The sequence below is a fragment of the Corythoichthys intestinalis genome, chromosome 21, assembly GCF_030265065.1.
Source record: "Corythoichthys intestinalis isolate RoL2023-P3 chromosome 21, ASM3026506v1, whole genome shotgun sequence".
Classification (NCBI taxonomy): domain Eukaryota; kingdom Metazoa; phylum Chordata; class Actinopteri; order Syngnathiformes; family Syngnathidae; genus Corythoichthys; species Corythoichthys intestinalis.
In genome coordinates this window covers 3504737-3738744 of record NC_080415.1, presented here as the reverse complement: position 1 = coordinate 3738744, position 234008 = coordinate 3504737, and the positions used below count along the sequence as shown (strand labels likewise).

At 40.7% G+C, this 234008-nt stretch overlaps 2 protein-coding genes across 8 annotated transcripts; both read right to left on the bottom strand.

Annotated features, from left to right (window-relative positions):
- Nucleotides 1-51715: 51715 nt before the first annotated feature.
- LOC130909582 (uncharacterized) lies at nt 51716-200052 on the bottom strand. Of its 7 annotated transcripts, none has more exons than XM_057826247.1 (8): nt 199743-200052; nt 191444-191744; nt 169920-170173; nt 158693-158899; nt 144291-144419; nt 143644-143785; nt 143365-143574; nt 51716-52191 (listed from the first exon to the last, which is right to left on the bottom strand). In XM_057826247.1, the coding sequence occupies exons 2-8, from the start codon at nt 191653-191655 to the stop codon at nt 52149-52151; spliced, it is 1197 nt and encodes a 398-aa protein (XP_057682230.1). In that variant the 5' UTR covers nt 191656-191744; nt 199743-200052; the 3' UTR covers nt 51716-52148. The 7 variants fall into 7 exon arrangements, with proteins under 7 accessions (XP_057682230.1, XP_057682228.1, XP_057682231.1 ...); XM_057826245.1 differs by lacking the exon at nt 51716-52191 and adding an exon at nt 134400-134588; XM_057826246.1 differs by lacking the exon at nt 51716-52191 and adding an exon at nt 134598-142263.
- Nucleotides 193660-198240, bottom strand: LOC130909583 (zinc finger BED domain-containing protein 4-like). Its single transcript, XM_057826252.1, has 2 exons — nt 196989-198240; nt 193660-196872 (listed from the first exon to the last, which is right to left on the bottom strand). Exons 1-2 carry the CDS (start codon nt 197075-197077, stop codon nt 196050-196052), a joined length of 912 nt encoding a protein of 303 aa, XP_057682235.1. The 5' UTR covers nt 197078-198240; the 3' UTR covers nt 193660-196049.
- Nucleotides 200053-234008: the final 33956 nt, after the last annotated feature.

Here is a 234008-nt window from a genome sequence, read left to right as displayed (position 1 = left end):
GACAGACAGAAGGGAACTGCTGCAATAATGGGAGCAATTTTAACAACTTTAACGGTTGATTCACAACATTTAAATGACTTCCACACATAGCAAAGGTTACTGTCTACTTATTGCAATATCTGCAATACTCCTGTCAGTTAAGTTTAGGGTAAAGAATTTGGCTAGGGCCAATTGTCCCAAAAAACTCTATAAACTTCACATTGTGTGACCTGTTTTTTTTTTTTTTTTTTTTTTTTTTTTTTGAGAAAAAAAAAACACATGAAAATTATCACCAGTTACTTTGCTAAGTAACTAATTACTCTTACATTCAGGTAACTGAGTTACTAACGCAATTACTTTTTGGGAGAAGTAATTTGTAACTGTAATTAATTACTTTTTAAAGTAAGATTAACAACACTGCTCGCCATACGCCTTAAATCGAAACCAGCTGCAGACAATAAGTTAAGGATGTGCTACAAACCTAAAGATATAACTGCAAAATTGTATGCCTATTCTTATCACTTCGTTGAGCATTCGTGGACAAAATTATACAGTGGTATGAAAAAGTATCTGAACCTTTTGGAATTTCTCACATTTCTGCATAAAATTGCCATCAAATGTGATCTGATCTTTGTCAAAATCAGACAGATGAAAATACAGTGTCTGCTTTACCTAGAACCACCCAAACATTTATAGGTTTTCTTATTTTAATGGGGATAGTATGCAAACAATGACAGAAGGGGGAAAAATAAGTAAGTGAACCATCACATTTAATATTTTGTGGCCCCCTGTGGCAGCAATAACTTCAACCAGACGCTTCCTGTAGCTGCACATCGTTCTGGACTAATCTTGGCCCATTCTTCCCTACAAAACTACCGTAGTTACGTCAGATTCCTGGGATGTCTGGCATTAATCGGTGTCTTTAGGTCATGGCACAGCATTTCAATGGGCTTCAAGTCTGGACTTTGACTTGGCCACTCCAAAACAGGTATTTTTTTCTTCTGAAATGATTCTGAAGTTAATTTACTGTACTTCTGCGTTTTGTATCATTGTCTTGTTGCAGCAGCCATCCTCTTTGTAGCTTTAACTGTCTGACAGACGGCCTCAGGTTTTCCTGCAAAACATAAACGTTTGAATTCATTCTTCCATTAATGATTGCAAGTTGTCCAGGCCCTGATGAAGCAAAACAGCCCCAAATCATGATGCTCCCTCCACCATGCTTCATGGTGGGGGTTAGGTGTTGATGTTGATGAGCTGTTCCAATTTTCCTCCACACATGATGTTGTCTGTCACTCCCAAACAATTCAACTTTGGTTTCATCAGTCCACACTTGCCAACACTTCTGTAGAGTGTCCAAGTTTTTTTGTGTTTTTTTTTAAGTGCACTTATTGATCGCAATAAAACTTTTGGACAGCGGGATTCCGTTTCTTGTTTTATTTAAAACGATTGGTGCATGTGCAAAACAGGTTAATCACAATTTATAAAATTATTAGAAAAATATTAACGAAGATGGAGCATATCAGAATGTGATATCAGACAGCAGAGCTCCGGAGCAGCTTATTGGCATGAAAATGGTTTTTATTTCATTTGAAAAATATATTTTTTAAACAGCAAAACCCAACTGGATGTGAGAGCACGCAAGAGCAGAATTAAAGACGCCATGATTTTAACGAGATATTATCGTGTCCTTACCTTGTTCCGATCCAAAAACTCCATATAATGTGAATGGCCACAGCTGGATTTTTTCGTGATTTTATGGGTGAAACATGGTAATATAACAAGGGTTGCGATGCAGAAAATCGCAGACGTCAAGGAGTGATCAAGATTTTCATTTTCATTTAGTTACGCTTCTAATGTTTTTTTTTCCAATTTTTCTTTGGTTGGATCGATTACTTATCATCTAAAATATTGGAGAAAATGCGACAGTAATGAAAAAAATACAATCAAGGTATAGTTATGAGGTAGGTATCTGTTTTTACAGACGCCAATTTTTTCATTATGATGTAATTTGTTTAAAACTTTAAAAGATGCAAGTAAATAATTTTTTAAAGTCTTTTTTTAAACGAAATATTAGACAGCAATTAATGATTCTATGCTAAAAATGACAGACATTTTGAATAATATAATTGCTTACCTTCTTTTTATGGCTGGGTTGAAAGAAAAGCGGTTGCGTGATATCTGCAAACGGAGGTTTTCAGGGTAAAACGGACAAATTAAAAATAGTTCGGGGACTTAATGCGCCGTGAATCTGTTATGGCAGCATATAGACATATTTTTCTATCAGACACAACAGTTCTTTTGGTGCTTAAAATACAGCAGTTTATTTTATAGAGGGGTGCGAGAGCAGAAACTGCTTTTTCTGCCTTGTCTGTGTTTTCCGCCATATATATATATATATATATATATATATATGTATATATATATATATATATATATATATATACATATATATATATATATATATATATATATATATATATATATATATATATATATATATATATATATATATATATATACATATATATATATATATATATAAATATACATATATATATACATATATTATAATTTTATTAAAGCAACTTTTAGGGGGGTTGAATGATTTAGACACAAATGTCCTACCTGTAATATGGCCCAAACACAAAAAGCATTGCTTCAATCAAAGAAAACATTTTCAATGAAAAATTAAGTGTTCAACTGCAAATTTATGAGTCTCAAATATTTTTTCGCATTCAAAATGTATTTTCCTATGATTGAAATTTTTCTTGTTTTGTTTGAAGTGATTTTTCTTTTGAAAATATTTTTTTTGTTTGACGCAACTTATTATTGTTTTATTTTCCAAACATAAATCAATATTACTTCAATCAAAAAGTTGTTTCAATTAAAAATCTTGACTTCAATAAAAAAGAAAAAAATTAAAAAATCAAAGAAAACAAATGCATTTTTTTTTTAGTTTGAAGTGTGTTTTTGCATTCAAACACATTTTTTTAAATTGAAAATATATATTTTGATTAAAAGTGGTTTATGTTGCCTATGTGGGTTACTTAACTTACCTCTCTCATTCCTCTGTACTGATTTATCCTTGCTGAGAGCAAATAACTTTCTAATATCTATTTGCAAGAGTTAGACTGTATCAGTCAAACAGAAATAAAAATCAGGCATCTTGTTAAAGACTACAGGGACTGCAATAACAAACAGAATACATGTAAAAATATGTGGACTCTGCACCGGTCTGTAGTGGTGAAGAAGGAGCTGAGCCGAAAGGTGAAGCTCTCGATTGACCAGTCGATCTACGTTCCTACCCTAACCTATGGTCACGAGCTGTGGGTCGTGACCGAAATAGGCCAAATAGCCACTCAACTTGTGATGTATCTTTGGAGTATCAAAATATGCTGTGTCTCCTTTTGGTGCTTTGCATAAGTATCAACTCATATGCCTATCGCAGCCAAAGTTACGTGCATTAATTACCATATTAATGGGCCATGTGCAAATGTGTATATGGAGTGAATAGAGTAATATGATCATCTTAAACAGGCGCATTCTGTAGAACATGCTATGTAGACTTAAAATGCCAAAGTATTTATTTATTATTATTTTATAAGTGAAATTTATAATGGGGACTGGAGCTCAATACTGGGGCACATGTCCCAGTTAAATATGTCTGGTGACGCCCATGGTAGCACGTTAAAATTCTTCCTCTTTTGATTAATGGCAGATTGCCAGCAACTTTCAGGCGCATAAAGTAAAGCCTTCAGAGACCATTAGCGCCTAAAAAAAAATAAAGAAAAATATATTTTTTCATCGTTTAATCTATCATGTACATATCTATATCTGCACTAACCGCTCAAGAGGAAGTGACGTCTTAGAAATCTGTCGCGATCCGGTAGCCCGTCACGATCGAGTAGTTACAGTGGACAGTGGTATGACAAGTGGATACCACCCACAACAGGCAGGGAAGGCCATGACAACATCTTTTTTTTTCAATATAGGTCAATATCGGCCGATATACAGTATAGCTGATATAATAGGATAACAGTTGTGTTCACTGTTTGGGTGATGATCTTTGTTACTTGTAATTTTGCACCACTTATCGGTCAAAAGTACGTCGTTGTAGAAGCAAAAGGTTTGGAAAAGGATGAGTTTCCTACCAACAAGTTTGCTGTAGTCTGTAAGTAAGCTCTTAATTAACATTACGTGAATAAAGGCGTAATATTATGAGAAAAAGGTTGGCGTTTTTTGTCACGGTGAGAGGCGCCGAGCAGGTGTGGGCATACTTATTGCCCACCGGCTTGGTGCCTGTACGCTGGTCAGTAGACGAGAGAGGGTAGCCTCTCTCCGCCTTCGGGTGGGCGGACGGGTCCTGACTGTTGTTTGTGATTATGCACCAAACAGCAGTTCAGAGTACCCACCCTTTTTGGAGTCCTTGGAGGGTGTGCTGGAGAGCCCCCCCTCGTTCGGCTGGGGGAGTTCAACACTCATGTGGGTAATGACAGTGAGACCTGGAGGGGCGTGACTGGGAGGAACGGCCACCCCAATCAGAACCTGAGCGGTGTTCTGTTATTGGACTTCTGCGCTCGTCACGGATTGTCCATAACGAACGAGGGTGTCCATATGTGCAATTGGCACCAGGACACCCTAGGCCGCAGTTCGATGATCTCCTTTGTAATCGTGTCATCGGACTTGCGGCCGCATGTTTGGGACACTTGGGTGAAGAGAGGGGCGGAGCTGTCAACTGATCACCACCTGGTGGTGTGTTGGCTCCAATGGTGGGGGAAGATGCTGGCCAGACCTGGCAGGCCCAAACGTATTGTGAGGGTCTGCTGGGAACGTCTGGCAGAATCCCCTGTCAGAAAGAGCTTCAGCACCCACCTCCGGCAGAACTTCTCAGATGTTTCGGGGGAGGTGGGGGACATTGAGTCCGAGTGAACCATGTTCTGCACCTCCATTGTTGAGGCGGCCGATCGGAGCTGTGGCCGTAAGGTGGTCGTTGCCTATCGTGGCGGCAATCCCCGAACCCGCTGGTGGACACCAGCGGTAAGGGATTCCGTCAAGCTGAAGAAGGAGGCCTGACAGGTACCGGCTGGCCAAGCGGACTGCAGCTACGGCGGTCGCCGAGGCAAAAACTCGGACATGGGAGGAGTTTGGCGAGGCTATGGAAAACGACTTCCGGACGGCTTAGAGGAAATTCTGGTCCACCATCCGGCGTCTGCGGAGAGGAAAGCAGTGCACCATTAACACTGTATATAGTGAAGATGGGGTACTGCTGACCTCGACTCCGGACGTCGTGAGTCGGTGGGGAGAATACTTCCAAGATCTCCTCAATTCCACCGACACACCTTCCTTTGAGGAAGCAGGGTCTGGGGACTCCGAGGTGGGCTCTCCGATCTCTGGGTTTGAAGTCACTGGGGTTGAAGTCACTGAGGTGGTTGGAAAGCTCCTCGGTGGCAAGGCCAAGGGGGGTCGATGAGATCCGCGCGGAGTTCCTGAAGGCTCTGGATGTTGTGGGGCTGTCGTGCCTGACACGCCTCTACAACATTGCGTGGACATCGGGGACAGTGCCTCTGGATTGGCAGACCGAGGTGGTGGTCCACCTTTTTAAGAAGGGGGACCGGAGGGTGTGTTCCACTTATAGAGGAATCACACTCCTCAGCCTCCCCGGTAAAGTCTATTCAGGGGTGCTGGAGAGGAGGGTCCTTCAGGAAGTCGAATCTCGGATTCAGGAGGAGCAGTGTGGTTTTCGTCCCGGCCATGGAACAGTGGACCAGCTCTACACCCTCGGCAGCATCCTTGAGGGGGCATGGGAGTTCGCTCAACCAGTCTACATTGTTTTGTGGCTTTGGAGAAGGCATTCGACCGTGTGCCTAGGGGAGTCCTGTGGAGGGTGCTCCGGGAGTACGGGGTACCGAGCCCCTTCGCAAGGGCTGTTCGGTCCCTGTATGACCGATGTCAGAGTCTGTTCTGCATTGCCGGCAGTAAGTCGAATTTATTCCCGGTGAGGATTGGACTCTGCCCTTTGTCAACGATTCTGTTCATAATTTTTATGGACAGAATTTCTAGGCGCAGCCGAAGCATTGAGGGTGTCCGGTTTGGTGGCCTCAGCATTGTATCTCTGCTTTTTGCAGATGATGTGCTGTTGGCTTCATCAAGCCGTGACCTCCAACTCTCACTGGGGCGGTTCGCAGCCGAGTGTGAAGTGGTTGGGATGAAGATCAGCACCTCCAAATCCGAGACCATGGTCCTCAGCCGGAAAAGGGTGGCATGCCCTCTTCGGGTCGGGAATGAACTCCTGCCCTAAGTGGAGGAGTTCAAGTATCTTGGGGTCTTGTTCACGAGTGAGGGTAGTAGGGAGCGGGAGATTGACAGGCGGATCGGTGCAGCGTCTGCAGTGATGCGGACTCTGCACCGGTCCGTTGTGGTGAAGAAGGAGCTAAGCCAAAAGGCGAAGGTCTCGATTTACCAGTTGATCTACATTCCTACCCTCACCTATGGTCACGAGCTGTGGGTCATGACTGAAAGAACAAGATCCCGGATACAAGTGGCCGAAATAAGTTTCTTCTGCAGGGTGTCCGGGCTCTCCCTTAGAGATAGGGTGAGAAGCCTGGTCATCCACGGAGGGGCTTGGTGTCGATCCGCTACTCCTCCGTGTTGAGAGGAGCCAGTTGAGGTGGCCTGGGCATCTGTTTCGTATGCCTCCTGGAGAAGTGTTCCGGGCATGTCCCACCGGCGGGAGGCCCCGGGAACGACCCAGGACACGCTGGAGAGACTATGTCGCTCCGCTGGCCTGGGAACGCCTTGGAATCCTGCCGGAGGAGCTGGCTGAAGTAGCTGGGGAGAGGGAAGTCTGGGCTTCCCTGCTAAGCGGAAGATAACGGATGGATGGTTACAGATTACATTTATTGATAGATGCAGTAGGGCTAACGTCCCTAAAGTAGTTCATGTAGCTTAGAAGTGCCGCCTTTAAAAGGAAGGGGGCTAAGACCGAGAGTTGGTATAAATAGATGATTATCGTTTGACGTCATGTGCCAAAAGATTTCACTTTTAAAATGCCAGATGCTCTGAATATTGTTGATTTTAGTTAAAACTGCATATATATATAATACTGTATGTCATGTAAAATCGTGACTGATGTCAAAAATCAAGCTTTTTTTCTCACAATATACAACTTTAATCTCATAAAGATTTTCTTTATTTTACTAATGGTACGACTTTAAAGTGCTTATGACAGCAAAAAGCATGTTTATTTCATATTTTCCGTGGTATTTTATGCTCCTGAATGAAATGGACCGCTTGGATGTGTGTGGAAGCGATCGATATATTTATTTAGTTTTTTTAATTCCGCACCATGAAAATGAGTGACTTCCTGTTTTGAAGAGGAATGCTAATGTGACATCAGAGGGATAGTCAACTTCAGTATACAGCCAATACTACAGTATGCTGAACGACTGCGGATTCAGCTGGTTTTGCGGATTAATTTGTTTATTTTATACATCACGCCAGCCATACAGCTGCAGAAAAATGTTCCTGCTCCAGGGAGAGGCATGTGAGCCTTTTTGGGGTTTCAAAAGGTTCCCATTCACTGGTGGATATTGGCCAAAACAAGCCCTACTACTGTGGGACCATTGGACTTACAAGGAAGTGAGTAAACATTGTGTTTTGTATTATGTCAAATACTGGGATCATTTTAATACTTGCATTTTGTGGCTGACATGCTCCTTGTCCACTCGGCCGACGACCGGCGGCTTGTCGCACATCCCCCGCCGGGAGAGCACTATAGTCAGTTTATTGCCCTCTTCATGTGCCCGGTGTTCTGTCAAATTTTCCACCCGATCAGAAATTGCAACTTTGTGTTAAAAATGGCAGCCAATACAGCGATTAAAAAGTAAACTCTCCAAACTTTGTTCACATAAAGGACTATTTACTAATGTATCATCATGGATGGGCATGTAGAAAAGCTAACTGCGAGACACATTCTATCATGTTAGCTGCACAACAGCAGCAGCCGCTCTCCTAAGACTCTCTCGCTGTTTACGTCTTCGCCGTGTAGTAAAGCATTATTTTGCCATATCCGTGTTGACCATTTGGCAGCTACGCGCTCCTCAGACGTCGGCCAGTTTGACCGGTGGTCATTGTCCAGCTGCTTCCCCGCAAACGAGCCCTCTGCCCTCAGCAGGGGAACGACAAGCTCTAACTTGCTCGCCGCCGGGCAGATTGCCAATCGGCGAAGACAATCGACAATCACGGCGCCGTGTGAAATGATCTGGGTTGGTCATGTGTGATTTTCCACTTCAAAGACTTTGAAACATCACTCGGTTCGGGTTAGCATGTCGGCTAGCTGTCACGCTTGTTGGTTTGTCAACATTCTCCGAAGCCGACAAGGAAATGACAAACGCCTGGCTAATTACGGTGGCATAAAATATCGTTCGGGAGGTGCGAGAGTAAAGGTGAAGTCGACAGTTTTGACCATTATAGAGTCATTTTGCCATGTCGTACTGAATAAATGCATTATTATTATTTCATATTCTATTTAGCACAAGACTGTTTTCTGTCATGACCATACCATTTATTTAGCTGTTGGGGAAAAATGCTTGGATTAAAAGAATATCCTGTAAAAATATTGGAGTAGAGCGACTGAAACAATGACATTTTGTGGCTCTCTTCATCGCATTTTCCTCGTTCTTAATAATTCCCCCTCAATGGGCTGAATAGTAAAATAGATGAAACCATTCTCCTGCCGACGTCATCCACCTATTGGGGACACTAGAGCCCTAAAATGATAGGCGTGGCTAATCGGCAGATTTAAAGACTAATTTCTCGTCATCTGCGCTTTGCCAAATTCTTGTATATCGTTGAATCGTCTCAAAATATGATTCTAATTCACATATTTGCCATTTAAGACTTTTTTTTTTCTCCTGTCGCACGCACTTTAATCTTGTAGTATTGTGACGGTTTTTCTTGTAAATCACAATTCTAATCTCGTAATATTACCATTTTAATATAATGATATTACAATTTTTTTGTCGTAATATTAGGACTTTAAACTCATAACATTTTGCCTTCAAAGTGATCCTCGAACTTACAGACAAGAAGACAAGTAATTCTTAACAGATCAATGTTAATATGAGTTATAATTTGATATTAAAACCCCTCTTAATGTTTTTGTTTTAATAAAGTTTGTAAAATTATTTTAAGTGATGGGTCGCCATTCTTGTTACGTCGCAGTGCGTGATGTCACCAGGCCCGTTGCCGAAATTCCAGCGTGTCACTCGTTAGCTTTCCCAACATGTCGTCGGGTCTGCCCTTCCTGTTTGAACCAGATCTGAAAAGTGAAGAGCAGGACAACACTGTCAGTCGTTCACAAGACGAGCAGCAGGGCAAAATGCGGTGCAGCAAATACCTCATAAGACAAAAGCACTCGCGGCAAATGCCTCTCAATGACAACAGAGCGAGAGAGTGTATGCTGTTGGGAACTCCGGTTTTTAGTTGGCAGATTTTCAAGGTAAGCATTTTCAAACTTATCCCAATATAATTATGTAGATTGTCAGCATCCAGAGTTGCCGTGTGCTTTACATACAGTACAGGCCAAAGAGCACACCTTGTCATTCCTGCATTTTTATTTTCATGACTATTGACATTATAAACTCTCACTGAAGGTAATAAAACCATGAATGCACACGTGTGATAGTCAGGATCGGAGTCGTGTCGTGGCTGACTGTCCTCATTAAATTCGTCATCTGACGGGAACAAATCCTGGAATCGAGTGTAATCCATGTCTTGTACATTATAACGCATGGTAGGTAGGATACGTGTATAAAAGTACCAAAAAGGGGAGAAGCTTCCACTTATGCACATTTATTCACAAAACATATTTCCACTTTGACCACTCGTCACCTGGGTGCTCAGCAGTACGCAAACACGCGTTCCCAGACAAACTCCAACATTGTTGTAAGGTCCATGTCAGAGTCACTGTCGTCACTGTAGCGTGCCATAGTGCTTTATTTTTTGGTATGATTTGGGGAAAACTCCCACGAAGAAGAGTCAACAAAAAAGATAGCAATAGTAATCCAAATCTGCGTTTTTTCACTCACTCGGATATCCAGGAACTAGACCGATCCCATGGCAATTTTATAGCCGCGACCAGGCAGTCGAATCCACAAAATAGACTGATCCGAAAAGCTGCTGTGGGACCGACGAATCCAGAAAATAGACAGATCCGAAACCAATATTGCAGCCGCGGTGGTACCTTAGGATCCAGAATATAGACGGATCCCTTACTTGACTGAGGATCCAGGAAAAATGTTCGGGCGCCAGCTGTAACGCGTGGTGGGTAGGATATGTGAAAACAGGGACCAAAAAGGGGGAGAAGCTTCCACTTATGCACATTTATTCACTAAAAATAATAATTCCACCTTGACCACTCACGTCACTCCCCTTGTTTTCCATTTGACTGGAAATTGCATCCAAAAGCAGCACATCGTGACGTTTTACTTCACGAGTTTAGGCAGCGAAGTAAAGCCTACATGTATTTAAGGTAGAGGATCCCTTTAAACTCAATACTACATAAATAATGTAACATTATGACGTGCAATATTAGGACTTGTTCAGATTTTTTTACTTTTCTCAGAATACTACGATTACAATTTGGTACTCTGGGCAAGAGGCGTCGCGTCCCATTAGGCAAACCAGGCAATTGCCTAGGCCGCCCAGCCAGCAGGCGCTCCCAGAGGGCCAACAGATTTAGCACACGCAGCTTTACTGCACTGTCGCAGCGACAAGTGCGACAGATATTTGACAGTTTAATTGCAAATCAGTATTAAGATGATCGTATTGAATTTTAGCACTGGTATTAACAAAATAACCTGGTCAGCTCCCCTGTCGTCCTCTCATCTCAGATCTCCAAATGCTGACGAGAAATAATTGTTTGCTCTGTACGATGTCGCCTTTCTACTCTCATTAGTCTGTTAAGAAAAATGTAGGCATATTGCGACATCTCCCGTGTCCGCGTGCGTTGTTTTTGGGCGCATGAGTAGCACATGATGGACATAATTTGTCAAACCAACCAACACCCGCCACGCTCTGACACGAAAAAAAAAAAAAAAACACTTGGAAAAAAATGACATGTATATACAGTTTCATTGCAAATCAGTATTATGGTGGTCATACTAAATATTCTTCTTTTTCTGTGCACATATGAGGTAAATATCGCTGCCATGAAGCTTCCATATAGTGACAGTTTTCTTCCCCCATCACTGCCGTCACGCGACCGCAGCTCAGCTTTTGCTTGCCTCGTAGCTATCCGTGTTTTAAACTACTGTAAACTTGATAGCGTGTCGTCATAGGTAGTCCTGAGTCTAATGAGAAAAGTAGTACACGAAACCATGCTCGCTAGGTTTGTGTGGTGTTTTTGTCTGTTTGAGCAGCATATGATAGGCTCCACATTAACAAATATGTGACAAAGTCATTTCTTTTCATTTTTTGACTCGTTCGCCGCATTACTGGAAAGTCAAGTTAGCAGCAAGCTAGGTCAGGAACCGGAGGACCGAGTCACTGAACGGGAAGTGACATAACTCAGTCTTGCCCCCCTGCCTGCACGCTGGCTGCTTATTGGCCACACGTGGAAGTGAGTGACAGACGCCCTGATTCTGTTTCCGCTCTCTCCCCTGCACGCGATGAGGCTGGCGTCTGATTGGTTGTGTGCGATGTCAGAAGACGCGACCGCTTGCTCAACGCCCTCCCATGCAGCTAAACAAGCCCCAGCTTCATAGAACGAATCAGTGCAGATGGTGATTAGTTCGGTCTCGTTCACCCAAACAATTCGTTCAAAAAGAACGAATCGTTCGCGACCGATACAGCACTCGTCTCAGGGTGCAGTCAAACAATAAACACATGTTATAATGGATCAGGCACACACATTACAGCATCTGACTCCAATATATACCTCACATTTTACAATCTAGTAGGCATTTACTTTACTCATTCAAACCAGTGATCAACAAGGAACAGTTCTGGGGGATGTCTTGTGACTTCCCCTGATTAGATGAACAAAGACTTGAGTAGACTGAGGGGGGTTCATGTTACACCTTTATGGTCTTCAAAGGACTAAGATAGCTGAGCTTAGATTTATGACACCAAATGGTATATGTTAAAAATAACCAGAATGTGAATGCGTGATTGCTTAGACTAAGAATAAAAGGTTGCATAATGCATACAGGTAAACATATACACATATACATACATATAACATAATATAAGTACATAACAGCAACCAATCCGTTTTCCCAAGAAGCAAGCGGTGCTGTCCAGGTCTGACTGGCGCATCCCATCCTTTACATCCTTATCCTGAGTCCTCACAAATAAAACATAACATTTCGGGGGTTTGGGGGTTCGGGCTTGAGCCTACAAAAAAAATAAAAATAAATAAAATTTCCCTGCATGTGTGTGTTAAAAGGTCTGTAGTGATACATTTGGTGATGAGTCCCTAGCCATGGATTAATCATCTATAGCCATGTTATATCGCTGACTGTTTACTCTAAGTCCCACCCGTGTTTATATGGGCAATTGCCCGTGCTGTGCAGAGTATATCCTAAACATTTGTAAATTGTTGTCATAACATTTATACCATGGATAGTATCTGAAATTGTGGCTTGTAAGTCCCACAGCACGGCAAGTGGGCAAGTGTTGTTTCAGCACAATTTTCTGTGTATATTCCGGGACTTGTACTCGTCTCGTCATCTCTGCGCTGTCATGTGTACTTTGCGTTCCGGCACCATATGATTCATAAATTAAGCACTGCGTGCACTTCTTTCTCCACTGGCAGTTTGTGTGTGGGAAGGCACTGGACTTGGTGGGCTTGGACTTAGTGCTGATGTGGATAAGTTGGCTGTGAAAGACGGTCTAGGATGTACAGAATTGAAAGGAAATATTTCAGAGGAGCATCTACAAAGAGAAGAAAGTGGAATGTTACATTATATTAGTCAAATAGCTGTTGATTGTGAAACCAGCATGACATAACCATAATAGCGCCTAAATTCTTGCAGTCTACTGTACCTGCCCACTGGATCCGGCCACTATCTTTGATGGGTCTGAAAATAAATTTTTGAAGCACTGCAACTGCACAGGGCTATCCAATAAAAATGAATAAAATAATATATGATAGCCAAAAAAATAAAATATTGAATATTTTTTTGCATGAATGTGACCACCATTTTAATGAATTAATGACACATTTAATAACAGATGTTTGCATTTATATCCATGGCACTTTAAGTCCCCCATACAACTCTGAAACTATTACTATTAACTCTGAAATTATTAATTTAATATTTAATGGTGTATTTATTTCATTAACCTTGGCACTTTAAGCCAAGGAAAATTCATTTGAAAAGCACAATTCAACACAAGGTAAAAAAGGTTCACATCACATGAAAATAAGCAAGACAATTTTAGTCCCCCATACACTTTGTCCAACTTTCTCCAAAATGGGAGGGGGAGTAAATTTAACTGAAACTAATCCACAGCTGCCTGAATACTGAAAATATTTATAAAACAACAGCCTGGCTAATGATACAGTATCGTTTAGCTTTAGCAATATGTCATGTAAACTCTTATGTAAATAACCGCTAGCTTGCAATTGCACTAAGTATACGTGCTTATGGTGTTGAAAAGTTTTTTTCATCACAACAAACCTGTGTCTTTCGTCACGTTTATGCTCCTCTTCTTTGTTTTTCTTCTCTCTACAATGCGTCCCGGAGTGCTTTTGTCTTTTCATGACATTGACTCGTCACCGTAACGTCGCTCAATTGCGGAAGCTAAAAATAGCACCTTCAGGTGGCTAGCTGGTCTACTGGGTGGTAAGTGAGACTAGAGTCTGTGCTGAAATTACCGCATCACAGGAAACATTGAAACGGACAGAAGGCACACTGGAAAAATGATTTCATTATCATTTATAAACTTCTTATGAAATGTTTTGTTGTTCTTTTGTTTTATTATTTTGTATAATTTTTTTGAATACTGCTATCATCAAATATCATTTGAACATTTTTTTTTACGCCCTTTTGGACGCTGGGACACCCCTAGGCATTTGCCTATCTCGCCATATGGACGGCACGGGGCTGATATAGGGGCATTTCAGGATCACTTCCTTGTTGGTATTGAGGCATTTAGTTGTCACTTCCTGCCTGCTGATTTGGGGGAATTTCAGAGTCACTTACTGTTGAAATTTAGAAGTCACTTACCATTGATTTTTAGGCATTTAGGGGGGTCACTTACTATTGATATCAAGTCACTTTTTGTTGATTTGGTGGCACTGCCGACCACTTAGTCGAAAGTCGTACACAGCATGGGCAGGTTATTTCTTAGCCCTGCCATAAAATCAGCAATGTGTGACTGAAAACCAACAGGAGGTGACCTGGGAAAGCTCCAAAAATCAACAGGAAGGGATTCCAAATGATCAGCAAGAACCCAACATGAAGAGGAAATGACCTGAAATGCCCTCAAATCGGGGACTGAAAATCAACAGGATGTGATTTGTGGATGCCCCATAATCAATAGTAAGGGATTAAAAGTTAAAAGGATGCCCCATAATGAAGAGGAGGTGACCCAGAACAAACAGAAGGTGACCATTAAATTCCCTAAAATCGGCAGGAATTGACGGAAAATCAACAGGAAGGGAAATGGGAAAAGTTACAAAAATGTTACAAAAATCAACATGAAAAAGGCACTCCTTTTTTTCAACAGCTGAATGCATAGCTGGCGGCCATCTTGGGCAGGTTGACCGGCGCGGTTGACAATTAGATGTCGAAAAGTACATATTGCAGGGCATCGTTACTCGTCATCGTTTTAGCCCCCTATTGTTATTTTGGCACTACTTTTGAATATTTATCTCGCGAGTCCTGACGAGAAAGTGTACGTTTTTAATATCCGTTTCTTTTTTTTTGTGTGTGTGTGGAAAAGACCACAAAACCCGAGCAGACTATTGGAACGACGATAAAAGAGATGGAAAATAAGGCCGAGCTTAAGACATCAGTGGGGCCGATAGGGTGAAAAAAAGAAAGGAAGGCTCCCGCGGATTCGGCCTTTATCTGTCTAATACGTGGTCTCGCTCACAAAAAGCCAGGGAAGATCCGGATGGGAGCGGATTAGGACCGAGTGAGCCGTCTCCCGGCGGCCACGCGTGAGCGGCCGACGGCGGGAAAAGCCAAAGGCTCTTCCTGAGCTCTCTGATCATCTGGAAATAAACAGCAGAGCGGAGGCTGAAGTTGTCTGGGAATGGGAAAACTTCATTGTCTGCCATTTACGGAGCCACACGTCTAATCTGTTTGAACAGGTAGGGCTAGCGATGAATCAGCACCCTCCCGCTTGAAATAGATTGGACGTCCACCAGTGATAAATTCCTTTCAATAGACAGCAGAAGCATGAAAAGACCTTCCGTCCCCACCAACCAACGTGGCCTCAAGACAGCAATGTTGGTCGGAGCGAGATTCCCCTCAAAGCCAGACTTATTCATGTTCATTCTCCTCTCCCAGTCAAAATGGATTTGAATTATATGGCAGCTAATAAGTTAACATGGATGTGACCCAGGGGTCGCGTTAACCGGAAATTTTCCGTCGTTGACCGGTTTTTTTAAAACGGTGACGGAAAAAACGGAAGTCCGTCAGTCATTTTGACAGGTTGCAATTCACACCCCAGACCACAGGGTGGCACATTAATTAGCTATTGTCTCTCTTAATGCATGACGTCGTTGGCTATTCTGTCAGAATATTGTAGTGTAACCGGGGTCTGGCGGCGGCACCGTGATTGACACATCAACGCGAGGTTCTTATTGGTGCACCCGGTGTGCCAGCGCGTCATCCAATTGGTGGACTAGATTGCCGCCTGTGTATAGACAAGTTTTCGAGGTACCGGTTTACTTCCTTATGTCTTCCTTCCCCTTCCGTTTCCGCCTGTTACCATTGAAGTCAATGGCGGTGGAATAGAAGTTGGAAGGTCTTTATACAAGATCCCGGGAATGTTATTTTGATGTAGGCGGGTGGAGAACCAAGCCAAGGCCTCCATGCTTCGTACCATGTCGATTTCCAAACCATGGGTGCTCGTACTCGTCATAAGGAGATGGACAAAACTGACAGCTCCTGCAGTCATGCCCCCGCTGGTATGGAAGGTAATGTGCTCTAAAAATACGAAACCTAAAATCTGGCGCATGAAACGACTTGTTGCCTTTGCTATTGATATTACGATGATGATTGTAATTACGAAGTTTAATCATTTTTACAACAACTAGCTTCTGCTACTGCTGCTAGCCGCCTGTTGCTAATCGTGTTTGAATGCACCGCATATATCCAAGTGTTACAAGTTTTTATTCGTTTGTTTACAGCTGGGAAATGCTGTTATAAAAGAGAAGACAACTTGACTTGTACGTTGATGGACATATATCGAACATATATAGTTTGCGTTCCACAATGATGATGACAGCTCGACTCCCGGGAGAGGCCGAGAGAGGGAAGAATTGTGACAGACGGTGGTTCGCCGAGATCGCCGTGATCCAACTACGAACTTGTGAACGGTAGCATTTTTAAATATATGCTATTGGAGCTGGAATTACCGAAGAGGAGAGCGAGATGGACTGCTGTAATTCGACAAGAAATCGGGGCACCAAACGATCACCACAGACTATGTAGTAGTCATTTTATATCTGGTAAGATGCATTTAATATATATTTAGAAGATTTTGGGCTGACAACCACAATTAAGATCATTGTGTGACGTTGGTGATTGGGGTCTATATGGTTGCCTCTTTTTCTTTGGGAGTGGAGTTGTTTTGTTGGTGTTGTTGGCGGTAAGCAGAGTAAAAAGAGGGAGAAAAATACAACGTCAGTGTCTAATTTTTCGCCGCCAAGCAAGCGTTACAAAATTAAAAATGAATGAAAACTAAATACTATTGAATATGTCATCATTATCATTTTAAAAATTTCAGTGACTGGTAAAAATAGATTATGACCGGATTTTTATGACCCTGTCAGTCAAAATGACAGACAACGAAAATGTCTAGCGCAACCTCTGATGTGACCTAAAAATGCCCCAAAATGAAGAGCAAGTGACCAAAAGTCGATAGGAAGTGATGATGTAAGTACCTAAAAAATTAACAGAAGTTAACCAATGAACAGGAAGTGAACCAGAAACGCTCCAAAATATTGGATGTGATCCAAAATGTACAGGAAGGGACCTAAAATTCACAGAAGGTGACTCAATCGACAGGTGGCGACCTGGAAATGTCTCAAGACAAACAGTAAGTGACCAATAAACAGGATGTGACCCCGCCAATACCTCAAAATCAAGTGACCCAATTGAAAGTGATGGCAGAATGCCGCAATATACTGTATACAGGAATGACCCAAAATCAATAGGACGTGACCATGAAATGCCCAAAATATACAGGAATAACCCAAAATCAATAGGACGTGAACATGAAATACCCCAAAATCAACAGGAAGTGACCAATAGCTAGGAAGTGACTCAGCAAATTCCCCGAAATCAGCAGGAAAGGATCCAAAAACATCCAGAGACCCAGGAATACTCCAAAAACAACAGGAAATGGCCCAAAATGAATAGGATGTGACTCCACGATGCTCAAAAATCAACAGGATGTGACCCAGAATCGATAGGAACCATGACCATGAAATGCCCTAAAAGGAAGTGACCAATACACAAGTGGTGACCCCGCCAATGCCTCAAAATCAAGTGACCCAGTACATATAAGAAATCACCCGGGAATGGCTCAAAATAATCAGAAAGTCACCCCAAATAAACCAACTGAAAGCCCTAAACGAATAAAAATGATCCAAAATGTACACAAAGTGACTCCAGAACATCCCAAAATCCCAAAAAGTGAATCAAAATCAACCAAAGGAGACTTTCGAAGCAAAACCGGGCCTGAAAAGACACTGAGTTGTTGAACTTTTGCCATCATCTTCTCAGTCTTCTGTTGTCTTCAACATGAATTCCCCTCCCCGCTCCCGACATTAACGAAGCATACGCGTCAGCCGATCTGAAAGCGGAATGATAAAAGAGACAAAGGCGGACGACGGGACGCCGAATGCAGATGATTCCGTTACGAGGGATTAAGTGCCGGATTAGTGGTCTTTACCAAGACGTTTGCCATCCTCATTAAGGAGCCCGTCTTCTATCGGGCTATCGATTTCCCCCCAGTGTGCGAGTCCTCTGGAGGAGGAAAGATAGAGGAGGAGAGAAAATAATACCGTCCTCTGAGACTTGGTGGGAAGTAGAACGCGCCGCTCGCGTAGCGCAGATTAAGATTTTTTTTTGCTACATTCGCATCCTTTGGAAAAACGGTCAGTGACCTTGGACAGTACAACAAGCATTTTGTCTGCCGTTGACGGCACTAGACATACGATCCATTTGGATTGAGTCTAAAGTGCTACTTTTATTACTTCTTTGTGTTTGACTTTGATTACTTTGATTTGTGGGATTGCCTGTGAAGACAGCAATGAGAGAGGATGTATCTGCATGTCAGTGGAAATTAAACACGCCAAGTTTTGGCTTAAAGACAACTTATTCTCCGTCAATTCTTCCTACGAATGCAACGTTGCGCTGCAACCACCTTAACAACAATTATTAGCACCCCAGGCATTAATACTTTGTACAACCCCCTTTTGCCAACAAAACAGCACCTAATCTTCTATAATGTTTCACAAGATGGGAAAAGACAGAAAGAGGGATCTTCAGCCATTCCTCTTTCAGAATCTCTCTAAATCATTCAGAGACCTGGGTCCTCTCCTCTGTACTCTCCTCTTCACCTCACCCAGCAACAGATTTTGACTTAAAATGTCCTGGTATTTCAAAGCATTCATGATGTCATGCACCCTAACAAGGTTCCCAGGGCCTTTGGAAGTAAAACAGCTCCACAGCATCACTGACCCACCCCCATACTTCACAGTGGGTATGAGGTGCTTTTCAGCATGCACATCTTTCGTGGCACGCCAGACACACTTAGAGTGTTTGTTGCCAAAAAGCTCAATCTTGGTCTTCCAGGCTCTCCCAGGCTTAAACTGGGAGCGTGTGCTTTGGTCAGATGAGACCAAGATTGAGCTTTTTGGCAACAAACACTCTATGTGGGTCTGGCGTGCCGTGAAAGATGCACATGCTGAAAAGCACCTCATACCCACTGTGAAGTATGGGGGTGGGTCAGTGATGCTGTGGGGCTGTTTCGCTTCCAAAGGCTCTAGGAACCTTGTTAGGGTGCATGACATCATGAATGCTTTGAAATACCAGGACATTTTAAATCAAAATCTGTTGCTGGGTGAGCTGAAGAGGAGAGTACAGAGGAGAGGACCCAGGTCTCTGGATGATTTAGAGAGATTCTGCAAAGAGGAATGGCTGAAGATCCCTCTTTCTGTCTTTTCCCATCTTGTGAAACATTATAGAAGATTAGGTGCTGTTTTGTTGGCAAAAGGGGGTTGTACAAAGTATTAACACCAGGGGTGCTAATAATTGTGACACACATTATTTGATGTCAAATAATTATTTCTTAATGTGGGATTTTTTCCCCACTGAATAAATGGACTTGTATTGAAGGTTGGAGTTTTCTCTTTTTTTCCATTGAGGTCGCATATTATTTGAATTTAAAAAAAATATATATATATTAGAAGCTAAAAAACACATCTTAACCAGGGGTGCCAATAATTATGGAGGGCACTGTATTTGAAGTAATGGTATTTTTTTTTTTTTTGCAGATTAAAGATTTAAAAAAATGATGGTGTCTTCAACCCTTTAACATTGAACATGTCGGCGATGACACGTTTAACCATATCATCTTTGAAGCCAAATTGAGGAGGTAAAAACGAGACCATGCTCGGAGGAAGCCTGGGGCCCACTTCTGGAGGCAGGCCTGGATGGAGGGCCCGTCAGCGAGCGCCCGGTGGCCAGATCTGCCAGGGGCCCGGCCGGGCTCAGCCTGAATAAGCAACGTGGCTTTTCCCCACCCCTGTGGGCCCACCACTCGCAGGGCAGAACGATGGGGTCGGGTGCCCTGCCAATTGGGTGGCAGCGAAGGCATGGGGTCTAGACGGACCAGACCTAGGCGGCAGAAGCTGGCTTTGGGGACGTGGAGTCATGACCAAAAGGACAAGATCACGGGTACAAATGGCCGAAATGGACTTTCTCAGACGGATAGCTGGTGCCTTATATACAGACAGGGTGAGAAACGCTGCTGTCGCGAGAGGCTCAACGGGGGGGCCGATGCTCCTTCACGTAGGAAGGAGTCAGTTGAGGTGGTTCGGGCATCTGGTGCGGCTGCCACCAGGGCACTTCCCTCGGCAGTTGTTCCTGACACATCCAGCTGGGAAGAGACCTCGGAGCAGACCCAGAACCAGGTCGAGGGATTGTATCTTGACACTGGCTCGGGAGTGCCTCGGCATCCCCCAGTCACAGCGAGTTGATGTGGCCAGGGATAGGGAAGTTTGGGGATCCCTGCTGGCCCCGCCACCCGATTCCGGAAAAGCGATTGAAGATGGATGGATCTTTGAAGCCTCATCATGCTGTAATTGCATCACCCACGTGTCATTGGTTGGTCTCATTTGAAAGTGCGGAAGTTGAGGTCCACGTCCATTTTTACTTGAAGTCAATCGACCGAGTAAAACGAGAGATAATGTCGTTTGAGTATTATAATTTTATTGCCCTCATTAATAAACATTAAAACGCTTCATGGACCATGTGTGTATGTCAATCTTTCATCATTTTTATTGTTCTTTTTCAAAACCGAAAGCACTACAAGAAACTACATATCCCAGGAGCCATTGTGAAGTCAAGAAGGACGGACGTAATGTGAACATTTTTAATAAATTGAGGCACCACCTAACGAGAGGGAGGCGAGGTAATGAGCGACGGCCGGTTGGATTGAGCGAGCGACTTTGAAACGTACAGAAACAATTGAAAACTAAATTTAGCTCAAGCGAATGCATTTATTCATCAACTGGAGGAAGAGGTTGGGCTAGATTTGTCTTTGTTTTTTTCGGATGAGTTGGTGAGTGAGAGGTGACAGCAGTGCGCAAACGGCGGAAGAGCCAGCTGTGTGACATAATGTGTGAAGTAGCCTTGTGTCCTGCTCAAGGGGAAACTGAGTGGCATGCCTGAAAAAAATTAACTGAACTACTTTATGTTAATATTTTTTTAAATATTTTTTTTCAGTGTTAGACAGTAGTGTTGTATCGGTCGCGAACGATTCGTTCTTTTTGAACGAATTGTTTGGGTGAACGAGACCGAACTAATCACCATCTGCACTGATTCGTTCTATGAAGTTGGTGCTTGTTCACTGCGTGGGAGGGCGTTGAGCAAGCGGCAGCGTCTTCTGACATCGCACACGACCAATCAGACGCCAGCCTCATCGCGGGCAGGGGAGGGACCGGAAACAGAATCAGGGCGTATGTCACTCACTTCCACGTGTGGCCAATGAGCAGCCAGCGTGCAGGCAGGGGGGCAAGACTGAGTTTTGTCACTTCCCGTTCAGTGACTCGGTCCTCCGTTTCCTGACCTAGCTTGCTGCTAACTTGACTTTCCAGTAATGAATATGCGGTGAACGAATCAAAAAATGAAAGGAAAGGACTTTGTCACATATTTGTTAACGTGGAGCCTATCAAATGCAGCTCAAAAAGACAAAAACACCACACAAATCTAGCGAGCATGGTTTAGTGTACTACTTTTCTCAACAGACTCGCGACTACCTATTACCACATACTATCAAATTTACAGTAATTTAAAACACGGGTAGCTACGAGGCAAGCAAAAGCTGAGCTGCGGTCGCGTGACGGCAATGAAGGGGGCAAAGAACTGTCACTATAAGGAGGCTTCATGGCAGCGATATTTACCTCATATGTGCACAGAAAAAAATATTTAGTATGATCACCATAATACTGATTTGCAATGAAACGGTATATACATGTCCATTTTTTCCAAGTGTTTTTTTTTTTTTCGTGTCAGGTGTTGGTTGGTTTGACAAATTATGTCAATCCGTCCATCATGTGCTACTCAAGCGCCCCAAAACAACGCACATGGACACGGGAGATGTCGCAATATGTCTACATTTTTCTTAACAGACTAATGAGAGTAGAAAGGCGATATCGTAAAGAGCAAACAATTATTTCTTATCAGCATTTGACGATCTGAGATGCGGGGACGACAGGGGAGCTGACCGGATTATTTTATTTATTAATACCAGTGCAAAAATTAAATACGATCACCATAATACTGATTTGCAATGAAACTGTATATACATGTCAATTTTTTCCGAGTGTTTTTTTTTTTTTTTTTTTTCGTGTCAGAGCGTGTCGGTTGGTTTGACAAATTATTTCAATCCGTCCATCATGCGCTACTCAAGCGCCCCAAAACAACGCACGCAGACACGGGAGATGTCGCAATATGTCTACATTTTTCTTAACAGACTAATGAGGGTAGAAAGGCGACATCGTAAAGAACAAGCAATCATTTCTCGTCAGCATTTGACGATCTGAGATGCGGGGACGGCCGGGGGAGTTGACCGGATTATTTTATTTATTAATACCAGTGCAAAAATTCAATACGATCATCTTAATACTGATTTGCAATTAAACTGTCAAATATCAAAATGTAGTATTGTCTTTATTTCAGAGCAGCACATTCGACAACTAGCTATTTACACTTATAGTTTTAACAATAGTAACTAAAAATAATAGTGATGAGCATAAAAACAAAAATACAACAGAGCGAGAGGTAAATATCATGTGTTGGTCGTTCCATATTTTGAAATTAAACTTTCGATTTATTTTTATTTTCGTGACAGCAAGCATTGTAAATGTGATCAAGAACATGCTAAAGAAAGTCCGTGCGCCCCCGACCCCAACCCCCCGCTCCCCCCACAAAAGGAAAATGTTTAACCGTGTCCTCAATCGAAATGCAAGCACGAGCCATGACTTTGAGCCCATAGAACTAGGACAGACGACGCGGAAGTTCTCCCTCGCTTTTGCAGCAGCGGGAGGGAGACGAGGCTGTCTGTGAAAGCAGAATGCTATTGCCTGTCACTCATTACTGAAACTACGACGAGCGGTCAATGAGGAGCCTGTGTGCAAGAGAGAGGGAGGGACCAAGAATGTCACTTCCCGTTCAGTTATACTGCGAAGCGGTCTTTGGTGATTCGTTCGGCAACGTCACTTCCCGTTGACTAACCGAACGATTCATTTGGGCGGGGAGGGAGATGAGGGGGGGCGAACGATTCGTTGAACGATTCGTTTGAACGAATCTTTTTACTGAACGATCCGGAATGGATTCGTTTACTCAAGTGAACGACAGATCCCGTCACTATTAGACAGTGGGGCAAGTAAGTATTTACTCAACCACCAATTGTGCAAGTTCTCCTACTTGAAAAGATTAGAGAGGCCTGTAATTATCAAGATGGGTAAACCTCAACCATGAGAGACCGAATGAGGAAAAAGTAAACAGAAAGTAACATAGTTAGATTTTTAAATCATTTATCTGCAAATCATGGTGGAAAATAAGTATTTGGTCAATACCAAAAGTTCATCTCAATACTTTGTTTTGTACCCTTTGTTGGCAATAACGAAGGCCAAATGTTTTCTGTAACTCTTCACTCTTCGCTTGGTGTAAAGAAATCAACTGTGGGAGCAATTATTAGAAAATGGAAGACCAATCAATGGAGACCATTGATAATCTCCTTCGATCTGGGGCTCCATGCAAGATCTCACCCCGTGGCGTCAAAATGATAACAAGAATGATGAGCAAAAATCCCAGAATCACAAGGGCTGGGACCACAGTAACAAAGGCTATTATCAGTAACACAATGCGCCGCCAGGGAGTCAAATCCTGCACGGCCAGACATGTCCTACTGCTAAAGCCAGTACACGTCCAGGCCCGTCTGCGGTTCGCAAGAGAGCATTTGGATGATCCAGAAGAAGACTGGGAGAATGTGTTATGGTCAGATGAAACCAAAATAGAACTTTTCGGTAGAAACACAGGTTCTCGTATTTGGAGGAGAAAAAATACTCAATTGCACCATAACCACTGTGAAGCATGGGGGTGGAAACATCATGCTTTGGGGCTGTTTTCCTGCAAAGGGACCAGGACGACTGATCTGTGTAAAGGAAAGAATGAATGGGGCCATGTATCGAGAGATTTTGAGTGAAAATCTCCTTCCATCAGAAAGGGCATTGAAGATGGGACGGGGCTGGGTCTTTCAGCATGAGATTGATCCCAAGCACACAACCAGGGCAACAAAGGAGTGGCTTCGTAAGAAGCATTTCAAGGTCCTGGAGTGGCCGAGCCAGTCTTCAGATCTCAACCCCATAGAAAATCTGTGGAGGGAGTTGAAAGTCCGTTTTGCCCAATTACAGCCCCAAAACATCACTGCTTTAGAGGAGATCTGCATGGAGGAATGGGCCAAAATACCAGCATATGTGTGTGAAAAGCTTGTGAAGAGTTACAGAAAACATTTGGCCTCCGTTATTTCCAACAAAGGGTACATAACAAAGTATTGAGATGAACGTTTGGTATTGACTTATTTTCCACCATGATTTGCAAATAAATTCTTTAAAAATCAAACAATGTGATTTTGTTTTTTTTCCACATTCTGTCTCACATGGTTGAGGTTTACCCATGTTGACAACTACAGGCCTCTCTAGTATTTTCAAGTGGGAGAACTTGCACAATTAGTGGTTCACTAAATACTTATTTGCCCCACTGTATTTGATTTTTTCACTATCAATCTTTTCAATTTCTATATAGATGTGTGTGTTCAAGAAGCTTGATTTTATGTTTGTATTTGGGGGAAAACACTCAGGTGACTTGAAGTTCTGCTCTGAGACCCCCAATTTGGCCAAATATAAAAATTGTGTGATACATCATTGGAAAGCTTAAACACTCAAATTTTTACTTGATGTATTCAGCCAGCTATAACAGCAGACAAAGAGGACTATCAATATTAATAAATAAAAGAATCTCATACACATTAAATAGTGCAATTGCAGACCCGGAAGGTAGATTCATAATAGTACAAGCTACCATAAGTAATAAACTGTTCACATTAGTGAACATATATGCCCCAAACAACGAGGATACACAGTTCTTCCACAATATCTTTGGTAAACTGAGTGACATGTCAGTGAACTCCACAATTATTATAGGAGGGGACTTTAACACTACACTTGATCCAAGTATAGATAGCTCCAATTTTAAACTCACTAAACAGTCACAAACTGCAAGAACCATTAGGAAATATATGGACGATTTCGGCTTAAGTGACGTCTGGAGAGCAAAACATTTAACAAAAAGGGAATATACCTTTCAATCCCTAGCCCATGGTTCGTGTTCAAGAATCGATTTTTTTCTAGCGAATAATTCCGCTATTAATAATATTTCGCCAAGAATACATCCAATAATCATCAGTGATCATGCACCAATTTCTTTAGCTCTTAAAATTGACTCCCGCACGATACCCCACGCAACCTGGCGCTGTAATGATTCCTTATCAGATGACCCAGCATTTGATACATTCGTTAAGAAAGAATGGAAAGACTTATGGAACTTAACGATTCCCCAAACATCTCACCATCATTGCTTTGGGAAACAGGAAAATGCGTAATTCGAGGCAAGATTATCTCATATTCATCATATAAAAAAAAAAAAACAAGAACAGAAGTTGGAAAACGAATTAGAAATAAAAATCAAACAACTGACGGAGGAATTCGCCAATAATCCCACAGACAATACCACAAAAGAACTTTTCAGCGCCAAAGAACGGCTCAATAGTATTCTGTCTAAAAAATTACAACAACTACGATATACCAACTTTGAGCATAATAACAAATCCGGGAAATATTTAGCAAACCAACTCGAACGTAACAAACAAAAAACATTAATTACAACAATACAAGATTCAGCCGGCATAATAACACAATCACCAGAAAAAATTAACGAAACTTTCTACAGCTACTACAAAAACTTATACTCGGTGACAAACGATCATAATGAAGACATTGACCTATTCGTTAATAATCTTGACATCCCCCGAATAACTTTAGAAAGCCAACAATTGCTGGATACCCCACTTACCCTCGCTGAATTATGGAATGCCGTAAAGGAGATGCCAACAGGTCGCGCACCGGGGCCCGACGGGTTCTCGACATCATATTTTAAACACTTTTGGAATATGCTGGCACCACTTTTCTATAGAATGGTTCAAGAAATCAGTGCCAAGGGTCAAATTAGAGACAATATGAACACTGCAGTAATCAAACTACTGCCAAAAGAAGGGAAAGACCTAACCCAACCAGCAAACTATAGACCAATATCCTTAATGAATACAGATATTAAAATTATTGCAAAGGCTTTAGCTACTAGATTAGAACAAACTCTTCCCACTATAATTCATAAAGACCAGACCGGCTTTATTAAAGGACGTAACTCTACAAACAATATAAGACGCTTGTTAAATCTTATCAATATTGCACAGAATTATAAACAGAAAGCAATTATCCTCTCTTTGGACGCAGAAAAAGCATTTGACAAAGTCAACTGGATTTTTCTCTTCAAAGTTTTGGAAAAATTTGGCTTCGGTGAGCCATTTATCCGCTGGATAAAAATATTCTACAAAGCCCCAAAAGCCACTGTAAACACAAACGGGGTCATTTCACAAAGTTTCTGTCTTCAAAGGGGAACTCGACAAGGCTGTCCACTCTCACCCCTATTATTCGCTCTATTTATTGAACCATTAGCAATTGCAATAAGACAAAACGCTAATATCAAATGGATCTGCTCGCACACATCGGAACACAAAATTAACTTATACGCAGACGATATACTATTATATCTAGAAAAACCAGAATCCTCCCTACATAAGACTTTTGAACTATTAAAGACATTTTGACAAATATCAGATTATGCTATAAATTGGTCAAAATCAATTATAATGCCCTTATCAACAAACTTGTGGAATCCTGCAAATCAAAATCACAATATTCCAATAGGGAATATAAAGTATCTTGGAATCAACATTTCACCAAAACTTACAGAATTAACTAAACTAAACCATACACCCCTCTAAGCAAAAATATGTGAAGATTTGACACACTGGAATAATCTACCCATCTCACTTTTGGGCCGGATAGCAACAGTCAAAATGAAAGTATTACCACAAATAAACTATTTGTTCTCAATGATCCCCTTTAAACCCACTCAAAAATGGTTTCAAGACCTAGACTCAGCCGTCACAAAATTCTACTTCAAAAACAAGAAAAACAGAATTAGCCTTGCCAAATTGCAAAGAAATAAACCAGAGGGGGGTCTAGAGGCCCCTAATTTCCAACACTATTATATAGCAAATCAAATACAATATCTTATTAGGTGGTTATATCTTAACACTGAACAACAGTCATGGCTAGAATTAGAGCAAACAGACTGCAACCAAATACAACTGGCAAACCTCCCCTTTATTAGTTCTAGTATTAAGCACCATAGCTGCTTCAAAAACCCAATGATAGCATGTACCTTGAAAGCCTGGTGGAGAGGTATGGAAATTACGCAATCACAACAAGCCCCGTGTAAATTCTCACCAATCTGGCACAACCCAGACTTTGGAGTTAATAAAATTCCTATTTATTTCGGCATATGGGATGATACGGGAATAAACCAGTTACAGCATTTGTTTAAAGATAATACATTCATGTTATATGAAAAAATATTACAAGATTTCCAGATCAAAGGGGTCAATTTCCTTCAATACAATAAAATCAGGGCAGCCATCAGAAGCAAATTTCCATCACTAACGGGTACGTTAGACCCACCACCTTTCGTAAACAAAATAATAAATATACATCTTCAACAAAAAAAAAACTTTCAAAAGTATATAAAGCCCTCTCATGTAACAACTCTACTTGCCTACCAATCGAAAAATGGAATAACGAACTTTCGGTAACATTAGACAATAACTATTGGTCCAACATCTGTAAAAATACATTTATAATGACAAAGAATAAGAACCTTCAGCTTATACAGTTCAAAATACTGCACAGATGGCATATTACTCAATCTAAAATGCACAAAATGGGGTTCTCCCAATCCGATAAATGTACAAGCTGCAACGAAGATACTTCAGATACATACAGTGCCTTGCAAAAGTATTCGGCCCCCTTGAATCTTGCAACCTTTCGCCACATTTCAGGCTTCAAACATAAAGATATGAAATTTAATTTTTTTGTCAAGAATCAACAACAAGTGGGACACAATCGTGAAGTGGAACAACATTTATTGGATAATTTAAACTTTTTTAACGAATAAAAAACTGAAAAGTGGGGCGTGCAATATTATTCGGCCCCTTTACTTTCAGTGCAGCAAACTCACTCCAGAAGTTCAGTGAGGATCTCTGAATGATCCAATGTTGTCCTAAATGACCGATGATGATAAATAGAATCCACCTGTGTGTAATCAAGTCTCCGTATCAATGCACCTGCTCTGTGATAGTCTCAGGGTTCTGTTTAAAGTGCAGAGAGCATTATGAAAACCAAGGAACACACCAGGCAGGTACGAGATACTGTTGTGGAGAGTTTTAAAGCCGGATTTGGATACAAAAAGATATCCCAAGCTTTAAACATCTCAAGGAGCACTGTGCAAGCCATCATATTGAAATGGAAGGAGCATCAGACCACTGCAAATCTACCAAGACCCGGCCGTCCTTCCAAACTTTTTTGTCAAACAAGGAGAAAACTGATCAGAGATGCAGCCAAGAGGCCCATGATCACTCTGGATGAACTGCAGAGATCTACAGCTGATGTGGGAGAGTCTGTCCATAGGACAACAATCAGTCGTACACTGCACAAATCTGGCCTTTATGGAAGAGTGGCAAGAAGAAAGCCATTTCTCAAAGATATCCATAAAAAGTCTCGTTTAAAGTTTGCCACAAGCCACCTGGGAGACACACCAAACATGTGGAAGAAGGTGCTCTGGTCAGATGAAACCAAAATTGAACTTTTTGGCCACAATGCAAAACGATATGTTTGGCGTAAAAGCAGCACAGCTCATCACCCTGAACACACCATCCCCACTGTCAAACATGGTGGTGGCAGCATCATGGTTTGGGCCTGCTTTTCTTCAGCAGGGACAGGGAAGATGGTTAAAATTGACAGGAAGATGGATGCAGCCAAATACAGGAACATTCTGGAAGACAACCTGTTGGTATCTGCACAAGACCTGAGACTGGGACGGAGATTTATCTTCCAACAGGACAATGATCCAAAACATAAAGCCAAATCTACAATGGAATGGTTCAAAAATAAACGTATCCAGGTGTTAGAATGGCCAAGTCAAAGCCCAGACCTAAATCCAATCGAGAAACTGTGGAAAGAGCTGAAGACTGCTGTTCACAAACACTCTCCATCCAACCTCACTGAGCTCGAGCTGTTTTGCAAGGAAGAATGGGCAAGAATGTCAGTCTCTCGACGTGCAAAACTGATAGAAACATACCACAAGCGACTTGCAGCTGTAATTGGAGCAAAAGGTGGCGCTACAAAGTATTAACGCAAGGGGGCCGAATAATATTGCACGGCCCACTTTTCAGTTTTTTATTTGTTAAAAAAGTTTAAATTATCCAATAAATTTTGTTCCACTTCACGATTGTGTCCCACTTGTTGTTGATTCTTGACAAAAAATTAAAAATGTTTATCTTTATGTTTGAAGCCTGAAATGTGGCAAAAGGTTGCAAGGTTCACGGGGGCCGAATACTTTTTCAAGGCACTGTACTTTCATGCTCTTTGGCAATGTAAACCAATACAAGATTTCTGGGCACAGGTAACGAAGAAACTCTCTTTCCTATTGAACTGCAGGATTCCATTGTCTCCAACTCTTTGTCTGCTTGGCGATCTGAATACAGTGAATATCTCTATCCATCAAACCCGTTCACTACTAGCAAGTCTAACGATAGCCAAAAAAACAATATTGTTGAATTGGAAAAACAAACAAAATATTAGCATTAACCAATGGCTAAATCTAATCATTGAATATATAACATTAGAGAAAATATCTGCCAAACAGACAAATAAAATGGACAAATACGAACAACAGTGGGAAACGGTCACAAGAATGATGAACATAGAATAAGGATTCTCTCTCACCTGCGAAGGAATGCCACAAAAATAATAAAAATGTATACATAAATTGATGTATACGGGGTGTCCAGGGAAGTTGTATGCATCCTTCTGCAGCTGGAAACTGGACATGTTTAAATCCGAACTGTTTTATACACTCCCAACAGCATGTAATAAAAAAATTTTCTTCCTCCACAGTTTAGTCGGTCAATGGGCTTATTTTACAAGGATACTCACAGACAATTTGGTTTCCAGCTACTGGGGAACACATGCAACTTTTTTTGGAACACCCTATATATTACTTAACAGACTTGGAACAATTAAGGAACTATGCGTAAATAATACACTTCACCGGTCCTTGGCATACATTTAATGGTGTTTGATAAACCTCTTCTTCTGTCAGCTTTACAGATAGAGTTTGTTGGCGTCCTCCCCTGGCCCGTCCCGCCGCCGGTCTTGGCCCCCGGGATTTTCGGCCGGGGCTTGTCTGGTTGCGTCTGGCTGTGCGGGGGTCCCGTCGGGCGCGCGCTGGTGTCGTGGGCGGGTGGGGGGGCCGCGCGGGTGCCGGTCCGGGGCCGCGGCCCTTCCCCGGCCGGCCGGGGTGGGGTGGAGTTGGGGTAGGGGCCGGGGGGTGAATGCGGCAGCCATGGTTCCCTCCCAGATCCGCCCGGCCGGAGCCGCGTCTCCCTGTACCGGGTGCCGGGGAGGTGCCCTCTGGTGTCATACCGCGCGCCCCTCCTGGGGTGGGTTGTGGGGGGTGCGCTTCCCTCCCCTTGGTCTGTTACCGGCCCTGTCCGCCTCCCTGGGCCGCGGCGGCCGCCGCTGCCTCCCGGCCAGCGGAGTCATTGACGGGGCCTCTTGGGGCCCGCGGGGCCTAGGGTGAGGCTTGCTGTCCCTTGCCGGTGGAGTGGACGTCCCCTGGTCGCCGGCGCTTGGTGTGGCGCCTGCTCGGAGTGCGGGGTGGGTGCTCGGTGGGTGGGAGGGGGGTGGGCGGTCGCGGAGGCGCCGTGGGTGGTCTGAGGCGGGGATTGATCGGGGCCCTGACGCTTCTTCCGCCCTGCGGCCGGTGGTTCTGGTGGACGGGGCCACACTCGCGGGAGCCTGCCTCTTAACTCGCGCACTTCTCACTTCGGCACTGTAAATATTTTTCACCCTGGCACTTACATGCTCATACATTTCTCCGGGGAGAGTTGGGACGGGGCTCTACAGTCCCAGCCCGACTCCCCCCTGTTTTTAATGCACCACACACCAAGGTTGTGGGATGGTTGGGACCTGTTGGGGGGGGGGGGGGGGGGGGTACCTCACGGCTGCCTCCTCAACACAGGCCCCGCCATCCCTGCACCTTTTTTAAATGCACCACACACATCATACTCCACAGGAGAGCTCCGGCAAAGGGCGGTGGGACGGGCGGCTGGGCAGAAACTCCATGCTGCGGTCCCACTGCCCCAAGCCAAGCTCTCCTATTTTAATGCATACATTGCACTACCCTCCCCTCACACCCCCATCACGGTGCTGGGTGATGGCTGCCAGTCGGGACAGTAATAGGGTGGTAGGTGGGTCCCACACTTTTTCTATATGGCGTGGCTCCTGGGGTGTGGCCTCCCCTCTGCCTTGGCTCCCGGCCGCGGGAGTGGGTTGGGGGGTCGGGTCTCCGATCTTGCATCGCCCCGTGGCAGTTCCTGGGCGTTCTCCTGCCTCTGCCTTCCCCTCTCTTCTCTGGCTGGGCATCCGCCCTGCGCTCCGTGGCGGGTCGCTGGCTGGGCGCCGGTGTATCAGCGGGGTGTCGCCTGCACCGGCGGGGGACCCTGTCTTGCCTGGGGCTTGGTGGACCGCTGGGGGTCCCGTGGCGTACCGTGCCGGTTGGGGGGCTGTGACTCGTGGCCCGGGTGGGTGGGCGGGGGTGGGTGTAGGCGTGGGGTTGGTGATGCGTCCCCTCCTGCCATCCCTGAAGGCCGGTTGATGGGTGCGCGGGTGGCCCGGGGGACCGCCCTGGGTCCCGGGGGGGGGGGGGGGGACGATGGCTCCTTTGTTGGGCTGGCTGGGTGGGAGCCGTGGCCCTGGGTTGGCGCCCGCGCGGTTTCTCCGCCCGTCTGCGTGGCTGTCGCGCGCCCGGTGGGGCTTGCGCACTGCTGGATGTGGTAGGGCATGCTCAGGTTGGGGGTCCCGGTGCCGGGATTGGCGATGCGGCGGCATAGGGTTGGTCGCCAACGGGCTTACACTCATAAGAAATTCACACGATTACTGGGTTCTAGATCACCGAACTGATTTGTGTACACTCTACCCCTTTCAATCACTTAGCTTATAGTCTTATAGACACCCCCACCCCCATTCTCCTCTTTCACTGGCCAATAGGCCCCCGCATGGTGTAAACCGGAAATACATCTCGCTGACGATAGCACCAGCATATTAGTAACTAGTTTAGATGTTCAATGTATTTCTTGTTGTTGTTTGTGTATGTGTTTCTTTTCTTTCTTCTCTTGTATTTCTTTTCTTCTGTCCACCCATAATCCCTTCCTGTTCGCTGCTTTGTCATAATAAATAGGTATTTTGAATGATCACAATGGGAGTATGTCAGACTCTCAATGTGAAACATTAAAACTGTTCAGAATCCGGGCACTTAGACTTCCATTCTCTGTGTCAAACAGCTGAACAGGACAGGTTTAAAAAAAAAAACAAAAAAAAAAAATCATTGGAAAGCTTAAAATCTCTATTTTCTGGGGGAAGAAACATTTTGAACAGGAGGGCATTTATAAAAAAAATAAATTTAAACAACGAAACCCTATCTGGAGGTGAGAGCATGCGAGAGTAGAATTAAAGACTTTAACGAGATATTATCGCGTACTTACCTTGTTTCGATCCAAAAACTCCATGTAGCATCACCAAGTGTCAAGACACAGCTGTGAATGGCCCCAGCTGGATTTTGGGGGGGATTTTATGGGTAAAACATGGTAATATAACAAGGCAAGGCAAGGCAAATTTATTTATATAGCACAATTCAACACAAGGCAATTCAAAGTGCTTTACATCATATGAAGACCATAAAAATCACATTTAAATCAACACAACGTAAAAACCAAGACAAATGATCGCATTTAATCACAGAATAAAAATAAATAAATAAAAATAAAACAAAAATAAAAATAAAGCAAAAACTACTACTACTAATAATCATTGAAATCAGCAATGGAGATAAGCACAAGAGGAATAGAAGGCAGGTAGGTTGAAATATATAGACAGTTATGGATATGCAGTGCCAAACAAAAGCGTTTTTAGCCCTGATTTAAAGGAGCTAACAGTTTGAGCATACTTCAGACGTTCGGGTAACTTGTTCCAGAGGTGAGGAGCATAATAACTAAATGCTGCCTCACCCTGCTTGGTTCTTGTTCTTGGAACATGCAGAAGACCCGTTCCAGACGACCTTAGGGGTCTAGATGTCTCATAGGAATCTAACAAGTCAAGCATGTATTTTGGTCCAAGGCCATTAAGTGTTTTGTAGATGAGCAGTAGTATTTTATAGTCTATCCTTTGACTCACTGGAAGCCAGTGTAGCGATTTCAAAACCGGTGTAATGTGGTCCAGCTTCCTTGTATTTGTGAGGACTCTGGCTGCAGCATTCTGTACTAGCTGCAGCTTCCTGACTGATTTTTTATCAAGACCTGTAAATATACCGTTGCAGTAGTCCAATCTGCTGAAAATGAATGCATGCATAAGTTTTTCCATGTCTTGTTGAGTCAGAAGCCCCTTAATTCTGGTTATATTTTTTAGGTGGTAATAAGCGGATTTAGTGACGGACTTTAGATGGCTATCAAATTTTAGGTCTGAGTCAATAATTACGCCAAGGTTTCTGTTTTGATTTGTAGCTGTAAGTGACATTGTGCTAAGTTGGCTGCTTATCTTTGACCTTTCCTTTTTTGGCCCAAAAATGATCACCTCTATCTTCTCCACATTTAACTGGAGAAAATTCTGGCACATCCATTCATTGATTTGACGAATGCATTTACTCAGGGAGACTAAGGGACTATAATCATGTGGGGACACAGAAATGTACAGTTGTGTGTCATCTGCAGAGGCGTGATAGGAGATGTCATACTGTTCCATTATCTGAGCTAACGGAAGCATATAGATGTTAAATAAGAGTGGTCCAAGAATTGACCCTTGAGGGACTCCACACGTGAATTTGGTTCGTTCTGACTGATAGTTTCCAATTGACACAAAGAAATCTCTATCATGTAAATAGGATGTGAACCACTGAAGAATAGTGTCAGTAAGCCCTACCCACTGTTCCAATCTGCTGAGTAGTATGTTGTGATCAACCGTGTCAAATGCGGCGCTGAGATCCAATAGTAGCAGAACAGATGATTTGCCTGCATCGGTATTCCGACGAATATCATTTAGGACTTTGATAAGCACGGTCTCGGTGCTGTGTTGTGGCCGAAATCCAGACTGAAATGAGTTAAAAAAGATTGTTTTGCATCATAAAAGTCTGGATCTGTTCAAACACAACCCTTTCGATAATTTTCCCCAGGAATGTCAGATTTGATATTGGCCTGTAATTACTAATGGTTGAGGCATCCAGATTAGGTTTTTTTAGGAGAGGTTTTATCACTGCAGTTTTTAAAGTCTGAGGAAACTCTCCTGTTTGGAGGGAAGTATTTATAATCTGAAGTATGTCTGGGGCTATGCAATGAAAAACAGTTTTGAAAAAGTTTGAAGGAAGGATGTCAAGGCAGCATGTTGTGGGCTTTAATTTCGACACAATTTCTGTTAAAGTGGCATAGTCCAGGAGGCTAAACTGTCTAAGATTGACGTGGGGGACATTTTGGGAGGCGTTTAGTGTAACATTTATTAATCCGGAGTTGCACACAGTCTGTCTAATCTTTAGTACTTTGTGTGTAAAGAATGCTGCGAAATTATTACAGGACACCTCAGATGCCAATTCCTGAGGTATTGATGCTTGTGGGTTTGTCAGTTTGTCAACAACAGAAAATAGTGTGCGAGTATTGTTGGTGTTTCTACTAATGATCGCTGAAAAATATGATTGTCTAGCATTTTTCAGTTCCTGGTTGTATTTGCGAAGACTCTCTTTGTAGATATCATAAAAAACTAGGAGTTTGTTTTTTCGCCATCTGCGTTCTGCTCGTCTACAAACTTGCTTTTGTTTTATAGCTAGTATGGCATTTCTCCAGGGTGACCTCTTCTTTCTTGACAAAGTTTTTGTTCTTAATCGGGGCAATAGTGTCCATTACAGTCATCACACTGGAACTGAAACTATTTACAAGTTCTTCCACTGGAGCTATTGTAGGGGTTAATGATGAGGCATAGGCCTGTGTGAATAACGCACATGTGTTATCACTTATGTAACGCTTCCTAATCACCTCTGTTTCCCTTTTCAGAGGATGGACAGGGGTGGTCATTTTAAACATAATGCAGTAGTGATCAGACAGAGCAACATCATTCACTGTGACCTCAGAGATGTTAAGACCTTTGGATATTATTAAGTCCAGTATGTGCCCTCTGTTATGTGTTGGAACTGTGACATGCTGAGATAAACCAAATGTATCCAAAATATTTAAAAGCTCTCTTGCACATCCTTCTTCAGGATTATCAACATGAATGTTAAAGTCACCCACTAAAACAACACAATCAAAGTCCATGCAGACGGAAGACAGTATTTTGGTAAGCTCATCAAAAAACATTGTGTTATACTTCGGTGGTCTGTAAATTGTTACCAAGGCAGCTCTGCAAGGGCTTTTTAGCTGAATGACAATATATTCAAAGGAATCAAACTGACCACATGTAATATTCGTGCATTGAAAACTGTCCCTGATCAGACTGGCAACCCCACCTCCTTTCTTATGGGTTTTTGGCGCACTAAAGAAATTGAAGTTTGTGGGGGTTGCCTCAATCAGAAGTGTCGAACTCTTATCTTGATCTAACCAAGTTTCTGTTAGGAACAACATGTCAAGGTTATGTTTGCTGATAAAATCATTAATTAAGAAAGATTTGCCAGCCAAAGATCTAATATTTAGCAGAGCCAATTGGAGATGCCAGACTCGATTCACTGGTGAGTTTTGGGAATGACATACTATGCTTAACAGGTTGGCAGAGTTGATTGAACGTTTTTTATTTCTCACCAGCCTAGCCCTTTTTTTGTTGTTTATCACCACTGGGATTGTTGAGCATACATACTGTACTCCATAAGGCCCCGGCTTTTGCTGGGACAGAACAGTCTTTGTAATGTTGTCACAGCCTGGACCCGGTGCACATCATATTGGTGTCGCAAACATGGCTTCCTCCATAGAAGGATAATACCGTGTAGTTCCAGAGTTGTAGTGCTTTGGCTTTGCCCCGAGAGAATTCCAGGGGAGGCTGGTTGGTTTGTTGCCATCTTCCCCTGGCACCTGTCGGGTGTGACAGGTACAGGGTGGAAGCGAAGACATGAACTTGAGGAGACCAAGAGACTGGTTAACCTTGCTATCTAGATCCATGGAGTCCCAATCAGGTTGACTCATTATTCCATCCAAACTAAGTCGTCGGCGGGGTGGCTTCCGGGACTGTGGGGATTTAGGCCTTGATGAGGCCTTAGCCTGACTGAGTCGGCGGAGTGGTGGCGTCTTGGAGTGTGAGGATTTGGTGCTGGATGGGGCCTTATCCTGGAGTCGGCGGCGTGGTGGCGTCTTGGAGTGTGAGGATTTGGGGCTGGATGGGGCCTTATCCTGGAGTTGGCGGCGTGGTGGCGTCTTGGAGTGCGAGGATTTGGGGTTGGATGGGGCCTCGACAGCAGAGGATTGCACGGTCGGGTCGTTCTCCTCCTGTTGAGCTGATGGAGCCACTTCTTGAGTCTCGTCTGAAGGGGGTCGATCACCTGCTACCAGGGTCTCCTCCCGTTGAGGCAGTGGAGCCTCAGCAGAGGAGGGTTGGTCACAGCCTGGCAGGGCTGGCTTAGTCACTTCCCCTTCAGCGACTATCGGCTCCATTTTTGGAGGAGACATTGATCCTGCATGCACACTGTCTGATTCAGCACTCATCCCAGCCAACATGTTTATCCGATGTTTGGGGAAAGCTTGCCTCCTTTCCTCGAGATAAGCAGACTGTCTGTACCTCAAGAGATAAAACATGCTGCTGCTTAGTAACCGCACTCCTGACTTATTTAGGTGAAGGCCATCGTTCTTAAAGAGATGCCTGCGCCCTGAAAATATGTTGAAATTGTCAATGAAGTACATTGATTGTCCAGCGCATGTTGCTTTGAGCCATTTGTTAAGCATCATCACTCTGCTGAAACTTTCATCCCCCAGCCTGGGCACGGGTATGGGTCCACTAAAAAACACCTCAGTATTTAAAGTTCCGACTTTGTTTATCAGTTCAGTGAAGTCTTGCTTTAAAAGCTCTGATTTTTGCTTCGCAATATCGAGGGCTCCTGTGTGTATTATCAGAGTAGTGGCTGTTGGATGCTGAGCAGCAATGCTCAGGATATTTTCAGAGATAACAGACACCGTAGCTTTGTTAAAACAACATACTCTGGTATTGTTGCTACAAAAGTGTTTCATCCCATTCACAGCAAAGTCGCCCACTATCAGAGTGCGGGGCCCATTGGGTCGCTTTCTCTGTAGCCTGCTAGCACATGCATTAGCATCGTACCTCTCTTTCGAGCTGGGTGTTCCAACTTTCTCTGGGTCAGGAGTCTCGGAGAGTGGCGTAAATCTATTTTCCAGTAGAATTCCAGCAGCTTGAGGCACTTTGCTTTGAGCCTTTGTTGTTGCCTTGATCTGTGATAATTTTCTTTCTGGTGCCGGAGTAGATGACGCTGTCTTCTGCAGAGGTGGCCATTCCTTTTCATCGTAAATCTGCCAGTGCTGGGTTCTGCCAGGGTCCCGTTGAGTCTCGATGGTGTTTGTTTGCATTCTGTGGGTCCGCTCCCACTCGCTGTTTTGGGAGATCGGCAGAGTGGTTTCATTCCCAAGCTGTCCATTTACCTCCATATTCACTTCAAGCCGGTAGATTTTTGTTTCCAGTACTGCTATCTTCTGGAGCAGTTTGTGGTAATCATCCATTGACAGGGGAGGCATGTTGCTGCTACTTAGCTTTCGTTAGCCGAATTCCTCAGCTCCGATAAGGCAGACTTGTGTTCCAGTAACGACAAAAAAGCACTTTAAAAGGCTCAAAAATGCTCAAAAAGCCTTTGTTTGAATATAAACAAGATTAAAAGAAAATTCAAAGACTTACTGAGTAATTTAGAGGTGATTAAAAATGATTAAAAAGATGATTGAAGCTTGAGAAGCAGGAGCAAAGCAGAGAGACGTCTGCACAGTAGCGAAGCAGCAGAATGACTGCAGAATGAACAAGGGTCGCGATGCAGAAATCGCAGACATTAAGGAGTGTTTGAGATTTTCTTTTTCATATATTTATCCTTTTAAACATTTTTTTTTCAAATTTTTCTTTGTTTGGATCAATTATTTATCATCTAAATATCAGAGAAATTGCGACAGTAAAAAAAAAAAAACAGGTGATAGTTATGAGGTAGATATCTGACTTTTTTACAGACGCCAACTTTTTCATTGTGACGTAATTTGTTTAAAAGTTTAAAATATGCGAGTGAATAATTTTTTATAGTCTTTTTTTTTTTTTTTTTATAACTAAATATTAGACATCATTTAATGATTCCAAGCTAAAAAAAGACAGACATTTCAAATAATAAATACTAGGGTTGTTCCGATCATGTTTTTTTGCTCCCAATCCGATCCCGATCGTTTTAGTTTGAGTATCTGCCGATCCCGATATTTCCCGATATGATTGCTTTTTTTTGCTCCCAATTCAGTTCCAATCATTCCCGATAATTTTTCCCGATCATATACATTTTGGCAATGCATTAAGAAAAAAATGATTAAAACTCGGATGAATATATACATTCAACATACAGTACATAAGTACTGTATTTGTTTATTATGACAATAAATCCTCAAGATGGCATTTACATTATCAACATTCTTTCTGTGGGAGGGATCCACGGATAGGAAGACTTGTGACTTTGTATATTTTGACTAAATATTGCCATCTAGTGTATTTGTTGAGCTTTCAGTAAATGATACTGTGGCCATCCCAAATGCATGATGGGAAGTGCACCCATGACTGCGTCGTGCTACCAATTGATATATCTTCTCTGCGTTGGGAAATAACTTCAGGTGTTAAGACAAAGATCAATTGCCATCTTGCTTCCCCACATTGCTTCCCATGATATTTCTAATCATAGGGAGAGGGATTGCAAGGCTTTAGCCAATTAAAATATGGCTCCAAAGGCTGCCAAATTTCACTCTACTCATTTTGCGCTGCCTTTTATATCTCTGTATAGGTAAAACGGCATCATTACAGATTGAGCGCAACAATGAGTGAGAGGGTCGTCCAGCGCATACATTAATTGCGTTAAATATTTTAACGTGACACATTTTTTAATAAATTAATTGCCGCCATTATCGGGATACATTTGATAACCCTACCTTAAAGTGCATGTGACACGAAAAACCATGTTTATTTCATAATACATGCGGTATTTTATGCTCCTGAATGATATGGACCGCTTGGATGTGTGTGTAAGCGATCGCTATATTTATTTAGTTTTTTTAATCCCGCGCCATGAAAATGAGTGACTTCCGGCTTCGGTCTTGCATTGAGGAGGACAGCGCTGTGACGTGTACGGTAGAAGGCGTCCTCTTCACTATACAGCGTACTGTTGTGTATGAGGACGAAGGATTTAGCTGATTTTGCGGATTAATACGTTTATTTTTTGCATCACGCCAGCCAAACGGCTGCAGAAAAATCATTTTGTATGAGGGAGAGGTGTATGTGCCTTTTTGGAGTTTCAAAAGGTTCCCATTCACCGTGGATATTGGCCAAAACAAGCCCGACGACTACAGTGGGACCATTGGACTTATGAGGAAGTGAGTAAACATCTTGTTTAGTATTATGTCAAATATTAATACAGCTATTACAAAGTAAACACAACAAACTTTATTTAAATAAAGGACTACTTACGTTTGATCATTGATAGGCATGTAAAAAGCTCTCCTCATGCACATTAATTCACATAATAATGCCATTTAAGACTTTTTTTCTCATGTCGTATGCTCTTTAAGCCTAAACTAAAGACTCTGGATACTCTGGACTCTGGAACATATTATGTCTGCAACGTTAAATACAATTAGAAAATGATTTAATTAAAAAAAAAAAAAATATATATATATATATATATATATATATATATATATATATATATATATATATATATATATATATATATATTTTAAAAAAAAGGCATTGCCGATATTTTTTTGCCAATTCCGATACTTTGAAAATGACGTGATTGGACCCGATCCCGATCGATCGGGAAATAAATACGTATACCTACCTTCTTTTTACGGCTGGGTTAAAAAAAAAAAAGCGGTTGCGCGACGTCTGTAAACGTGGGTTTCCAGGGTAAAACGGAAAAATTAAAAATAGTTTGGGGGGCCTAATGCGCGATGAAACTGCTATGACAGCATATGTTGTTCTATCAAACACAACAGCTCTTTTGGTTTAGCGATGAAACTGCTATGACAGCATATGTTGTTCTATCAAACACAACAGTTCTTTTGGTTTAAAATACAGCAGTTTATTTTAAAGATGGGTGCAAGAGCAGAAACTGCTTTTTCAGCCTTGTCTGTGTTTTCCACCACATACTTTTAATAAGGTGATGGGTGCAACACCTAACCTCACAAAGAGATATCCTCCTTTTTTGTGTTAGATGATATACATATGTTACACTGTTGGTCTATTGGATATAACCTGTTTTGACAATCGTATGTAGAGACAACAAAAACACCGATGACCACCATACCTGCTGCTTCTGTTGAACTTTATAAAACTATTCAGTCTCATTTTTTCTGTTGAATGTTTATCCTAACAAGTTGAATAAATTCAGTGAGGAGCAGAAGTATTTGCACCTGTTATAGTTTGCAATTTCAGCCAATTAGAAAATTCGTACCGGTCTGAAATTTCAGTAATAGATGTATCACACAGAAATCACATTGTATGATTTTTTTGAATAATTTATTCGTAATTTACTGGGGTTCATACAGAGGATGAATGGTGAAATGTATCGTCAGATTTTCAGCCGCAACCTGCCTGGGTATCCTCCTCTCTGTGCTCCAGCGCGGATCGCTGGCTGGCTGCCAGTGGATTGGCTGGGTATTGCCTGCTCTGGGTGGGGATCCTGCCATGCCCTGGTGGGCTGATTGGGGGCTACAGCTATGGCTCGTGGGTGCATGGGGGGGGACACGTCCCCTTATCCCATTCCTGAAGGCCGGTTGATGGGGGCGCGGATGGCCCGGGGGACCACCCTGGATCCCGGGGTGATGACGGTGGCCCCTTTGCTAGGCTATGAGTCACTCAAGTAGAAAAACTCAGGATTAGCGATCAGACGGCATAGAATAGGATGCCAACATACATTCACAAGGGATTCACATAAAAACTGGGTTTTATGCCACATGACGGATTTGTGTACACACCACCCCTCCCAATCAATTATCTGTCCGACCCCCCCCCCCACCCCCCTTGGTCATCAGGCCCCCCACATGTTCTCAACTGGAAATACAACTAACTAATATTCATAGTTTAGGTGTTCAATGTATTTCTTGTTGTTTGTGCTTCTTCTGTCTCTCTCCTTCTTTTCTTCTGTCCCCCCATAACCCCTTCCTGTTTGCCGCTTTGTCTTTCTAAAAGAGGCCTGTGGAATGATCACAATGGAAGTATGTCATACTCCCATTTGATACATTAAAACTGTTCAGACTAATCGGACGCTCAGATGTCCATTCTCCGTGTCAAGCAGCTCAATGGGAAAATTAAAAAAAAAAAAAAAATCATAAAAATTTAAAAAAGGGATTTTAAGCCACAACCTCCTTCCCTCAGTCTGAGACTTGAAGATGAGTCGTGGTTGGATCTTCCAACATGACAATGACCCGAAGTGTTATGTACTTCCTTGATCTAAGTCAGGGGTCGCGTTAACCGAATATTTTCCGTCGTTGACCATTTTTTTACAACGCTGACAGAAAAAACTGAAGTCCATCTGTCATTTTGACAGGTTGCAATTCACACCCCAGACCACAGGGTGGCGAGTGAGCATATTAATTAGCTATTGTCTCTCTTGATGCATGACGTCGTTGGCCTTACTCGGAAAAATGTCAAGGCAACTGAGTGTCCGAAGTTTCTTCAAAAAGCCCCAAAACGACGATGGTGTTGATAAAAGAGGTGAAAAAAGAGGGACTGATGCAGTGAAGGATGACAACGAATCAAGTGAATCGCCGGTTCACTCCTCACTGCGGCGAGCAGTTGAAAACGCCGCCAATTACCAAGAAGGGCAGAATTGGTAACACGGTGAAAGCGGCATAAAGCCAAAAAACCGGACCAGACTAGCCAGAGCCTAAAATTATTTCAAGGAAAATATGGAGGGTGCCACCACTGTGTGTACTCTTTTTGCTAAGCTGAGCTCGCATACCACGGTAGCACGTCGGCTATAAACGAACACTTGAGGCGCCGTCACCCAGGTGTATTTCGGAAGACAACAGGAAACAACAAGCTAGCGGGTTGTAAGTCCATACAACTTTCTAACAATTTTTTAAAAAATTGGAAGTTGCCTTTATGTGCGTTGTATCAACGTGCCTTTTTATTTACTAATAATAATAAATAAAAAAAAAAAATAAAAAAAAAAAAAATATATATATATATATATATATATATATAATGAAATTATATAATATTTTATTATTATTAAATGTATTAGGATCATGGAAGGTCCCAGTTGGGGGGGAAAAATATATATATATCCTGTATATACATTACAATAAAAATATATATGGAAACACAGTACTGGCCTGCTTACTGTAATCCATGACTGCACTAATTTTAGTTACTTTATACAGGGGGGGGAGAACAAGTATTTGATACACTGCCAATGGGAAAACCCATTGGCAGTGTATCAAATACTTGTTCTCCCCACTGTATTATAAAGTATTATTGTATTATTGTGTATATACATATAGTGACTGCATCAAGATATAGTCATTTTAAAAATTTAAGTGACGGGTAAAAATAGATTATGACCGGATTTTTATGACCCTGTCAGACAAAATGACAGACAACGAAAAAGTCTAGCGCAACCTCTGATCTAAGTACATGCAAGGCCGAGACTTCAAGGGAACAACACTTCTTTATTCAGTGTGCTTCTCAGTATATGTGTCACCGCCACATCACAGGGATTCCTTTTATACTGTAATACCACATCCACAGGAAGTGCACACTATGGCAACAGCAGTGTGACATAAATATGTCACATCTCCTCTCCCCTTACATAACATGTCCCAGAAATAAACACAAAAATACCTCCTGTTTTTCCCATCTTACTTATAATTCATAAATCCAATCTAGCAAACGGTCGCCTGTCGTGTGCAGGATAACGACGTTCAACAGTCACTTCAGATTTTTCACTTGTGGAAACAGGTCCCGATACCGTTTCAGGTTCCGTTTGTGCATTGGTTGAATTAGACACAATTACAGCAGGATTGTTTGGGTTTGACACATCCGGTAAGCTAGAAATTTCTGGTATTTTTGGCACATCCAGTAAGCTAGACATTTCTGGTATAATTACACTGCTAGCATCATCACAATCAATAGACAGTTCTGGAGTAGTGTCTGGTGTTCACAACAATTGATCCACATGGCGACGCCAAACACTATCAGCTGTCTGAACTGTGTAGGTAACAGGCCCAGTTTGAGCAATGATGGTGGCAGGGACCCACTTTTCCTTACTTTGATAACCTCGGGCCATAATAGAGTCACCAGGTGCAAAAACTTGGTTCTTGGAATGCAGGTCTCTGTACTTGACTTGTTTCCGTTGATCCATTTGAACAATCTCGCTCAGGGTTGGTGGTTTCAGCAGGTCCATGCCAGCGATACCTTGGTAGTCGCATGCACAGATGTTATAGAAAACATTAGGCTCGCCGGCGATACCTTGGTAGTTGCATGCACAGATGTTCGGTATTTGAGGAGAAATTCGTATAGTCTCTGATGGAGTGTACTTTGCCCTTGTGATGCTTTGAGAGCATGTTTGAGGGTCTGCACAAACCTCACTGCCAAGCCGTTGGTTACCGGGTGATAGGGAGCCGACTTGATGTGTTGAACCCCATTGGCTTGCAGGAATTCAGCCATTTCTTTTGACACAAATTGGGGCCTGTTTTCTGACACGAGTTGTGCAGGGGCTCTGAGACAACTTAACATGTCTCCTAACTTCTCAATTGTCTTTTCCGATGTGGTTGATTTCATCATAGTTACCTCTGGCCGCTTACTATGGGCATCGATAGCAACCAGAAACATTCCATTTTCGAAAGGCCCGCAAAGTCAATATGAATGCGGTGCCAGGGATCCTGAGGAAAATCCCAAGGATGAAGTGGGGCTGCAGGTGGATTGTTGCGAATCTTCTGGCAAGATGAACAATTTTTTACTTTTTAAAATTTTTGTCTCTTCGATCTGTTTATCTAATCCTGGCTACCAAAAATAACTTCTCGCCATTTCTTTCATTTTAACAATACCACTGTGACCTGCATGCAGTTGCGCAAGCATTTTAGCCCGCAGTGACTGTGGCACAATCACTCTCCTCCCCCACAGCAAACCATCCGATTGAACAGAAAGTTCCCCCCTCCTATCCAAAAAAGGTTTGAGAGTGGTGTTCTCACACTTGGTTTGTCCTATATTTACCATGTCCATGATGACTGACAGTTCGGGGTCATTCCGAGTTGCACGTTTCACTTGCGAAGCTGAAATCCGTGCATGTTCAACATTTCGGAAATAGAATATGTCCACTGAGGTAGGTTCATGTTTTGTGACAGGAAGCGGCAACCTCGAAAGCCCATTAGCATTGCAATACAAATCAGATTTACGATACTTGATGTCGTATGAGTGAGCTGATAACAACAAAGCGCACTTCTGAAGGCGTTCAGCAGCCAGCGAAGGGATTCCTGCATGAGGTCCCAAAATCGTTGTCAGTGGTCTGTGGTCCATTAACAGAGTAAACTTCCTTCCATACAAATATTGGTGGAACTTCCTCACACCAAAAATAATCCTCAATACTTCTCGTTCCAATTGAGCATAGTTTGACTCTGCTTTGTTAAGTGTTCTCGATGCGAAAGCAATTGGTCTTTCATCTATGTTCGGGAACACATGGGAGATGACAGCACCCACATCATAAAGTGAAGCATCGCATGCCAGCTGTATTGGATATGAAGGGTTGAAATGAGTGAGAACCTCTGATGTAATCAGGGCGTTTTCGTATTTCGAAAAGCTTTGTTACACTCATTCGTCCATTTCCATTTTACATCTTTGCACAACAGCTCATGCAATGGTTTAAGAAGCGATGCCAAATTGGGAATAAACCGTCCATAATAGTTCAGTAGACCTAAAAAGATCTAAGCTGACTCACATTTTCTTGGGCGGGTGCATCCACAAATGCCTTGGTCTTTGATGGAGCCTTGTGTAGTCCTTCGTGGTCTATCACATGCCCGAGATACTCCACCGATGGTCTCAAAATTTCACATTTTTCCTTGCGCACTCGAAGACCATACTGCCTTAGCCTTTCTAATACAGCATCCAGGTTGAGAAGATGCTCCTCGTCGTTGGCACCGGTGCAGAGAATGTCATCCAAGTAACATTGTATTCCTGGCAATCCACTCAAAATTTTATCCATAGCCTGTTGAAACAGAGCAGGAGCAGATGTGATGCCAAAAGGTAATCTGCAATATCTGAAAAGTCCCTTGTGCGTGTTAGTTGTCAGCCACTCCCATGATTCTTTGTCCACATGCATCTGCAGGTAAGCTTGTTTGAGGTCAATTTTACTGAATTTTTGAGCCCCGCTCAGACCTGCAAATAAATTATCAATCAATGGAAGTGGGTACTGTTCCACACAAAGCACCGGATTCAAAGTCACTTTAAAGTTGCCACATGTGCAAATTCCGCCATTCTATTTCAGAACCGGCACAATCGGTGTCGCCCATTCGCTGGTGGTGACTGGTTCCAAAACACCACTTTTGACCAACGCATCCAGGTCAGCCTCGACTTTGTCACGAATTGCATACGGCACTGTCCTAGCCTTCATAAACACAGGTTTGCTTCGTGGTTTAATGTGCAATTTCATAGTAATGTCTGCCCAATTCCTCGCGAAAAACCTCTTCATTCTTTTCCAGGATGACTTGTAGTTGTGAAGAATAGTCTGATAGCCGCTGAACTTCTTGCCAATTTACATGCAGTGTATTAATCCATGGTCGTCCCATGATGGAAGCAAAATTCCCTTTTGGGACATACACTGGAGGTTTTGCAGTTTGATCATTGCATTACACAGTAATGTCAGTCATTCCTTTCATGTGCACTTTGTGTCCAGTGTACACTTTGAACACAGTGTCTGACGGTCTTAATGGAAGGTGTCTCAAACACTGTTTATAGACTTGGTATGACACAAGCGATGCCTGTGATCCAGTGTCTATTTGCATTTTGACTGGGTGACCCTCCAACATTGGTGTGACCCAGTAACACCCAGAGTTCCCGTCCACACTCATTACATGCACGGTGTGCACGTCAGTGTCACCTTCGGAAGTAGAGGCACTCTCTACTGCTTTGACATATTTCTTTGTTTTCTTCTTGTCATTCATTTCCTTATCTTTGTCTGTGCTGTTTTTTTCCGACAGGTACGCTCAACATGACCCTTCTTCCCACAATTACGACAGTTCATTTCTTTGCACTAACAGGAGGAGGAAAGGTGCCCTGTTTTACCGCACCTAAAACAGGGACCAGCAACATCGCTTTGGGTACTAGCCACTTGGTGTATTCTGCTCGTCATGTTCAGTTGTTGATCCTCCTTTGAAGCCATTTCCATAGCCACACTTACATTAAAGGCTTTCCTTAATGTCAGTCCACTTTCTGAGAGTAACTTCTTTTGTGTTGCTTCATTTCTCAGTCCACATACCAATCTGTCTCTTAATGTGTCTTCTAAAACATCACCAAACTCACAATGTTCAGCCAGCTTCCACAGCGCCGCTATGAACATAGTGACAGATTCCCCCTCTTCCTGATTTCTCCTGTAGAATCAGAATCTCTCTGCAATCACAAGTGGCTTGGGTGAAAAATGTCCATTAAGAGTTTCCATGATTTCCCTGTACGTTTTACTGCCAGGTTTATCGGGTTGAAACAGGTTTCTCAGTAAATTGAAAGTCTTTGGTCTTTGGCCGCTCAAAAACGTAGGCCCTACTTTCTATTCCGCTATTTCGTTAGCTTCCACGAAACAGCCAAACCGCTCCGTGTACGAGCTCCACTGTTCCACAAGGTTCCACAAGCTCATCAAAAGGACCAACAGAGCCGATAACTCCCGCCATAGCGCCTGGTTATACAGCACCTTCACGGTCTATTTGAAATCTCCGCTCGTCCTCCTCCCCATGAAGTCACGATGTGGAAGCTGAGGTCTGCGCCGTCTGTCCCCTGGCGCACCGCGACCCGCAGCAAACTCCAAAAACAGCACGTCCGAGCTGACGCAGGTCCAGACGTCCTCGTCGCCACTTTTGTTATGTACTTCCTAGATCTAAATACATGTAAGGCCGAGACTTGAAGGGAGCAACACTTCTTTATTCAGTGTGCTTCTCAGCATATGTGTCACCGACACATCACAGAGATTCCTTTTATACTGTAATACCACACCCACAGGAAGTGCACACTATGGCAGCAGCAGTGTATGTCACACGACGAACACAGTCAAGCTGACCAAGGAGTGGCTGCGTAAAAGCATATCAAGGTTCTGGAGTGCTTTGCCAGTCCCCAGACTTCAATCCAATAGAAAATCTTTGGATGTAGCTGAAAGTTGGTGTTTCTCAACAACAGTCCTGAAACCTGACAGATCAAAAAAAGGTTTGTGTGGAAGAATGTGCAAAAATCCCCGTTTCCATATGTGACAGCCTGGTGAAGCACTAAATTTTAGCACCGATTTCCTCAGGGGTAAAAATACTTATGAACCCCAGTAATTACATATAAATTATTGAAAAATTTGAGTTCTGGCTTTTAAGATGATGTCTCTATAAGTGAAAATCTATGTTTGAAATCCCAGACCTCTACCTATTTCCTAAGTGAGTGAACTTGCAAAATCACAAGGGGTGCAAATGCTCCTGCTCCTCACTGTATTGTCAAGTTATAAAATGGTTCGTTGAGCATTTTTGTTTGTCAATGGGACATCAGTATTACAAATTTTGGCCCCAAAAATTGGTCCGTGAAGAAACCAAGTTTGGACATGAAGATAATGGTGTCCTAAAAAAAAAGGGACCCAACCAGGCCATTACAAACATTAAAAAAATAAATAAATAAAGGCAGCATCAAAGGCATGCAAATTCGGACAGAATAGGCCCTGATGTTAAAGGGTTAAAAGGATCATACCTCCAGTTTTCTGTGGTCCATCACTGCCAAATACAGTAAAAACTGGAAGCGGGATTAAAATCTGCGCTTTTGAGTCATGTTGAGGGCAGCGCTCTAAGTCAAATACTTCATATTTTACTGTACTTTAAAGGCGTCGTGTGATCATAGAACGGCAAGCTTGAGTCTGATTGGTATAATGGAGTCATATGATTATTGTTGCCACATCTCATTGGTAAACTAGTAAACTATTGCTGGCGTCGCTGGCAAAAAAAAAAGTAAAATCTAATATGTAAAATAAAAAGGAAAAATGTAACAAATGGTGTAGCCCAAAGTAGCGGAGTAAGAGTAGCGTTTCTGGCTTAGTAAAACTACTCTTATATCCCTTTCCCACTGGCCAAAAAACCCGTGTCAACCCGCTAACAATCGGCTTTTGGTGGCAGTGGGAAAGGTGCAGCGACCCGCTTTGACCAGTGTCAATCGACCCGCCAAGCGACCCGCGTTAAAATCGCCTCGGCTCTGATTGCCATGCAGTGTGAAAGCAAAACAGTCAACACGCTAATTTACGTGGTGACGTAGGCTCTTACGTGATGCGTCATAACAACGCGCCAGTCGCCTCCCCATTTAACACGGCCCACAACCGTAGTTACGTCAATGCTATTCAAAGGAGCAAGTCACGCACCACATTACAACATGTCCCAGCATTGGAAACATGATGAGACCTGCCAGCTCCTTTCCATCCGTGGAGAAGAGGAGATTCAGCGACAGATGTCTGGGACCGTGCGAGACACAGCAATTTATAAAAATATTGGTGATAAATTAAAAGCTCGAGGCTACGACCGGACTCCAAGGCAGATAATCAACAAACTGAATGCATTGAAAAAAACTAGGGCTGTCAAACGATTAAAATTTTTAATCGAGTTAATGACAGCTTAAAAATTAATTAATCGTAATTAATCGCAATTAATCGCAATTCAAACCATCTATAAAATATGCCATATTTTTCTGTAAATTATTGTTGGAATGGAAAGATAAGACAAGATGGATATATACATTCAACATACGGTACATACGGACTGTATTTGTTTATTATAACAATAAATCAACAAGATGGCATTAACATTATTAACATTCTGTTAAAGTGATCCATGGATAGAAAGACTTGTAGTTCTTAAAAGATGAATATTAGTACAAGTTATAGAAATGTTATATTAAAACACCTCTTAATGTTTTCGTTTTAATAAAATTTGTAAAATTTTCAATCAAAAAATAAACTAGTAGTCCTATTCTGTCCTCAATGTGTGTGAGTACACAAATTGACAGATAGCGAACATAAGTTCCAAAAAGAAATCAGACGGTGTGGCAAAGTTGCATGGGCTTTACTGAAGTCACCTCTTTTTGACAGGAGCACGTTTCTTGTATTTTTGTAAAACTGAAAATAACAAAGCAATGTGTCAATAACTTGCATAAATCACAAAATAACATAAAATGTACACACACGTGTCCATTTGAGCAGTAGCACTAGCCAATTAGCTCACAAGCATCTAACAATGTAACTGCATTTCACCATATATGTGAACAAATTCAAATACACATCATCAATAACTATCTAATGCTCATGAATATAAACAAAGGAGGAATATAACTCACAAGCGATGCATGTATTAGACACAAACAGTGTGATGGGGCTATGAGAACTGCCACTGAATACTGGATGCGCACGTTAGCTGGTCTGAATAGCACTGTCTATTAGTGTGAGTTCGCGTCGACATATAATCACGTCAGAAAAGCGCGCCGAAACCCAAATAATCAGCTGCACTGAATCGCCAGCAGAGGGCGACATTACGCCAGATAACATATGCAAGTCACACCCAAGCGCCAGCAGAGGGCGGAAAAACTCCATAACACACAATTAACAAGTTGGCCTTTCACTGTACTGACATTTAAATCTGTCTGAGCGGGCCTAGTGCGTTAATTGCGTCAAATATTTTAACGTGATTAATTTAAAAAATTAATTAACGCCCGTTAACGCGATAATTTTGACAGCCCTAAAAAAAACATATCTCTCCTTAAAAGACAACAATAACCGCAGTGGAATGGGTCATCGTGAATGGCAATTTTACGAGCTGTGCAACAGCATTTACGGCACCTCTGCTTTGGCTAACCCCGTGAGGCTATCTGGCTCCATGGCCGCGTCCGCTGCATCATCCCCGTACTTATCCAGCTCGTCCACCGCTTCGTCAAGCACTGTAGAAGACGAGGACCACGACGTGGCGAGGGAAAACGGAGAGGACAGAGATGGCACCAAAAGCCAAGCTGAAGCTAGGACCGAGGAAGAGGAAGAAATATCCGAGGACTCCAGCCAGCCCGAAAGAGGTGAGTGGTGAATTTTTGTTTCTCGATATGGATTTATTTCTGCATTAGATAACTGTTCCACCGATCATCAGTTGTTGTTTTTTTTTGCGTGTCTGTGCGTGTTTGTCCCTGTGTGGGCCGCTACTTCATGTTGTAATTCCCCGAAATTTTGTTCCCAGGCACCAACCGTCCTCCGAGAAAGAAAAGGACAAGACTTGACCAGACATCCACCATCTTAGCTGCTACCCTGAAGGAACTCAGAGAATGGACAAAGAAGCAGATGTACGGGAGGATGCTCGGTTTCAATTATTTTTGGAGCAGGACAGAAAGTTATTAGAGAGCCTGGAAAGACAACACAAGGACACGAGGGTAGATCAGAGGATGCTGTTTGAAATGCTGCTTTCCAGGACTGCACCAGCACTACAGATTCAACCACAGCAGCCAATGTACGAAACACATGGCAGTTATGAATCATTCTACCAGGCTGGGCCTTCTTACGCGAGTACCCCAGCAAAGCTAGGTCCGACCTACAGAGACCTTTGAGCCTATATGGTACTTGTATTGTGTGTGTTTAAAACATTTTTTATACTGTGTGTCACATTTAAACAATCTGTATATAAATATTTAAGCTTTGTGTGCACAAAAAGCTGTTTGTCTCTCTCTGTATATCAACCAACAGAACACAACATAACCAAAATTTGGTGGTTCTTTGTATTATTTTGCTTATCTGCTAATAATTTAGCACCACAGCTGCAGCATGAAAATGGCATTTATTTCTTAAACCCATCAAGACAGTTTTCTCACAACATGATCATGACCACACAACACTAATTTTCCAACAGAGCACACATATTTGCGACAACCGCACTGCGAATGAGCAGGGCAGTGTTCTCTCTTTCCCTTTGTGGCATTGCAATGTGTGGTTGGAGGACATTCTCCTCTGGTGCCGGGTTCCACTCTGGTAAAAAGTTGTCTTTCTGTATTTCACATACATTATGCAGAATACAACAAGCAGCTACAACATTGGACATTTCAGCAAGGTTAATGTCATTTCTCTTCATAAGACATCTCCAGCGCCCTTTCAACCGACCGAAGGCATTTTCAACAACCATCCATGCAGAGCTCAGGGTGTAGGTGTACTGCGCTTCTTCTCTTGAGAGTTGACGATGTTGTGTAAATCCTTTCATCAACCATTTTTTAAGTGGGTAGGCATTATCACCAATTAGATGCAGAGGAATCTCCACCCCGTCCAGGACCTTGGATTTCTGTAAAGACAAAACAGTGTTGAAATGGTCTGCTTCAATGTGATTAATTCAATCATTTTCCATTACTTCATGTTGCATTTCTAAAACCAAATACAGTGGTACCTCTACATAGGATCGCTTCGACACACGAACTTTTCGACATCCGACGTAAAATTTGACTCGCCATTTGTTTCTACATCCGACGACATGCTCGAAATACGACGACAATGGCAGCACCGCAAACGAATGCACGGCGGATTTTCTTGTGTGACAAATCAACACGTTTCAGAAAAGGTTGGTACAGGTGGTGAAACAAGGAAAAAGTTGAAGCTTACCTTCTAAATGAAGATGCAAATGACAGAAAAATATGAGCGTAGGGTGGGCATCCGTGAAATGGCTCAACAATACATCTCCACTTTCCTCCTCCGACCATCGTTCGCCAGTCTTTATAAGTTAAGCTGACAATTCTTATTGTGGTAACATCTCCAGAGAAATCGCCAGCTTCGCCACGTTTTCATCATTTCTTTCACAACTTATTCAACACAAAACGCCTGCTGTCTGCCGCAATTGACGATGTTCTCAAGAAAGCATTGAAAGCGAAAGTAAACTTTCACCCGCTCCCCTCCCTCTTTGTCACGTCAGCGCCGCGGTGCCTTCAGGTACAGAAAAAAACGTCCGCCTTATTAGAACCCGTTTCGTTACACTATTACAGGAATTATTATTATTATTATTAGGGCCCGAGCACTAGGCGTGCGAAGGCCCTATTGTAATGCAAAGGATTATTATTATTATTATTATTAGGGCCCGAGCACTAGGCGTGCGAAGGCCCTATTGTAATGCAAAGGATTATTAGGGCCCGAGCACTAGGCGTGCGAAGGCCCTATTGTAATGCAAAGGATTATTAGGGCCCGAGCACTAGACGTGCGAAGGCCCTATTGTTTTGCAAAGGATTATTATTATTATTATTATTAGGGCCCGAGCACTAGACGTGCGAAGGCCCTATTGTAATGCAAAGGATTATTATTATTATTATTATTATTATTAGGGCCCGAGCACTCTCAGCGTGCGAGGCCCTATTGTTCTTCGAAGGATTATTATTATTATTTTTTCATGGCAAATGAAAATGGCCAATTTGAAGGCCTGAACATGCTCAAAAACTCACCAAAATTTGCACATACATCCGGCTTCGCGAAAATTTCGAAAATTTGGCAACGTTTACAAAAAAAATAAAAAAATGGCTCAGTGGCGCCCCCTTGCAATTTTCAAAATGCCCTTTGCTTTGATGTATTTCAACGTAGGGCGATGAAATTTGGGGAGTGGATACGTTGTCCAGAACCGCTTCAAAAAGTCTAAAGCACCCATATTCCAAACCCAACAGGAAATGGGATATTCTGGATTGAATGTTGAAAAACATAGCATTTTGGGCGAAAACCAGCATGCACGTTTCAGACCGTTGCGCCGAGCCAGTACGTTGGATCTTCCTCAAAATTGGTGTAAGTGTTCATGAGACATATGAGATACTAAGTTGTGAAAATGGTGAGTTTTCGTCCACGGGCCTGACCTGGGCGGGGTACCAAAGTCGGGTGTTTTTTTGGCAACGCGCCAATTTCAGTAAATGATTAATAACTTCCTGATACAAGGTCCAATCTTTTTCATATTTGGCATGCATGTAAGGTGTCTTAACCTGAACACGACTGCATTGAAATATTTTCCATTAGGCCTGGCGCCCCCTTGTGGGAAGAGGAAACACCCTTTTTTACTAAAAAGGCTCCTCCTCCTGGTGAAAAATATCAATTGATCTCAAACCTGCATCAGGGGAGCCTTAAGACATGTCTTTAGGTATCTGATGAAAAATATTGAGTTTTCGTTGATGTTGCAGTATCCAAACAGGAAAGTGAAAAGACCCTCGGCATTTTCTCTCAAAATGGCAAATTTCAAGGTCTGAACATGCTCGAAAACTCACCAAAATGTGCACATACATGTGGCTTCATGTAGATTTCATGAATTTAGCAACATTGCCAAAAGATGTAATAAAATGGCTCAGTGGCGCCCCCTTCAATTTTTAAAAAAGGCCTGTCCTATTAGCTTTTTTCGACGTAGAGTGATGAAATTTGGGGAGTGGATACGTTGTGCAAAACTGCTCCAAAAAGTCTCTTGCACCCATATTCCAAACCCAACAGGAAATCGGGTATTATGGATTGAATCTTGCATTTTTGTCAAAAACCTACATGCACGTTTGAGACCATTACGCCGAAGCAGTAAGTTGAATGCTTCTCAAAATTGGTCAGACATCCCAAAAACATGCATGGTAGGCTGATTGAGCACTCTAAATTGTCCGTAGGTATGAGTGTGCGCGTGAATGGTTGTATGTCTCCTTGTGCCCTGCAATTGGCTGGCAACCAGTTCAGGGTGTCCCCTGCCTACTGCCCTGAGTTAGCTGGGATAGGCTCCAGCACCTCCGCGACCCTCGTGAGGAAAAGCGGCATGGAAAATGAATGAATGAATGAATGTTCATGACACATATGAGATGTTAGGTTATCAAAATGGTGACATTTCATTCACGGCCCTTTCCTGGGCAGGGGAGCAAATGTGTCTTATTTTTGACAATACAATTCAGTAAAAGACTACTGTATTTTTCCGACTATAAGTCGTGTTTTTTTTTCTTCATATTTTGGTTTGGGGTGCGACTTATACTCAGCAGTGACTTATGTGTGAAATTATTAACACATTATGATAACATTTCCCATGTTATTTAGGTGTTTTGGACTAATGGTTTTGTAAACTTGTTAGCATGCTATAGTTATCTGAATAACTCTTAATAGCTATGGCCATTTTCATTTGCCATGAAAAAATAATAATAACGAGTGCGCTCCCAGTTGGGCGTGAAAGCGCCACAAACTAAATGCATCCATTTCAATATAAAAAAGTCAATTATACAATTGAACATACATTGCCAAAGGCAGAACGCGAACGTGGCCATAGCTATTAACAGTTATTCAGATTACTATAGCATGCTAACAGGTTTACAAAACCATTAGGCCTGGTGCCCCCTGGTGAGTGAAATTATTAACACATTATGATATAATTTCCCGTGTTATTTTGGTGTTTTGGACTGATGGTTTTGTAAACTTGTTAGCATGCTATAGTTATCTGAATAACTGTTAATAGCTATGGCCACGTTCGCGTTCTGCCTTTGGCAATGTATGTTCAATTGTATAATTGGCTTTTTTATATTGAAATGGATGCATTTAGTTTGTGGCGCTTTCACGCCCACCTGGGAGCGCACTCGCACTTGTTTACGTGAATAAGCGCTCGCACACCAGAAGAAGACAGACAGCCACGTAGCTCTGAGTGAGTGAGTGAGTGAGTGAGTGAGTGAGTGAGTGAGTGAGTGAGTGAGTGAGTGAGTGAGTGAGTGAGTGAGTGAGTGAGTGAGTGAGTGAGTGAGTGAGTGAGTGAGTGAGTGGACTAGTTAGCGAGAGAGAAAGACGGCTGCGAACCTACGTTCATTGTTTATGCCTTTAAAATATCTCTACAGAGGCAACGCCTGCGTGTATCATCTTTTCTGTTGTTGTGTGTTTTCCACCCGCGAGCGGACACTTACAGCCAGTTGTGTGGTTGTTTGAATGGTGTGCTAATGCTAGCGAACGCATGCTAATCTGTTACATTATTGCTGTAATAGTACGTAATTATCATTTTTTTACGGTGATGTGAACCTGTTTGCTATCGAGGACCAAATTGATTCAACAAATTATGCGGACATCCAGAATTGTCTTTTTGGAGTTCGCTGTCTATAGCCAGGACCGAGCGGTAGCGTCCTGGTGAGGACAGTATATTCGCATTTCGTTGTTTATGCACTGTACACTGTACATTTATTCAGCATGTTGTTCTCTATTGTATTTTTATATTAAATTGCCTTTCAAGATGACATATCTGTTCTATGTGTTGGATTTTATCAAGTAAATTTCACCCACAAATGCGACTTACTGGACTGTCTCAGAAAATTAGAATACACAATATTCTAATTTTCTGAGACAGTCCTGTATATTGTTCTATGTAAAGGACGTCAGCCAAGGTCGGCCCCCCACATTTTTACCACGCCAAATCTGGTCCCCTTTGCAAAAAGTTTGGACACCCCTGCTTTAAATGGTGGATTAATGTACAGGACTGTCTCATAAAATTAGAATATTGTGTATTCTAATTTTCTGAGACAGTCCAGTATACTCCGGTAAGACTTTTGTTTCCTTAAAGCAGAGGGGTCCAATAGGAAAGTCATAATGACCGTGTTCAGGTGCCTAATAAACACTTTTGTTTTGTTAAAGCAGAGGGGTCCGATAAGAAAGTCATCATGACCGTCGCCATTTTCTCTCCCCACTAATTCTGAACATTCAGACATGCAATATATCTGCCTGGATATCTGTCTGTTGTCGACTGCCACCGCCCCGACCTGCCTGCCCTCCGACTTTGTTTGACGTCCGAGTTGCGCCATACGCGAGGGCCCGTCAGTCCTGCTTGCAGGGCTAGTTATTATTATTATTCTTTTTTCAGGGCAAATGAAAATGGCCAATTTGGAGGCCTGAACATGCACGAAAAGTCACCAAAATTTGCACGTACGTGCAGATTCGCGTAAATTTCGATAATCTTGCGTCGTTTTGAAAAAATGTCAAAAAATGGCTCAGTGGCGCCCCCTTGACCCTTAAAATTTTCAAAAAGGCCTCTCCTCTCAGGTTTTCAACGTAGAGCAATGAAATTTGGGGAGTTGATACCTTATGCCTAACTGTTCAAAAAAGCCTCTTGCACCCATATTCCAAATCCAACAGGAAATCGGGTATTTTGGATCGAATGTGAAATTTTTTCGGTTCACAGTTGGAGTTTACGTTTGGAGGCTTGAACATGCATGAAAACTCACCAAAATTTGCACATACATTCAACTTTGCGTAAATTTTGATAATCTATAAAAAAAATTAACAAAATGGCTCAGTGGCGCCCCCTTGAAATTTTCAAAAAGGCCTCTCCTATTAGGTTTTTTCAACGTAGAACAATGAAATTTAGTGAGTCGATACATTGTACAAAACTGCTCCAAAAAGTCTCTTGCACCCATATTCCAAACCCAACAGGAAGCCGGAAATTTTGGGTCAAATGCGAAATTTTATCGATTTACATTTGAGACCTTGTCGCTGAAGGATAAAGTTGGATCGTCTTCAAAATTGGTCAGACTATTCAGGAGACCTATGAGATCTTAAGTTTTCAAAATGGTGTGTTTTCATTCAAGGGTCTGGCCTGGGCGTGGTCCCAAAGTCGGCCATTTTTGGGCAAAATACCAAATTCAGAAAATGATTAAAAACTCCGTGATACAACGTTCAATCTTTTTCATTTCTAGCATGTATATGAGATATCCCAGCCTGAACACGACTGCATTGAAATATTACCCATTAGTCCTGGCGCCCCCTAGTGGGAACAGGAAATGGCCTTCTTTACGAGACAGGCTCCTCCTCCAAGGGAAAAAAATCTATTGACCTCAAACCTGTTTCAGGGGAGCCTCAAGACATGTGTTCAGGTCCCTGATGAAAAATATTGAGGTTTCGTTGAAGCGGAGAGGTCCAAACTGGAAGTGAAAATGACCGTCAACAATTTGTCTCGCCAAAAACTTTGAACAGTCATAACTCGGCAGATATGCAACATATCTGCGCCAAACTTTCCGTGTTTGTTGAGAGTCATACCCTGAAGGTTCTTGTAGGGGTCATTTGCATCAACTCTACAGTGCCAACTAGTGGCGACAGAAAGAAGTTTTAAAAAAGGCCTTTCCTATTGGGTTTTTTCAACATAGAGCAAGGAAATTTGGGGAGTAGATACCTTATGCAAAACTGCTCCAAAAAGTCTCTTGCACCCATATTCCAAATCCAACAGGAAATCGGGTATTTTGGATCGAATGTGAAATTTTCATGGGTTCACAGTAAGAGTTTACATTTGGAGGCTTGAATATGCATAAAAACTCACCAAAATTTGCACATACATGCGGCTTTGGATAACGTTCGATAATCTTGCAACGTTACGAAACAATTTAACAAAATGGCTCAGTGGCGCCCCCTTGAAATTTTCAAAAAGGCCTCTCCATTTAGGTTTTTCTAACATAGAGTGATGAAATTTGGAGAGTCAAAACTTTGTGCAAAACTGCTCCAAAAAGTCTCTTGCACACACATTCCAAATCCTACAGGAAATCGGGTAATTTGGATTGAATGTGAAATTTTTATCGATTTACAGTGTGCACATTTTACACCTTGGCACCTAGGGAATTAGTTTGATCATTCTCAAAATTGGTGAGACTGTTCATGAGGCATATGAAATCTTAAGTTATAAAAATGGTGTGTTTTCATTCACGGGCCTGACCTGGGCGGGGCGCCAAATTCTTCCATTTTTTCGCCAAAACACCGAATTCGGAAAATGACTGATAACTCCCTCATACAACGTTCAATCTATTTTAAATCTGGCATGTGTGTGAGGTATACCAGCCTGAGCAGGACTGAATTGAAAATTTACCATTTGTGCCTGGCGCCTCCTAGTGGGAACAGGAAATGCCCTTTTTTACGGGACACACTCCTCCTCTAAAGGGAAAAAATCAATCTACCTCAAACCTGCATAAGGGAAACCTTAAGACCTGTCTTCAGGTGCCTGATGAAAAATATTGAAGTTTCGTTGAAGCGGAGGGGTCCAAACAGGAAAGTGAAAATGACTGTCAACAATTTTTCTCTCCAAAAACTTTGAACAGTCATAACTCGGCAGATATACAAGATATCTGCGCCAAACTTCCCGTGCTTGTTGAGAGTCATACCCTGAAGGGCCTTGTAGGGGTCATTTGCATCAACCCTACAGCGCCAACTAGTGGCGATAGAAAGTCACTCGTTTTTCCAAAACATGTCCAGTTCTTTTCATGTTGGTCATTGTAGTTTCAAGACCTATTAAAATACTTTTTTACGGCCCATGTCCACGTGTCTCTGTCTGTTGCCGTGACGACCCTTTGTTCGCCATTTAAAGGAAATATTTTTTTTCAGAGACTCAGGGAGCTTATAGAGCCACAATAGTTGGCACACTTGGTCGAATTGGCCCAGTTAGAAGATTAATTTTGGTTTTGAATAAGGGCTTGGCTGCACAGCTCAGTAGTGGCTCCTTTTTTGTAGTACTCTCTCCAATAGGGGTTTTTATCTCTTGGGTGTGGGAATGTAAATAGGCGACTTTCGAGCATGTTAGGTTCTAATGAGATGATTAGAGAGGAGGATCTGCCACCACCCTGACCTGCACACAGTCCGAGTTGCGTGACGTCCGAGTTGCGCTAGTTATTATTATTCTTTCTTCATGGCAAATGAAAATGGCCAATTTGGAGGCCTGAACATGCACGAAAAGTCACCAAAATTTGCACATACGTGCAGATTCGCGTAAATTTCGATAATCTTGCATCGTTTTGAAAAAATGTCAAAAAATGGCTCAGTGGCGCCCCCTTGACCCTTAAAATTTTCAAAAAGGCCTCTCCTCTCAGGTTTTCAACGTAGAGCAATGAAATTTGGGGAGTAGATACCTTATGCCTAACTGTTCAAAAAAGCCTCTTGCACCCATATTCCAAATCCAACAGGAAATCGGGTATTTTGGATCGAATGTGAAATTTTTTCGGTTCACAGTTGGAGTTTACGTTTGGAGGCTTGAACATGCACGAAAACTCACCAAAATTTGCACATACATTCAACTTTGCGTAAATTTTGATAATCTACAAAAAAATTTAACAAAATGGCTCAGTGGCGCCCCCTTGAAATTTTCAAAAAGGCCTCTCCTATTAGGTTTTTTCAACGTAGAACAATGAAATTTAGTGAGTCGATACATTGTACAAAACTGCTCCAAAAAGTCTCTTGCACCCATATTCCAAACCCAACAGGAAGCTGGAAATTTTGGGTCAAATGCGAAATTTTATCGATTTACATTTGAGACCTTGTCGCTGAAGGATAAAGTTGGATCGTCTTCAAAATTGGTCAGACTATTCAGGAGACATATGAGATCTTAAGTTTTCAAAATGGTGTGTTTTCATTCAAGGGTCTGGCCTGGGCGTGGTCCCAAAGTCGGCCATTTTTAGGCAAAATACCAAATTCAGAAAATGATTAAAAACTCCGTGATCCAACGTTCAATCTTTTTCATTTTTAGCATGTTTATGAGATATCCCAGCCTGAACACGACTGCATTGAAATATTACCCATTAGGCCTGGCGCCCCTAGTGGAAACAGGAAATGGCCTTCTTTACGAGACAGGCTCCTCCTCCAAGGGAAAAAAATCTATTGACCTCAAACCTGTTTCAGGGGAGCCTCAAGACATGTGTTCAGGTGCCTAATGAAAAATATTGAGGTTTCGTTGAAGCGGAGAGGTCCAAACTGGAAGTGAAAATGACCGTCAACAATTTGTCTCGCCAAAAACTTTGAACAGTCATAACTCGGCAGATATGCAACATATCTGCGCCAAACTTTCCGTGTTTGTTGAGAGTCATACCCTGAAGGTTCTTGTAGGGGTCATTTGCATCAACTCTACAGTGCCAACTAGTGGCGACAGAAAGAAGTTTTAAAAAAGGCCTTTCCTGTTGGGTTTTTTCAACGTAGAGCAATGAAATTTGGGGAGTAGATACCTTATGCCTAACTGCTCAAAAAAGCCTCTTGCACCCATATTCCAAATCCAACAGAAAATCGGGTATTTTGGATCAAATGTGAAATTTCTGTCCATTTCTAGTACAGTTTACATTTGGAGGCCTGGACATGCACGAAAACTCACCAAATTTTGCACATACATGCGGCTTTGTGTGGATTTCGATAATCTTGCAACGTTACAAAAAAATGTAACAAAATGGCTCAGTGGCGCCCCCTTGAATTTTTCAAAAAGGCGTTTCCTATTAGGTTTTTTTAACGTAGAGCAATGAAATTTGGGGAGTCGATACCTTGTGCAAAACTGCTCCAAAAAGTCTCTTGCACCCATATTCCAAACCCAACAGGAAATCGGGTATTTTGGATCGAATGTGAAATTTTTATCAATTAACAGGGTGCACATTTGAGACCTTGTCACAGAGGGAATCAATTGGATCATCTTCAAAATTGGTTAGACAATTCAGGAGACCTATGAAATCTAAACTTTTCAAAATGGTGTGTTTTCATTCATGGGTCTGACCTGGGCGTGGTGCCAAAGTCGGCCATTTTTTCGGCAAAATGACAAATTCAGTAAAGGACTAATAGCTCCTTGAAACAACGTTCAATCTTTTTCATATCTGGCATGTATGTGCGGGATCCCACCCTGAACACGAGTGCATTGAAATATTACTCATTAGGCCTAGCGCCCCCTAGTGGGAACAGGAAATGCCTTTTTTACGAAACAGGCTCCTCCTCCAAGGAAAAAAAAATCTATTCACCTCAAACCTGCATCAGGGGAGCCTGAAGACATGTGTTCAGGTGCCTGATGAAAAATACTGAGGTTTGGTTGAAGCAGAAGGGTCCAACAGGAGAAGTAAAAATGACTGAAGCCATTTCGTCTCACCACAAGTTTTGAACAGTCATAACTTCTACAACATATCTGCGCCAAACATATCGTGCTTGTTGAGTCATAGTCTGAAGGGTCCTGTAGGGGTCATTTGCATCAACCCTACAGCGCCAACTAGTGGCAATAGAAAGTCACTCATTTTTTAAAATATATGTCCAGTTCTTTTCAGGTTGGTCATTGTAGTTTCAAGACCTTTTAAAATACTTATTTTACGGCCCATGTCCACATGTCTCTGTCTGTTGCTGTAATGACCCTTTATTCGCTCCTTTTTTGTAGTCCTCTGTCCAATAGGGGTTTTTATCTCTTAGGTGTGTGAATGTAAAGAGGCAACTTTCGCGCATGTTAGGTTCTAATGAGATGATTAGAGAGGACGATCTGCCACCACCCTGACCTGCACACTGTCCGAGTTGCATGACGTCCGAGTTGCGCTAGATTGCGAGGGCCCGTTCAGTCCTGCTTGCAGGCCTAGTTATTAGGGCCCGAGCACTCTCAGCGTGCGAGGCCCTATTGTTCTTCGAAGGATTATTATTATTATTTTTTCATGGCAAATGAAAATGGCCAATTTGAAGGCCTGAACATGCTCAAAAACTCACCAAAATTTGCACATACATCCGGCTTCGCGAAAATTTCGACAATTTGGCAACGTTTACAAAAAAAATTAAAAAATGGCTCAGTGGCGCCCCCTTGCAATTTTCGAAATGCCCTTTGCTTTGATGTATTTCAACGTAGGGCGATGAAATTTGGGGAGTGCATACGTTGTCCAGAACCGCTTCAAAAAGTCTAAAGCACCCATATTCCAAACCCAACAGGAAATGGGATATTCTGGATTGAATGTTGAAAAACATAGCATTTTGGGCGAAAACCAGCATGCACGTTTCAGACCGTTGCGCCGAGCCAGTACGTTGGATCTTCCTCAAAATTGGTGTAAGTGTTCATGAGACATATGAGATACTAAGTTGTGAAAATGGTGAGTTTTCGTCCACGGGCCTGACCTGGGCGGGGTACCAAAGTCGGGTGTTTTTTTGGCAACGCGCCAATTTCAGTAAATGATTAATAACTTCCTGATACAAGGTCCAATCTTTTTCATATTTGGCATGCATGTAAGGTGTCTTAACCTGAACACGACTGCATTGAAATATTTTCCATTAGGCCTGGCGCCCCCTTGTGGGAAGAGGAAACACACTTTTTTACGAAAAAGGCTCCTCCTCCTGGTGAAAAACATCAATTGATCTCAAACCTGCATCAGGGGAGCCTTAAGACATGTCTTTAGGTATCTGATGAAAAATATTGAGTTTTCGTTGATGTTGCAGTATCCAAACAGGAAAGTGAAAAGACCCTCGGCATTTTCTCTCAAAATGGCAAATTTCAAGGTCTGAACATGCTCGAAAACTCACCAAAATGTGCACATACATGTGGCTTCATGTAGATTTCATGAATTTAGCAACATTGCCAAAAGATGTAATAAAATGGCTCAGTGGCGCCCCCTTCAATTTTTAAAAAAGGCCTGTCCTATTAGTTTTTTTCGACGTAGAGTGATGAAATTTGGGGAGTGGATACGTTGTGCAAAACTGCTCCAAAAAGTCTCTTGCACCCATATTCCAAACCCAACAGGAAATCGGGTATTATGGATTGAATCTTGCATTTTTGTCAAATACCTGCATGCACGTTTGAGACCATTACGCCGAAGCAGTAAGTTGAATGCTTCTCAAAATTGGTCAGACATCCCAAAAACATGCATGGTAGGCTGATTGAGCACTCTAAATTGTCCGTAGGTATGAGTGTGCGCGTGAATGGTTGTATGTCTCCTTGTGCCCTGCAATTGGCTGGCAACCAGTTCAGGGTGTCCCCTGCCTACTGCCCCGAGTTAGCTGGGATAGGCTTCAGCACCTCCGCGACCCTCGTGAGGAAAAGCGGCATGGAAAATGAACGAATGAATGAATGTTCATGACACATATGAGATGTTAGGTTATCAAAATGGTGACATTTCATTCACGGCCCTTTCCTGGGCAGGGCAGCAAATGTGTCTTATTTTTGACAATACAATTCAGTAAAAGACTACTGTATTTTTCCGACTATAAGTCGTGTTTTTTTTTCTTCATATTTTGGTTTGGGGTGCGACTTATACTCAGCAGTGACTTATGTGTGAAATTATTAACACATTATGATAACATTTCCCATGTTATTTAGGTGTTTTGGACTAATGGTTTTGTAAACTTGTTAGCATGCTATAGTTATCTGAATAACTCTTAATAGCTATGGCCATTTTCATTTGCCATGAAAAAATAATAATAACGAGTGCGCTCCCAGTTGGGCGTGAAAGCGCCACAAACTAAATGCATGCATTTCAATATAAAAAAGTCAATTATACAATTGAACATACATTGCCAAAGGCAGAACGCGAACGTGACCATAGCTATTAACAGTTATTCAGATTACTATAGCATGCTAACAGGTTTACAAAACCATTAGGCCTGGTGCCCCCTGGTGAGTGAAATTATTAACACATTATGATATAATTTCCCGTGTTATTATGGTGTTTTGGACTGATGGTTTTGTAAACTTGTTAGCATGCTATAGTTATCTGAATAACTGTTAATAGCTATGGCCACGTTCGCGTTCTGCCTTTGGCAATGTATGTTAAATTGTATAATTGACTTTTTTATATTGAAATGGATGCATTTAGTTTGTGGCGCTTTCACGCCCACCTGGGAGCGCACTCGCACTTGTTTACGTGAATAAGCGCTCGCACACCAGAAGAAGACAGACAGCTACGTAGCTCTGAGTGAGTGAGTGAGTGAGTGAGTGAGTGAGTGAGTGAGTGAGTGAGTGAGTGAGTGAGTGAGTGAGTGAGTGAGTGAGTGAGTGAGTGAGTGAGTGAGTGAGTGGACTAGTTAGCGAGAGAGAAAGACGGCTGCGAACCTACGTTCATTGTTTATGCCTTTAAAATATCTCTACAGAGGCAACGCCTGCGTGTATCATCTTTTCTGTTGTTGTGTGTTTTCCACCCGCGAGCGGACACTTACAGCCAGTTGTGTGGTTGTTTGAATGGTGTGCTAATGCTAGCGAACGCATGCTAATCTGTTACATTATTGCTGTAATAGTACGTAATTATCATTTATTTACGGTGATGTGAACCTGTTTGCTATCGAGGACCAAATTGATTCAACAAATTATGCGGACATCCAGAATTGTCTTTTTGGAGTTCGCTGTCTATAGCCAGGACCGAGCGGTAGCGTCCTGGTGAGGACAGTATATTCGCATTTCGTTGTTTATGCACTGTACACTGTACATTTATTCAGCATGTTGTTCTCTATTGTATCTTTATATTAAATTGCCTTTCAAGATGACATATCTGTTCTATGTGTTGGATTTTATCAAGTAAATTTCACCCACAAATGCGACTTATACTCGGGTAAGACTTTTGTTTCCTTAAAGCAGAGGGGTCCAATAGGAAAGTCATAATGACCGTGTTCAGGTGCCTAATAAACACTTTTGTTTTGTTAAAGCAGAGGGGTCCGATAAGAAAGTCATCATGACCGTCGCCATTTTCTCTCCCCACTAATTCTGAACATTCAGACATGCAATATATCTTTATTATTTTTTTTTCATGGCAAATGAAAATGGCCAATTTGAAGGCCTGAACATGCTCAAAAACTCACCAAAATTTGCACATACATCCGGCTTCGCGAAAATTTCGAAAATTTGGCAACGTTTACAAAAAAAATAAAAAAATGGCTCAGTGGCGCCCCCTTGCAATTTTCAAAATGCCCTTTGCTTTGATGTATTTCAACGTAGGGCGATGAAATTTGGGGAGTGGATACGTTGTCCAGAACCGCTTCAAAAAGTCTAAAGCACCCATATTCCAAACCCAACAGGAAATGGGATATTCTGGATTGAATGTTGAAAAACATAGCATTTTGGGCGAAAACCAGCATGCACGTTTCAGACCGTTGCGCCGAGCCAGTACGTTGGATCTTCCTCAAAATTGGTGTAAGTGTTCATGAGACATATGAGATACTAAGTTGTGAAAATGGTGAGTTTTCGTCCACGGGCCTGACCTGGGCGGGGTACCAAAGTCGGGTGTTTTTTTGGCAACGCGCCAATTTCAGTAAATGATTAATAACTTCCTGATACAAGGTCCAATCTTTTTCATATTTGGCATGCATGTAAGGTGTCTTAACCTGAACACGACTGCATTGAAATATTTTCCATTAGGCCTGGCGCCCCCTTGTGGGAAGAGGAAACACCCTTTTTTACGAAAAAGGCTCCTCCTCCTGGTGAAAAACATCAATTGATCTCAAACCTGCATCAGGGGAGCCTTAAGACATGTCTTTAGGTATCTGATGAAAAATATTGAGTTTTCGTTGATGTTGCAGTATCCAAACAGGAAAGTGAAAAGACCCTCGGCATTTTCTCTCAAAATGGCAAATTTCAAGGTCTGAACATGCTCGAAAACTCACCAAAATGTGCACATACATGTGGCTTCATGTAGATTTCATGAATTTAGCAACATTGCCAAAAGATGTAATAAAATGGCTCAGTGGCGCCCCCTTCAATTTTTAAAAAAGGCCTGTCCTATTATTTTTTTTCGACGTAGAGTGATGAAATTTGGGGAGTGGATACGTTGTGCAAAACTGCTCCAAAAAGTCTCTTGCACCCATATTCCAAACCCAACAGGAAATCGGGTATTATGGATTGAATCTTGCATTTTTGTCAAAAACCTGCATGCACGTTTGAGACCATTACGCCGAAGCAGTAAGTTGAATGCTTCTCAAAATTGGTCAGACATCCCAAAAACATGCATGGTAGGCTGATTGAGCACTCTAAATTGTCCGTAGCTATGAGTGTGCGCGTGAATGGTTGTATGTCTCCTTGTGCCCTGCAATTGGCTGGCAACCAGTTCAGGGTGTCCCCTGCCTACTGCCCCGAGTTAGCTGGGATAGGCTCCAGCACCTCCGCGACCCTCGTGAGGAAAAGCGGCATGGAAAATGAATGAATGAATGAATGTTCATGACACATATGAGATGTTAGGTTATCAAAATGGTGACATTTCATTCACGGCCCTTTCCTGGGCAGGGGAGCAAATGTGTCTTATTTTTGACAATACAATTCAGTAAAAGACTACTGTATTTTTCCGACTATAAGTCGTGTTTTTTTTTCTTCATATTTTGGTTTGGGGTGCGACTTATACTCAGCAGTGACTTATGTGTGAAATTATTAACACATTATGATAACATTTCCCATGTTATTTAGGTGTTTTGGACTAATGGTTTTGTAAACTTGTTAGCATGCTATAGTTATCTGAATAACTCTTAATAGCTATGGCCATTTTCATTTGCCATGAAAAAATAATAATAACGAGTGCGCTCCCAGTTGGGCGTGAAAGCGCCACAAACTAAATGCATCCATTTCAATATAAAAAAGTCAATTATACAATTGAACATACATTGCCAAAGGCAGAACGCGAACGTGGCCATAGCTATTAACAGTTATTCAGATTACTATAGCATGCTAACAGGTTTACAAAACCATTAGGCCTGGTGCCCCCTGGTGAGTGAAATTATTAACACATTATGATATAATTTCCCGTGTTATTTTGGTGTTTTGGACTGATGGTTTTGTAAACTTGTTAGCATGCTATAGTTATCTGAATAACTGTTAATAGCTATGGCCACGTTCGCGTTCTGCCTTTGGCAATGTATGTTCAATTGTATAATTGACTTTTTTATATTGAAATGGATGCATTTAGTTTGTGGCGCTTTCACGCCCACCTGGGAGCGCACTCGCACTTGTTTACGTGAATAAGCGCTTGCACACCAGAAGAAGACAGACAGCCACGTAGCTCTGAGTGAGTGAGTGAGTGAGTGAGTGAGTGAGTGAGTGAGTGAGTGAGTGAGTGAGTGAGTGAGTGAGTGAGTGAGTGAGTGAGTGAGTGAGTGAGTGAGTGAGTGAGTGAGTGAGTGGACTAGTTAGCGAGAGAGAAAGACGGCTGCGAACCTACGTTCATTGTTTATGCCTTTAAAATATCTCTACAGAGGCAACGCCTGCGTGTATCATCTTTTCTGTTGTTGTGTGTTTTCCACCCGCGAGCGGACACTTACAGCCAGTTGTGTGGTTGTTTGAATGGTGTGCTAATGCTAGCGAACGCATGCTAATCTGTTACATTATTGCTGTAATAGTACGTAATTATCATTTATTTACGGTGATGTGAACCTGTTTGCTATCGAGGACCAAATTGATTCAACAAATTATGCGGACATCCAGCATTGTCTTTTTGGAGTTCGCTGTATATAGCCAGGACCGAGCGGTAGCGTCCTGGTGAGGACAGTATATTCGCATTTCGTTGTTTATGCACTGTACACTGTAGATTTATTCAGCATGTTGTTCTCTATTGTATTTTTATATTAAACTGCCTTTCAAGATGACATATCTGTTCTATGTGTTGGATTTTATCAAGTAAATTTCCCCCAAAATTGCGACTTATACTCCGGTAAGACTTATATATGTTTTTTTTCTCTTTGTTGGGCATTTTCTGGCTTGTGCGACTTATACTCAGGTGCGACTTGTAGTCCGAAAAATACGGTAATAACTTCCTGATTGAAGGTGCAATCTTTTTCATATTTGGCATGAATGTGAAGTATTTCAGCCTGCACATGACTTTATTGAAATATTACTCATTACGCCTGGCGCCCCTTAGTGGGAACAGGAAACACACTTTTAATTAAATAGAAAGGCTCCTGCTTCTCAGGGTCAAAAATCAATTGACCTCAAACCTGAATCAGCGGAGCCTTAAGACATGTGTTCAGGTGCCTGATCAACAATTTTGTTTCGTTAATTATTATTCTTCTTTCTTCATGGCAAATGAAAATGGCCAATTTGGAGGCCTGAACATGCACGAAAAGTCACCAAAATTTGCACATACGTGCAGATTCGCGTAAAATTTGATAATCTTGCGTCGTTTTGAAAAAATTTCAAAAAATGGCTCAGTGGCGCCCCCTTGACCCTTAAAATTTTCAAAAAGGCCTCTCCTCTCAGGTTTTCAACGTAGAGCGATGAAATTTGGGGAGTAGATACCTTATGCCTAACTGTTCAAAAAAGCCTCTTGCACCCATATTCCAAATCCGACAGGAAATCGGATATTTTGGATCAAATGTGAAATTTTTTCAGTTCACAGTTGGAGTTTACGTTTGGAGGCCTGAACATGCACGAAAACTCACCAAAATTTGCACATACATGCAACTTTGCGTAAATTTTGATAATCTACAAAAAAATTTAACAAAATCGCTCAGTGGCGCCCCCTTGAAATTTTCAAAAAGGCCTTTCCTATTAGGTTTTTTCAACGTAGAATGATGAAATTTGGTGAGTCGATACATTGCGTAAAACTGCTCCAAAAAGTCTCTTGCACCTATATTCCAAATCCAACAGGAAGTCGGAAATTTTGGATCAAATGCGAAATTTTATCGATTTACATTTGAGACCTTGTCGCTGAAGAAAATAGTTGGATCGTCTTCAAAATTGGTCAGACTATACAGGAGACATATGAGATCTTAAGTTTTCAAAATGGTGAGTTTTCATCCAAGGGTCTGGCCTGGGCGTAGTCCCAAAGTTGGCCATTTTTGGGCAAAACACCAAATTCAGAAAATGATTAAAAACTCCGTGATACAACGTTCAATCTTTTTCATTTCTAGCAAGTATATGAGATATCCCAGCCTGAACACGACTGCATTTAAATTTTACCCATTAGGCTTGGCGCCCCCTAGTGGGAACAGGAAATGGCCTTCTTTACGAGACAGGCTCCTCCTCCAAGGGAAAAAAATCTATTGACCTCAAACCTGTTTCAGGGGAGCCTCAAGACATGTGTTCAGGTGCCTAATGAAAAATATTGAGGTTTTGTAGAAGCGGAGAGGTACAAACTGGAAGTGAAAATAACCGTCAACAATTTGTCTCGCCAAAAACTTTGAACAGTCATAACTCGGCAGATATACAACATATCTGCGCCAAACTTCCCGTGTTTGTTGAGAGTCATACCCTGAAGGTTCGTGTAGGGGTCATTTGCATCAACTCTACAGTGCCAACTAGTGGCGACAGAAAGAAGTTTTAAAAAAGGCCTTTCCTATTGGGTTTTTCCAACATAGAGTGAGGACATTTGGGGAGTTGATACCTTGTGCAAAACTGCTCCAAAAAGTCTCTTGCACCCATTTTCCAAATCCAACAGGAAATCGGGTATTTTGGATCAAATGTGAAATTTTTATCGGTTAACAGTAGGAGTTTACATTTGGAGGCTTGAACATGCACGAAAACTCACAAAAATTTCGACATACATGCGGCTTTGCATAACGTTCAATAATCTTGCAACGTTACGAAAAAATGTAACAAAATGGCTCAGTGGCGCCCCCTTGAAATTTTCAAAAAGGCCTCTCCATTTAGGTTTTTTCAACGTAGATGGATGAAATTCGGAGAGTCAATACCTTGTACAAAACTGCTCCAAAAAGTCTCTTGCATGCGTATTCCAAACCCAACAGGAAATCGGGTATTTTGGATTGAATGTGAATTTTTTATCGATTTACAGTGTGCACATTTTACACCTTGGCACCTAGGGAATTAGTTTGATCATTCTCAAAATTGGCGAGACTGTTCATGAGGCATATGAAATCTTAAGTTATCAAAATGGTGTGTTTTCATTCACGGGCCTGACCTGGGCGGGGTGCCAAAGTCGGCCATTTTTTCGCCAAAACACCGAATTCGGAAAATGACTGATAACTCCCTCATACAACGTTCAATCTATTTTAAATCTGCCATGTGTGTGAGGTATACCAGCCTGAGCACGACTGGATTGAAAATTTACCATTTGTGCCTGGCGCCTCCTAGTGGGAACAGGAAATGCCCTTTTTTACGGTGACACACTCCTCCTCCAAGGGAAAAAATTAATCGACCTCAAACCTGCATAAGGGAAGGCTTAAGACCTGTCTTCAGGTGCCTGATGAAAAATATTGAAGTTTCGTTGAAGCGGAGGGGTCCAAACAGGAAAGTGAAAATGACTGTCAACAATTTTTCTCTGCAAAAACTTTGAACAGTCATAACTCGGCAGATATACAACATATCTGCGCCAAACTTCCCGTGCTTGTTGAGAGTCATACCCTGAAGGGCCTTGTAGAGATCATTTGCATCAACCCTACAGCGCCAACTAGTGGCAATAGAAAGTCACTCGTTTTTCCAATACATGTCCAGTTCTTTTCAGGTTGGTCATTGTAATTTGAAGACCTATTGTAATACTTATTTACAGCCCATGTCCACGTGTCTCTGTCTGTTGCCGTGACGACCCTTTATTCGCCATTTAAAGGAAATATTTTTTTTCAAAGACGCAGGCAGCTTATATAGCCACAATATTTGGCACACTTCGTCGAATTGGCCCAGTTAGAAGATTAATTTTGGTTTTGAATAAGGGCTTGGCTGCACAGCTCAGTAGTGGCTCCTTTTTTGTAGTACTCTCTCCAATAGGGGTTTTTATCTCTTGGGTGTGGGAATGTAAATAGGCGACTTTCGAGCATGTTATGTTCTAATGAGATGATTAGAGAGGAGCATCTGCCAACACCCTGACCTGCACACAGTCCGAGTTGCGTGACGTCCGAGTTGCGCTAGATTGCGAGGGCCCGTTCAGTCCTGCTTGCAGGCCTAGTTATTATTATTATTCTTTTTTCAGGGCAAATGAAAATGGCCAATTTGGAGGCCTGAACATGCACGAAAAGTCACCAAAATTTGCACATACGTGCGGCTTTGCGTAAATTTCGATAATCTTGTGTCGTTTTGAAAAAATGTCAAAAAATGGCTCAGTGGCGCCCCCTTGACCCTTAAAATTTTCAAAAAGGCCTCTCCTCTCAGGTTTTCAACGTAGAGCAATGAAATTTGGGGAGTAGATACCTTATGCCTAACTGTTCAAAAAAGCCTCTTGCACCCATATTCCAAATCCAACAGGAAATCGGATATTTTGGATCAAATGTGAAATTTTTATCGGTTCACAGTTGGAGTTTACATTTGGAGGCCTGAACATGCACGAAAACTCACCAAAATTTGCACATACATGCAACTTTGCGTAAATTTTGATAATCTACAAAAAAATTTAACAAAATGGCTCAGTGGCGCCCCCTTGAAATTTTCAAAAAGGCCTTTCCTATTTGGTTTTTTCAACGTAGAACGATGAAATTTGGCGAGTCGATACATTGTGCAAAACTGCTCCAAAAAGTCTCTTGCACCCATATTCCAAACCCAACAGGAAGCCGGAAATTTTGGATCAAATGTGAAATTTTATCGATTTACATTTGAGACCTTGTCGCTGAAGAAAATAGTTGGATCGTCTTCAAAATTGGTCAGACTATTCAGGAGACATATGAGATCTTAAGTTTTCAAAATGGTGAGTTTTCACTCAAGGGTCTGACCTGGGCGTGGTCCCAAAGTCGGCCATTTTTGGGCAAAATACCAAATTCAGAAAGTGATTAAAAACTCCGTGATACAACGTTCAATCTTTTTCATTTCTAGCATGTATATGAGATATCCCAGCCTGAACACGACTGCATTGAAATATTACCCATTAGGCCTGGCGCCCCCTAGTGGGAACAGGAAATGGCCTTCTTTACGAGACAGGCTGCTCCTCCAAGGGAAAAAAAATCTATTGACCTCAAACCTGTTTCAGGGGAGCCTCAAGACATGTGTTCAGGTCCCTGATGAAAAATATTGAGGTTTCGTTGAAGCGGAGAGGTCCAAACTGGAAGTGAAAATGACCGTCAACAATTTGTCTCGCCAAAAATTTTGAACAGTCATAACTCGGCAGATATGCAACATATCTGCGCCAAACTTTCCGTGTTTGTTGAGAGTCATACCCTGAAGGTTCTTGTAGGGGTCATTTGCATCAACTCTACAGTGCCAACTAGTGAAGACAGAAAGAAGTTTTAAAAAAGGCCTTTCCTATTGGGTTTTTTCAACATAGAGCAAGGAAATTTGGGGAGTAGATACCTTATGCAAAACTGCTCCAAAAAGTCTCTTGCACCCATATTCCAAATCCAACAGGAAATCGGGTATTTTGGATCGAATGTGAAATTTTCATGGGTTCACAGTAAGAGTTTACATTTGGAGGCTTGAATATGCATAAAAACTCACCAAAATTTGCACATACATGCGGCTTTGGATAACGTTCGATAATCTTGCAACGTTACGAAACAATTTAACAAAATGGCTCAGTGGCGCCCCCTTGAAATTTTCAAAAAGGCCTCTCCATTTAGGTTTTTCTAACATAGAGTGATGAAATTTGGAGAGTCAAAACTTTGTGCAAAACTGCTCCAAAAAGTCTCTTGCACACACATTCCAAATCCTACAGGAAATCGGGTATTTTGGATTGAATGTGAACTTTTTATCGATTTACAGTGTGCACATTTTACACCTTGGCACCTAGGGAATTAGTTTGATCATTCTCAAAATTGGTGAGACTGTTCATGAGGCATATGAAATCTTAAGTTATAAAAATGGTGTGTTTTCATTCACGGGCCTGACCTGGGCGGGGCGCCAAATTCTTCCATTTTTTCGCCAAAACACCGAATTCCGAAAATGACTGATAACTCCCTCATACAATGTTCAATCTATTTTAAATCTGCCATGTGTGTGAGGTATACCAGCCTGAGCAGGACTGGATAGAAAATTTACCATTTGTGCCTGGCGCCTCCTAGTGGGAACAGGAAATGCCCTTTTTTACGGGACACACTCCTCCTCTAAAGGGAAAAAATCAATCTACCTCAAACCTGCATAAGGGAAACCTTAAGACCTGTCTTCAGGTGCCTGATGACAAAAATTGAAGTTTTGTTGAAGCGGAGGGGTCCAAACAGTAAAGTGAAAATGACTGTCAACAATTTTTCTCTCCAAAAACTTTGAACAGTCATAACTCGGCAGATATACAAGATATCTGCGCCAAACTTCCCGTGCTTGTTGAGAGTCATACCCTGAAGGGCCTTGTAGGGGTCATTTGCATCAACCCTACAGCGCCAACTAGTGGCGATAGAAAGTCACTCGTTTTTCCAAAACATGTCCAGTTCTTTTCATGTTGGTCATTGTAGTTTCAAGACCTATTAAAATACTTTTTTACGGCCCATGTCCACGTGTCTCTGTCTGTTGCCGTGACGACCCTTTGTTCGCCATTTAAAGGAAATATTTTTTTTCAGAGACTCAGGGAGCTTATAGAGCCACAATAGTTGGCACACTTGGTCGAATTGGCCCAGTTAGAAGATTAATTTTGGTTTTGAATAAGGGCTTGGCTGCACAGCTCAGTAGTGGCTCCTTTTTTGTAGTACTCTCTCCAATAGGGGTTTTTATCTCTTGGGTGTGGGAATGTAAATAGGCGACTTTCGAGCATGTTAGGTTCTAATGAGATGATTAGAGAGGAGGATCTCCCACCACCCTGACCTGCACACAGTCCGAGTTGCGTGACGTCCGAGTTGCGCTAGATTGCGAGGGCCCGTTCAGTCCTGCTTGCAGGCCTAGTTATTATTAGGGCCCGAGCACTCTCAGCGTGCGAGGCCCTATTGTTCTTCGAAGGATTATTATTATTATTATTTTTTTTTCATGGCAAATGAAAATGGCCAATTTGAAGGCCTGAACATGCTCAAAAACTCACCAAAATTTGCACATACATCCGGCTTCGCGAAAATTTCGAAAATTTGGCAACGTTTACAAAAAAAATAAAAAAATTGCTCAGTGGCGCCCCCTTGCAATTTTCAAAATGCCCTTTGCTTTGATGTATTTCAACGTAGGGCGATGAAATTTGGGGAGTGGATACGTTGTCCAGAACCGCTTCAAAAAGTCTAAAGCACCCATATTCCAAACCCAACAGGAAATGGGATATTCTGGATTGAATGTTGAAAAACATAGCATTTTGGGCGAAAACCAGCATGCACGTTTCAGACCGTTGCGCCGAGCCAGTACGTTGGATCTTCCTCAAAATTGGTGTAAGTGTTCATGAGACATATGAGATACTAAGTTGTGAAAATGGTGAGTTTTCGTCCACGGGCCTGACCTGGGCGGGGTACCAAAGTCGGGTGTTTTTTTGGCAACGCGCCAATTTCAGTAAATGATTAATAACTTCCTGATACAAGGTCCAATCTTTTTCATATTTGGCATGCATGTAAGGTGTCTTAACCTGAACACGACTGCATTGAAATATTTTCCATTAGGCCTGGCGCCCCCTTGTGGGAAGAGGAAACACCCTTTTTTACTAAAAAGGCTCCTCCTCCTGGTGAAAAATATCAATTGATCTCAAACCTACATCAGGGGAGCCTTAAGACATGTCTTTAGGTATCTGATGAAAAATATTGAGTTTTCGTTGATGTTGCAGTATCCAAACAGGAAAGTGAAAAGACCCTCGGCATTTTCTCTCAAAATGGCAAATTTCAAGGTCTGAACATGCTCGAAAACTCACCAAAATGTGCACATACATGTGGCTTCATGTAGATTTCATGAATTTAGCAACATTGCCAAAAGATGTAATAAAATGGCTCAGTGGCGCCCCCTTCAATTTTTAAAAAAGGCCTGTCCTATTAGCTTTTTTCGACGTAGAGTGATGAAATTTGGGGAGTGGATACGTTGTGCAAAACTGCTCCAAAAAGTCTCTTGCACCCATATTCCAAACCCAACAGGAAATCGGGTATTATGGATTGAATCTTGCATTTTTGTCAAAAACCTACATGCACGTTTGAGACCATTACGCCGAAGCAGTAAGTTGAATGCTTCTCAAAATTTGTCAGACATCCCAAAAACATGCATGGTAGGCTGATTGAGCACTCTAAATTGTCCGTAGGTATGAGTGTGCGCGTGAATGGTTGTATGTCTCCTTGTGCCCTGCAATTGGCTGGCAACCAGTTCAGGGTGTCCCCTGCCTACTGCCCTGAGTTAGCTGGGATAGGCTCCAGCACCTCCGCGACCCTCGTGAGGAAAAGCGGCATGGAAAATGAATGAATGAATGAATGTTCATGACACATATGAGATGTTAGGTTATCAAAATGGTGACATTTCATTCACGGCCCTTTCCTGGGCAGGGGAGCAAATGTGTCTTATTTTTGACAATACAATTCAGTAAAAGACTACTGTATTTTTCCGACTATAAGTCGTGTTTTTTTTTCTTCATATTTTGGTTTGGGGTGCGACTTATACTCAGCAGTGACTTATGTGTGAAATTATTAACACATTATGATAACATTTCCCATGTTATTTAGGTGTTTTGGACTAATGGTTTTGTAAACTTGTTAGCATGCTATAGTTATCTGAATAACTCTTAATAGCTATGGCCATTTTCATTTGCCATGAAAAAATAATAATAACGAGTGCGCTCCCAGTTGGGCGTGAAAGCGCCACAAACTAAATGCATCCATTTCAATATAAAAAAGTCAATTATACAATTGAACATACATTGCCAAAGGCAGAACGCGAACGTGGCCATAGCTATTAACAGTTATTCAGATTACTATAGCATGCTAACAGGTTTACAAAACCATTAGGCCTGGTGCCCCCTGGTGAGTGAAATTATTAACACATTATGATATAATTTCCCGTGTTATTTTGGTGTTTTGGACTGATGGTTTTGTAAACTTGTTAGCATGCTATAGTTATCTGAATAACTGTTAATAGCTATGGCCACGTTCGCGTTCTGCCTTTGGCAATGTATGTTCAATTGTATAATTGACTTTTTTATATTGAAATGGATGCATTTAGTTTGTGGCGCTTTCACGCCCACCTGGGAGCGCACTCGCACTTGTTTACGTGAATAAGCGCTCGCACACCAGAAGAAGACAGACAGCCACGTAGCTCTGAGTGAGTGAGTGAGTGAGTGAGTGAGTGAGTGAGTGAGTGAGTGAGTGAGTGAGTGAGTGAGTGAGTGAGTGAGTGAGTGAGTGAGTGAGTGAGTGAGTGGACTAGTTAGCGAGAGAGAAAGACGGCTGCGAACCTACGTTCATTGTTTATGCCTTTAAAATATCTCTACAGAGGCAACGCCTGCGTGTATCATCTTTTCTGTTGTTGTGTGTTTTCCACCCGCGAGCGGACACTTACAGCCAGTTGTGTGGTTGTTTGAATGGTGTGCTAATGCTAGCGAACGCATGCTAATCTGTTACATTATTGCTGTAATAGTACGTAATTATCATTTATTTACGGTGATGTGAACCTGTTTGCTATCGAGGACCAAATTGATTCAACAAATTATGCGGACATCCAGAATTGTCTTTTTGGAGTTCGCTGTCTATAGCCAGGACCGAGCGGTAGCGTCCTGGTGAGGACAGTATATTCGCATTTCGTTGTTTATGCACTGTACACTGTACATTTATTCAGCATGTTGTTCTCTATTGTATCTTTATATTAAATTGCCTTTCAAGATGACATATCTGTTCTATGTGTTGGATTTTATCAAGTAAATTTCACCCACAAATGCGACTTATACTCGGGTAAGACTTTTGTTTCCTTAAAGCAGAGGGGTCCAATAGGAAAGTCATAATGACCGTGTTCAGGTGCCTAATAAACACTTTTGTTTTGTTAAAGCAGAGGGGTCCGATAAGAAAGTCATCATGACCGTCGCCATTTTCTCTCCCCACTAATTCTGAACATTCAGACATGCAATATATCTGCCTGGATATCTGTCTGTTGTCGACTGCCACCGCCCCGACCTGCCTGCCCTCCGACTTTGTTTGACGTCCGAGTTGCGCCATACGCGAGGGCCCGTCAGTCCTGCTTGCAGGGCTAGTTATTATTAGGGCCCGAGCACTCTCAGCGTGCGAGGCCCTATTGTTCTTCGAAGGATTATTATTATTATTATTATTATTATTATTAGGGCCCGAGCACTCTCAGCGTGCGAGGCCCTATTGTTCTTCGAAGGATTATTATTATTATTATTTTTTTTTCATGGCAAATGAAAATGGCCAATTTGAAGGCCTGAACATGCTCAAAAACTCACCAAAATTTGCACATACATCCGGCTTCGCGAAAATTTCGACAATTTGGCAACGTTTACAAAAAAAATAAAAAAATGGCTCAGTGGCGCCCCCTTGCAATTTTCAAAATGCCCTTTGCTTTGATGTATTTCAACGTAGGGCGATGAAATTTGGGGAGTGGATACGTTGTCCAGAACCGCTTCAAAAAGTCTAAAGCACCCATATTCCAAACCCAACAGGAAATGGGATATTCTGGATTGAATGTTGAAAAACATAGCATTTTGGGCGAAAACCAGCATGCACGTTTCAGACCGTTGCGCCGAGCCAGTACGTTGGATCTTCCTCAAAATTGGTGTAAGTGTTCATGAGACATATGAGATACTAAGTTGTGAAAATGGTGAGTTTTCGTCCACGGGCCTGACCTGGGCGGGGTACCAAAGTCGGGTGTTTTTTTGGCAACGCGCCAATTTCAGTAAATGATTAATAACTTCCTGATACAAGGTCCAATCTTTTTCATATTTGGCATGCATGTAAGGTGTCTTAACCTGAACACGACTGCATTGAAATATTTTCCATTAGGCCTGGCGCCCCCTTGTGGGAAGAGGAAACACCCTTTTTTACGAAAAAGGCTCCTCCTCCTGGTGAAAAACATCAATTGATCTCAAACCTGCATCAGGGGAGCCTTAAGACATGTCTTTAGGTATCTGATGAAAAATATTGAGTTTTCGTTGATGTTGCAGTATCCAAACAGGAAAGTGAAAAGACCCTCGGCATTTTCTCTCAAAATGGCAAATTTCAAGGTCTGAACATGCTCGAAAACTCACCAAAATGTGCACATACATGTGGCTTCATGTAGATTTCATGAATTTAGCAACATTGCCAAAAGATGTAATAAAATGGCTCAGTGGCGCCCCCTTCAATTTTTAAAAAAGGCCTGTCCTATTAGTTTTTTTCGACGTAGAGTGATGAAATTTGGGGAGTGGATACGTTGTGCAAAACTGCTCCAAAAAGTCTCTTGCACCCATATTCCAAACCCAACAGGAAATCGGGTATTATGGATTGAATCTTGCATTTTTGTCAAAAACCTGCATGCACGTTTGAGACCATTACGCCGAAGCAGTAAGTTGAATGCTTCTCAAAATTGGTCAGACATCCCAAAAACATGCATGGTAGGCTGATTGAGCACTCTAAATTGTCCGTAGCTATGAGTGTGCGCGTGAATGGTTGTATGTCTCCTTGTGCCCTGCAATTGGCTGGCAACCAGTTCAGGGTGTCCCCTGCCTACTGCCCCGAGTTAGCTGGGATAGGCTCCAGCACCTCCGCGACCCTCGTGAGGAAAAGCGGCATGGAAAATGAATGAATGAATGAATGTTCATGACACATATGAGATGTTAGGTTATCAAAATGGTGACATTTCATTCACGGCCCTTTCCTGGGCAGGGGAGCAAATGTGTCTTATTTTTGACAATACAATTCAGTAAAAGACTACTGTATTTTTCCGACTATAAGTCGTGTTTTTTTTTCTTCATATTTTGGTTTGGGGTGCGACTTATACTCAGCAGTGACTTATGTGTGAAATTATTAACACATTATGATAACATTTCCCATGTTATTTAGGTGTTTTGGACTAATGGTTTTGTAAACTTGTTAACGGGTATTATGGATTGAATCTTGCATTTTTGTCAAAAACCTGCATGCACGTTTGAGACCATTACGCCGAAGCAGTAAGTTGAATGCTTCTCAAAATTGGTCAGACATCCCAAAAACATGCATGGTAGGCTGATTGAGCACTCTAAATTGTCCGTAGGTATGAGTGTGCGCGTGAATGGTTGTATGTCTCCTTGTGCCCTGCAATTGGCTGGCAACCAGTTCAGGGTGTCCCCTGCCTACTGCCCCGAGTTAGCTGGGATAGGCTCCAGCACCTCCGCGACCCTCGTGAGGAAAAGCGGCATGGAAAATGAATGAATGAATGAATGTTCATGACACATATGAGATGTTAGGTTATCAAAATGGTGACATTTCATTCACGGCCCTTTCCTGGGCAGGGGAGCAAATGTGTCTTATTTTTGACAATACAATTCAGTAAAAGACTACTGTATTTTTCCGACTATAAGTCGTGTTTTTTTTTCTTCATATTTTGGTTTGGGGTGCGACTTATACTCAGCCGTGACTTATGTGTGAAATTATTAACACATTATGATAACATTTCCCATGTTATTTAGGTGTTTTGGACTAATGGTTTTGTAAACTTGTTAGCATGCTATAGTTATCTGAATAACTCTTAATAGCTATGGCCATTTTCATTTGCCATGAAAAAATAATAATAACGAGTGCGCTCCCAGTTGGGCGTGAAAGCGCCACAAACTAAATGCATCCATTTCAATATAAAAAAGTCAATTATACAATTGAACATACATTGCCAAAGGCAGAACGCGAACGTGGCCATAGCTATTAACAGTTATTCAGATTACTATAGCATGCTAACAGGTTTACAAAACCATTAGGCCTGGTGCCCCCTGGTGAGTGAAATTATGAACACATTATGATATAATTTCCCGTGTTATTTTGGTGTTTTGGACTGATGGTTTTGTAAACTTGTTAGCATGCTATAGTTATCTGAATAACTGTTAATAGCTATGGCCACGTTCGCGTTCTGCCTTTGGCAATGTATGTTCAATTGTATAATTGACTTTTTTATATTGAAATGGATGCATTTAGTTTGTGGCGCTTTCACGCCCACCTGGGAGCGCACTCGCACTTGTTTACGTGAATAAGCGCTCGCACACCAGAAGAAGACAGACAGCCACATAGCTCTGAGTGAGTGAGTGAGTGAGTGAGTGAGTGAGTGAGTGAGTGAGTGAGTGAGTGAGTGAGTGAGTGAGTGAGTGAGTGGGCGAGTTAGCAAGAGAGAAAGACGGCTGCGAACCTACGTTCATTGTTTATGCCTTTAAAATATCTCTACAGAGGCAACGCCTGCGTGTATCATTTTTTCTGTTGTTGTGTGTTTTCCACCCGCGAGCGGACACTTACAGCCAGTTGTGTGGTTGTTTGAATGGTGTGCTAATGCTAGCGAACGCATGCTAATCTGTTACATTATTGCTGTAATAGTACGTAATTATCATTTATTTACGGTGATGTGAACCTGTTTGCTATCGAGGACCAAATTGATTCAACAAATTATGCGGACATCCAGAATTGTCTTTTTGGAGTTCGCTGTCTATAGCCAGGACCGAGCGGTAGCGTCCTGGTGAGGACAGTATATTCGCATTTCGTTGTTTATGCACTGTACACTGTACATTTATTCAGCATGTTGTTCTCTATTGTATCTTTATATTAAATTGCCTTTCAAGATGACATATCTGTTCTATGTGTTGGATTTTATCAAGTAAATTTCACCCACAAATGCGACTTATACTCCGGTAAGACTTTTGTTTCCTTAAAGCAGAGGGGTCCAATAGGAAAGTCATAATGACCGTGTTCAGGTGCCTAATAAACACTTTTGTTTTGTTAAAGCAGAGTGGTCCGATAAGAAAGTCATCATGACCGTCGCCATTTTCTCTCCCCACTAATTCTGAACATTCAGACATGCAATATATCTGCCTGGATATCTGTCTGTTGTCGACTGCCACCGCCCCGACCTGCCTGCCCTCCGACTTTGTTTGACGTCCGAGTTGCGCCATACGCGAGGGCCCGTCAGTCCTGCTTGCAGGGCTAGTTAGGGCCCGAGCACTCTCAGCGTGCGAGGCCCTATTGTTCTTCGAAGGATTATTATTATTATTATTTTTTTTTCATGGCAAATGAAAATGGCCAATTTGAAGGCCTGAACATGCTCAAAAACTCACCAAAATTTGCACATACATCCGGCTTCGCGAAAATTTCGACAATTTGGCAACGTTTACAAAAAAAATTAAAAAATGGCTCAGTGGCGCCCCCTTGCAATTTTCAAAATGCCCTTTGCTTTGATGTATTTCAACGTAGGGCGATGAAATTTGGGGAGTGGATATGTTGTCCAGAACCGCTTCAAAAAGTCTAAAGCACCCATATTCCAAACCCAACAGGAAATGGGATATTCTGGATTGAATGTTGAAAAATATAGCATTTTGGGCGAAAACCAGCATGCACGTTTCAGACCGTTGCGCCGAGCCAGTACGTTGGATCTTCCTCAAAATTGGTGTAAGTGTTCATGAGACATATGAGATACTAAGTTGTGAAAATGGTGAGTTTTCGTCCATGGGCCTGACCTGGGCGGGGTACCAAAGTCGGGTGTTTTTTTGGCAACGCGCCAATTTCAGTAAATGATTAATAACTTCCTGATACAAGGTCCAATCTTTTTCATATTTGGCATGCATGTAAGTTGTCTTAACCTGAACACGACTGCATTGAAATATTTTCCATTAGGCCTGGCGCCCCCTTGTGGGAAGAGGAAACACCCTTTTTTACGAAAAAGGCTCCTCCTCCTGGTGAAAAACATCAATTGATCTCAAACCTGCATCAGGGGAGCCTTAAGACATGTCTTTAGGTATCTGATGAAAAATATTGAGTTTTCGTTGATGTTGCAGTATCCAAACAGGAAAGTGAAAAGACCCTCGGCATTTTCTCTCAAAATGGCAAATTTCAAGGTCTGAACATGCTCGAAAACTCACCAAAATGTGCACATACATGTGGCTTCATGTAGATTTCATGAATTTAGCAACATTGCCAAAAGATGTAATAAAATGGCTCAGTGGCGCCCCCTTCAATTTTTAAAAAAGGCCTGTCCTATTAGTTTTTTTCGACGTAGAGTGATGAAATTTGGGGAGTGGATACGTTGTGCAAAACTGCTCCAAAAAGTCTCTTGCACCCTTATTCCAAACCCAACAGGAAATCGGGTATTATGGATTGAATCTTGCATTTTTGTCAAAAACCTGCATGCACGTTTGAGACCATTACGCCGAAGCAGTAAGTTGAATGCTTCTCAAAATTGGTCAGACATCCCAAAAACATGCATGGTAGGCTGATTGAGCACTCTAAATTGTCCGTAGGTATGAGTGTGCGCGTGAATGGTTGTATGTCTCCTTGTGCCCTGCAATTGGCTGGCAACCAGTTCAGGGTGTCCCCTGCCTACTGCCCCGAGTTAGCTGGGATAGGCTTCAGCACCTCCGCGACCCTCGTGAGGAAAAGCGGCATGGAAAATGAACGAATGAATGAATGTTCATGACACATATGAGATGTTAGGTTATCAAAATGGTGACATTTCATTCACGGCCCTTTCCTGGGCAGGGCAGCAAATGTGTCTTATTTTTGACAATACAATTCAGTAAAAGACTACTGTATTTTTCCGACTATAAGTCGTGTTTTTTTTTCTTCATATTTTGGTTTGGGGTGCGACTTATACTCAGCAGTGACTTATGTGTGAAATTATTAACACATTATGATAACATTTCCCATGTTATTTAGGTGTTTTGGACTAATGGTTTTGTAAACTTGTTAGCATGCTATAGTTATCTGAATAACTCTTAATAGCTATGGCCATTTTCATTTGCCATGAAAAAATAATAATAACGAGTGCGCTCCCAGTTGGGCGTGAAAGCGCCACAAACTAAATGCATGCATTTCAATATAAAAAAGTCCATTATACAATTGAACATACATTGCCAAAGGCAGAACGCGAACGTGACCATAGCTATTAACAGTTATTCAGATTACTATAGCATGCTAACAGGTTTACAAAACCATTAGGCCTGGTGCCCCCTGGTGAGTGAAATTATTAACACATTATGATATAATTTCCCGTGTTATTATGGTGTTTTGGACTGATGGTTTTGTAAACTTGTTAGCATGCTATAGTTATCTGAATAACTGTTAATAGCTATGGCCACGTTCGCGTTCTGCCTTTGGCAATGTATGTTCAATTGTATAATTGACTTTTTTATATTGAAATGGATGCATTTAGTTTGTGGCGCTTTCACGCCCACCTGGGAGCGCACTCGCACTTGTTTACGTGAATAAGCGCTCGCACACCAGAAGAAGACAGACAGCTACGTAGCTCTGAGTGAGTGAGTGAGTGAGTGAGTGAGTGAGTGAGTGAGTGAGTGAGTGAGTGAGTGAGTGAGTGAGTGAGTGAGTGAGTGAGTGAGTGAGTGAGTGAGTGAGTGAGTGAGTGAGTGGACTAGTTAGCGAGAGAGAAAGACGGCTGCGAACCTACGTTCATTGTTTATGCCTTTAAAATATCTCTACAGAGGCAACGCCTGCGTGTATCATCTTTTCTGTTGTTGTGTGTTTTCCACCCGCGAGCGGACACTTACAGCCAGTTGTGTGGTTGTTTGAATGGTGTGCTAATGCTAGCGAACGCATGCTAATCTGTTACATTATTGCTGTAATAGTACGTAATTATCATTTATTTACGGTGATGTGAACCTGTTTGCTATCGAGGACCAAATTGATTCAACAAATTATGCGGACATCCAGAATTGTCTTTTTGGAGTTCGCTGTCTATAGCCAGGACCAAGCGGTAGCGTCCTGGTGAGGACAGTATATTCGCATTTCGTTGTTTATGCACTGTACACTGTACATTTATTCAGCATGTTGTTCTCTATTGTATTTTTATATTAAATTGCCTTTCAAGATGACATATCTGTTCTATGTGTTGGATTTTATCAAGCAAATTTCACCCACAAATGCGACTTATACTCCGGTAAGACTTTTGTTTCCTTAAAGCAGAGGGGTCCAATAGGAAAGTCATAATGACCGTGTTCAGGTGCCTAATAAACACTTTTGTTTTGTTAAAGCAGAGGGGTCCGATAAGAAAGTCATAATGACCGTCGCCATTTTCTCTCCCCACTAATTCTGAACATTCAGACATGCAATATATCTGCCTGGATATCTGTCTGTTGTCGACTGCCACCGCCCCGACCTGCCTGCCCTCCGACTTTGTTTGACGTCTGAGTTGCGCCATACGCGAGGGCCCGTCAGTCCTGCTTGCAGGGCTAGTTATTATTATTTTTTTTTCATGGCAAATGAAAATGGCCAATTTGAAGGCCTGAACATGCTCAAAAACTCACCAAAATTTGCACATACATCCGGCTTCGCGAAAATTTCGACAATTTGGCAACGTTTACAAAAAAAATAAAAAAATGGCTCAGTGGCGCCCCCTTGCAATTTTCAAAATGCCCTTTGCTTTGATGTATTTCAACGTAGGGCGATGAAATTTGGGGAGTGGATACGTTGTCCAGAACCGCTTCAAAAAGTCTAAAGCACCCATATTCCAAACCCAACAGGAAATGGGATATTCTGGATTGAATGTTGAAAAACATAGCATTTTGGGCGAAAACCAGCATGCACGTTTCAGACCGTTGCGCCGAGCCAGTACGTTGGATCTTCCTCAAAATTGGTGTAAGTGTTCATGAGACATATGAGATACTAAGTTGTGAAAATGGTGAGTTTTCGTCCACGGGCCTGACCTGGGCGGGGTACCAAAGTCGGGTGTTTTTTTGGCAACGCGCCAATTTCAGTAAATGATTAATAACTTCCTGATACAAGGTCCAATCTTTTTCATATTTGGCATGCATGTAAGGTGTCTTAACCTGAACAGGACTGCATTGAAATATTTTCCATTAGGCCTGGCGCCCCCTTGTGGGAAGAGGAAACACCCTTTTTTACGAAAAAGGCTCCTCCTCCTGGTGAAAAACATCAATTGATCTCAAACCTGCATCAGGGGAGCCTTAAGACATGTCTTTAGGTATCTGATGAAAAATATTGAGTTTTCGTTGATGTTGCAGTATCCAAACAGGAAAGTGAAAAGACCCTCGGCATTTTCTCTCAAAATGGCAAATTTCAAGGTCTGAACATGCTCGAAAACTCACCAAAATGTGCACATACATGTGGCTTCATGTAGATTTCATGAATTTAGCAACATTGCCAAAAGATGTAATAAAATGGCTCAGTGGCGCCCCCTTCAATTTTTAAAAAAGGCCTGTCCTATTAGTTTTTTTCGACGTAGAGTGATGAAATTTGGGGAGTGGATACGTTGTGCAAAACTGCTCCAAAAAGTCTCTTGCACCCATATTCCAAACCCAACAGGAAATCGGGTATTATGGATTGAATCTTGCATTTTTGTCAAAAACCTGCATGCACGTTTGAGACCATTACGCCGAAGCAGTAAGTTGAATGCTTCTCAAAATTGGTCAGACATCCCAAAAACATGCATGGTAGGCTGATTGAGCACTCTAAATTGTCCGTAGGTATGAGTGTGCGCGTGAATGGTTGTATGTCTCCTTGTGCCCTGCAATTGGCTGGCAACCAGTTCAGGGTGTCCCCTGCCTACTGCCCCGAGTTAGCTGGGATAGGCTCCAGCACCTCCGCGACCCTCGTGAGGAAAAGCGGCATGGAAAATGAATGAATGAATGAATGTTCATGACACATATGAGATGTTAGGTTATCAAAATGGTGACATTTCATTCACGGCCCTTTCCTGGGCAGGGGAGCAAATGTGTCTTATTTTTGACAATACAATTCAGTAAAAGACTACTGTATTTTTCCGACTATAAGTCGTGTTTTTTTTTCTTCATATTTTGGTTTGGGGTGCGACTTATACTCAGCAGTGACTTATGTGTAATAATTTCACTCACCAGGGGGCACCAGGCCTAATGGTTTTGTAAACTTGTTAGCATGCTATAGTTATCTGAATAACTGTTAATAGCTATGGCCACGTTCGCGTTCTGCCTTTGGCAATGTATGTTCAATTGTATAATTGACTTTTTTATATTGAAATGGATGCATTTAGTTTGTGGCGCTTTCACGCCCACCTGGGAGCGCACTCGCACTTGTTTACGTGAATAAGCGCTCGCACACCAGAAGAAGACAGACAGCCACGTAGCTCTGAGTGAGTGAGTGAGTGAGTGAGTGAGTGAGTGAGTGAGTGAGTGAGTGAGTGAGTGAGTGAGTGAGTGAGTGAGTGAGTGAGTGAGTGAGTGAGTGAGTGAGTGAGTGGACTAGTTAGCGAGAGAGAAAGACGGCTGCGAACCTACGTTCATTGTTTATGCCTTTAAAATATCTCTACAGAGGCAACGCCTGCGTGTATCATCTTTTCTGTTGTTGTGTGTTTTCCACCCGCGAGCGGACACTTACAGCCAGTTGTGTGGTTGTTTGAATGGTGTGCTAATGCTAGCGAACGCATGCTAATCTGTTACATTATTGCTGTAATAGTACGTAATTATCATTTATTTACGGTGATGTGAACCTGTTTGCTATCGAGGACCAAATTGATTCAACAAATTATGCGGACATCCAGAATTGTCTTTTTGGAGTTCGCTGTCTATAGCCAGGACCGAGCGGTAGCGTTCTGGTGAGGACAGTATATTCGCATTTCGTTGTTTATGCACTGTACACTGTACATTTATTCAGCATGTTGTTCTCTATTGTATCTTTATATTCAATTGCCTTTCAAGATGACATATCTGTTCTACGTGTTGGATTTTATCAAGTAAATTTCACCCACAAATGCGACTTATACTCCGGTAAGACTTTTGTTTCCTTAAAGCAGAGGGGTCCAATAGGAAAGTCATAATGACCGTGTTCAGGTGCTTAATAAACACTTTTGTTTTGTTAAAGCAGAGGGCTCCGATAAGAAAGTCATCATGACCGTCGCCATTTTCTCTCCCCACTAATTCTGAACATTCAGACATGCAATATATCTGCCTGGATATCTGTCTGTTGTCGACTGCCACCGCCCCGACCTGCCTGCCCTCCGACTTTGTTTGACGTCCGAGTTGCGCCATACGCGAGGGCCCGTCAGTCCTGCTTGCAGGGCTAGTTAGGGCCCGAGCACTCTCAGCGTGCGAGGCCCTATTGTTCTTCGAAGGATTATTATTATTATTATTATTATTATTATTATTTTTTCATGGCAAATGAAAATGGCCAATTTGAAGGCCTGAACATGCTCAAAAACTCACCAAAATTTGCACATACATCCGGCTTCGCGAAAATTTCGAAAATTTAGCAACGTTTTTAAAAAAAATCAAAAAATGGCTCAGTGGCGCCCCCTTGAAATTTTAAAAATGCCCTTTGCTTTGATGTTTTTCAACGTAGAGCTATGAAATTTGGGGAGTGGATACGTTGTCCAGAGACGCTTCAAAAAGTCTGCAGCACCCATATTCCAAACCCAACAGGAAATCGGATATTTTGGATTGAATGTTGAAAAACATAGCATTTTGGGCGAAAACCAGCATGCACGTTTCAGACCATTGCGCCGAGCCAGTACGTTGGATCTTCCTCAAAATTGGTGTACGTCTTCATGAGACATATGAGATATTAAGTTGTGAAAATGGTGAGTTTTCGTCCACGGGCCTAACCTGGGCGGGGTACCAAAGTCGGGTGTTTTTTTGGCAACGCGCCAATTTCAGTAAATGATTAATAACTTCCTGATACAAGGTCCAATCTTTTTCATATTTGGCATGCGTGTAAGGTGTCTTAACCTGTACACGACTGCATTGAAATATTTTCCATTAGGCCTGGCGCCCCCTTGTGGGAAGAGGAAACACCCTTTTTTACGAGAAAGGCTCCTCCTCCTGGTGAAAAACATCAATTGACCTCAAACCTGCATCAGGGGAGCCTTAAGACATGTCTTTAGGTATCTGATGAAAAATATTGAGTTTTCGTTGATGTAGCAGTACCCAAACAGGAAAGTGAAAAGACCCTCGGCATTTTGTCACAAAATGGCCAATTTCGAGGTCTGAACATGCTCGAAAACTCACCTAAATTTGCACATACATGCGGCTTCATGTAAATTTCATGAATTTAGCAACATTGCCAAAAGATGTAATAAAATGGCTCAGTGGCGCCCCCTTCAATTTTTAAAAAAGGCCTGTCCTATTAGTTTTTTTCGACGTAGAGTGATGAAATTTGGGGAGTGGATACGTTGTGCAAAACTGCTCCAAAAAGTCTCTTGCACCCATATTCCAAACCCAACAGGAAATCGGGTATTAGGGATTGAATCTTGCACAACATGGCATTTTTGTCTAAAACCAGCATGCACGTTTGACACCATTACGCCGAGGCAGTAAGTTGAATGCTCCTCAAAATTGGTCAGACGATTCATGACACATATGAGATGTTAGGTTATCAAAATGGTGACATTTCATTCACGGCCCTTTCCTGGCCAGGGGAGCAAATGTGTCTTATTTTTGACAATACAATTCAGTAAATGACTATAAGTCGCGGTTTTTTTCATATTTTGCTTTGGGGTGCGACTTATACTCAGCAGCGACTTATGTGTGAAATTATTAACACATTATGATAAAATTTCCCATGTTATTTTGGTGTTTTGGACTAATGGTTTTGTAAACTTGTTAGCATGCTATAGTTATCTGAATAACTCTTAATAGCTATGGCCACGTTCGCATTCTGCCTTTGGCAATGTATGTTCAATTGTATAATTGACTTTTTTATATTGAAATGGATGCATTTAGTTTGTGGCGCTTTCATGCCCACCTGGGAGCGCACTCGCACACCAGAAGAAGACAGACAGCTACGTAGCTCTGAGTGAGTGAGTGAGTGAGTGAGTGAGTGAGTGAGTGAGTGAGTGAGTGAGTGAGTGAGTGAGTGAGTGAGTGAGTGAGTGAGTGAGTGAGTGAGTGAGTGAGTTAGCGAGAGGGAAAGACGAATGCGAACCTACGTTCATTGTTTATGCTTTTAAAATATCTCTACAGAGGCAACGCCTGCGTGTATCATCTTTTCTGTTGTTGTTGTGTGTTTTCCACCCGCGAGCGGACATTTACAGCCAGTTGTGTGGTTGTTTGAATGGTGTGCTAATGCTAGCGAACGCATGCTAATCTGTTACTTTATTGCTGCAAAAGTACCTAATTATCATTTATTTACGTTGATGTGAACCTGTTTGCTATCGAGGACCAAATCGATTCAACAAATTATGCGGACGTCCAGCATTGTCTTTTTGGAGTTCGCTGTATATAGCCAGGACCGAGCGGTAGCGTCCTGGTGAGGACAGTATATTCGCATTTCGTTGTTTATGCACTGTACACTGTACATTTATTCAGCAACTGCCTTTCAAGATGACATATCTGTTCTATGTGTTGGATTTTATCAAGTAAATTTCCCCCAAAATTGTGACTTATACTCCGGTAAGACTTATATATGTTTTTATTCTCTTTGTTGGTCATTTTCTGGCTTGTGCGACTTATACTCAGGTGCGACTTGTTGTCTGAAAAATACGGTAATAACTTCCTGATTGAAGGTGCAATCTTTTTCATATTTGGCATGAATGTGAAGTATTTCAGCCTGCACATGACTTTATTGAAATATTACTCATTACGCCTGGCGCCCCCTAGTGGGAACAGTAAACACACTTTTAGTTAAACAGAAAGGCTCCTGCTTCTCAGGGACAAAAATCAATTGACCTCAAACCTGAATCAGGGGAGCCTTAAGACATGTGTTCAGGTGCCTGATCAACAATTTTGTTTCGTTAAAGCAGAGGGGTCCAAAAGGAAAGTCATAATGACCGTGTTCAGGTGCCTAATAAACAATTTTGTTTTGTTAAAGCAGAGGGGTCCCATAGGAAAGTCATAATGACCGTCGCCATTTTCTCTCCCCACTAATTCTGAACATTCAGACATGCAATATATCTGCCTGAATATCTGTCTGTTGTTGACTGCCACTGCCCGGATATCTGTCTGTTGTCGACTGCCACTGCCCCGACCTGCCTGCCCTTCGACTTTGTTTGACGTCCGAGTTGCGCCATACGCGAGGGCCCGTTCAGTCCTGCTTGCAGGGCTAGTTATTATTATTCTTTTTTCATGGCAAATGAAAATGGCCAATTTGGAGGCCTGAACATGCACGAAAAGTCACCAAAATTTGCACATACGTGCAGATTCGCGTAAAATTTGATAATCTTGCGTCGTTTTGAAAAAATTTCAAAAAATGGCTCAGTGGCGCCCCCTTGACCCTTAAAATTTTCAAAAAGGCCTCTCCTCTCAGGTTTTCAACGTAGAGCGATGAAATTTGGGGAGTAGATACCTTATGCCTAACTGTTCAAAAAAGCCTCTTGCACCCATATTCCAAATCCGACAGGAAATCGGATATTTTGGATCAAATGTGAAATTTTTTCGGTTCACAGTTGGAGTTTACGTTTGGAGGCCTGACCATGCACGAAAACTCACCAAAATTTGCACATACATGCAACTTTGCGTAAATTTTGATAATCTACAAAAAAATTTAACAAAATCGCTCAGTGGCGCCCCCTTGAAATTTTCAAAAAGGCCTCTCCTATTAGGTTTTTTCAACGTAGAACGAAGAAATTTGGTGAGTCGATACATTGCGTAAAACTGCTCCAAAAAGTCTCTTGCACCTATATTCCAAATCCAACAGGAAGTCGGAAATTTTGGATCAAATGTGAAATTTTATCGATTTACATTTGAGACCTTGTCGCTGAAGAAAATAGTTGGATCGTCTTCAAAATTGGTCAGACTATACAGGAGACATATGAGATCTTAAGTTTTCAAAATGGTGAGTTTTCATCCAAGGGTCTGGCCTGGGCGTAGTCCCAAAGTTGGCCATTTTTGGGCAAAACACCAAATTCAGAAAATGATTAAAAACTCTGTGATACAACGTTCAATCTTTTTCATTTCTAGCAAGTATATGAGATATCCCAGCCTGAACACGACTGCATTGAAATATTACCCATTAGGCTTGGCGCCCCCTAGTGGGAACAGGAAATGGCCTTCTTTACGAGACAGGCTCCTCCTCCAAGGGAAAAAAATCTATTGACCTCAAACCTGTTTCAGGGGAGCCTCAAGACATGTGTTCAGGTGCCTAATGAAAAATATTGAGGTTTTGTAGAAGCGGAAAGGTCCAAACTGGAAGTGAAAATGACCGTCAACAATTTGTCTCGCAAAAAATTTTGAACAGTCATAACTCGGCAGATATACAACATATATGCGCCAAACTTCCCGTGTTTGTTGAGAGTCATACCCTGAAGGTTCGTGTAGGGGTCATTTGCATCAACTCTACAGTGCCAACTAGTGGCGACAGAAAGAAGTTTTAAAAAAGGCCTTTCCTATTGGGTTTTTCCAACATAGAGTGAGGACATTTGGGGAGTTGATACCTTATGCAAAACTGCTCCAAAAAGTCTCTTGCACCCATATTCCAAATCCAACAGGAAATCGGGTATTTTGGATCAAATGTGAAATTTTTATCGGTTCACAGTAGGAGTTTACATTTGGAGGCTTGAACATGCACGAAAACTCACAAAAATTTCGACATACATGCGGCTTTGCATAACGTTCAATAATCTTGCAACGTTACGAAAACATGTAACAAAATGGCTCAATGGCGCCCCCTTGAAATTTTCAAAAAGGCCTCTCCATTTAGGTTTTTTCAACGTAGATGGATGAAATTCGGAGAGTCAATACCTTGTACAAAACTGCTCCAAAAAGTCTCTTGCATGCGTATTCCAAACACAACAGGAAATCAGGTATTTTGGATTGAATGTGAAATTTTTATCGATTTACAGTGTGCACATTTTACACGTTGCCACCTAGGGAATTAGTTTGATCATTCTCAAAATTGGCGAGATTGTTCATGAGGCATATGAAATCTTAAGTTATCAAAATGGTGTGTTTTCATTCACGGGCCTGACCTGGGCGGGGTGCCAAAGTCGGCCATTTTTTCGGCAAAACACCGAATTCGGAAAATTACTGATAACTCCCTCATACAACGTTCAATCTATTTTAAATCTGGCATGTGTGTGAGGTATGCCAGCCTGAGAAGGACTGGATTGAAAATTTACCATTTGTGCCTGGCGCCTCCTAGTGGGAACAGGAAATGCCATTTTTTACGGGACACAATCCTCCTCTAAAGGGAAAAAATCAATCTACCTCAAACCTGCATAAGGGAAGCCTTAAGACCTGTCTTCAGGTGCCTGATGAAAAATATTGAAGTTTCGTTGAAGCGGAGGGGTCCAAACAGGAAAGTGAAAATGACTGTCAACAATTTTTCTCTCCAAAAACTTTGAACAGTCATAACTCGGCAGATATACAACATATCTGCGCCAAACTTCCCGTGCTTGTTGAGAGTCATACCCTGAAGGGCCTTGTAGGGGTCATTTGCATCAACCCTACAGCGCCAACTAGTGGCAATATAAAGTCACTCGTTTTTCCAATACATGTCCAGTTCTTTTCAGGTTGGTCATTGTAGTTTCAAGACCTATTAAAATACTTATTTACGGCCCATGTCCACGTGTCTCTGTCTGTTGCCGTGACGACCCTTTGTTCGCCATTTAAAGGAAATATTTTTTTTCAGAGACTCAGGCAGCTTATAGAACCACAATATTTGGCACACTTGGTCGAATTGGCCCAGTTAGAAGATCAATTTTAGTTTTGAATAAGGGCTTGGCTGCACAGCTCAGTAATGGCTCCTTTTTTGTAGTACTCTCTCCAATAGGGGTTTTTATCTCTTGGGTGTGGGAATGTAAATAGGCGACTTTCGAGCATGGTAGGTTCTAATGAGATGATTAGAGAGGAGGATCTGCCACCACCCTGACCTGCACCCAGTCCGAGTTGCGTGACGTCCGAGTTGCGCTAGATTGCGAGGGCCCGTTCAGTCCTGCTTGCAGGCCTAGTTAGGGCCCGAGCACTCTCAGCGTGCGAGGCCCTATTGTTCTTCGAAGGATTATTATTATTAGGGCCCGAGCACTCTCAGCGTGCGAGGCCCTATTGTTCTTCGAAGGATTATTATTATTATTTTTTTTTTTTCATGGCAAATGAAAATGGCCAATTTGAAGGCCTGAACATGCTCAAAAACTCACCAAAATTTGCACATACATCCGGCTTCGCGAAAATTTCGACAATTTGGCAACGTTTACAAAAAAAATAAAAAAATGGCTCAGTGGCGCCCCCTTGCAATTTTCAAAATGCCCTTTGCTTTGATGTATTTCAACGTAGGGCGATGAAATTTGGGGAGTGGATACGTTGTCCAGAACCGCTTCAAAAAGTCTAAAGCACCCATATTCCAAACCCAACAGGAAATGGGATATTCTGGATTGAATGTTGAAAAACATAGCATTTTGGGCGAAAACCAGCATGCACGTTTCAGACCGTTGCACCGAGCCAGTACGTTGGATCTTCCTCAAAATTGGTGTAAGTGTTCATGAGACATATGAGATACTAAGTTGTGAAAATGGTGAGTTTTCGTCCACGGGCCTGACCTGGGCGGGGTACCAAAGTCGGGTGTTTTTTTGGCAACGCGCCAATTTCAGTAAATGATTAATAACTTCCTGATACAAGGTCCAATCTTTTTCAAATTTGGCATGCATGTAAGGTGTCTTAACCTGAACACGACTGCATTGAAATATTTTCCATTAGGCCTGGCGCCCCCTTGTGGGAAGAGGAAACACCCTTTTTTACGAAAAAGGCTCCTCCTCCTGGTGAAAAACATCAATTGATCTCAAACCTGCATCAGGGGAGCCTTAAGACATGTCTTTAGGTATCTGATGAAAAATATTGAGTTTTCGTTGATGTTGCAGTATCCAAACAGGAAAGTGAAAAGACCCTCGGCATTTTCTCTCAAAATGGCAAATTTCAAGGTCTGAACATGCTCGAAAACTCACCAAAATGTGCACATACATGTGGCTTCATGTAGATTTCATGAATTTAGCAACATTGCCAAAAGATGTAATAAAATGGCTCAGTGGCGCCCCCTTCAATTTTTAAAAAAGGCCTGTCCTATTAGTTTTTTTCGACGTAGAGTGATGAAATTTGGGGAGTGGATACGTTGTGCAAAACTGCTCCAAAAAGTCTCTTGCACCCATATTCCAAACCCAACAGGAAATCGGGTATTATGGATTGAATCTTGCATTTTTGTCAAAAACCTGCATGCACGTTTGAGACCATTACGCCGAAGCAGTAAGTTGAATGCTTCTCAAAATTGGTCAGACATCCCAAAAACATGCATGGTAGGCTGATTGAGCACTCTAAATTGTCCGTAGGTACGAGTGTGCGCGTGAATGGTTGTATGTCTCCTTGTGCCCTGCAATATGCTGGCAACCAGTTCAGGGTGTCCCCTGCCTACTGCCCCGAGTTAGCTGGGATAGGCTCCAGCACCTCCGCGACCCTCGTGAGGAAAAGCGGCATGGAAAATGAATGAATGAATGAATGTTCATGACACATATGAGATGTTAGGTTATCAAAATGGTGACATTTCATTCACGGCCCTTTCCTGGGCAGGGGAGCAAATGTGTCTTATTTTTGACAATACAATTCAGTAAAAGACTACTGTATTTTTCCGACTATAAGTCGTGTTTTTTTTTCTTCATATTTTGGTTTGGGGTTCGACTTATACTCAGCAGTGACTTATGTGTGAAATTATTAACACATTATGATAACATTTCCCATGTTATTTAGGTGTTTTGGACTAATGGTTTTGTAAACTTGTTAGCATGCTATAGTTATCTGACTAACTCTTAATAGCTATGGCCATTTTCATTTGCCATGAAAAAATCATAATAACGAGTGCGCTCCCAGTTGGGCGTGAAAGCGCCACAAACTAAATGCATCCATTTCAATATAAAAAAGTCAATTATACAATTGAACATACATTGCCAAAGGCAGAACGCGAACGTGGCCATAGCTATTAACTGTTATTCAGATTACTATAGCATGCTAACAGGTTTACAAAACCATTAGGCCTGGTGCCCCCTGGTGAGTGAAATTATTAACACATTATGATATAATTTCCCGTGTTATTTTGGTGTTTTGGACTGATGGTTTTGTAAACTTGTTAGCATGCTATAGTTATCTGAATAACTGTTAATAGCTATGGCCACGTTCGCGTTCTGCCTTTGGCAATGTATGTTCAATTGTATAATTGACTTTTTTATATTGAAATGGATGCATTTAGTTTGTGGCGCTTTCACGCCCACCTGGGAGCGCACTCGCACTTGTTTATGTGAATAAGCGCTCGCACACCAGAAGAAGACAGACAGCCACGTAGCTCTGAGTGAGTGAGTGAGTGAGTGAGTGAGTGAGTGAGTGAGTGAGTGAGTGAGTGAGTGAGTGAGTGAGTGAGTGAGTGAGTGGACTAGTTAGCGAGAGAGAAAGACGGCTGCGAACCTACGTTCATTGTTTATGCCTTTAAAATATCTCTACAGAGGCAACGCCTGCGTGTATCATCTTTTCTGTTGTTGTGTGTTTTCCACCCGCGAGCGGACACTTACAGCCAGTTGTGTGGTTGTTTGAATGCTGTGCTAATGCTAGCGAACGCATGCTAATCTGTTACATTATTGCTGTAATAGTACGTAATTATCATTTATTTACGGTGATGTGAACCTGTTTGCTATCGAGGACCAAATTGATTCAACAAATTATGCGGACATCCAGAATTGTCTTTTTGGAGTTCGCTGTCTATAGCCAGGACCGAGCGGTAGCGTCCTGGTGAGGACAGTATATTCGCATTTCGTTGTTTATGCACTGTACACTGTACATTTATTCAGCATGTTGTTCTCTATTGTATCTTTATATTAAATTGCCTTTCAAGATGACATATCTGTTCTACGTGTTGGATTTTATCAAGTAAATTTCACCCACAAATGCGACTTATACTCCGGTAAGACTTTTGTTTCCTTAAAGCAGAGGGGTCCAATAGGAAAGTCATAATGACCGTGTTCAGGTGCCTAATAAACACTTTTGTTTTGTTAAAGCAGAGGGGTCCGATAAGAAAGTCATCATGACCGTCGCCATTTTCTCTCCCCACTAATTCTGAACATTCAGACATGCAATATATCTGCCTGGATATCTGTCTGTTGTCGACTGCCACCGCCCCGACCTGCCTGCCCTCCGACTTTGTTTGACGTCCGAGTTGCGCCATACGCGAGGGCCCGTCAGTCCTGCTTGCAGGGCTAGTTAGGGCCCGAGCACTCTCAGCGTGCGAGGCCCTATTGTTCTTCGAAGGATTATTAGGGCCCGAGCACTCTCAGCGTGCGAGGCCCTATTGTTCTTCGAAGGATTATTATTATTATTATTATTATTATTATTATTATTATTTTTTCATGGCAAATGAAAATGGCCAATTTGAAGGCCTGAACATGCTCAAAAACTCACCAAATTTTGCATATACATCCGGCTTCGCGAAAATTTCGAAAATTTAGCAACGTTTTTTAAAAAAATCAAAAAATGGCTCAGTGGCGCCCCCTTGAAATTTTAAAAATGCCCTTTGCTTTGATGTTTTTCAACGTAGAGCGATGAAATTTGGGGAGTGGATACGTTGTCCAGAGACGCTTCAAAAAGTCTGCAGCACCCATATTCCAAACCCAACAGGAAATCGGATATTTTGGATTGAATGTTGAAAAACATAGCATTTTGGGCGAAAACCAGCATGCACGTTTCAGACCATTGCGCCGAGCCAGTACGTTGGATCTTCCTCAAAATTGGTGTACGTCTTCATGAGACATATGAGATATTAAGTTGTGAAAATGGTGAGTTTTCGTCCACGGGCCTAACCTGGGCGGGGTACCAAATTCGGGTGTTTTTTTGGCAACGCGCCAATTTCAGTAAATGATTAATAACTTCCTGATACAAGGTCCAATCTTTTTTATATTTGGCATGCGTGTAAGGTGTCTTAACCTGAACACGACTGCATTGAAATATTTTCCATTAGGCCTGGCGCCCCCTTGTGGGAAGAGGAAACACCCATTTTTACGAGAAAGGCTCCTCCTCCTGGTGAAAAACATCAATTGACCTCAAACCTGCATCAGGGGAGCCTTAAGACATGTCTTTAGGTATATGATGAAAAATATTGAGTTTTCGTTGATGTAGCAGTACCCAAACAGGAAAGTGAAAAGACCCTCGGCATTTTGTCACAAAATGGCCAATTTCCAGGTCTGAACATGCTCGAAAACTCACCTAAATTTGCACATACATGCGGCTTCATGTAAATTTCATGAATTTAGCAACATTGCCAAAAGATGTAATAAAATGGCTCAGTGGCGCCCCCTTCAATTTTTAAAAAAGGCCTGTCCTATTAGTTTTTTTCGACGTAGAGTGATGAAATTTGGGGAGTGGATACGTTGTGCAAAACTGCTCCAAAAAGTCTCTTGCACCCATATTCCAAACCCAACAGGAAATCGGGTATTAGGGATTGAATCTTGCACAACATGGCATTTTTGTCTAAAACCAGCATGCACGTTTGACACCATTACGCCGAGGCAGTAAGTTGAATGCTCCTCAAAATTGGTCAGACTATTATTGACACATATGAGATGTTAGGTTATCAAAATGGTGACATTTCATTCACGGCCCTTTCCTGGCCAGGGGAGCAAATGTGTCTTATTTTTGACAATACAATTCAGTAAATGACTATAAGTCGCGGTTTTTTTCATATTTTGCTTTGGGGTGCGACTTATACTCAGCAGCGACTTATGTGTGAAATTATTAACACATTATGATAAAATTTCCCATGTTATTTTGCTGTTTTGGACTAATGGTTTTGTAAACTTGTTAGCATGCTATAGTTATCTGAATAACTCTTAATAGCTATGGCCACGTTCGCGTTCTGCCTTTGGCAATGTATGTTCAATTGTATAATTGACTTTTTTAAATTGAAATGGATGCATTTAGTTTGTGGCGCTTTCACGCCCACCTGGGAGCGCACTCGCACTTGTTTACGTGAAGAAGAGCGCTCGCACACCAGAAGAAGACAGACAGCTACGTAGCTCTGAGTGAGTGAGTGAGTGAGTGAGTGAGTGAGTGAGTGAGTGAGTGAGTGAGTGAGTGAGTGAGTGAGTGAGTGAGTGAGTGAGTGAGTGAGTGAGTGGGCGAGTTAGCGAGAGGGAAAGACGGCTGCGAAGCTACGTTCATTGTTTATGCTTTTAAAATATCTCTACAGAGGCAACGCCTGCGTGTATCATCTTTTCTGTTGTTGTTGTGTGTTTTCCACCCGCGAGCGGACACTTACAGCCAGTTGTGTGGTTGTTTGAATGGTGTGCTAATGCTAGCGAACGCATGCTAATCTGTTATGTTATTGCTGCAATAGTACCTAATTATCATTTATTTACGTTGATGTGAACCTGTTTGCTATCGAGGACCAAATTGATTCAACAAATTATGCGGACGTCCAGCATTGTCTTTTTGGAGTTCGCTGTATATAGCCAGGACCGAGCGGTAGCGTCCTGGTGAGGACAGTATATTCGCATTTCGTTGTTTATGCACTGTACACTGTAGATTTATTCAGCATGTTGTTCTCTATTGTATTTTTATATTAAACTGCCTTTCAAGATGACATATCTGTTCTATGTGTTGGATTTTATCAAGTAATTATTATTATTTTTTTTTCATGGCAAATGAAAATGGCCAATTTGAAGGCCTGAACATGCTCAAAAACTCACCAAAATTTGCACATACATCCGGCTTCGCGAAAATTTCGATAATTTGGCAACGTTTACAAAAAAAATAAAAAAATGGCTCAGTGGCGCCCCCTTGCAATTTTCAAAATGCCCTTTGCTTTGATGTATTTCAACGTAGGGCGATGAAATTTGGGGAGTGGATACGTTGTCCAGAACCGCTTCAAAAAGTCTAAAGCACCCATATTCCAAACCCAACAGGAAATGGGATATTCTGGATTGAATGTTGAAAAACATAGCATTTTGGGCGAAAACCAGCATGCACGTTTCAGACCCTTGCGCCGAGCCAGTACGTTGGATCTTCCTCAAAATTGGTGTAAGTGTTCATGAGACATATGAGATACTAAGTTGTGAAAATGGTGAGTTTTCGTCCACGGGCCTGACCTGGGCGGGGTACCAAAGTCGGGTGTTTTTTTGGCAACGCGCCAATTTCAGTATATGATTAATAACTTCCTGATACAAGGTCCAATCTTTTTCATATTTGGCATGCATGTAAGGTGTCTTAACCTGAACACGACTGCATTGAAATATTTTCCATTAGGCCTGGCGCCCCCTTGTGGGAAGAGGAAACACCCTTTTTTACGAAAAAGGCTCCTCCTCCTGGTGAAAAACATCAATTGATCTCAAACCTGCATCAGGGGAGCCTTAAGACATGTCTTTAGGTATCTGATGAAAAATATTGACTTTTCGTTGATGTTGCAGTATCCAAACAGGAAAGTGAAAAGACCCTCGGCATTTTCTCTCAAAATGGCAAATTTCAAGGTCTGAACATGCTCGAAAACTCACCAAAATGTGCACATACATGTGGCTTCATGTAGATTTCATGAATTTAGCAACATTGCCAAAAGATGTAATAAAATGGCTCAGTGGCGCCCCCTTCAATTTTTAAAAAAGGCCTGTCCTATTAGTTTTTTTCGACGTAGAGTGATGAAATTTGGGGAGTGGATACGTTGTGCAAAACTGCTCCAAAAAGTCTCTTGCACCCATATTCCAAACCCAACAGGAAATCGGGTATTATGGATTGAATCTTGCATTTTTGTCAAAAACCTGCATGCACGTTTGAGACCATTACGCCGAAGCAGTAAGTTGAATGCTTCTCAAAATTGGTCAGACATCCCAAAAACATGCATGGTAGGCTGATTGAGCACTCTAAATTGTCCGTAGGTATGAGTGTGCGCGTGAATGGTTGTATGTCTCCTTGTGCCCTGCAATTGGCTGGCAACCAGTTCAGGGTGTCCCCTGCCTACTGCCCCGAGTTAGCTGGGATAGGCTCCAGCACCTCCGCGACCCTCGTGAGGAAAAGCGGCATGGAAAATGAATGAATGAATGAATGTTCATGACACATATGAGATGTTAGGTTATCAAAATGGTGACATTTCATTCACGGCCCTTTCCTGGGCAGGGGAGCAAATGTGTCTTATTTTTGACAATACAATTCAGTAAAAGACTACTGTATTTTTCCGACTATAAGTCGTGTTTTTTTTTCTTCATATTTTGGTTTGGGGTGCGACTTATACTCAGCAGTGACTTATGTGTGAAATTATTAACACATTATGATAACATTTCCCATGTTATTTAGGTGTTTTGGACTAATGGTTTTGTAAACTTGTTAGCATGCTATAGTTATCTGAATAACTCTTAATAGCTATGGCCATTTTCATTTGCCATGAAAAAATAATAATAACGAGTGCGCTCCCAGTTGGGCGTGAAAGCGCCACAAACTAAATGCATCCATTTCAATATAAAAAAGTCAATTATACAATTGAACATACATTGCCAAAGGCAGAACGCGAACGTGGCCATAGCTATTAACAGTTATTCAGATTACTATAGCATGCTAACAGGTTTACAAAACCATTAGGCCTGGTGCCCCCTGGTGAGTGAAATTATTAACACATTATGATATAATTTCCCGTGTTATTTTGGTGTTTTGGACTGATGGTTTTGTAAACTTGTTAGCATGCTATAGTTATCTGAATAACTGTTAATAGCTATGGCCACGTTCGCGTTCTGCCTTTGGCAATGTATGTTCAATTGTATAATTGACTTTTTTATATTGAAATGGATGCATTTAGTTTGTGGCGCTTTCACGCCCACCTGGGAGCGCACTCGCACTTGTTTACGTGAATAAGCGCTCGCACACCAGAAGAAGACAGACAGCCACATAGCTCTGAGTGAGTGAGTGAGTGAGTGAGTGAGTGAGTGAGTGAGTGAGTGAGTGAGTGAGTGAGTGAGTGAGTGAGTGAGTGAGCGAGCGAGTGAGTGGGCGAGTTAGCAAGAGAGAAAGACGGCTGCGAACCTACGTTCATTGTTTATGCCTTTAAAATATCTCTACAGAGGCAACGCCTGCGTGTATCATCTTTTCTGTTGTTGTGTGTTTTCCACCCGCGAGCGGACACTTACAGCCAGTTGTATGGTTGTTTGAATGGTGTGCTAATGCTAGCGAACGCATGCTAATCTGTTACATTATTGCTGTAATAGTACGTAATTATCATTTATTTACGGTGATGTGAACCTGTTTGCTATCGAGGACCAAATTGATTCAACAAATTATGCGGACATCCAGAATTGTCTTTTTGGAGTTCGCTGTCTATAGCCAGGACCGAGCGGTAGCGTCCTGGTGAGGACAGTATATTCGCATTTCGTTGTTTATGCACTGTACACTGTACATTTATTCAGCATGTTGTTCTCTATTGTATCTTTATATTAAATTGCCTTTCAAGATGACATATCTGTTCTATGTGTTGGATTTTATCAAGTAAATTTCACCCACAAATGCGACTTATACTCCGGTAAGACTTTTGTTTCCTTAAAGCAGAGGGGTCCAATAGGAAAGTCATAATGACCGTGTTCAGGTGCCTAATAAACACTTTTGTTTTGTTAAAGCAGAGGGGTCCGATAAGAAAGTCATCATGACCGTCGCCATTTTCTCTCCCCACTCATTCTGAACATTCAGACATGCAATATATCTGCCTGGATATCTGTCTGTTGTCGACTGCCACCGCCCCGACCTGCCTGCCCTCCGACTTTGTTTGACGTCCGAGTTGCGCCATACGCGAGGGCCCGTCAGTCCTGCTTGCAGGGCTAGTTATTATTATTATTTTTTTTTCATGGCAAATGAAAATGGCCAATTTGAAGGCCTGAACATGCTCAAAAACTCACCAAAATTTGCACATACATCCGGCTTCGCGAAAATTTCGATAATTTGGCAACGTTTACAAAAAAAATAAAAAAATGGCTCAGTGGCGCCCCCTTGCAATTTTCAAAATGCCCTTTGCTTTGATGTATTTCAACGTAGGGCGATGAAATTTGGGGAGTGGATACGTTGTCCAGAACCGCTTCAAAAAGTCTAAAGCACCCATATTCCAAACCCAACAGGAAATGGGATATTCTGGATTGAATGTTGAAAAACATAGCATTTTGGGCGAAAACCAGCATGCACGTTTCAGACCGTTGCGCTGAGCCAGTACGTTGGATCTTCCTCAAAATTGGTGTAAGTGTTCATGAGACATATGAGATACTAAGTTGTGAAAATGGTGAGTTTTCGTCCACGGGCCTGACCTGGGCGGGGTACCAAAGTCGGGTGTTTTTTTGGCAACGCGCCAATTTCAGTAAATGATTAATAACTTCCTGATACAAGGTCCAATCTTTTTCATATTTGGCATGCATGTAAGGTGTCTTAACCTGAACACGACTGCATTGAAATATTTTCCATTAGGCCTGGCGCCCCCTTGTGGGAAGAGGAAACACCCTTTTTTACGAAAAAGGCTCCTCCTCCTGGTGAAAAACATCAATTGATCTCAAACCTGCATCAGGGGAGCCTTAAGACATGTCTTTAGGTATCTGATGAAAAATATTGAGTTTTCGTTGATGTTGCAGTATCCAAACAGGAAAGTGAAAAGACCCTCGGCATTTTCTCTCAAAATGGCAAATTTCAAGGTCTGAACATGCTCGAAAACTCACCAAAATGTGCACATACATGTGGCTTCATGTAGATTTCATGAATTTAGCAACATTGCCAAAAGATGTAATAAAATGGCTCAGTGGCGCCCCCTTCAATTTTTAAAAAAGGCCTGTCCTATTAGTTTTTTTCGACGTAGAGTGATGAAATTTGGGGAGTGGATACGTTGTGCAAAACTGCTCCAAAAAGTCTCTTGCACCCATATTCCAAACCCAACAGGAAATCGGGTATTATGGATTGAATCTTGCATTTTTGTCAAAAACCTGCATGCACGTTTGAGACCATTACGCCGAAGCAGTAAGTTGAATGCTTCTCAAAATTGGTCAGACATCCCAAAAACATGCATGGTAGGCTGATTGAGCACTCTAAATTGTCCGTAGGTATGAGTGTGCACGTGAATGGTTGTATGTCTCCTTGTGCCCTGCAATTGGCTGGCAACCAGTTCAGGGTGTCCCCTGCCTACTGCCCCGAGTTAGCTGGGATAGGCTCCAGCACCTCCGCGACCCTCGTGAGGAAAAGCGGCATGGAAAATGAATGAATGAATGAATGTTCATGACACATATGAGATGTTAGGTTATCAAAATGGTGACATTTCATTCACGGCCCTTTCCTGGGCAGGGGAGCAAATGTGTCTTATTTTTGACAATACAATTCAGTAAAAGACTACTGTATTTTTCCGACTATAAGTCGTGTTTTTTTTTCTTCATATTTTGGTTTGGGGTGCGACTTATACTCAGCAGTGACTTATGTGTGAAATTATTAACACATTATGATAACATTTCCCATGTTATTTAGGTGTTTTGGACTAATGGTTTTGTAAACTTGTTAGCATGCTATAGTTATCTGAATAACTCTTAATAGCTATGGCCATTTTCATTTGCCATGAAAAAATAATAATAACGAGTGCGCTCCCAGTTAGGCGTGAAAGCGCCACAAACTAAATGCATCCATTTCAATATAAAAAAGTCAATTATACAATTGAACATACATTGCCAAAGGCAGAACGCGAACGTGGCCATAGCTATTAACAGTTATTCAGATTACTATAGCATGCTAACAGGTTTACAAAACCATTAGGCCTGGTGCCCCCTGGTGAGTGAAATTATTAACACATTATGATATAATTTCCCGTGTTATTTTGGTGTTTTGGACTGATGGTTTTGTAAACTTGTTAGCATGCTATAGTTATCTGAATAACTGTTAATAGCTATGGCCACGTTCGCGTTCTGCCTTTGGCAATGTATGTTCAATTGTATAATTGACTTTTTTATATTGAAATGGATGCATTTAGTTTGTGGCGCTTTCACGCCCACCTGGGAGCGCACTCGCACTTGTTTATGTGAATAAGCGCTCGCACACCAGAAGAAGACAGACAGCCACGTAGCTCTGAGTGAGTGAGTGAGTGAGTGAGTGAGTGAGTGAGTGAGTGAGTGAGTGAGTGAGTGAGTGAGTGAGTGAGTGAGTGAGTGAGTGAGTGAGTGAGTGAGTGAGTGAGTGAGTGAGTGGACTAGTTAGCGAGAGAGAAAGACGGCTGCGAACCTACGTTCATTGTTTATGCCTTTAAAATATCTCTACAGAGGCAACGCCTGCGTGTATCATCTTTTCTGTTGTTGTGTGTTTTCCACCCGCGAGCGGACACTTACAGCCAGTTGTGTGGTTGTTTGAATGCTGTGCTAATGCTAGCGAACGCATGCTAATCTGTTACATTATTGCTGTAATAGTACGTAATTATCATTTATTTACGGTGATGTGAACCTGTTTGCTATCGAGGACCAAATTGATTCAACAAATTATGCGGACATCCAGAATTGTCTTTTTGGAGTTCGCTGTCTATAGCCAGGACCGAGCGGTAGCGTCCTGGTGAGGACAGTATATTCGCATTTCGTTGTTTATGCACTGTACACTGTACATTTATTCAGCATGTTGTTCTCTATTGTATCTTTATATTAAATTGCCTTTCAAGATGACATATCTGTTCTATGTGTTGGATTTTATCAAGTAAATTTCACCCACAAATGCGACTTATACTCCGGTAAGACTTTTGTTTCCTTAAAGCAGAGGGGTCCAATAGGAAAGTCATAATGACCGTGTTCAGGTGCCTAATAAACACTTTTGTTTTGTTAAAGCAGAGGGGTCCGATAAGAAAGTCATCATGACCGTCGCCATTTTCTCTCCCCACTAATTCTGAACATTCAGACATGCAATATATCTGCCTGGATATCTGTCTGTTGTCGACTGCCACCGCCCCGACCTGCCTGCCCTCCGACTTTGTTTGACGTCCGAGTTGCGCCATACGCGAGGGCCCGTCAGTCCTGCTTGCAGGGCTAGTTATTATTATTTTTTTTTCATGGCAAATGAAAATGGCCAATTTGAAGGCCTGAACATGCTCAAAAACTCACCAAAATTTGCACATACATCCGGCTTCGCGAAAATTTCGATAATTTGGCAACGTTTACAAAAAAAATAAAAAAATGGCTCAGTGGCGCCCCCTTGCAATTTTCAAAATGCCCTTTGCTTTGATGTATTTCAACGTAGGGCGATGAAATTTGGGGAGTGGATACGTTGTCCAGAACCGCTTCAAAAAGTCTAAAGCACCCATATTCCAAACCCAACAGGAAATGGGATATTCTGGATTGAATGTTGAAAAACATAGCATTTTGGGCGAAAACCAGCATGCACGTTTCAGACCGTTGCGCTGAGCCAGTACGTTGGATCTTCCTCAAAATTGGTGTAAGTGTTCATGAGACATATGAGATACTAAGTTGTGAAAATGGTGAGTTTTCGTCCACGGGCCTGACCTGGGCGGGGTACCAAAGTCGGGTGTTTTTTTGGCAACGCGCCAATTTCAGTAAATGATTAATAACTTCCTGATACAAGGTCCAATCTTTTTCATATTTGGCATGCATGTAAGGTGTCTTAACCTGAACACGACTGCATTGAAATATTTTCCATTAGGCCTGGCGCCCCCTTGTGGGAAGAGGAAACACCCTTTTTTACTAAAAAGGCTCCTCCTCCTGGTGAAAAACATCAATTGATCTCAAACCTGCATCAGGGGAGCCTTAAGACATGTCTTTAGGTATCTGATGAAAAATATTGAGTTTTCGTTGATGTTGCAGTATCCAAACAGGAAAGTGAAAAGACCCTCGGCATTTTCTCTCAAAATGGCAAATTTCAAGGTCTGAACATGCTCGAAAACTCACCAAAATGTGCACATACATGTGGCTTCATGTAGATTTCATGAATTTAGCAACATTGCCAAAAGATGTAATAAAATGGCTCAGTGGCGCCCCCTTCAATTTTTAAAAAAGGCCTGTCCTATTAGTTTTTTTCGACGTAGAGTGATGAAATTTGGGGAGTGGATACGTTGTGCAAAACTGCTCCAAAAAGTCTCTTGCACCCATATTCCAAACCCAACAGGAAATCGGGTATTATGGATTGAATCTTGCATTTTTGTCAAAAACCTGCATGCACGTTTGAGACCATTACGCCGAAGCAGTAAGTTGAATGCTTCTCAAAATTGGTCAGACATCCCAAAAACATGCATGGTAGGCTGATTGAGCACTCTAAATTGTCCGTAGGTATGAGTGTGCACGTGAATGGTTGTATGTCTCCTTGTGCCCTGCAATTGGCTGGCAACCAGTTCAGGGTGTCCCCTGCCTACTGCCCCGAGTTAGCTGGGATAGGCTCCAGCACCTCCGCGACCCTCGTGAGGAAAAGCGGCATGGAAAATGAATGAATGAATGAATGTTCATGACACATATGAGATGTTAGGTTATCAAAATGGTGACATTTCATTCACGGCCCTTTCCTGGGCAGGGGAGCAAATGTGTCTTATTTTTGACAATACAATTCAGTAAAAGACTACTGTATTTTTCCGACTATAAGTCGTGTTTTTTTTTCTTCATATTTTGGTTTGGGGTGCGACTTATACTCAGCAGTGACTTATGTGTGAAATTATTAACACATTATGATAACATTTCCCATGTTATTTAGGTGTTTTGGACTAATGGTTTTGTAAACTTGTTAGCATGCTATAGTTATCTGAATAACTCTTAATAGCTATGGCCATTTTCATTTGCCATGAAAAAATAATAATAACGAGTGCGCTCCCAGTTAGGCGTGAAAGCGCCACAAACTAAATGCATCCATTTCAATATAAAAAAGTCAATTATACAATTGAACATACATTGCCAAAGGCAGAACGCGAACGTGGCCATAGCTATTAACAGTTATTCAGATTACTATAGCATGCTAACAGGTTTACAAAACCATTAGGCCTGGTGCCCCCTGGTGAGTGAAATTATTAACACATTATGATATAATTTCCCGTGTTATTTTGGTGTTTTGGACTGATGGTTTTGTAAACTTGTTAGCATGCTATAGTTATCTGAATAACTGTTAATAGCTATGGCCAGGTTCGCGTTCTGCCTTTGGCAATGTATGTTCAATTGTATAATTGACTTTTTTATATTGAAATGGATGCATTTAGTTTGTGGCGCTTTCACGCCCACCTGGGAGCGCACTCGCACTTGTTTATGTGAATAAGCGCTCGCACACCAGAAGAAGACAGACAGCCACGTAGCTCTGAGTGAGTGAGTGAGTGAGTGAGTGAGTGAGTGAGTGAGTGAGTGAGTGAGTGAGTGAGTGAGTGAGTGAGTGAGTGAGTGAGTGAGTGGACTAGTTAGCGAGAGAGAAAGACGGCTGCGAACCTACGTTCATTGTTTATGCCTTTAAAATATCTCTACAGAGGCAACGCCTGCGTGTATCATCTTTTCTGTTGTTGTGTGTTTTCCACCCGCGAGCGGACACTTACAGCCAGTTGTGTGGTTGTTTGAATGGTGTGCTAATGCTAGCGAACGCATGCTAATCTGTTACATTATTGCTGTAATAGTACGTAATTATCATTTATTTACGGTGATGTGAACCTGTTTGCTATCGAGGACCAAATTGATTCAACAAATTATGCGGACATCCAGAATTGTCTTTTTGGAGTTCGCTGTCTATAGCCAGGACCGAGCGGTAGCGTCCTGGTGAGGACAGTATATTCGCATTTCGTTGTTTATGCACTGTACACTGTACATTTATTCAGCATGTTGTTCTCTATTGTATCTTTATATTAAATTGCCTTTCAAGATGACATATCTGTTCTATGTGTTGGATTTTATCAAGTAAATTTCACCCACAAATGCGACTTATACTCGGGTAAGACTTTTGTTTCCTTAAAGCAGAGGGGTCCAATAGGAAAGTCATAATGACCGTGTTCAGGTGCCTAATAAACACTTTTGTTTTGTTAAAGCAGAGGGGTCCGATAAGAAAGTCATCATGACCGTCGCCATTTTCTCTCCCCACTAATTCTGAACATTCAGACATGCAATATATCTGCCTGGATATCTGTCTGTTGTCGACTGCCACCGCCCCGACCTGCCTGCCCTCCGACTTTGTTTGACGTCCGAGTTGCGCCATACGCGAGGGCCCGTCAGTCCTGCTTGCAGGGCTAGTTAGGGCCCGAGCACTCTCAGCGTGCGAGGCCCTATTGTTCTTCGAAGGATTATTATTATTATTATTTTTTTTTCATGGCAAATGAAAATGGCCAATTTGAAGGCCTGAACATGCTCAAAAACTCACCAAAATTTGCACATACATCCGGCTTCGCGAAAATTTCGACAATTTGGCAACGTTTACAAAAAAAATTAAAAAATGGCTCAGTGGCGCCCCCTTGCAATTTTCAAAATGCCCTTTGCTTTGATGTATTTCAACGTAGGGCGATGAAATTTGGGGAGTGGATACGTTGTCCAGAACCGCTTCAAAAAGTCTAAAGCACCCATATTCCAAACCCAACAGGAAATGGGATATTCTGGATTGAATGTTGAAAAACATAGCATTTTGGGCGAAAACCAGCATGCACGTTTCAGACCGTTGCGCCGAGCCAGTACGTTGGATGTTCCTCAAAATTGGTGTAAGTGTTCATGAGACATATGAGATACTAAGTTGTGAAAATGGTGAGTTTTCGTCCACGGGCCTGACCTGGGCGGGGTACCAAAGTCGGGTGTTTTTTTGGCAACGCGCCAATTTCAGTAAATGATTAATAACTTCCTGATACAAGGTCCAATCTTTTTCATATTTGGCATGCATGTAAGGTGTCTTAACCTGAACACGACTGCATTGAAATATTTTCCATTAGGCCTGGCGCCCCCTTGTGGGAAGAGGAAACACCCTTTTTTACGAAAAAGGCTCCTCCTCCTGGTGAAAAACATCAATTGATCTCAAACCTGCATCAGGGGAGCCTTAAGACATGTCTTTAGGTATCTGATGAAAAATATTGAGTTTTCGTTGATGTTGCAGTATCCAAACAGGAAAGTGAAAAGACCCTCGGCATTTTCTCTCAAAATGGCAAATTTCAAGGTCTGAACATGCTCGAAAACTCACCAAAATGTGCACATACATGTGGCTTCATGTAGATTTCATGAATTTAGCAACATTGCCAAAAGATGTAATAAAATGGCTCAGTGGCGCCCCCTTCAATTTTTAAAAAAGGCCTGTCCTATTAGTTTTTTTCGACGTAGAGTGATGAAATTTGGGGAGTGGATACGTTGTGTAAAACTGCTCCAAAAAGTCTCTTGCACCCATATTCCAAACCCAACAGGAAATCGGGTATTATGGATTGAATCTTGCATTTTTGTCAAAAACCTGCATGCACGTTTGAGACCATTACGCCGAAGCAGTAAGTTGAATGCTTCTCAAAATTGGTCAGACATCCCAAAAACATGCATGGTAGGCTGATTGAGCACTCTAAATTGTCCGTAGGTATGAGTGTGCGCGTGAATGGTTGTATGTCTCCTTGTGCCCTGCAATTGGCTGGCAACCAGTGCAGGGTGTCCCCTGCCTCCTGCCCCGAGTTAGCTGGGATAGGCTCCAGCACCTCCGCGACCCTCGTGAGGAAAAGCGGCATGGAAAATGAATGAATGAATGAATGTTCATGACACATATGAGATGTTAGGTTATCAAAATGGTGACATTTCATTCACGGCCCTTTCCTGGGCAGGGGAGCAAATGTGTCTTATTTTTGACAATACAATTCAGTAAAAGACTACTGTATTTTTCCGACTATAAGTTGTGTTTTTTTTTCTTCATATTTTGGTTTGGGGTGCGACTTATACTCAGCAGTGACTTATGTGTGAAATTATTAACACATTATGATAACATTTCCCATGTTATTTAGGTGTTTTGGACTAATGGTTTTGTAAACTTGTTAGCATGCTATAGTTATCTGAATAACTCTTAATAGCTATGGCCATTTTCATTTGCCATGAAAAAATAATAATGAGTGCGCTCCCAGTTGGGCGTGAAAGCGCCACAAACTAAATGCATCCATTTCAATATAAAAAAGTCAATTATACAATTGAACATACATTGCCAAAGGCAGAACGCGAACGTGGCCATAGCTATTAACAGTTATTCAGATTACTATAGCATGCTAACAGGTTTACAAAACCATTAGGCCTGGTGCCCCCTGGTGAGTGAAATTATTAACACATTATGATATAATTTCCCGTGTTATTTTGGTGTTTTGGACTGATGGTTTTGTAAACTTGTTAGCATGCTATAGTTATCTGAATAACTGTTAATAGCTATGGCCACGTTCGCGTTCTGCCTTTGGCAATGTATGTTCAATTGTATAATTGACTTTTTTATATTGAAATGGATGCATTTAGTTTGTGGCGCTTTCACGCCCACCTGGGAGCGCACTCGCACTTGTTTACGTGAATAAGCGCTCGCACACCAGAAGAAGACAGACAGCCACGTAGCTCTGAGTGAGTGAGTGAGTGAGTGAGTGAGTGAGTGAGTGAGTGAGTGAGTGAGTGAGTGAGTGAGTGAGTGAGTGAGAGTGAGTGAGTGGACTAGTTAGCGAGAGAGAAAGACGGCTGCGAACCTACGTTCATTGTTTATGCCTTTAAAATATCTCTACAGAGGCAACGCCTGCGTGTATCATCTTTTCTGTTGTTGTGTGTTTTCCACCCGCGAGCGGACACTTACAGCCAGTTGTGTGGTTGTTTGAATGGTGTGCTAATGCTAGCGAACGCATGCTAATCTGTTACATTATTGCTGTAATAGTACGTAATTATCATTTATTTACGGTGATGTGAACCTGTTTGCTATCGAGGACCAAATTGATTCAACAAATTATGCGGACATCCAGAATTGTCTTTTTGGAGTTCGCTGTCTATAGCCAGGACTGAGCGGTAGCGTCCTGGTGAGGACAGTATATTCGCATTTCGTTGTTTATGCACTGTACACTGTACATTTATTCAGCATGTTGTTCTCTATTGTATCTTTATATTAAATTGCCTTTCAAGATGACATATCTGTTCTACGTGTTGGATTTTATCAAGTAAATTTCACCCACAAATGCGACTTATACTCGGGTAAGACTTTTGTTTCCTTAAAGCAGAGGGGTCCAATAGGAAAGTCATAATGACCGTGTTCAGGTGCCTAATAAACAATTTTGTTTTGTTAAAGCAGAGGGGTCCGATAAGAAAGTCATCATGACCGTCGCCATTTTCTCTCCCCACTAATTCTGAACATTCAGACATGCAATATATCTGCCTGGATATCTGTCTGTTGTCGACTGCCACCGCCCCGACCTGCCTGCCCTCCGACTTTGTTTGACGTCCGAGTTGCGCCATACGCGAGGGCCCGTCAGTCCTGCTTGCAGGGCTAGTTAGGGCCCGAGCACTAGACGTGCGAAGGCCCTATTGTTTTGCAAAGGATTATTATTATTATTATTATTATTATTAGGGCCCGAGCACTAGACGTGCGAAGGCCCTATTGTAATGCAAAGGATTATTATTATTATTATTATTATTATTCTTCTTTCTTCATGGCAAATGAAAATGGCCAATTTGGAGGCCTGAACATGCACGAAAAGTCACCAAAATTTGCACATACGTGCAGATTCGCGTAAATTTCGATAATCTTGCGTCGTTTTGAAAAAATGTCAAAAAATGGCTCAGTGGCGCCCCCTTGACCCTTAAAATTTTCAAAAAGGCCTCTCCTCTCAGGTTTTCAACGTAGAGCAATGAAATTTGGGGAGTAGATACCTTATGCCTAACTGTTCAAAAAAGCCTCTTGCACCCATATTCCAAATCCAACAGGAAATCGGGTATTTTGGATCGAATGTGAAATTTTTTCGGTTCACAGTTGGAGTTTACGTTTGGAGGCTTGAACATGCACGAAAACTCACCAAAATTTGCACATACATTCAACTTTGCGTATATTTTGATAATCTACAAAAAAATTTAACAAAATGGCTCAGTGGCGCCCCCTTGAAATTTTCAAAAAGGCCTCTCCTATTAGGTTTTTTCAACGTAGAACAATGAAATTTAGTGAGTCGATACATTGTACAAAACTGCTCCAAAAAGTCTCTTGCACCCATATTCCAAACCCAACAGGAAGCTGGAAATTTTGGGTCAAATGCGAAATTTTATCGATTTACATTTGAGACCTTGTCGCTGAAGGATAAAGTTGGATCGTCTTCAAAATTGGTCAGACTATTCAGGAGACCTATGAGATCTTAAGTTTTCAAAATGGTGTGTTTTCATTCAAGGGTCTGGCCTGGGCGTGGTCCCAAAGTCGGCCATTTTTAGGCAAAATACCAAATTCAGAAAATGATTAAAAACTCCGTGATCCAACGTTCAATCTTTTTCAATTTTAGCATGTTTATGAGATATCCCAGCCTGAACACGACTGCATTGAAATATTACCCATTAGGCCTGGCGCCCCTAGTGGAAACAGGAAATGGCCTTCTTTACGAGACAGGCTCCTCCTCCAAGGGAAAAAAATCTATTGACCTCAAACCTGTTTCAGGGGAGCCTCAAGACATGTGTTCAGGTGCCTGATGAAAAATATTGAGGTTTCGTTGAAGCGGAGAGGTCCAAACTGGAAGTGAAAATGACCGTCAACAATTTGTCTCGCCAAAAACTTTGAACAGTCATAACTCGGCAGATATGCAACATATCTGCGCCAAACTTTCCGTGTTTGTTGAGAGTCATACCCTGAAGGTTCTTGTAGGGGTCATTTGCATCAACTCTACAGTGCCAACTAGTGGCGACAGAAAGAAGTTTTAAAAAAGGCCTTTCCTGTTGGGTTTTTTCAACGTAGAGCAATGAAATTTGGGGAGTAGATACCTTATGCCTAACTGCTCAAAAAAGCCTCTTGCACCCATATTCCAAATCCAACAGAAAATCGGGTATTTTGGATCAAATGTGAAATTTCTGTCCATTTCTAGTACAGTTTACATTTGGAGGCCTGGACATGCACGAAAACTCACCAAATTTTGCACATACATGCGGCTTTGTGTGGATTTCGATAATCTTGCAACGTTACAAAAAAATGTAACAAAATGGCTCAGTGGCGCCCCCTTGAATTTTTCAAAAAGGCGTTTCCTATTAGGGTTTTTTAACGTAGAGCAATGAAATTTGGGGAGTCGATACCTTGTGCAAAACTGCTCCAAAAAGTCTCTTGCACCCATATTCCAAACCCAACAGGAAATCGGGTATTTTGGATCGAATGTGAAATTTTTATCAATTAACAGGGTGCACATTTGAGACCTTGTCACAGAGGGAATCAATTGGATCATCTTCAAAATTGGTTAGACAATTCAGGAGACCTATGAAATCTAAACTTTTCAAAATGGTGTGTTTTCATTCATGGGTCTGACCTGGGCATGGTGCCAAAGTCGGCCATTTTTTCGGCAAAATGACAAATTCAGTAAAGGACTAATAGCTCCTTGAAACAACGTTCAATCTTTTTCATATCTGGCATGTATGTGCGGGATCCCACCCTGAACACGAGTGCATTGAAATATTACTCATTAGGCCTAGCGCCCCCTAGTGGGAACAGGAAATGCCTTTTTTACGAAACAGGCTCCTCCTCCAAGGAAAAAAAAATCTATTCACCTCAAACCTGCATCAGGGGAGCCTGAAGACATGTGTTCAGGTGCCTGATGAAAAATACTGAGGTTTGGTTGAAGCAGAAGGGTCCAACAGGAGAAGTAAAAATGACTGAAGCCATTTCGTCTCACCACAAGTTTTGAACAGTCATAACTTCTACAACATATCTGCGCCAAACATATCGTGCTTGTTGAGTCATAGTCTGAAGGGTCCTGTAGGGGTCATTTGCATCAACCCTACAGCGCCAACTAGTGGCAATAGAAAGTCACTCATTTTTTTAAATATATGTCCAGTTCTTTTCAGGTTGGTCATTGTAGTTTCAAGACCTTTTAAAATACTTATTTTACGGCCCATGTCCACATGTCTCTGTCTGTTGCTGTGATGACCCTTTATTCGCTCCTTTTTTGTAGTCCTCTGTCCAATAGGGGTTTTTATCTCTTAGGTGTGTGAATGTAAAGAGGCAACTTTCGCGCATGTTAGGTTCTAATGAGATGATTAGAGAGGACGATCTGCCACCACCCTGACCTGCACACTGTCCGAGTTGCATGACGTCCGAGTTGCGCTAGATTGCGAGGGCCCGTTCAGTCCTGCTTGCAGGCCTAGTTATTATTATTATTATTATTCTTCTTTTTTCAGGGCAAATGAAAATGGCCAATTTGGAGGCCTGAACATGCACGAAAAGTCACCAAAATTTGCACATACGTGCGGCTCTGCGTAAATTTCGATAATCTTGTGTCGTTTTGAAAAAATGTCAAAAAATGGCTCAGTGGCGCCCCCTTGACCCTTAAAATTTTCAAAAAGGCCTCTCCTCTCAGGTTTTCAACGTAGAGCAATGAAATTTGGGGAGTAGATACCTTATGCCTAACTGTTCAAAAAAGCCTCTTGCACCCATATTCCAAATCCAACAGGAAATCGGATATTTTGGATCAAATGTGAAACTTTTATCGGTTCACAGTTGGAGTTTACATTTGGAGGCCTGAACATGCACGAAAACTCACCAAAATTTGCACATACATGCAACTTTGCGTAAATTTTGATAATCTACAAAAAAATTTAACAAAATGGCTCAGTGGCGCCCCCTTGAAATTTTCAAAAAGGCCTTTCCTATTTGGTTTTTTCAACGTAGAACGATGAAATTTGGCGAGTCGATACATTGTGCAAAACTGCTCCAAAAAGTCTCTTGCACCCATATTCCAAACCCAACAGGAAGCCGGAAATTTTGGATCAAATGTGAAATTTTATCGATTTACATTTGAGACCTTGTCGCTGAAGAAAATAGTTGGATCGTCTTCAAAATTGGTCAGACTATTCAGGAGACATATGAGATCTTAAGTTTTCAAAATGGTGAGTTTTCACTCAAGGGTCTGACCTGGGCGTGGTCCCAAAGTCGGCCATTTTTGGGCAAAATACCAAATTCAGAAAATGATTAAAAACTCCGTGATCCAACGTTCAATCTTTTTCATTTCTAGCATGTATATGAGATATCCCAGCCTGAACACGACTGCATTGAAATATTACCCATTAGGCCTGGCGCCCCCTAGTGGGAACAGGAAATGGCCTTCTTTACGAGACAGGCTGCTCCTCCAAGGGAAAAAAATCTATTGACCTCAAACCTGTTTCAGGGGAGCCTCAAGACATGTGTTCAGGTCCCTGATGAAAAATATTGAGGTTTCGTTGAAGCGGAGAGGTCCAAACTGGAAGTGAAAATGACCGTCAACAATTTGTCTCGCCAAAAATTTTGAACAGTCATAACTCGGCAGATATGCAACATATCTGCGCCAAACTTTCCGTGTTTGTTGAGAGTCATACCCTGAAGGTTCTTGTAGGGGTCATTTGCATCAACTCTACAGTGCCAACTAGTGGCGACAGAAAGAAGTTTTAAAAAAGGCCTTTCCTATTGGGTTTTTTCAACATAGAGCAAGGAAATTTGGGGAGTAGATACCTTATGCAAAACTGCTCCAAAAAGTCTCTTGCACCCATATTCCAAATCCAACAGGAAATCGGGTATTTTGGATCGAATGTGAAATTTTCATGGGTTCACAGTAAGAGTTTACATTTGGAGGCTTGAATATGCATAAAAACTCACCAAAATTTGCACATACATGCGGCTTTGGATAACGTTCGATAATCTTGCAACGTTACGAAACAATTTAACAAAATGGCTCAGTGGCGCCCCCTTGAAATTTTCAAAAAGGCCTCTCCATTTAGGTTTTTCTAACATAGAGTGATGAAATTTGGAGAGTCAAAACTTTGTGCAAAACTGCTCCAAAAAGTCTCTTGCACACACATTCCAAATCCTACAGGAAATCGGGTATTTTGGATTGAATGTGAACTTTTTATCGATTTACAGTGTGCACATTTTACACCTTGGCACCTAGGGAATTAGTTTGATCATTCTCAAAATTGGTGAGACTGTTCATGAGGCATATGAAATCTTAAGTTATAAAAATGGTGTGTTTTCATTCACGGGCCTGACCTGGGCGGGGCGCCAAATTCTTCCATTTTTTCGCCAAAACACCGAATTCGGAAAATGACTGATAACTCCCTCATACAACGTTCAATCTATTTTAAATCTGCCATGTGTGTGAGGTATACCAGCCTGAGCAGGACTGGATAGAAAATTTACCATTTGTGCCTGGCGCCTCCTAGTGGGAACAGGAAATGCCCTTTTTTACGGGACACACTCCTCCTCTAAAGGGAAAAAATCAATCTACCTCAAACCTGCATAAGGGAAACCTTAAGACCTGTCTTCAGGTGCCTGATGACAAAAATTGAAGTTTTGTTGAAGCGGAGGGGTCCAAACAGTAAAGTGAAAATGACTGTCAACAATTTTTCTCTCCAAAAACTTTGAACAGTCATAACTCGGCAGATATACAAGATATCTGCGCCAAACTTCCCGTGCTTGTTGAGAGTCATACCCTGAAGGGCCTTGTAGGGGTCATTTGCATCAACCCTACAGCGCCAACTAGTGGCGATAGAAAGTCACTCGTTTTTCCAAAACATGTCCAGTTCTTTTCATGTTGGTCATTGTAGTTTCAAGACCTATTAAAATACTTTTTTACGGCCCATGTCCACGTGTCTCTGTCTGTTGCCGTGACGACCCTTTGTTCGCCATTTAAAGGAAAATTTTTTTTTCAGAGACTCAGGGAGCTTATAGAGCCACAATAGTTGGCACACTTGGTCGAATTGGCCCAGTTAGAAGATTAATTTTGGTTTTGAATAAGGGCTTGGCTGCACAGCTCAGTAGTGGCTCCTTTTTTGTAGTACTCTCTCCAATAGGGGTTTTTATCTCTTGGGTGTGGGAATGTAAATAGGCGACTTTCGAGCATGTTAGGTTCTAATGAGATGATTAGAGAGGAGGATCTCCCACCACCCTGACCTGCACACAGTCCGAGTTGCGTGACGTCCGAGTTGCGCTAGATTGCGAGGGCCCGTTCAGTCCTGCTTGCAGGCCTAGTTATTATTATTATTCTTCTTCTTTTTTCATGGCAAATGAAAATGGCCAATTTGGAGGCCTGAACATGCACGAAAAGTCACCAAAATTTGCACATACGTGCAGATTCGCGTAAAATTTGATAATCTTGCGTCGTTTTGAAAAAATTTCAAAAAATGGCTCAGTGGCGCCCCCTTGACCCTTAAAATTTTCAAAAAGGCCTCTCCTCTCAGGTTTTCAACGTAGAGCGATGAAATTTGGGGAGTAGATACCTTATGCCTAACTGTTCAAAAAAGCCTCTTGCACCCATATTCCAAATCCAACAGGAAATCGGGTATTTTGGATCGAATGTGAAATTTTTTCGGTTCACAGTTGGAGTTCACATTTGGAGGCTTGAACATGCACGAAAACTCACCAAAATTTGCACATATGTTCAACTTTACGTAAATTTTGATAATCTATGAAAAGAATTAACAAAAAGGCTCAGTGGCGCCCCCTTGAAATTTTCAAAAAGGCCTCTCCTATTAGGTTTTTTCAACGTAGAACGATGAAATTTGGTGAGTCAATACATTGCGTAAAACTGCTCCAAAAAGTCTCTTGCACCTATATTCCAAATCCAACAGGAAGTCGGAAATTTTGGATCAAATGTGAAATTTTATCGATTTACATTTGAGACCTTGTCGCTGAAGAAAATAGTTGGATCGTCTTCAAAATTGGTCAGACTATTCAGGAGACATATGAGATCTTAAGTTTTCAAAATGGTGAGTTTTCATCCAAGGGTCTGGCCTGGGCGTGGTCCCAAAGTCGGCCATTTTTAGGCAAAATACCAAATTCAGAAAATGATTAAAAACTCCGTGATCCAACGTTCAATCTTTTTCATTTCTAGCATGTTTATGAGATATCCCAGCCTGAACACGACTGCATAGAAATATTACCCATTAGGCCTGGCGCCCCTAGTGGAAACAGGAAATGGCCTTCTTTACGAGACAGGCTCCTCCTCCAAGGGAAAAAAATCTATTGACCTCAAACCTGTTTCAGGGGAGCCTCAAGACATGTGTTCAGGTGCCTGATGAAAAATATTGAGGTTTCGTTGAAGCGGAGAGGTCCAAACTGGAAGTGAAAATGACCGTCAACAATTTGTCTCGCCAAAAACTTTGAACAGTCATAACTCGGCAGATATGCAACATATCTGCGCCAAACTTTCCGTGTTTGTTGAGAGTCATACCCTGAAGGTTCTTGTAGGGGTCATTTGCATCAACTCTACAGTGCCAACTAGTGGCGACAGAAAGAAGTTTTAAAAAAGGCCTTTCCTATTAGGTTTTTTCAACATAGAGCAAGGAAATTTGGGGAGTAGATACCTTATGCAAAACTGCTCCAAAAAGTCTCTTGCACCCATATTCCAAATCCAACAGGAAATCGGGTATTTTGGATCGAATGTGAAATTTTTATCGGTTCACAGTAGGAGTTTACATTTGGAGGCTTGAACATGCACGAAAACTCACAAAAATTTGGACATACATGTGGCTTTGCGTACCGTTCAATAATCTTGCAACGTTACGAAAACATGTAACAAAATGGCTCAGTGGCGCCCCCTTGAAATTTTCAAAAAGGCCTCTCCATTTAGGTTTTTTCAACGTAGAGGGATGAAATTCGGAGAGTCGATACCTTGTACAAAACTGCTCCAAAAAGTCTCTTGCATGCGTATTCCAAACCCAACAGGAAATCGGGTATTTTGGATTGAATGTGAAATTTTTATCGATTTACAGTGTGCACATTTTACACCTTGGCACCTAGGGAATTAGTTTGATCATTCTCAAAATTGGCGAGACTGTTCACGAGGCATATGAAATCTTAATTTATCAAAATGGTGTGTTTTCATTCACGGGCCTGACCTGGGCGGGGCGCCAAAGTCAGCCATTTTTTCGCCAAAACACCAAATTCGGAAAATGACTGATAACTCCCTCATACAACGTTCAATCTATTTTAAATCTGGCATGTGTGTGAGGTATACCAGCCTGAGCAGGACTGGATTGAAAATTTACCATTTGTGCCTGGCGCCTCCTAGTGGGAACAGGAAATGCCCTTTTTTACGGGACACACTCCTCCTCTAAAGGGAAAAAATCAATCTACCTCAAACCTGCATAAGGGAAACCTTAAGACCTGTCTTCAGGTGCCTGATGAAAAATATTGAAGTTTCGTTGAAGCGGAGGGGTCCAAACAGGAAAGTGAAAATGACTGTCAACAATTTTTCTCTCCAAAAACTTTAAACAGTCATAACTCGGCAGATATACAAGATATCTGCGCCAAACTTCCCGTGCTTGTTGAGAGTCATACCCTGAAGGGCCTTGTAGGGGTCATTTGCATCAACCCTACAGCGCCAACTAGTGGCGATAGAAAGTCACTCGTTTTTCCAAAACATGTCCAGTTCTTTTCATGTTGGTCATTGTAGTTTCAAGACCTATTAAAATACTTTTTTACGGCCCATGTCCACGTGTCTCTGTCTGTTGCCGTGACGACCCTTTGTTCGCCATTTAAAGGAAATATTTTTTTTCAGAGACTCAGGGAGCTTATAGAGCCACAATAGTTGGCACACTTGGTCGAATTGGCCCAGTTAGAAGATTAATTTTGGTTTTGAATAAGGGCTTGGCTGCACAGCTCAGTAGTGGCTCCTTTTTTGTAGTACTCTTTCCAATAGGGGTTTTTATCTCTTTGGTGTGGTAATGTAAGAGGCGACTTTCGAGCGTGTTAGGTTCTAATGAGATGATTAGAGAGGAGGATCTGCCACCACCCTGACCTGCACACAGTCCGAGTTGCGTGACGTCCGAGTTGCGCTAGATTGCGAGGGCCCGTTCAGTCCTGCTTGCAGGCCTAGTTATTATTATTCTTTTTTCAGGGCAAATGAAAATGGCCAATTTGGAGGCCTGAACATGCACGAAAAGTCACCAAAATTTGCACATACGTGCAGATTCGCGTAAAATTTGATAATCTAGCGTCGTTTTGAAAAAATGTCAAAAAATGGCTCAGTGGCGCCCCCTTGACCCTTAAAATTTTCAAAAAGGCGTCTCCTCTCAGGTTTTCAACGTAGAGCGATGAAATTTGGGGAGTAGATACCTTATGCCTAACTGTTCAAAAAAGCCTCTTGCACCCATATTCCAAATCCGACAGGAAATCGGATATTTTGGATCAAATGTGAAATTTTTTCGGTTCACAGTTGGAGTTTACGTTTGGAGGCCTGAACATGCACGAAAACTCACCAAAATTTGCACATACATGCAACTTTGCGTAAATTTTGATAATCTACAAAAAAATTTAACAAAATCGCTCAGTGGCGCCCCCTTGAAATTTTCAAAAAGGCCTCTCCTATTAGGTTTTTTCAACGTAGAACGATGAAATTTGGTGAGTCGATACATTGCGTAAAACTGCTCCAAAAAGTCTCTTGCACCTATATTCCAAATCCAACAGGAAGTCGGAAATTTTGGATCAAATGTGAAATTTTATCGATTTACATTTGAGACCTTGTCGCTGAAGAAAATAGTTGGATCGTCTTCAAAATTGGTCAGACTATACAGGAGACATATGAGATCTTAAGTTTTCAAAATGGTGAGTTTTCATCCAAGGGTCTGGCCTGGGCGTAGTCCCAAAGTTGGCCATTTTTGGGCAAAACACCAAATTCAGAAAAGGATTAAAAACTCCGTGATACAACGTTCAGTCTTTTTCATTTCTAGCAAGTGTATGAGATATCCCAGCCTGAACACGACTGCATTGAAATATTACCCATTAGGCTTGGCGCCCCCTAGTGGGAACAGGAAATGGCCTTCTTTACGAGACAGGCTCCTCCTCCAAGGGAAAAAAATCTATTGACCTCAAACCTGTTTCAGGGGAGCCTCAAGACATGTGTTCAGGTGCCTAATGAAAAATATTGAGGTTTTGTAGAAGCGGAGAGGTCCAAACTGGAAGTGAAAATGACCGTCAACAATTTGTCTCGCCAAAAACTTTGAACAGTCATAACTCGGCAGATATACAACATATCTGCGCCAAACTTCCCGTGTTTGTTGAGAGTCATACCCTGAAGGTTCGTGTAGGGGTCATTTGCATCAACTCTACAGTGCCAACTAGTGGCGACAGAAAGAAGTTTTAAAAAAGGCCTTTCCTATTGGGTTTTTTCAACATAGAGTGAGGAAATTTGGGGAGTTGATACCTTATGCAAAACTGCTCCAAAAAGTCTCTTGCACCCATTTTCCAAATCCAACAGGAAATCGGGTATTTTGGATCAAATGTGAAATTTTTATCGGTTAACAGTAGGAGTTTACATTTGGAGGCTTGAATATGCATAAAAACTCACCAAAATTTGCACATACATGCGGCTTTGGATAACGTTCGATAATCTTGCAACGTTACGAAACAATTTAACAAAATGGCTCAGTGGCGCCCCCTTGAAATTTTCAAAAAGGCCTCTCCATTTAGGTTTTTCTAACATAGAGTGATGAAATTTGGAGAGTCAAAACTTTGTGCAAAACTGCTCCAAAAAGTCTCTTGCACACACATTCCAAATCCTACAGGAAATCGGGTATTTTGGATTGAATGTGAACTTTTTATCGATTTACAGTGTGCACATTTTACACCTTGGCACCTAGGGAATTAGTTTGATCATTCTCAAAATTGGTGAGACTGTTCATGAGGCATATGAAATCTTAAGTTATAAAAATGGTGTGTTTTCATTCACGGGCCTGACCTGGGCGGGGCGCCAAATTCTTCCATTTTTTCGCCAAAACACCGAATTCGGAAAATGACTGATAACTCCCTCATACAACGTTCAATCTATTTTAAATCTGGCATGTGTGTGAGGTATACCAGCCTGAGCAGGACTGGATTGAAAATTTACCATTTGTGCCTGGCGCCTCCTAGTGGGAACAGGAAATGCCCTTTTTTACGGGACACACTCCTCCTCTAAAGGGAAAAAATCAATCTACCTCAAACCTGCATAAGGGAAACCTTAAGACCTGTCTTCAGGTGCCTGATGAAAAATATTGAAGTTTCGTTGAAGCGGAGGGGTCCAAACAGGAAAGTGAAAATGACTGTCAACAATTTTTCTCTCCAAAAACTTTGAACAGTCATAACTCGGCAGATATACAAGATATCTGCGCCAAACTTCCCGTGCTTGTTGAGAGTCATACCCTGAAGGGCCTTATAGGGGTCATTTGCATCAACCCTACAGCTCCAACTAGTGGCGATAGAAAGTCACTCGTTTTTCCAATACATGTCCAGTTCTTTTCATGTTGGTCATTGTAGTTTCAAGACCTATTAAAATACTTTTTTACGGCCCATGTCCACGTGTCTCTGTCTGTTGCCGTGACGACCCTTTGTTCGCCATTTAAAGGAAATATATTTTTTCAGAGACTCAGGGAGCTTATAGAGCCACAATAGTTGGCACACTTGGTCGAATTGGCCCAGTTAGAAGATTAATTTTGGTTTTGAATAAGGGCTTGGCTGCACAGCTCAGTAGTGGCTCCTTTTTTGTAGTACTCTCTCCAATAGGGGTTTTTATCTCTTGGGTGTGGGAATGTAAATAGGCGACTTTCGAGCATGTTAGGTTCTAATGATTAGAGAGGAGGATCTGCCACCACCCTGACCTGCACACAGTCCGAGTTGCGTGACGTCCGAGTTGCGCTAGATTGCGAGGGCCCGTTCAGTCCTGCTTGCAGGCCTAGTTATATTATTAATCCGATTTTTAGTTATTATTTTTTTGTTTTGCTATATGTAATTGCCATTTGTAATAGTACCAGCAGTATTTTTTAAGGATTTAGTGCAGGTTTTTGGGCTGTGGAACGAATTAATGGAATTATAATGTATTCCTATGGGAAAATCCTGCTCGACATACGACCATTTCGACTTACAAACAAGCTCCTGGAACGGATTAACTTCGTATGTAGAGGTACCACTGTATCCGAAACACGATTGTCTCAAAGGGCAGTGAAGACAAAGCTGTGACAAAGGCATTGAAGATTTTAGACACGAAATGGTGCGGTATTCTCCCGGGGTTGCAAACCACCACAAAGCTATGGCGACTCTCCGGCGTGGGTCAACAAGCCTCCAAAAGTTGGTCGTTTGGCGTGTTATGACTGGAGCAAGGAGTTCTACTAAATAGTCAAATGTTTCCCGGGTCATACGAAAGTGCGCCTTCCACTGCTCTTCACCGAAATGCTCGATTGTAGACAAAAAACCATGTGCTCTAGCCCGGATCCACATACGGCGAACCGTCGGTGTAGCAGCGTTAGCAATAGCCATAACAGATGAAACAAAGGCTCTTCTCCTCCTTCTGTGACTTACACGACTCCTTTCAATTTCAAACCAAAATTCACGTCGCCTACGTTGCCTCAGCACAAGCAGAGTGTTGATCCTTTGCTGCATTTCGACCATTTTGAGGGCAGTAAACAGTATGCAAACAGAGAACACAAACGGAAAGGAGGCTGACATGTTGCTCTTCATTGTTTACTTCCTTGAACTGAATGAATTCGGTCGCATTTGTCGACGCGCATCATAGCGTGGTGACGTCACGTAACCTTACGCACGGCTGAGGAGGGGTGGGGGGTTAGACGGGTGGGGGAAAAAAAAAAACACGGCTTTTTTTGGTCAATGGGAAAGGCGCCAAATGCCAATTGCTAGCGGGTTGCATCGGCTTGGAAAAACGCGCGTTGACCCACTGGTTTCAGTGGGAAAGGGGTATTAGAAGTACAGTTTTTCTCAAAAAGTGACTGTAAATGAAATAAAGTAAATGTAACGTGTTACTACCCACCAGTGGCTAGACGTCCAACCCATTAGAAGTGGGAGCGACCTTCATATGGATTGGACTCTACTAGTGTTAAACTCATTTCAATTGATGGTAGAAGCACGAAAACACTTACCAAAATGGGCTTAGGGTGGCAGTGTCAGCAGGGCTCACGGTCTCATCAATGTGAATGCACTGACATGAAACTTTGTTTTTTCAACATTAAAGCATCTGCTATTTACTTGGTGGCAGCCATTGACGCCGCTGGAAGTCCTATCCATTTGAAGTATGAGGGTTGGCAGCTCGTCAAGAAGTTTTGCATGGTTTTACATTGAGATAATGTTGCAAATACCTAATACAGGGATTAGGGTTTATCATACTTGTAGGATATTTTTGGCATATGAAACGGAAGAGGTGATTACAATATGGGATGGTCCAGGGTCCCAGGAAGCCATCTATGTCCCATACGCCGGAGATGCGCCATGCCACACTCAATTCCTCCATTGTTCAGTGGCGACGGCCTGCGCACCAAAGTCTCATTTTCTGACTAACACACACCAAAGTGGGTTCACACATGTTCCGATTCCAATATCAATATTGCTTAACAATTTGATTCTTTACCGAGTCTTTTATCGACTCTAATTCTTTTATCGACTCTAATTTGGACTAATGGACTGTATGAGGTTCTGGGTTCAAGATATTTTATGATTCATTCGCCTCGGGGTGTCGGTTAGAACACAAGGAGCGGAGAGTGGAGTTGGTCTTTGGCACTTTTAATCCAACTTGGCAACAGGCAGAACTATATAGGACAGGCAATGGCACTTGATATCAGAATCACTCAATGAGCAGATGAGAGCATGTGTGGAAAGATGTTGATGTATTTGTATGTGTGTGGAAGAAGACTGGAATGTGTGGGTATACAGTGCCTTGCAAAAGTATTCGGCCCCCTTGAATCTTGCAACCTTTCACCACATTTCAGGCTTCAAACATAAAGATATGAAATTTAATTTTTTTTGTCAAGAATCAACAACAAGTGGGACGCAATCGGGAAGTGGAACAACATTTATTGGATAATTTAAACTTTTTTAACAAATAAAAAACTGAAAAGTGGGGCGTGCAATATTATTCGGCCCCTTTACTTTCAGTGCAGCAAACTCACTCCAGAAGTTCAGTGAGGATCTCTGAATGATCCAATGTTGTCCTAAATGGCCGATGATGATAAATAGAATCCACCTGTGTGTAATCAAGTCTCCGTATAAATGCACCTGCTCTGTGATAGTCTCAGGGTTCTGTTTAAAGTGCAGAGAGCATTATGAAAAACAAGGAACACACCAGGCAGGTCCGAGATCCTGTTGTGGATAGGTTTAAAGCCGGATTTGGATACAAAAAGATTTCCCAAGCTTTAAACATCTCAAGGAGCACTGTGCAAGCCATCATATTGAAATGGAAGGAGCATCAGACCACTGCAAATCTAACAAGACCCGGCCGTCCTTCCAAACTTTCTTCTCAGACAAGGAAAAAACTGATCAGAGATGCAGCCAAGAGGCCCATGATCACTCTGGATGAACTGCAGAGATCTACAGCTGAGGTGGGAGAGTCTGTCCATAGGACAACAATCAGTCGTACACTGCACAAATCTGGCCTTTATGGAAGAGTGGCAAGAAGAAAGCCATTTCTCAAAGATATCCATAAAAAGTCTCGTTTAAAGGTTGCCACAAGCCACCTGGGAGACACACCAAACATGTGGAAGAAGGTGCTTTGGTGAGATGAAACAAAAATTGAACTTTTTGGCCACAATGCAAAACGATATGTTTGGCGTAAAAGCAACACAGCTCATCACCCTGAACACACCATCCCCACTGTCAAACATGGTGGTGGCAGCATCATGGTTTGGGCCTGCTTTTCTTCAGCAGGGACAGGGAAGATGGTTAAAATTGACGGGAAGATGGATGCAGCCAAATACAGGAACATTCTGGAAGAAAACCTGTTGGTATCTGCACAAGACCTGAGACTGGGACGGAGATTTATCTTCCAACGGGACAATGATCCAAAACATAAAGCCAAATCTACAATGGAATGGTTAAAAAATAAACGTATCCAGGTATTAGAATGGCCAAGTCAAAGCCCAGACCTGAATCCAATCGAGAATCTGTGGAAAGAGCTGAAGACTGCTGTTCACAAACACTCTCCATCCAACCTCACTGAGCTCCAGCTGTTTTGCAAGGAAGAATGGGCAAGAATGTCAGTCTCTCGATGTGCAAAACTGATAGAAATATATCCCAAGCGACTTGCAGCTGAAATTGGAGCAAAAGGTGGCGCTACAAAGTATTAACGCAAGGGGGCCGAATAATATTGCACGCCCCACTTTTCAGTTTTTTATTTGTTAAAAAAGTTTAAATTATCCAATAAATTTTGTTCCACTTCACGATTGTGTCCCACTTGTTGTTGATTCTTGACAAAAAATTAAAATTTTATATCTTTGTGTTTGAAGCCTGAAATGTGGCGAAAGGTTGCAAGATTCAAGGGGGCCGAATACTTTTGCAAGGTACTGTAATAGCACCTATCCGGTGTCTATAAAATGACTTCATTGTTTATGCAATAATTAATCTTGCCACACAAATAATAAATTTCAATGAAAATACAATAAACATTTCAAGACAAATCCTTTATACATAACCTTCGTTGGAAAGTATTAACCAGAAAACAAAATGATATATAAATGATTAAAAAAATATATATCAATTTAGCCACTTAAACTTTTAAGTAAAACCATTCATTTCATTAATATTTTATATTTCTTCTAAATCACTATTGCTGCTGCGTGTTCATACGTTGTTTTACAGCTAAAATATTTTTTCATAGGAGAGGGATAGTAGGACTAGCATACAGTAACTTGACACGATTTCAAACGGGCATATGGACTAGCTGGCACTAAGCCTTTAATTGTCATTTATTTCATTTAAAATGTAGCTACCTGGTGGATAACAATTGCCAGTATACCGAGCAAGTAACCCTCTTCATCCCTACTTACTTGCTCTGCGCTTGTCTGGGGAACTTCCACCAGCTTATCATTACCCCCTTCCTCTTCTTTTCTCTCTCCCTGCACCGGCTACATGTCAGAGCGGCTGCCGCTCCCACTCTCACCATCGCCGGGGGCTGGGCAGTTGTTAACCGACACGGCCGTTGCAGCCAGACTGCTGCTTGCGAAAATGTTTGTCAACTTATGACATTTTAATGCTTCGCTCTCCAGTTTCTTTAATTTTTTCTCCCTAACCTTCTCCACGCCACCCTTCTCTTTTCTTTTTCTGCCACCTCTGTTATGTTTTGATAAAACATAAAAAAATAGACGTGAGTTCTTTCTTAACTTTTAATTAACGTGGGTGCTGTGCAGCCATCTTGTAACAAGTCTCTCAACAACGTTTTTCTACTTGACTTATATTATCTTGTCTTAACCAATACAGACCCCTAGTGGTGAGACGGTATGACTGTTAATCAATAATATCAACATATCCTCCTTTCTTTAGAATGTGAACATTGCACATTAAATACAAAAATATTTAACACAAGTAGTAAACTTACTACAACAACATATAACTTTCAATGTATGTGAACATTTTTTGTTTTTTTTTGTTTTAACATAACATTTTAAAGGTTCAGTCTGTCCGGTGGTTTGATTGTACGTGCTGATCTCCTTAGTACAACTGTTGCTGGTTCAACACTGTCCATTTCAGGTGAGTTTGTGTCAGGGGGAACATTGTCCTCAAACTGTCCTTCTTGTGATGTCGTTGTCTCCTGTGTGCGCAATAAGCTCCTCTGGTTTCTCCTCAGTATAACTCCATCTTCAGTTTTCACATTGTAGGATCTCGGATTAACTTCCTCCAACACTGTTGCTTTCTTGGACCACATGTTTGCGTCTTCCATTCTCACGGTGTCATTGGGTGCAAGTGGTTTTAAACTTTTAGCAGTTTTGTCGTAATTGATCTTTTGTCTCTTCTTCAATTGTTTCATCTTGCATTTCCTTTGTGTCTGTTTCTTGGTGAGTGAAAAAGGAAGAGTTGTTCGCAATTGTCTTCCCATTAGTAACTCAGCTGGTGATTTTCCATGCTCCAATGGTGAAGCTCTGTAGCTCAGTAGTGCTAAGTAAGGATCTGCCTTACTGTCTTGTGCTTTCTTCAGAAGCTGTTTGACAATGTGTACTCCTTTCTCTGCTTTCCCGTTGGATTGAGGATACAGAGGGCTTGATGTCACATGTTGAAAGTCATATACTTCTGCAAATTGCTGAAATTCCCCACAATTATAGCAAGGTCCATTGTCACTGTATACCACTTGAGGTATTCCATGTCTTGCAAAAATTGATTTCATGTGCATGATTACACAGCTAGCAGACATGTTTGACAAGAGTGCCATTTCTGGATAGTTTGAAAGGTAATCAATAACTAGCAAGTAGTTTTTACCATCCAGGTGGAAAATGTCTGTACCTACTTTTTGCCATGGTACAGTTGGAATGTCCGTAACGATCAGAGGTTCTTTTTGCTGTTTTGTCTGGTACTTTATACATGTGTTACAAGCTGTAACCAACTTTTCAATGTCAGAATTTATTCCTGGCCAGTAGACTGCTGTCCTGGCTCTGCGCTTGCATTTCTCTATGCCAAGATGTCCCTCATGCAGTCTCTTTAGCATTTCCATTCTCAGTGAGTGCGGTATTACAACTCTGTGTTGTCTCAGCAGAAGTCCATTCACAACACTTAGCTCTGCTCTAATGTTGTAGTATGGTTGACATTCCCCTCTTGACCATTTCCCATTCAACAGTGTCATTACTTTTTGCAGACAAGTGTCTTTATGTGTCTCGTCTGCGATTTGTTTTGATTTCATGTCTGACATAGGAAGCGATTTAGCTACCATGTTCACATGTAAATCAACATCTGTTTCTGTCGTGCTCTGCTCTTGCCTTTGTTGTGTAGCCCTGGAGAGCGCATCCGCCAGCACGATTAGCTTACCTGGAGTGTAGACCAAGTTGAAATCATAACGCTGTAACTTCATCATCAGTCTTTGAATGCGTGGCGACATTTCACTCAGGTTTTTCTTTATAATGGCTATCAACGGTTTGTGATCTGTCTCAGCCACAAAGGTGGGAAGACCGTAGACATAGCTATGGAACTTTTCAAATCCATATACCAGTCCAAGAGTCTCTTTTTCAATTTGTGCGTACCGACATTCTGAGTCAGTCATGGCTCTTGAGGCATAGGCCACTGGCCTCCAATTTCCTCCATATGCCTGCAATAACACAGCTCCAATTCCATCTTTGGATGAGTCGGTAGATATCTTTGTCTTCTTCTGTGGATCAAAAAACGCCAACACCGGTTCTGTTGTCAGTGTCTTTTTTAGATGCTGCCACTCCTTTTCAAGGTTGCTACTCCATTTGTACTCACAGTTATTGTGCAACAGTTGCCGTAAGCACACTGTTTTTGATGACAAGTTTGGAATGAATTTCCCTATAAAGTTGATAATTCCAAGCACTCTGAGTACACCCTTTTTGTCTTCTGGCCTGGACATTTCCAATATTGCTCTTACTTTATCCTTGTCAGGCTCTATTCCATCTGCTGTCAATTTGTCACCAAGAAAGGTGATTTCTGACACGCCGAACTGACATTTTGCTCTGTTTAATTTAAGTCCATATTGTTGGATTCTCAGTAGAACTTTTACCAGTCTTTCATTGTGCTGTTCAAGTGTGGATCCCCACAGAATGATGTCATCCACGTACACTCGGGCTCCTTCAATGCCTTCGATCATGTGCTCCATTGTCCTGTGGAAAATCTCAGGAGCCGACGAGATTCCAAAAGGCATTCTGAGGAAACTGTACCGTCCAAATGGCGTGTTAAATGTACAGTATTTTGTACTGTCCTCATGTAGCTTGAGTTGCCAAAATCCTTGCGATGCGTCCAGTTTGCTGAAAAACCTGGCACCAGCCATTTCACTTGTAATTTCATCCCTTGTAGGTATCTGGTAGTGCTCTCTTTTGATGTTTGCATTTAAGTCTTTTGGATCCATGCACACTCTAAGAGCACCTGATGGCTTGTTGATGCAAACCATGGAGTTCACCCATTCAGTGGGTTCCTCCACTTTTCTGATGACTTCAAGTGTCTCCATTCGATCCAATTCCTCTTTAAGCTTTTCTTTAAGCGCTGCTGGAACACGTCGAGGTGCATGAACTACAGGCTGAGCTTTCAGCTGAATCTTGTAGGTAAAAGGTAATACTCCAAAACCTGTGAATACGTCTGGGTATTTATTCACAATTACCTTCACGCTGTTAGGTTCTGAGTTTTTTATAGAATAGACCCGTTTAATTAGGCCCAGTTTCTCACATGCATTGTCTCCTAATAAAGACTCATGTCCCTCAGGTACAATGAAAAACATTAGCATGTGCTTTTTTCCTTTAACTCTTACATTGAGCCTGCATTTACCTTTCGTGTTTATCGGCTGTCCATTATATGCTTGGAGCGCACTATTGTTTTGGTAAATTTGTGGTTTTACCTTCATCGCTTTCACATCCAGCTCATTTATCAGATTTGCTTTGGCCCCTGTGTCCAGCTTAAAAGTTAGCCGGGTACCATTGACCGTTAGCGTTTCAGTCCATTTATCCTGCACCACAGTATTCACCGTTGCTTGCTCCATGGGTGTGTCCTGTTGTGTCACCATACCCACGAAAAATGTGTCACTGAGAGCCGTTTCTTCCACTGTGTGCACTCTGTCTTTCTGGGTTTGCTGAATTTTTGAAAAGCATTGTTTGGCAAAATGGTTTTGTCCTTTGCACTTATTGCATATTTTGCCATACGCTGGACATTGTAGTTTTGCATGTTTGGCGCCACATCTTTTGCAAAGAAACATCTCAACCCCTTTTGAGCCTTTGTTTTGTGTCTTCGTATATATGCGGCCTGCTTGTCTTGTGGTCACTGCTGCCACCGCCATTCCCTCCGCGTCGACATCCCTTGACGATCCATTGAAGGTTTTTGCATGTTGGAGAGCAAGTTCACTGGCATGGCATATTTTTACTACGCCATCCAATGTTAAATCAATCTCACGTAGCAGTCGCTCCCTCATTTTCTTGTCTTTTATACCAAAAACGATCTGGTCTCTTATCATTGACTCTTGCAGCTGTCCAAAATTACATGTTCTAGCTTTTAGCTTGAGGTCCGTTAGGAAGGTATCAAAACTTTCCATCTCTTGTTGTATGCGTGTGCGAAACACGTACCTCTCAAAGGTTTCATTCTTTTTGGGTGAACAGTGTTCATCAAACTTTGCCACAACCACGTCATACTTCTCTTTATCCTCTGCAGTACCGAAAACAAACGTGTTGTACACCTCCACAGCCTGTGGGCCTGCCACGGTAAGAAGCAGTGCAATCTTCCGTGCATCCGACTTGGAATCCAACCCGACGGCTTGTAGGTATAACGTGAAACGCTGCTTGAAAGTTCGCCACTCACAGTCCACATATCCAGTCCAATTGACGGCATTTGGCGGCTTCACACTTTCCATGTCGTCTTCCTAGTACAGGCCAACTCCTGGTACCATGTTATGTTTTGATAAAACATAAAAAATAGACGTGAGTTCTTTCTTAACTTTTAATTAACGTGGGTGCTGTGCAGCCATCTTGTAACAAGTCTCTCAACAACGTTTTTCTACTTGACTTATATTATCTTGTCTTAACCAATACAGACCCCTAGTGGTGAGACGGTATGACTGTTAATCAATAATATCAACACAACCTCCATCCATATTGTGCATTAAAGGGCAACTGAAGAGCTTTTCGGATTTCGCTCTTAAGTGTTTTACTCAGTTGAATTGTATTAAATGCATCATTCGCTGTCTCAAAAAGTCACATTAAAAAAATAAATAATTGACAGTAGTTTTTGAGTTATGGCCATAGCAACGAGGGACCGCTACCTCATGATGTAACTTCCAGGAAGCCTCGCAACCACTCTGAACACGGAAATATCGCACCACGCTATCCTCACCATATATTGCAAACATTTTCTGGGTTTTACTCGCGGGATTCGTCATGCCATCTCGATGTGTAGCGATGAATTGCTCACAGGAAGACTCGAGACTCCAGGAGTGGTCAAAAAAAACTTCTCCTGCAAAGGTTTGGACCGTTTTAGTTAGCATGCATACAGGTCCCCAATCGGCTCATTGTTTTCATCATTTCAGACACGACAGCTTTGAAAACCTATAACAATGCAACCTTGGTTTTACAAAGACATAAGTAGAACATTACTGGCTTTTTTTGATAAACGAGGGGGACTCCTGCTGCCTGTTTTTTGAAGTGCGACATTTTTTTGTTGTTGTTGCTGTTGGCCTGTCATAAGTAGATAGGTTGGCTGACATGTCGTCTACTCATGTGATTTTATTACTATATCAATAGATATTATGTAAATTCAAATGTCCCCAGCACCAAATAGGTCCTTGGCTCGTTGTTTTTTTGGCCTGTCACAGGGTAGATATAAAGCCTATAACAACAAAACAATCCACCTGTCAGGCCCTAATGTATCAAATACATCTAAAAAAAAAAACAATAACTTGAAGAGGGAACAATAGCATCAAATAGATGCTGCTTTGACTGGGGCATTATTATTTGATCACCAAGAAATAATTATTAAATTAAAATTAGGATTCATCCAATATTTTCATGCTGCTGTGGTTTTTTTTTTTCCAGGAAGCCAAACATAAAAAATTAAGTGGCGGAAACCCTCAACATGATGAAAAAAGCGTTGCAAGTCAGTCGCCACCCAGTTTCCCAAAATCAAGAGAGAGTGGGTCGAGTCATATGATGACCCAAGTGATGCGGTGTCCAGCAATGACGACTGAAGAGATCCTATGAGGCCTGCCAGATGCTGAATTTCTTCCGTCTGCGACATCAGATGACGATGACTTAGGAGAAATAAATGTAGCAAATTTTGACTACATGAAATCATAAACTAGTCATATATACAGTACACATTTTTTAAAAGAAAAATCTAGTTACCGTCATATATAATACATATTTATCATATAAATACATATTTCCCACTGCTATTATCATTTTTCAATGTTGCGCTAGTCCGTTGCTATCCTAACTTTGTGTTGCTTACTAAATTTATGTTCTCTGATGTGTGCCATTGTGCTCGGTATAACTTAGCTTTCTATGTTGTCACAATCTGACAGCGAAAGCTGATGCTGATTCAACATAAATCTGGTATCATTTATTATTGTGGCCTATTGAATATTTTTTCAGAATGTAATATAATTACAATATATTATATAGCAATAGAATACATTAAACAGTCAACAAAATGTGTCTATGTTGTTTACAATTTATGGGTTTATTTTTTAAATGTAATTTATGCCCCTGTCAGTGCTTCAGCCTCCTAAAGTTTGGCTCTCACGTCTGGGATCTCCTGACGACACAGGCATAATGTTGGAAGGGTAATTACTTGACGGTTTACAGCAATACCTGGAAAATAAAATCGTTTTGTCATTTATTTCGAAAAATCAATAACATATTTAGCCACATTTGGGCTAGCTTTACCATATTTAGATCGGTAGGAGCTGTCCCATTACCTAATATCCAGTTTTAGCTATGTGGAGAGCATGGAAAAATATTCAACCATGTAATCGCATTCTCTCTAATAAGAATGCTGTTGCAGTAGTCAAGTCTGGAGGTTATGAAGGCATGGATGACGGTTTCAGCAGTAGAGAAGGTATGGGAGGGGCGAAGACGGGCTATGTTCTTGAGGTGGAAAAAGGCAGTTCTGGTGATATGGTTGACGTGGTGGTCGAATCTTAGTTTATAAATGTGTAAATCCCGGATTTTGTATTGATATGAATGTATAACAGTCAAGATTTTTCGAGCAAAAAAAATAAAGTCAGTTATCATTCATTTTACGTAAATATTTCAAGCTAAAGTTTTTTTTCACGTTTTAAAGTGCATGCATGAGGCTATTTTATATAATAATTACCTTGAATCCTTGACCAAATCACTCGAGACACTCCTGCCTGCTAGTATGCAGTAAAACATTCGCCCTTTTCCCATCTAAATCCGGCATTTGAACACAGCGTGTTTGAGTTTATCCCAGTGAAAGCAAACTCAGCTCTGCCTGGGTCGGCCTGAACGGGAAGGCGTAGCACAATGTTTGCAGCAGTCAACTGATGGTGAAGTCTATGCTACATTAATATATAACAAGAAAAAAATGACACGACTTTATTCGACAAGATTTTATTTGACAATTTTAGGGAGAATTTGGGTGTTGGAATCCAACAATGCCAGGTTATAGGAATGCTGTCCTTATTGCCTTCACCACACACGCCGGTAGAGGAACCCTGATCTGCTGCCCCAGGTATTTATACACCCACTGCACAAACTGGCGGTAGGCGGTGTATTGTTTCCAGCTAAAAGAACAATAGAGTCGGGTCATTCATTTTCTTCTGAAACATTACAGACAACCAGTACAGCAATGTAAACTAGTTATTTTACATCGGAATTTGCGAGACTTTCCAATTTTGGAGCCAAAGTGTATTGACAATCACACAAGGCTGCTTTGTAACAGTCTGATCGGTAAATGTTCAACGATTAATCGATTAGCAAATTAATGGACAAATATTTTGATAACCAATTAATCGTTAGGACCTTCTTCACCTTAAAATCTTGAAGGTATAACATATATACATATTTTCAGTTGTAAATACCAGATTTCTTCATGATACTTTTGTCAAGTCAAAGTGGGACATGAACAAAAATCTGCTTTTTCTTTGGAAAACAATTCACATTTTTGCCAAATTTCGGACATGTTACAGTCTAAACCAGCTTTTTAATAAGGCTGCAACAACTAATCGATGAACAAATTAGTTGCCAATGATTCTGATAATCGATTTTTGCCGGCAGCTATGAGCAGTCCCATTTGGGTCTTTGTTTGTGTGTAAAGCTAGTAAGTGCACGTGTAAAGCACGCAAGTGATTACAACAAGAGAGAGGTTGAGCTGCTGGATCAATATTTTACTTAGTATCAAGTTAGACTGTCTTGTGTGATATTAGATCCAGTGTGCCCCCGTCAGAGGAGAGTAAATGAAGCATATTGTATTGTTTGTATTCTTTGTTGAGAGACGTTACTACTTAGCACAGAGCGTAAAGCTAGTTAGTGATTATGCTAATTAGTGCATTAAGTGTCCATTTGTATTGTGTTTTGGAGAAGCATATTGTTACTTGACTTATTTTTATTGCATTTCTTTTTCTTTTCATTCATATAACACAAACTCCTATTCAAACTGTAAATTGTCTTACAAGAGTGTGCTTTGAAATTGGATTGTATTAGTGAACAACTGTTTGACAAAGAAAACAAATTCATTATAGTCTGCCTCCTCCTTTCCGTTTGTTTAACCCTTTAACACCGAACATGTCGGCAGCGACGCGTTTACGCATATCATCTTTGAAGCCTCCCCAGAGGAAAAGAAAATCTGAAAAGAGATCTCCAAAATATCTCATTTATTTCTCCTAGACAACTGTGAGATCTGTGTGACGCCAAACTGAGACTAAGGTTTATTTCTCCTGTGTCTCAGTTTTTTCTCCGGAGCAATAAAATGCACTAAATCTCAATTTAGTCTCCTTTTAAGTTTCAGAAGAGATCTCAACGAGCTCTCATATAATTCTCAGAGTTTCTCAACTTTTGTGTCTATTTGTGATCTCAGGCAGAGAAATCAGAGAGATCTCTCGATGAACTCAGTGTACTCTTATCACAGCTTCCGTTCATGCATCACATACTGTACTCAGACAGAGCAAATGAAGAGCTCTCCACAAGCACTCGTTGAATTCTCAGGCAATGCAAATTTATTTGTATAGCATAATTCAACACAAAGCAATTCAAAGTGCTTTACATCACATGAATAACCACGATCAGAGATAAAATGATTTAAAAAAATTAAAAACATTAGTTCAAAAGAAAGTTATAACAAAGACAATGAAAAGTCAATGATAAGAAAAACTGTTGAATATTCTATTAGCAGCCTCTAAGAAATCTATTTCTAGGAAATGGCTTAAAAAAAATCAACTGTTGAGGAATGGATAGATATTGTACATGAAATTTACATCATGGAGAAGCTGTCATTTTAACTTAAATTAGAGATTGATACATTTTATTTGATATGGTCCAAATGGACAAACGTGAAACCAATTAGAATGGATTTCAATTGATGCTCAACAGAGAAAGTACCTCCTTACTTTTTGGGGGGTAAGAAAACAATATCAGATGGGCTCCCAAATGTTTTAAGTTGCTGTATGTTGTTTATATATGTACTTTTTTATTTATTTATTATTGATTTAATTTCTTTTTTGTTGTTGTTTCCCTTAAAAAAGTAATGTATCGAGAAATGGACTATTGTCATTCACTGTTGCAAGTACAATGTACAGTATATTATTGGTGAGAATCTAAATGAAATTAAAAAAAAAAAAAAAGAATTTAAACAGGCAATAAAATTATACTTAAAATGAATAAAAAGCAAATTGCTTGAAGGTTAAAATATATAGACGGTTATGGATATGCTGTGATAAACAAAAGCGTTTTTAGTCCTGATTTAAAAGGAGTTAACAGTTTGAGCACACTTCAGACCTTCAGGTAACTTGTTTCAGAGGTGAGGAGCATAATACTAAATGCTACTTCACCCTGCTTGGTTCTTGTTCTTGGAACATACAACAGATCGGTTCCAGATGACCTTAGGGGTCTCTATTCTTTTGGTCCAAGGCCATGAAAGTGTTTTATAGACGAGCAGTATCAATTTCTAGCCTATCCTTTGACTCAATTTCTAGCCTATCCTTTGACTCACTGGAAGCCAGTGTAATGATTTCCAAAACTGGTGTAATGTGGTCCAGTTTCCTTGTACTGTATTTGTAAGGACTCTGGCAGCAGCATTCTGTACTATCTGCAGCGTCCTGACTGATTAAAAAAAAAAAAAAAAATCAAGACCTGTAAATATACTGCTGCAATAGTCCAATCTTCTGAAAATGAACCGCACAATCAAACTTATCTGTATCCTCTATAGAGGAGCAATATTCATGCTGTACTGGTTTTAGAAATTGAGCTGCAGGGTCAATGAAGTTGGGGATGACGGGATAAAAAGGCATAGATAGTTCATAAATATGATTTTACATATAGAAGTGCACAAAATATGGTATGCAATTTATTCAGAATGAAAAGGGTTATAGTAATTGAATAATCATAAAGTATATTATATATGAAGAGATAGTTATTATATATAAAGAGAAATTGATTAACATATAGTTAGAAAAAAATGAATAATCATAATGAAAACGATCCCGGTGGTACATTTACAAACCGGTAGGTACAAAATGCACAAAGGAAAACTCTTACTGACGTGTAATAATGTTACCCTTCTAAAATTGTTATTATGATGGTATTATAAGGTCATTAAATTTCATAAAAACGAAATAATATGATATTGAATTAATGAAGATGTAAACATTTCAGTTAGCTTAAATTAAAATGAAAACAAGGCTTTAAAAACTCCAAGAACTGAAAATGTATTGTACATTAATAAAGCCAAATAAACTCAACTTATAAAGATTAAAAAAAAAATTTTTTTTTATTCTTATTAGCCTAATGTAGTCATGCGTATATAAAGAACATTTTTGTAAATTCATTCTTACTTAAAATGCAGCTGAAACCACTCAGCGTTGACCGGTCTACACCGGCGCTGCAGCGCTGTTTTCTTCGTGCACTGTCAAACTGTATGTGGCGCGAAACACCGTGAACTTTCAACCCTGAAGATAATGCAGACCTAACGTCTACATTGGAAGAAAGCGCCATCAGTCACAAATGCTGCTTCGTCAACTCATAGGGGGGAGGCTGACCTAACGACGTCAAGTCGTACTTAACTTATGAAGTTGGTGTCAGGAGGAATGGAGGAAGAAACAGTTTCAGGACAAAAAAGAGGGTAAGTAACATCTTTGTCGAATGGAATTTGGGTATAATTTATATGGCTTGTGTTTATGCTAGTTCTGATAGTTTTTTTTTTTGGGGGGGGGGGGGGGGACTGGTCGGCAATAAGTGGCAAATAGTGAAGCTAGCTAGCTAGCTTGGGAGGCCATGAATTTACTGAAGTAAACATATTCATCTAAAAATATTAACTTTGGAATTATTTCTACAAAAAGTGGCCCTAGACAGTCTTGGAGTTACATAATTTGTGTACAATTGGAACATCTTCTCATTGCAGTGAGACTCATTTTCTCTAGCTTCATGCAACGAGTTTACATTGGGGTGACCAAAGGTGGGTGGAGTAGGCAAAAATGTCACTCATGTAAGAGTAGCATTACTTCAAAATGATATAACTTTTTATTTTATTTTTTTTAACAATGGTATTTTTTTCCTGAGCGCTACATTATCTGTATGAACTGTTGTTTTAATGATACTGTAAAATAACCCATTGCATAACCACATTAAGCCAAAGGAAAAAAAAAATTGAATTCCAATGAGAAAAAAATCTATAAATGAGGCATTATTCGTCCAAAGAGCATGAGTGCCCTCTGGTGGAGAAAATAGTTCCTAGTTTTAATAGTGAAGAGTTCCTTCATAATTATTACTCATTTGAAATTAAAAGGATCATATCTCCGGTTTTTCATGGTCAATTATCTGCTCAATGCCCCCCTCCCGCTCTCCCTCAATCCCTCGACCCCTGCGCTTGCTGGTTTGTTTTCTCTGAGCTCTATGTTTGACACACACGTTACAGTTGTGCCATGAAGCCAGACAGCTAGCGGAAGTACACCGATCGGCTGAATTGGACGGGAGAAGGATGACTTCTTTGGAAACAGCCAAGGGAGATTATTTTTGGCAAAATAAATGTTGCATGTTGAAAAACTGGGAAGCCTATCTGAATTTGTGTCTCTGGATATGGAGATTATTTTGTTGTATAACGGAATATTCTATCCATACAGAGAAGGCATACTTTAAAACTAGTTATAAGGCATCTTTGAGTATATTCTGCGTATCATTTAAGTACCCCGAGGCAGAGCAGCATGTCCTATTTTTTGGGAAATCAAAATATGGTCACCCTATTAACATTATAAACTTGAGACATAGGGAATTGAGAAGGTGCATCTTTTCACGATATATTAGCAATAAAAAGTTTTTTTTTTTTTTTAGGAGCAGTGTACAGGAAAGAAGAGCCCAACAACTTGTCCAAGAAAAGTGCAATTCTTACAGAAATCTTAGCATCATGGATCATCATGGATTTTTACTTTAATGTCTCTTTGTTTTACGATGATTGGTATGGGGGATTTTAAATAATATTTTTCAGTCCTTCGGTGGTCTAATATGGTTAAATGAACACAATCTGTGTATCTAAAGATATTAAGAAGTTGCTGTACTAAATTATGAGATGTGATGACAGTGTAAAACCAAATAAGACATTGAACCACTTTTTGAAATTATTACAATGTATTATATTTCACAGATTGAATGGCCCAGCAGGAAATAATAAAAAGAGATGCCCAAAAGAGTGCGATACCCACCGGAGAAGAGGAGCTTTTATGACCCAGACCCTGACTCACCCAGAGATGACCAAGGTGGTAATTGAGTAATTATCTTACTACACGGCTTATCTAATTTTTAAAGTGATTGTTATTTTTAACTTGCATTGGACACTATAATAACCATTTTGTTTATTAGTGTCTGATCACTGGGATTATTATCAATATTGGCAGTTTAGGGCACAAATATTGATTTACAGGATTTTTTTTTAAAAGAAATGTCTAGAAAAGGGAGTTTAACATCACTTGAAACTATATTTTGGTGACAGAATTTTGCAACTCCATTCGTACAATTATATCTACATTGGGGAGGTGGTGATTGATTGATTTAAAGATGTTCTTTTAAAATCAAAATTAACTCATTGAGGATAAGCGACTCAGAAAATGAAGAAGAAAAAAAAAAAAATTCCATTATAGGCATCAATTTGCAAAAAGCTTTTTAATTGTTGCGACCTGCAGAAACTATTACTACTTGATTGCAATTTTAGACTTTATTCTTTAAAATGTTTTGACAATTTTCTGAACTGTTTTAGCTGCCCATTATTTGAAATGAGAAAAAGTAAAAAATACAATGAAATGCATTTGATATATATATTTGATTTGCAAATGAATTTTTCAACCGGCCTCGAAAAATTTTCCGTTCGCATGTGAACGCTGATTTTTCGCCCCCCCCCCAAAAAAAAAAAAAAAGTCATCATTGGGGCATCAAAAATTCTGGGATGATGATGAGTACACAATTGCCGATGAGGGCTATGTACGTCCATGCCATTGACAGCCATGTATGTAGATTCTATTGACGTCAATGTACTTGGACTTCATTGACGCATATGTGAGTTGAAGCCATTGACGGTCATGGACGTCCAAATTTCCCATTCATTTCCAACCCCGAAATGTCCCCAAACCAATCTGGGCAGGGCTAAGATCTGTATCTCCACACAGCAAAGCCCCATAGTAATTTCTTCAGAAATTACAGTTTCTAGTTCAATTTGTAATTTGTGCTTTCTTTTATACAGGCAGCTTACACCATGCGCTGCAGTACGCTGGATGATTGCCACACCGATCGAAAAAAGCCTTGATCAACAAATGTCGCATGAGGGGTACAACATAAATTCTAGATGTACTTAAAGACATTTGTTGCAGTGTTCAAAGCCCTAATACTGCTGGGCTTAGAGACTTAATTTTTGTTTGCTGTCTAAAAACTGTGTTGAACTTTGTTGTTAATATTATGGCTGTTGATGTTATTATAGCTATTTGAAATGTAAATTGTTTGCACTTTGTTTTTTGTTGGTTTTAATTAAAAAATGTTTGCCCCCCTGTCTGCCTTGCCTCCATTTGCCTGCGTTTGGGTCCGCACCACTTGCCCGCCCACATTCTTTGACAAAAATTCTCAGCAGTACTCAATTTTCAAGTACAATGACTGTTGGATTTCACTAAAGCCATTTGTTCTAGAATGATAAAGCCTGATGCCTTTGGGTGTATCTTTTGTATCCCTCTGTCCTGCAGTGACGAGAGAGTAGTGTCCACCATTGTTTCTTTGGTCCATCAAGATGTTATGAAGTGGATGATCTGTGTTTAGAATGGTGAATCCAGTCAGGTGGGAGGAGAGGGTCACATGATTTAAGTGTCTCGTGTGTGCGTGCGCGCAGATGGGCGCGCATGAGAGGGAGAGTGAGCGAGAGACTCGTATATTTCTCCATAGTCGCTCCAATAATGCTCATTTTCTTTTTCAAAGGAGAAAAAGGAGCCATTAAAAACACTGAATTGAGATTAGCAAGGTATCTCCCTTAAGTCTCAAGTATGATTCCCTCTAATTTATTGTCTCACCTATTTCTCCTAGTGAATTTTAGGAGAAACATCTGAGAAACATTTTAGACAAAATAGAAACTGCAATGAGGCTAAGATGAGAATCTCAAATTTATCTCCCGAGCTATAGAAGAGCAAGCTTTGAGCAATAAAATTTTCCTCTGGGTCGTCACGCTGTAATTACTCAACTACGTGACGCTGTTTGCTCTCATTTGAAAGTGCGGAAATTGATGTCCAAACCAGTTTTTATTTGAAGTCAGTCGACCAAGCAAAACGGGAGAAAATGTCATTTGAGTTTTTTGGTTTTATTGCACTCATAAATAAGCATTAAAATGCTGCATTGACCATGTGTTTATCTCCATATTTCAATCATTTCTTGTCCTTTTTCAAAACCGAAAGCAGCGCTAAAGACTACATATTCCAGGAACCATTGTGAGGTCATGAAAGACGAACCTAATGTGAACATTTTTAATAAATTGCAGAGCAAGGCGTCATCTAACAAAAAGGATGCATGCAAAGCGAGCAACGGCCGGTTGGATTGAGCGAGCGACTTTGAAACGTGCAGAATGAATCGAAAACTAAATTTAGCAAAAGCTAATGCATTGTTTCATTAATTCAAGGAAGAGGATGATCCATATTTGTCGTTGTTTTGCTCGGATGAGTCGGCAAGTAGAAGTGACAGCAGCGTACAAACGGCGGAAGAATAGGGTATGTGACGTAGCTCCATGACCTGTTCAAGAGGAAACTTTATTGAGTCGCAAAAAAACCCCCAAAAAACTATTGAGTCGCATGCATGAAAAAATTTAACTGAACTACTTGTCAATATTTTTGAAAATACTTTTTTTCAATGTTATATTTCATTTTTTTCCCTTCACTATCAATCTTTTCAATTTGTATATAGATGTGTGTTCGAGAAGCTTGATTGCATGTACATATACTGTTGCTAAGGTGATGGGTACAATACCTAACCTCAAAAAGAGATATCTTCCAAAACCGTTTTTTTGTTATATACAGTATATAGATATTTATCTCAATATTTTGCACAGTATATAATCTGTTTTGACCATAGTATGTGTAAAGGCCAAAAACTTAAAAAAAAAATTTTTCTATTGAATGTTTATCCGAACAACTTGAATAAATATTATCAAGCTTCAAAACGGTTGGTCGAGCATATTTGGTTGTCAATGGGACATCAACATTACAAATTTTGAAAAAAGATTTGAGGATTTTTTTGTCTTTTTGGGTTCAAAATGTTGATTATAATTGGTCAGTGAAGAAAACCATAATTTGGACACGAAGTTCAAGGTTTCCTGAAAATAAGGGACCCAACCTAGCCATTGTGAACAAGTTTTTCTTTGAAATATAAACAACATCAAAGGCATGCAAATTAGGCCCAAACAGCCTTAGGTGTTAAAGGGTTAAAAAAAATAATGAAGCATCGACACAATTTATATCGGCGCTGTGCCAACAAGACAAAAAAAATCACATTTTTTTTATTTGAATGACCAGGACTTTTGTCTGAGGTATGTACTGAGACATTTTTATGTTTCATACTCGGCGCCTTTATGAAAAACTTCAAAATTTTTGTAATAAAATTTTTGAAGGCAATAATCAATCTATTTTGTCTTCATTGTTACTTACATCATGCCTAAATCAACTTTAAGGTAAATTGTGAAGGTAACTGAAAACCCCCCCCCAGACATTTAGCCGATGAATTGATTAATCGTTTAATGACTCATCAGATTAATCGATTAGAAAAAAAAAAGTTAGTTGCAGCTCTACTGATCAGTGTACATATATATGTTTTTTTTTTTTTTTTAATGGCACATACTTGTTTCCAGCCTGGTCCTGGTAGGACTGTCTGTAGGCAAAGTAGGCTGTCTGGAGGACTTCGATGTTTAGGCAGACAGGCTGAAACCCAGAGTGCTGGGTGATGCACTTGACCCCGGCATCCTCCATCTTCCCCCGCGTTCGCTCCTGTTCACGACAGCAAAGGCTCTCGCCTACAGTGGGCATTGCTACACAGGTTCCACATGAACACCTGCAGAAAAATAAAATGCCTTGCCTGGGTAAGATCGCACGACTTGCGTTTTAATTTTCAGCTATTTACCATTCAGTGTTGCCCAGTCTGCTCTGGTCATCCAGGGAGTCGGCCTCAAGGGGGTTGTCCCTTCCACTGTTTTCTGGTTTCGAATCTTCCTCCTCGTCCAAATAGGGCTCAAACATATATGGCCGTATGCCAGAAGCTTCCCCTAGATCGATCATTTCACAGGAGAGATCCACGTTTGAAGCAAAATAGCTGAACATGTTAGGTATGGAGGACCAGGAGTGCAAAAATTAAATCAATACACAAATAAATTATTAAATGTGTCATTAAAATGCCTCAATTTGAATATTTCAATTTGTATTGATATATTTCAATTTTTATTTAATTATTTCCATTTGTATTTATTCCAACATTTGATTCATTCTAACATTAGTTCAACATTTGTTTATTTCATTATTTATTTCATTCTAGCACTCTTCTTCCTCTTGTACCGCATGAAATAATTTCATCTGTCATTGGGTCATCAAACACTGTGGGCAGGCGTGAAATTGGCAGGGTTTGAGCTGATCCAGTCAAGCTAAAAGGCACTGATGTCAAGCTATTGCTCCTTTCTTCAGCAGTACCACACATAGTATTATAATAGAAAAGGATGGTACTCAATCATTTTACAGGCAGCTGTAGATGGAAGCGTTTTGATTTGGAACACATACACTTTGCAATCTGGTAACGCTTGTCTGCTCTGTTGGAACTGGATGAGAGGGGCAGAATGTTGGCTACTATATCGTTGACGATGCTGCATATCCACTGAAAAGCTGGCTCATCTTTGCAGACACTGGTGCCTTAACCAAAGAACAGCAGACATTCAACGTAAAGACAAGCAGGGCAAGAGTTGTGGTTGAACACGCTCAAAGGAAGGTGGCGATGCCTCCAAAAGCGCAATGACTGCAGCCTTGAGAGGATAAAGTCCACAGTGCTGACTTGCTGTGTGCTTCATACCATCTGTGAGAGCCAGAATGAGATGTGGAGAGAGGAGTGGAGCGAGCCACTGCTACTGCGGCCGGACACTCCTGTTCTACCACCTGCTGGAAATGCTGAAGGTGTAGCTGCGCGTTCAGCCTCGATGCGTCACTTTGTGTTGCCCAACTAAATGGTAATCGCGCATTCACCATGATTCGTTTTGTTTTTATTCAAAATAAAAGTCATAAATTGCATTCATGTTTGTGCGCATTATTATAAACCCGTAACAACACAGCAACAGCATTGAATCACCACAGGGTAGTTTTATTAAAATATGGTGGCTACACGAGATGCGCGAGGTAAGGGGCGTAGCTGCTGATTTCAGCGGATCACCAAAGAGCTACGTAATATAGAGTAGTTCCTGCAGCCTCATGGAGAGTTCCTACTTCGGACTAAGGGCTAAAATGGTTCTCGGAATTAGAGTTCCTCGTCCCTAGTTCCTACATATCCGAACACGCAAAATTACATCATCCACCCCTAAAAAGTTTGAGGAACTGCGGATAGTTCCACAAGGCGAAAGCTGATTTTGCTGACTTGTGTATGCTACACCCCGCCTTATCACGTCCCCTTTGACTTGCCTCCCCTCCTCTTTCTTCTCGGTCAGTAGGTCCCCCACATGGTGTCCACGGGTAAATATAATTACTTAAATTTCGTTAACCACCACTTTGTTCATGGGTAGCATAGGCGTTGTAAAAATGTATTTCTTGTGTTTGTTTGATTTTCCACTCTTCTGTCTGCTTCTTTCCTTTCGGTCCCCCCCATAACCCCTTTCCATTTGCTGCTTTCTCCTAATGAATAAATCATAATGAACAACCACAAGGGGAGGATATCAAACTCCCATGTGAGCCGTACGGTTTACTGAAGATTTACCGTTACCGAGACGGTTCACGATGACCGACGTAATTTTGACCATATCTGTAAACTGGGTTTTTTAATGAAACGATAAAAATGAGTCTTTTCAAATACATGTTGTTCGGCTATGCTCATTTCCTTTTAAGAAAGTCCAGCCCGTGTGCTTACGTGTGAAATCGCGTGGCTATCAGGAAAAACAAACAGAAGCGTGTTGCTATCAACCGGTTTGCTAATGCTGATGGAGTCGGATAATAGTGAAACGGCTACCGCCTGTAGACGTTCCGCCGATGTAGGGCATTTTTGCAGAACAACGGAAACAAATGCTCTCTGTGTGGGACGTGAGGTCGCCATAAACACCGACAGCGGCTCTAATGTTGTCGAAGCGGCTGAACTCAATGAGTTGATGCGGAAGCAGTGCTTTTGGCACAGACTCCGCCCAGCAATCAGTACGTCATGTTATTTTGTATCCGTGTGTGTGACAATGCTGTACATTGTTCAAGTCATACAAGCAGTTTTAATTGTTTATACTTGAATGCTTATTGTTTACAAGATATTTTCATATACAGTGCCCTCCATAATTATTGGCAACCCTGGTTAAGATGTGTTGTTTAGCTTCTAATTTTTTTTTTTTTAATTCAAATAATATGGGACCTTAATGAAAAAAAGAAAAATCCAACCTTCAATACAAGTGCATTTATTCAGTGGGGAAAAAATCCCACATAAACAAATAATTATTTGACATCAAATAATGTGTGTCACAATTATTAGCTCCCCTGGTGTTAATACTTTGTACAACCCCCTTTTGCCAACAAAACAGAACCTGATCTTCTCCTATGAGGTTTCACAAGATGGGAAAAGACAGAAAGAGGGATCTTTCTGTTAGCTCAATCTTGGTCTCATCTGACCAAAGCACATGGTCCCAGTTGAAGCCTGGGAGAGCCTGGGAGACCAAGATTGAGCTTTTTGGCAACAAACACTCTAAGTGGGTCTGGCGTGCCACGAAACATGCGCATGCTGAAAAGCACCTCATACCCACTGTGAAGTATGGGCAGGCATGAAAATGGGTCAGGGGTTAAAAAGGTGAGAAGGGTATGGAGGACATATGTTCCGGCGTTCTGCCAAAATTTCTACATCGGTAAAACGTCCTATATGAGGTGAATTTGACACCCAATGTACTACCTTGCACTCTCAACTTGTTTTGTTTAGATGCATACAGGCAGAATGTACTAAAAAATGCCTTAATAAAAGACTTAAATATAGTTATATTAAATAAGGACGGTTTAAATACGCTACGTGACTAATGTGGTCAACTGCTTTAAAGCTATCACAAAAAAACACAATGGTAAAAGTATGGAAGGGTAATACATGCAAAAAGTATTTTTGAGTGAATGAAAAGGAATAAAAAAACTCAATAAACACTAAAATAGTGAATACTAGCCGCTTTTAACTGATGTGCGCATGCGTGCGAATGTTTGCGCAAGAGCATTGAGCATTGTGTAGGACGTTTCGTTCGTTGTGTTGCAAGGAATTGCCAAACTGTATTGAGCTCTGTCGGACCACATTGTGTTTCAATAATCTGCAGGAGGCACCACAGACACATATACCTTGTGCTGGCCATGTTTTATTAAGAAACAAAGTTTACTTTGAAGCTAAACGAGTTAGGTGTTCAACACTGCACGAATGTCCCACTGAAAAAAAGGGACGACACGTCCCTGAAATACCAATTACAGTGATATTATAAAGAAGCTTGTGTTTCTTCTTTTAAATTAACGTTAAATACACAAGCTTGATGGTAACTTTAAGGGAGCTATTTTTTCACCGGAGATTTGGCTAGCTGTGGCAGTGTTCGACACAAGCTGCAACAAACGGCAGTAACTTTTTTATACCGCTAAATATGAAAAGGATTGAAACCATTACCCACCAAATTCAATATGCTGGCAAATGCATTCATCTAAAAAAAATATTGGGAGTGAGACCCCTCCTCATCCAGCGAATGTGAATTTGTGCTTAGGGCAAGATCATCTCTCACAACTAGCGATCTTTGACGCTCTCCTTTTTTCCCACTTCAAGCTTTTTCCTCACCTAGCGGCTGTGAGACTTAAAACCTCGACGAAAATGCTCTCCTAGCTAAGCCTAGGCTAACATTCGTCTTTGTAAGTTTTTAATTAGTTTTTATATTGAATTTGAAAGGGAAATGTATTTTGTTTTTGGCGAACTTTTTCATGATGCTAATTTGTTGAAGCTACTCACGCATGGAAAAATACTATTGTACAACGTTTAAAATGTATTCATTTTATTTTTTTCAGTTACCATGATTTGAGAGCTCAACAAATTGAAGAAAAGTACGTCTTGTGTTTTGTTTTTGGGTTCGCTGGAATAGCGTCACTGACACACACCGCAACAAACGGGGGAAGAGGTGAGCGCTGCCGCGCCACTTTTGGCTGTATTTTTGACACACGAAAAATAGCGAATCCCCTGATGATTTTAGTAGTTTTGAAACCATGACGTTTTCATACCATGGTAAACCGTGACACTGGTAACCGGCACATGCCTACTCCCGACCCCCCCCCCCCCCCCCCCCAAAAAAAAAAAAGTTTCTCCTCGGATCTACACAGTACACGTAGGTCACCCTTTTTTACTTCGAAACGGTGAATTTCGCCGAAAGGTGAGAGATTTCCATGCCTGATGGGGGTGGGTCAGTGATGCTGTGGGGCTGTTTCACTTCCAAAGTGCCCTGGGAACCTTGTTAGGGTGCATGACATCATGAATGTTTTGAAATACCAGGACATTTTAAATCAAGATCTGTTGCTGGGATGAGCTGAAGAGGAGAGGAGAGGACCCAGGTCTCTGGATGATTTGGAAAGATTCTGCAAAGAGGAATGGCCGAAGATCCCTCTTTCTGTCTTTTCCCATCGTGTGAAACACTAGAAGATTAGGTGCTGTTTAGTTGGCAAAAGGGGGTTGTACAAAGTATTAACACCAGGGTGCTAATAATTGTGACATTATTTGATGTCAAATAATTATTTCTTTATGTGGGATTTTTTTCCCCACTGAATAAATGCACTTGTATTGAAGGTTGGATTTTTCTCTTTTTTTCCATTAAGGCCCCATATTATTTGAATTTTTAAAAAATTATTAGAAGCTAAAAAACACATCTTAACCAGTGGTGCCAATAATTATGGAGGGCACTGTACTTAATGTTTACACTGAATGTACAATTGTTAAATATGTTAACTTGAAAGCTGGTAAATAAATCAATGAGAAATTGTTAATTTGTATATCATGCATTTATTCAGATTTTCAAATTATAGAACAGTCCGCTTAGGCGAACTAATCGTCATTTATCGTGAACGGGGCAAATCTGCTCAATTTACCGAGATAAGTTCAGACCATAAGGACACTCAGATTCCTTTTGACACAGCTGTTTGACACGGAAAATGGAAGTCTAAGTGCCCAGATAGCCTGAACAGTTTTAATGTTTCACATTAAGAGTCTGACATGCTCCCATTGTGATCATTCAACAATACATACCTCGTTTATTATGACAAAGCAGCGAACAGGAAGGGGTTATGGGGGAACAGAAGAAAAGAAACACAAGAGAAGAAAAAAACAAACTACAACAAGAAATACATTGAACATCTAGACCAATTTCTAATATCTTGGTGCTATCGTCAGCTCGATGTATTTCCGGTTGACACCATGTAGGGGGCCTGTTGACCAGGGAAAGAGGGGGACGAGGGTGGGGGAGTCTATAAGCTAAATGATTTGAAAGGGGTAGAGTGTACACAAATCAGCTCTGTGAACTAGAACCCAGTAATCGTGTGAATCCCTTGTGAGTGTAAGCCCGTTGGCGACCAACCCTACGCCGCTCCATCGCCAATCCCGGCACCGGGACCCCCCACCCGAGCGTGCCCTATCACAACTAGTCGGACGCGAGACCCCACCGGGCGCGCGACAGCCACGCAGACAAGCGGAGACGCCATGCGGGCGCCAACCCAGGGCCACGGCCCCCACCCAGCCAGCCTGGGGACGGAGGGCGGTCGGGGGGGGGGGGGTGGTCAAGCGCAGCCCATCCCTCCTCCTGCAGCCCAGCAACGGAGCCATCGTCCCCCCACCCCCCGGGATTCAGGGTGGTCCCCCGGGCCACCCGCGCATCCATCAACCGGCCTTCACCACCACGCACCACCAACCCTTGGTGGGTGATGCATTAAAAACAGAGGGGATCCTGGCCGGGACTGTAAAGCCCCGTCCCAACTCTCATGGGGTGGACGTCCCCACCGGCAAGGGACAGCAAGCCCCACCCAAGACCCCGTGGGCCCCGTCGACGACCGCGCCGGTAGGGGAAGCAGCCGCCGCGGCCCAGACAGGCGGAGAGGGCCGGAGACAGACCAAGGGGACGGAAGCGCACCCCCCCCAACCCACCCCCGGGCCAGGAGGGCCGTGCAGTATGACACCAGAGGGCACCTCCCCGGCACAGAGAGACGCGGCTCCGGCCGGGCCAACCCAAGAGGGAACCATGGCCGCCGCATACACCCCCAAGCCCCCACCCCCACTCCACCCCACCCCACCTGCCCACAAAACCAGTGCGCGCTCGACAGGACCCCCACACGGCCTGACGCAACCAGACAAGCCCCAGCTGAAAATCCCAGGGGCCAAGACCGGCGACGGGATGGGCCAGGGCAGGACACCAACAAACTCCACCTGTAAAGCTGACAGAAGAAGAGGTTTATCAAACATCATTAGATGTATGCCAAGGACCAGTGAAGTGTATTATTTAAGCATAGTTCCTTAATTATTCTAAGTCTGGTAAGTAATATATAGGGTGTTCCAGAAAAATTGCATACGTTCCCCAGCAGCTGGCAACCAAATTGTCTATGGGTTTCTTTATAAATTAAACCCATTGACTGACAAAACTGTGAAGGAAGAAAAATTATTACATGCTGCTGGGAGTGTATAAAGCAGTTCAGATTTAAACATGTCCAGTTTCCAGCTGCAAAACGATGCATACAACTTATGACAACTAATGATACTATTATCCATTTTCCATTTCCACTTGAAAAACGCCACGTAATTAATTATATTAATTTTAATGTTCACTCGCTGAACGACATGGCAATCCTACCTTCCAGCTCTGCACCTGTGGTGTGTTCATTATGGCTAATGCTTGCTGCTACATATCCCTTGTGAGGTGCTACAAGAAGCCAAAGTTTCCACAATTACATATTGTCGAATCACACGGTGCAAGTTGCATTTTATTCGCCATCTGGCCTTACCACTTTCGTTGTAATCCTCTGTAGTTTGAGGCAGCAAGGTCGTTGCATGAAAAAAATTAGCTATTTTCGCGCATTTTGCCGATTCTTTCACGAGTGCTTTTCTCTTTTTAATTCTTATTTTTCAGCGCCACCCTTGCTCTTTTTATCCATCTGAGCACCGAGATAGCAGCTAATTTGGCTCAATACAGACTACAATTAGGGGGCGGAGCTGCATGCTGTATTTTTCGTCTGCACACGTGAGGATGAGTCTGGAAAAAAAATAATACTGTTTTTTTTTTAAGACGGCCCACAGGGACAGCGGTAACAGAATGTAAGTTATACTCAGTGCCACCGTCATAAACAAATACCAAACAAAAAATTATCTACATATGTGCCTTACTCAAACCAAAACAATTTAATTCAGCATTATATGCGTACTGGAAGTGTTTAGGAATAGCAAACGAAGTATTAAGCATCCCTAATCTATACATATATCTTACTTAAATCAAGGCAGGTTCATTAATCATTATATGCATAATAGAAATATTTAGGCATTACTTATCGGTCAGAATAGCCATGGGGTGAGCACTTGGTCTCAATATAGTTGACCGTCGATGTAGAGTTTGTCGACTGTGACTGTTGCACGTTTGCCATCTGCTCTGCACCGCTTCAGAATTGGGTAGAGGATTTTCCGTCTTTCGTTGATGTCGCGCGGGAAATGATCATTCATACCGAATCTTGTTCCTTTTAATTCTCTTCCTTTGGATTTGACCAGTACTTTCTGCTGCTAGAGCTCGTACTTGGCGATTATTGGATGCGGACCATTTCCTCTAGGCTTCCCAAGACGGTGTACCCTGGTAAACTTTATCGAATCCACCATTTCCTTAGGCAGCTTGAGAGATGTTGCCATAAATGACTTAACAAGGGTTTCTGGTTTGTCTACTGTGTTTTCTTCGATGCCAGAGAAAATTAAAATGTCCCTCATGCTCCTTGATTGAAGGTCGAAAATTGATTCTTTCATTATCTTGTTCTCTTTTTTAATGGCTTCTAATAATCCTACCGTCGACTCGAAGGTGCCTTTAAGCGTAGCGTTTTGCGACTTGAGATGTACTACCTCCTGCGGTGTAAACACAAGGCTTTTTTTTAGGTCTTTAATCTCGGCTTGTAGGATTTCTGATGCAGTTGAGTTTCCTATCGATTGATCCAATTCCCTCGCTAACTGATTTATTGTACTCTGGCGAGTTTACTTGCAGATCCTCTGCAGAGGTAGCTGAGTCAGTAGAATCTGCCTTCTTGCGCTTCGCCGGGAGATCGCTGCGTTGGTTAGGTGTTGCCATGGCGTTTCCTCGGTGTAAGGCGGAGTCGACAAAGGTAAATCAAGAGATCATGAAAAGAATGAGGGGAGAATTAGTTGAATTTTTCTTTAGGAGCGGTGCCGCTAGCTAAGCCGCCAATGATAACGTCATGCGTCTACGGAGTCTCGCGAGGGTCACGACGTTCAAGCATGCTGTCGCCTTTGTTCTGTCTGACTTATCTGATTTGTGACGCATGCTTTTATTTTGGCACGGGGGTTCTAGGGACACTCAGATTCCTATTCTCCTTGTCTAAGCAGCTGATCAGGACAGGTTAAAAAACTGATAATAATATTAACAATGACTTAATAGTATGTAGAGGTGCACAATAATTATCGGTTCGATAATTATCGGTCCAATAATAGGAATTATGATGTCATCCTAATAAATCCAATAACATTATTGATAGGCCAGATTGTATACTGTAACATGTTTTTGGCACTGTGTCGGTGGACTGGGAAGCGTGCGTTTGTTTCCACTTCTGTTTAGCCAGTATGCAAAGTTATGTTACTGTTCCAGAGGCCATATTTTTCCATCACTGGGTGATAAACCTTATTATGGGAATTAGCAAATGTTTGCATTTTACAGTGTTATGTTTTTAAGTTTAGAGAGGCATTTTGGTTATTGATAGGATAGGCTTGCTGTCCTATAATTGGCCTGTTAAGAAAGTTGTTTCATGGGCCAAGACCACATAAGTCTCCTCTCCTGATGCACCAAAAGTTTTATCTGCTGACAAAGCACAATTCTCGTTTTAGTTCAGTGCTCATTGTTCAGGGGAACACATCGTCAATGACATTGACTGATTGTGATTGACTCAAATTATATTTATTGTGAAAACTAAATATGGGCACTTTATTTGAAGTCAAAACTGTTCTAGTCTTTGTTTTGTTCATTATAATAATGTTCATGTCATCACGAAAATTCTGGTAAGGTCAAAGTCAAATCTATGCTAAATCCACCACTATTATTTTTGACCTACAGGTATTCAAAAACTAAGGTGAATATACATTTAAAAATTATATATACATATGGCGGAAAACACTGAGGTGACTTGAAGTTCCGCTCTGAAATTTGACCAAATTTCAAAATTGTCCTATATCAAGGGTGGGCAGACTATTCCACAAAGGGCCACAGTGGGTGCAGGTTTCTGTTCCAACCCATCAAGAGGAAACCTCTTTACCAAACTGGTGCCTTGCAAGCGCAATCAGTTGATCGCAGTCAGGTGCTTCTTGTTTCAGCAGAAACCTCATTGGTTAAACTGTCCTTGCTGGATCAGTTTGACCAAAGACCAGGACCCACTACGGCCCTTGAGGACCGGTTTGCCCACCCCTGTCCTATATGCATGTGTGATACATCATTGGAAAGCTTAATTTTTTTTTTCTGGGGGAAGAAAAGTTTTGATCAGGAGGGGATTTAAAAAAAAAAAAAAAAAAGTTTAAACAGCAAAACCCTAACTGGAGGTGAGAGCACGCGAGAGCAGAATTAAAGACGCCATGATTTTAACGAGATATTATTACGTACTTACTTTGTTTCGATACAAAAGCTCCATGTAGCATGTATCATCAAGTGCCAAGACACAGATGTGAATAGCCACAGCCTGATTTTTGAAGGGACTTTATGGGTGAAACATGGTAATATAACAAGGGTCGTGATACAGAAATCGCAGACATCAAGGAGTGGTCGAGATGTTCTTTTTTATATATTTACCCTTTTAAATGTTTTTTCCCCGATTTTTCTTTGTTTGGATCGATTATTTATCATCTAACATATCGGGGAAAATGTGACAGTCACAAAAAATAAAAACATTAATCTATAGTTATGAGGTACATATCCGTGACTTATTTACAGACACTATTCTTTTCATTGTGACGTAATTTGTTTAAAAGTTTAAAATATGCCAGCGTATTTTTAAACCGAAATGTTAGAGATCAATTAATGATTCTAAGCTAAAAATGACAGACATTGTGAATAATACATTTAACCCTGTATTGCCAAATGCATCACATCTGATACAACTAAAATTTTATGATTTTGAGACTAATTCCAAATTTTGACATTTCTTTTTGGAAAAAAAGGATGCAAGTCAACACATGCATCTGCAGGTTCCATGAGAAAAAAAAACAGGATTTAGCCAGGGTTATAGATATCAGAGCGCTTATAACACATATTAATTTTGACTTTTCTTTTTACAAATTTGAAAAAAAGGTTTCATTAGGACCTTATTTTTCAAATTTTGGGATTCTCTGATAATTGCTTCATGTTGCAGGTATTTAAAGTGATCCTCTAACTTAAATGCATGTAGGCTCTAATTAACCACAATTGTTCTCTTGTACTAAAATCAATGGCAATATTTTATAATATTTAGTCCATATTTTGACCGTTAGTTGGCGCCATGGTTTGCGGGCTCGCAGTGATGACGTAATTGGTATCTTTCCAAATGTGTAGCATGTTAAACAATTGCTTATTGCTGCCTAAACTCGTGAAGTAAAATGCCACGATGTGCTGCTTTTGGATGCCATTTCCAGTCAAATGGAAACAAGGGGAGTGAAGTGAGTGGTCAAGGTGGAATTATTGTTTTTAGTGAATAAATGTGCATAAGTGGAAGCTGCTCCCCTTTTTGGTACTTTTATACACGTATCCTAGCTACCAAGCGTTACAATGTACAAGACATGGATTACACGAGGTGTGCTCTTTGGCCTGTACTGTAAGCACACGACAGCTCTGGATGCTAACAATCTACATAATTATATTGGGATAAGTTTGAAAACGCAATATGCTTACCTTGAATATCTGCTAATAAAACCGGACAGCATACACTCTCGCTCCCAACCAGACTTCCCAACAGAACTCTCTCGCATCACCAGTTTTGCCCAACTTTTGTCTTATCAGGTATTTGCTGCACGCATTTTTCCCTGAAGCTCGTCTTGTCAACGACCGACAGTGCTGTCCTGCTCTTCACTTTTCAGATCTGGTTCAAATATGAAGGGTAGAACTGACGACATGTTGGGAAAGCTAAGGAGTGACACGCTGGAATTTCAGCAACGGGACCAGTGATGTCACGCACTGCGACGTAACAAGAATGGCGACCTATCACTTAAAATAATTTTACAAACTTTATTAAAACAAAAACATTAAGAGGGGTTTTAATATCAAATTATTATAACTGATACTAACATTTAGCTTTTAAGAATTACTTGTCTTAAAAACAGGATCCCTTTAAGGGATAATTAATTACCTTTGTTTTATGGCTGGTTGAAACAAAAGCAGTTGCGCGACGTCTGTGAACGGGGGTTTCCAGGGTAAAACGGACAAATTGAAAATAGTTCGGGGGCTTAATTCGTCATGAATCTGCTATTGCAGCATAAATACATGTTGTTCTATCAAACACAACCTTTCTTTTGGCTTAAAATACAACAGTTTATTTTAAAGAGGGGTGCAAGAGCAGAAACTGCTTTTTCAGTCTCGTCTGTGTTTTCCGCCATATACATTAGCAGTTATCGTATCGGTCTTGAGGAGCAGGAAGTTATCTATATGGGTTTCAAAATATGGATATCGTGCACCCCTAATAATATGGGCACTTTCCCAGTTAAGAGGGCAAGAGCATCACCTTATGTCTACCTGTGCATGCCACCGGTTGAGGTTATCGTAACCCAAGGATTGGGTATGATAATAGCACAAACTATTGCAATTTAATATTAACATTTTGCTTTTATTTCTTGCAGGCACTGGATGCACAAAAATAGAATCCAATACATTACTCCTAGCCAATGCCAGGAAATATTGAAGTATTTTAAATCCTTTAAAACAACTACTTGAACTGAAAGCATTTGTCACTTAAAGAGTATGTCATGCCCTGGGAAAATGTTAATATTCCATCATTTATCCATAAACGCATGCCTTTTGTATTCATATCATGCCACTTCGTGTAATTACACACACGAAAATGAGAGAAATTTGGCTCGATTGTAAAGCTAAAACGACCGGCGCCCGAGATCTGGCAGATTGTGTGTGTGACGTCATTTACAAGTGAAGAGATTGCCATCGGCCACTTGGGGGGCAGCGCCTGTCTGCATCAATATAATTCCTTCTAGTGAGGGGAGAATAGCGGTGTTTTGAGCTGTTTATGCTGTTGCATTGTGTTCGTCCTGCACATATTTCAGGTTCCCTCATGAAGGAACACCCCTCGTTGTCAATAAAAGAGAATTCAGAATTGACAGTGAGGGGTGTTTCTTCAACAAGAAAAAAGGCTCAGTGCTTTAATACTGAATGGCGGCGATGATGGCAGACAATTTCGTTTCTAATTTCAGCGGCGAATCCGACGTAGAAGGACGTAACGAATGTTCATCTTATGGTGACGAGGAGAGTTACGAAGCTTTAATTGGTGTTTTAGGTTACCAATTTGAGCCCAAACGAACGCCAATGCAGCGTAATGAAACGGTCATTGAGGGGAGCAATGACACTGATGAAACATCGGCAGCAGATCGTGTGGGAAACAACGAATGATATTTTTTGCATTTCTTTTTGTGAAGCTGATACACCGTGACCACAAAATAAAGTAATGTATTGAATAATTATCATTTATTGCGCTGTCATAGTTTTTCGCTCTGCCAACAGACACAAATATGAATGGGATCAGAGGATTTGTTCTATATATTTTACGAGTGATAATTTATACATGTGTCCAGTCCTGTATCCAATGCGTGGTATTTTTTTATTATAAAAGAGTGCTCACTCTGGCCATTTTGAGCTTGGCTGCTCCCCTCCTTTGCTTAGCCTTAGCCTCCTTTGCCAGTCATCGTCCTCTTTCTTGATATCTCGGGACATTTAGGTGGCTGGTGTATGGTGGGCACCGCATCTGCTTTGAGCAGCATTCTTGCAGCAAAACCCGATTTCACTTGTCCATAGTTCGAGAAGCTTTCAGGTGGAAAATACCGTAATTTCCCGAATATAAGGCGCACCCTTGTATAATGCGCACCCCAAATTTACTTGTAAAATCTAGGGAAAATTATTGTACCCGTTTATAACGCGCACCCTAATTTTAGAAGAAAACAGAGATGTCATTTTACTGACTGGTGAAACGCAGCACAAGCATAGCACATTGGTAGTTCAAAACATGACCGTAAACTGACAATATTTACGGTAATAATATGATTTGACAACTTCTCCAACTTACCAGAATCTAGGAGAAAACAAAACAGATGTGACTTTTCTTTTAAAGGCTGCTGTATAACTTGCTCGTTTCCTCATGATGAATAAATGTTTCTTCCATGGATTGATACGGTAAAATGAAAGTGAGAACGTAAGTCGGAAATCCGTGAGAGCTCATAGCTGTCAACTCGACAGTAACAAAAGGAACTATTGTTATTTGGGTTTGAGTTTCCCGAGGGACCGATATAGTTGACGGACATAGGAAGTGTGTGTCCTTACATTTGTTATAGTCCGAATTGCGGAGCTGCAATAAACGTCGACTCAAATGAGTTTAAGAAACTAAATTCTGTGCTTTATGAAGAGTGAAAAAAGCAGAATTTAACACAGACGAAATCATTCGGCCGATTGGAGTGAAGTATTACCGAAACAAAACGGTGACGTCACGTACCGTAATGGTCGGCAACGGGTCGCCGCATACGTTTCTTCAACACAACGTGGCCGTGTCAATGAAAAAAAATCGGTTTATATATATATATGTAATACATATATATTTCTGTCTCCATCCATGTACCCGTTTATAATGCGCACCATGAGTTTACAAGTTGATTTTGGGGAAAAAAAGTGCGCGTTATATTTGGGAAATTACGGTAACAGAAAACCGTGCCAGAGGCTGGGTCTAGAAAATTAGCCCTCTTTGCACGGACGAACTTTACCCATTGTCTGCGTAGTCCAGCTTTTTTTTTTTCGCGTTCAGGAACTCATGGATACTATATTCCAATAAATAGCTATTTGTACACCACATAGCACAGCAGTTTTGAACCATTTTAGTGATGTTTTGGTCAAACAAAGCCGAACGCTAGTCTCTCGTCGATAAAAAACAATGGCACCTGGCTCCGCCTCGACTGTCAATCACGTGTTGTGACGTCGCCGCCCCATTCGGCTGTTTCCGGAACACTTTCGGAAATGTTTGTCATTTTCGATCTATTTTCGATAGTTGCTCATTAATGTGATTGATTTTTTTGTTAACTTTATCAATATTTGTTATCTTGGCACATAACGGTTCTATTGATGTCTCACACCCCCTTTGCCGTTACATACCCTTTAAGTTACTCTTTGTACATTGTCTTTTTTTTTTTTTTTTTTTTATTTTACTGCTGCTTACCCACTCGGTAATATTTTTTTATTTGGTTGTATATGGGTATTCTAAAATTCAATAAATGGTTGATTGTATTGCTGTGTTTAATTTCTAATATACACATTTATATCACCAGTGTTTCGAATGCCTCTTACCTTCATTAATGTATGGCATCTCTTCCTCCTCCTTTATAACTACATGTGCAAGTGTGTGTGCACTCTATGGGGCAGCTTTGAATCTCATGACACTTTGTGTAATGACAATAAAGGCTTTCTATTCTATTCTATTCTATTCTATTCTATTCTATTCTATTCTATGCTTGTAACAGACAGCAACTTAACCCTTCGAGGGCTCACCAGTCAAATTGGTGATGTCCACCTCCTCTTTAACGTATGGAGGGTCTTCCTCCTCCTTTTTGAGGGAAGGCTGTCGGTGCTGCTCCTCAATGTGAGAGTTTGAAACTGTAATGAAATGCTCCTCTTGCTCTTCTTTGATGTATGGCAAATCTTCCTCCTCCTGTTTGATGCGTGCGGACACATCAGGATGATGCAGTTGGATGCTGTCTGCAAGACAAGCCCACAAACACACATCAGGGTTATTACATCTTTTTCATGGCCAAATTTAAGCACACCAATTTTTCATTTTTCCATTACCTTTGAATAAGGCCACTTTCAATCGATCACTGTTTGGTCCGTTTAACGGACCAGAGTTCTTTTCCCCCACATATTCCGCTAATGTGAACGTGCAGTCGAACTCGGACCAAACAAACGAACCGCTCAAAAATTGTTGGTCTAGGTCCGCTTTAAGCGCACCCTGCTTCGCTGGTGAATGCAACGGGAGCAGAGTGCACTTCTGCTACTGTATGTGTAGCGTCACAGCATGGAACGCAGATACTCTATGCCAGGAGCATCACATGATTTTTCAAAGGATACCAATATTTTTGTCCTAACCATTTTTGGAGCTTTGTGTAAAATGTTAATGATTTAATTTCCGCCCCCCCTCACCCATTTTCTTTTGTGTTTTTTCATTGCAAGCTAAATAAATGAAGATATTACTACCGAAGCATTTTCTGGGAGAAATTGAGCATTATCTGACAGAATTACAGGGGTGCCAATACTTTTGGCCAGCAGTGTACATATGTCATTTTCAGGTTGCGACACGTTTAAACAGGAAAATATTGCCTCGTTAAGAAATTTCAGGTTTGGAGAGGCAAAATACTATCAAAGATATGTATGTGCTTTCGGCTTTTAGATGTCGCCCCATAAGATCCTGCTGCCCTATTGGTCATAATATTTCCCATCATGCCTCCATAATGCTCTCCTATTGGCCTATTGTTGATGACATTTCAATTTGGGTGTTGCAGTATGACGACGTGCAGAGGCACGTTGTTGTTATTGTTGCTACTACGGGTCGACATCTGAGCCAAAGGAGCAGAAGGCTCCTCGTGTTTTTGTCTTACAAAGTTTTTTTTTTTTTTGAAGTCCACAGATGTTTCATTACATTAGTAGCACATTACAGCATAAGTTTCCTCGCGTTTTTGTGTCACGAAGAGTGAGATAAGCACCGTCGATCTCGTGAAAGGAGACACTGCCTCTCCTGACAGTTAATTATATTAGAGGCGTGACGCGATGAGGAACAGACTGAGAGGACATATCATGGTCAACACATGCCGCTAGATAAAAAAGAAAACTGTAATACCTGACTGCGGCCGACAGCCCCAACAAACAATGCCCAGTTGCCAGTTGCTACAAACATACGACCACATAATGCTATGGTAGATATCACATATATATAGAAATAGATGCGAAATGACAGACGATGACGGCTTTAGTAAACTTGCCTGGCACGGCCAGACTATTCTCCTTGTATTTTTCAAACACTGTGAGAATAGTCCGGGACCCAGCTCCTTAATGGCGAACAAAATAATCCCTCCAATCAGATTCGATTATTTGCGTGACGTTTTCTTAACGAGCAACGTCACTCTTGCGTGTCGGAAGTCGTCTCCACAACAACACAGATGGCGAACGGGAGAGCCGAGAATATGTTCCAATCCGCGGTAAAATCAATTTAAAATTACCAAAATCCCTCAACACAAGTCATTGACAAGTCTGTCTCGCGCTAGCCATGTTGAATTAACTTCTCCATTCGCGCTAGTTTCTTGTCGCTTTATCAACATCACGTCCGCCCGATGCTGATTGGTCCACTCCGCTGTCTGTTTGCTGTGGCTTGCTCCCATTGCTGAATTTGTATATCATAAGGTGCCGGAACGTAAAGTACATATGACAGCGCAGGGATGACGCCACGTGGACAGGTCCCGGAACATGTTGTAATAGCCCAAATGGTGGAATAGAAAGGAGAGGAGTGAATGATGGCTCCCTTCACTTTATTGTGGCAACAGTTAAATAACAAATAACAAACATAACAGCAGACTGCTGCAACATGCAACCGCCAACTTCGCTCTCACGCCGCACTCTTCTCCTCACTTCCCGCTATGTCAACACTCTGCTGTCCGATGGCCCCTTCACGGGCCTGCACCCAGTTACGGACATTACAATATGCAGAAAATGGTGCTGAAAACAAAACGCAAATGCCCACTTGCCATGCTGTGGGATTTCCCATTTTTTCTTTCTTTTCTATGTGCTTTTCTGACTCGTTTTGAACCATGATCCTTCTTTTTGAAAAAAGACAGTAAATGCAGCAGTCTTTTTGGCATGTTGAAATGCCGTTTTATCCTGTCCGCAAATTTCAAATTTTTTTTTTAATGTTAGGGGTGTGATTTGTTGGTTCAGCTTCTCAGTGCATCAACAAATCTCCGACTCTTTCATATGACGTCAATTTTTATAAGCTACATGCAATTCTTGGGATTTGTTGTGTAAATTAATTAATGCATATTATTATTTTATTTTATACTGTAATATCCTAACTGCGTGTAATATTTTGATATGTTTTCCGAGGCACCCTGAAGTGCACGCAACGTTACTATTGTTTTGTTCACTTGATGTGGGAGTGCTATAGAGAGGCACAGGCTCTATTTATCGCTCCGCACAGCCTGCCGAGAGCCCCAAGCTGTGTTCGTACTGTTAGCTCCATGTGTTAATAAAGAAACAAAGTTGTCAGCACGTCATGTGTTGCAACAAAAAGCTCATAACAAGACACTATGCACAATCTGTTTAAGAGACGCTGGGACTGGAGAGCTGTGAGTATTAGGAGGCAAGGGGGAGATGAGCGAGAAGCAAAAGTTCGCGGTCGAATGTGGTGGCAGTCTGCTATTTTTTTGTTTGTTTTCTTATTGTTGCCACAATAAAGTGGAGAAAGCCATCAACGACTGCTCTCATTCTTTCCCCCCAACGTTTTTATATTATTATTATTTCATATGCATTAGAGCTGCCGGATCTGCCTAAATAAGTCCCGGAATACAGGGAGGCCAAAATCAAGAGGTGCTGGAACGTGTTCTGGCATGTTCCGGCTCAAATTAACCCCTGCTTGCTCCGCCCTGGGAATTTGATCTGCGGGATGGTCGCCAGATTCAATCGCTGGAACAGCGGTGAGTCTGGTGTTCCAGGCTATTAGTAAACAGCTACCATCTTAAAGCAGTAGACCTCTCTGGAATGCTTTGTTGTAGCGAACCTAATTAACTTTTTATCTAAAATACTCCTAAATCAGCAAAATCTTGACTTGAATCTATCTTTAAATGATGAAACAGTTTTACAAAATTTCACATGTTGAAAGGAGACCGAAGGGAAATAATATATTTTAATAATATAATAATAATACAGTGGAGCGAAGAATTCCTTTACTGTACTAAATGAAGTTCAAAGGGTTTTTGGGACAATAGGCTCTAGCCCAATTCTTCACCCTACACTAAACTAAACACAGGGGTATTGCGGATATTGTGATAACTAGATTCTAACATTGGCTATGTATGGAAGTCACTACATATAGTGAATCAACAGTTAAAAGTTGTTAAAATTGCTCCCGTTATTGCTTTATTTCATTTTGTCTACTTTCAAAATTTGAAAGTTTTAAAACAGTTTCATCATTTGAAGATAGATTCAAGTCAAGACTTTACTGATTTAGGAGTATTTTAGATACTACTCCCCTTAGAAAGCTACTCCCCTTCAGTTCGCTACAACAGAGCTTTCCCACGAAGTCTAATGATTTAAGATGGCAGCTGTTTACTAACGCTGCCGAGTCATTTCGCATCTCGTTCTATATACATGCAGGGGTTAAAGTGGGCAGGAACCCTAAACCAGCTTGAGTTTCGGGCCGAAACGCCGTTCTGGCATACAGTGCTTTGATCTTGAAAATATGACGGCAACTGTCAAAACTCCATGTTTAATAATTAAAAAAATAAATAAAAAACTGCCAAACTGCATCTCCAAAAAGAAACAATCTACTAAAACAATCAATCTACTGATGTCAAATTTACATACACAAGTGTTAACAAAAAGCCAAGTGATTGTGTAGCGTAATCCGTTTCCACCGGTATTTATTATTTATTTATTTATTTCACATTGTTCTTCTCAGCGTCTCTCTGTATCTGACAAGTCGCTGAGCACATGCAGGCAGCAAAAAAAACAACAACAACAAAAAAAAAAACTGGAGTCTACTGTCCGTAGGGCTGGGCGATATGGCCTTAAGTAAGTACGTGTCACGGTAAATTGAGCAGATTTACCTCAATAACGATATGTGACGATAAATTCGCCCAAGCGACAGTTATATAATTTGAAAATCGGAATCAATGCATGAAATGAATTGACAGTTTCTCGTTGATTTATTTACCAGCTTTCAATTTCACATATTTAGCAATTGTACATGCAGTCTAAACATGAAATATATAAAAAATTTAGTGTAAACAATAAGAATTTAAGTATGAGCATTTATAACAGCTTGTATGACTTGACCAATGTACAATTAGACATGTGCCGGTTACCGGTTTCAAGGTTTACCGTGGTATTAAAACGTCACGGTTTCAAAACCACTAAAATTTTCCGTCACACCGCAGTACGGTATTTTATGTCCAGAAAATGCAGCGAGAACTGAAGCAGGAGCGCTCACCCCTCCCTCTCCGGTTGTTGTTATGTCTGTCAGTGACGCTACTCTATGCTATAGACTAGAGTTGAAACCATGGCTGAAGGTGGTGAGCTTTTTCCTCCATCAAAAAAAAGAAAATCGCTTGTATGGGAGTATTTTGGCAACCGAAAATAAGCAGACGGCTGTGCATTAGAGGAGGAAGGACATCCCACGTGCAAGACTTGCTTGCGGAGGGTGGCTGCAAAGGGAGGCAACACCTCAAACTTGATTTCGGATTTACATGACCATCATCCGTCACTTCATACAAAATTGAAGGTAAGTAAACGCTGTCATTTACGTTTCCCACCAGCTACGAGAGTGTTCTCCAGCGTGTTTAGTGTGTGTGGCGATGGTAAAACAAATACCAACTATATATAAATACTAAATACGTAACTACCTTGTTAACGAGGCTAATATTGTGGCTAGTTAGCATGCCAAGACGGCTAACCGGGTTCCTCTCTACCATTAGACAACTTTTGTAACGTTTCCACGCTAGGATACTTGCCAACAGTCCCGGATTGTGCGGGAGTCAGGGCAACCCGGAATATAGACCCTACCCACCGACGTCACAAAATCACGTGATCGCTGTATTGTTCCGCCCCCTTGTCCGTCATTTTGTGTCTGTATTATCAATGGTCTCAATTGATTGAGCAATTTATAATGCATTTCATGGAAGGCATGCTTTCGGATGCCGTAAACTCACTTGATGCATTGCATAAAAGGCGTTATGTGGAAAAACTTCAGTTTATCCATTCGCCAGATCCATATTTGATGCCTAAATTGATGTTTTTCGACCCGCTGTCTCTGCTAGCTACACTGATATTTACAACTATCTTGTCCACACAAAATCAGCCTATTCTCACGAAAGTTTGAAAAACTTTAAGAGCTTGGAGGCTTATAAATACTTCGTTGCTGGTTGGGTGAAACAGGTCCTCGTCCACGAAAATTCGGCAGCAATCTATCTTGTGCTTGGAAAGGTGAGTTACGAAATTTTCAATTCAAAATCTTTTGTTCTTGCTAACATCCACTGTCAAGTCTAATGTATTTCATGTCATTTGTCAATGGAGCTCGGGCTTTTAATGTTCATATGGTTTAGCGATAGCACTCTCACTACATACATACGTGTATGTTGTCGGCAATTAGCCTAGCAATGATCTTAATTGTGGTTGTCAGCCCAAAACCCTCTAAATATATATTAAATGCATCTTACCAGATATAAAATGACTACTACATAATCTGTGGTAATCGTTTGGAGCCCAGTTTTCTCGTCGAATTGCAGCAGCCCATCTCGCTCTCTCCTCTCCGGGTCTCTCGGAATCCAGTAGAACTTCAAGTCTCTCCGTCTATCTTCTCTGTTATTGCAACCGACCGCCACACACGCCTTCACCATTTTGATTATTAATGTTAACGAGCAGAAAAACACGCCGTAAATAGATGTGTTGACGATGTGTTGACGGACAATTCGGCGGCACCAGTCAGGAGGGCGGAGTTGTGACGTCACGTGGGTAGGGTCTATAGGAAGTTCTGAGTGGTACCACCGCTGCCGAAGCAGAACCAATCTGAACTTCATATATTGCGGGTTGCCCCGCACAATTCGGGACTGTTAGCAACTTTAATTCTTTCGCCATTGTAATCATATGTTCAAAATACAATTTTTATAATACAGCCTGTGGTGTTTTTTTCTCTCTGGCGACTTTCTGTGTTGAGAGGGGGTTGGCTAGGGGGTGTTGTGGGTGTGTAATTCGTAAATAATGATACGAGTCACACACACACTCTTGCTCCCCATTAATATTCAACTAATTAATATTAATAGCAGCAATATAGTGGTATTTGTTTTACATAAAATCAATTTTATCATACACTGTTTTAAGTCCAGTTCTATATTGCCAAAGTCATTATAAATGCAGGTTAATTTGATTTTTATCTCTTTATTTTTCCTCATTATAGGGCAGCAGTAGCTCTGACAGCAACAGGGCATCAACATCAAAAGCTCCAGATCAGCCAACAGTTCTGGAAACCTTTCAAAAACAGAACAACTATGCACCTTCATCCAAACATGCAAAAGACCTCAATAATGCTGTGGCATATTTCAGCGCAAAAGACATGATGCCCTTTCAAACTGTAGATAAACACGGATTTTTGAAACGGATGAAAACAGCAGTGCCGCTTTACAAGGTCCATTCCAGAAAATTCTTCTCCAAGAATGAAATCCCGAAGATGTACACAGAGGTCAGGGCTTATGTAAAGAAACAAGTGGAAAAAGGGGTGTGGTTTTCTGCAACGACCGATGTGTGGACTAGCAATAGTGGTAGTGGGAACCATACATAAACTTCACTGTGCATTTCATTTCTCCATCTTGGGAATTCAAGTCCTTTTGCCTCGAAACTATGCTTTTCCCAGAGGACCACACGGCTGACCACATCTTGGATTGCTTTGAAATCATACTGCATGAGTGGGACATCAGAGATGATCATTTATCAAGCATCACAACCGACAATGCAACCAACATGAAGAAAGCATTTGAAGGGTTACCCTGTGTTTGGCTTGGCTGCTTTGGCCATAACCTAAATCTGGCTATATCAAAGGTGTTCAAAATTCAAAGAGTTGAATCATCTGTGCGAGCATGCAGGCACCTTGTACAGGGATTCTCTCGCAGCTGGAAAAGAAAGAGAACTGAAGAAGCATCAGGCAATCCTTAAAATTCCTGAAAAATCCCTCATTCATGATGCTGACAAGATGGGGAATGATTGAGTGATTTCTGGAACAGCAGCAGGCTTGCTGTGCAGTTCTTGCCTCAGACAAAGGCTTGTGGCATTTAATGCCAACAGATAATGATGTGCAGACTTTGGAGAGACTGCAAACTTCTGGGTCCTCTAAATGACTTCACAGATCTTCTGGGCTCTGAAACAACGACTACCCTCTCATCCTTGAAGCCTGTTATGGAGCACATCACTGGCCTACTGAAGGAGGAGGAGGGAGATGACACGCTAACAAAACAAATGAAAAAAATAATGAGAGATGATCTGCAACACTGTTACTCTGAAAAAGTCAGGAAGGTGACAGACATCGCTTGCTTTATTGATCCCCGTTTTAAGGATAACTTCTCTGAAAACAAAGATGACACAATATCGGCAACTGTAGAGGAGGCTGTGCAGCTAGCAGACAAAACATCTGTGCCAACTCAAGAGTTACCTGCTGCCACCAATGGTGATGAAGAACAGGGAAGCAGTGCTTCCACCACCACTACTGCCCTTTCTACTACTACTAAGAAGAAAGACAAGTTTCTGTCTAGCTTGCTGAAAGAAATTACATCAACAAAACAACAAAAGATCAACAGCAACGCAGAAGATGCCTGCCCAAAGGAAAGAGTGAGAATGGAGGTTAAACTGAATTTGACTCACCCTCCCATATCTTCTGATGCTGACCCACTGGCATGGTGGAAGGCTCATGCTGAAGAGCTGCCTCTCCTTGTCAATGTAGCAAGAAAATATCTGCATCCCAGCCACCAGTGTACCCTCAGAGAGGGTTTTCAGTTCTAGTGGACATACCCTCTCACCTCACCGCTCCAAACTTAACCCAAAAAAGGTGAACATGCTCACATTTCTACACCATTACTTGGACTGAGTGAGAAATATGGCCAAAAAATGAGCAAGTCTCTGAAATGTTGAAGTGCCCGCATATTAGATTGTTTTGTTTACTTTTTTGCTGAAAATAATTATTTTTGTTCTTGTTCTAAATAATGTTGAGCTGCTTGAGCTGTGGCTGTAGGTTTAAGTTCTATTTATGTTAATTTATTTAATATATTTTATTTATTATTTGTTATTCATTTTAACATTCATGTATATATATATATATGTATATATATATATATATATATATATGTTTGTATATGTAATATATACAATTTGATGTTGAAGTTTGTTTACTTTTCTTGTTCTAAATAATGTTGAGCTACTTGAGCTTTGGCTGTAGGTTTAAGATCTATTTATGTTAATTTATTTAAAATATTTTATTTTATTTTTTGTTATTCATCTTAACATATTCATGTTGATGTTCAAATTTGCAAATAGGTTCTGAAAAATAAAAAAATCCTGTTCGGTGGAATTATATATTTTTTTTAACCCATACCGTATAATTGCAATACCGTGAAACCGCGGTATTTTTGCTGACGGTTACCGTACCGTCAAAATCTCATACCGGCACATGCCTATGTACAATATTATAAAAATCAATACAACGACTCTGCAAACATGTCATTGTAAAACAAATTACTTACAACTTGAACAGCACACTTGAAACAGACAACTTATTGTTAATGCCGACTGTGACATACAGTGGGGCAAATAAGTATTTAGTCAACCACTAATTGTGCAAGTTCTCACACTTGAAAATATTAGAGAGGCCTGTAATTGTCAACATGGGTAAACCTCAACCATGAGAGACAGAATGGAAAGAAAAAAAAACAGAAAAATCACATTGTTTGATTTTTAAAGAATTTATTTGCAAATCATGGTGGAAAATAGTATTTCGTCAATACCAAAAGTTCATCTCAATACTTTGTTATGTACCCTTTGTTGGCAATAACGGAAGCCAAACGTTTTCTGTAACTCTTCACAAGCTTTTCACACACTGTTGCTGGTATTTTGGCCCATTCCTCCATGCAGATCTCCTCTAGAGCAGTGATGTTTTGGGGCTGTCGTTGGGCAACACGGACTTTCAACTCCCTCCACAGATTTTCTAAAGGGCAGGGGTCTCCAACCCAGTCCTCAAGGCCCACTGTGGGTCCTGGTTTTTGTTCCAGCCGATCCAGCAGAGACAGTTGAACCAATGAGGCTTCTGCTAAAACAAGCCACACCTGACTGCAATCAACTGATTGCACTTGTAAAACACCAGATTGGGGGAAAAGTGTTGTCATCTTGTTTGGTAGGAATGAAATCCTGCACCCACAGTGGGCCTTTGTGGAATAGGTTGGGGACCCCTGCTATAGGGTTGAGATCTGGAGACTGGCTAGGCCACTCCAGGACCTAGAAATCCTTCTTACGAAGCCACTCCTTTGTTGCCCTGGCAGTGTGTTTGGGATCACTGTCATGCTGAAAGACCCAGCCACGTCTCATCTTCAATGCTCTTGCTGGTGGAAGGAGGTTTTCACTCAAAATCTCTCGATACATGGCCCCATTCATTCTTTCCTTTACACAGATCAATCATCCTGGTCCCTTTGCAGAAAAACACCCCCAAATTATGATATTTCCATCCCCATGCTTCAAAGTGGGTATGATGTTCTCCGGATTCAATTCAGTATTCTTTCTCCTCCAAACACGAGAACCTGTGTTTCTACCAAAAAGTTCTATTTTGGTTTCATCTGACCATAACACATTCTCCCAGTCCTCTTCTGGATCATCCAAATGGTCTCTAGCAAACCGCAGACGGCCCTGGACGTGTACTTTCCTCAGCAGGGGGACACGTCTGGCACTGGTTCCCCCTGTGTGGTTCTGGGAGTTTTGCTCACCGTTCTTGTTATCATTTTGACGTCACGGGGTGAGATCTTGCATGGAGCCCCAGATCAAGGGAGATTATCAGTGGTCTTGTATGCCTTCCATTTTATAATAATTGCTCCCACGGTTGATTTCTTTACACCAAGCCTTTTACCTATTGCAGATTCAGTCTTCCCAGCCTGGTGCAGGTCTACAATTTTGTCTCTGGTGTCCTTCGACAGCTCTTTGGTCTTGGCCATAGTGGAGTTTGGAGGGTGACTGCCTGAAGTTGTGGACATGTGTCTTTTACACCGATAATGAGTTAAAACAGGTGCCATTAATACAGCTAACGAGTGGAGCCTCGTTAGACGAAGTTAGACCTCTTTGACAGCCAGATATCTTGCTTGTTTGTAGGTGACCAAATACTTAATTTCCACTCTAATTTGGAAATAAATTCTTTAAAAATCAAACAATGTGATTTTCTGTTTTTGGTTTTCCACATTCTGTCTCTCATGGTTGAGCTTTACCCATGTTGAAAATTACAGGCCTCTCTAATCTTTTAAAGTTGGAGAACACAATTGGTGGTTGACTAAATACTTATTTGCTCCACTATAATTTCTCAACTTCTTTTCTTCAAGGTTTCAGTTTTTTTTTTCCCCAGAGCATTTTTTAATACATGCACGCACACATGCACCCCCCCACGCAGACAGACAGACACAACCCACACACCCACACACCCACCCACCCACACACGCACACACACACACACACACACACACACACACACACACACACACACACACACACACACACACACACACACACACACACACACACACACACACACACACACACACACACACACACACACACACACACACACACACACACACACACACACACACACACACAAACAAACACATTAAACCATTATTTCTCTTATGCCAATGAAACCACTGAACAAATTGAAAAGAAAAATATGTATATAATCAATGTATGAATATGTTTATCACTAATGGCCATCATCATCATCACTTACTTTTGTCCACACGATGTGGTGGTGTAACTTCATCATCTTGATGGCAATTTGAACAGGATTCATCCAGCAATAACTGACCCCCACACTCAGCCATCTCTTGTTCGGAGGCAGCTGCAGAGCTGCTGGCCTCAGCTACGGCTCGCATCCTTTCTCGGTTATCTGCTGCTGCGCGCTGGACAGGTGGATTTTGAACTTGCTGCTGGTCTTGTGGAGGCAGGTGAATTGTTGGGACAGCAGTTGCATTGAGTAATAACCTGCAGAATAAACATGAGATGACACACGTACACTTTGCTCATGAAACCTATTAAAAGAAAATACTATTACATCTTATCTAACCCTGACTTACCAAATATTTAATTATTAAATAAATCATAAAATGCAGTAGGAGTGACAAATGATTGGCAGTTTTCCAAGAGGACATGTTATGTTCATTCATCAACAAAGCAGCGCTGCCAACCTATTGAAATTTACTTCCAGAACAATTTGTCTGACTGCCATTATTACTCATCGCTGATATGAATAGCATCGATTGGGGTTTGCCTCGAGCCGAAAGCTAACGTCGCTTCTACCGTTCATTCAAGAGGAGTGTGGCAGCAGCCCGCTTCTCTCAGTACTCTTCACCGCTCGTCTCAGTACCCATCCCACACACAGGAAATGACGCAATACCACAGCACTCAGTCTCCTGTCCGAACAGAAAATGTCGTGAACCTTTGTCACGAAAACAAGTTAAGTCATTTCCCTGCTCCCGAAGAAAACACGGCAAAAAAAAAGTTTTTAAAAGTGTATGCAATGTTTAAAAATGTTAAATAGCTAAGCACCTGTGGAAAAAATATGAAGTGTTTATTCTGAAAATAAATTGGAAAGACCGTACTTATATACAGTATTCTTAATATAATAGAAATATTGTCTTCGTTTACTAACTGCATGTGACTTTGCTATACTTTTTTTTTTTTTTTTAAACCTGTCCTGTTCAGCTGTTTGACACAGAGAATGGAAGTCTAAGTGCCCAGTGAACAGTTTTAATGTTTCACATTGAGAGTCTGACATACTCCCATTGTGATCATTCAAAATACCTTTTTATTATGACAAAGCAGCGAACAGGAAGGGATTATGGGGGGACAGAAGAAAGGAAGAAGAAGGAAAAGAAACACATACACAAACAACAACTAGAAATACATTGAACATCTAAACTAGTTACTAATATGCTGGTGCTATCGTCAGCGAGATGTATTTCCGGTTTACACCATGTGGGGGCCTATTGGCCAGTGAAAGAGGAGAATGGGGGTGGGGGTGTCTATAAGCCTATAAGCTAAGTGATTGAAAGGGGTAGAGTGTACACAAATCAGTTCTGTGATCTAGAACCCAGTAATCGTGTGAATCTCTTATGAGTAAGCCCGTTGGCGACCAACCCTACGCCGCCGCATCGCCAATCCCGGCACCGGGACCCCCGACCCGAGAATGCCCCACCACATCCAGCAGCACGCAGGCCCCACCGGGCGCGCGACAGCCACGCAGACGGGCGGAGAAGCCGCGCGGGCGCCAACCCAGGGCCACAGCCCCCACCCAGCAAGCCCGGGGAGGGAGGGAGGGTGGGCGCGGGGGCGGGGGGCCATGCGCAGCCCATCCCTCCTCCCGCAGCCCAGCAAAGGAGCCATCGTCCCCCCCCCGGGACCCAAGGTGGTCCCCCGGGCCACCCGCGCACCCATCAACCGGCCTTCAGGGATGGCAGGAGGGGACGCATCACCAACCCCACGCCTACACCCACCCCCGCCCGCCCACCCGGGCCACGAGCCACAGCCGCAGCCCCCCCAACCGGCACGGCACGCCACGGGACCCCCAGCGGCCCACCAAGCCCCAGGCAAGGCAGGGTCCCCCGCCGGTGCAGGCGACACCCCGCTGATACACCGGCGCCCAGCCAGCGACCCGGGACGGAGCGCAGGGCGGATGCCCAGCCAGAGAAGAGAGGGGAAGGCGGAGGCAGGAGAACGCCCAGGAACTGCCACGGGGCGATGCAAGATCGGAGACCCGACCCCCCAACCTACTCCCGCGGCCGGCAGCCGAGGCAGAGGGGAGGCCACACCCCAGGAGCCACGCCATATAAAAAAGTGTGGGACCCACCTACCACCCTATTACTGTGGCTGCCAGGTTCCCGACTGGCAGCCATCACCCAGCACCGTGATGGGGGTGTGAGGGGAGGGTAGTGCAATGTACATGACTTTGCTATACTTATATTGTTTAATACGTACTGATGCATTAGGCAGCGAATTAATTGGCTAACGCTGCTTAGGCTTTTTACCTTTTATTAACAGTGAACAGTCTCCTTTGTGTAGTTTTTATTGTAGTGCACTCTTATTTTTCAATATGTACCTGCCTGCTATTCCCAGCTTGCTGTTTTTGTAGTTGTATGGTAGTGGTGTCAACAATAATCGATGCGGCGATGCATCCTGATGCGGGGCATGGACGATTCGATTCGATGCGGGCAACAAGCCGAATCGATTCAGCGCATTTTAAAATATATAAGTACGTTCAAAAATCTTCCCTGCGCAATTCCGGTGATGCAATGGATTTGGTTTCCCCATTTGTATTATTATTATCATGTTTAATTTTTTACACACTGCATAACTCTGGTCAAGCTTCCCACCAATCTCATAGAAGCCAAAATGTCTCAAGATGTCAGCTTTCAATGTCTTAGGTGCATCAAGAATTTTTCTTGATGCACCTAAGACATTTTTTCTTTCTTTCTCTTTCTCATCTTTCTCCGCTTTAGCCATTGTTATGTTATGTCCTATCTCTTAGAGGTTAGATCTTGTGCCCGAGTTCGAGTTCGGGTTCGGGCCCAAAATGTTAAGCATTCACGTTCGGGTCGGGTCGGGCCGCCCCGCGCCGGACTAATAAATTATTTTTAAAAAATGGGAGAAAACCGAGAGCAGGCTCTCTGTATTGTGCATTTGCTTGTGCACTCACATGAAGCAGTGGCGCCGCCCGCTTTTTCTTCTTCTCCTCCGCTGTGGCGCTTAAGATTCGTTACGAAAGACACTTTTATTTATGCACACAAAGGCAACACAAATGTGATCCTTTTGAATCCTCTCCTCTGTGTGTCTGCAAACTCGTTTTTTTTTAAAAAAAAATTATATTAAACTTTCCCAGCGTTATTTCGTTGTGTAAATGATTTTATAATGATCACAAAAATATGTAGACTATTTAAACATTAAGAAAACTTGAGTTTTTTTTCTGCCAACTGAGAATTCGTAACGAAAGACACTTTTTTATGCACACAAAGGCAACACAAATGTGATCCTTTTGAATCCTCTCCTCTGTGTGTCTGCAAAATCGCATGTTTTTTTTTTTTTTTTTTAATATTGAACTTTCCCAGCGTTATTTCGTTGTGCAAATGCTTCTATAATGATCACAAAAATATGTAGACTATTTAAACATTACGAAACATGCATTTTTTCTGCCATCTCGAAGAAATGAAAATAAATTGCTGCTGCTGCGTTTTTTTTTCTTTTCGCGTCACTCCAAGCCGGGTCGGGCTTCAATACCAGCGGGCCATGTCGGGTCGGGCTGGATTTTTTAGGCCCCATCTAACCTCTACTATCCCTCTGCGCTCTCATTTGCAAAAAAAAAAAGACATTTCCTCATGTTGAAACTGATTGTTATGGCTGCTAAAATGCTGCTGCACTTCATTTTAATTCATTATTTTTTATTGTTATGTGGTAGTTACTGATTGCATTTCTAAGTTGATTGCACATATATAGTGGGCTAGGCCAACATTTTACTTTTGTTCTACATTGCAATTTAGTTGGATGTTTTGTTTGCAACTGAACTGATCCCTGGATTGATATTGCGATAAAGATGCTGCTGCACTACAATATTTTCTTTGTCGCTTTCTTTAATATTTACTTGAATATTTTTATCGATGGGTTGTTGTGACTAAAATACAGTGACTGTTATTACTGATTTTGCACAGGAGTTCAGATGTTGCACTGTGTGAAAGGCTGCAACTGTGTGTAAAAAAAAAAGAAAAGAGAAAGCCCTGGTCTCATTCAAAACACCAATTAAATGCTGTGATGTTTTTTTTTTTTGTTTTTTTTTTTTAAATATATATCTAAAAGTATTTTCATTTGACTTCAACCAGGAGTGACACAAGAGCCAATAAAAAGTTGTTTAATGTCTGACCGCTTGTGTTGCCTCATGATTCACGAAAAATATGCTTTGCTTTAGAATTTCAATGCATCCCAGGCATTTTTGCATCGCGATGCATTGCCGAATCGAACCGAATCGAATCGTGACCCTCTAAATCGAATCGAATCGTGGCCCTCCGAATCTTAATCGAATCGAATCGTGAGGGCAGTACCGATGCACACCTCTATTGTATGGTATTGTTGTTTTGCCTTCATTTCTTTTGTGTGGTCCTTTGTAGTTTGAATGTTGTCAAACAATCCAAATAGGGTTAAGTTGTAAATTTTTCTTGATATCGTTGCTCTGCTTAATTATGTATGTTTTCATTAAAATTTTTATTTTTACTAGCTCCAAGATCACCACCCCATTGGGAAGAAACTGAATCACGACCCCCAAATGGTAGTCTTCCCCTGCAGTTACAGGGGTGTCACACAGATCCAAATGGAAGTAAGTAGAATAAGTAGTACTGGACTTAAAATTTTGGACTGTACTGAACACTTTTTAATAGACAATGAGCACTGTGAAAACCATTGTGCAGACAGGACAAATTGTGACAACATAAGACCATGCTGAGCTTCATGGACGGTTCAAAGTCATCCAGCCCAGGAACGGCTGGTATGTTTTTTATGTCTGAGACAAATGTTGTGCTAACTGGAAATATGGATAGGCTTATTATTAAAAATTAAAGTTAAAATTTGACATAATTGATAATTTTCTCTTGCTTTCGTAAACTAATCAACATTCTCATAAGCTTATGTACATCTTGGATATAGAGAGGCCAGAAATGTTGTTGATTGTCCAAACTAAGAAAGCTTGCCTGACCCGTGCTGACTTTTGGACCCTTGGCTTGAACAATGAAATGAAATCAACTGTGAGTTTTAAGGATTTAAAGAACATAATGTCACTTGTACAATTAAATAAAACATAACTTTTTTTTTTTTTTGCAGGTTGGAAATGCATACTTATAACTTGTCCAACAAATAGCTCATTCAAAGGTACAAAAAAGTATATTTTTGGCGTGTGTAGGGTATTATTTTAACTATGTACAGAATGCGGGTATACGTGTATTGGCTCATGTAGGTGTGTGCATACGTTTGTATTTATATAACATATGTCTGTGTGGATATATTATGTATTTTACAGGATAGGAGCATAAATGTGGCTGACCCCTATGTTGTTGCAACATGGCGAAAGCCTACCGGATGTGATCCACTCATGCATTTGCCTGTAAGGATGAGGAGTAACAACTACAACTTGGAGCTTTGGTTCATTTCAAAAGAACAGTCAAATCACAACAAATTAAATGATCCCAAATTCCTTGTATTTTTTTGGCGGGGGGGGGGGGGGGGGGGGCATCCAATCATGAGATCAGGAAATCAGAGAACTATTGTGATCACTGATGAAATCCAGTATATATTCATATTGGCATGGCGTTTCGATGATAATCCAGAATAGCTTTGTTTGTTTTTTAAGGTGTTCCTGTGTTCCAGTCGATCTGTTTATGATGCCCTTTCAATTAAAGCAGAATTGCACTCCAAATGATTCATCCAATCATTTGAAGCAGGATTTAAAAATGCCACTCTAAAACAGAGAATGTTTTGTTTCAAGGGCGTAGGTTCAGTCTTAACATTGGTTGGGATGAATATAATGCAAATAATCTTGTTCAAAAGTTGGTGGGAACAATTTTAGCATCCTGAAAAGTTGGTCGTGTTATGTCCCTACGCAAACCTACGCCCTTGTTTTGTTTGCATGAATCATTTAAGCCTGACTGGTTGGTGTTCTGTGTATGCATGGAAACACATTTGTAATTGCTTAACTACTGTATTTAAAGGGTTTGAAAACGCAAAGGGGGTGTGAGACATCAATAGAACCGTTATGTGCCAAGATAACAAATATTGATTAAGTTAACAAAAAAATCAATCACATTAATGAGCAATTATCGAAAATAGATCGAAAATGACGAACATTTCCGAAAGTGTTCCGGAAACAGCCGAATGGGGCGGAGACGTCAGAACAAGTAAACAAAAGGTCGAGGCAGGTGCCCTCGTTGTTTATCGACGAGAGAGTTGCGTTCGTGTTTTATCAAAAAAATAGCTAAAATGGTTCAAACCTTTCATGCTATGTGGTTTACAAATAGCCATTTGTCGCAATGTAGTACCCATGAGTTCCCGAACGCGAGAAAAAGAGCTGGACTACGCAGACAATGAGTAAAGTTCGTCAGTGCTAAGAGGGCTAGTTTTGCAATTTTACAGGGAAACGGGAACCTGACGAGCAAGAAGATGTGCCTAAAACCTCAAAGAAAACAACATTTATGCTACTTCCCAATCACTAAAGACCCACGAACTGCGAAGGAGTGAATTCGTGACCCGTATGTGAATAAATCGAGTGATTCGAGCATGTCTGTGGAACAGGAATATCAGCATGTAGAGATCGCAAATACCGGCGACTTGAACGTACATTTGAGACAACAACTCTACCGAAGTTCTGGATTAAAGTCATTTCGGAATATCCCGACATCGCTTGGAGCGCGCTGAAAACTGTGCTACAATTTCCAACATCGCTAGCTTGATGCTAGCTTCTCTCACTATCCCATCTCATCTCAACGAAACAAACTCAGCCCTCCCACTGATTCAGCGGGTGAGTTGTATTTTTCCCCTGCACTTAACACGACGGGGCTGAAAACAAATGCTATTTTAAATTTGCTGCATTTTTCTGCCGCACATTGCCGGTGTTCTGACAAAGTTGGCATGCGCGTAACGTTAAAAAGGACCGCGAATGCAGCGATTCCTAAGTACACACTACAAACTTTCTTTAAAGAAAGGAAAATTAACTTACGTTTGCCATGTTTGGCGCACACAACAACTGCACGTAGCCCTCTCACTTAACGACTTCGCCGTGTCGTTAAGCGTTAATTTACGCCATTTCCGTGTTGCACATGTATGTTTGTGATGTAAATAGTTTTTTAGCACCATTGGATAACATTGCGAGTCAAACTGAATATAAAAGAGGGACACCGGTCCATGAAAAAAAGACCCAAATCACACCGGTCCGTGGTGCAAAAAAGGTTGGGGACCCCTGCTCTAATCCCATTCATATTTGTGTCGGTTGGCAGAGCGAAACCGATGATAGCATATTAAATGATAATTATTGTATACATTACTTTATTTTGCGGTCCCGGTGTATCAGCTTCACAAAAAGAAATGCAAAACAAACCATTAGGTGTTTCCTACACAATCTGTTGTTGACGGTGTTTCATCAGTGTGATTGCTCACCTCAATGATCCTTTCATCAGGCTGCATTGGCTTTCGTTTGGGCTCAAATTGATAACCCAAAACACCAAAGAAAGGTTCATAACTCTCCTCGTCACCATAAGAAGAATGTTCGTTACGTCGGATTCGTCGCTGCAACTAGAAACGTAATTGTCCGCCATCATCGCCGCCATTCAGTACGAAAGCACTGAGCCGTTGTTTTCTTGTTTTGATGTCACGCCCACAATCTGCCAGATTTCCGGGATCTCGGGGGCGGGTCTTTTTAGCTTGAAATTGACCCAAATTTCTATCATTTTCTTGGTGTTGCGATGTGTGTAATTACACGAAGTGACATGATATGAATCCAAAAGGCATTCGTTTATGGATAAATGATGGAATATTAGCATTTCCCCAGGTGTTGACATACACTTTAATATAAAGCTATATTTTCAATTGCAGAAAACTTTGACAGTCAATCAACAGCTGGATTGGAAGTGAAATAGAGGTATTTGTAAAAGTGTCTATATTAACTTATTCAAAGATCGAAGGAAGTGACTCGGTTAAATTCTTACGATAGGGTTTTCTGGGACATCTTCATGTTGATGGTAGGTGAGTTTAACCGTCTGATTTTGTCCTCTGTGATATTTCTATTCATTTATCCTTTTGTAGTATGCTCGTTTTGGACGCTTTCTTTGATTTTAACCATCGTAAGTTGAAATTCACTGAATCATTCAAATTGGGCCACAAAATCTCCTAGTTGTTATTCTTTATTTATACTTGTTTTTTATTCTTTGTTAGACTGATATGACATCTCTGAGGAAGTAGTGGTGTCATTTGCTAGAGGAAAAATTCAAGCTTGGGTCCATGTTCAGTCTTTGAAACTGTTGATAGGAAATTCACAGGAAAGTAGGTACACAGTAAGGATATAATGGTACATGTAATAGTATTGAACCGTTTCGGTTACGTGGTAGTCGATTCGGAACGGACGCATACCGAACGAGTTTCTGACGTGATATAACCCTTACTTTTCGAGGCTGTGAGTCGATCGAGTTACAGTTTCTTTGTGTAGATTATAGTAGAGAAGACAGAGTAAATATCATGAGGACCAACAGGACAGTCCAGAAACGTCAATGGCCCGACAACGTGGCCGCCGCGATAACGCAGTGAAACGCGGTGTTAGAGTCAATCAGCCAATGCACACCAGTCCCAGTGCGGCCGCGTGTTCGATGCGTCCCAGAAGCGGCTCAACGCGACCCACGCGAAAAGAACCGCAGAGTTTATTATTTGACGTGAGACGCGGCCCTCCTGCGTCAATACTACTAGCTAGGATCGGGACGGAAGTCACTGGTGCAATAATATGGTGGATCCGGTCGATTTTGAAACTAATATGTAAAGATGCACCTATACCGATGCTAGTATCGGCAGGGGGCGCCGATCCGGCCCGAAATGGTGGTATCGGTATCGGCGAGTACCAACAAAGACGGCGCCGATACCATTTACCGGACCATTATTATAACATTTGACTACAGCCTTTTTCTCCTCCTGGCGCTCACTATAGACCCTACCCACGTGACGTCACAACTACGCTCTCCTGACTGTTGCCGCCCACTTGTCCGTCAACACATCGTGTTGACCTGTTACGGCTACGTACATTCCTCCTATTTACGGCGTGTTTTTCTGCTCGTTAACATTAATAATCAAAATGGTGAAGGCGTGTGTGGCGGTCGGTTGCAATAACAGAGAAGATAGACGGAGAGACTTGAAGTTCTACCGGATTCCGAGAGACAGGGAGAGGAGAGAGCGAGATGGGCTGCTGCAATTCGACGAGAAAACTGGGCTCCAAACGATTACCACAGATTATGTAGTAGTCATTTTATATCTGGTAAGATGCATTTAATATATATTTAGAGGGTTTTGGGCTGACAACCACAATTAAGATCATTGCTAGGCTAATCGCCGACAACATACACGTATGTATGCATTGAGAGTGCTATCGCTAATCCATATAAACATTAAAAGCCCTAGCTCCATTGACAAATGACATGAAATACATTAGACTTGACAGTGGATGTTAGCAAGAACAAAAGATTTTGAATTGAAAATTTCGTAACTCACCTTCCGAGCACAAGATTCCTGCCGAATTTTCGTGTATGAGGACCTGTTTCACCCAACCAGCAACGTAGCATTTATAAGCCTCCAAGCTCTTAAAGTTTTTCAAACTTTCGTGAGAATAGTCTGATTTTGTGTGGACAAGATAGTTGTAAATATCAGGGTCAGGCAGAGACGGCGAAGGCAGCCGGTCAAAAATCATCGATTTAGGCATCAAATATGGATCTGGCGACTGTATAGAACGAAGCTTTTCCACATAACGCCTTTTATGCAACACATCCAGTGAGTTTACGGCATCCGAAAGAACCGGGTCTTCCATGAAATGCATTTTAAATTCCTCGATCAATTGAAACCAATGCTAATACAGAGTCAAAATGACGGACAAGTGGGCGGAACCATTACAGCGAGCACGTGGTTTTGTGACGTTGGTGGGTAGGGTCTATACTCTGTCTCTGTGTTGTGTGATGACATGTGAACACCAAGCAGCTATCGCTATTGGCCTGCTCCAGACCAATGAGAGCGGGCCAATAGCCACTCCTGACCAATCAAAAGGGGGCTTTTTCATATGGACGAAAAACAAACCAGGAAATATGGCGGCGCCGCGGCGGTCGGGAAATATTTCCAAATCAATGGCTGCATGCAAGATTTGCGGCCTGAAAGTTTGGAGATGTGGAGTTAAATCAGCCAGTTTCAATACCTCGAACTTGATAAAACATTTGAAGACGAAACGTGAACGAACACAACGAGTTTGAGCCTGCAAGAGCAGGACTGCTATCCAGAGGAAGATGGCCGCTGGACCGGAGCAACAATCTCTGGTCAGTTCACTTCGTCTACTTTACTTTTGTTGTCTTTTACTGAAAGAAATGCCGCAGTAATTTGGGAAGTGTTTCCAAAGTATTGTTGCCACCTTTCAGAAATAGAAATAAGGGACTCCCACCTCCCGAAAAAAAGGAGAGACGGGATGCTGTGGTCAATTATTATTACTTATAATTGTTAGCGTCCGCAAATGCGGAAACAAGGTTGAACCTCGAAGCAGACAACAAGCGGGGGATACATAAAAGGGTTTAATGATTGCAAACAAAAAATAACACGCGATCGCGGGACAGTAGAAATAACAAAAGGAGTCTGTGACAGCAGGTCGACGGACAAACTAAGACGATAGGCAGCGGTTACAAACGAGAGCAGCACACTAACAGAAAAACCCAATGCAGGGGCATAACAAGCAAATGTAGCGAGATTATTGTGCCAGATGTCAAATAGCGATCAGCAAGGCAAATATCTCGGCAGCCTTCTCTGAGATCACCCGTGCTTAAATGCTGGGTTGATGAGCCTGCATTGGATTCAAGTGCCACGCCCCTACGCCCAGCAACAAAACACAATCTAACCAGCAGCAGAATGTGACAATAATTTCATGAAAGTTGCACTGTTTGGACTTTGAGAGGTTTAAAAAAGTTTATTCAGTTCATTCAGAGTTTATTATCATGAATTTATTTTTACTTTCTTACTGTTGGGCTAGTATTATACATGTTTTATTAATTTCACAAATTTAGCACTATTTTGGCCTTTGAGAGCGGAAGGTTTATTCAACTATTGTCTACTAGGGTTTAGTGTACTTTTTCCTATTTTGCAAAGGTAAGCAACAGCCTGACAAAGCCTTGATAGCAATGATTTCACATCCAATTATGTAGCTCTTTGGATAAAAAATAAAATTAAAAATTAAAAAAAATAATATATATATATATAATCGGGGTGGTATCGGTATGGTATCGGTATCGGGGCCAAAAAATGGTATCGATGCAACACTACTAATAAGCAATCTCAGCCTACTTTTTGAGTCCATCAGATCTCTTGAGCGGTAGATCGGGGCACAGTTGACTTGTCTTTGTTGATTTACTGCTGTCTTCTCTGCTATAATCGGGCATGAAAATGGGTCAGGGGTTAAAAAGGTGAGAATGGTGTGGAGGACATATGTTCCGGCGTTTTGCCAAAATGTCTACATCGGCGAAACGTCCTACTGTATACGAGGCAAATTTGAAACCCAAAGTACTACCGTGTGCTCTCAACTTGTTTTGTTTAGATGCATACAGGCAGAACGTACCAAAAATTGCCTTAAGAAAGACTTAAATGTAATTATATCAAATAAGGACGGTTTAAATACGCTACGTGACTAATGTGGTCAACTGCTTTAAAGCTACCACAAAAAAATACAATGGTTAAAAGTATGGGAGGGTAATACATGCAAAAAGTATTTTTGAGGGAATGAAAAGCTAAAAAAAAACTCAGTAAAAACAAAAATAGTGAGTACTCGCAGCTTTTAACTGATGTGCGCACGCGTGTGAATGTTTGCGCAAGCGCGCTGAGCATTGTGTAGGACGTTTCACCGCGTAACAAGGAATTGCCGAACACCAGTACACTGGACAACCCAACAAAATATTGAGCTCTGTCTAAACACAATGTGTTTCAGTAATCTGCAGGAGGCACCACAGACACATATATACCCTACCCACCGACGTCACAAAACCTCGTGCTCGCTGTGTGGTTCCGCCGACTTGTCTCTGTATTAGCATTGTTTTCAATTGATCGAGGACTTTAAAATGCATTTCATGGAAGACCCGGTGCTTTCTGATGCCGTAAACTCACTGGATGTGTTGCATAAAAGGCGTTATGTGGAAAAGCTTCGTTCTATACAGTCGCCAGATCCATATTTGATGCCCAAATCGATGTTTTTCGACCCACTGTCTTCGCCCTGTCTGCCTGACATCTGCTACGCTGATATTTACAATTATCTTGTCCACACAAAATCAGCCTATTCTCAAGCCTATTCTCACGAAAATTTGAAAAACTTCAAGAGCTTGGAGGCTTATAAATACTTCGTTGCTGGTTGGGTGAAACAGGTCCTCGTCCACGAAAATTCGGCAGGAATCTATCTTGTGCTTGGAAAGGTGAGTTACGAAATTTTCAATTCAAAATCTTTTGTTATTGCTAACATCCACTGTCAAGTCTAATGTATTTCATGTCGTTTGTCAATGGAGTTAAGGCTTTTAATGTTTATATGGTTTAGCGATAGCACTCTCACTACATACATACGTGTATGTTGTCGGCGATTAGCCTCGCAATGATCTTAATTGTGGTTATTTGTCAGCCCCGTAGACGAGGCCAGTTTCTTTCACTTGGTACCAGCTAAATATTATTCAAAAAATAACGATGGTGGAAGAAAGGGAAGTCACAAACATCTTGAATTTCAAACTATGTCGTACTACGTCGTATGTTGTCGGCGATTAGCCTCGCAATGATCTTAATTGTGGTTATTTGTCAGCCCAAAACCCTCTAAGTATATCTTAAATGCATCTTACCGGATATAAAATGACTACTACATAGTCTGTGGTGATTTTTTGGTGCCCAGTTTTCACGTCGAATTGCAGCCATCCATTTCGCTCTCCTCTTTGGATCCCTCGGAATACGGTAAAACTTCAAGTCTCTCCTTCCATCTTCTCTGTTAGTGCAACCAACAGCCACACACGCCTTCACCATTTTGATTATTAATGTTAAGGAGCAGAAAAACACGCCGTAAATAGGAGAAATGTACGTAGCCGTAACAGGTTAACACTATGTTTTGACGGACAAGTGGGCGGTACCATTCAGGAGAGCGGAGTTGTGACGTCACGTGGGTAGGGTCTATACCTTGCGCTGGCCAGTTTTTATTTAAAAACAAAGTTTACTTTGAAGCTAAACGAGTTAGGTGTTTAAAAAGGGTGTAACGGTACATGTATTCGTATTGAACCATTTCGGTACTTGGCGTTCGGTTCGGAACGGGGGCGTAACGAACGAGTTTGTGACGTAATGTAACCCTTACTTTTCGAGGCTGTGAGTCGATCGGGTTAGAGTTTGTTTGTGTAGATTATATTTACTCCGTCTTCCCGACTATAATGAGGACCAACACGGTAGGACAGTAAGAAACGCCAACGGCACAACAACGTGGCCACCGCGAGAACACAGTGAAACGCGGCCGTTAAAGTTAATCAGCGAATGCACACCAGTCGCAGTGCGGCCGCGTGTTGAGTCCCAGAAGCGGCTCAACGCGATGCACAACAGCAGAGTTTCTTATTTGATGCGAGACACGGCCCTCCTGCATCAATACTACTAGCTAGCAGACCGGAAGTCACTCGTGTAAAAATACGGTGGATCCGGTCGATTTTCAAACTAATATGCAATCGTAACCCACTTTTTGAGTCCATCAGATCTCTTGAGTGGTAGATTGGGGCACAGTTGACTTGTCTTTGTTGATTTACAGTTGTCTTCTCTGCTATAATAACAACCAACACGGCCCCATATTCAATACAAAACCCTCCTACCACAACAAAACAAGTAGGAAGTAGGCCTGAACGATATTGGAAAAAACTATTGTTGCCATTTTTTTGGGGTTTGCTATATATTGCGATATTATATTGCGATATTAAAAAAAATGTATATTAGGGCTGTCAAAATTATCGCGTTAACGGGCGTTAATTAATTTTTTAAATTAATCACGTTAAAATATTTGACGCAATTAACGCAGATGTCCTGCTCAGACAGATTTAAATGACTGTTCAGTGAAAAGCTCACTTGTTGTTATGGAGTTTTGCCGCCCTCTGCTGGCGCTTGGGTGAATGACCATCTAGCATATTGCCTCAAACAGATTATACAATGAGGCCGTTTATGGGCATTAAGAATGAAGAGAATGCCACCGGCCGCTTGGGGGCAGCGCCGTTCCATACTCATGTTATTTCTTCAAAACGTGGGAGAATTAGTAGTTGTGAGACGTTTATGCTGTATTCACCATGCAACGCAAATTGTTATTTGTGCGCCACACATATTTCGGTAAGTTGTCTTTCTTTTAGTGGCAATTATGTGTCTCTTGTTGTATTTTGGGTAAGATATGTACAGATATATTTAATACAGTAAAGGCGAGTGGACACAGGCGTTCTTTGGACCGCGCCGTTTATTGGCAACTCCTTCACAACAAACATACAGTGGGGAGAACAAGTATTTGATACACTGCCAATGGGAAAACCCATTGGCAGTGTATCAAATCCCCAATGTAAGTATCGTTTAGTGAAAGCGCAACAAAAATAATCCTATCTCTCCCCCCAAAAAAAAAAAAAAATTCCCAAAAAGAAAAGCACTTCAGTCTATAGTAATGAGGCCCTATTCTTAAACAACAATGCAAAATGAACTGGCATTCTATATCAAAATAGCTATGCAAAATACACGTAAAACTTTGGTCACTCTATTTTTATTATTGTTATTTTTATTCTTATTATTATATTAACTCTACTTTTGATTGAAAATTTTACAAATTTTATTAAAACGAAAACATGAAGAGGGGTTTTAATATAAAATTACTATAACTTGTAACTATAACATTTATCGTTTAAGAACTACAAGTCTTTCTATCCGTGGATCACTTTCACAGAAAGAATGTTAATGCCATTTGTGGATTTATTGTTACAATAAACAAATACAGTACTTATGTACAGTATGTTGTATGTATATATCCGTCGTGTGTCTTATCTTTCCATTCCAACAATAATTTACATAAAAATATGGCATATTTTAGAGATGGTTTGAATTGCGATTAATTGCGATTAATTACGATTAATTAATTTTTAAGCTGTAATTAACTCAATTAAAAATTTTAATCGTTTGACAGCCCTAATGTATATATATATATTTAAAGAAATTTTCACTAGATGACTTGAATAGCTGTTTGGAAAGACTTTGGATGACTCACCATCACCACAGTGTACAGTGATCCCTCGTTTTTCGTGGTTAATGGGGACCAGAACCCGCCGCGATAAGTAAAAAAAACGCGAAGTAGTGCAACCCCCCATTTTTAAATTTTTTTTTTTTTTGTGCGTGTGTGTGTGTTTTTTTTTTTTTGTGCTCAATGTATTTATTCAGATTTAGCATTGGAAAGAGATACATATAAGACATGTTTTTTTCTCTCTCACTTTTCCCCCAAAGTGATTTAAAAAATGTATATAAATAAATGGTTTTTAAGCACTTCAAATGTCATAAATATGATAAGTTTTAAACATAACTGTCAAACCAAATCATTTTTGAACAAAAAAGTACTGTAGTAGATAAATGCTTGGCTTTATTAAACGCTTCTGTTTATCTACCTTAGCTGTGACGTTGGAGTGACATGTAGAAATTTCAAACTCCTCATGATTACTTCTGGCATTTATATGTCTCCAACGTCTCCACACACACACACACACACACACACACACACACACACACACACACACACACACACACACACATACACACACACACACACACACACACACACACACACACACACACACACACACACATTCATTCCAGCGCGGCTTCCTTGCAGAAACTGTTTACCAAGTTAAACGATGATTGACAGATGCCCGTGTGAAGTCTTTGGCCAGATCAAAGCCATTGTTAACTTTAATAAGCAAGTGCCGCAGTGACTGAGAGGAACAAAGGGTTGGGAAAGGGAGGGTGTGAGGCTGTGCCCTGAGCAGAAAGCAAGGCGTATGTGGATTAAAAAAAACAACAACTATCGCACGTGCTTGCGATGGGACTATCGCGCACGCGCACATCGTGATGGCGATGTTTCAACGATATATCGTTCAGGCTTAGTAGGAACTAATATTCACATAGGAACTTAAGTTATACAACATAAAATATACAATATAAATGAATACTACATCACATTTGTAATATACAAACACATATTAAAATAAATAATAGCCCATTTAAATAAAATAAATTGAAATTAGCTAAAACACCAGTATTTAAATAATAAGAATAATATACAGATCCTGCTTACACAATGAAATTTATTAATTTCTGTGTGGCGCTTTAACTTGAGAAAATCCACCAATAAAGCTTTTGAAAACCGTTCATAAGAAAAAAAAAAATCATTGAGGCATTTTATTTGTAAAATACATGTTAAAATCTTTGTCATTGGGATTGCTTTTCTCTTTAGCACAGGACTCCTTTTTTTCTTCTTGCTTTCAGAAAGAAAGCTGACCAATACGCGGGGTCTGAAAGGCAAATTGTTGTTGGACTATTATCTTTAAATACCCGCTACTTTTTGAGCAGAATTCTAGCTTTGTATAGGCTACTGTTCTTATTGTTGAAAGCACAAAAGTGAGTACTAAACAACTAGCACATTTATATTTTGCATTTTGTTTTTTACTGTACCGAAAATGAAACCGAACCGTGACCTCAAAACCGAGGTACGTACCGAACCGAGATTTTTGTGTATCGTTACACCCCTAGTACACAGCACCTTAATTCTTTGTAGGAAATTATGGAATACTTATTTCTATGTTTTTTCAACTTATGTGGGTCACAGGAAAGTCTTTGCCTATTGGGCAGATAAGGCAAAAGCATCCCTGCAGGGTGAAGTACCACCAGTATGTAAGTTAAAGAAATGAAATTTGGATGTAATTACTGAGGTCGGCTTTTAAGGACTTTGTAGTGTGCATTACTCTGAAGCACTTTTGAACCTGCCGCCCTTAATTCACTTATTTATTTTTTAGGAAGAGGTGTAACCACTGCTCCTTGAAAGTGATGGTGGCCCATTCCAAGAAGACGTGGTGAAAAAAAAGTGGTAAAATTGTTTATATACAGGGGTGCACATAAGTGGTCCGCATGCGCGCATGCGTACTTGACGTAGACAAACGCGCTGGCCTTCAACGGGTTCCATACGCTTTTGCGTACCGATGGCTGACCACTGTATTTGCGGCGGACACGAGAAAATAACTTCTCAAAATGTCGAAGAGGCAGGCCACACTGAGTAATTACTTCCGTGTTCCCCCACCCCCGTCAAAAGACAGACAGGCGACAGAGACGTCACCGGAGCTACCGAAAAAAGGACTTTTGCTGAAAAGTGGCTGCAGCATGTACCGTGGCTAGAAGTAAATGATGCTCGCACGGAAATGCGGTACAAAATGTGCCGTGAGAATCCCAATGTCGCCGATAAGAGCAGCGCATTTTATGTAGGGTCAAAGAATTTCAGCCATCCAAACTTTGAAAAGCACGAAAAAACAGAGAGCATGTGGCAATTAACCCTTGAGAGTCGAAGGACGCGCCGGCGCGTCCTCAGCGCACGTCGTCTTTGAAGCGCCCTCACGTTTTAATTACGTCACCAACATGCCGTTGGTTGGTCTCGTTTTAAAGTGCGGAAGTTGCGGTTTACTCTCGTTATTATTTGAAGTCAATCAACCAACTAAAACGTGAGATATTGTCATTCAAGTTTTATAGTTTTATTGTCCTCTCAAAAAAACATTAAAACGCTGCATGGATCATTTGTTTATGTCTATATTTCCATCATTTCTAGTCCTTTTTCAAAACGGAAGCTCCATAAAAAAAACACAAATCAAACGAACCCTTTTGAAGTCACAGTGGAAGCACAAAATGCGTTTTTTTTTTTTTTTTTTTTTTAATAAATATAATTGCCGTGCGAGGTTCCACCGAACGAGAGGGAGGAGTGTTCTGAAGCAGCGAGGTGGCGAGCGACGGCCATTTGGATTGAGCAGCGACTCTGTGTGACTTTGAGAATGAACGGAAAACTAAATTTAGCGCAAGCAATTGTGCTTTTTGATCAACTTGAGGAAGAGGATGGTCCAAATTCGTCATCATCGTCTTCTTCGGAAGAGTCCTCGAGTGAAGATAGTGACGGATTTGAACACGTGGGTGACGCCATCGACGAGCAGAGGTAAGCAAACTCACATTTTTTTTTTTTTTTATGCTGAAAAAGTTTCTTTTGAAAGTTTCTTTTGATATTGCAAGACAAAGTTAATTATGATGCAATATAAAGTGTGTAAAGTGTGTTTGTGTATATAATAATAAAATGTGCATATCAGATCAAAGTCGTACGTGCACTGTGTGTATCCAAGGCAGGAATTTATAATTGTGGTGTTCTTCTTTCCATATGAAGATTAGGGATGTAGCACATATTCAGCTATGGTATTCTTTCTATTGTCATACATATAGATTTCCATTATTATTTATTGCTGTATATATTTTTATTTTATACTTTATTATTTTCATAAATACTGACTTTTTTTCATGTACATTTATAGTGACAATGAAAGTAAAGTGAAATGAAAATGGAAGAGTGGAAAGAGGACCGACACCCCATGGAAGTGTGGGCTGTGTGATGTCGCCCTGTGTCTAATTCCAGGGCGAAGCTGCTTTTCGGAGTGGCATGCCTAAAAAAAATTTAACTTGTTTATTGTAAATATTTTTGAAAATACTTTTTTTCCCAATGTTATATATATATATATTTTTCCCACAATCAGTCTTCTCAATTTGTGTATATAAATGTGTGTTCAAGAAGCTTGATTGTGTGTACATAGTTTTCATCAGGTGATGGGCCGCAATACCTAAACTCATAAAGAGATGGCCTCTAAACACTTTTTGTGTTCGATGGTATATATTTTTTCACTGTTCGGTCTGCTGTATATAACCTGTTTTGACTAGAGCATGTATAAAGGCAAAAAACGCCTATGGCTATACCTGTTGTTTATGTTGAATTGTCAAATATAAGACTATTTATTCTAATTTTTTTTGGTTGAATGTTAATCCTAACATGTTGAATAAATATTACAAAGTTTCAAAACGGTTCGTTACGCATGTTTGGTTGTCAATTGGACATCAATATTAAAAATTTTGACAAAACGATTTTGGAATTTTTGGTCTTTTTGGGCCCAAAATGATGATTTATAATTGGTCAGTGAAGGAAACAACAGTTTGGACATGAAGTTCAAGGTGTCACAAAAAAAGGGACCAAACCAGGCCATCGTAAACAATTCTTTCTTTGAAATATAAAGGCAACTTCAAAGGCATGCAAAATCAGACAAAATAGGCCCAGACCTTAAAGGGTTAAGCAAACTATCAATGTCAGACAGCACCGTACTCGCCCTATGGACAAGTGGCGGAATAAAGGTAATGAAAACGGCGCCATGCACTGACAAACGTGTTTTTGCTCGCATTTTACAAAGCTAAACATGCACGCTCAATGAGGTCTTATGAGGAGGACATCCCACTTTTAAAAAGGCTTGGAGTTAATGTGGGAGCCGCATAATGCCCTTTATTTTGAATTGGTGCGTTTATGTTTATTTCTTTACATTTCACTTCAAAGTAATGGCAATTTTGTTGTGCCAGTTGATGTTAACCAGGCATTAATTGTTAATATAATTAATTAAAGTTAATTGGCTCTAAGTAAAGCTTGTCATAAATTTATCGCATTAGGCGGGTCGGCTCTCAAGCTCAATGAGGACCAAGTCACATCTCCAGGTCCTCCACTTAGAACCTGGGCAAAAAAATTATGTGCACCCCTGTTTATATACCTAGTTCAATGCAATACCTGAAAAGAAACAAATCAACCAAATATAAAAATAACAAAGCATCATTTTTATTTTTACTCATGTAACATTGAAATAGCTCTTTTCGTTCTCTTTTCCAAAGAACAGTTTTGGTGAAAGGATTGTGCAGCACAAAAGCCTCGGACAGGGTTAGAAAAACAAAAAGCAAAAAACTGCCTCAATCAATGCGGTAGCAGTTCCCAAGCATCCTGCGGATGGAAGAGGATGAGCTCCAGGAAGTTGTACAGTGGTGTACCATCAGAATAATTGAACTCAGTGAAGGCAAAAATGAAAACGACTGTCTAGGAGGCATTCAAGTTGCGTTTCAACCATCTGGAAGACGGATTTACCTTTTCTGAGGAGATTGTTGACTAAAGAAAGTATCTGATATTCTCTCAATAATAATAAAAACTAATAAAGATAAAAAATAAAGTTTACCGCAATACAACTGGTTGTATCCAGTTCATTTTTCTACACTTATAGACTTTTTTTTTTATCCCAGATTTTAGTTGTAGCTTGTTTTAATTACCTCTGATGAAGGCAGCGGTGTTCGCCGAAAAATATCAGATATTAACACAACCTACAACTATTGTCTGGGATAAAAGAAAAAAATAACTAACACATTGCAACTATTTTGTCATTTCTGTTTGAAATAAGGCTGCCTTAACTGGAGCAGAAAGTGCTTAATATAGTTTCTGAATTACTTAATTAGGATGTTGAAGAGCAAGCACCCACATGAATGAAGTTGCAAAATGTAAGACAAGAACATTGGTTTGGTTGCACCATATAGAGAATATTACTTTTTTGATACATTAAATTGTAATGAAGCTATATTAATGTGTCCGTTTATAAGAATGTAAGCATGACAGCAATTTGTAAAAATTCTCAATTGGAGTAATTTTTACAATTGACAAATTAAAGTACACACTGCGATAGGTCACACGCGATCTTTCAGTCACGAATTAAACCTTTATTGCAGTAATGTGTATTTCAATTTTGATGTAATGTAACGGTGTTTCTTTTTCATTTCAGTAAAATCAGCAGGCTTTAACAAACTGACTGCGCACGCTTAGAGAGAGAATCTCCCGATTTCACCGACTCAATTTAAGGAGTATGGAAATAAAATATTATTTAAGTAATAATAAGTGATGCTGAAAATGAATATAAAATACGTGCGAAAAGTAAATTAGGGTTTACGTTCGAATGGAGGCAAACTATTTCAACGATAAAACTGGAAGCTCAGAGCTCGAGCGCTGCTTTACGTTGTCATTTCCGGTCTGAGGAGACAGAGCTGCGATATTGCATCATTTCGTGTCTGCGGGATGGGTATTGAGACGAGCGGCGCAGGGTACTGAGAGAGGCAGGCTGCAGCCAGATTCTCTTGGTTCATTCCACAACATGATTGGCAATTGCCTCGAGTTAGCTTTCGGCTAACGTCGCTAGCTTCTACTGTTCATTCCACAACACAACAGGGGGTTTTGCCTCGAGTTGGCTTTCGTTTAACGTCGCTACCTTCTACTGTTCATTCCACAACAGTTGGCAGCTCTGCTTTGACAAAGTAATCAGTCATCTATCCAAAAATCACACTTACTTTTTAGCAAATCCTTGATCATAAGCAGACCGGTTGTGGAAGCAGGTATCTTTGAAGTGTTTGTAGCAGAGAACACTACTCGATGATGGCGTGAAATTCATTCGCTTCGTGCGAACGAAAGATGTCCATTTACGTGCTCTGCTATCCTTTGGCCACTCGTACAACTTTCCTTTAGATTGAGAACAATACATCGCCACACACCGTCGTGGCATCTTACCGAGAAGTAATGCAACACTACTGTTCAATGGCGGACGTCCCTCGCAGTTCTCTGTGTGACGTCATTTCCGAAGATTTCCGAAGACTGTCGAAGAAAAGCAATTTCGTTGTCAAGGGCATTGCTATGGATTAAACAAAGAACTAAACACGTTGCGGGTTGCGTTAAAAAAGCTTTCGGAGCTTTCGTGCTCCTTTTTACAACTGAAAGAGCTTGTAAATTTTACGCTTCAATATGTCCGGTGAACACATGGAAATGCCAAAAAATGATAAGCTTCCGGTTCAGAGGTGACCCACTTGGTGTTGATAAGGTCACACACGAGCCTGCCCTTTCTGCGCAGTCATCCCTTGCAGGAGCGTGGCGTTTATGAACGCACCTTAAACGTGGTGCGGACAGGTATAAAATATTGTCCAAATTACGGTACGAGGCAAAAAAAAAATATTCTTCCTACTCCAGACATTGAAGCCGTTTGCTGTGTGTAATAAAGCCAGAGTGATAGTGGACTGGCTAAGAGATAAATCTATTCATTTATTAGAATGGCACAGACCCAAATCCAATTAAGAACCTACGAAGATCTGAAAACTGTCATTAATGCCATAGTGTTTTCCAATGAAAAATGGCTATACACACATATATATATATATATATATATATATATTTATATATATTAGGGCTGTCAAAATTATCGCGTTAACGGGCGTTAATTAATTTTTTAAATTAACCACGTTAAAATATTTGACGCAATTAACGCACTAGGCCCGCTCAGACAGATTTAAATGTCAGTACAGTGAAAGGCCAACTTGTTAATTGTGTTTTATGGAGTTTTTCCGCCCTCTGCTGGCGCTTGGGTGTGACTTGCATATGTTATATGGCGTAATGTCGCCCTCTGCTGGCAATTCAGTGCAGCTGATTATTTGGGTTTCGGCGCGCTTTTCTGACGTGTTTATTTGTCGACGCGAACCCACACTAATAGACAGTGCTATTCAGACCAGCTAACGTCCGCATCCAGTATTCAGTGGCAGTTCTCATAGCCCCATCACACTGTTTGTGTCTAATACATGCATCGTTTGTGAGTTATATTCCTCCTTTGTTTATATTCATGAGCATTAGATAGTTATTGATGATGTGTATTTGAATTTGTTCACATATATGGTGAAATGCAGTTACATTGTTAGATGCTTGTGAGCTAATTGGCTAGTGCTACTGCTCAAATGGACACGTGTGTGTACATTTTATGTTATTTTGTGATTTATGCAAGTTATTGACACATTGCCTTGTTATTTTCAGTTTTACAAAAATACAAGAAACGTGCTCCTGTCAAAAAGAGATGACTTCAGTAAAGCCCATGCAACTTTGCCACACCGTCTGATTTCTTTTTGAAACTTATGTTTGCTATCTGTCAATTTGTATACTCACACACATTGAGGACAGAACAGGGCTACTAGTTTATTTTTTGATTGAAAATTTTACAAATTTTATTAAAACGAAAACATTAAGAGGCGTTTTAATATAACATTTCTATAACTTGTACTAATATTCATCTTTTAAGAACTACAAGTCTTTCTATCCATGGATCACTTTAACAGAATGTTAATAATGTTAATGCCATCTTGTTGATTTATTGTTATAATAAACAAATACAGTCCTTATGTACCGTATGTTGAATGTATATATCCATCTTGTCTTATCTTTCCATTCCAACAATAATTTACAGAAAAATATGGCATATTTTATAGATGGTTTGAATTGTGATTAATTGCGATTAATTACGATTAATTAATTTTTAAGCTATAATTAACTCGATTAAAAATTTTAATCGTTTGACAGCCCTAATATATATATATATATATATATATATATATATATATAAAATTAATGGTGGGACTCGATTAAAAATTTTAATCGAGTTAATTACAGGGTCTGTAATTAATCGAAATTAATCGCATTCTAATTGAAAACTATATATTGACAAAACAAATCATGTTCTTAATAAAAAGCCTTTTTGAGTTTAACAACAAATGTATTGCTGTTAATATGTAATGCCATTCAACAAACAATTGGTGAAAGTGCTAATAGAGCTATTCAGGTTTGAAGTGTTTCAGGTACCCTGATTATTCATCATGTTCTTTGAAAACATTTTTCTTTAGAAATGTAAACAGTAACTACTTTCCAGTGCGTAGTACACAACATAAAAGCTACAAGGCATAAAATATTGACATTTTCTATCAAATAGTGAAATGTAAACACTGATAATTAACTCTTTCACTCCCAGCCATTTTCACCAGAGCAAGTCCCTTCGCTCCCGGCCGTTTTTTCTGGATTTTGACTGACTTTGCAAGGCCAACAGAAAATTATGTTCTTTTGCTATATAAACTTGGAACCCACCAAAAGAAAGATTAGACTCTCTTCTTTCAGCAGAAAAAAAAGTAAGTTTGTATCTTTTTCCATTCTTTAGAAATCAGCATTAGAAAATAGCTTAGTTTGAGCAATTTTCCAATTTCTGATGAAAAAACGGAGAAAATGAGCTTTTTGTAAACGCATACATTTCAAACATAACTTTGACTTTAACAAAGCTATTTTTTGCATTAGTTACATTCCAAACATCTGAATAATGTTTTCCTTTTACAAAATACCACGAACAACCAGACAAATAGAGCTTTAGATAGCAAAGTAACAATTTATTCACACACGACTACTGAGAGATGACGGTTTGTCGCCGAGATGACGCCGTTGTCGCCACGTCAGCTGTGTAAACTTTTCCCTCATCGTTTTCTCACAAAGATGGATTATTTTTGCATTTCACTCGTTTTGCACGGTCGTCCAGCGCCTGGCGTCCCAGGTGTCCTCTCGTTGTTTTGTCCGGTCGGAGCGCCGCCTGGGCTCAAGCCGCCAGCGCTCTGACAATGCTGCCTGGCCGTTCACTGCTGTTGAATCGGGTTGCCTAGTCTTCCAAAATGCGCTACTGCCCTCCAGTGGCCAGTTTTATTGCTTTAAAATTGGTTTGGAGCGTTGTTCCTTGTTTCTCGGATACAGCGGAAGCTATATATATGCTTCTTATAAAAAAAAATAAAAAAAAAACGCAAAAGAAGTATAAATACGTTTGCGGGACAGTTCAGCATTTAAAAATACAACGTATTTATACGTTTTTGGGAGCAAATGAGTTAAACTGCAAGAAAATAACAATTAAAGTGTAAAACTTCAACATTAAGTTTTTTAACATTCAACATTTAGTGCAACCAAGATGAAAAAACCTCATTCAACATTGAGTGCAACCAAGATGAAAAAACCTCTGGAGTTACTTCTACTTTAAAGGGTATGAAAACGCAAAGGGGGTGTGAGACATCAATAACAAATATAACCAAGATAACAAATATTGATAAAGTTAACAAAAAATCAATCACATTAATGAGCAATTATCGAAAATAGATCGAAAATGACGAACATTTCCGAAAGTGTTCCGGAAACAGCCGAATGGGGCGGAGACGTCATAACAAGGAAACAAAAGGTCGAGGCAGGTGCCATCGTTGTTCATCGACGAGAGAGTTGCGTTCGTGTTTTATCAAAAAATGGCTAAAATGGTTCAAACCTGTCATGCTATGTGGTTTACAAATAGCCATTTGTCGCAATGTAGTACCCATGAGTTTCCGAACGCGAGAAAAAGAGCTGGACTTTGAGTAAAGTTCGTCAGTGCTAAGAGGGCTAATTTTGCAGACCCAGCCTCCGGCACTGTTTTGTGTGGTGCGCATTTTACACCTGAAAGCTAATAGAACTATGGGCAAATGAAATCAGGTTTTGCTAAGAAATTGCTGCTGAAAGCAGATGCGGTGCCCGGTGAAAGAGGAGGATGACTGGCTCAGATAAGACCACCTTACCAGCCCAGGCAAAGCAAAGGAGGGAAATGGCCAGAGTGAGTACTCTTTTATAATAAAATACATATCACGCATTGGATATAGGACTGGACACATGTATAAATTATCGCTCGTAAAATATATAGAACAAATCCTCGAATCCCATTCATATTTGTGTCGGTTGGCAGAGCGAAACCGATGATAGCATATTAAATGATAATTATTCTATACTTTATTTTGCAGTCACGGTGTATCAGCTTCACAAAAAGAAATGCAAAACAAACCATTCGGTAATTCTGTTGCCGCCGGTGTTTCATCAGTGTGATTGCTCCCCTCAATGATCCTTTCATTAGGCTGCATTGGCTTTCGTTTGGGCTCAAATTGATAACCCAAAACACCAAAGAAAGGTTCATAACTCTCCTCGTCACCATTAGAAGAATGTTCGTTACGTCAGATTCGTTGCTGCAAATAGAAACAAAATTGTTCGCCATCATCGCGGCCATTCAGTACTAAGCACTGAGCCGATTGTTTCCCTATAGTGACGTCACGCACACAATATGCTAGATTTCCGGCATCCTTTTAGCTTGACAATCGACCTAATTTCTATCATTTTCTTGGTGTTGCGATGTGTGTAATTACACGAAGTGGCACGATATGAATTCAAAAGGCATGCGTTGATGGATAAATGATGGAATTTTCGCATTTCCCCAGGTTTTGTCATACCCTTTAACCAGTTACTGAGACAAATAAGCCTATTTACATTTTCAGCACTCAATGCAGCTCTTTTCTTCTGAATAATGTTTCCAGCTAGTGAGAAAATCCTCTCACATGGAACGGACGTGGCGGGACTTGCTAGATACTTTTTGGCCAGATTGGACACATGTGGATGAGCTCCTGCGTGAACTGACCACCATGATAGTGGGCAGTCTGTCTCACTGACTGAGTGTTCAGCTCTGTAAAGGCTCAGGGCATGACTATGACCATCATCACTGTCATCAGACTCAGAATCTGAAGCAAAGAACAAGAGGTCTCTCGTCTTTGGCGGCTCATTCCTGCGCTCTGAAGTAGCCTTGTTGGATTCTGCCACCAGAAGCTCCTCAAGTTTGCTCCACACCACTTCTCGCTCTTCACTTGAAAGACACTTTAAATCTTTAAAGCATGGGTCGAGCACTGTAGCCAGCTTGAGCCATTCTTGGTTGAGTGTAGCTTTGCGCTCAGACAAATCTTTCCTGAAGGCAGTCTTGTATCTCACAATGTAGGTTGAGTCCTCATCTGAGACCTTCATGGTGTTGTACAGGTATCGAAGGGCAGGCAACACCACAGAACAGGACACATACGTCTCACCGCCAAATAGTTCAGTCACATATCTGCATAAAAAAAAAAAAAAAGAAAAAAAAGATATATTTTATTATTCTGTTAGCAATTACACAAATCCAATTTAGGCAATATTTATTATAGAAATAATTTAAATTACTCCGTTTACCTGCATGGTTCAAGGATGGCAGCCAACTTCTCCAGCTTTATCCACTCTGTGGCAGACCAGCTTGTGTTTCTGTTTGGCCAGGGTAGCATTTACTGCATCTTTGTTCTTGAGAAGACGACCAATCATGAACAGTGTAGAGTTCCATCTTGTGGAAACATCTTGGACTAGGGGCTCCTTCTCCTGATCCAGTGCTCTTTGCTCCTGATGCAGTTCCACAGTGTTGGCTGGGCTATGTCTGAAATGACCTACTATTTTGCAGCATTTTGTCAGTACATCATTAAATCCACAATTTTCCAGGCACACTGGGATAGCTCTTTGCAAAATGTGCGCTACAGAGGGCATGTGTTGAAACGGTAGTTGTCTTGCTGCTGCCATCATGTTTCTGGCACAATCCGTACCAATTGTTGTGACTTTTCGTTCAATCTCCCAGGACTCAGCTACCGAAAAAAACTGGTCCGCGCAGTTTATCGCATAGTGCCTGTCGTTGGCTTTTTGCACAGTCAGGACGAAAGACGCCAAATGCCATTCATTGTTGACCACTTGTATTGTATGTGCGGTCACTCCGAGATAGTTAGAATTGCTCAAAGAAGTCCAGTGGTCTCCCGTCAAAGCAACACACTCGACAGACTTCAAAAGGTCTTCTTTGGTCTGCTTTTCGTCATCATATAGCAGCTTAATCTTGTTTGCCATAGTTTTCCGGCATGGTCGTTCGTAAGTTGAGTCAGATGTAGCTATTTGTAGCACGGACTGAAGTCCCCCATCCTCCACCACAGAAAGTGGTCTACAATCCTTTGCAATCCATTTTGCCAGGGAGTTGCATAATTTATCTAATGCAAACTGACTTATTATGGCTCGGAAACCCGTCATTTCATCCAGAGTAGGCTTGCTGGAGCGTTTGTTGCCGCGAGTGTGAACGCTAGCGTTAGCCAAGTCTGTGCTCGCCCCGATGTGTTTAGCATTGAGATGGTACTTGAGGCTGGAATTGCTTCGGTGATAGGCAAATTCCATTCTGCACAGCTTGCACAAAACGATGCTCTTGTCTATTGCCCCATCAAGACGCTTTTTATACGAAAAATTACCCCCCAACGGTCCAAATAAAACGTCGTCTTCCATCACTGATACTGTTGCGTTTGTTTGTGTGCGTCAGATTTACCGGCGTACCAGAAACGCAAGAGTAGAAAGGTTCCGCATGCGGACAATTTGAACGGAAACAATTAATTGCGCTAAAATATTCAACGCGTTAAAAGCTTTATAATTAATTGATCGAAATTAATGTGTTAAAGTCCCAACCATAATATAAATATATATATATATATATATATATATATATATATATATATATATATATATATCAGTCTATATATGTGCAAAACTGGTGGAAACATACCCAAGCAATAGATGCTATAATATTGGCTCCGGAGATGGTAAATGGTGTTACAGACCCTACCCACGTGACGTCACAACTCCGCCCTCCTGACTGGTGCCGCCCAATTGTCCGTCAACACATCGTGTTTACCTGTTACGGCTACGTACATTCCTCCCATTTACGGCGTGTTTTTCTGCTCGTTAACATTAATAATCAAAATGGTGAAGGCGTGTGTGGCGGTCGGTTGCAATAACAGAGAAGATAGACGGAGAGACTTGAAGTTCTACCGGATTCCGAGAGACCCGGAGAGGAGAGATCGAGATGGGCTGCTGCAATTCGACGAGAAAACTGGGCTCCAAACGATTACCACAGATTATGTAGTAGTCATTTTATATCTGGTAAGATGCATTTAATATATATTTAGAGGGTTTTGGGCTGACAACCACAATTAAGATCATTGCTAGGCTAATCGCCGACAACATACACGTATGTATGTAGTGAGAGTGCTATCGCTAAACCATATAAACATTAAAAGCCCTAACTCCATTGACAAATGACATGAAACACATTAGACTTGACAGTGGATGTTAGCAAGAACAAAAGATTTTGAATTGAAAATTTCGTAACTCACCTTTCCAAGCACAAGATAGATTCCTGCAGGATTTTCGTGGACGAGGACCTGTTTTACCCAACCAGCAACGAAGTATTTATAAGCCTCCAAGCTCTTAAAGTTTTTCAAACTTTCGTGAGAATAGGCTGATTTTGTGTGGACAAGATAGTTGTACATATCAGGGTAGCTAGCAGATGTCAGGCAAATACGGCGGAGACAGCGGGTCGAAAAACATCGATTAAGGCATCAAATATGGATCTGGCGAATGGATAAACTGAAGATTTTCCACATAACGCCTTTTATGCAACGCATCAAGTGAGTTTACGGCATCCGAAAGCACCGGGTCTTCCATGAAATGCATTATAAATTGCTCGATCAATTGAGACCATTGATAATAGACACAAAATGACGGACAAGGGGGCGGAACAATACAGCGATCACGTGATTTTGTGACGTCGGTGGGTAGGGTCTATACTTATATAGCGCTCTTCCACCTTTCAAGGAGCTCAAAGCGCTTTACACTATATCGCAATCTACCTACTGGTGACGTAGCATCAGGAGCAACGTGGGGTTCAGTATCTTGCTCAAGGACACTTAGACGAGTTCATAAGGGCGGAGAATCGAACCCACAACCTCTGGTTTGGGGGACAACTACTCTGCCACTGAGCCACGCCACGCCACCCCAGAGAGTTGAATACTTTTGCACATCATACACACAAAAACATTTCTCGTGATCTGCAAGCCACTGTAAATACATGAGCGTCAAAAGTGAACTAACCTTTCAGTCTATGAAGAACAACGTCTGCGCCAAAAAGTTCCTCGGAGTTTTCTGCTACCGATGTCGATCTCCTGTCCATTTCCCACTCTCGGTGATATATTCTCGTTAGCAACAAGGCTAAATAAGGTCACAAATCGTCAACGAACGCTGACACGACTTGAATATTTAACGAATAAAACAGTGCTCTACACAGCAAGGCTTCAGCTCAGTGAGATGAAGGAAATGATGGAAACTCAAGATGCGCGGAAAGTCGGAGGGTGTTCATTTCGAGAGGAGTCACAGCCAGACTCTCATTTCTGTTCGGGGGGCCTTCGTGTCACACTATGTGATTGGCTGAGGAGTCATGTGCTCTCATAAATGTGCCTGATCAAAACAGCAACATTCTCGCGCTTATGCCTGATCAAAATTTGCTTGTTGAATTGATGCGTGATTGTGTAACAAGGTTTATGCGCAGTGGTGGCAACCTCTCGTCCGTGCGTGGAGAAATAAAAAGGACTGCGTGTCTTCACATTCAGCCTTAACGGGCATATTTATTTGTGCATCCAATAACTTCTAACAACGTGCTGGCTATGGAGGACCAAAGCTGCCAAAATTCAAAATAAAAATAAAAATAAATCAATCAATAAAAAGCAAAATAAAAACGAAAATAAATACAAAAATAAGAAATATGATACAAAAATTAAATATAAATACAAAAATAAATTTGGAAATAAGTAGCTAATTAAATAAAAGTAGAAATAAAAATGAATATATATACAAAAATAAGAAATTACATTAAAAATGTAAGAATAAATGCAAAAATAAATGTGGAAATAAATACAAAAATAAATATATTGATTGAAATGAATGTCAATCAATAAATAAAAACGCTTTGCCATATATTTACTTATTTCATTGTCAGTGCCAACGTTCAAGTGGAATTGTTATTCAAATGAGGGGGCGGTACTACATGTGTTGAACTATTCACCCATTGGTCGATCGACATGCCAGTTCAGTGATCTTCTCGATCGACGAAGTAATGTCTGCCTTCCTGCTGCTTGCTTGCTTCGTAAAATAATGGGACGAGACGAGAAGCTCGGAATCCAAGCGGCTACGGGATGCTGGCAATCGGTTGGATGAGGACAAGGTACGTATTAAATTGGTAATTTGGTGTGTGTTTTTTGAAAAACTTTTTACTTAAGTCCAGTTGAGTTATGTTGAATCTATATAATCTTCCATAAACTAATACCTTGCATTGGGTCTCAGGAAGGGGAGGCAAGGCGGGACATGGATAAAGCTGCTAACAACATTAAACTCACAAGGAATAGTTTAGCGTTAGCGCAATTTAGTGAAGCAAAATTCACACATTCAAGTTCGTGTGGTGCTCCGGAAGACTGTTTGCACCGGCTGGTGTCTCGTTTAATGCTTTCGTAGCTAATCTATTATACCATTTTGCCGTTGTCATCTATTTTCTTCTAGATACTTCTGAGGAAGGTTGGGGTGTCGTTCCTCAACAATAAGACATCTCTCGTCCTCACTTATCTACGTGCTTTTTTTTTTTTTTTTTTTTTTTACCCTAAAGCTCCCCGAAGACGCAATAAATTTACATTTCAGGGAATGCTGATGGTGAGCAGTTGGCCAGTATTAGGGGAAAAAGTTACTGACCTTAAGTGGCTCATGTTGGTGTCCAGTGGACAATTTTTTTGATGAACGAGTTAGTTGTGCTGGAAGTCCTTTTTTGTACATCAATTGCCTGTTTATCATTTGTATTGTATTACACTGGTCATCAATAAAATATTACTTTGCAGAAAAACAATCATTGCCTTTATTATTTCTTCACATTATTGAGGTAATGTCACATCAACGACAACCAACATTCTATGCTGTCATTTAAAACAAGTCCAAATATTTGACTCAGGATGGATAGTCTCGTTGTAGACATTCAATACATTAGAAAATTCTGACATCTGCTGAATTTCTTCAGGAGTCGAGGCCTGTCGCAGCTGCACTTCTGGGACTGACATCGACATGGGGGGGATGACTATGTGGACCATCACATAAAACTGCAAATATGTAATTTAAAGTTGAACCAACTAGTCCTAAATATAACTAAAAATGCACACATCGTATATGGCAAATTTAGTTATTGATTAGCCTCACCTGTATGTGCATAGCCCTAGACTGTGAAAGTGTTCACATTTATATAATTTTATTTAACTTTTTTGGTCAGGGATATTTCATGCTTTTATTGTTTTTTTTTTTAATGTTATGTTTTTGATTAGAAATGTGCACTTTACATTATCCCTTTTGAAGTTGAACTTGTTAAGCCATTTTCAAAGAGCCAATAAGCAAAGAGGGCGTGCCACACCTCATAATTTGATTTTGATGGGTAAAATTTCATCCAATCATCTCCCAGAAGTGGCAACTAAAACTATACCAACATTTCAACAACCAAAAATTACATTTCTCGGCCATATCGCGTAGATCTCACTGTGAAAAGGCTTTAATGACTTTTTTTTAACTAAGTTTGATGATTGCGCTCAAACCAAATGTCCTAGAACCAAATTTCCAAATGTAACTACTAGATTGTGACACAATACACTATTGGGTGAAGTTTGGTTGACTTCTGCGCAGCGGTTTGGGAGTTAACATCAATATTACATTTCTCGGCCATATCGCGTAGATCTCAATGTGAAAAGGCTTTAATGACTTTTTTTTAACTAAGTTTGAGGATTGCGCTCAAATCAAATGTCCTAGAACCAAATTTCCAAATGTAACTACTAGATTGTGATACAATACACTATTGGGTGAAGTTTGGTTGACTTCTGCGCAGCGGTTTGGGAGTTAACATCAAAATTACATTTCTCGGCCATATCGCGTAGATCTCACAGTGAAAAGGCTTAAATGACTTTTTTTAACCAAGTTTGATGATTGCGCTCAAACCAAATGTCCTAGAACCAAATTTCCAAATGTAACTACTAGATTGTGATACAATACACTATTGGGTGAAGTTTGGTTGACTTCTGCGCAGCGGTTTGGGAGTTAACATCAAAATTACATTTCTCGGCCATATGGCGTAGATCTCACTGTGAAAAGGCTTTAATGACTTTTTTTTAACTAAGTTTGATGATTGCGTTCAAACCAAATGTCCTAGAACCAAATTTCCAAATGTAACTACTAGATTGTGATACAATACACTATTGGGTGAAGTTTGGTTGACTTCTGCGCAGCGGTTTGGGAGTTAACATCAAAATTACATTTCTCGGCCATATCGCATAGATCTCACTGTGAAAAGGCTTAAATGACTTTTTTAACTAAGTTTGATGATTGCGCTCAAACCAAATGTCCTAGAACCAAATTTCCAAATGTAACTACTGGATTGTGATATAATACACTATTGGGTGAAGTTTGGTTGACTTCTGCGCAGCGGTTTGGGAGTTAACATCAAAATTACATTTCTCGGCCATATGGCGTAGATCTCACTGTGAAAAGGCTTTAATGACTTTTTTTTAACTAAGTTTGATGATTGCGTTCAAACCAAATGTCCTAGAACCAAATTTCCAAATGTAACTACTAGATTGTGATACAATACACTATTGGGTGAAGTTTGGTTGACTTCTGCGCAGCGGTTTGGGAGTTAACATCAAAATTACATTTCTCGGCCATATCGCATAGATCTCACTGTGAAAAGGCTTAAATGACTTTTTTAATTAAGTTTGATGATTGCGCTCAAACCAAATGTCCTAGAACCAAATTTCCAAATATAACTACTGGATTGTGATATAATACACTATTGGGTGAAGTTTGGTTGACTTCTGCGCAGCGGTTTGGGAGTTAACATCAAAATTACATTTCTCGGCCATATCGCAAAGATCTCACTGTGAAAAGGCTTAAATGACTTTTTTTTAACTAAGTTTGAGGATTGCGCTCAAACCAAATGTCCTAGAACCAAATTTCCAAAGGTAACTACTAGATTGTGATACAATACACTATTGGGTGAAGTTTGGTTGACTTCTGCGCAGCGGTTTGGGAGTTAACATCAAAATTACATTTCTCGGCCATATCGCGCAGATCTCACTGTGAAAAGGCTTAAATGACTTTTTTTAACTAAGTTTGAGGATTGCGCTCAAACCAAATGTCCTAGAACCAAATTTCCACTTGTAACTACTAGATTGTGATACAATACACTATTGGGTGAAGTTTGGTTGACTTCTGCGCAGCGGTTTGGGAGTTAACATCAAAATTACATTTCTCGGCCATATCGCGTAGATCTCACTGTGAAAAGGCTTAAATGACTTTTTTTTAACTAAGTGTGAGGATTGCGCTCAAACCAAATGTCCTAGAACCAAATTTCCAAATGTAACTACTAGATTGTGATACAATACACTATTGGGTGAAGTTTGGTTGACTTCTGCGCAGCGGTTTGGGAGTTAACATCAAAATTACATTTCTCTTCCATATCGCGTAGATCTCACTGTGAAAAGGCTTAAATGACTTTTTTTTAACTAAGTTTGAGGATTGCGCTCAAACCAAATGTCCTAGAACCAAATTTCCAAATGTAACTACTAGATTGTGATACAATACACTATTGGGTGAAGTTTGGTTGACTTCTGCGCAGCGGTTTGGGAGTTAACATCAAAATTACATTTCTCGGCCATATCGCCTATATCTCACTGTGAAAAGGCTTAAATAACTTTTTTTAACTAAGTTTGAGGATTGCGCTCAAATCAAATGTCCTAGAACCAAATTTCCACATGTAACTACTAGATTGTGATACAATACACTATTGGGTGAAGTTTGGTTGACTTCTGCGCAGCGGTTTGGGAGTTAACATCAAAATTACATTTCTCGGCCATATCGCGTTGATCTCACTGTGAAAAGGCTTAAATGACTTTTTTTAACTAAGTTTGATGATTGCGCTCAAACCAAATGTCCTAGAACAGAATTTCCTAATGTAACTACTAGATTGTGATACAATACACTATTGGGTGAAGTTTGGTTGACTTCTGCGCAGCGGTTTGGGAGTTAACATTAAAATTACATTTCTCGGCCATATCGCGTAGATCTCACCGTGAAAAGGCTTAAATGACTTTTTTTTAACTAAGTTTGAGGATTGCGCTCAAACCAAATGTCCTAGAACCAAATTTCCAAATGTAACTACTAGATTCTGATACAATACACTATTGGGTGAAGTTTGGTTGACTTCTGCCTAGCGGTTTGGGAGTTAACATCAAAATTACATTTCTCGGCCATATCGCGTAGATCTCAATGTGAAAAGGCTTAAATGACTTTTTTTAACTAAGTTTGAGGATTGCGCTCAAATCAAATGTCCTAGAACCAAATTTCCAAATGTAACTACTAGATTGTGATACAATACACTATTGGGTGAAGTTTGGTTGACTTCTGCGCAGCGGTTTGGGAGTTAACATCAAAATTACATTTCTCGGCCATATCGCTTAGATCTCACTGTGAAAAGGCTTTAATGACTTTTTTTTTTAATTAAGTTTGATGATTGCGCTCAAACCAAATGTCCTAGAACCAAATTTCCAAATGTAACTACTAGATTGTGACACAATACACTATTGGGTGAAGTTTGGTTGACTTCTGCGCAGCGGTTTGGGAGTTAACATCAAAATTACATTTCTCGGCCATATCGCGTAGATCTCACTGTGAAAAGGCTTAAATGACTCTTTTTTTAACTAAGTTTGAGGATTGCGCTCAAACCAAATGTCCTAGAACAAAATTTCCAAATGTAACTACTAGATTGTGATACAATACACTATTGGGTGAAGTTTGGTTGACTTCTGCGCAGCGGTTTGGGAGTTAACATCAAAATTACATTTCTCGGCCATATCGCGTAGATCTCAATGTGAAAAGGCTTAAATGACTTTTTTTAACTAAGTTTGATGATTGCGCTCAAACCAAATGTCCTAGAACCAAATTTCCAAATGTAACTACTAGATTGTGATACAATACACTATTGGGTGAAGTTTGGTTGACTTTTGCGCAGCGGTTTGGGAGTTAACATCAAAATTACATTTCTCGGCCATATCGCGTAGATCTCACTGTGAAAAGGCTTAAATGACTTTTTTTTAACTAAGTGTGAGGATTGCGCTCAAACCAAATGTCCTAGAACCAAATTTCCAAATGTAACTACCAGATTGTGATACAATACACTATTCGGTGAAGTTTGGTTGACTTCTGCGCAGCGGTTTGGGAGTTAACATCAAAATTACATTTCTCGGCCATATCGCGTAGATCTCACTGTGAAAAGGCTTAAATGACTCTTTTTTTAACTAAGTTTGAGGATTGCGCTCAAACCAAATGTCCTAGAACAAAATTTCCAAATGTAACTACTAGATTGTGATACAATACACTATTGGGTGAAGTTTGGTTGACTTCTGCGCAGCGGTTTGGGAGTTAACATCAAAATTACATTTCTCGGCCATATCGCGTAGATCTCAATGTGAAAAGGCTTAAATGACTTTTTTTAACTAAGTTTGATGATTGCGCTCAAACCAAATGTCCTAGAACCAAATTTCCAAATGTAACTACTAGATTGTGATACAATACACTATTGGGTGAAGTTTGGTTGACTTTTGCGCAGCGGTTTGGGAGTTAACATCAAAATTACATTTCTCGGCCATATCGCGTAGATCTCACTGTGAAAAGGCTTAAATGACTTTTTTTTAACTAAGTGTGAGGATTGCGCTCAAACCAAATGTCCTAGAACCAAATTTCCAAATGTAACTACTAGATTGTGATACAATACACTATTGGGTGAAGTTTGGTTGACTTCTGCGCAGCGGTTTGGGAGTTAACATCAAAATTACATTTCTCGGCCATATCGCGTAGATCTCACTGTGAAAAGGCTTAAATGACTCTTTTTTTAACTAAGTTTGATGATTGCGCTCAAATCAAATGTCCTAGAAAAAAATTTCCACATGTAACTACTAGATTGTGATACAATACACTATTGGGTGAAGTTTGGTTGACTTCTGCGCAGCGGTTTGGGAGTTAACATCAAAATTACATTTCTCGGCCATATCGCGTAGATCTCACTGTGAAAAGGCTTAAATGACTTTTTTTAACTAAGTTTGATGATTGCGCTCAAACCAAATGTCCTAGAACAGAATTTCCTAATGTAACTACTCGATTGTGATACAATACACTATTGGGTGAAGTTTGGTTGACTTCTGCGCAGCGGTTTGGGAGTTAATATCAAAATTACATTTCTCGGCCATATCGCGTAGATCTCACCGTGAAAAGGCTTAAATGACTTTTTTTAACTAAGTTTGAGGATTGCGCTCAAACCAAATGTCCTAGAACCAAATTTCCAAATGTAACTACTAGATTGTGATACAATACACTATTGGGTGAAGTTTGGTTGACTTCTGCCTAGCGGTTTGGGAGTTAACATAAAAATTACATTTCTCGGCCATATCGCGTAGATCTCAATGTGAAAAGGCTTAAATGACTTTTTTAAACTAAGTTTGATGATTGCGCTCGAACCAAATGTCCTAGAACCAAATTTCCAAAAGTAACTACTAGATTGTGATACAATACACTATTGGGTGAAGTTTGGTTGACTTCTGCGCAGCGGTTTGGGAGTTAACATCAAAATTACATTTCTCGGCCATATCGCTTAGATCGCACTGTGAAAAGGCTTTAATGACTTTTTTTTAACTAAGTTTGATGATTGCGCTCAAACCAAATGTCCTACAACCAAATTTCCAAATGTAACTACTAGATTGTGACACAATACACTATTGGGTGAAGTTTGGTTGACTTCTGCGCAGCGGTTTGGGAGTTAACATCAAAATTACATTTCTCGGCCATATCGCGTAGATCTCAATGTGAAAAGGCTTAAATGACTTTTTTTAACTAAGTTTGAGGATTGCGCTCAAACCAAATGTCCTAGAACAAAATTTCCAAATGTAACTACTAGATTGTGATACAATACACTATTGGGTGAAGTTTGGTTGACTTCTGCGCAGCGGTTTGGGAGTTAACATCAAAATTACATTTCTCGGCCATATCGCGTAGATCTCAATGTGAAAAGGCTTAAATGACTTTTTTTAACTAAGTTTGATGATTGCGCTCAAACCAAATGTCCTAGAACCAAATTTCCAAATGTAACTACTAGATTGTGATACAATACACTATTGGGTGAAGTTTGGTTGACTTCTGCGCAGCGGTTTGGGAGTTAACATCAAAATTACATTTCTCGGCCATATCGCATAGATCTCACTGTGAAAAGGCTTAAATGACTTTTTTTAACTAAGTTTGATGATTGCGCTCAAACCAAATGTCCTAGCACCAAATTTCTAAATGTTACTACTAGATTGTGATACAATACATTATTGGGTGAAGTTTGGTTGACTTCTGCACAGCGGTTTGGGAGTTAACATCAAATTTACATTTCTCTGCCATATCGCATAGATCTCACTGTGAAAAGGCTTAAATGACTTTTTTAATTAAGTTTGATGATTGCGCTCAAACCAAATGTCCTAGAACCAAATTTCCAAATGTAACTACTAGATTGTGATACAATACACTATTGGGTGAAGTTTGGTTGACTTCTTGCGCAGCGGTATGGGAGTTAACATCAAAATTACATTTCTCGGCCATATCGCGTAGATCTCACTGTGAAAAGGCTTAAATGACTTTTTTTTAACTAAGTTTGAGGATTGCGCTCAAACCAAATGTCCTAGAACCAAATTTCCAAATGTAACTACTAGATTGTGATACAATACACTATTGGGTGAAGTTTGGTTGACTTCTGCGCAGCGGTTTGGGAGTTAACATCAAAATTACATTTCTCGGCCATATCGCGTAGATCTCAATGTGAAAAGGCTTAAATGACTTTTTTTAACTAAGTTTGATGATTGCGCTCAAACCAAATGTCCGAGAACCAAATTTCCAAATGTAACTACTAGATTGTGATACAATACACTATTGGGTGAAGTTTGGTTTACTTTTGCGCAGCGGTTTGGGAGTTAACATCAAAATTACATTTCTCGGCCATATCGCGTAGATCTCACTGTGAAAAGGCTTAAATGACTTTTTTTTAACTAAGTGTGAGGATTGCGCTCAAACCAAATGTCCTAGAACCAAATTTCCAAATGTAACTACTAGATTGTGATACAATACACTATTGGGTGAAGTTTGGTTGACTTCTGCGCAGCGGTTTGGGAGTTAACATCAAAATTACATTTCTCGGCCATATCGCCTATATCTCACTGTGAAAAGGCTTAAATAACTTTTTTTAACTAAGTTTGAGGATTGCGCTCAAATCAAATGTCCTAGAACCAAATTTCCACATGTAACTACTAGATTGTGATACAATACACTATTGGGTGAAGTTTGGTTGACTTCTGCGCAGCGGTTTGGGAGTTAACATCAAAATTACATTTCTCGGCCATATCGCGTAGATCTCACTGTGAAAAGGCTTAAATGACTTTTTTTAACTAAGTTTGATGATTGCGCTCAAACCAAATGTCCTAGAACAGAATTTCCTAATGTAACTACTAGATTGTGATACAATACACGATTGGGTGAAGTTTGGTTGACTTCTGCGCAGCGGTTTGGGAGTTAATATCAAAATTACATTTCTCGGCCATATCGCGTAGATCTCACCGTGGAAAGGCTTAAATGACTTTTTTTAACTAAGTTTGAGGATTGCGCTCAAACCAAATGTCCTAGAACCAAATTTCCAAATGTAACTACCAGATTGTGATACAATACACTATTGGGTGAAGTTTGGTTGACTTCTGCGCAGCGGTTTGGGAGTTAACATCAAAATTACATTTCTCGGCCATATCGCGTAGATCTCACCGTGAAAAGGCTTAAATGACTTTTTTTTAACTAAGTGTGAGGATTGCGCTCAAACCAAATGTCCTAGAACCAAATTTCCAAATGTAACTACCAGATTGTGATACAATACACTATTGGGTGAAGTTTGGTTGACTTCTGCGCAGCGGTTTGGGAGTTAACATCAAAATTACATTTCTCGGCCATATCGCGTAGATCTCACTGTGATAAGGCTTAAATGACTCTTTTTTTAACTAAGTTTGAGGATTGCGCTCAAACCAAATGTCCTAGAACAAAATTTCCAAATGTAACTACTAGATTGTGATACAATACACTATTGGGTGAAGTTTGGTTGACTTCTGCGCAGCGGTTTGGGAGTTAACATCAAAATTACATTTCTCGGCCATATCGCGTAGATCTCAATGTGAAAAGGCTTAAATGACTTTTTTTAACTAAGTTTGATGATTGCGCTCAAACCAAATGTCCTAGAACCAAATTTCCAAATGTAACTACTAGATTGTGATACAATACACTATTGGGTGAAGTTTGGTTGACTTTTGCGCAGCGGTTTGGGAGTTAACATCAAAATTACATTTCTCGGCCATATCGCGTAGATCTCACTGTGAAAAGGCTTAAATGACTTTTTTTTAACTAAGTGTGAGGATTGCGCTCAAACCAAATGTCCTAGAACCAAATTTCCAAATGTAACTACTAGATTGTGATACAATACACTATTGGGTGAAGTTTGGTTGACTTCTGCGCAGCGGTTTGGGAGTTAACATCAAAATTACATTTCTCGGCCATATCGCGTAGATCTCACTGTGAAAATGCTTAAATGACTTTTTTTAACTAAGTTTGAGCATTGCGCTCAAACCAAATGTCCTAGAACCAAATTTCCAAATGTAACTACTAGATTGTGATACAATACACTATTGGGTGAAGTTTGGTTGACTTCTGCCTAGCGGTTTGTGAGTTAACATCAAAATTACATTTCTCGGCCATATCGCGTAGATCTCAATGTGAAAAGGCTTAAATGACTTTTTTTAACTAAGTTTGATGATTGCGCTCAAACCAAATGTCCTAGAACCAAATTTCCAAATGTAACTACTAGATTGTGATACAATACACTATTGGGTGAAGTTTGGTTGACTTCTGCGCAGCGGTTTGGGAGTTAACATAAAATTTACATTTCTCGGCCATATCGCGTAAATCTCATTGTGAAAAGGCTTAAATGACTTTTTTTAACTAAGTGTGAGGATTGCGCTCAAACCAAATGTCCTAGAACCAAATTTCCAAATGTAACTACTAGATTGTGATACAATACACTATTGGGTGAAGTTTGGTTGACTTCTGCGCAGCGGTTTGGGAGTTAACATCAAAATTACATTTCTCGGCCATATCGCGTAGATCTCACTGTGAAAAGGCTTAAATGACTTTTTTTTAACTAAGTTTGCGGATTGCGCTCAAACCAAATGTCCTAGAACCAAATTTCCAAATGTAACTACTAGATTGTGATACAATACACTATTGGGTGAAGTTTGGTTGACTTCTGCGCAGCGGTTTGGGAGTTAACATCAAAATTACATTTCTCGGCCATATCGCGTTGATCTCACTGTGAAAAGGCTTAAATGACTTTTTTTAACTAAGTTTGATGATTGCGCTCAAACCAAATGTCCTAGAACAGAATTTCCTAATGTAACTACTAGATTGTGATACAATACACTATTGGGTGAAGTTTGGTTGACTTCTGCGCAGCGGTTTGGGAGTTAACATTAAAATTACATTTCTCGGCCATATCGCGTAGATCTCACCGTGAAAAGGCTTAAATGACTTTTTTTTAACTAAGTTTGAGGATTGCGCTCAAACCAAATGTCCTAGAACCAAATTTCCAAATGTAACTACTAGATTCTGATACAATACACTATTGGGTGAAGTTTGGTTGACTTCTGCCTAGCGGTTTGGGAGTTAACATCAAAATTACATTTCTCGGCCATATCGCGTAGATCTCAATGTGAAAAGGCTTAAATGACTTTTTTTAACTAAGTTTGAGGATTGCGCTCAAATCAAATGTCCTAGAACCAAATTTCCAAATGTAACTACTAGATTGTGATACAATACACTATTGGGTGAAGTTTGGTTGACTTCTGCGCAGCGGTTTGGGAGTTAACATCAAAATTACATTTCTCGGCCATATCGCTTAGATCTCACTGTGAAAAGGCTTTAATGACTTTTTTTTTTAATTAAGTTTGATGATTGCGCTCAAACCAAATGTCCTAGAACCAAATTTCCAAATGTAACTACTAGATTGTGACACAATACACTATTGGGTGAAGTTTGGTTGACTTCTGCGCAGCGGTTTGGGAGTTAACATCAAAATTACATTTCTCGGCCATATCGCGTAGATCTCACTGTGAAAAGGCTTAAATGACTTTTTTTTAACTAAGTTTGATGATTGCGCTCAAACCAAATGTCCTAGAACCAAATTTCTAAATGTAACTACTAGATTGTGATACAATACACTATTGGGTGAAGTTTGGTTGACTTCTGCGCAGCGGTTTGGGAGTTAACATCAAAATTACATTTCTCGGCCATATCGCCTATATCTCACTGTGAAAAGGCTTAGATAACTTTTTTTAACTAAGTTTGAGGATTGCGCTCAAATCAAATGTCCTAGAACCAAATTTCCACATGTAACTACTAGATTGTGATACAATACACTATTGGGTGAAGTTTGGTTGACTTCTGCGCAGCGGTTTGGGAGTTAACATCAAAATTACATTTCTCGGCCATATCGCGTTGATCTCACTGTGAAAAGGCTTAAATGACTTTTTTTAACTAAGTTTGATGATTGCGCTCAAACCAAATGTCCTAGAACAGAATTTCCTAATGTAACTACTAGATTGTGATACAATACACTATTGGGTGAAGTTTGGTTGACTTCTGCGCAGCGGTTTGGGAGTTAACATTAAAATTACATTTCTCGGCCATATCGCGTAGATCTCACCGTGAAAAGGCTTAAATGACTTTTTTTTAACTAAGTTTGAGGATTGCGCTCAAACCAAATGTCCTAGAACCAAATTTCCAAATGTAACTACTAGATTCTGATACAATACACTATTGGGTGAAGTTTGGTTGACTTCTGCCTAGCGGTTTGGGAGTTAACATCAAAATTACATTTCTCGGCCATATCGCGTAAATCTCACTGTGAAAAGGCTTAAATGACTTTTTTTAACTATGTGTGAGGATTGCGCTCAAACCAAATGTCCTAGAACCAAATTTCCAAATGTAACAACTAGATTGTGATACAATACACTATTGGGTGAAGTTTGGTTGACTTCTGCGCAGCGGTTTGGGAGTTAACATCAAAATTACATTTCTCGGCCATATCGCCTTTATCTCACTGTGAAAAGGCTTAAATAACTTTTTTTAACTAAGTTTGAGGATTGCGCTCAAATCAAATGTCCTAGAAAAAAATTTCCACATGTAACTACTAGATTGTGATACAATACACTATTGGGTGAAGTTTGGTTGACTTCTGCGCAGCGGTTTGGGAGTTAACATCAAAATTACATTTCTCGGCCATATCGCGTAGATCTCACTGTGAAAAGGCTTAAATGACTTTTTTTAACTAAGTTTGATGATTGCGCTCAAACCAAATGTCCTAGAACAGAATTTCCTAATGTAACTACTAGATTGTGACACAATACACTATTGGGTGAAGTTTGGTTGACTTCTGCGCAGCGGTTTGGGAGTTAATATCAAAATTACATTTCTCGGCCATATCGCGTAGATCTCACCGTGAAAAGGCTTAAATGACTTTTTTTAACTAAGTTTGAGGATTGCGCTCAAACCAAATGTCCTAGAACCAAATTTCCAAATGTAACTACTAGATTGTGATACAATACACTATTGGGTGAAGTTTGGTTGACTTCTGCGCAGCGGTTTGGGAGTTAACATCAAAATTACATTTCTCGGCCATATCGCCTTATCTCACTGTGAAAAGGCTTAAATAACTTTTTTTAACTAAGTTTGAGGATTGCGCTCAAATCAAATGTCCTAGAAAAAAATTTCCACATGTAACTACTAGATTGTGATACAATACACTATTGGGTGAAGTTTGGTTGACTTCTGCGCAGCGGTTTGGGAGTTAACATCAAAATTACATTTCTCGGCCATATCGCGTAGATCTCACTGTGAAAAGGCTTAAATGACTTTTTTTAACTAAGTTTGATGATTGCGCTCAAACCAAATGTCCTAGAACAGAATTTCCTAATGTAACTACTCGATTGTGATACAATACACTATTGGGTGAAGTTTGGTTGACTTCTGCGCAGCGGTTTGGGAGTTAATATCAAAATTACATTTCTCGGCCATATCGCGTAGATCTCACCGTGAAAAGGCTTAAATGACTTTTTTTAACTAAGTTTGAGGATTGCGCTCAAACCAAATGTCCTAGAACCAAATTTCCAAATGTAACTACTAGATTGTGATACAATACACTATTGGGTGAAGTTTGGTTGACTTCTGCCTAGCGGTTTGGGAGTTAACATAAAAATTACATTTCTCGGCCATATCGCGTAGATCTCAATGTGAAAAGGCTTAAATGACTTTTTTAAACTAAGTTTGATGATTGCGCTCGAACCAAATGTCCTAGAACCAAATTTCCAAAAGTAACTACTAGATTGTGATACAATACACTATTGGGTGAAGTTTGGTTGACTTCTGCGCAGCGGTTTGGGAGTTAACATCAAAATTACATTTCTCGGCCATATCGCTTAGATCGCACTGTGAAAAGGCTTTAATGACTTTTTTTTAACTAAGTTTGATGATTGCGCTCAAACCAAATGTCCTACAACCAAATTTCCAAATGTAACTACTAGATTGTGACACAATACACTATTGGGTGAAGTTTGGTTGACTTCTGCGCAGCGGTTTGGGAGTTAACATCAAAATTACATTTCTCGGCCATATCGCGTAGATCTCAATGTGAAAAGGCTTAAATGACTTTTTTTAACTAAGTTTGAGGATTGCGCTCAAACCAAATGTCCTAGAACAAAATTTCCAAATGTAACTACTAGATTGTGATACAATACACTATTGGGTGAAGTTTGGTTGACTTCTGCGCAGCGGTTTGGGAGTTAACATCAAAATTACATTTCTCGGCCATATCGCGTAGATCTCAATGTGAAAAGGCTTAAATGACTTTTTTTAACTAAGTTTGATGATTGCGCTCAAACCAAATGTCCTAGAACCAAATTTCCAAATGTAACTACTAGATTGTGATACAATACACTATTGGGTGAAGTTTGGTTGACTTCTGCGCAGCGGTTTGGGAGTTAACATCAAAATTACATTTCTCGGCCATATCGCATAGATCTCACTGTGAAAAGGCTTAAATGACTTTTTTTAACTAAGTTTGATGATTGCGCTCAAACCAAATGTCCTAGCACCAAATTTCTAAATGTTACTACTAGATTGTGATACAATACATTATTGGGTGAAGTTTGGTTGACTTCTGCACAGCGGTTTGGGAGTTAACATCAAATTTACATTTCTCTGCCATATCGCATAGATCTCACTGTGAAAAGGCTTAAATGACTTTTTTAATTAAGTTTGATGATTGCGCTCAAACCAAATGTCCTAGAACCAAATTTCCAAATGTAACTACTAGATTGTGATACAATACACTATTGGGTGAAGTTTGGTTGACTTCTTGCGCAGCGGTATGGGAGTTAACATCAAAATTACATTTCTCGGCCATATCGCGTAGATCTCACTGTGAAAAGGCTTAAATGACTTTTTTTTAACTAAGTTTGAGGATTGCGCTCAAACCAAATGTCCTAGAACCAAATTTCCAAATGTAACTACTAGATTGTGATACAATACACTATTGGGTGAAGTTTGGTTGACTTCTGCGCAGCGGTTTGGGAGTTAACATCAAAATTACATTTCTCGGCCATATCGCGTAGATCTCAATGTGAAAAGGCTTAAATGACTTTTTTTAACTAAGTTTGATGATTGCGCTCAAACCAAATGTCCGAGAACCAAATTTCCAAATGTAACTACTAGATTGTGATACAATACACTATTGGGTGAAGTTTGGTTGACTTTTGCGCAGCGGTTTGGGAGTTAACATCAAAATTACATTTCTCGGCCATATCGCGTAGATCTCACTGTGAAAAGGCTTAAATGACTTTTTTTTAACTAAGTGTGAGGATTGCGCTCAAACCAAATGTCCTAGAACCAAATTTCCAAATGTAACTACTAGATTGTGATACAATACACTATTGGGTGAAGTTTGGTTGACTTCTGCGCAGCGGTTTGGGAGTTAACATCAAAATTACATTTCTCGGCCATATCGCCTATATCTCACTGTGAAAAGGCTTAAATAACTTTTTTTAACTAAGTTTGAGGATTGCGCTCAAATCAAATGTCCTAGAACCAAATTTCCACATGTAACTACTAGATTGTGATACAATACACTATTGGGTGAAGTTTGGTTGACTTCTGCGCAGCGGTTTGGGAGTTAACATCAAAATTACATTTCTCGGCCATATCGCGTAGATCTCACTGTGAAAAGGCTTAAATGACTTTTTTTAACTAAGTTTGATGATTGCGCTCAAACCAAATGTCCTAGAACAGAATTTCCTAATGTAACTACTAGATTGTGATACAATACACGATTGGGTGAAGTTTGGTTGACTTCTGCGCAGCGGTTTGGGAGTTAATATCAAAATTACATTTCTCGGCCATATCGCGTAGATCTCACCGTGGAAAGGCTTAAATGACTTTTTTTAACTAAGTTTGAGGATTGCGCTCAAACCAAATGTCCTAGAACCAAATTTCCAAATGTAACTACCAGATTGTGATACAATACACTATTGGGTGAAGTTTGGTTGACTTCTGCGCAGCGGTTTGGGAGTTAACATCAAAATTACATTTCTCGGCCATATCGCGTAGATCTCACCGTGAAAAGGCTTAAATGACTTTTTTTTAACTAAGTGTGAGGATTGCGCTCAAACCAAATGTCCTAGAACCAAATTTCCAAATGTAACTACCAGATTGTGATACAATACACTATTGGGTGAAGTTTGGTTGACTTCTGCGCAGCGGTTTGGGAGTTAACATCAAAATTACATTTCTCGGCCATATCGCGTAGATCTCACTGTGAAAAGGCTTAAATGACTCTTTTTTTAACTAAGTTTGAGGATTGCGCTCAAACCAAATGTCCTAGAACAAAATTTCCAAATGTAACTACTAGATTGTGATACAATACACTATTGGGTGAAGTTTGGTTGACTTCTGCGCAGCGGTTTGGGAGTTAACATCAAAATTACATTTCTCGGCCATATCGCGTAGATCTCAATGTGAAAAGGCTTAAATGACTTTTTTTAACTAAGTTTGATGATTGCGCTCAAACCAAATGTCCTAGAACCAAATTTCCAAATGTAACTACTAGATTGTGATACAATACACTATTGGGTGAAGTTTGGTTGACTTTTGCGCAGCGGTTTGGGAGTTAACATCAAAATTACATTTCTCGGCCATATCGCGTAGATCTCACTGTGAAAAGGCTTAAATGACTTTTTTTTTAACTAAGTGTGAGGATTGCGCTCAAACCAAATGTCCTAGAACCAAATTTCCAAATGTAACTACTAGATTGTGATACAATACACTATTGGGTGAAGTTTGGTTGACTTCTGCGCAGCGGTTTGGGAGTTAACATCAAAATTACATTTCTCGGCCATATCGCGTAGATCTCACTGTGAAAAGGCTTAAATGACTTTTTTTTAACTAAGTGTGAGGATTGCGCTCAAACCAAATGTCCTAGAACCAAATTTCCAAATGTAACTACTAGATTGTGATACAATACACTATTGGGTGAAGTTTGGTTGACTTCTGCGCAGCGGTTTGGGAGTTAACATCAAAATTACATTTCTCGGCCATATCGCGTAGATCTCACTGTGAAAATGCTTAAATGACTTTTTTTAACTAAGTTTGAGCATTGCGCTCAAACCAAATGTCCTAGAACCAAATTTCCAAATGTAACTACTAGATTGTGATACAATACACTATTGGGTGAAGTTTGGTTGACTTCTGCCTAGCGGTTTGTGAGTTAACATCAAAATTACATTTCTCGGCCATATCGCGTAGATCTCAATGTGAAAAGGCTTAAATGACTTTTTTTAACTAAGTTTGATGATTGCGCTCAAACCAAATGTCCTAGAACCAAATTTCCAAATGTAACTACTAGATTGTGATACAATACACTATTGGGTGAAGTTTGGTTGACTTCTGCGCAGCGGTTTGGGAGTTAACATAAAATTTACATTTCTCGGCCATATCGCGTAAATCTCATTGTGAAAAGGCTTAAATGACTTTTTTAAACTAAGTGTGAGGATTGCGCTCAAACCAAATGTCCTAGAACCAAATTTCCAAATGTAACTACTAGATTGTGATACAATACACTATTGGGTGAAGTTTGGTTGACTTCTGCGCAGCGGTTTGGGAGTTAACATCAAAATTACATTTCTCGGCCATATCGCGTAGATCTCACTGTGAAAAGGCTTAAATGACTTTTTTTTAACTAAGTTTGCGGATTGCGCTCAAACCAAATGTCCTAGAACCAAATTTCCAAATGTAACTACTAGATTGTGATACAATACACTATTGGGTGAAGTTTGGTTGACTTCTGCGCAGCGGTTTGGGAGTTAACATCAAAATTACATTTCTCGGCCATATCGCGTTGATCTCACTGTGAAAAGGCTTAAATGACTTTTTTTAACTAAGTTTGATGATTGCGCTCAAACCAAATGTCCTAGAACAGAATTTCCTAATGTAACTACTAGATTGTGATACAATACACTATTGGGTGAAGTTTGGTTGACTTCTGCGCAGCGGTTTGGGAGTTAACATTAAAATTACATTTCTCGGCCATATCGCGTAGATCTCACCGTGAAAAGGCTTAAATGACTTTTTTTTAACTAAGTTTGAGGATTGCGCTCAAACCAAATGTCCTAGAACCAAATTTCCAAATGTAACTACTAGATTCTGATACAATACACTATTGGGTGAAGTTTGGTTGACTTCTGCCTAGCGGTTTGGGAGTTAACATCAAAATTACATTTCTCGGCCATATCGCGTAGATCTCAATGTGAAAAGGCTTAAATGACTTTTTTTAACTAAGTTTGAGGATTGCGCTCAAATCAAATGTCCTAGAACCAAATTTCCAAATGTAACTACTAGATTGTGATACAATACACTATTGGGTGAAGTTTGGTTGACTTCTGCGCAGCGGTTTGGGAGTTAACATCAAAATTACATTTCTCGGCCATATCGCTTAGATCTCACTGTGAAAAGGCTTTAATGACTTTTTTTTTTAATTAAGTTTGATGATTGCGCTCAAACCAAATGTCCTAGAACCAAATTTCCAAATGTAACTACTAGATTGTGACACAATACACTATTGGGTGAAGTTTGGTTGACTTCTGCGCAGCGGTTTGGGAGTTAACATCAAAATTACATTTCTCGGCCATATCGCGTAGATCTCACTGTGAAAAGGCTTAAATGACTTTTTTTTAACTAAGTTTGATGATTGCGCTCAAACCAAATGTCCTAGAACCAAATTTCTAAATGTAACTACTAGATTGTGATACAATACACTATTGGGTGAAGTTTGGTTGACTTCTGCGCAGCGGTTTGGGAGTTAACATCAAAATTACATTTCTCGGCCATATCGCCTATATCTCACTGTGAAAAGGCTTAGATAACTTTTTTTAACTAAGTTTGAGGATTGCGCTCAAATCAAATGTCCTAGAACCAAATTTCCACATGTAACTACTAGATTGTGATACAATACACTATTGGGTGAAGTTTGGTTGACTTCTGCGCAGCGGTTTGGGAGTTAACATCAAAATTACATTTCTCGGCCATATCGCGTTGATCTCACTGTGAAAAGGCTTAAATGACTTTTTTTTAACTAAGTGTGAGGATTGCGCTCAAACCAAATGTCCTAGAACCAAATTTCCAAATGTAACTACTAGATTGTGATACAATACACTATTGGGTGAAGTTTGGTTGACTTCTGCGCAGCGGTTTGGGAGTTAACATCAAAATTACATTTCTCGGCCATATCGCGTAGATCTCACTGTGAAAATGCTTAAATGACTTTTTTTAACTAAGTTTGAGCATTGCGCTCAAACCAAATGTCCTAGAACCAAATTTCCAAATGTAACTACTAGATTGTGATACAATACACTATTGGGTGAAGTTTGGTTGACTTCTGCCTAGCGGTTTGTGAGTTAACATCAAAATTACATTTCTCGGCCATATCGCGTAGATCTCAATGTGAAAAGGCTTAAATGACTTTTTTTAACTAAGTTTGATGATTGCGCTCAAACCAAATGTCCTAGAACCAAATTTCCAAATGTAACTACTAGATTGTGATACAATACACTATTGGGTGAAGTTTGGTTGACTTCTGCGCAGCGGTTTGGGAGTTAACATAAAATTTACATTTCTCGGCCATATCGCGTAAATCTCATTGTGAAAAGGCTTAAATGACTTTTTTAAACTAAGTGTGAGGATTGCGCTCAAACCAAATGTCCTAGAACCAAATTTCCAAATGTAACTACTAGATTGTGATACAATACACTATTGGGTGAAGTTTGGTTGACTTCTGCGCAGCGGTTTGGGAGTTAACATCAAAATTACATTTCTCGGCCATATCGCGTAGATCTCACTGTGAAAAGGCTTAAATGACTTTTTTTTAACTAAGTTTGCGGATTGCGCTCAAACCAAATGTCCTAGAACCAAATTTCCAAATGTAACTACTAGATTGTGATACAATACACTATTGGGTGAAGTTTGGTTGACTTCTGCGCAGCGGTTTGGGAGTTAACATCAAAATTACATTTCTCGGCCATATCGCGTTGATCTCACTGTGAAAAGGCTTAAATGACTTTTTTTAACTAAGTTTGATGATTGCGCTCAAACCAAATGTCCTAGAACAGAATTTCCTAATGTAACTACTAGATTGTGATACAATACACTATTGGGTGAAGTTTGGTTGACTTCTGCGCAGCGGTTTGGGAGTTAACATTAAAATTACATTTCTCGGCCATATCGCGTAGATCTCACCGTGAAAAGGCTTAAATGACTTTTTTTTAACTAAGTTTGAGGATTGCGCTCAAACCAAATGTCCTAGAACCAAATTTCCAAATGTAACTACTAGATTCTGATACAATACACTATTGGGTGAAGTTTGGTTGACTTCTGCCTAGCGGTTTGGGAGTTAACATCAAAATTACATTTCTCGGCCATATCGCGTAGATCTCAATGTGAAAAGGCTTAAATGACTTTTTTTAACTAAGTTTGAGGATTGCGCTCAAATCAAATGTCCTAGAACCAAATTTCCAAATGTAACTACTAGATTGTGATACAATACACTATTGGGTGAAGTTTGGTTGACTTCTGCGCAGCGGTTTGGGAGTTAACATCAAAATTACATTTCTCGGCCATATCGCTTAGATCTCACTGTGAAAAGGCTTTAATGACTTTTTTTTTTAATTAAGTTTGATGATTGCGCTCAAACCAAATGTCCTAGAACCAAATTTCCAAATGTAACTACTAGATTGTGACACAATACACTATTGGGTGAAGTTTGGTTGACTTCTGCGCAGCGGTTTGGGAGTTAACATCAAAATTACATTTCTCGGCCATATCGCGTAGATCTCACTGTGAAAAGGCTTAAATGACTTTTTTTTAACTAAGTTTGATGATTGCGCTCAAACCAAATGTCCTAGAACCAAATTTCTAAATGTAACTACTAGATTGTGATACAATACACTATTGGGTGAAGTTTGGTTGACTTCTGCGCAGCGGTTTGGGAGTTAACATCAAAATTACATTTCTCGGCCATATCGCCTATATCTCACTGTGAAAAGGCTTAGATAACTTTTTTTAACTAAGTTTGAGGATTGCGCTCAAATCAAATGTCCTAGAACCAAATTTCCACATGTAACTACTAGATTGTGATACAATACACTATTGGGTGAAGTTTGGTTGACTTCTGCGCAGCGGTTTGGGAGTTAACATCAAAATTACATTTCTCGGCCATATCGCGTTGATCTCACTGTGAAAAGGCTTAAATGACTTTTTTTAACTAAGTTTGATGATTGCGCTCAAACCAAATGTCCTAGAACAGAATTTCCTAATGTAACTACTAGATTGTGATACAATACACTATTGGGTGAAGTTTGGTTGACTTCTGCGCAGCGGTTTGGGAGTTAACATTAAAATTACATTTCTCGGCCATATCGCGTAGATCTCACCGTGAAAAGGCTTAAATGACTTTTTTTTAACTAAGTTTGAGGATTGCGCTCAAACCAAATGTCCTAGAACCAAATTTCCAAATGTAACTACTAGATTCTGATACAATACACTATTGGGTGAAGTTTGGTTGACTTCTGCCTAGCGGTTTGGGAGTTAACATCAAAATTACATTTCTCGGCCATATCGCGTAGATCTCAATGTGAAAAGGCTTAAATGACTCTTTTTTAACTAAGTTTGAGGATTGCGCTCAAACCAAATGTCCTAGAACAAAATTTCCAAATGTAACTACTAGATTGTGATACAATACACTATTGGGTGAAGTTTGGTTGACTTCTGCGCAGCGGTTTGGGAGTTAACATCAAAATTACATTTCTCGGCCATATCGCGTAGATCTCAATGTGAAAAGGCTTAAATGACTTTTTTTAACTAAGTTTGATGATTGCGCTCAAACCAAATGTCCTAGAACCAAATTTCCAAATGTAACTACTAGATTGTGATACAATACACTATTGGGTGAAGTTTGGTTGACTTCTGCGCAGCGGTTTGGGAGTTAACATCAAAATTACATTTCTCGGCCATATCGCGTAAATCTCACTGTGAAAAGGCTTAAATGACTTTTTTTAACTAAGTGTGAGGATTGCGCTCAAACCAAATGTCCTAGAACCAAATTTCCAAATGTAACAACTAGATTGTGATACAATACACTATTGGGTGAAGTTTGGTTGACTTCTGCGCAGCGGTTTGGGAGTTAACATCAAAATTACATTTCTCGGCCATATCGCCTTTATCTCACTGTGAAAATGCTTAAATAACTTTTTTTAACTAAGTTTGAGGATTGCGCTCAAATCAAATGTCCTAGAAAAAAATTTCCACATGTAACTACTAGATTGTGATACAATACACTATTGGGTGAAGTTTGGTTGACTTCTGCGCAGCGGTTTGGGAGTTAACATCAAAATTACATTTCTCGGCCATATCGCGTAGATCTCACTGTGAAAAGGCTTAAATGACTTTTTTTAACTAAGTTTGATGATTGCGCTCAAACCAAATGTCCTAGAACAGAATTTCCTAATGTAACTACTAGATTGTGATACAATACACTATTGGGTGAAGTTTGGTTGACTTCTGCGCAGCGGTTTGGGAGTTAATATCAAAATTACATTTCTCGGCCATATCGCGTAGATCTCACCGTGAAAAGGCTTAAATGACTTTTTTTAACTAAGTTTGAGGATTGCGCTCAAACCAAATGTCCTAGAACCAAATTTCCAAATGTAACTACTAGATTGTGATACAATACACTATTGGGTGAAGTTTGGTTGACTTCTGCCTAGCGGTTTGGGAGTTATCATAAAAATTAGATTTCTCGGCCATATCGCGTAGATCTCAATGTGAAAAGGCTTAAATGACTTTTTTAAACTAAGTTTGATGATTGCGCTCAAACCAAATGTCCTAGAACCAAATTTCCAAAAGTAACTACTAGATTGTGATACAATACACTATTGGGTGAAGTTTGGTTGACTTCTGCGCAGCGGTTTGGGAGTTAACATCAAAATTACATTTCTCGGCCATATCGCTTAGATCTCACTGTGAAAAGGCTTTAATGACTTTTTTTTAACTAAGTTTGATGATTGCGCTCAAACCAAATGTCCTACAACCAAATTTCCAAATGTAACTACTAGATTGTGACACAATACACTATTGGGTGAAGTTTGGTTGACTTCTGCGCAGCGGTTTGGGAGTTAACATCAAAATTACATTTCTCGGCCATATCGCGTAGATCTCAATGTGAAAAGGCTTAAATGACTTTTTTTAACTAAGTTTGAGGATTGCGCTCAAACCAAATGTCCTAGAACAAAATTTCCAAATGTAACTACTAGATTGTGATACAATACACTATTGGGTGAAGTTTGGTTGACTTCTGCGCAGCGGTTTGGGAGTTAACATCAAAATTACATTTCTCGGCCATATTGCGTAGATCTCAATGTGAAAAGGCTTAAATGACTTTTTTTAACTAAGTTTGATGATTGCGCTCAAACCAAATGTCCTAGAACCAAATTTCCAAATGTAACTACTAGATTGTGATACAATACACTATTGGGTGAAGTTTGGTTGACTTCTGCGCAGCGGTTTGGGAGTTAACATCAAAATTACATTTCTCGGCCATATCGCATAGATCTCACTGTGAAAAGGCTTAAATGACTTTTTTTAACTAAGTTTGATGATTGCGCTCAAACCAAATGTCCTAGCACCAAATTTCTAAATGTTACTACTAGATTGTGATACAATACATTATTGGGTGAAGTTTGGTTGACTTCTGCACAGCGGTTTGGGAGTTAACATCAAATTTACATTTCTCTGCCATATCGCATAGATCTCACTGTGAAAAGGCTTAAATGACTTTTTTAATTAAGTTTGATGATTGCGCTCAAACCAAATGTCCTAGAACCAAATTTCCAAATGTAACTACTAGATTGTGATACAATACACTATTGGGTGAAGTTTGGTTGACTTCTTGCGCAGCGGTATGGGAGTTAACATCAAAATTACATTTCTCGGCCATATCGCGTAGATCTCACTGTGAAAAGGCTTAAATGACTTTTTTTTAACTAAGTTTGAGGATTGCGCTCAAACCAAATGTCCTAGAACCAAATTTCCAAATGTAACTACTAGATTGTGATACAATACACTATTGGGTGAAGTTTGGTTGACTTCTGCGCAGCGGTTTGGGAGTTAACATCAAAATTACATTTCTCGGCCATATCGCGTAGATCTCAATGTGAAAAGGCTTAAATGACTTTTTTTAACTAAGTTTGATGATTGCGCTCAAACCAAATGTCCGAGAACCAAATTTCCAAATGTAACTACTAGATTGTGATACAATACACTATTGGGTGAAGTTTGGTTGACTTTTGCGCAGCGGTTTGGGAGTTAACATCGAAATTACATTTCTCGGCCATATCGCGTAGATCTCACTGTGAAAAGGCTTAAATGACTTTTTTTTATCTAAGTGTGAGGATTGCGCTCAAACCAAATGTCCTAGAACCAAATTTCCAAATGTAACTACTAGATTGTGATACAATACACTATTGGGTGAAGTTTGGTTGACTTCTGCGCAGCGGTTTGGGAGTTAACATCAAAATTACATTTCTCGGCCATATCGCCTATATCTCACTGTGAAAAGGCTTAAATAACTTTTTTTAATTAAGTTTGAGGATTGCGCTCAAATCAAATGTCCTAGAACCAAATTTCCACATGTAACTACTAGATTGTGATACAATACACTATTGGGTGAAGTTTGGTTGACTTCTGCGCAGCGGTTTGGGAGTTAACATCAAAATTACATTTCTCGGCCATATCGCGTAGATCTCACTGTGAAAAGGCTTAAATGACTTTTTTTTAACTAAGTTTGATGATTGCGCTCAAACCAAATGTCCTAGAACAGAATTTCCTAATGTAACTACTAGATTGTGATACAATACACTATTGGGTGAAGTTTGGTTGACTTCTGCGCAGCGGTTTGGGAGTTAATATCAAAATTACATTTCTCGGCCATATCGCGTAGATCTCACCGTGAAAAGGCTTAAATGACTTTTTTTAACTAAGTTTGAGGATTGCGCTCAAATCAAATGTCCTAGAACCAAATTTCCACATGTAACTACTAGATTGTGATACAATACACTATTGGGTGAAGTTTAGTTGACTTCTGCGCAGCGGTTTGGGAGTTAACATCAAAATTACATTTCTCGGCCATATCGCGTGGATCTCACTGTGAAAAGGCTTAAATGACTTTTTTTTTTTAACTAAGTTTGAGGATTGCGCTCAAACCAAATGTCCTAGAACCAAATTTCCAAATGTAACTACCAGATTGTGATACAATACACTATTGGGTGAACTTTGGTTGACTTCTGCGCAGCGGTTTGGGAGTTAACATCAAAATTACATTTCTCGGCCATATCGCGTAGATCTCACTGTGAAAAGGCTTAAATGACTCTTTTTTAACTAAGTTTGAGGATTGCGCTCAAACCAAATGTCCTAGAACAAAATTTCCAAATGTAACTACTAGATTGTGATACAATACACTATTGGGTGAAGTTTGGTTGACTTCTGCGCAGCGGTTTGGGAGTTAACATCAAAATTACATTTCTCGGCCATATCGCCTTATCTCACTGTGAAAAGGCTTAAATAACTTTTTTTAACTAAGTTTGAGGATTGCGCTCAAATCAAATGTCCTAGAAAAAAATTTCCACATGTAACTACTAGATTGTGATACAATACACTATTGGGTGAAGTTTGGTTGACTTCTGCGCAGCGGTTTGGGAGTTAACATCAAAATTACATTTCTCGGCCATATCGCGTAGATCTCACTGTGAAAAGGCTTAAATGACTTTTTTTAACTAAGTTTGATGATTGCGCTCAAACCAAATGTCCTAGAACAGAATTTCCTAATGTAACTACTCGATTGTGATACAATACACTATTGGGTGAAGTTTGGTTGACTTCTGCGCAGCGGTTTGGGAGTTAATATCAAAATTACATTTCTCGGCCATATCGCGTAGATCTCACCGTGAAAAGGCTTAAATGACTTTTTTTAACTAAGTTTGAGGATTGCGCTCAAACCAAATGTCCTAGAACCAAATTTCCAAATGTAACTACTAGATTGTGATACAATACACTATTGGGTGAAGTTTGGTTGACTTCTGCCTAGCGGTTTGGGAGTTAACATAAAAATTACATTTCTCGGCCATATCGCGTAGATCTCAATGTGAAAAGGCTTAAATGACTTTTTTAAACTAAGTTTGATGATTGCGCTCGAACCAAATGTCCTAGAACCAAATTTCCAAAAGTAACTACTAGATTGTGATACAATACACTATTGGGTGAAGTTTGGTTGACTTCTGCGCAGCGGTTTGGGAGTTAACATCAAAATTACATTTCTCGGCCATATCGCTTAGATCGCACTGTGAAAAGGCTTTAATGACTTTTTTTTAACTAAGTTTGATGATTGCGCTCAAACCAAATGTCCTACAACCAAATTTCCAAATGTAACTACTAGATTGTGACACAATACACTATTGGGTGAAGTTTGGTTGACTTCTGCGCAGCGGTTTGGGAGTTAACATCAAAATTACATTTCTCGGCCATATCGCGTAGATCTCAATGTGAAAAGGCTTAAATGACTTTTTTTAACTAAGTTTGAGGATTGCGCTCAAACCAAATGTCCTAGAACAAAATTTCCAAATGTAACTACTAGATTGTGATACAATACACTATTGGGTGAAGTTTGGTTGACTTCTGCGCAGCGGTTTGGGAGTTAACATCAAAATTACATTTCTCGGCCATATCGCGTAGATCTCAATGTGAAAAGGCTTAAATGACTTTTTTTAACTAAGTTTGATGATTGCGCTCAAACCAAATGTCCTAGAACCAAATTTCCAAATGTAACTACTAGATTGTGATACAATACACTATTGGGTGAAGTTTGGTTGACTTCTGCGCAGCGGTTTGGGAGTTAACATCAAAATTACATTTCTCGGCCATATCGCATAGATCTCACTGTGAAAAGGCTTAAATGACTTTTTTTAACTAAGTTTGATGATTGCGCTCAAACCAAATGTCCTAGCACCAAATTTCTAAATGTTACTACTAGATTGTGATACAATACATTATTGGGTGAAGTTTGGTTGACTTCTGCACAGCGGTTTGGGAGTTAACATCAAATTTACATTTCTCTGCCATATCGCATAGATCTCACTGTGAAAAGGCTTAAATGACTTTTTTAATTAAGTTTGATGATTGCGCTCAAACCAAATGTCCTAGAACCAAATTTCCAAATGTAACTACTAGATTGTGATACAATACACTATTGGGTGAAGTTTGGTTGACTTCTTGCGCAGCGGTATGGGAGTTAACATCAAAATTACATTTCTCGGCCATATCGCGTAGATCTCACTGTGAAAAGGCTTAAATGACTTTTTTTTAACTAAGTTTGAGGATTGCGCTCAAACCAAATGTCCTAGAACCAAATTTCCAAATGTAACTACTAGATTGTGATACAATACACTATTGGGTGAAGTTTGGTTGACTTCTGCGCAGCGGTTTGGGAGTTAACATCAAAATTACATTTCTCGGCCATATCGCGTAGATCTCAATGTGAAAAGGCTTAAATGACTTTTTTTAACTAAGTTTGATGATTGCGCTCAAACCAAATGTCCGAGAACCAAATTTCCAAATGTAACTACTAGATTGTGATACAATACACTATTGGGTGAAGTTTGGTTGACTTTTGCGCAGCGGTTTGGGAGTTAACATCAAAATTACATTTCTCGGCCATATCGCGTAGATCTCACTGTGAAAAGGCTTAAATGACTTTTTTTTAACTAAGTGTGAGGATTGCGCTCAAACCAAATGTCCTAGAACCAAATTTCCAAATGTAACTACTAGATTGTGATACAATACACTATTGGGTGAAGTTTGGTTGACTTCTGCGCAGCGGTTTGGGAGTTAACATCAAAATTACATTTCTCGGCCATATCGCCTATATCTCACTGTGAAAAGGCTTAAATAACTTTTTTTAACTAAGTTTGAGGATTGCGCTCAAATCAAATGTCCTAGAACCAAATTTCCACATGTAACTACTAGATTGTGATACAATACACTATTGGGTGAAGTTTGGTTGACTTCTGCGCAGCGGTTTGGGAGTTAACATCAAAATTACATTTCTCGGCCATATCGCGTAGATCTCACTGTGAAAAGGCTTAAATGACTTTTTTTAACTAAGTTTGATGATTGCGCTCAAACCAAATGTCCTAGAACAGAATTTCCTAATGTAACTACTAGATTGTGATACAATACACGATTGGGTGAAGTTTGGTTGACTTCTGCGCAGCGGTTTGGGAGTTAATATCAAAATTACATTTCTCGGCCATATCGCGTAGATCTCACCGTGGAAAGGCTTAAATGACTTTTTTTAACTAAGTTTGAGGATTGCGCTCAAACCAAATGTCCTAGAACCAAATTTCCAAATGTAACTACCAGATTGTGATACAATACACTATTGGGTGAAGTTTGGTTGACTTCTGCGCAGCGGTTTGGGAGTTAACATCAAAATTACATTTCTCGGCCATATCGCGTAGATCTCACCGTGAAAAGGCTTAAATGACTTTTTTTTAACTAAGTGTGAGGATTGCGCTCAAACCAAATGTCCTAGAACCAAATTTCCAAATGTAACTACCAGATTGTGATACAATACACTATTGGGTGAAGTTTGGTTGACTTCTGCGCAGCGGTTTGGGAGTTAACATCAAAATTACATTTCTCGGCCATATCGCGTAGATCTCACTGTGAAAAGGCTTAAATGACTCTTTTTTTAACTAAGTTTGAGGATTGCGCTCAAACCAAATGTCCTAGAACAAAATTTCCAAATGTAACTACTAGATTGTGATACAATACACTATTGGGTGAAGTTTGGTTGACTTCTGCGCAGCGGTTTGGGAGTTAACATCAAAATTACATTTCTCGGCCATATCGCGTAGATCTCAATGTGAAAAGGCTTAAATGACTTTTTTTAACTAAGTTTGATGATTGCGCTCAAACCAAATGTCCTAGAACCAAATTTCCAAATGTAACTACTAGATTGTGATACAATACACTATTGGGTGAAGTTTGGTTGACTTTTGCGCAGCGGTTTGGGAGTTAACATCAAAATTACATTTCTCGGCCATATCGCGTAGATCTCACTGTGAAAAGGCTTAAATGACTTTTTTTTAACTAAGTGTGAGGATTGCGCTCAAACCAAATGTCCTAGAACCAAATTTCCAAATGTAACTACTAGATTGTGATACAATACACTATTGGGTGAAGTTTGGTTGACTTCTGCGCAGCGGTTTGGGAGTTAACCTCAAAATTACATTTCTCGGCCATATCGCGTAGATCTCACTGTGAAAATGCTTAAATGACTTTTTTTAACTAAGTTTGAGCATTGCGCTCAAACCAAATGTCCTAGAACCAAATTTCCAAATGTAACTACTAGATTGTGATACAATACACTATTGGGTGAAGTTTGGTTGACTTCTGCCTAGCGGTTTGTGAGTTAACATCAAAATTACATTTCTCGGCCATATCGCGTAGATCTCAATGTGAAAAGGCTTAAATGACTTTTTTTAACTAAGTTTGATGATTGCGCTCAAACCAAATGTCCTAGAACCAAATTTCCAAATGTAACTACTAGATTGTGATACAATACACTATTGGGTGAAGTTTGGTTGACTTCTGCGCAGCGGTTTGGGAGTTAACATAAAATTTACATTTCTCGGCCATATCGCGTAAATCTCATTGTGAAAAGGCTTAAATGACTTTTTTTAACTAAGTGTGAGGATTGCGCTCAAACCAAATGTCCTAGAACCAAATTTCCAAATGTAACTACTAGATTGTGATACAATACACTATTGGGTGAAGTTTGGTTGACTTCTGCGCAGCGGTTTGGGAGTTAACATCAAAATTACATTTCTCGGCCATATCGCGTAGATCTCACTGTGAAAAGGCTTAAATGACTTTTTTTAACTAAGTTTGATGATTGCGCTCAAACCAAATGTCCTAGAACAGAATTTCCTAATGTAACTACTCGATTGTGATACAATACACTATTGGGTGAAGTTTGGTTGACTTCTGCGCAGCGGTTTGGGAGTTAATATCAAAATTACATTTCTCGGCCATATCGCGTAGATCTCACCGTGAAAAGGCTTAAATGACTTTTTTTAACTAAGTTTGATGATTGCGCTCAAACCAAATGTCCTAGAACAGAATTTCCTAATGTAACTACTCGATTGTGATACAATACACTATTGGGTGAAGTTTGGTTGACTTCTGCGCAGCGGTTTGGGAGTTAATATCAAAATTACATTTCTCGGCCATATCGCGTAGATCTCACCGTGAAAAGGCTTAAATGACTTTTTTTAACTAAGTTTGAGGATTGCGCTCAAACCAAATGTCCTAGAACCAAATTTCCAAATGTAACTACTAGATTGTGATACAATACACTATTGGGTGAAGTTTGGTTGACTTCTGCCTAGCGGTTTGGGAGTTAACATAAAAATTACATTTCTCGGCCATATCGCGTAGATCTCAATGTGAAAAGGCTTAAATGACTTTTTTAAACTAAGTTTGATGATTGCGCTCGAACCAAATGTCCTAGAACCAAATTTCCAAAAGTAACTACTAGATTGTGATACAATACACTATTGGGTGAAGTTTGGTTGACTTCTGCGCAGCGGTTTGGGAGTTAACATCAAAATTACATTTCTCGGCCATATCGCTTAGATCGCACTGTGAAAAGGCTTTAATGACTTTTTTTTAACTAAGTTTGATGATTGCGCTCAAACCAAATGTCCTACAACCAAATTTCCAAATGTAACTACTAGATTGTGACACAATACACTATTGGGTGAAGTTTGGTTGACTTCTGCGCAGCGGTTTGGGAGTTAACATCAAAATTACATTTCTCGGCCATATCGCGTAGATCTCAATGTGAAAAGGCTTAAATGACTTTTTTTAACTAAGTTTGAGGATTGCGCTCAAACCAAATGTCCTAGAACAAAATTTCCAAATGTAACTACTAGATTGTGATACAATACACTATTGGGTGAAGTTTGGTTGACTTCTGCGCAGCGGTTTGGGAGTTAACATCAAAATTACATTTCTCGGCCATATCGCGTAGATCTCAATGTGAAAAGGCTTAAATGACTTTTTTTAACTAAGTTTGATGATTGCGCTCAAACCAAATGTCCTAGAACCAAATTTCCAAATGTAACTACTAGATTGTGATACAATACACTATTGGGTGAAGTTTGGTTGACTTCTGCGCAGCGGTTTGGGAGTTAACATCAAAATTACATTTCACGGCCATATCGCATAGATCTCACTGTGAAAAGGCTTAAATGACTTTTTTTAACTAAGTTTGATGATTGCGCTCAAACCAAATGTCCTAGCACCAAATTTCTAAATGTTACTACTAGATTGTGATACAATACATTATTGGGTGAAGTTTGGTTGACTTCTGCACAGCGGTTTGGGAGTTAACATCAAATTTACATTTCTCTGCCATATCGCATAGATCTCACTGTGAAAAGGCTTAAATGACTTTTTTAATTAAGTTTGATGATTGCGCTCAAACCAAATGTCCTAGAACCAAATTTCCAAATGTAACTACTAGATTGTGATACAATACACTATTGGGTGAAGTTTGGTTGACTTCTTGCGCAGCGGTATGGGAGTTAACATCAAAATTACATTTCTCGGCCATATCGCGTAGATCTCAATGTGAAAAGGCTTAAATGACTTTTTTAATTAAGTTTGATGATTGCGCTCAAACCAAATGTCTTAGCACCAAATTTCTAAATGTTACTACTAGATTGTGATACAATACATTATTGGGTGAAGTTTGGTTGACTTCTGCACAGCGGTTTGGGAGTTAACATCAAATTTACATTTCTCTGCCATATCGCATAGATCTCACTGTGAAAAGGCTTAAATGACTTTTTTAATTAAGTTTGATGATTGCGCTCAAACCAAATGTCCTAGAACCAAATTTCCAAATGTAACTACTAGATTGTGATACAATACACTATTGGGTGAAGTTTGGTTGACTTCTTGCGCAGCGGTATGGGAGTTAACATCAAAATTACATTTCTCGGCCATATCGCGTAGATCTCACTGTGAAAAGGCTTAAATGACTTTTTTTTAACTAAGTTTGAGGATTGCGCTCAAACCAAATGTCCTAGAACCAAATTTCCAAATGTAACTACTAGATTGTGATACAATACACTATTGGGTGAAGTTTGGTTGACTTCTGCGCAGCGGTTTGGGAGTTAACATCAAAATTACATTTCTCGGCCATATCGCGTAGATCTCAATGTGAAAAGGCTTAAATGACTTTTTTTAACTAAGTTTGATGATTGCGCTCAAACCAAATGTCCGAGAACCAAATTTCCAAATGTAACTACTAGATTGTGATACAATACACTATTGGGTGAAGTTTGGTTGACTTTTGCGCAGCGGTTTGGGAGTTAACATCAAAATTACATTTCTCGGCCATATCGCGTAGATCTCACTGTGAAAAGGCTTAAATGACTTTTTTTTAACTAAGTGTGAGGATTGCGCTCAAACCAAATGTCCTAGAACCAAATTTCCAAATGTAACTACTAGATTGTGATACAATACACTATTGGGTGAAGTTTGGTTGACTTCTGCGCAGCGGTTTGGGAGTTAACATCAAAATTACATTTCTCGGCCATATCGCCTATATCTCACTGTGAAAAGGCTTAAATAACTTTTTTTAACTAAGTTTGAGGATTGCGCTCAAATCAAATGTCCTAAAACCAAATTTCCACATGTAACTACTAGATTGTGATACAATACACTATTGGGTGAAGTTTGGTTGACATCTGCGCAGCGGTTTGGGAGTTAACATCAAAATTACATTTCTCGGCCATATCGCGTAGATCTCACTGTGAAAAGGCTTAAATGACTTTTTTTAACTAAGTTTGATGATTGCGCTCAAACCAAATGTCCTAGAACAGAATTTCCTAATGTAACTACTAGATTGTGATACAATACACGATTGGGTGAAGTTTGGTTGACTTCTGCGCAGCGGTTTGGGAGTTAATATCAAAATTACATTTCTCGGCCATATCGCGTAGATCTCACCGTGGAAAGGCTTAAATGACTTTTTTTAACTAAGTTTGAGGATTGCGCTCAAACCAAATGTCCTAGAACCAAATTTCCAAATGTAACTACCAGATTGTGATACAATACACTATTGGGTGAAGTTTGGTTGACTTCTGCGCAGCGGTTTGGGAGTTAACATCAAAATTACATTTCTCGGCCATATCGCGTAGATCTCACCGTGAAAAGGCTTAAATGACTTTTTTTTAACTAAGTGTGAGGATTGCGCTCAAACCAAATGTCCTAGAACCAAATTTCCAAATGTAACTACCAGATTGTGATACAATACACTATTGGGTGAAGTTTGGTTGACTTCTGCGCAGCGGTTTGGGAGTTAACATCAAAATTACATTTCTCGGCCATATCGCGTAGATCTCACTGTGAAAAGGCTTAAATGACTCTTTTTTTAACTAAGTTTGAGGA

Coding starts and splice junctions, on each gene's coding strand:
- LOC130909582 (XM_057826245.1), bottom strand. CDS start 191,655: ATGCCACGACGGTGTGTGGCGATGTATTGTTCTCAATCTAAAGGAAAG. Junction 144,420..158,692: donor GGACATCACCAATTTGACTG/GTGAGCCCTCGA, acceptor TCTTTGGTTAAG/GCACCAGTGTCTGCAAAGAT. Junction 134,589..143,364: donor CAGGACCAGGCTGGAAACAA/GTATGTGCCATT, acceptor TTGTTCTTTTAG/CTGGAAACAATACACCGCCT.
- LOC130909583 (XM_057826252.1), bottom strand. CDS start 197,077: ATGCTACCCTGGCCAAACAGAAACACAAGCTGGTCTGCCACAGAGTGG. Junction 196,873..196,988: donor GCCATCCTTGAACCATGCAG/GTAAACGGAGTA, acceptor TTTTTTATGCAG/ATATGTGACTGAACTATTTG.